This window comes from Brassica rapa, chromosome A10, assembly GCF_000309985.2.
Source record: "Brassica rapa cultivar Chiifu-401-42 chromosome A10, CAAS_Brap_v3.01, whole genome shotgun sequence".
NCBI classification, from domain to species: Eukaryota; Viridiplantae; Streptophyta; class Magnoliopsida; order Brassicales; family Brassicaceae; genus Brassica; species Brassica rapa.
The window spans coordinates 3,427,805-3,701,927 of NC_024804.2; the positions used below are offsets into that span (position 1 = coordinate 3,427,805).

General features: G+C 35.6%; 22 protein-coding genes and 1 long non-coding RNA gene across 41 annotated transcripts; 8 read left to right on the forward strand and 15 right to left on the reverse strand.

Moving 5' to 3' along the window:
• Positions 1-4,455: 4,455 nt before the first annotated feature.
• LOC103843923 lies at positions 4,456-8,872 on the forward strand. Its single transcript, XM_009120697.3, has 3 exons — positions 4,456-6,854; positions 6,965-7,062; positions 8,004-8,872. The coding sequence occupies exons 1-3, from the start codon at positions 6,181-6,183 to the stop codon at positions 8,651-8,653; spliced, it is 1,422 nt and encodes a 473-aa protein (XP_009118945.2). The 5' UTR covers positions 4,456-6,180; the 3' UTR covers positions 8,654-8,872.
• Positions 8,873-13,224: 4,352 nt separating this feature from the next.
• Positions 13,225-20,016, reverse strand: LOC117129218. Its single transcript, XR_004452856.1, has 2 exons — positions 15,551-20,016; positions 13,225-14,752 (listed from the first exon to the last, which is right to left on the reverse strand). It is a non-coding gene; the product is annotated as an uncharacterized LOC117129218 (long non-coding RNA).
• Positions 20,017-21,752: 1,736 nt separating this feature from the next.
• Positions 21,753-24,936, forward strand: LOC103843922 (hexokinase-like 1 protein). The gene is made up of 9 exons (XM_009120696.3): positions 21,753-22,695; positions 22,843-22,993; positions 23,080-23,265; positions 23,339-23,413; positions 23,495-23,647; positions 23,732-23,827; positions 23,929-24,059; positions 24,243-24,324; positions 24,411-24,936. Exons 1-9 carry the CDS (start codon positions 22,403-22,405, stop codon positions 24,735-24,737), a joined length of 1,494 nt encoding a protein of 497 aa, XP_009118944.1. The 5' UTR covers positions 21,753-22,402; the 3' UTR covers positions 24,738-24,936.
• An 8,710-nt stretch (positions 24,937-33,646) lies between these two features.
• LOC103843921 (AP-2 complex subunit sigma) lies at positions 33,647-34,937 on the forward strand. The gene is made up of 6 exons (XM_009120695.2): positions 33,647-33,863; positions 33,934-34,032; positions 34,102-34,152; positions 34,225-34,398; positions 34,500-34,559; positions 34,675-34,937. Exons 1-6 carry the CDS (start codon positions 33,861-33,863, stop codon positions 34,714-34,716), a joined length of 429 nt encoding a protein of 142 aa, XP_009118943.1. The 5' UTR covers positions 33,647-33,860; the 3' UTR covers positions 34,717-34,937.
• A 643-nt stretch (positions 34,938-35,580) lies between these two features.
• LOC103843920 lies at positions 35,581-36,312 on the reverse strand. Its single transcript, XM_009120694.3, has 2 exons — positions 36,185-36,312; positions 35,581-36,111 (listed from the first exon to the last, which is right to left on the reverse strand). The coding sequence occupies exon 2, from the start codon at positions 36,067-36,069 to the stop codon at positions 35,794-35,796; it is 276 nt and encodes a 91-aa protein (XP_009118942.1). The 5' UTR covers positions 36,070-36,111; positions 36,185-36,312; the 3' UTR covers positions 35,581-35,793.
• Positions 36,313-45,518: 9,206 nt separating this feature from the next.
• On the reverse strand, positions 45,519-56,296 carry LOC103843918 (mitogen-activated protein kinase kinase kinase 17). The gene has a single exon (XM_033281722.1). It carries the CDS (start codon positions 48,490-48,492, stop codon positions 47,398-47,400), a length of 1,095 nt encoding a protein of 364 aa, XP_033137613.1. The 5' UTR covers positions 48,493-56,296; the 3' UTR covers positions 45,519-47,397.
• Positions 56,297-56,316: 20 nt separating this feature from the next.
• LOC103843917 (probable RNA 3'-terminal phosphate cyclase-like protein) lies at positions 56,317-58,162 on the forward strand. The gene is made up of 5 exons (XM_009120690.3): positions 56,317-56,573; positions 56,776-57,104; positions 57,203-57,378; positions 57,463-57,676; positions 57,776-58,162. The coding sequence occupies exons 1-5, from the start codon at positions 56,369-56,371 to the stop codon at positions 57,983-57,985; spliced, it is 1,134 nt and encodes a 377-aa protein (XP_009118938.1). The 5' UTR covers positions 56,317-56,368; the 3' UTR covers positions 57,986-58,162.
• Positions 58,163-67,996: 9,834 nt separating this feature from the next.
• Positions 67,997-69,852, reverse strand: LOC103843916 (serpin-ZX). Of its 2 annotated transcripts, XM_033281720.1 has the most exons (3): positions 69,737-69,852; positions 69,186-69,612; positions 67,997-68,971 (listed from the first exon to the last, which is right to left on the reverse strand). In XM_033281720.1, the coding sequence occupies exons 1-3, from the start codon at positions 69,772-69,774 to the stop codon at positions 68,183-68,185; spliced, it is 1,254 nt and encodes a 417-aa protein (XP_033137611.1). In that variant the 5' UTR covers positions 69,775-69,852; the 3' UTR covers positions 67,997-68,182. The 2 variants fall into 2 exon arrangements, with proteins under 2 accessions (XP_033137611.1, XP_009118937.1); XM_009120689.2 differs by lacking the exon at positions 69,737-69,852 and having other exon boundaries at positions 69,186-69,658.
• A 99-nt stretch (positions 69,853-69,951) lies between these two features.
• On the reverse strand, positions 69,952-71,851 carry LOC103843915. Its single transcript, XM_009120688.3, has 3 exons — positions 71,588-71,851; positions 71,204-71,521; positions 69,952-70,946 (listed from the first exon to the last, which is right to left on the reverse strand). Exons 1-3 carry the CDS (start codon positions 71,708-71,710, stop codon positions 70,206-70,208), a joined length of 1,182 nt encoding a protein of 393 aa, XP_009118936.1. The 5' UTR covers positions 71,711-71,851; the 3' UTR covers positions 69,952-70,205.
• An 8,633-nt stretch (positions 71,852-80,484) lies between these two features.
• Positions 80,485-81,387, reverse strand: LOC103844402. Its single transcript, XM_033282333.1, has 2 exons — positions 80,960-81,387; positions 80,485-80,701 (listed from the first exon to the last, which is right to left on the reverse strand). The coding sequence occupies exons 1-2, from the start codon at positions 81,385-81,387 to the stop codon at positions 80,485-80,487; spliced, it is 645 nt and encodes a 214-aa protein (XP_033138224.1).
• A 3,329-nt stretch (positions 81,388-84,716) lies between these two features.
• Positions 84,717-86,125, reverse strand: LOC103843914 (dof zinc finger protein DOF1.6). The gene has a single exon (XM_009120687.3). It carries the CDS (start codon positions 85,656-85,658, stop codon positions 84,987-84,989), a length of 672 nt encoding a protein of 223 aa, XP_009118935.1. The 5' UTR covers positions 85,659-86,125; the 3' UTR covers positions 84,717-84,986.
• A 6,630-nt stretch (positions 86,126-92,755) lies between these two features.
• On the forward strand, positions 92,756-94,242 carry LOC103843912 (transmembrane protein 147). Its single transcript, XM_009120686.2, has 6 exons — positions 92,756-92,935; positions 93,059-93,128; positions 93,207-93,266; positions 93,377-93,491; positions 93,599-93,714; positions 93,781-94,242. The coding sequence occupies exons 1-6, from the start codon at positions 92,859-92,861 to the stop codon at positions 94,027-94,029; spliced, it is 687 nt and encodes a 228-aa protein (XP_009118934.1). The 5' UTR covers positions 92,756-92,858; the 3' UTR covers positions 94,030-94,242.
• A 4,871-nt stretch (positions 94,243-99,113) lies between these two features.
• On the reverse strand, positions 99,114-113,745 carry LOC103843910 (protein JINGUBANG). Of its 15 annotated transcripts, none has more exons than XM_033281642.1 (6): positions 107,525-113,745; positions 107,323-107,401; positions 107,123-107,168; positions 106,842-106,994; positions 106,579-106,641; positions 99,114-106,487 (listed from the first exon to the last, which is right to left on the reverse strand). In XM_033281642.1, exon 6 carries the CDS (start codon positions 100,453-100,455, stop codon positions 99,364-99,366), a length of 1,092 nt encoding a protein of 363 aa, XP_033137533.1. In that variant the 5' UTR covers positions 100,456-106,487; positions 106,579-106,641; positions 106,842-106,994; positions 107,123-107,168; positions 107,323-107,401; positions 107,525-113,745; the 3' UTR covers positions 99,114-99,363. The 15 variants fall into 15 exon arrangements, with proteins under 15 accessions (XP_033137533.1, XP_033137527.1, XP_033137526.1 ...); XM_033281636.1 differs by having other exon boundaries at positions 106,842-107,030; XM_033281635.1 differs by having other exon boundaries at positions 106,579-106,746; positions 106,842-107,030.
• Positions 113,746-115,910: 2,165 nt separating this feature from the next.
• On the reverse strand, positions 115,911-122,525 carry LOC103843909 (exocyst complex component SEC3A). The gene is made up of 25 exons (XM_009120683.3): positions 122,260-122,525; positions 121,704-121,774; positions 121,529-121,609; positions 121,282-121,349; positions 121,062-121,164; positions 120,744-120,892; positions 120,282-120,399; positions 120,065-120,169; positions 119,804-119,905; positions 119,590-119,727; positions 119,296-119,424; positions 119,138-119,218; positions 118,983-119,057; positions 118,622-118,792; positions 118,380-118,530; positions 118,217-118,281; positions 117,912-118,082; positions 117,751-117,830; positions 117,452-117,533; positions 117,114-117,211; positions 116,889-116,997; positions 116,693-116,761; positions 116,517-116,582; positions 116,347-116,436; positions 115,911-116,235 (listed from the first exon to the last, which is right to left on the reverse strand). The coding sequence occupies exons 1-25, from the start codon at positions 122,432-122,434 to the stop codon at positions 116,125-116,127; spliced, it is 2,658 nt and encodes an 885-aa protein (XP_009118931.1). The 5' UTR covers positions 122,435-122,525; the 3' UTR covers positions 115,911-116,124.
• Positions 122,526-139,742: 17,217 nt separating this feature from the next.
• On the reverse strand, positions 139,743-144,181 carry LOC103843908 (protein DETOXIFICATION 33). Its single transcript, XM_009120682.3, has 9 exons — positions 143,794-144,181; positions 141,514-141,709; positions 141,077-141,422; positions 140,898-140,984; positions 140,765-140,821; positions 140,447-140,685; positions 140,217-140,335; positions 140,049-140,135; positions 139,743-139,965 (listed from the first exon to the last, which is right to left on the reverse strand). Exons 1-9 carry the CDS (start codon positions 144,061-144,063, stop codon positions 139,912-139,914), a joined length of 1,455 nt encoding a protein of 484 aa, XP_009118930.1. The 5' UTR covers positions 144,064-144,181; the 3' UTR covers positions 139,743-139,911.
• Positions 144,182-162,409: 18,228 nt separating this feature from the next.
• LOC103843906 (type IV inositol polyphosphate 5-phosphatase 11) lies at positions 162,410-176,060 on the forward strand. Of its 2 annotated transcripts, XM_033282261.1 has the most exons (16): positions 162,410-164,225; positions 164,498-164,640; positions 164,767-164,862; positions 165,006-165,135; positions 165,234-165,343; positions 165,449-165,607; positions 165,726-165,793; positions 165,869-166,076; positions 166,170-167,644; positions 167,733-167,880; positions 167,976-168,106; positions 168,221-168,297; positions 168,690-168,815; positions 169,135-169,310; positions 169,644-169,690; positions 170,208-176,060. In XM_033282261.1, exons 9-16 carry the CDS (start codon positions 167,427-167,429, stop codon positions 170,278-170,280), a joined length of 996 nt encoding a protein of 331 aa, XP_033138152.1. In that variant the 5' UTR covers positions 162,410-164,225; positions 164,498-164,640; positions 164,767-164,862; positions 165,006-165,135; positions 165,234-165,343; positions 165,449-165,607; positions 165,726-165,793; positions 165,869-166,076; positions 166,170-167,426; the 3' UTR covers positions 170,281-176,060. The 2 variants fall into 2 exon arrangements, with proteins under 2 accessions (XP_033138152.1, XP_009118928.2); XM_009120680.3 differs by lacking the exons at positions 162,410-164,225; positions 164,498-164,640; positions 164,767-164,862; ... (4 more) ...; positions 165,869-166,076; positions 170,208-176,060 and having other exon boundaries at positions 166,545-167,644; positions 169,644-170,130.
• Positions 176,061-212,178: 36,118 nt separating this feature from the next.
• On the reverse strand, positions 212,179-213,037 carry LOC117129019 (polyadenylate-binding protein RBP47C-like). The gene is made up of 3 exons (XM_033282334.1): positions 212,854-213,037; positions 212,667-212,791; positions 212,179-212,409 (listed from the first exon to the last, which is right to left on the reverse strand). Exons 1-3 carry the CDS (start codon positions 213,035-213,037, stop codon positions 212,179-212,181), a joined length of 540 nt encoding a protein of 179 aa, XP_033138225.1.
• Positions 213,038-215,412: 2,375 nt separating this feature from the next.
• LOC103844400 lies at positions 215,413-218,013 on the forward strand. Its single transcript, XM_033282335.1, has 4 exons — positions 215,413-215,525; positions 215,608-216,781; positions 216,886-217,854; positions 217,933-218,013. Exons 1-4 carry the CDS (start codon positions 215,413-215,415, stop codon positions 218,011-218,013), a joined length of 2,337 nt encoding a protein of 778 aa, XP_033138226.1.
• A 7,127-nt stretch (positions 218,014-225,140) lies between these two features.
• Positions 225,141-226,697, reverse strand: LOC117129020 (polyadenylate-binding protein RBP47C-like). The gene is made up of 5 exons (XM_033282336.1): positions 226,223-226,697; positions 226,043-226,092; positions 225,810-225,940; positions 225,615-225,702; positions 225,141-225,314 (listed from the first exon to the last, which is right to left on the reverse strand). The coding sequence occupies exons 1-5, from the start codon at positions 226,695-226,697 to the stop codon at positions 225,141-225,143; spliced, it is 918 nt and encodes a 305-aa protein (XP_033138227.1).
• Positions 226,698-234,196: 7,499 nt separating this feature from the next.
• Positions 234,197-235,752, reverse strand: LOC117129021 (polyadenylate-binding protein RBP47C-like). The gene is made up of 3 exons (XM_033282337.1): positions 235,278-235,752; positions 235,098-235,147; positions 234,197-234,370 (listed from the first exon to the last, which is right to left on the reverse strand). Exons 1-3 carry the CDS (start codon positions 235,750-235,752, stop codon positions 234,197-234,199), a joined length of 699 nt encoding a protein of 232 aa, XP_033138228.1.
• A 7,440-nt stretch (positions 235,753-243,192) lies between these two features.
• On the reverse strand, positions 243,193-244,753 carry LOC117129022 (polyadenylate-binding protein RBP47C-like). Its single transcript, XM_033282338.1, has 5 exons — positions 244,279-244,753; positions 244,095-244,144; positions 243,862-243,992; positions 243,667-243,754; positions 243,193-243,366 (listed from the first exon to the last, which is right to left on the reverse strand). Exons 1-5 carry the CDS (start codon positions 244,751-244,753, stop codon positions 243,193-243,195), a joined length of 918 nt encoding a protein of 305 aa, XP_033138229.1.
• A 4,782-nt stretch (positions 244,754-249,535) lies between these two features.
• Positions 249,536-251,037, forward strand: LOC103847882 (succinate dehydrogenase subunit 5, mitochondrial). The gene is made up of 4 exons (XM_009124913.2): positions 249,536-249,798; positions 249,995-250,305; positions 250,370-250,555; positions 250,804-251,037. Exons 1-4 carry the CDS (start codon positions 249,633-249,635, stop codon positions 250,858-250,860), a joined length of 720 nt encoding a protein of 239 aa, XP_009123161.1. The 5' UTR covers positions 249,536-249,632; the 3' UTR covers positions 250,861-251,037.
• Positions 250,911-255,384, reverse strand: LOC103847881. Of its 3 annotated transcripts, none has more exons than XM_009124912.3 (3): positions 253,493-255,384; positions 251,622-251,775; positions 250,911-251,545 (listed from the first exon to the last, which is right to left on the reverse strand). In XM_009124912.3, exons 2-3 carry the CDS (start codon positions 251,766-251,768, stop codon positions 251,096-251,098), a joined length of 597 nt encoding a protein of 198 aa, XP_009123160.1. In that variant the 5' UTR covers positions 251,769-251,775; positions 253,493-255,384; the 3' UTR covers positions 250,911-251,095. The 3 variants fall into 3 exon arrangements, with proteins under 3 accessions (XP_009123160.1, XP_009123159.1, XP_033137927.1); XM_009124911.3 differs by having other exon boundaries at positions 251,622-251,799; positions 253,493-255,046; XM_033282036.1 differs by lacking the exon at positions 253,493-255,384 and adding an exon at positions 253,440-253,454 and having other exon boundaries at positions 251,622-251,799.
• Between the last annotated feature and the right edge of the window lie 18,739 nt (positions 255,385-274,123).

Genomic DNA, 274,123 nt, shown 5'->3' on the forward strand with positions numbered 1-274,123 from the left:
CAAAACTCCCTCGGGTCATTCCTATGGAAATGCGACAACACAACTTGTCGTACTAACTCGCTGAGTTTATACAAACTTATGCACTCATGACTACGAACCTTTACTCGGCATCAGTTTAAATCACAATGAAAGTGTACGACTTGGCAGAATATAAAATGAGTGCGAACAAAAATGTAAGGATAATAAATAAATTCGGCATCACAGTTATTACGACGGACATCGGTTTCCCATACAAAAACTTGAAAACAAAATTCGTAAAATAACTGTGAAAACGAGAGTTTTCCGAAACAGCTTTCACAAAGCCAAACTCGATAATGTTTATGAGAAAACTTTTGTTAAACCAAACTCGATATGGAACAAATTTAGTAAATTAAACTCGACAACATTTTACAGAACAACTTTCATAAAATTAAACTTGGCTACATTTTACGGAACAACTTTCATAAAATTAAAATGGACAACATTTTACGCAACAACTTTCGTAAAATTAAATTCGATAATATTTTATGGAACAACTTTCTTAAAATTGAACTCGGCAACAATTGACGGAACAAATTTTGTAAAAGTAAACTCGACAACATTTTACGGAATAATCTTTCGTAAATTTAAATTCAACATCATTTTACGGAATAGCTTTCATAAAATTAAACTCGCAGTATTTTACGAAACATCTTTCGTGAAATTAAACTCAACAGTATTTTACGAAACAAAGTTCGTAGAAAAAGATTGACATAACTTACGAAACAACTCTCGTAAATAAAAATAAAAATAATTTGTCTGTCTTTGGAAAATCAAACAAAATCGTACAAAACGATCACTGAAAATGAAGGGCTAGAACATGACTAGTTCACCCACAGTTTGGCAAGCTGAGAACCTTGCCACATGACATCATGACCTTGATGCTTCTTCCTCCTCACCCACTTTACTCTTCCTCGAGTCATTGTTCGATCCTCCTCACTTTGTTTCAGTGCTTACATGGAGTTTTGTTGATACAAAGATGTATTCAGGTTTTGTGAAATTATCCCACGTTGAGTAGGAAAAGAGCTATGTACTCATAAACATTTGATAAAGTTTTCAAAAATAGACGAAACATTCTTGATCACTTTTTAAAACCAATGGTACGAAAAAACGAAAAACAGAAACTTAGATCTGAGAATTGCAATACATTCCCCCGCTTTAAAGTTCTCGTCAGGGTTTCATTGACGGCCAAATCATACGAGTTTTAGAATTGAGCTTTGCGAATTTACATAACATTGAGTATAAAATGCCTATTCCTAAACGCCAAACAAATTTTTCGTCAAAATACTTAATCATTCTCATGAAACCAACAGTACAGTGGCTGAAACTTGGATCAGAAGTTCAGGATCGACAAACTAAATTGCAAAACAGGCTACACCATAGACGTGTCTAGGAACATAGAGTAACCCGAAATAATTTGATATGTTTACTTTCCAAAGTGGGGTGGACAGAAACAAGGATAGGAAGGGGAAAACGGATGAGGAGAAAGATAAGAGACAAAATGGATCTCCGAGGGAATTAAGGTATGTCCGACATAAAACAGACTTCAATTTCATAAGAAAGTTTTTTGTAAAGCAGAAATTCCTAGGAGATTGTCATGAACTGTTGGAAACTTAGAATCTAGGTGTCTAGCAAACTAAGTCTTAGACAATATTCTCTATCTCGATGTATTGTTCCTTAAAAGTTCAGGTGCCTCTTGCAAAAAGATCTGATCTCTCGCAAAAAAAAAATTATCATCTAACATTCAAGCATACTCAGCTAGCTGCCTAAAGAAAAAAAAAACTAGAGACCTGAACGTCATCTTAAAACCCGACTCGTGCCTTGAAGTCTTTTAAACCGACTCATTCCGGTCGTAAACGCTAGCAACAAAGTCAAACCGTCAAACAACATGGTCTCAAAAACTCTACAGCATCTCTTAAAGGCACTGGTGCGTTTAGACAACCTGTACAAACGTCAGGCTAGTAACATGACTGTTAGCCATAGTCCTGAGGACCATTTTGAGTTAGCAAAACAAGTTTCGTATAAAACTGAAAAACTGAAAATTATACACTTCATTTTCGAACACAAAAGGGTTGCTCCCTGATATACCACAGATGAATCAGAATTTTATTTATGGATGGAAACCTTTCCATGATGAAATTAGTCCATATTTTGACAAAAGATAGAGCTTTGACTTAGCTTTCCAATGCCACTGGTTGAGGTTTTAGATCTAAAGCTATGTTCGTTTTACTAAATAGTGGTGGCCTCGCGAGAAGAAGCTGTCAGGGATTAGCAGTGTCAATCGACAATACACCCTTGGTGTCGATCGACGTACTGATTCCATAAGACGGGCCGAGTCTATGTCATGACCGACTTAAGCACATAAGTCATCACAAATTACTATAACTAGGTGATTCTTACATGCTTATGCACGGAAATAAGCATTTACAAACTAAGTCAATTATAATATTGATAAATATTTGTTTTTGGTTCTTTATAATTTTTAAATAATTTTGTAATTTGTATGTATAATAAATTAAAGTTCTAGTAATTATCTTTATGTTCTGATTTCGAATATAATATTTTATATTATTTAAGTATTCATTTTGGTATATTGAGTTACAACTATTCATTTAAATTGACGATGATTTTTTTAGTTATGTTAAAATTGGCTTATTAATAGGTAGTTCAGATTATTCTTTTATATTTTAAATTGATTTTATAATTTTTTCATAGTTTGTTATATTTTGTTTTGAAAAAATAGAAAATAAAAATATTAAATCAGATATGAATTAAGAAACATAACTTGTAATATTTTTAAAATTTATACACATATATGAATATATATAATAGATAAATCATAATAGTATGTTGATTTAATTGTTCACATTTGATTGGTTTCTTTATTTATATTTTGGTATATTGGGTTATATCATTTTTTTTTAAAGAATCATAACTTTTTGTTATATTTAGACTAAAATAAGAATAAAATTTTTGATTATATTTTGTTTTTTATTACTTAGGTTGATAAGTATATGTATGTTTAATTTCATATATGTTGTTTTGATAAAATATATAAATTGTTAAACTATTTATGGGGAACAGTCCAAATATATTTTAACGTACTTTTTTCGTTATACACAAGGCATTCATCGTTATTTTCTTAACTAGTGTGTTTATTTCTAATTTTCTATAAGATACAAACATATTTAAAATGTTGTTTATACCGTGATGAAAAAAATCCGTAAATCTTGTTTTTCTTTTCTAATATTTTCACTTAGATAATATTAAAAATTGTTTCCTAATCAGAACTCTAGAAAATTAACCACTATGTTTTGAGTGAATAGATGACAAGATTATGAGTTAAAAGAAAAAAAATAGAAGACGAGATTATGTACAAATGACTCACTATATATAGTCGTCGTTTAGACTTGCAAATATTTTGTACAATAATAACTTTATCTGCGCTGCGCTCCGTGGAAGTGGAAGGAAGTGGACACATGTGTAAATGCATGTATATTAGTGGGGGACATGTGTGTGTGTGTGTTTGTATAATATATTACAAAATAAACATATGCAGTTATCAAAAAAAAAATAAACATATGCTTATTTGTAAAGGGGATCTACGGGGAGAGAGTAGATGACAAGCGAATAAAGGTAAGCATGTGAGAAAGAGCCATGTTTTGCGGCAATATCACGAGGGCCACTACACTATGCGACTTCGTAATCTCGATCTCTATTGTGCTCATCTCTTGGCTTCTCCTACTTGAAGTCTAGCTTCTAACCGCACCTTCTCCGAGTATCTTTTCCACTTAGCATACTCACTAGTGACTAAATTACCAATGAGTGTTAGGCATTAATCATTATCTCGCACCGTATTATTGGTCCCAAAACTGTAGTTTATACAAAACAATAATAGTTTTTTTGGTTCGTCTTCTGATATACATTCTCCCAAATTTTCTTTCCATTTCATCTCTCCTATCTTCAATATTACCTGATTAGTTATAACAATACTAGCGTGCAATTATTAAAAGAATGTTGAAAATGAATGAGCTTTCATTATATATATTGGAATATAGTAAAAATAATAATTCCTGTATAGTTTCAATTATATGGGGAATTGAATGAGAATTTACGTACTGATGCAAGAACCACAAGCATGGTCCAACTTTGCAACGGAGTTGGAAATCATTCGTTTCTTGGAATTCAACATCACCTACTTATCAAGGACGCAAAATGAGATTGCAGATTCGCTAGCTATGAATGCACGTTCTTTCCATAGATCTTTATGTTTTACTGGTTGTTCTATTCCGGTCTGGCTTCCCAGACCACCTCAAATTTGAGTAATAGAATAATTGTTTGCTGTCAAAAAAAAAAAAAGAATGAGAATTTACGTACATCGTAACAGGTCACTCGTATACAAATATACAATACATGTTCTCCATCTTTTTATATGGAGAATATACTCTTGAATCAAGCTTATCAAGTACGTTTGTCCCAATTTACTTTATTAAAAGTATCTTTAGATTCGTTTTTCTTTTCTTCCTTAACTTTAGATTTGTTTGCAAATGGCGAATAGTCTATGATGAAAATGCTGGCTTGGCTTCACAATAAAACTAATGAATCTGCTTTCTTGTTTTCAGAACGGGGAATGTCAATGACACAGTAATCTACAAATCTACTCTTCAGAGTAACTAACTCCTTTAACAATGTTCAAAAGCTTGGCAACGATTCTGGAGCTTATATCATCAATACCAAATCTTTACAATCAGTATGGAAAGCTGAAGATTGTAACATGCATTCCATAACCCAAAAAGGGATCTCGACCTCCGCATGTAGCGATAACACTCTCTTCTTCTAATTCTTTTTTGTAACTTAAAAGTGCATTTTGTCATAAGCTGCATTTTGTCATTAGAGACGAGAGTTGGAACTTAAAAGTGCGAGAACAATATGGAAATGAAAAATATAGAAATTAAGTAAAGTCTTTGGCTTCGACTCATAACCGTCCAAACTGACAAATTAAATGAAAGGAAAAAAAAGATAAGAAAAAAAATGAGTATAACTTTCATTTAAATGAATATAGATTTTTTATGAACAAAGTTTTATAATGATGATTGACAAATAAATTTAAAAAACTTAATATTAATAAAAAAATATATATAAAAAAAATAAACGTAAATTTATAAATACATAATTGTTATTGAAATGATAATTTAATTTCTTAAATAATAAGAATAATTTTTTCATTGCTCCTCATTAATTTTGGTGAAGAGATCTATGTTTTATTTAGAAGAATTAAATTTGGAAGAATGAAGAGGAAACAATATGGTTTACAAAGAAAAAAGAAGAGGAAACAATGTCTGGATATTAAAATTATATTTCTCCTCTAATATACTTTCTCTTATTTTTTTCTTCTAAATATGTTACCAATTGAAGCGTTTATGATACAACGTAAAAACAAGAATAAGAAATAAGATCAAACGGGAGACGTTTTTATGTTTCATTTTGGGAAATGATATGTAAAAGTAAAACAAATATTTATATGTTTATCTAACTCTTCCTTTTTTGACATATATGTTTACTAACTATACTCTACTAGTAAGAGTATATATGTAACTATACGTTTTTATGTTTATGTTTATCTAACTCTTCCGCGCGCAGAACAATGAAAATTTGTGTGTCCCCTCTTATGGTAAATTGGATTTGCGTGTTTTTTAATTCTTTCCGAGAACATAATGGCTGTAGATATTTAGAACTTTTCTAAAGTAGTGATATCTTATGAACCTAGAAAATATTTCTATGGTATTTTCTAAAGTATGTTAGAGTACTAATCTTAGCATAAGTGATAAGTCCTAAGAATACGGAAAAGAAAAAGACGAACAGAACGGTGGCTAACTCCACTACTACATTGCTAACGCTAACTAATGATACGATTCTTTATAATCAAGAATCATATATGTTTGTAGTTGATGTCACCTACTCCAATAAAAATAATTAAACTAATTTGTTTCCTCTATAACGAAAGCAAATTGCCACTACACCAATATCTAAATCTGGATCTGTGTCGATGTTTTGTATGGTTGGATGCGAGTAGAACTATCAACTATTGTGTGCTTCGTGAATTAATATTAAATAAAGTTGGTATAAATAACAAAACTCTATACAAATGTATGGATCACTTATATGGAACAGTTTGTTCCCACTCAATCACTTTGTTTTCTCGGATCCCTTCCCACCAAAAACACAAGCAAAACAACAAAGACTCTCTCTCTCCGTTATCGTATATTCTATATATTATCGACAGTGCAATCTATTTTCACTGTCTTCGATATTCCTCACTCTTTCATGGCCCCTCTTCCTTTCTTGCCGGCCCAAACCAAGTCGCAAACGCGTTTATCTTCAGACTCAAAGAAGAAGAACGGAAACAAGAAAACGTCTACCCAGCCTCCTCAGACGCAAACCCTAAAGCAAACACAAAAGCTGAAGCAGAAGACGGTATCATCATCGTCATCGTCTTCATGGAGCCAGATAAAGAACCTCCTAAGTTGCAAACAAATCGAAGGTCCACGAGTGCATGACCCATCAAAGATTACGTTATCATCTTGTGGCTCTTCTTTGTGTAAGTTCAGTGATGTTATTTATGGGAATGCCCGCGTGATTCACCGCTCAGATCACTCGCCGGAAAGTAGCAACCTTGGTCAAGATGGTGGGTTGTTGATCCGAAAACCGGCCAGTCGTGGATCTTCTTCTACAGTTAGATCTAACGGATGTGGTGCTTACACATCATCATCCAAAGCTATGCACTTCAGAAAACTCTCAGGTTGCTATGAGTGTCACATGATTGTTGATCCCAGCAGGTTCGATATTTTATCTTACTTTATTACTGAAATCGTTAAATACTTAGTTACAAAGAAATAAAGAGAGACATTAGTTAATTAAGGATTTGTTTATGATTAAATGATGCTAGGTATCCAATATCACCAAGAATATTTGCATGTCCACAGTGTGGGGAAGTTTTTCCTAAGCTTGAAACCTTGGAGATTCATCAAGCAGTTCGTCATGCCGGTATGTTTTCAGTTTAATTTTAAATCTTATTTATATTATTCTCTTACACCTCGTACTTTATAATTCGGAGTTCAAACATTTATGGTAAATAAATTTATGCAATTTGGCGTGATTTTAAACAAAAGTATGGTGATGTTCTTTCTGTGTAAAATACCGAATAGTATTATGCTATTTTTATGACTAAAATACATACGATAACTAGATTAATGAAACAACATATATATTGACGATTTCACCTTCCAGTGAGCTCAATCTTGTACCAAAAAAAAAGTGAGATCAACCCTTTTTATCAAAGATAAAATTATTTACTTCATCGTTTGTATTTAATTTTGTCTTAATTAGTTTTGAAAACATGCATTAATTAAATATTACTTTGGTCGTCTCATCGTTTGTCTTTTGTATTTGTTTTCTCGTAATTGGGGCCATAAATCTGGCATGTCATGTCGTTATTTTTGGATATGTATGCACGTTTTTGGATATTTATGCACAGCAGCATATTTATATTATAATAGATAGATAGTACTAAGGTTAGAATATTTTATGTCGTAATCACAAATTAGGCGACAAACAACAACATCACAATTAGCATCATTAATCTACCATTATAAGGTTCTATTTTCTTTACATACGTTGAGTGTCTTTTAAATATATCTTAAAATGACAGTTCTAGTGTTTTGATGATATCTGTTGAAATTTGAAAATATGGAAGCAAAAGTAATTTATAACATAATGTAGGCTCATAAATAAACTATATGAACTGAAAAAAATATAATTAAACCAATATAAGAAATTAGTTTGTTTAAATGCAACTTTATATTGGTGACGTTATGTTACACGTTTTGTGGATCTTGGCTTCCTTTCCACTTATGGTAGATTTAAGAATATCCTTCTCAACATCCACAAGAAAATAATATAATAATGTTGTTACATTTTGATAACAGTGTCGGAGTTAGGGCAAGAGGATTCAGGAAGAAACATAGTGGACATCATCTTCAAATCTAGCTGGTTACGAAAGGACGGTCCACTCTACAAGATCGAACGTATATTAAAAGTCCACAACACTCAGCGCACGATCCAACGGTTTGAAGACTGTCGCGACGCAGTCAAGTCCCATGCACATGCCTCCACCAGAAAAGAGCCTCGATCAGCCGCCGACGGCAACGAGCTCCTCCGTTTCCACTGCACCACCGTTTCTTGCTCCCTCGGCTCCCGTGGTTCGACCTCCCTCTGCTCCAACATCCCTGGCTGCCGCGTCTGCACCATTATCCGCCACGGCTTCCACGCCAAAACGCTGCGTTTAGGTAGTGGGTCCAATGAGATTAAGGGTGTGAGGACCACGGCGAGCAGCGGAAGAGCACATGATGCATTGAGGTGCTTTGACCAGCGGAGGGCCATGCTTGTCTGCCGTGTGATTGCCGGAAGAGTGAGGCGGGGGCAGAGCGACGCACCTGAAGATGAAAATGATTCTTGCTCGTATGATTCTGTTGCGGGTGCTGCTGGGATCTACACAAACGTAGACGACTTGGCTGTGTTAAATCCCAAAGCCATACTTCCTTGCTTTGTAGTAATCTACAAAGTTTCTGAGCCTTAAAAAAAAGATACTTTTAAACGATTTGGATTTGAAAGTTTTTTGTAAACTATGAAGTAACGGGTTGTAGTATTTAGGGATAATAGCTTATTAATTGTCTAAAATTATGGCCTAGTCAAGAGTGAAAGACTAGCGTCTCTTTTTCTTTTCATTCTGTCATTTCCATTTTGTCATACATTAGTTGTTTCTTAAAAGATTATCACAATTACCTTGTTGATCAAAGAAAAAAAACAATTACTTTTTGGCAACTTGGAAAACAATTCTGGATAAAGATCTGAAGTCTGAAGTAGGTAAACGTTTTGTCACTTGAAATGTCTTGATAAAAGAAAATTTAAAATAATGATTTTAGATGAATTGCCTTGATTCCACATGACAAGGCTTGTAGCACTTGAACGACACTTTGACCACGCCACTTTGGTTGATATATATAATATATTTGACAATTTCCACGTTGTTATTTTTGGATTAAAGTAGATGCTTGAAGCCTTGAATTGATTGATCAAACACAGATGCTAAGTAGATAGAATAATAAAGGGTGACTTTATGTTTGCCATAAAAAGAGCAAAGTTGCAGGAAGAAGGGAAATGTGTTTAGCAAAAGCGAGGAGAGCTAGGAGTGATTTTGTAATGGTTAAAGGAAGAGCGAAGGTGAGGGAGTGATGTTTGCAGGTCGGTTTTATATTGTAGTGGCTAACAAAGACTCTGAATGGTAATAGGGTGTGGATCAAGAGAAAAATATTATGGGGTACGGGTTTTTTTTTGTTATCAACTTATACAGACTCATACTGATTATGTGAACCAAACCGAGAAATCTTGATCCATGTGAATGACGAAAGATGGTTACTTTCTGATACTATGTACTAGGCTATCTGCCTTTGAATTTTTCATCCTTGGTACATAGATGATCTCTGACTGAAGGAAAGTTTCTTTCATGATCTTAATATTTTCCAAATAACTTACAAAAGCTGATCATTTTTTTGGTTCTGAAACTATTTTCACCAATTGAGAACAATTCGTTGCAAACTTAACCTGAAATTGATGTAAGTTTCTCATACATTCAATTGCCTAAAGTAGCGCTTCCATCTCCGCATGAAGAGAAGAGAGACTAGCCTGAACATTCTTCGCCCTCATCAGCTCATCAAATCATTCTAAAGTGCTGAGCCAACCCTGTCCGGAGAAAATATCATTCTTTTTCTAGGAACCATCTTGAAACACCATCTTTCTGGAATTGACGATAGAGTTATAACCTCTACGTGTGATATTATCCTCAGTTCGTTCAATATATGTGCCTCAACCCAAAGTGTTGATTATGTTTTTGCCAATTTAAGTTTTTTCCCTAGGATCAATGTCCAGATTACTAAAAACTTTATTATTCATTCCTTTCTAAATGTACCATAGTATCCATGCAAACTGATGATCATCCATATGCGGGAAAACTCTCCAGAAGAGATGATCCATGTTTGTGAAGAGAGAGCTTGTTGGGAAAATAGCTGAATTTGATGGCATCTTTGATAGAGCCCAAACCTGAAGTGCTGGAGGACATTAAAAAAACACATGGTTTATCGATTCCTCATCCGCTCCACATCTTGCACAACATATATCCCCGTGTATCCCTCGCACTAGCATATTCTTCTTGAATGCTATACACCTAGTCACCAATTGCCATAGGAAATGTTTTATCTTTGGTGAGCACCATATTTTCCAACAGAACGCATTCAATACATCAACAGTGGGCCCAAACAGTAATGGTGGTCTTTCCATGTTTGGGTAAACCCGTTCTACCTGATATCATGATTTAACAGTATATTTCCTATTGTTTGTGAAATGTCATCCATTTCTATCTACCATCTGGGTCCTATTCAGTGGCATGCTTTATATAATTTTTACATCATGTGGGTCCACCAAAGCCCGAAGTGCCTACGAGTTCTAAGTTCGCAAAGTAGAACCAATGAGAGAATCCACTGTGAGGTCTGGGTAAAAATTGTGTTGGCTTTTATTAGCTGGTCTCGGGCGAGTGGTTGGGAGCCATGGATTGTTCCATACAGATATAGATGATCTTGATCCCACCCTTTTGATTAGTCATTTGCTTACCAAAGATCTATCATGTACTATTTAAATATGAATTTACAAAAAAATCATATTGCAGAAATAACATTTGAATGATAACAAAAGTTATAAATGGTACAAAATACAAATTTTAGATATTTTTTTTTACAGACTGAAATAAATTATAGTTCAAAAATTTTAAAATAATAATTTTGCTGTTAAAAATAATATATATTATTTATATAAAATATGTAAAATTTAAAACTCAGACATATATAACACATTCAGTATTTATCATTTTATATATTTTATTAATTAAGAACATATATAAATTGTATAATAATTAATTTGATTAACTAAATAATTCACATGTAAAACACGATTTATGTTTATTACGTAGAGAAATTGTGGTTGAATATATGTTTTGTACTTTTAATAATTAAAACAATAAAACAAAATTTAACAAATTAATGTACAATAATATGTCAAACCACACCTTCTAACTCTCTTATCAATAACAAGTGTGGTTTATCACACATTTGACCCTCTCTTATTTTTTTAAACAACACGAATTCAATTATTTCCTACGTATTAATAGAGAAACATTTAAAAAGTTGTAACATGTATTTTCTACTAACTAAAAAAGAGTTTTGGTGAATTGTCAGTTAATTAGGATGCCAATTAATTTGACGTAGTAGCTTAATAGTCAACTAGATTTTGACCCGCGCTTGGAAAGCGCGGGTTTTTTGGATTATATTATAATACAAAGTCTTATTATATCGAAAATATTTTTTTAACAGTTATATAATCTACGAATTAGTTTATTTGATATTTTATATGTACACTTTTACGTAAATTGTTTTTAGGCATGAAAATTATATCTGGATCAAAAAAACAAACCGAACCGACCCAGAAATATAAGTCTAGTTCAGGTCTAGAGAAGATAACTATTGGGAGTTTTTTTTGGACCCGCATGTCTTTGTTTGAGTCCGGGTACTACCCTAGACCCAATCATAAATATGTTGTGTTTATTACGTATATTTGGATATTTCGAATATGTTTCCAGCATTATGGATATTCTTTTTAGGTTTTTGGTTTATGATTATAGTTTTGATTTCAGGTAAATTTTCAAATTAAATTTTTTTTTGGGTATTTGGATAAATTTTTGGGTATTTTCAGTTTAGTGACAGATTTTGAATAAGATTTTGAATTTTTAGGTATTTGAATTTTTTTGGGTATTTATTTAGAGTTTCAAGTACTTTTCGTGTTTCAGATATTTTTCAGATTTTTTAGATATTTCGAATTTTCTTAGGATCCTAAATACCCGAACAGATATGGACCTATTACGTCTATATCGGGTCCAACAACCTTTTGATATAGATTTTTAATGTTATTGTACAAAAACATGATTGATGAAATATTTTTAGAAAACTCATTTTTAAATATGAAAATATCTATCAAACTATAGAGGGTTGAAAGTTTAGTATATAATATGAGATTTTAGTAGGAAAGTTTATATATGATATGATTACGTTATTATAAAGGAAAGAGGAAGTTAGAATGTACACATATATATCGTGTAACTTCTCTTGCTTTAAATCATATATTATATGATAAAAGTGATAATATAAAATATTAGTTTCAATGTTTTTATGATTAAAAGTCAAAATGGTAAATATAGTAATAGTAATGATTAGGATTTAGGAGTGATATTTGAATAAATAAAGGAATTGAATAAATTATTGTTAGAGAAATATATGATAACATATTGTTAGTCTAAGTTTAAGGTAAGACCAAAAAATAATGAGTTAAATAAAAGGGTCCAAACAATTTTTATAGGTAGATTTTTTAAGACTCATTCCCTTTTAATAGTATTGATTGAAAAAAATGTAGGTCCAAACATTTTTTGCTAGGTACATAAGTGTATATTACTTTGGTTTTAGATATATGATATGATAAGGTACTTAAAGAGAGATACCGTAAGGCATCATAAATTGGTTTTCTATAAGCGCATATACAATCTTTTATCCTTCACTTTAATTATTCTCCAATATATATTCTCTAAGTTGTTCTATCGGTCATCTCATTCCTAAGAAATATTAATTGTTTTGATTGTTTACCCTTTTTGCCATTCTCCACAAGAATGTGTGTTGTTATGCATCCTTTTGTCCTTCTTCCCGACCTAAATATCTTCAGTGTTGACCTGTGTTTAAATAAGTTATGTACTAAGAACCTTTTACTTAGATTAAAATAAAATCAGCCGAGTAGCTCATGGCCCAGTGGCTATTTGACAGTTCTTTTGGGACCTTGGCATCAAGGGTTCAACCCCTTCCTGCCTCCTATAGTGAGGCTTTCTCCTCTATGAAGGTTTGGGCTATCGGGCCGTGTCCGTTGTAGTCCGAAAGTTGACAAAAAAAAAAAATCATACACATGCTCATACCACTAAACGTTAGATTTTCCCTAAATCTCTTCAGAGCTCATACCTTACTACAATAACTAAGAGGTTTTAGGGATTTGATTCCTCATTCGTTTTCTTATTTTTGCGTACTTTATGATGCCTTACTTCATGTGTTGTAGCATCCACCAATCCCCTATATATTAATAGGAAAATAGTTAAAATGTTGTAATTTTAAGTTTGTATTAATTAAAAAAGAGTATTGCTTAGGTGGTAATTTGGCATACGTAACACCATAAGAATCAATTGAAAAATTAGTAAGTCCAAAATCCAATTGATAGAAAAACTTATATTAATCCAAACAAAGATGTATATTATATAATAAACTTAATACTCGGCAATCTCATTAAATTAATACTCGATGATCTTATTAAATGCGACTTTTTTTTAAATGACTCAAAGTTGATTTATATTGTGATCCAACATAATAATGTTTTTAAAGATGTAAGATATATTCTTATTCTGTATTACTTGCACAACAATTTAAATCAAAGTTTGCTATATATTATGGCCTAAATATTGCATGTTTTTGTTATAAATCGGAAAGTAATGATTTTTTCAAGTGTTGTTCTTTTTTTTATTAATAGCAAAGAGACGCTTTGATAAAAAAATAGCAAAGAGACGCAACTACTCAAAATTACTTTGTTAATAAAAGAAAAAAAGAAGAATATTGTTCGGTTCTCAGGCCTTCCTCGCCTACAGAAATTTATATAAAGAGTAATACATAAATTAAGTTGTTTTGTTATTATCTAACAAACTTATATATCAAATATTTTTTCTTGCAATACAGTTCTTTAGAACTAAAATTATGAAATTTATATTGAAGATTAAGAAAAATCTTTGGCACCTGCCTAATTTTTCCTAGTCTAGGAAAACATTAATAATGACCTTTCTAGTAGTTAATGATATATATCACGTTAATATAACTTTCATCATATACAAAGTATCGGTTGCAAACAAATAATACGATTATCTGCCTATATTTTAGCTTTAAGTATAATAATAGCCGGGCTGCAAAATTTTATATTGTCTTAATGTGGCCCAAAACCAAACTATACTTCAAATTATAAGCTTAATCCAATTTGTAATTGTATTTTTAATATTTTAATTTTCCATCTTATGTTGTCAAAAAGAAAGTAAAAATCTGATATTTTGAAAATTAGTGTAATTTCAAAATCAAAAATATATAAATTTTTATTTACTGATAAGTTAGTAAAAGAAAATATCCAAATGTATCGGCCCAACATATATATGATTATGTAAACAATCAAAAAATGTATACATATAAAAAAAATTTGATCATATATAAATCTTAAATTTGTCAATACAATATGTTTAATTAAAAAACAACTACTTATTTCAGATAATCTATAATTAAGGTCGCTTAAATGTTCGTTTAATTTCAATTGAATCGAAGGAGGATCAATCGTAAACCGCCGGTATTATTATCGTTAAAAGACAATAAAAAATCATAAAATTTGAACCAAATTTTCGTGAAACACAATTTTAGAATCAAACTCTTTTGGTAAGTTTAAATTAATTGTTTTTATACATGGCTGTTTAAATAAATAATAAACTTTTCCACCAAGTTAATGCTTCCACCTAGGGCTGGGCAAATAAACCGAACCCGAAAACTCGAACCGAATCCGATCCGATAAAAATGAATCCGAACCGATCCGAACCCGACGTAAATACCGAATGGGTCTTGTTTTGTGGTATTTCGGGTTATGAGTATTATCCGAACCGAACCCGAATCTAAATGGATATCCGATAGAATCCGAAACATTCAAAACCTCGAAAAAATCTTGTACCAAACATGATCTCAATTCCTAATATGTATCCAAAATACACTAAGAAATATTGAACATCTAAAATACTTATCTATTACATGAAGGTTGTTGGTTCTATTACATGAAGGTTGATGGATAAAGATGGCCGTTGAATCTTGAAGTATTTAGATTTTGATTTTGTTTTCGTTAAACAATGTTTCTCATTTCATGAGAACTTGGTTTTCGTTTTATGTTTTTATTTATTTAGTTTTCTTTTATGTTCCTTATTTTTGAATCGTTTTACTTAAGTTTTGGTTACAAAATAGGTACAAATCAGATATTTTAAAACTAAAGAACCGATTTTAGTCATGTTTTGGTTATAAAATAGGTAAAATCAAGTACTTTTAAACCGAAAAACCGATTGGGACCCGAACCCGAAAATATATTGGGTTGTACCGGTTCTTTGAAGATTTACTAACCCCGATCCGAACCCGATAGAACCCGAACCGGTCCCGAACCGAACTTTCATATAATCCGAATGGGACTGATTTTGATAAACCCGAAAAACCGAAACCCGATTGGATAAAACCGAAACCCGATTGGGACCCCGAATGCCCAGGCCCACTTCCACCAAATTTTTAAGCTTGGTGCAATATTTTGAAGAAGTTCTATATGATAAGTTTAGTTTAAGATAATAATATACTTTGTCACCAAGTTTATAATTTCGAACATTGAAAACAACTTGCCAAATTTTTTTGTGGTACTTATTGAAAATTTACATAAATATTAGTTCAATATATCATGCTAAAATACAGTTTTTAGATAATTAAAGCTGATTATTTTAACTTTCAAAACAATTCGAAAACCTAGCTATGCTTACTATATATATACGGTTGAGTATTCCCTTGAAAATACCATTAAATTTTTTCACAACTCTTAATTTATGATTATAGGAGTATCAATGATATCACATTTTAATTGTTTGATTTGGGTTTCTATATTTTTTTCTATGTGTACCAAATATTTATAGTTAGTTATTTATTTTATATTGAAAAGCAATAAATACCAAATATATATTGACCACAAGACACATGTATTCAGAAATTATCAGATTTTATAATATAAAAACATAAGTTTTTTAATAAATATTTCACCATGCGCTTGTTATCCTAGTTAATAGTTATTACCTTATTGGACAAGAAAAGCTGAATATATGGTTACAATTTTAATCCTTTCTCCGCTTCTTTTCAACCAGCTGCACACATTCAAGGCCTAAGTTTATCAATGCGATAATCGCCCTCTAGTGCCACTTTGGAGCTTGGACTTCATATGCGTTTAATAGATGGAACCCACTCACGTCAAACAATAACATTTTGATACTATTCGTTGATACACTTCGGAAAATTACCACCAATATCACATTCAAAGGCGTGCTTACCATAGTTTTGATAAGGCTTCTGTCTTAGGCCCCCGTAAAATATACAATTTTTAGGGTTTCTAATTTCATAAAACTATTCTGTAGAGCTAAATGTATAGTTTTAGGTAGATTTTAATTCACATGATTCTGAATTTGATTTTTGTTTTCGATGAATGCTTTTATTCTAATAAAATTCAAGATGTGCTATAACTAAAATGCAAAGAATTAATTGAAGAACTGACATGGTATAACTCACAGTTCTGATTTTCGTTTTGCGTTTGTTACTTATTATAATCCAATTTTTTTCCTTACCAAAAGTTAGCTATTTGTATTTTTATTTATACATTATGATAGTTTGATGAAATAGTTTATAGAAAATATAAATAATATGTTTTAACATACATATTTTTTATCTATCATCATTTTTTTAAACGACAAAATGTTCTATACTTTATCTACCATTATTTTATTCAATATTGTTATTATTTACTTTTATTTTTATTATTTTATCATTGTATTTAAATGTTTATTTTTATCTTTCTTAATACCAAATCATTATTTTAACTTTCTCTAAAAATACCAGTTTTCTACTTATCATTTTGACCTTTACTTTTATATTACAAATTAAAAAAAGTTATATTTTTATTACATATTGTAGAAATTTATTTTTAAAATTCGCCTTGAGCCCCCAAAAATCCTCGCACGGCATTGATCACATTAATAGTACTACTTTTCATGTTTACACTAATTATTTTTACTCTCACTTTTAATGAATGGTAAAAAAACACTTATACTTCTATGATTAACTAATCTAGACTTAGGGTTTAGAGTTGAGGAGCGGGGTAGGGTTTTTGGAATGTGAAGTTTATGATTCTAATAAATATATAAGTAAATACTTAAATATGTAAGAAAAATATAAAAAATAGTTTCAAACATAATTTTCGATTTTCAAAAATAAATTAAAAAAATAAAAAAATTACGAACAAAAAAAATTCAACAAAAATTATAAAAAAGTTCAAATTTGAAAAAGTATAATTCGAAAACATAAAATTTATTTTATTTATTTATGTAAATAATGATTTATTATTATATATAGATAACAAAGGTATAAGAGTTTTTTGCCAATTAATGAAGACTGTATTTTTGAAAATGTCCATTTAGTGGTGGTAAAGATGAAAACTGGTACCATGAAAGTGGTAAACAAAACATTTCCCCATTAAAATAGTTCCTTTATAAAATATTTTTAAATACAATAACATTATTCAGAATATAATAAAAATTAATATATATATATATATATATATAATTATTCTAAGCTTAAAATAAAATATATATCTAAATTTGGATAATTTGAAATAAGTTTATCTTTTGGTACAATATTTTAATATTTTGGAGTTTTAATATTGAATAAATAAGTATAAGAGATCTTAAAAATCATAAAAAAATTATAAATACATTTAAAATATAAGAGATGTTTTCATAAAAGTATAAAACATGTCATTTAATTTTATTTATTAGTTTAAAGAATGACCAAAAAATTTAGATGATGAATCTAGTTTAAATAAGAAAACATGTATTAGTTGAACCTTAGTTTTTAATTGAATGTATAGTACATATTAGTTTTTTATTGAATTTAAAATAAATAATATATAATACAAGGACTGCACTTAAAGCACCCCCATAACCAAGTAATATTTTTCCACTAGTGTTTCTTCAATTTTGTTCATAAGAAAGAACTGCTTTGATGTTCATTGTGTCTTCTCCGCTTAATGTAACAAAGTTAACAATCTATATATATATAGTTGGTTTTTCCCTTGTTCTTACAAGTGACGTGGAGTTTTTGCGACACGTGTCATCCATGTTTTTTTTTACATTTTAGGTCATTCTTTTTTTAGATTATTGCAATTTGGCCAAGTACTTTTTATTCGTGAAATATCTTATCCTTTTCGCACTAACTATTATCGTATGAAGTTTGATAATCTATTTTATTGTTCACTAAAATTCAAGATGAATAAAGAAATAATAAAAATATATTTTACATATTTAATTTATTCATAACTAAACATAACATAAATTTTTGTTATTTTATTATTTTTATCATTTTCTATTATTTAATTTACAAATTATGTATTTATTAAACTATTAAAAATATAAAATGACCAAAATAATAAGAAGAAATTAGAGTGCAATACATAATCTAGACATAAAACTTCCACAGTTAGAGAGAAAAAGTAAAATACCATAGTAACACTAACTCAATAAAGGTTTGAAGCTGAAAAATATCAACAAAGAAGACTAACCTATCTCATCTTACCATAGAATATCTTGGCAAGAACAAGCAGATTTCAGAAAAAAGGTAAAAATATAAAATATGGGATAAAGCAATCCCCAAAACACAAAGGATCGCGATCAAGCATCAGCGCAAAAAAAAAACAAAAAAAGTGGGTAAGAGAAAGAATAATCATTGGAAGAACAAAGTCACCACGAAAAAAAAGATGTATGTCTAAAGCATCGGAAACATAACCACCAGCTAAGAGATAAGAAGTACTTCATAAACTAAACAAGCACATACAAGGCGCTCATGCCAGCGAAGAACCACAAAACTCTGAACAGAAGAAATCAAAGTTCCAAAAGACTAAATCCGCACACCTACACCAAAGGATGCATGAGAAGAAGACAAACAACCTGAGTGAAAGAGAATGGAAGCCAACCACCGAGAAACCAAAGCTTAAGCTTGAGACCATAAACAACCTTCCAAGCGTACAAAGCATACACAGAGAAAAATATTATCGAACCCTAGAGTAGCAAATATGGTGAAAGGGAGAGCCATAAGAGACGTGATCATCGATGAAAGGTGCAACGAGATGAGAGAACAAAAAGATAAAAAAAAAGATATAATGAAATCAACAAACCGTGGAACCATCCTCGAGCTATGAAAAATAGCATACAAGTCATATCACCAAAAACCCGATCTTGAAAACCAAGACAAGCGGAGACTATTGACGGCAAACCAACGACGAGGAAAGCAACATCAATGACAACTAAACTCTGACCCAACCCAACGAGATGTAGTTTCTAGCCTTAGCCAAAACCTAAAGAAAAAGAGGACCAATATTGACCGAAATAACATACAACGCCGTAAGAAACTACCGCACAACATGAAACTAATATGCTTGATCTATAACAAATACCAGATAATCTCATAGAAAAAGAAGGTGCGGAAAAACAAGAGCACGGAGGTTAGTCTTTTCCCAGTGATGGTGAGAATCACTGCATACCGGAGAGGTAAACGAAATACATAGATGGTGACGGCTCAAGGTCAAAAGATGAGGAGAGTGCAAAAAACACCTAAAAAGTGTAATGTTCAAAAATGTGAAAAATTAAAATACAATTTTGATGCCGTTAATCTTATATCAACAAATGCTTAAAGATAAAGTTATTGAAATTCAATATGTTTTACATCAGAAACTCACTTCACCACTAAGAGCATCTCCAAAAGACACTCTATAACTTCAAATATGAAGTTTTTTGCTTTCCAAAAAGGAACTTCAAAACTTCAAATTTGAAGTTTTGAGGAGTAAAACTCTAAATTTGAAGTTTCACTACTCAAAACTTCAAATTTGAAGTTTCATATTTTTATTTACATTTTGATCCCTACAATTACACATCACATTTATGATTCATAAATATTTTCTTGTTTATTGTTTAATCCTTATAAAAATTACATCTCATAAATATTTTAAGTTTTGTTTATAAAATTTAAGTTACACATAAAATTAAATAAAACTTTAAAATAAGATTTAAAATATTTAAAACTAGATTTAGATAACAAAAGTATACAATAGAAACTTAACAAAAAAGCTTTGAAAAAATTACATGAAGACATAACTATTTCAAAAATTTAAATATTACAACAACACTAATAGTCAGGTAATTTTGATCCGGAACCGTCAAAATTTCTAAATATTGTCTAATTTTTTTTTGTGTAACTGAAGATGGTTATTGTTGATGATATCTTTTAGTACAATTTTTCTTGTTCATATTGAATATATTCACGAGTATTAATATCATCGATAAAAGTTAGTCTTTTAGCAATATTTTATGTTTCTCTTTTACTTTCTTGTTCTAATCTAATGTATTTACAAATATTAATATCACCCGATTTCAACAATTTGTATCTTTAATCTACAAATTAAAATGAGGAGAGCCATTTTTACTTCGAAATGCACTAGTATATCATATATGCATTACGAAAATCACTTTATGGAATAATATGGTATTTTGCTTGAAGTTTAATATTAATTAAGTTATTTTGTTTAAAATTTTATATTTTAATTTAATATTTTATTAATTAATATTATTGTAATATGTTTATATATGTGCTAGTTATTTACAAAAGTTTTGTGAATTCAAATTAGTTATGACAAATATAAGGACAATATTATTAAATACAAATAATTTTGAAGTTGAGTTTGAAGTTTTGCTTTTGGAGAAGAACACTTTTAAACTTCAAACATAGAGTTTTGGAAACTTTAAAATAGAGTTCCTTTTTGGAGATAACACATTATTAAAAAGACAAACACATAATATATTAACTTATTACCTAATATTACATAACATAGTAAAAAATCAAATAATGCTCTTCACAAATAAATATTGACCACGTAATCATATCATCAGAGAATCATATTTAAGAACAACTAGACTTTGATCCGCTCGACTGAGCGGGTGTTAATTTTTTTTATCTTTGTTTGTAGTAATGTTATACATGATTTGCAATGTGTGTACTAATATAACATTTTGAAAAATAACAATGTGTTTAATTACATCGAATACTTTTTTTTGTTCTACCATAAATTATTTGACCGATATTTATTGGATATCATATACACAAATCCAAAATTTGTATAATTAGATTTGTGTATAAAATATCTAGAAAATCAATTTTATGAATTAAACAATAGAAAAAATAGACAAATCTGAGTTACTATGGTATTAAAAGTTGATACATTAGTTATAACATTTGTAAGGAAATAAAAAGATTGTAGGCAATTTATTCCATAGAATATTCGATTTGTATATTTTTATCCATAGTTTTCAAAATAGTGAAGGTGTAGGTATTAAGGGATATGTGTATCCCACATTGGAAAATCAATGGGACATTAAGTAATATATAAAGGGTTAGGGCCAATCCACTAATTGCCAATTGGTTTTGAGTTGAAAGCACATAATAAACCCGATTCTAACAGTAGGTATTGTGAAAATATTTTATAAAACACGTTAGGAAGGATCATAACTGCCTTAGCCGATTGTACATGTCAACTTAATTGATTTATGAATATAATATTTAATTTTAATTGATTCTTGACTAACTGGAAAAGAAAAGCATAACCATTATTTGTCTCATTCATTATAGTTAGTTAGAATTATTTTTGAAAAACATTTCATACGTGAAAAATAGACATTTGTTTTACGTTAAGTTAATTAAATTTTCAGTGGCATTACGTTGTAAATATTGTGCAAGTCTAAAGGGCATTCTATATGTATACTTCTATTTTAATAAATTAGATTTTAATAAATTAGATAAAATAATATTCTGCACGAAACGCGGACAATCCTCTAATTTAGTTGAATGGGAAATTATGATATGGTTTCTCCACTAGGCTTAAAACCATTTATTATCCGCTTCCCATTTTAGCCTAAGCTATCCAAAACACGAAAGGTCAACCAATAATAGGTAACCACCGTCGGGGGTAACGGAGAATACTTTGCCACAAGCGACAACTTTTATTTCTCCTAATCAAAACATACAAAAAATGAAAGCAGAAATGGATTTGAAAAGAAATAATAATAGCGAAGTTTTGTTGAAAGCCCATTGTTTTATGAGAGCAGTCTCAAACCACTAGTCATAAAACCACTCATTCCCCTAAGTCCTAAGTCCTAAGTCCTAACTAATTAAAGCCGACATGAGAGAAATAATCAAACAAAGTAGCAACTAGACAACAAAGAGTAGTAGTTGACTTCTAAATCGTGTTCCTTTACAAAACCAGAAACAAAACTTAGACAATGTCACTCATTACCTTTGCTGCTTCCCCTCTTGTTATTACCCCAACCGTTAGATCTTTCACCTTCTCACCACCTCTTCGTCGCTCCAATAACACCGTAATGTCCGCCGTCCGATCTGAGACCACTTCAACATGTCCTGTACTGACCATGTTTAAGAAGGACTGTGCCACCCCTACGCCGTTCTTACGCGATGTAGCCAACGCCATTGCCGATGACATGCAAGCCGGTCTAGCTGTCCATGGAGGAGGAGATCTCGAGATGATCTTGACTTATGTTGATGCTTTGCCTTCTGGGTAAATTCTCCTATTTATTTCCCTCTTAATCATTTCATTATGCTTTGCGATCTAAACATGATAAAAGAAAGTTTGACTTCTTACAAAACAAGTTTGAGTTTGATCTTCTTAGGATCCTTTGAGTAATGTTCTTCTCTGTGCTTGTAGGAAAGAGGAAGGTTTGTTCTATGCATTGGATTTAGGTGGAACAAACTTTCGGGTGCGTAGCGTACAGTTAGGAGGAGAGGAAGAACGTGTCGTAGCCACCAAGTCTGAGCAGCTATCTATTCCTCAGAAGCTTATGATTGGTACAAGTGAGGTAATGAATGACTCACAAATCCTCTTTTTTTTAAATACATCAATGAATGTTACTAATCAATGAGGTTCTGTAATGAATATTTTCAGGAACTCTTCGGGTTCATTGCTTCAAAGCTTGCAGATTTCGTTGCAAAGGAGGAGCCAGGGCGGTTTAGGCTGGAACAAGGAAGGAAAAGGGAGATTGGGTTTACTTTCTCCTTCCCTGTGAATCAAACCTCTATTGATTCAGGAACACTTATCAAGTGGACTAAAGGCTTTAATGTCTCTGGAATGGTGAGTTCATGTCTCTGTTTACCAAGTGTTTTTTTATATTGATCTAAATTTTAGTTAAAAATGTTGTTTGCAGGAAGGTAAAAATGTGGTTGCCTGTTTAAATGAAGCTATGGAAGCACATGGACTTGATATGCGAGTTTCTGCTCTCGTAAGTCTCCGTTTTACTCTTAAAATTAATAGATGGCTAACTCTTGTCTTGTGGGTATAGTAACCTTCTTGGTGTGTAAAGGTAAATGATGGAGTGGGAACATTAGCTGGAGCAAGGTATTGGGACAAAGATGTGATGGCCGGTGTGATTCTTGGCACTGGGACCAATGCTTGTTATGTTGAGCAGAAGCATGCAATTCCTAAACTCCAAAACAAATCTTCTTCTGGAACAACGGTATCATTGATATTGATTTTTATATGTAAATAGTTTCATCGTTGTTTTGTTCTCCTGCTTATACTATTTTTGATTTTGAATTAGATCATAAACACAGAGTGGGGAGGTTTCTCTAAGTGTCTTCCACGAACCATTTTTGACCAAGAGATGGATAAGGATAGCTTAAATCCTGGTGAACATGTAGTAGATCTTTCTCATGCAACTTTAGGTTTTTGTTTTGTTTTGTTAGTGAATGGTATCACCAGTTCTTATAGTTGTTCATTTTTTCTATGTGGATGAAGTTATATGAGAAGATGATCTCAGGGATGTACCTTGGTGAAATTGTAAGGAGGGTTTTGCTCCATATGTGTCAAACTAGTGACTTGTTCGGACAAGCTGTTCCTGCCAAACTAGAAACTCCTTTGGCACTCAAGTATTCCATCTCTCACTATCTTTCCCCTAGTAAACACATTTCTATATAAACATTCCGGTCCAAGCTTTGGTTTGGTTTGGTTTATATACTCATCCCTAGATTATGTACTCTAAAATTGTGTAATGTATATGTTTTTACTGGTAGTTTTTATTTATTAGAATTGGTGTATGGATTCTGTAATAGGAGCCAGGATCTATGCAAAATGCAAGAGGACAATACAGATGATCTTTCAAGTGTTGGATCAATCCTATACAACATTTTTGAGGTAAGTTGTTAATATATACAAAAAATAAAAGAATCACATCTACAGATTGGATCAATTTATTGACTCAATCAAGATATTGGAAACAGGTAAAGGGGGATCTGAAGGATAGGAGGAGAGTGATGGAAGTGTGTGACACGGTAGTGAAACGCGGAGGACGTCTAGCAGGAGCTGGTATAGTGGCAATTCTGGAGAGGATTGAGAGAGAGACAAAAAGACTGGCTTCAGGTCAAAGAACCGTTGTGGCTATGGACGGTGCACTCTACGAGAAGTACCCGCAGTATCGACAGTATATGCAAGATGCACTAGTTGAGCTTCTTGGTGATGAACTTGCAAGTCACGTTCAGATTAAACATACCAAAGATGTGTCTGGGCTTGGTGCTGCTCTTTTGGCCGCTACTAACTCCATTTATTAGTGCCTGAACTTCTACTTCATGATAAAAGACTTGGTGCGATACTGCTACTCTTTTTTTTTTAAAATCTCTTTTTAACTTCATGAGTAAAGCACGCATTATGCTATCTCTAACATATAAAAGTTGTTAATTTCGAGATCTCTATTCTATGCCACATTGCCACTTAAGCGTGTTAATTTAAAACTAATCGAACTTAACTTTATATGCTGTGGTGTTAATCAAAAAGAAGAAGGAATTAACATTTCGGTATCACCATGGACATGTTACGTGACTAGTCTAGACCACTTCTGTGAGACCAGGATACTTTTGTATAATTCTAAAAAAGAACGGAAAGAAACTTTATACGATGTGGTTAATCAGTGATTGTGTCAATGGCTTTTTCTCCTAGAAGCACAATTGCCTAATAGTAAAGGTTTAAAAGTTTGTAGACCAGGTCTTCGGTTCAATTCCCAAATGCTGAAATTTTTTTACAGATTTAGAATGCAAAGTTCGCCGGTTCAATTCCCAAATGGTGAATTTTTTTTACTGATTTAGAATGCAAAGTTTATTGAATGTTCCATAGTGCTGCAAGCAAAGTCGTTCGGTGTGGTCGTATGCTGCAGAGAGAACATGTCCATCGAATATGTCGTACATGCATAACCGTTCGTTGATCCGAATATTACCGGGAGAACTGCATCGTGGAAACGATGTTCGAAAAGTTATTCATCAATATCATATATATTGCAGGTACTTGATCATCATATGTAATAAATTAAGATTATATGATGTATTCCAGATTTGACGAGTATTAAAAATCAAGTAATTTTAGTTATATATATCTGAAATTCTGTTCTTTGTAAGCAAAATATGCTCGTATCTAACCTATACTAAAAGGGTTATATGAGCATCAGAGAGTGTGTCCACGTAGGACAATTAAATCAGCCAATAGGATAATCTGTTTTTGCCACGTAAGCCACCAAATTAGTATTCGGTTGGGCTTTTTATTTCATTTGATCCGTCAAATAATTTTGTTTGTTTGGCCCATTGAAATCCTAATACCTTTCTACGAGCGTCGATTCCTTTGGCCTTCCTCTTCGTCGTTTCCTTTTCTCCCTAACGGATCAATCCTTATAAACATCTCTAACTCTTCTGCAATCAAACCTCTATTAACCTCATGCATAGAGTAAATTCTTTGTGCTCTCTACGATGAATCCCAACAGCGAATCCCATGTTTTCGGTGATCTTATCTCCAAGAAATCAAACGGAAAGGACGGTGTCTCCTCCGACGAGCCGATCGAATGTACCGGCCAAAGCGGTGTGTCTTCCACCAAAGCTGTCTCCGGCGATCCTCTGTCGAAGAAACCAAACGGCAAGGCCGTTGTCTCCTCCGCCGAGCCCATCAAACATAGCAGCGGAACCGGTGTCCCTAAATCTCAGCCTATATCTTCATCTCCGTCTCTTCCTTACCTTCCGTTCAACGTTTATGCAACCTCTCATCAACTCTACTAACGGTGAATTCTCTCTCTCTCTCTCTCTCATTAGTTGACTATCTGTAAACCTAATTCTCTTTAACTTTATCAATGTCTGCTTCCGTGAAAACTCCATCACCTAACATAACTACAAAAGTAAGTTTTTTTTTCCTGTCTTCTGATTATTTGATCAAAAGCATCGTGGGTTTTTTCTCTGTTATGAAAAATGGGTTTAATTGAAAATCAAAAAAATTGTGAAATCATCTCTGGTTTATCAGGTACACGGAAGCTTGATCATGGAGTTTATTACAAATGGTGGGTTAGTCCCGCTATGAGCAAGGCCATGGATGGTTAAATCCTCAACTCTGAGTAATGGAGCTCTCTCAGTGCATTGTTCAGATATTAAGATTTTTCTGCAAATATACTTTTGCAGTTTTGCCCAAAACGTTTTAAGGATTTTTCAGGTATATTAATATTTAATGTTGTTCTTTGATTGTAGGATGTTGCTTTCAGTGCTCCTTTCTTACAAGTTACAACTTCCTTATTTAAATAAATCTAACGTTAAAAGGATAGGGTTGCAGGTTAGATTATTTTGAGAGTTTCAAGAGGTGCACCTGGAAGAACATTCTTAACCACTCACGGAGGTTGCTGGTTTGACGGAGAGCGATGTTGTGGACATCGTGAAGGTGTAAGAATGATACCTCTCTGAAAGTAGAAGTCACTTGCAAAACAAAAGGTGAGGAAGTTTTCGAGAAAGCAACTTTACGACAGTGACACTCTGAAACGCCTCAGTGGAATATTAGGCGCTATTCTTCATTGGGCTTACTTCCCTTTCCGCAAAGAGAAAAGCTTATGGGTTCTTCTTGCGGATTCAAACAATATCTGTTTCTTCCTGAAGGTTGCTTTCATGGACAGAGTTTGAAGCTATAAGCATTGCGTCGAGTGCTATTAGTTAGACAGTGAATACTTTAGGAGAAAGCGTCGAGATAAATCATAATGCAGTTAGAGAAGTTCCGACTCTGTGAGAAGATTAAAAGTGGGTCTAGATTGGTTTTGCAGCCACTTTCCGAGGTAGGTGGAATGATACTGAGACAAGAACGTCAATACTCTTGCTAACCAGTCTAAATTCAAAAAATACTTGGAGGTACGTCTCTTTCCATCTTTATGTTTCATATAGTAATTGTAGTTATTCATAGACTTGAAAAATTACACATTAAAGACTTCTCTACGGATATGTATCATTACTAATACCATTCCATCTATAATTTCAGGTGTTGTAACCCTTAGCTTCACAAATTCCCCACGACTCTTCTTTGATTCCGTCGTCAGTGTGACAGAAAAATATCTATCAAGGTAATCGTGAATAAATCTTCCCTTCTCACCGTCACTCCAGTTATAAGTACTAAAATATGAATGCCAAACCATGTCGTCGTCCACCGCTCTCGAAATTAATTCTATATAAACACATTTCATATTCAACCATGTTCGAGCTAGGTTTGGAGCAAATGGAGATACCACACCAGCTATCAAAAGCTCCTCCGCAGCTATCAATAGCCTCCACGTAAGTGTTTTCAAACAGTTCTGTTAGCATCATCAATGAATCTGCCCCCTTTTTGTCTTATATATGTCTATATATATATATATATATATTATTCGCAAGTTGTGCTACTAATCGTATGCTATATATATATAAATATTGGTTTGAGGTTAAAGTATGTGATGACGGTGGTGGTGAGGCAACCTTTGTCATCTTTAAGCAGCACTGAAACTGGTTGGTGGACAAGCGCCATTGGTCATGAACGAGATGAGAGAGATACTTACAATCAATAAGTGTAACACTAGATATCTATAAGTCTCATGAGAGTGCTCCCAATGAAAAAGCAGCCATAACAACACCACAGTGTTTCCAAGACACTGTTGGATGCTTATGCAACTTCAAGTCAAGCTCACGGATTTTAATTTCAAGTTACTTACAAGACAGTCAGGGTCTTCTGTATTATTATGATACCATTTAAAAGGGTTCAACTAACCTTACAAGTTACAAACCAATGATGCAGTAGACAGATTTAAGTTTTTGTTTCTGATTTTTACAATAGCTAACCCCTTCCAGTTTATGTTTTTAATTCTGATTTCGAACACCCAAGTACTATTGTTATCTATTTCTTAGTTGCACCACCAAGTCAGTAGTTTTTTTAAAAGAATTTATGAATTGTCTTCCTTTATTTTGAGCAACTTATGAATTGTCTTCCATTTTTCATTTTTAAGATCAAATCTATAAACAAAACATTTAATAATTTATCATTTATTTAAATCAATAAGTCATTTTCAATCCAACAGTACATCAGTCTCTCAACAAATAATAATTTACTGAAATAAATAATATCCAAGAACTTCGAAAAAGAATAAATAAATTTAAATAATATCCACATTTCATCAGCCACAACCAAAACCTAACATATAATAAAAAAATTAATAATAATTTTGAAAAGTAAAAATAAAAATAGAAAAAATCGTAAAATTAAAATTTAGTTAAAATACATAACATAATTGAAAAAGTGAATTTTTTTTTGGAATAAGGTGATTTTTTTTTGTAAAATAATAATAATAATGAGAAATTGGTTGAAATGCCATAAATTGGCTACCATCTTTAAAAAATAAATCTTCATTCAAAAATATCATAACATTTAGGTTTAGTATTTAGTGATTTGGCTAAAGTTTTGTATTTAAAGGGGGTTTAGGTTTATAAACTGTTATAAATGATTACTAAAATTTTATAAATGATTACTAAACATTTATAAATTAGACAATTTTTTTTTCGTTCGGGCCACTAAACTCATCAGACCATCTAAAATTAACAAGAAATGGACATAATAACATAACCAAATAATACATATTAAAAATAAATATTTCAAAAACAAAAAATTATTAAAAAATATAAAACAAAATTAAGCAAAATAAAATATTATTTCATGATATAAAAAATAGATTTAAAGTAATTTATTCAAATAAATCGGTAAAATCAAAAATATTATTTCTTAAATTCTAAAAATCTGCAAGCACAGATCCAATTCTAATACGTGAAAATAAGAACTACAATATAAAATAATTGAAGAAGCACAAAAAGAGTATAAAATTAAATCAACGAAAAAGGTAAACATCATAACATCAAACATTATCATAACATCAAACAATTTTAACTGAAAAGATGATAAAATTAAATAAAAAATAAAAAATAATATTTCATACACATTCTATAATCAAATCATTAAAACAGAAATACGTGATACATAAAATATTTGTTGAAGGTAAATATATATATAAGTAATAAAAGGAAGATATAAGCCTTAGATAAAGTGTCCACGTAGGCGAAAATAATCGGCCAATGAAAAACTATATTTTTGCCATGTCACCTCCTCTATTTTTTTTTACAAAATGATCTTTTAACTTTTTACTTAAACAACTATAACCGAAAATATTTTTTTAGTAAAATATATTATTTATATAAATATAATTATAGAATGTCCACATAGGCGAAAATAATCGGTCAATGAGAAACTATATTTTTGTCATGTCACCTCCTCTATTTGTATTTACAAAATGATCCTTTAAATTTTTACTTAAACAATTATAACCAAAAATGATTTTTTTTTGTGAAATAGATTATTTATATAAATATAATTATATTTTTATTCACATAATAGTTTGTAAAGAAATATTTAGTGTAAATAATATCATAATTTTATAATATACTAAAATAAATTCAGTTATCACAAATATAGAATCAATTGACAACAACTTAATTTGTCCAGCATAGGACAACAGAGAAGAGTTTTCATACCTTCTAATATTATAATATCTCACTATATTAGTGGCTAAATCAGTTTTCTCTAGCACAAATACATTCTTGGAGTTTAAGCTTTTCTATCTGATAATATTAGTAGTTTGATCCCAAAAAAACGGTCGAACTGTTCATTGTAATTGGTGAAAGAAAACAAACAAAAATCAACCGAAGACTTTTAAGGTATATGAAACAAAAATTGGAAATAGCAATTCTCTTCAATTAAAGAATAAGGAAATAAAATTGTAAAAATACAAAATAAAACAAAAAATATAAACACATAAAGAAAGATTTAGTAAAATAAAATCATAATATAATTTACATAATTGATAGTGCTCAGTTACACTAGAAAGTCTAAATTTACAACATACGCAGTTTTATTTACATCTTTAAACCTATTATCTAACTAAAACGATTCTAAAAAAGTGCCATCATGAAGAGTTAGAAAATATACGATAAAATATAATTCATAATGTTAAAAATACATTATCACTGATCACTAAAAAATCATGTTAGTAGTAATAAAAATAAAATGACAACACATTTATTAAAACCTTAGAACGACACGCAACAAAGTGTTATTAAATATACAAACTACAAATTAAATATGTTCAACGCAAACACACATAAAAATGAGACATCATATTTAGATATATTTAAATAAATAATTTTAAATATATTATATTCTTGATAATTTTAACATTACTTAAAAAGAAACTAAATTATTAAAAAATTAATATACAAATAAAAACTAAAGCAATATTTTGTAACGTCAAAATAATAAATGAATAAAAATATATTATGTTAATAAAATAGATTTTAAAGACTTCTAATTCATGTAAAATTACAAAATTCAAAATTTGTTTATTACAATTAATATTTTACGATTAAATATATTAAAATAATATTCTAGATCGATATTCAATTGCCAGTTTTTAACTATTACACGTAAACAAATATTATTAAGTAAGCTTTTTTTTGAAAAAGGCGTTTTATATTTTAAGTAGGTTATTGAAGTACTTTTTCTTTTCGTGAATTTATTTGAGATGAGATTTCGATCTTTTAAACTAAGATAATTTATGTTCTATAAATAATTATATTTTTTTACGTAACTCTAAAATCTCGGACTTGATTCTTCATATTTTATTAATTAATTATGTTATATATAATAGAAATACTTACTTCAAACTAAAAATATAAAAAAAATTAAAATTAGTTATATATAATTTAATATACACAAATTCACATACAAATAAAAATGTCAAATGTAACAAATTTAAATATATTATCCGCGCGTAGCGCGGAGAAAGGATCTAGTTTATGTAATACGAGATCAATACTAAGTTATAAATAATTTGGTACGGTTAATTTAGTTTTTTTTTTCCATCCTAATTGTTATTTTTAAATGTAAATTTGAAAATTATATTAAAAAACTTTGACTTCTCTCTCTACTTCTTCTAACCTCTTTGTACACAGCTTCTCAAACATAATTCAGTTCCAGTGGCCGGTGGCTTCATAGTCGGCGCTTCGCCAGTCACCAAACCACTTTTTTGTTTTTTTTTCTTCTTCTAAATAGCTTTGATCTTCAGATCGATAGTAAGCTTCCACATAGTCGTATTTCTCTTTGCTAGGCGACTTTTGTGTGTTTGTAGCTTAACCTTTCGTTGTTCTTCATATCAATTTTGTCGACTTGTTGATCGGATACCCTATCATGTATCAACTTTATCTCTTTTTAAAAGGGAATCAAGATTTTATCGATCGTAGATTAGCCATTTTGGCTTAAAGATAAAGATTCTCTGCTAAAAATGATGAGTGTGATGGATATCTTAGGTCCTCTTGAAATGGATTAAGGAGAGTCTGCATTTTGGAAACAGTCTGACAAGAATCTTGCTTTCATCCGATTTAAACTTCCTTCAGTTTAACTCTCGGTGGATCATGGTCCATATGATTATTGGTCTTGGTTGGATCGAAAGGTTCTTGATACGGAGGACAAGAACTAAGCTAATTGAGGTGTTGCAGTGGCTTTAAGTGAAAAATCATCGCCGAAAATTTCTTTCCATCAGAGACAGAGTCAAAGGCGGTTGAGAAAAGGGTGGTGGAGCCAAACTCCGTGTTCCACACAAGCATCAGGATTTTGCCATGTAGCAATTGCTCATCAAAAACCCCACACATGTTGTGACAAAGCTTGTATTATAATATGTTTGTTTATGTGTTGGGCTTTAGACCATCTTTGTACTTTTTTTAGCGGGAAAATTGTCAATTTCAATCTCGATAGTTTTTGTCTTGCTTTTTCCTACTTAAACTTTGTTATTGTACCTATTTCATTATATATTAACAATTATTTCAAATAAACTATCTGAACTATCAAATTCAAGCCAAAATAAATTTTGACCAAAAAGATGTTGGTCATCCATCTATAAATATTTAAAAAATACAACCAAAACCCCTAAAAATCTATAAATACCCAAAACTTAAGAATATATCCAAAAATCCAAAAAAACTATAAATACCCAAAATCAAAAAATATACTTCAAAAAAAAAATCGAAATACAAAAAAATACATAAAAACAATTAACATATAATATAATATTTCATTATTTGAGTATACGATCAGTTTTCTTTGAGGAACCAACAATAAATTATGTCTAGAATCCAAGAGTATATGGTCTAGAATTACATATGAATATTTTACTCGATCAAATAAATGAATAATTTAATTTATTACTTATTTTTGGTAACACAATATATTTTATAATTTTAGGTTTTTTATTTTCTTGGATTTTCTCATATTCGAAGTTTGGGTATATATTAATATTTAATATATTTAAATTTGCTGGTTATTTGAATTTTTTTTTAATATTTATAGATTTTTTGGTGTTTCAAGTATGTTTTAGAGTGTTTGTGACTTTTTCAGGTCATAGTTTTAGCGACAACTTCTCTAACCACCCAACTCTTACCGAGAGACTTTGCTAGCCAAAAATTTTGGAAATTTTTAAATAGATAAAAGCCCTGAAACACCTTTGTTGCAGTGTTTGTGACCTTTCAGGTTACACAATATGCAACTATTCAAGAAAATTATGAGATCTTTAGATTTTGTATGGTCTCTTGTTATGATGTGTATCATCAATCTATCTTTTGTTTTATCTATGTTTGGTTTGTTCAACCCTTAGTGGCTTTGATGTACTTTTTTTGCGGAGTTGAATTCTTTTAAATTTCTAACAAAAGTTTGGTTCGACCCAAAAAAAGGACCAACAATTATTCGGTCAAAGTTGATTTTGGCTTGTAGTTTACTTGATATTTTTTTAGAGCATTTCTAACCCACCTCTATTTCTACCTTTATAATAGTATTTAGAGCCAAAATTATTTTAACCCATCTTTATTTTTGTTTCTAAAATAAAGATTGTTATTTTTTACTCTATTTATAGAAGAAGAAATAGCATTCATCTATATTTTGCTTTATATCTAAAAATTTCTATTTTAGAGAAATATATTATAGTAAAACTCATCAATATTATAGATTTTATCTATTTTAAAGGTAAAAATAGATGAATATATTCGAGATAGTCTGAGATGAAATAGGCACGAAAACAAAAGTTTTGGTAGAAAAACTAATCGGAAATTGTGGAGGTTGAAAAAGACTTTTCTCCCTGTTTTTTTAGCCCAAGAGGCTTTAACGAAAACAAAAACAGTTGACAAAAGAAATTGAAAATGATATTAAAAATTTGTGGTATAGTTAGAATTCCTCCTTTGTCTAAGGTTTGTTCAAAGCGAGAGAGATCTGAATCGAAGCAAAATTGGGTTACATCTCCGGTCTGATCGCTCGTGAAATCTCCAGAGAAAATGGTTGCTGCTTTGCCTCTTCTCCACTTTGTTGATCCTTCTCTGTGTCTCAATTTCTATTGTCTGTTTGCAGATCCGATTCATATTATTGCAGAACAGACAAGGGAAGACTCGTCTTGCCAAGTACTATGTCCCTCTGGAAGAATCCGAGAAACACAAAGTCGAATACGAGGTCTCTCTCTCTATCTCTCTCTCTTTCAATCCTCTGGATCCTCTTCCTGATTCTTAATCATCTCCTCAGGTTCATAGGTTAGTGGTGAACCGCGACGCAAAATTCACCAATTTCGTTGAGGTTTGTGCTTTCGTTTCTCGATTTGATTTAAAGTTTGTAGCTTTGTGAATGTGTGTCACTCTCATGTTTCAGTTTAGAACACACAAGGTGATATACAGGCGTTACGCTGGACTGTTTTTCTCCGTGTGCGTGGACATAACGGACAATGAGTTGGCTTACCTTGAGTGCATCCATTTGTTTGTGGAGATTTTGGATCACTTCTTCAGCAATGTCTGTGAGCTTGATTTGGTCTTCAACTTCCACAAGGTATACCATTCCTCTCTTACCCTTCTTATGTATATAATATATGTGCAAGCATTGAGTAGAAATCCTCATTTGTGACGACTATATATGTTTCATTTTAACAGGTGTACTTGATACTTGATGAATTCATTCTTGCTGGAGAGCTCCAGGAAACAAGCAAAAGGGTATTTGACTTTTTTTTTTTTTTCAAGCTTTTTTCTTTCAAGACAATGTATCACACACACACACATGCTCCTTCTTAAACGCTAAAGGTTTGGGAAACAACTTTTTGACTTGCAGGCGATCATCGAGAGGATGTCGGAGCTTGAGAAGCTAGAGTGATTGATGATTGTTTCTCAAAAAGCTGGGTGTTATTGTTTAAGATGTTTTCGGTCATTCTTTTCCTTGGCGTGTCCAGAGATTTGATATGGCTTTGTTGAGTTGAAGACAACAATGGTGATGTTAAGTTTGTAAAAGGATATAAAACGATTCTGTTGAGATCACCATTCAAATTTGTTTTGTCTGAGAATATGCTATCTGAGAATATCCTGTTGAGATCACCATTCAAATTTGTTGTCTTTCAACTAGTGAGGTTACTTGCTAGTTACCACAGCCATTAACGTATGTATAAAGAAAATGTTTGGTATGAGCATATGCTATCTGAGAATATCCTAAACCAAATTGATAAGTAGAAATATCAAGGGGGTAACTGGAAACCATTTTATGGAATAGCATGAATAAAAGGAATTGAAATGAAGGGAATGAATATGAATGGAATAGAAGTAGTTATAGGAATGAAAGGAATGGAGTGGAGATAAAAATTAAGTATTAATTGAATTAAGAATAAAATTAGGCATTCCACTCATTCCTCAACATTTACGTTGCTGAATGATTTTGTAAAGAAATTCTTCTCTTTCCATTTATTCCAAAAAAGTTTTAGGAATGCTTTATGAATGATCTTTCACTATAACTGGTGTTATTTTTTCAGAATCAAATGGAATGACTCATTCCACGTATTCCAATTCCAAATTTTGTTGATCCAGTTGCAGCCCAAGAAGTATAGTGACAATTAGTGAGAAGTGTTAGGGTATTACAAGTTTCTTTTGTGAATCAGTTTCTGGTTATATAAGCTCTACCTAATTATCTTCCAAATCCATCGATGAGACTCAGGTCACATAAACTCTTATTTCAGTGACAGAAACCTGACAATAACTCGATAAGCATTCAATGGCTATGCTCTTCAAAAGCAATGCAATCACCAACATACAGTAAAAAATCAAGTAACGCCTGTCCTATGGAGTGCATCAGATAAACAAAACAGACAGCTAACATATGCAATCCATAGAGAAAATAAAAAGACAGCAGTTTGAGTAATGAAACAAGGTATTTTAAAAGGAGCCAGGAAGTCCATAATCCATATCAAATCTTTGTCTTCTTGGGCTTCACAGGACATTTGACAGCATCATCCTCATCTCCTTCATCAGACAAGCTTTCATCAGGGACATGATCAGGAACATTATGCTTTGTAATAAACTCCTTGAGTATCTTCATACTTTCCTCTTTCATCGAAACCAATTGGTCTAAAACAGTGTCACCTTGGACTGCATCAACCGTGTAGCTCTCTGTTCCAAGTTTGAACGCGACTTTAACCAGATTCTTCCCAGGTACTACTGAGTCGTGAGTCTCAATCTCCATTATCAAGCCTGATATTTACTTCTTTAACTTTCGATTTCGAATCTGAAACAAAAGAGTTGCAAGCATATATTAAGCGTAGAAGCCTAACGAATTTAGATGAAATTAAGTTGGGTACCTGAAAAGAAACAAAGACGGGAGACGAAGGCGACGATTATGAACAAGGAAGTTACAAAATTAGGGTGAACAAATATTAGGAAGCCCATTTACCACAAAGCCCCAAACATTTTTCTTTTAGGAAATTGCACCCTCAAACTCGAGCCAACTTCTCACGTGCCCCCAATGTGAAATGCCAAATCTCCAATAACCTCCTAGAGTCTCTTATACCTCTATTTCATAATTCTTTTTTTGATCAAAATCCAAACTCCCAAATCAAATTCTTTCCGGTAATCAAAACTAAACCCTAACCCCCCTATAGATTAGTGAACCCATGGGCAAATATTTAAATTCTATACCTTTTAAATTCAGAAAAAATATTTTAAAATCGTTTTTAATCACATTTTGATGATTTTTTCGAAAATATGGAAAACAACGTTTTTGGATTTTTGAAATATTTTTATCAAATTCTATAAATCAAATAAAAAATATTAACGTCTCCATTTTAATTTTATGATTTTTTCGTTTGACATATAAAATTAAAAGAACAAAAGCGACCTTTTGAGATTGTGTTATGAGATATAGGAGTATGAGAGGATTTGTCTCCTCAAAGAGCCCGGATCAAAAATCTAAAATACTCTCTTTGTATAAGAAGCTCATTTAACCAAAAACTCAAACAATTGTTTTTTTGGAAAATTACATATTTACCACTTTTATGATACCAATTTTCATTTTTACCACCACTAAAAAGGCATTTTCAAAAATACCTTCTTCATTAAGTGGCAAAAGACTCTTACGCCATTGTTATTTATATATATAATAAATTATTATTTAAATAAAAACATAAAAAAAAAAAATTAAAAAAATTAAAAAAATTAAAAAATTAAAAAATTAAAAAATTAAAAAATTAAAAAAAAAATTAAAAAACTAAAATATTAAAAAATTAAAAATTAAAAAATTAAAAAAATTAAAAAAACTAAAAAATTTAAAAAAAGTAAAAATTTTTTTTATGTTTTCGAATTATACTTTTTCAAATTCGAACTTTTTTATAAATTTCTTTTTGAAAAACGAAAATTATGTTTGAAACTATTTTTTAAAATTTTTATATATTTTTTAAGTATTTATTTATATATTTATTAAAATCCTAAATTTCACATTCCAAAAACCCTACCCCACCCCTCAACTCTAAACCCTAAGTCTAAATTAGTTAACTCTAAGGGTTTAATTGTCTTTTATCCTTCATTAAAAGTGAGGGTAAAAGTGGTTAGTGTAAACATGAAAAGTGGTACTATGAATGTGCTATTTGTGACAATTTCCCTAGTTTTTTGGGAAATTGCACCATATAACTAAAAATAAAGTATTTGAACTAAAAAATATAAAAAATCTCTAATATTCCTAAAATATATATTATGTTACCCTTTACTTGCCGGTTGAAAAAACAAACAAAATTTCTTATATTATCAGTCACCAACATAATATATACTTTTGAAGTAATAAAATATTTTCGTTATATCTATATTTTTTTATATGAAAAATATAAATTTGTATATAATATGATTTATTAAAACATTTACACAAATAATCTTGATGTTAGAAAAATGAATATTTAATCGATTAAAAATAGTTTATAATTAGATGATTACATAAAATAATTAAGTAACATACACTGACATATATTTAATCGACTAAAAATAGTTTATAATTAGTATTATTTAAAGGTTTTATTTATTTTTCATATATTTAGTTGACTATAAATCTTTAAATTACAGCAAAAAAATCAATAAATTATATTTTATTATATAATATTATTTTCAAATACAATCGCAATTGTTTTACTGTTTATTTTTAAGAGATATTGAAAAAACTAAAAATAAAATTTTAAAATAAACGCCGTTTGATCAAATAGTTACAAAATAGTTTAATGAGATAGATATATTATATTTTATCATTATTAAAGTTATTTGTTCTCTTAATAATTATGTTTGTGGAACTTAATATAACCATAATCAAAATACCAAAGCAAATATGAATTCTCATTTTCATATTGTTTAAAATAAATTTTAGTTTCCATTCAATAAATCAAAGGTATAAAAGTTATTAAGAATTTATAAAATATTTTAATTATTGTAAATATTGATATGTGTTCATGAACTTCCAATAATGTATCAGCTACTATGCATGTAACTTCCTACTGATCATCGCTTTATTTTTTAATATTTTTTAAAAACATCAACATATACTTTGATAAATATTATGAAAATACATGCACATTTAATGATAAATAAAATTGATTTGATTTGACTGAATTATAACAAAAAATAATTATACTTCATTTTGAATTTGAAAGAATATATGTAAATTAATATACTTACAAAATGAGTGACTCGACTAATCTAACTTATATCTAAAATCATTGATTTAACTACAATATAATAAACAATTTTATAAGAATATTAATTTATTTTATAAATATAAATCATAGGACAACTCAAAACATATTAAAATGAAAATAAAATATTAACCAACTGTTACAATTTAGTTCTTATGTAAAATTTATATATATGCAGACTTCAGAATATTATCGTTATATAAATTTATGTATTTTGGAATCATACACTTTAGTTTATTTTTTATTTTATTCTAAGCACAATATATCTTAAGTTATACATAATCTTCGTAAAATATATTTACATATCTAAGACAACAACCACCTAAGTGCAAATAAAAAATTAATCAAATTTTTATATATTTAGAATAAAAAAATATTACAGTTGAATTCAAAGATACAATCCAATTTACCTAAATGATAACTAAATCGATTATAAAAACAACAAAATCTAACATATATAAAATCATATGTATAATTAAATTAATATAATATTATTAATATAAATGATGCATACAAATTATAAATTAACTTGAAATTAAAAGTAAATAGCAATCAATTATTATGGTATATTTATGTTAGAAATATTTATACCTGTGCATTAGCACGGAAAAATCACCTAGTTATAATATAATTCTCAACAATACATTACTTATTTTCCAAGGTTTCCAACTTCGTTTATTGTATTGATGTGTAAGCAGAGATTTTACATTTAAAAAAAAAGTTAATGTGCTAGAGATAGTAAAATCATCAGCATCAAATAGTCTCTTTAGATGTGTCTCTAGGCCTAATTTTATTAATACTAGGGATTCACCCGGGCTACGCCCGGGATTTTTATTTTTTCTAATTTAAGTTGTTAAATTATTTATATTTAGGCTATGATATATATTTATATAAATGTTAAAATGCATATCATAATTAAAATTTATTTTTAAATTTTAAAACGTTAAATTAACATATTTTTTACTATTTAAATATTTTTTTGTAATTTTATTGGCTATCTAGTTATCATATTTAGCAAAACTATCTTTTGAGCGTTGGAATAAATGTTTTAGAGATTTTATTAAACTGCAGAGTATTTTCGGATCGACCACATGCTCAACATTCGATCGATCCGTAAAAAGATGGTCGATCTCCTTGGCCAGGTAAGTACAATTTTAGCAAAAATATCTTTTATTTTCAAATATTAAGTATATAACTATTCTTTTTAATATTTTTTAATTATATTTTTTGATTAAATTATTGTATTATAATGGTTATGTAAATATTTTTTGTGATGTTTGAATTTGTGTTGTTCGTATACTTAACCTAGATGATATTGATGTTAAACAATTTATTGTTTTCTGGAAATAGAAAATAATGATATATCAAAACGTATCTAATACTTGTTAAATGATAGTATAATGTAAATTACATCCATTATTTGAAAATAACCATTTGTTGTTTTTATTTTTATTTTAAATTAGAAATTATTTTTATTTAAAAACATTATTCATATATAATATAATAGTTTAAGTTTGGAAGATTAATCTATATATATAAATTATGTATATTTTAAAAAAAAAAATTTAAGATATTATATATTGACTATATTTGAAAACTCTCTGAAATTATATTTTAAGCATAATATTATTATTATTTAATTTAAGTTATTTTAAACATAATATATGCTAAACCAACTTAAATTATATTTACAATAGGACCATCCTAAACCGGTTAGTAAACCAAAAACAAAACTAAACCAACATGAACCAATACCTGATTCGGCGAGGAAGGAAGTGTTTCGGGATAAACGCTTGAATGGTTACTAACTGAAATGGTTTGGTCATGAGAGAGTTAGTATGAATATTAACAATAAAATTATGGATTAGATTAATTTAAATTTGTAAGAATACCTTTGAGTCTATGAAAAGCAATTCAATTCCCATGAATAAGTTCGGCTTTTGGAAGTTGCGGGTTTCCCAACAATGAATCCACCTAACAAAAAGTTTGTTGTTATAAAAAAATCTCATTCAAGGTCATTAAAGGTTTCTGGGACGGCAAGAGTTGATGGTGAAACTATTTTTTTGCTCGAGTGCTTTGAAATTTTTCTTAATAGTGTGAGGTTGATGTGGATGGAATAATGAGTTTTATAGAGACTTTCTTGATGTAAAACTATACATTTTTTTTTAATGTGGTATTTCCATTTTTATATAATTTACTACCATTTTAAGATATAAGTACATTTTAAGATAGATGCTTAAATTTTAATGTACTTTTTCCATTTTTTAAAATGTTTATTTCAATTTCTTATGTTTTTATTTACGTAATATCTATATTTTATATTTTAAAATAGATATTTAAATATTAATGTACTTTTTTCATTTTTTAAATTGTGTATTTACTTATATTATATATTTTACATTTTAAGATAGATGTTTAATGCTTGATGAACTTTTTCCATTTTTTAAAAATTGTGTATTTACTTATTATTACATATATAATTCATATATTATATATTTACATTATTTACTTATTATTTATTTTTCTGTATATGTATTTCCATTTCTTGTACTTTTCATTTACTTAATATCTCTATTTTATATTTTAAGAAAGATGTTTAAATCTTAATGTACGTTTTCCAATTTTTTAAATTGTATATTTCCATTTGTTATACTTTCTATTTACGTAATATCTATATTTTAAATTTTAATATATATTTTTAAATCTTAATGTAATTTCCCATGTGGAAGCACCGTAGCCTATTGGTTAAGGTTTAAAGGCTTCTACACCCAGGTCTGGGGTTCGAATCCCAGACTATGCAATTTATTGCAGATTACAGGAAATCCCAGTTTCAAGTCCTGGAGAGAGCGGTTTATTAAACAATTATACAGACTAAAGAGGAATGGCTTGCAAGAGATCTTCAACATGGTGCAAGTAAATCTAGTCAAGCGTGGATTTTCATAGGACGGCTCAGGTGATGCAGTTAGGCATAGGTCTTCATAATGCAGGTAGTATTGTCGGTTGTCGAATCGTCTACGTAATCTTTCCTATATCATAATTGTAAGATCATAATAAATCAGCGTTAAAAAAAATGTAATTTCCCATTTTTTAAAGTTGGTATTTACTTATATTATATATTTACTTATTATTTATTTTTCTTTATATTGTGTATTTCTATTTCTTATACTTTCTATTTACTAATAATTTTATATTTTAAGATTGATTTACATTTTAAGATAGATGTTTAAATACTAATGTACTTTTTCCATTTTTTTAAATTGTGTATTTCCTTTTCTTATACTTTCTATTTACTTAATATCTATATTTTACATTTTAAGATAGATGTTTAATATTTAATGTACTCTTTCCAGTTTTTAAAAATTGTGCATTTACTTATTATTGTACATATAATTCGTATATTTATATATTAATAATATTTACTTATTATTTATTTTTCTATATATTGAGTATTTCTCTTTCTTATACTTTATATTTAGTTAATGTCTATATTTTATATTTTAAGATAGATGTTTAAATCTTTACGTATTTTTCCATTTTTAATGTAAAACGACAATGTTTAATAGAAAATCTTGGACAAATAGTCAAATAGTTATATTTATGTTTTTTTTTACTTCTTTTTTATTTTTCTTTATATTGTGTATTTCTATTTCTTATACTTTCTATTTACTAATAATTTTATATTTTAAAATTGATTTACATTTTAAGATAGATGTTTAAATGCTAATGTGCTTTTTCCATTTTTTAAAATTGTGTATTTCCTTTTCTTATACTTTCTATTTGCATAATATCTATATTTTACATTTTAAGATAGATGTTTAAATCTTAATATACTTTTTCCATTGTTTTTAAGTTGTGTATTTCTTTTTCTTATATTTTCTATTTACTTAATATCTATATTTTACATTTTAAGATAGATGTTTAATATTTATTATACTCTTTCCATTTTTTAAAAATTGTGCATTTACTTATTATTGTATATATAATTCGTATATTTATATATTTATAATATTTACTTATTATTTATTTTTTATATATTGAGTATTTCTCTTTCTTATACTTTATATTTAGTCAATGTCTATATTTTATATTTTAAGATAGATGTTTAAATCTTTACGTATTTTTCCATTTTTAATGTAAAACGGCAATGTTTAATAGAAAAACTTGGACAAATAGTCAAATAGTTATATTAATGTTTTTTTTCTTTTTTTTTATAAAATAGTAATGTTACATTATGAAGATAAACCGTTTTTTTAGTGAACAATGGTAATCTTATATATGTTTAATGTAGTTTTTCCATTTTTTATATGTTGTATGTTTACATATTATTGTTATTTTTAAATGTAAAATGGTAATTTTACATATGTTTAATGTAGTATTTCCATGTTTTATGTTGTATGTTTACATATTATTTATTATTTTCGAAATTATATATCATTTGTTTTTTACAAAATAGTAATGTTACATTATGGAGATAAGCCGTGTTTTTTTTAGTGAAAAATGGTAATCTTACATATATTTAATGTAGTTTTTCCATTTTTTATGTTGTATGTTTACATATTATTTTCTTAAAATAAAAATATATAATGGTAATCTTACATATGTTTAATGTAGTATTTCCAGTTTTATGTTGTATGTTTTACATATATTTATTATTTTCGAAATTATATATAATGTGTTTTGTTTTTTTTATAAAACGGTAATGTTACATTATGGAGATAAGCCGTCTTTTTTTTTTAGTGAAAAATAGTAATTATACATATGTTTAATGTAGTTTTTCTATTTTTTTATGCTGTATGTTTACATATTTTTTATAATTTTCAAAAATAAGTAATATTAAAATGTAAAACTCTATTTTATGCCACGTGTCATCTTTCGGGATTATATTTTATATTTACTTATTATTTATTTATTTTTATATTGTGTATTTATATTTCTTATACTTTCTATTTACTAATAATTTTATATTTTAAGATTGATTTACATTTTAAGATAGATGTTTAAATACTAATGTACTTTTTCCATTTTTTTAAATTGTGTATTTCCTTTTCTTATACTTTCTATTTGCATAATATCTATATTTTACATTTTAAGATAGATGTTTAAATCTTAATATATTTTTTCCATTGTTTTTAAGTTGTGTATTTCTTTTTCTTATACTTTCTATTTACTTAATATCTATATTTTACATTTTAAGATAGATGTTTAATATTTAATGTACTCTTTCCATTTTTTTAAAATTGTGCATTTACTTATTATTGTATATATAATTCGTATATTTATATATTTATAATATTTACTTATTATTTTTTTTATTGAGTATTTCTCTTTCTTATACTTTATATTTAGTTAATGTCTATATTTTATATTTTAAGATAGATGTTTAAATCTTTACGTATTTTTCCATTTTTAATGTAAAACGGAAATGTTTAATAGACGAACTTGGACAAATAGTCAAATAGTTATATTTATGTTTTTTTTTTCTTTTTTTTTTTATAAAATGGTAATGTTACATTATGAAGATAAACCGTTTTTTTAGTGAACAATGGTAATCTTACATATGTTTAATGTAAATTTTCCATTTTTTTATGTTGTATGTTTACATATTATTGTTATTTTTAAATGTAAAATGGTAATATTACATATGTTTAATGTAGTATTTCCATTTTTATGTTGTGTGTTTTACATATATTTATTATTTTCGAAATTATATATAATTTTTTTGTTTTATTTATAAAACCGGAATGTTACATTATGGAGATAAGCCGTCTTTTTTTAAGTGAAAAATAGTAATCTTACATATGTTTAATGTAGTTTTTCCATTTTTTTATGCTGTATGTTTACATATTTTTTACAATTTTCGAAAATAAGTAATACTTTATATTTAGTTAATGTCTATATTTTATATTTTAAGATAGATGTTTAAATCTTTACGTATTTTTCCATTTTTAATGTAAAACGGAAATGTTTAATAGACGAACTTGGACAAATAGTCAAATAGTTATATTTATGTTTTTTTTTCTTTTTTTTATAAAATGGTAATGTTACATTATGAAGATAAACCGTTTTTTTAGTGAACAATGGTAATCTTACATATGTTTAATGTAAATTTTCCATTTTTTATGTTGTATGTTTACATATTATTGTTATTTTAAATGTAAAATGGTAATCTTACATATGTTTAATGTAGTATTTCCATTTTTATGTTGTATGTTTTACATATATTTATTATTTTCGAAATTATATATAATTTTTTTTGTTTTTTTTTATAAAACGGGAATGTTACATTATGGAGATAAGCCGTCTTTTTTTAAGTGAAAAATAATAATCTTACATATGTTTAATGTAGTTTTTCCATTTTTTTTATGCTGTATGTTTACATATTTTTTACAATTTTCGAAAATAAGTAATATTAAAATGTAAAACTATATTTTATGCCACGTGTCAGATTTTGGGAGAAATTTTTTCCGCTGATGTGGACGCCCTATGGAGCCTCAAAAGCTCCCTTTTATTAGTAGAGATTTTTCCATTTTTAATGTAAAACGGAAATGTTTAATAGACGAACTTGGACAAATAGTCAAATAGTTATATTTATGTTTTTTTTTTCTTTTTTTTATAAAATAGTAATGTTACATTATGAAGATAAACCGTTTTTTTAGTGAACAATGGTAATCTTACATATGTTTAATGTAAATTTTCCATTTTTTATGTTGTATGTTTACATATTATTGTTATTTTTAAATGTAAAATGGTAATCTTACATATGTTTAATGTAGTATTTCCATTTTTATGTTGTATGTTTTACATATATTTATTATTTTCGAAATTATATATAATTTTTTTTGTTTTTTTTATAAAACGGAAATGTTACATTATGGAGATAAGCCGTCTTTTTTTAAGTGAAAAATAATAATCTTACATATGTTTAATGTAGTTTTTCCATTTTTTTATGCTGTATGTTTACATATTTTTTACAATTTTCGAAAATAAGTAATATTAAAATGTAAAACTATATTTTATGCCACGTGTCAGATTTTGTGAGAAATTTTTTCCGCTGATGTGGACGCCCTATGGAGCCTCAAAAGCTCCCTTTTATTAGTAGAGATTCTTATTAAGGAATTAAATTTTAATGTCAAAAAAATATAGCACCAATTAGATAATGACACATTGTATCATTGTCTTTCAAAAATAAATGAAACACTATTGGATAAGAACATGTGTTTTCTTTTTCTATACTTTCTTTCATGCTTTTTACTATTCTAATACTCCCTCCGTTTCAAATTATATAATGTTTTAGAAAGTTTAAATTATTTCAAAATATAAAATATTTTGAAGTTATAAGATTAACTTTAACTTTATCGAAAACTGTTCAACTAATAAAATTTTATAGTGTTTTTATAATTGGTTGAATGCTTTTAAAAATTATATTTACAAAAATGTAAACTTTTTTTTTATCTTTGTATACTTAAACCAAAACATCAAATATTGTGAAACATAATGAGTATTATATAAATTAAGAGTTGCTCTTACCAATGTGAATGCTCTAAGGTGGAAAATCAAAGTTGGCCTTTGGCAAAAATATCATAATTGCACAACAGCAAAAGGTTTATCTGTAGAAGAATTATATTGGAGTGGTGTTCAAAAAAGAAGAATTATATTGGAGTAAGGAAATTATATAAAACCTGGATTCGATGGCATCCAACTACACTCTATCATGTGGCCACCCGGATATGAAACCACGTTAAAAACTCAATTCATTCCACTGAAATATATACAACTTCTTCGGCAGCTATACTAACAACGCGTATTCAGACACATTTTGGTAACAGATAAAATGTTTGGCTAATCAGAATTAAAGTTTGTTGCTTGACAATATATATGATTCTCTCTAAAGCGTCCAAGGCAACATTTCCCAGAACATAAAAGCACACACAGAAGAGCGCTTACAGGCTCTAGAGGTCGAGGTCGAGGTCGAGTTGTTTCTTGTGAACCGACGTTAACTGTATTTTGACATACACCAGATGTAACCAAATTAGAAGTTGGGACCTCTGTTGGCTCCGTAGATTGCTTAAAAGGTTCCGCATTAAGACCACAGTCGTTAAACCCATAAGCTCTCCCTCCACCAGCAACCCCTTTCTACTGGCACAGTCATATCTTGAGATTCTAAAGACTTTTTACAAAATTAGATTTAGATCAAACTTACTGATCTATAAAAGCTAATTCCTGCTATCACATTCAAGACTAACTAGTTGCATCTGTAGCTGTTAATTATCTTCATTGGAACTCTTGTGTTGGTTTGTTTAGTTGTAGATGAAAAACTAATGAGCATTCATTCATCAATGGTTTCTTTTCAGGTATATTAGGATACCCAGTGTTAAAAGATGTTTCTTTTCGATTGCTGACCACAGTAAAAAGATCGAGACTGGAGTTTGCAGAGAAGAGATCTCTGTATAGTGGGAAATATAGACTGAAAAGAAGTATTATATTAGCAGCTATAGTCTCATAGTGAGACCTCGGATAAACGTAAATTTGCTCTACGAGCTAAGTAAGAAATATTCTAAACTTAATCAACAGAAAATATACACTAAAATTAATGGATATAAAGTACAGTCTACATACTAAAGAGTTATTAAACTTAAATGAACCGGGTCTACTTACTAAACATTAATGGACAGTATCTACTCTCTACATGCTAAACAGATGCTAAACGTTCAATGAACAGACACTAAATTGAAGTCAGTCGATTTCTTCAAAAAATTTGAACATATAAACAAGAGTCCTACCAAACCTTAATGAACAGAGAGATAAACGAGAGTCCTACTAAACCTTAATGAACAGAAACTATCAGACTAAACTCTTAGTGAACCGACACTAAACTGAAGTCGATGAATTTCTTCAAAGGCATGATTCTTCAAACTCAAGACTTTGTTTAGAGTTCTCTTAAAACGTGGGTTCATCCTCAACTTCAGAGACTCCTTGTCCGCAACAAGAACAGAGTCCTTCGTTGATTTCTTCATGGAAGTTGTTCGTCTGATTTTCAACTTCAACAACCTCAGCAGAAACGAGTTTAGGTTCTTCTCCTCTGTTTTCTTCTCTCCCTCTTCAACTTGTGGACGAGGAGGCAAAAACGGATGAAACAACAACTCATACGCGCTTCCCCTCTCCTCAGGATTCCTTGAGAAACACGTTTCGATAAAATCCTTTGCATGGGAAGGCAAACTCTGTAGGATCTTTGGAGCTTCACCACAACGGAGACGAGCAGCTATATCACTGACTTTAACACCTTCCCATGGAGCCACGCCCGTGTACATCTCCAGAACCAGACATCCCACCGACCATAAATCTAGGGTTTTGTTGGCGACGCCGTCACGGACCGACTCCGGCGGCATGTAATTCGGAGTACCAACCCACGGAAAATCACTCGCCCAGGAATGAGCAACTTGTCCTACTTCCAGACAGTTTCCAAAATCAGAAACCTTCAGCTCGTACCGTGATGTCGAAGAAGGGAACACAAGAAGATTGTCTGATTTCATGTCGCAGTGGACATAACCGTGGCCGTGGATCGAGACCAGACCTTCGAGAATCATCCGCGTGAAGTCCTTGATCAACGGTTCGGGAAGCTTTCTGTCGGGGTAAGTGTTCAAGAAAGCGTTTAAACTACCTTCGGAAGCGTACTCGAGAAGCAATTTGTAAACTCTGTTTCCGTAATTGCTGAGGCCTTCTTCGAGATAGTCTCCGAAACATGTGATGATCCTCGGATATCCTCTGAGTTCACGCAGAATCTGAAGCTCTCGGTTGAGATTGTCGTAGTCTTCCTCGTACGAGTTCTTTACGGCGGTGAGAAACGAAGAGCCGCCGTCGTCGGGATTAGTGTAGCGAACGAGATGAACGTAGCCGTAAGAACCTTCCCCAAGAAATTTGATGAATTCTTCGTTTGAATGCATCGTTTAAGTTTGCAGACGGACTTGCTTTTAGGGTTTCGAAATTGTATCGCTCTGGACAAAAAAAATTACACTGAAGAGTGAAATAGAAAGAAGATTGTGGAAGATATCGAAAAAGGAAATTGTAGCGAAAGAGAGGAGTGATTATCAGACTTTTATAGACTTAAGTCGGTGACTAGTATGCAAGAAAAAAGGAAATTTCAATTAACTGAAAAAAGGAAATTTCGATTAACTGAAAAAAGGAAATTTCGATTAACTGAAAAAAGGAAATTTGAAACCCCGATATAGGAGTAAAAACAAAAGGAAATCAACTTATTAAAGTTTGTACTACTTACAAATTTCGAATTACATAACAGTTTTTTTTTTAACTTTTTCATAAAAAATGGCTGACACGGTCTATTTATCCTCCTAAATATTATATAGCACCATACAAAGTTAAATTCTTATTTTATACCTTGAAAATTAAATACCAACTAAGATTTTGATCCGCGCTTAAAAGCGCGAGATTTTTTTATTGATAAATTTATTGTTTGTTAGTTCACTAATACATTTAAAACTACGCGTTCGGTTTCGATTCAGTTCTTTTTAGAGTTTTAGTTCGGTTTCGATTCGATTTTCGATTTTTGATTTTTTTATTCAAGAAATATAGAAACTGTTTAGTTATTTATTCATGTCACAAAAATTTAAAATATTTTATTTAACGTAAATCTTAGAAAATTTAGGAAATCTAGTTATATCACCTAACTAATTGATTAAATCATTGTTAAATAAATATATAGTAATATATTGTTGGTATAAATCTTAGATAAGATCAAAATATTAATAATCTAGTGAAAAGGTCTAACAACCTTTTATAAGTAGATTTTTCAAGAGTGCTTCCCTTTTAATAGTATAGATTTCTCCATAATATCAGTCTAATTTATATCTATCCCCAAATATTGCTTATTTCTGTTTGCGATTGAAACCAAAGACCAAAACCCCGCAGCAGGTAAAATGATTTAGAAACATATAATACTATTTAAGCAGAATTTTTCATAGGATTCTACCTTTATTGTGAGATAATTACAATATCATGCAATTCCTATATGTATGCATAGCATAATTGATTAATATTAACCAAATGATTAATTTAGGAAATATTTCAAAACTAAAAAATAATTATATATTTTCTTAACATACTATTATATTTATTATCCTAAAAATTATTTACATCAATTTCCTAAAAAAAGTACTCACTATAATTTCTTATATAATACTTTTTTTTGAGAATATTATTCTTTTGCAGTTTAGAGTTTTTTTTATAAACACTTAACTAAACACTATCTATATATTTATTAAAATAATAATGAAAAATTTTAAGTTAATTTTTGAAAATGAAAATTCACTATGTAAAATTGATATTATAAATATGTCAGAAATGCTAGAATATGTAAACAAATATGTTAACAAACAATCCATAAAATCTTTTAACTTAACATATCAAGAATATTTTTTGAAATTCGTCAGAACAAAATTATATTCCTCAGAAAAATATTGTTAAATATATTTTTATCACTAAAAATTATATCGAATTTTAAAACATTAAAAATCATTTAAAATAATGGAGGACGAGTCTAAATAGACAACCTATAATATTTTTATTCTAATATATATATAGAACTTTAGTTAAATTTAGGAAATTAATAATATTAACAAATTATATAAGTTAACATGCTATATATGGGTTATATTGTTAAATATATTTTTATCACTAAAAATTATATCGAGTTTTAAAACATTAAAAATCATTTAAAATAATGGAGGACGAGTCTAAATAGACAAACTATAATATTTTTATTCTAATATATATATAGAACTTTAGTTAAATTTAGGAAATTAATAATATTAACAAATTATATAAGTTAACATGCTATATATGGGTTATATACGGATCCTCGGATCTATCTGTTTGACCACGAATCTGGATCGTTTCTGAAAACACTGCTTGAAACTCAAAAATTATAATAAAACAACTTTAAAACTATGTGTATACTAATAAAAATTATAGATTCAAGCATATTTTATCAAAAGGATCAATAGAAAATTACATGAAATGATCATTGGCTCCCAATCACTCGTCTGAGACCAGCAAACAGTAATAAATTTAACATTTACTCTGACCTTACAGTGGATTCCCTCATCAATGCTGCATCGGGTACATGAAAGTTTTAGGCAATTTGGTATTTGGTAGATTCTCAAGATGTGAAGATCATAGAAAGTATTCCATTGAGCATGATTCAGATGGAAGATAGTAATGGCTGGCACTTCACAAATAATGGAAAAATACACAATTAAATTTGGATATCAGGTGGAACAAGTCTATCCTGACAAGAAAAAACTGCCATCAGTGATCGGTCCCGCGCTCATTTCGTTGAAAGTGTATTGCTGGAAAATATGACATCCACCGGAAAACAAAGCTTTTTCTATGGTAAATAGTGTCAGGATGTATAGCAGTTAAGAAAAATCTGCAAGGGAGGGGGATGCAAGGTGATGTGTATTGTATCAGATGTGGTGCACCAGAGAATCAAAAAACCATGTCCACCGGCGGTTCAAGTATCCATCGAAACAGATTTTTTTTCTTTTCAATCAATTTTCCCAAATATGGATCATCTGTTTTGGAGAGTTTCTCCGCAAATGGAAGATCACCAATTTGCATGGATATTATGATACATTTGAAAGGGACGAAACAACAAAGTTTTTAGTAATTTGGATATCGATCCCAAAGACACTTTAAAATTGGCAGAAACATAATCTTTACTTGGGGCAAAAGCACAATCATCAATTACACAGAGGGTAACTCAAAATACGGAGGCATGAGTCACGAATTTACCAGCCATACCAGGAAGATGGTGCTTTACGTATGGGTCATGAAAAGAATGAAAAATTTTCAGGAAAAAATTGGTATAGTATCTATCTATAAGGCTTTGACGGATTGATGAGGGCAAGAATCATTAGGGCTATTCTGTCTCCCCTTCACTCGGAGGTGATGTGATCATGGATCAGCTATTTGATGAAGATAGTAAGATCAAGGACAAGTCAGCTGATGAATAAAAATAATGATAATATTAGCTCTTTGAAAATCTAATCCATCTCCTGTGTGGACAAATGGACGGGTAATCCATTTGGAGACTGCTCCGTAAGTTGAGTCTACCGCTCTTCAATCCAAGCAACAACGTCATTGTGGATCTTGTCTGAGTTAGGATCCATGAAAAACACTGGTGTGTATGTGTCTTGTGTGTATACTCGAAAATATCGGGAAAGAGATGGTAATTTTCCTTCCTTTGCAGCCTAAAAATAGATTGAAAGTTAGAATAAAGTTAAAAATTATACATGGAAGAAATATATTTTAATAACTTACAATCTGTAGACGGTGATACATCATAGTTTTATATGTTTTACCATAATATAAATCCTAATTTAGAGTCTTTATTATATGTTAGAAGTCGTTTTAGAGTCTTTGCATGTTTAGGTACGTTTTAGAGAATTTTGGAAATTCTGGAGAAATTTGGATGATAAATAAAAGTGATGCTGAAAATATAAAAGCCGGAGTCTGTAATTACACTTGGTGGCGATCGATGCCCAACCTGACCAAGCAAACCGACATGTTTTAATGATGTTTCAAGAAATTGCAGTTTAGGCCACAATTTCAGACGTGATCTAGACCTATATATTCTATTATTAAACCACCGTTTAGAGTAGACTGCATTTACTTTTAGGGAGTTTATAGAGACATGTCAGAAGGCAACCATAGACTATAAACCAAATTCTGAATCTCATAATAAGAATCAGCAAACAAGTTGTCTTCTATCAAATACTCTTTGAACAATTTATCCCATGCATCCATGCAATTCTTAGGTAAATTATGACAAGTTTTGATAGTTATCATCCTACATGGTAGAGACAATTTAGTGAGACCTTTTCTACAACATGTGTAAATTGGCTAATTCACAGCATCTAAAATTTCATAAAAAAATTTTGCATTTAGGTTCTTCAACATTTCTAATTTTATCAGCTATTGAAGTAGTTTCTAAAAATGCATATGTAACCGTGTGGTGAACCCTATAATGATCTACCATCTGCTACTTCTGATGGTAACTATTTTATTATGGAAACGAATTGGTTCTTCATTATTACCAGCATCCTTAAAATTACGATTACAATTACAGCTACTAGTTTCATTCTCACCATAATCCTCTCCATGTTGAAACCAAATATAGTATTGTGGTGTAAAACATCTACTTACTAAATTGTTCCATACAATTTCACTATAGACAAGTTTTGTATTCTTACACTTCTGACATAGACATAACATCTTATTGGTTTCCTGCGTGATCGGTATACTACTAGCCTGGTGCATAAATATCTCTAAACTGGTGCATGAATATATCTGGACTATTGAGAATTTTTTTTCCGTCACTCTTTCGTTATAATCTTTGTGTATATACATCCAACTTCGTAACTTTTAAATTTTGCCATCATCAGACATTTGTTTTCTATCTTTCATGTTTTTGGATTTTTTTTTTGTTTGTGTGTTTCATTCTCAAGTGAAATGACATATTTATAGGAATTTTTTGTTATAGATAGGTAAGAATTTAACAACTGATAACCAACAAATGGTTTTACAAGAATTTTACATCTCTATATCAACTAATTTTCCACAAAATTTGTTAGGTATAGCCCATTACAAACACATTTCCACCAATGTTTTGAAAACTGGACCAGACATTGATTTGGCATTTTAGGTGGGTAAATGGTCGGACCGGTTCAACCGGATTTAAATTTTAATTTAATTTAATTAAATAACTCTATATATATGTATAACTATAAAACTATTTTTATAAAACTTTATATCATTTTTATAAACCTAAAATGAATTTTCTAAAAATAATATAATAGTTTAATTAAACTAATTTATTTAGATAGATATTAAAATGCAATATGAATTTTATGATTTTGTTTTTCAAAAATTGCAATTTTTTTTAACTTTCTAACTTAAATTTGAAAAACCGGATTTTAATATCAAATCGGGTCACTGGTTTTAGTGAGTTTGACCAGTTTTGATGGGTTTATCGGTTTAACTCAAATCCAGTTTTAGACAAATTGGAACCAGATAAAAGAACAAGTCACAGCCGGACCGGTCCGACCAGCTGTCCAGTCCGGTATGTTTTTCAAAACATTGGTTTCCACCTAACGTATTAGTTTCACTCGTACATTCGTTGTTAAAGAACGATAAACACATTCATCGTAAAATGGTAGTTACTGTACAACTCTTTTACAACAAATCTTTTTATACGTAAGAATTTCGTCGTAAAGTTACATGTATTAGACTACGAAATACTTTCCTTGTAAAGTTACTCGAATCACGACGATTATCTTTCTCGTCATAACATCCACGTCACCTCGACATTAATTTACGACGATCCAAATTTGTTGTAACCTTATGCGCATGTTTTCGCGTAATGGGGGTACAAAACACAAGAGCTAGCCTATCACTCTTACATGCAGAATTTGAAGCTCTCATCGGGCAATGGATTGCATGAAAACTCACTGAGAATTTTATGTGAATTTATGCAATAGATTTTTCTTAGTTGGTGAAGATAGTTTCGGAACTAGAAGACTAACCCACTTTTGTAACTCACTTGGAAGAAATACAAAAACTGAAGAAAAGTTTAAGCACATTTGAGATTATACATGTACACCATACTCAAAACATAAAGATGAAAAAATTTGGATGCAATGCTCAGAATCATTACTTTGCTTACAAAGACACAAAGTCTTGGTTAGAAAAATAATGATCAAATCTGTTTATATTGACGACAAATTTCTTTTGGGTTTTTGGACTAGATAGCAAAAAATATAGAAGTATATTAGGTAAGTGGATAAGATACTGTGCATTTTTCAGTAATACCGAGAGTGTCCTTGGTCATATAAAAAAGAAATACAATTGGAAAATTAAAGAATCTGAAGAGACGGTTGCAGAGAGAGAGAGAGAGTGTGATAATAATGCAAAGAATCAGAATGTTCAAAAACTTTTTCTCTTGACTGCAAAAACCCAAAGAGGTTTGATATAAATTTGTTTCTTAGTATATCGTCTCGTTCTGAACCAATATCTCATTTCTTAGTTCTGTCTGCAAAATCTCTTTTACCAATCCGTAATGGTTGCTTCAAGATTAGTCGATTTTCCAGAAGACATAGTAGATGGAACATAAGTGGATTTACCTCAGATGATGTTCGCGTATGGAGAGGAACCAGCGGGCGTTAAGGTTCTGAGTTACCAGTCTTCCCGATCAATCAATACCATCCTTAATGCTCTGAACGAAGATGAGATCCGGTATCTCAGAGAGTCATCTTATGAGATGAAGTATCCTATATTTGTAACCGGTTAATTCTGTCTCGTTAATGCAATTTCAGATTTCGGGCGCCCTTTGTCACGAAGAAAATTCTTCCCTACCAAGGGGTGGTCGGCTGGGTGAAAACAACCATCAATTCACTCCACTAGCACGTGAAGATATTGAAGTAAGGATTCAATAATGTAGATATGCACACTACTTTCAAATATCCAGTTACTAATATTAAAATCCGGAGAAAAATATATGTTTCCCTCTACCTCTTGGCTTCGTTAATATGGTAAATCTAACATCCAAGTTTCGTTATTTGACAGAGAACGGACGCAGCTGAACAGGAAACCATGATCCTATGGCGTCGAGCACTCCCCACCTTACGTTCATAACAGCGACCAACATTTTCTAAAATATCTTGCTTTGAATCCCATTTCGGACAAACAATTAGTAAAATATCTTACAACTCTTCTCTCTTCAATTATTAAAGCTATATCCGGTTTCAAGCTCTTATATCATCAATTACCATCAATCTATCCGGTTTCAAAACGTAGTTTGTGTTTCCATACAGTATCAATAGAACTTAATTTTTTTGGCATCAGCCCTGGTAGCAGATAACACATACGTAATGAAAAAGTTTTAGCTCGAGGGCAAAATTGGCATCTCAGCGCATAAATAACATAGTTTACTAATTATTTTACAAAAATGCACACTTTTGAAATTACCATCTACAATTTGTATATTGAGCTAAATAGGCCTTTCTTTTTAACCAATCACCACTATAAAAGATGATGCTCAACCGAGGATGATTCCAAGTGTCCATGAAAGATGTGAAAGCAATATATCATTAAAGCCCATTCCAGAAGCAAGTAGACAACATGTCGCATAACCACACTATAATCAGCAATAGTCGCTTATGTGCTAACATGAGTGTCATTCCATTCCATTTTGAATTTGAAGGTTACTCTCATTTCAAGGACGTACGTTGTTCAACTTAAAATTGTTTGTCAATAAATAAATTTAGTTAACTCAAGCTGTTGTAACTGACGAAGCCTTTCGGCCAAAACCGAAACTTACAATTGCCCGAAGCTTTTATACATTTTAATTTGAGTATTGTTTAATCTGAATTCGGCGCGTATGAGTTGAGGGTACTCGGTGGTAAATTATTTGAAAGACTTTTATTAATTGATCAAGCGACTAATTACATAGGAGAAATATTTTTGGTAGTTTGTAAATCATAATTATCAAACATTAAAGAAACAAGTTTCATCAAGTAAATAAAGCTCGTCTCATCAGGGTTTCCACCTGATCTTTGGGTCCTATGTGATGAGACTTGTATCTCTCTACCAAATAATATCAGTTTTAAAGCAGCCGTGGAAAGAAATGTTTCAAAGGGACTAAAGCCCACAAAGCAGCCCAAAACAGAAATTGAATAAAAGGTCTCACAAAACAATTTTTAGGGTTTAAGAAGAAAACTCCATAGAGAGAGAGAGAGAAACGCAATGGGGAAGACGACGTACAAGCGGTTGAAGGGGAGCCAGAGCTTCAGGCAGAGGCTACTTCTCTCGACCCTTTCTTCAACGCCTATCATCATCGATGAGATTCGAGCTGACGACATGATTCCCGGCCTCCTCCGTCACGAGATGTCTCTCCTCCGCCTCTTCGAGACTGTCTCCGATGACTGCGTCGTTGAGGTTAATGAGACCGGTTAGTACCTATTCTAAAGATGGTTGCTTTCTTCAGTTCAGAGTTGCCCATCTTAGGACACGGAGTCAAAATCTTAAGATACTTACATTGTTCTGTAATTGAAGTCTGAAGTGTGGAAGCATCATTCAGTTTGAATTATATTATTGAACACTTAACTGAAAAACTTTGATATTTTTTCTGTCTGAATTGGTCACTGTGGCAGGGACTCGGTTGAAGTACAAGCCTGGAATAATAATGGGAGGGAAGAACTTGGTTCACAATTGTGCCCTGACTAGATCCATGGGCTATTATCTGGAGCCTTTACTTTTGTTAGGATTATTTGGAAAGAAGCCACTTTCGATTAGGCTTAGAGGTGTTACAGATGATCCAAAGGACCCTAGCGTTGACACATTCCGTAACGCTTCTTTACACATCTTAAAGCGTTTTGGAGTCCCTTCTGAAGGTTTAGACCTTAAAATCGAAGCCCGTGGAGTTGCTCCAGAGGGAGGTGGAGAAGTTGTTCTAACTGTTCCAAATGTTCAGACTCTAACCGTCTGTGCTTTCTTCTTCTTCTTCTCTTTTTTGTTTTCTCTCCTTGTTCACTTCATTGCAGACTTTTTCTTTATCTATTTTATATTTCTCTGCTTCAGGCGGTCCAGTGGGTAGAAGAAGGAATGGTGAAGAGGATACGTGGTTGGACTTTCTCTGCAAGAGTTTCTAGTGACTTTGAACATTCCATGAGATTCGCGGCTCGTGGTATCTTCAACAACCTCTTGCCTGATGTTCACATCTTCAACGATCACAAATCTGGGCCTCAAGCTGGAAAGTAAGTAAGAATGATTTCAACTTTGAGCAAAGAAAAAGAGATATATTTGATTTAAAAATATCTCATTTACTTTTGACACTGCAGATCACCTGGATACGGAATAACATTGGTAGCAGAAACCATAGAAGGGTGTTACATCTCTGCAGATACAACAGTGTCTTGTGGAAGAACAGATGAGACGGGAGAGGTCGATGAAGAGAAGCAAGAGAGAAAACCAGCAGAAGACACTGGAGTTGAAATAGCTTCATGGCTTCTTCAGGAGATTGAGAAAGGTGGAGTTGTTGATTCAACACACCAGGTACGTTTTCTAATGATTAACATAATAAACACCAAGATCGATCGCTTACAAAGTAAAGACTTTTAGGTGAGTATTGTTGATTGTCTGTTTTCTTAATAGGGATTGTTGTTTATACTATGTGCTTTATGCCAACAAGACGTGTCAAAGGTTCGAGTGGGACCGTTATCTCCTTATGGAGTTGAGACGTTGAGGAACTTAAAGGAGTTTTTGGGAGTTACTTTTAGCTTCAGACCTGATCCTTCGACATCAACTGTGGTACTCACTTGCGTTGGAAGTGGTTTGGTTAACCTCTCTAGAAAGCTGTCTTGATTTCTCACCTTGTTACACAATCAAACCAGCTTTGCAGGTTTGTCTGAAGGAAAACGCTCTCTGTTGTTTAAATGGATGTGTTATAATTTATGACATACTTTTGGGTAACTCATGATTATCCTGTATTTTTCTTTCACTCCTTAAATCTCTTAAGCTCGGGCTTTTATTTTTCTGAAAGAGGAATGTGATAATGGAATTCACAAAGCATAGAGCTACATAGGCTTTGGATTAGGGCGTTCAGGTCTTCGGGTTGGGTCGGCCGGTTCTTTTCGGGTCCGTGTTTTTTCCGGTCTTAAATATTTAGACTCAATAGGTACTTAGAAATTTTCTGTTCGGATCTGGGTCGGTTCTTCTTGGGTCCGGGTCGGTTCTTCTCGGGTCTATAATTAAAATACCCGTAATTTTTTAGGTCTATATCAGGCCGGGTTCGGGTATTTAGGATTTGAAAAAGACATGACATATCCAATTCTATCAAATTTAGTTGACATTTATCATATATATCTAAAATTTTGCAAAATAACTTAAATGAAACTATTAATAATTAAATAATTTTTAAACTCTAAATTTTACATTTTAAAGCTTCATACTCCCTCTTTTCTTAAAAGTAAGATTTTTTAGATTTATTTTTTGTTCCAAAATGATAGATTTTCTAAAAATTTAAGGTATAGTAGTTAATGTTGAAAAGTTGTATACTTTTAAGAAACATTAATTGAAAATATTTGAATTAGTTGAATATTATTGGTTGATATTTATTGGAAAATGTATAGTAAAATAAATGATAAATTAAATTGTAAAAAATTAATTGTTTCCTTAATATGTGTAAATTCTCTAGAAAATCTTCTTTCAGGAACAGAAGGAGTATTACTTAAAAATGTTATAAAATAATAACAAATATTGTTAACAAAAGATATTTCAACTAAATCATAAAATAATATATAAATATATATATATATAATAAAACATAAAACATCGTAGTTTTAGATATACATGTTTTAAGTCAGGTACAAATCGGTTCTTATCGGGTCCGGGTCTATTTGGGTTGGTTCCTTTTGATTCTGGTTTATTCGGTTAGAAAAAAATTAGACCCAAAAAGTACTTTTAAATTTTCGGTCTGTTTCCGAGTCAGGTATTTTTAAGTCGGTTCGAGTTTTCGGGTCCAGGTTAAAATGCTCTTCCCTGCTTTGGATTGAAATAGAAGATAGAAACCAACTAAGATTGAGAGAATGTTGATACTTAGTCTCTTTCCTTCCTCTGAACATGGATCACTCTCATCAGCACTGAGTTTCTTGTTGGTTATTCGTTTCACTTTTGCCATGTTTGACTCAAAATTCAATATTTATCTTCAATAATACAGTAAACAGAAATGGGGTTAAGCTAATGTAAGATATAAACAGAGTTTGAGGCAATACAAACAGAAATAAGAATGGCTTATTAAACCCTGTTAAAAGAAACTAACTCTTACAAACTACGGAAAAAATAAAGCGTCATTACTAAGAGAATGAATTACAGAAACCACATGTCGTCTACCTTTCTTTCACGAAACTGCTGTTAGATTTTGATCGTTTGAGTTGCCACGGAGGTAAGCAGCCTCGGTGATTGTAGGAGTAACGATGATGTTGAAAACTGTTTTTGTCTCATGGAGATGGAAGACAAACAGTTGAATGAGCTTCTAAGACTTTTTTTTGACTAAAACTATGTACAACAAACCGTTTTCATAAAACTTAACACTGAAATTAAAAAAAGTACATCCCATTTAAAACTTAAAAGTCAAGAACATCACTGTAATAAACTTAAAAGTATATCAATTTCAAAAACTGATTATTTCAATAAAAATGGAATTCTACATCCCATTCAATCAATATATACTAATAAAAATTAAATGTATAAACTATTAAAAACGTCGACATATGATTTTGGTTTTCATGGTTTTTTTTTTGGACCTGCAATAGGGTAAAAACGAAAATAAGTAACATGTAGTAAATAAAACTATAGGAAATACCTAATAGTTAGTTGTCTCCCACTCAACACTTTATTATAGTTATTTAGCTTGACTTTTGGAGGTTGTGTTTGGCTAATAATGATCAAAGTGACCACTTGGTTGTATGCAAGTGTCCACTTCATTTGTGCTCATCTGGTACCAAGCGCCAATGAAGCTTCTGATGGCCTCATCTCCTCTGTTCCATTGATTCTTCAATCTTTCTCTAGCGACCTCAATTCCATGCATCCTATGCTGAAGATTCCCAATATTGCGCTGTTGCATTACAAGTCTTGCATGTGTTGTTTCTGAGATGTCCTTCAGCTCCTGGTAGACATCTTCTTTCAGCAAGTCTTGAGAGAGAGTGATCTCATCAAGCTTATCACGTAGTGACTTCTCGATAACCAGCTTGCTTGGTCATGCTGTGTGGTCGCCGTCGATCGATGGTCGAGTCCTTTTGTCGATCGATGGTGACGATTCTGATTGAGAATCGAGTTGTATCTGAATTATAACCATCTCCTGTTACAAAGTGTCCAGGCGTGTGGTCAAGAAATCTTTGCTATCACGTAGTGGGTAGTAAACACCATCAAGCCGATAGGTGAATGATTGTAGCCTTTCTTCGAATGGTGCTAAGTGAGCGTCAATCAATGCTTGGATGCTAGCGTCGATCGATGTTTGAGTGCGAGTGTCGATCGATGTTGGTCTTCCTTCGCCGACTCCATGCTGTTTCTGAAGCATGGCTAGGTCTTGATTCATCTCCTCCGTGCATGTGGTTAACCAGCCGATACTGTTGTCGAATGGGTAGTAGACATCATCATGCTTCTTTGAATGATAATCATCTCAAGTTCTGATAACTCTTTAGATCTCTTCTACTAGCTCATCAATATATGCTTTGCTGTAGCTGTCCTTTGCTCGTGTGACCAAACCGTCGGTCGATGAAAAGGGTCGCTTGTCGATCAATGGTCGAATAACAGATTCTTCCTTCAGTTGGCAAAAGAGATCGGATCCATGCATGGCAAAAACTTCTGCAAAATCTTCTTTGAAGACATTTAAGATACTCCCATCCATTCCTCGTGCTCTTTCTGCTGAATCTCTGAAAATACCAATTTCATTAGGAATTAGATCATAATCAGTATTATTATTCAAATGTTCTTGAGATATATGTTTGTAACGAATGATGATCGATGGGTTGTTTCTGATGTTGATTGTCGACGGCTGGCGGCTGAGACGGATTCCTGATTGATAGGTTAGGGCAAAGGGTGTTGCCCCTGCTCCTCTCTGGTTTCGGGTTTCGCCGTCGATCGATGTTAACGTCGCGTATGCAGATGATCTATGGAGAAGTCCTTGATCATCCATGGCCAGACCATGGTACTCAATGTTTTCTTCTCTGTGGTAGTCCTCGTCATACTCATCAGATCTCGTCTCTGGTAGTTCTGTCTCGACTGCGGAGCTCTTGTAAAGGCTCTCATCTGCACAACTACCTATTGAATAATCGCCCTGTCTGCTGATCGTGTCACCGTAGTGGTAATCAATCGTTGTCTGAGGCTGTGTAGCAACGTCAAAGCGCGGATAGCAGTGTCATGGCAAAGTGAAAGTCTCATTCGCATGGCTGTTGTCGATCGATTCTAGTGACGTGTTGTCGATCGGTGGATGAATGTCTCCGTCAATCGATGGTGGGATCTCGCTGTCAATCGTTCCTGAATACTCGGTTTCGTATTCATCCTCATTATTGCAGTGGCATGCTGCAATGAATCCGGTGTTAGCCCAGTGTCAGATGTCCATGGCCTCATAACTCTGATTGGATCAGAGTGGACGTCAGGATTTATCCGTGTTAGACACAGCTGATTTGTCTGCATGTTGAAAACTGCTCCAACATTAGCCATGAAAGCTCTCCAAAGCAGTAGAGAATGATTGTTGTTCTGGTTGTTGTCCGGACATGGAAGTCAACTAGAACAAGTGTGTTTCCAATCTGCACCTCAAGGTCTCTGATGATTCCTCATGAGTTCCTCGTAGAATGATCCACGAAAGTGAATGAATCCTGCTAAGGCTCTATATTCAAACTCAGATGGTCTGCCATTACCTTGGGTAGAATGCTGACGTATAAACCTGTGTCACACAACACACATGGAAATTCAATGCCTTTAACCAAGCAAGGCACTGCAAATTTCTCAAGATCACTCTTCTTCTTCAATGTGATCCGCTGCTTCATCTTATCTCTGATCTGATCGAAGAGGCTATGTATATCCTGCTCAGTTTCCTTGGTTTCCCTGAAAAACATCCACAACATGTGGGTAAAGTAAGCCTCCTCGAATGTCTTTTCCAAGGGTATCCTGAGAACTCTTTTGGTGAAGCTATCCATCTCCTTCTCATTAATACCTCGCTTGAGATGCTTAGGAACTTTTTCCTTTTTTTCCTCAAGGTTCTCCTCTCAGAATTCTGATCAACTTGCATCGGCTCTAGTACATCAACAGAAAGTTGTTCGAAGTTATCAGCCATGTGTTCTGAAGGTTGAGATGGGTTTCTGAGTGTATTCAGTCGTGATACGTCTATCTTTGGTAACTACACTCGGTAGGTCAAGAGTGGTTGTCGATCGATGCTAGGTGCATTGTGTCAATCATCAGTGGAGTCTAGATGTCGATCGGCAGCTGGATCCTCTTGTCGATCGATCTCAAACTTCATGATACGGAAGGGTTTTGGGTGGATGAGGTTTTTTGGCTATGAACTCCTCGTGAGTTAGGATTCTAACTGTCGTGCATGTTGTAACCTCCTTTGTCGATCGATGTGGAGAAACTGATGTCGATCGATGTGGGTCAGTCTCTGTAGGTCGATGCTCGCTTGGTATTGATCGACACCAATGTAAACCGCCAAAACTCATGGAGCTTTCCACTTGGAAATCGACCTCTTGGAGCTTCTCCTCCTTAATCATTTGCCAGAAATCATCATTCATGATGGCATTCACGTGGTGCTTCAGTGATTCATCTCCTTTACCTTTCATGAAGGTTTCCTGCCTTTTAATAGTGTGTGCAGTCTTAACCACTTGTGTCTCCAACTTCCTCACATGTGTGTTCAAAGACTCAAACTTTGAGTTCAGCTCTGAGTAGACAACATCAATCTTTCCATCAAAATTCACCATCAACTTCTGCTGACCCTCAAGAACTTGATCGAGCATGGACTTTGTCTTGCTCTCCTTAGTCTGATGTGGCTGATTCTGGTAGTAGGAGTTTCCATAAGGTTTGTTGTTCCTTTTGTAGTTGTTGTTGTAGGGTTTCTGGTACTGTGAACTCTGGTTGTATCCACTCTTTTGACCATTGCCATAGAAGTTTCTATATCCACTCTGATTTCCAAACCTCTGATTCTGAAAGCCTGAACCACTGACAAAGTTCACATCTTCTTCTTCTTCCATGTCACTGTTGACATCCACAGCATCTACATCCTCTGCAAAGCTAACTTGTTTCTTGAGAAGCTTGTGAACACTATCTAGCTTAGCTTTTACCTCCTCCAACTGCTCCTTCCCTAGGGCAGGGGCCAATTTTTTTCTCTCGAAATCAGTGTTCTTGGTGTTGTTGCTGGATGCCAAGTTCTCAATAAGTCTGATCGCCTCCTCTGGATTCCTAGTGTTGAAGTTTCCATCACTAGCTGAGGCTAAAGCCATCTGATATGCCAGTGTGATGCCTCTGAAGAAAGTGCTGAGCAGCTGCACTTGATTGAATCCATGGTGTGGGTAATCTCTCTGATATGACTTGAATCTGATCCAGGAGCTTCTGAATGACTCTATAGGCTCATGTGTGAATGTAGCAATCATGATCCTCAAGTCTTCAGCACGTGCCTCATCAAAGAAGTGGCATAAAAATGCATTCTTGATTTCGGCCCATGATGTCAGAGTTCCTACTGGTAACTGCTTAACCTAGTGCGAAGCGTCTCCAGCAAGTGAGTACTTGAAGAGCTTGCAAAACAGATAGTCCTCAGGGACTCCATTGGCTTTTACAGCAGAAACTAAATCCTCAAACCTCTCTAGATGGTCCATAGGATGCTCGTGTGATAACCCACAGTAGGGTGTGTGTCCCACGAGTGTAAAGTATTGAGACTTCAACTCAGGATCTTGCCTCTGTATGGCTAGAGGACGGATGGCAGATATGTTCTCGTAGTACTAATTTGGCATGTTGTAATCAAATAATGTCCTCGGTCTAGCAGCCTCGTTTACAGCTTGAGCAACTGCAATATCATCATCGGTATCACGAATTACAGTCCCCTGATTATCTATCTTCTGACCTGCTGCATTACGCAGATGACCCTCCTGGTCATGCAGGTTTCCAGTTGCATCATGAATAAGTACTAGTGTCGCAACCATGTCTCACGGCTCAGTGTCGATCGATGTCCGAGGTGGAATGTCGATCGATGTTGGGTGGATATGGGCGGTCGACGGAATAGTAGTCTCAGTCGATGGTGGAAGATGAATGTCGGTCGATGAACAAGTGTTGTTGTCGATCGATGAAGTACGTTTGCCTTTGCGGATGGTGTCTGAAAAGAGAAGTGTATGTTCCTTGTTGCTTCTGGTACTGCTGGGTATGCACCTGAAAAGACGGAAAAAAAATTCTCAGTTTTTTTTGTAAGTAACAATAATCTAGACTAAACCTAACTAAGTTTGATCTAATGGCGATCGAAGCTCCCTGCCAACGGTGCCAAATTTGATATCACTCATATTACCCTATAAGTCATTTGTACTCTCTCAAATAAGAGATTCAATTGTAGTATTCCAGGGATCAAATTCACAGGGAGGTAAAGCACACACTAGATCTATCTAGTTATATAGTTAAGCTAGATTGAATGGTTTAAAGCAGTAAATAAGCAGTGGTGAACAAGCAATTGTTCAGTTGATTGATTGGGTTTTAAGATTGATATGGGAGACGTTAGACTTAGGATTTATATTCAGTCAATCAGGATTATAGATATATATACTAAGTATATATGGATATTATAGAACTCAAACAATTAGAATAGCCGATCAACTTCTGTATATTTAGGCTATCTATCGCCGGATCTAGGATCTCAGCTGTCGCTTGTTGGTCCTGAGAAAGTGTCGATCGATTCCAGCAATCCTAGCAGAACCAAAACTATTTCAGACAAAGAACCAATCTTCTGAATGCACCCTAACATCTAAAGACAAGGTTCTAGTTAGTTATTCTAGAACACATGCATTAAGAAGAGTCTAGTTGATTAATATCCTGACACTTAGTAAATTCTATATTTTGGGCTAATCTCTCATGATTATCTGAACCCTAAATCTAACAAGATGAACTACTCAGACATGGCTAAGCAATTCATAACAATAAAATAAATAGATTGCAAAAACAAGATAAAGTAAAAAAACTAGGGTTCCAATCACAAAGCTCTGAAGGAGTTCTTCGATCTTCTCTCCAAACCTAAGACTCTAAGTATTTTGCTGTATGAAAAATAGAAAGTATGAAAGTGTGTGTTGCCTAGAACAATGGCAGAGCACATAAATATTAGGTTAAAACTCGTCAAGGGTAATCTGGTAATTCTTGTTGGACTTGGGATTTAAGTCGGCTGAAACCCAATCTGGTTTCTGTGCGCTTCACCGTCGATCGATACCACAGAGTGTGTATCGATCGATTGTTGCCTTTGCCCATCGATCGATAGTCGTGGTCGATGGTCAACTTCGGGTCTTTATCATTTTATCTCTAAAATATATCAAAATCACATATTTCCTCCAAATCACTCCAAAACCTGGAAACATACTAGAGAGACTCCAAAACAACTACTCCCTCCGTTTTATATTGTAAGTAGTTTTAGCAAAAAATATTTGTTTCACAATATAAGTTGTTTTCATATTTCAATGCACATTTTATTTTTATTGGATATTGTGTAACCAATCAAATAATACTAGCTTTTTTATAATAGGTTGAATTCAAGATTAAATAATATTTTTTTACAAAAGCAACAATTTCTTAATATTAGTGCTTTTAACTAAAATTACTTACAATATGGAACAAAAGGAGTATAATGTATTTGAAAACATTTATTTACCATAGCTAAAAATGGATAAAATCTATAATACATCACATAACATACTAGCGGCTGCTAAGCTTAGATTGCACATAAGTTGTAGAAGAAGGCTTTGCTTATTTTTCAGGTTATATTATAGAGAACAATAACAAGAACCAGATATATACACTAAAATGCTAATGATTTTAGCTTATGTTGAAGGGCTTCTTTACAAGGTATGTACTAAATGATACTACAAGTTAATAAATAATGTACTAAATACATGTATTCATAAGAAATATTGAGGACCATATCTTTTGATGGCTCCATATCCATTGAAAAGTACTCTACTTTCATCATCACATCTTAATGATGAGGCTTCATCTTATAAGGTGTGTGTTAACCATCAACGGTGACTTCTCAGAGCCTGCTACAGTTCTAGTTGAGTCCTCTTTTTCTTTTCTCCAAATCACAGTGTATAATCCAAAGCTCAAAATCGCTGATCCATTGACACTACACAACACATATATGGCGAGATTTTATATAACCATTTATAGAGATGCATATGAGGAACTATTGAGGCTAAGTGTGAGTTGTGATGGATTAGATTACAAGCTCCTCAAGTACATAGAAGAGATTACAAATAAGGTAAAACAAATTTGATATCTGATCACACTCTGAATGCTAAAATTGAACTTACATCAAAATTTCATGATGGAGTTTCGTTTCTCTCAAACATGTCTATTGCATTCTCAAGCTTAGGCAAAGGTCTTGAACGATCTCCATGTTCGTCACTGCCGTATATCCCAGAGCGTTAGACTCAAACAGAAAACATAAAAGAAGGCGATTCGAAGAACGATATATAACCTGGTCCATGTAGCTGGCTTGTTATCACATCTAACAAAAAGGTAACAATAGACCTTAAAAGAACCCTATGAAAAGCAGAAGAATAGGTCAGGAAAATAATCACCCTCTCTACACATACATAACTGGTGAAAAATTATTGTTATTAAGTTGTATGCATACCTGCACTCCAACTTTTAGCCAACACTTCTCAATCCTATAAACACCATCATATCTCACTCCTGCCTCAGAGGCAAATTCAGATTTTTTCTTTTGTAAGACTTGTATATGAAATATAAAAGTTGGAATCACTTCTGGTCAGAGTTTATCAAGCGAACATCCAGTTATCGCGAAAGATAACTGCACAAGGTTTAACTCAACTTTTGGACAACAATCTTTTTTTTCCCTTCATATAGTATTGACGCACATAAAAACATTCCATAATTTTACCAACATTCAATCAAACAACAATACATGTTAAAAACATGTAATAAAAACTTAGAATTGCATAGATTTAAGACTTACACTTTCAATTATCTTCGATTTAAATTTAGATTTGTCAGAGGTGATCTCCGATTTAGGGTTCCTCTTGTACAATAGAGACGGCGGCAAGCTCGGGTGGAGGTGACGAAATGGAAGGCGGCTGTGATGGAGAAGTCGTCGAAGACAGAAATGAAAAGGAAGGATCTGATTTGCTTTTGTAGCTTTCGGAGAACACGATCCAAACTCTCTCGACGGCGAAGTGAATTTTTTTTTTGAAAAATAATTAAATATTTCTATATTTATAAATATGAGTGGCAATTTTTTGAATAATAAAAGGAAGGAATGTTTTGGTATTTTTATTTGCCTTATGAATTATTCTAGTAAATACAAAAGTTTATGACTTATCTGGTAATTTTTTATTATATAATTCAAGATATATATACCTGGGAAGCGCTGTGGCTGCAGCTATTCGTCCGGTTTGGTAGTGAGATGATTCACGGGTAAGTGAATGGCCAAGCGCTGTGGCTGCAGCTATTCGTCCGGTTTGGTGGTGAGATGATTCACGGGTAAGTGAATGGCCACCCCGGTTCGAACTGCACGCATCGAACTTGAAACTGATCTATCACATATACATACATAAATATGTGACATCAATCAAGGTATTCTTAAATACCTTTTATGTTTAGCTTATAGCTGTCACCATAAGAAATTGCAAATAGAATATTTTTTATTTTTCATTTTACAGAGAGTTGAAATACATAGAAAATATATTAAAAAAAAAGGAAGTGAGTATTATTATTGCACACATCAAAGTTAAACAAAGGATGTAAGCAGGAAAAAAAGTCCTCAAACCACAACTGATTTTATTTGATTACTCTCAAGTAAAAGCCAGGTTAATGCAACGGATCAATGACTTGACCAATAAACAGAATCACTCCTGTTATGTTCTCCATGACCACCAACAGAAACGGATGGTCCGCCACAAAATCTATAATCTCTTCCTCCATAGCCAAACCCCTTAGCTTTATAACTCCAGCTGATGCAGCTGCAGCTTCTGTTCCTTCTTCATTCACCTCAATACACGCTTTATGGAAAATGCTCGATACCTTTAGATTCTTCCCCATCTCTGGAGACTCAACCATCTCAGTCAGACCATCTTCACCAGAGAAGGGCGAAGTCAGTCCCAGTCCTTTCAAAACATCTGAAGCTTCGAACCCGAAAGAGAATTTAAACTTAGGAATCTTGAACTCGCCGACCTTAACTTGTCTGCGTGGAATGTGGCTATCTAAGAACCCTGGAGTAGAAACCATCTTATCCAGAAGATCAGACAAACCGTTGTTTGCATCTGGAAGATACAAGTACATTGAGAACTGTCTCTTATCCTCTCCTTGCAAGTAAGGAAGTCCCAACACTTTGAAACCTTCGTAGGCACTCACGTACTGTTTCTTCTTGCTGGTCATAAACGGAGCAGTCACTTTGGAACTACCGTCAAGAAGGTGAAAGTCTCCGTCTTTTGTCAGCGATTCGTCGAATTTCTCGTTCCATGTTCCCTTGAAGTACAAAGCATTTGCAAATATCAGTTTGGTCATACTGTCTGCTGATCCTTCCGGTAGAACCTCAGTAATGAGACCATTTGTCTCCTTTTCAGCCCATGAATTCACTTCAGCAATCACTTCCACAGCCTTCAGAACAAATTCATCGAACATGAAATCAATCACAAGCAAACACAAGACTCCCTCAAGAATCAATGAACATATACAAAGGTTGGTCTTTATATGTTTCTTACACCTCACAAGCCTCAATAAGTGCGTTAACAGTTAGATTAAGCACAAGAATCCCAAATCAAGAAAATCTTGATTTTTTTTCAAGAAACTAGAAAAATAAAAAAAAACACACCTTTGTCTGAAAATCTGCTTGATTAGAAGCAGCTTTGTAAGAACCATCCAAGAGCTGCTTGAAGGAAGGTTTGAATGACAGAGACTTATCGATCCATACACCGTTAGCCGCCGAGAGTTTAGGGCCACCGTTAGCGCTGCCGTCGGCGAGGACGGCGGAGACGATATCGGAGGAGAAGGTGTTGAGGTGGTCGATTGAAGGGAAGTTGAGGAAGGAGAGGATCTGGTCTTTGGTAGCGCCGGCGGATCCAGCGGCGATTATGCCGAGGACGACGTTGATCGATGCCGGGGAGAAGATGACGTTGGAGTTTTTAGAGACGGTGGAGATCACGTTCTTGGCGAGGCTCAAGGAGACATGGTTTTGCAGTGAGATTGATTCTCGCACGTCCATTTTCGCTGGTCGAGGAGCTGACTGGTCCATCAATTTACTAGCAACGAATTTAGAAGACCGCGACTGAGATATTTATTTTGATAATATGTTATAAACTATATATATAAATATATGTAAGTGTTGGCATGTCGGTACAAGAAAGAAATATAATTTACACGCACCGCACGCGTCGAAGGGCCAAGCGGAGAAGGTGACACATGGGTAAATAGTTGACAATAGTGTTTTGATTTTGAAATGTATATGTGGAGACCAACTATGATTTATATGCAGATATTTTTATGCGAATCTGTGCGTTGCTTATCCTTGTGTTTACCACCGCTTCAAGCAATGATTAAACGTTGAGAGATAGGGAGGGAAAAATATAGGTACCCAAGAATATATGTAAAACTACACATGTTCAAAACGCAAAAGCTGTTTCATCTAATAACTCTTGACAACTCTCCAGTTTACGTGATAAATATTATTTTATAGCTAACAAGAAGTCTATACATACAAGGGAGAGTAAATACAGTGCATGGAAATGATTGTGAGACTCTGTGTTTGGAGAATATCATCAAACAAAGACAAAAACAAAAGGTATTGAAGACCTTTGTTTGATATTTTACTTACAAAGTGTTGGTTGTGCGCCTACTACCATTTGACGTCGAGTGTTAAAGCTTCTTGAGGACCAAGTATCGATGGGAACTTAGTGAATGACATGTTAGACATCATACTGCTCCATGCCTCTGTATCCACTTCAATGAAGGGCACCACTTTTCTCATCCCTACTGCTTTCAACTTATCGCCTTCAACTTTCGCCTTTACTTCAAACCAAACACGTTCGATCTTCGGTTTGGTTCTCCACTCTGCTCTTTTACTAGTTTCACTCTCGTTGCTCCCAATTCTTCTCCCGATCTCTAACTGAAACCGCACCATGCCTGAAGCTTTTAGTTTTGCTGTCACGGAGCTTACCGTTTGCGCAGTTCCATTGCTCCTTAAAGAGCTCAGAGCTTTTTCCAACTTGTCAATCTTCAAGCCAAGAAGATCACTAGGGAGATAATGCTGCTTATACGTGTGAGCTTTATCATAACACTTTTCTGGAAGTAACTGGATTGTTTCATCGGATAAGAAAGAAGTCTTGATTTGTGAATCTGCTTCTGGAGTCCTAAAAGCAACCAATGAAGCTGATCCTATGATTTGTATGGGAGGCAATGGCACACACACGGGGCCTAGAGATGACCATGAACAACCTCCTCCTTCTTTAATATCTACAGTAGCAGCGAACCTTCGACTGGAAGAGTGGAAAAGAGAGATTGCCTGAGCTTCCCTTATCTCTACTGAGATTCCCTCACTGACAAGGACTCGTTTTAAACCAATGTGCGAGATGTTAATCTGAAAACCAAATCATAACCTCCACTCATCAGTTACAATGTTTCTGCCATAACTAAAGAAAAAGAGCTTCAAAACAAAGTAGAAGGTTCTAAGGATTTGTCATATTCAACATGTTGACAAAACTACTGACACTGTCTTGGTAAAGCATAGTCTTAATGTTAAAAATCCAACAGAATATTGTAAGAGTATTTAACTGTTCAAGATCAAGAATCAAGAATCAAGAATCAAGAATCAAGAAATGGTAAGAGAGAGAGTACCGGCAAGGCAAGGGAGAGACGGTGATCGTCGCCATGGACTCGTAGCTCAAGTGGACCTTTCAAGAGGATGGGATCAAGAACCTTAGTGGAATTAACTTGCTTGACAATCTCATCCAACTCCACGTTGCTTCCTCCGCCGCATCTTCTCCAATCGGTTACTTCGTCCGGGAAGATGAAAACGAATCTGCTCTTCCCTAACCGGATCCGGATCTCAAAGCTCCGACCCGTACCTATACGGAGCTTCTTAACTTCCAATTTCGAAAACCTAACTTCCTCAGGATTCCACTTCTGCTTCGTTGATATCTCCTTCAACACATCCTAATCGGGAAACAAGATTCTGATACCAATATCGGAGATGAAGATTGATTGAGTTTTTGTTTGTACCTGTAGAATTGGCGTTGTGGTGATGGTGGATTCGTCCGCGTGGGAACGATCGAGAGCTAAGGATAGAGTAAGGGCTCGGATGAAGAGAGAGAGTAAGACGGAGAAAGGGGAGCGGAGCTTCATAACTAGTCCGATCTGTTTTACGCCGCCGTAACTGCCAGCGTCAACGACGACCGTTTAGGCGAGTGACGATGATGATTGAAGCCCATTGAAGTTTTCTGACAAATCATATTTGTTTTATCGATCGATTATAACCTTTTTTATTTTATTTTTTTTCGTCTCCAATGTTTTATTAATAAAATCACAAATGGGCTGTTACAAGACAGTCCATTTCACTTCAATACAAACTCAAAATCTAATTGGAGCCCAGAGTGTTATGACGACGACTCAATTTATTGATCTAAAACACTTTTTCAAGCGTCAGTCTATTTGCTGTCGTAAGAAAATCGAGTCTCAAGCTTTTTTGATCATCTCTTCGCCCATCATTGTTGAAATCAGCTTTTTTCAATGTTGTTTGCAAAAAGAACCTGATCGAGCTCGAGATTGGATTTTCTAACGACAGCTATTCTCCTTCTCGAAAAAAGATATATCGGTTCATCATAGTAGATGTTTGCTTTCCAAACCAATTTGTCTCACTTCATCTTATTTAATGGTTTTCAAACAAATTCGTCAACTCCTGACTTCTATTCCTTGAATTAGAGATGTTTTTTCAGTTCAACATCTTTGCATCTTTCATGACATCTTAGTTGTTCCATCTGATGCCACATGTGTTTGCTACTTCCATTAGTATTGACGCTAAGATCCGACTCCTCTGAAATTTTAGTATAGAACATGTATGATTTCATTCCCGAAATTCTCTACAAAATTTGAATCTTCTAGTGAAACATTTCATATATGATATTTACTGGCACACATAGATGATACCATAGAAGTTAACTGTATTCGGAGTTCTCTCACGACCTTAGTTAGAGATATCAAAAAACCTTAATCCTTGAAAGCGATCGAGTTACACTGTAGGCAGGATCTCTAAACCAACACTCTTAGTTACAATAGTTAGTCATATGGTATCTATTTCACATTTTTGTCGGTTGCCTTGTCTCAGCAGTTTTTTTATCCATTTGTATTCACGGCCTACTTCTTTATCGCTCCGGTCAGCTTTGTTCCAGAAGACTCACCACAATATGCATCTGTTCTCATGAAGAAATCACGTAGTGTAAATTTTACACGATCTAACATCTTATTCTTCTTCTCTAGACTTAGTTTGGCGTTCAAGTAAAATCCAACAATACGAGTCAAGCTTTCTTTGCATTCCTTTCCATTACCTCAGCTGAGTGAGATAGAATTCCATGTGTTTATTCATCAACCTTGTCTAGAGCTTGTAGCTTGATTAATCTGCATTTAAGCTTCAATCTTTTAGCCAATCGCAAACAAAACCATGTGATTATACCTGGAACTCTATGGACAATCCATTATCAGCTTATGTGCTCATGTCTTCAGCACATCTTTAAAACTGGATGTTAATTTCAGATCAACTTCATATCTATCATGCTTGCTTACATAGATGAAATCTACAAAATTAACCTAGTGATGACATGAGATTCAAACAAACCAAAAAAAAAAAAAAATTATTGAAGCAACCAAGCCTTGATCCACTAATTCTGATTCATGATATTCACGACAAAAGTCATCTATGCATATTTGCAAGTCAAATTCTGTTTTCAGGTCACAAACGCATTGACTTAAGCCCACATTGCTTTAGCCATCCTCCTTCACGATGACACCTGCCTCTCTTCACCATTATTCTCAAAGAATTGGTACAAAACATTATTCATAAAATATTTGACAGCATAGAGGCTGAGAGACACAGTAGTAAATCTATTTGAAACCTCATTTCTTCTTTCAGAATCCAGAAACCTGCAACTCACACTTTGCTCAGACAATATCTTTACGTCTTTTCTGCCATTTACCTTTTTTTGTTTCTGCTTCAAATGAGTTAAAAAATATTACAGGAATTTCAGTGGCTGGATTCTTTATGTAATCTATCACGTCAAAACCATGTCCACCATAAAGTCAATCAGTACCCCTTAAGAGAATAATCTTCACTTCCTGAAGTGACAGACACCTATTGACCATTTTAAAACCTCAGCTCCTAGATCCAGTCTCTGCTGACAGTTGGTACCGGAAGGCATGAGCCGGTAGCTAGGAATGCAGCACTTGCAATAAGATAGATCAAGTTCTTGAATAGATTTTCCCATGTATTGCTCTGTTTAATCAACACCCTCATGGTCAGACTTATGTTCTCTTAGTGCATGATCTATCGAGATCTTAAATCACCATTACTCACTAACCACCCTGTGGCGAGACCATAACTGAGTCCAAAATTTCATATTATCCAACTTAAGCACAACACAATTCTTCTTTTACAGCACATCTGAAATACTTGTAATTAATCTATCGAGAATAAGAAGTAACAGGTACCATTACCCGTGAGCTTTTTCAAGTGTAGATCTTCCTTCAGCTCCCAACCACATAAGTATTACCTCAAACAATCTTTCATCGTCTTAAAGCCATCAGTATCATCGCCCGTTTGACGTCTCCATCTCTATCGGACTCCTTTTAGATATCCAACTAGTGCCTTGAATATGTAATCTCATGACAGATTTCTGTAGGTTTTTTTTCTAAATCTTAAAAAAAATGTCATCTCTCATTTGATGTTGTGGTTCATATCTACCTTCACTCTAGACTTTATCGGTATATAATACTTCTGTTTCTTCTTCCCCTTTTCATGCAATCACTCATATCTTAGGAGCATCAAGATTCATCATCCATTCACTTTGAATCACTATGAACATTAGATGAAGGCATTTCTTTCCTTTGGTTCCATATGTTCTTGCGACAAACAACGATGTGACAAAAAGAATTTGTTCTATGTTACTGTTTAATACCATGTTCTCTGGCTCTTCCCATAAACTCTCCTCTCAGAATAAAAATAAAATAATTCATAGTTTGATAGTTAAGACGTTTTATTTCTTTTATGCAAACATATCATCTATCCGTTAGAATTAGGGGCGGGCAAAAAACTCAAACCGAATCGAACCGAACCAACCAAACCGAAGTTAAACCGAACCAAACTAAACCGTGCTCTTTATGTAACCCAATTGGTTCATGTTTTACTCAACCCGAACGGTTTGGTTTGGTTTGAGTTTAAACCGAACCAAACCGAACCAAACCGATAATCCAATATATATAGTAAAAATATATATGATATATATATATATATTAACATATTGCAAATTTTAGTTAAAGTTTCGTTTTTCATTTTTTCATAACTTCCATATCTTAAAAAAAAATTATAAATATGATTCAAATAATACTATTATATATAAAATCATGTAGCATAAGTTTTTATATTCTCACTCTATCGTTTATGAGTTGATTATTTTTTAATAAAAGTATGAAACTGATGCCTTCATATTTTATAATCAACCCGAACTACACCGAACCAAATTAGACCATAATAATATAAACCGAACTAAATCTAAACCAAACCGAACTGAACCAAACCAAATTAAACCCAAACCGAACCCAAACCAAAGCTACTTTGGTTTTAATTGGTTTGAGTTTTATAAAACCCAAATTACCCAAACCAAACCGAATCCAAACCGAACCCGAAACTAAACCGAAATGCCCACCCCTAGTTAGAATGCGATCTACACAACATTGGCCAATCAAAAAAATTATGATATCTGATGCTATTTTTTTTCTTATCCGAGAGGCAGTTTGTAATGTTTCTAGCAAGTGCAATTCATGCTTTATAAAAAGTTTTAATATCACTCAAATTATCCTAATAAGTGAATTACTCTCTAAAATAAAAAAGTTCAGTTGTACTACTTAGGGATCGAATTCACATAGAGGTAGGGAGCCTAATAAATATAATTAAATTGATTAAGCTAGGTTGTTTATTATTAAATATAAAAAAAATGTTTGTGAGCAAGTTAACTGCTCGATTGATTCATTGGGGTTTTGGTAGTTAGATAAAAGTAGCTAGACTTAGGGCTTTTATTCAGGTAATTAGGATTATAATCCTACAGATGCCTGATAAGTTGTATGCATGATATTATAGAGTTCAACACTTAGTAACAAACCATTAGGCTTTCGCTTTCTAGGTTTGTTTATTGACCAGTGTCGATCGATTATTCTATAGGAATATCGATCGATACACTTGTCGAAACACCGACCGCTTATTCGATTGGAATATCGATTGACGCTCTTGGTCAAGCGTTAATGCACGGATTGAATATGCTCATTAAGCTTCATGGATCAGCTCTGGCCTTATTTTAGCAATCTTAGCTCAGTTAGGATGGATTCAGGGTGAGATGCAAGCTATCGCTTATGTCTACAACTCCTAGGGCAAGTTCTAGGTAGCTAATATAGAAACATGCACTAATGACAATCCTAAACATGAATATCACAACTTAGCAATCTTTAGTTGGAGCTAATCCCTCATAACCTATTTAAATCCTAAATTTAACAAAGAGAACTACTCACACATGGCTAAGTAATTCATAACAGCAATAAGATATAAAAACTGCATAGATAAATATATAGATATCAATGGAGTTTCAATCACAATTCTCTTTGGATCTTCTCTCCAATCTACTAAAAATCCTAGAAAACCTTTGCTGTGAAATCAGTAAAACAAGAAAGCACACTTTGCCTCTAACATGTTGAGAAATCTTATATAATTAGGTTTAAACTCGTCAGGGGTAATCTTGTAAATTGGTGAAGACTTGGGCTCTAAGTCGGTTGAGACAAAACGGGCTTTCTGCACGCTTCGCTGTTGATCGATGTCAAGATGTGAACATTGATCAATTATTCCTCTTCAATGTCGACCGATGGTCGTGCTCGATGGTCGTCTCGAGTGCTTACTCCAAATATCTCCAAAATGCTCCAAAATCATCACTGTAGAACCTAAAATCTACACAAAGTATTTGATAGTGATCGGTAAGGATGGGCACTTTACCCGATATCCGAAGTGGCACCCGAACCTGATCCGAAAAACCCGAACCGAAATCCGAACCGAAGTAGCAAAATACCCGAACGGGTATTGAATACAGAGAGATTGGATACCCGAACCCGAACGGATAATACCCGGACCCTAATTGATATCAAAAGATAACCGAACATATGTATAATTAACCTTATATTTCTAGTTTACATCTCTCATTTTATATAAAATATTTATATTAATACTATACATACTTTAAGTTCATATGATATACATATAATTACGGAAAAAATGATTTGCTACTTACTTAAAATGCATGTTAAGTTTTTTATTTCAAAAATTAATAAAAAGTTACATCCAAATTTTTTTTAAAAATAACTAAATTAATACTTTTTTAGTTTTAAAATGTTATGTCCAAATCTATTAACCATCCAATCTATTAAAAATAAAAAAAATTAGTTAACTGAAAGTTATATGTTTAAATACAAAAAACTTGAAAAATGAAAATTTTAATTTTTTTTCAAAATCTAAATATCCGAACCCGATCCGAAATAACCGAATCTGAACTAAAAATACCCGAACACGACCCGAAGTACAGAAATACCCGAACGGGTTTTACACCTCTATACCGAAATACCCGAGAATCCGAAATACCCAACCCGAACCCGAACGGGTACCCGAACGCCCACCCCTAGTGATCGGGGTTGATCTAGGGAAAACAAATGATGTGGACAACGATATCTTTAGAACACAACGATGTTAAGTAGTTTTCGGTAGGCGAAAATATACTTTATTGATAACTGGGATCGAATACAATGAATTGAACTAGATCGAGTGATACAAACGAGATCGATAAAGAGAGAATCTAGAAGTGGGAAGACAGCAAGATCAATGTGAATGTGTAGCTCTCTCTAGGGTTTTCAAAGTGTCCTCTTCTGTGTTTCTTCTTCTTTCTTTATAGTAAGTCGACTCCGAGATCCCCGTGGTAGCTCCGCGATCTCAGTTTCATGTTATGCGATCTCTGCGACTCCTTCTTCGAGCTCGATTCTCGTTGTGGGCATCGGCCTATCTCGGCCCAATCCTTTGATCATGGCCCATTTCCATTCTTAAAACTGATGCGATGTAATTAGATAAACCTTGCGGATCTTTCATCTGAATCACTTCTTTCATCTCTGGTGACAGAACATTATAGAATATCCGCTCCAAGTGATGATGTTTTAAGTCCGTAACTTGCTGAAAGGTTCTCAAACTCAGAAACATAAGCTGCTACAAAACCAGTCTGGCGAATGGCAAACAACGTTGTTTCAGGTTCATCATCAATCGACTCCGAGAAACGTATCACCAGTCTCTGTTTAAAATCAGTCCAATCACTGAAACCATCTCGCTTCATTACCCAGGAAAACAACTTCTTCACTGAACCTCGCAAACATAATGGAACAATATCCAATTTGGACTCTTCTGAATAATGCCTCAAGTGGAAGAAATGTTCAACATCCACCAACCACTCGTATGTACGCGAACAATCAAGCAAAGGCATCTCAACCTTACGCAACATACTATCTCTCGTCGCTAAGTTCAAATCTTCATATCGATAACCTAACGATGAATCTCCATTTTGTTCCAGATTAGCAGATCATACCTAAGGATAAGATGGCGAAGATTCTGATTGTTTCGTCGATTGATGAATCGGCATCTTGCCAACAGCCTTCGTCAACGCATGAATCGACACCGTGAACTCCGATACATCTTGCTGTAGCGAAGATAATGTCTCGTTCGTTGGCTCTTGCGAATCCTTTAACCTCGTGTAAGCTCCCATCAGAAATTTGAGTTTTGCTTTCGATTTCTTCTCTCAATCCTCCATCGCGTCCGAGATCCTCGATTGCATTAGCGATCCACTCGTCGACATCGTAATCGCGTTAAATCAAAATTTTCACCGCATCAATGATAGTTTTTCGATATCTCAAAGTGTATAAACTCAAATGTATTCGATTACTTCTCAAATGCAAGTACAATAGTTTGAATCTCTCTCTTTCTCTCATACGTACTCAATGATTGTAAATTCACACCTCAAAATCTCATTACGATCTTGAGCTCAGACTCATAGTGTCTAAGGGTTTACAACAATCAAGCATAAAAGAGAAAGCAACAGACACTTGCTTATTTAAACTTCAATTGGTGAGATGAGATCCTCAACCATCTAACTGCAAACCCTCCGCCTCCTCCCGATTGTTTGTTTTCCCTCCAAAAGACTCAAACTCTGCCACCTCAGCATTTCCTGTCAACTTCTTTCTGAAATAATTCCTTTGATACTTATCAATGCCATCAATGTTTAAACATCCAGCTGATAACCCATGTGGAGAGGAGCTAAAGTTGCTTACTTCTTCAATACTCTTTGTATCTTTCCCATCTTCATCGAAGATTTTGGGGCCTATGGGAACCTTGTAAGTTCCAGTTACTCTAATATAGACTCTTGATGTATAGTTTTCTTGGTCTTATAGATGCCTTCAGGAGGTATGCTGGCTGCTCTAAATACATTCAACATTCACAAAAATTTTATTAGCGACATCATTTTTCTTAGTAGTCTTCATCTGCTTGAGCAGCTTTCAGATATACTTCATGCATGCCTTTGACAGCTATGCAGCTGCCTAAAAAGCCAAAACAACAAGTCATTTTCAATCTGAGTCAGATCAGGTTTCAGAATATTTTTCAGTTTTGTCTCGTTTTTCATTGGCGTTGCTCTCTCTTCCCTGTCTAGCCTCGCGGTTTGCTCGATGGACTTACACTTTTGGTCATGTTTGCGTATCCTTGCTTCATGTGGATCTTGATCAATAAACCCGCCAACTACAGTTTCAGTGGGTATTTCCATTGGGGATTGGGTTGGTTGGGAGTCGGGAGTTGCATTCAGCTTGGCCATATCCATAGGTGGGATGTAGAGTATGGTTAAGCTTAAGGTCTTTAGTCCAAAAGTTAAGTTGATGTTCAAAGCCATTGGTTTCTTCTTGTTAATTGTTATGATGTTTTTTATAAGTTTTTTTTTGTATTTTTTTTGTATTTTGTCTACGATTGCCTTTGTTTTGAATTTAAATAAGTGAATCTGTGATATATTCAGTAAGTTTTTAGTGTCTTTGATAACAATCCTTAGTTAAGATTCTCCTAATGTAGTTGAATCTAACTATTTAGGTATTAGTTAAGATTCATATTCCTAAGTCAATGATATTCATCCGATATCACCGTTTGCTTAGGTGTTTTATGAAATATACACTAACATTTTGAATTTCTAAGATAACATATGAACTAAGCATTTAACTAAGTCTAATATTTATTTGGAATTAATGTAGAATTAATTAGAAACGTTGTTGATGCTATTTACAGAAAAAAACATGAACTAATTGTTATGAAACATTTGAATGAGGTTCTATTTTATATAAGAGCACAACATTTAAAAAAATTTATCTAGTTTTACATATTAGTTTTTAAAGATATCATGTGTTCTTTTTTTTTCGTCGAATGGTTATTCTATTACTCAAACTTGAGGTGGTCTGGGTAGCCAGACCGGAACAAAACAACCAATAAAATGTAACTTCCTATGGAAGGATCTAGTTGTTTTAGCTAAAAAGTCTGAAATCTGATTTTGCGCTCATGGAACATAAGAGATATTAAAATACGGGAAGCATATATGTAGTGTCTCTATCCTCTCCAATTCTGTTGCAAAGCTTGGCCATGTATAAAGTTCCTTAATCATTGCAATCAGCTCCTTGCAGTCTGTCCCGAAGCACTGGCATGACGAATGTTGAAGCATATTCTCCATCGCCCATTGCAGTGCTTCTACTTCCGAATGCAAAGCTGATTCCCGTCGAGGGAAATTCCGTGTCCCCGTAAGTTGAATGTTCTAACCATTGTCCATCCAGGCCCATTCACATCCACTGAATTGAGCAGAGGATGTCCAAGATCCATCTAGCAAGCAAATGTTATCCAGGCTTATGGCTTGGGGTTCCTCCATGTTGTTTTCTTGTACGATTGATGGTACCATCTCATTCGCATTGAACCATTTCTGACATTCACTTTCAGCATACCGCACAAGCTCCAAAGGGTCTCTGTCTATTCTCCTAAAGAGTTTATCATTTCGAGCATTCCAAATATACCAGATTATCCAGGAATAAAGGTCTATGTCTTTTTCTGGTTCGATTATATTGTTCTTCCTCCAAAACAAGTAATTCATATTTGTGTAGACGCTTGGTACTGGAAAACATCAGGACTTGTTGGAGTTGATGATAGTGACCAAACTTGTAGAGCTGGCGGGCATTCAAAAATGGCATGAGTTATAGATTCCTCTTGGTCACCACACCTTGGGCAATAGTTCACACCTCATATTATGCCTTACTAAGTTCCTCGTTACTGCCACATGACCGGTTAACAATTGCCATATAAGATGACATATTTTCTTAGGCGCCTTTAATTTCCAAGAAAATACTTGGAGCTTAGTGATACTTGGCTCTAACACTTCTTTTTCTTCCTCTGTCCTTAATAGATTATGAGCCACCCAATATCCAGATTTAACCGTGTATTGGCCATTCACTGTGTATTGGCCATTCCTTGTGTAGCTCCAGCAGAACGTGTCTTGCCGATGAGTTGTGCTTATGGACAAACTCCTTATAAAAGATATATCAACAGGATTGACATAATGTTCCAGCAACTCAACATCCCATCCCTTTGATTCCTGATTAATGAGATCAGTGACCCTCATATTTGGATGCATAACTGGTACTGGTGTAGTTGGCCTTGCAGGTGTCATTGGAATCCATGGATCATCCCACACTTTGACTTCATAACCAAAATGTATCTTCTGTCTTATCCCCAGTAACAAAAGCTTCCTTACAGCGGAGATGCTAGTCCACGCGTAGGATGGACGGCTTACAGTGTTTACTCTCAGGGGCGAGCTCAATCTATAGTATCTTCTCCTCAAGACTCGGACAACCAGCGAATTTGGATATTGTACTACCCTCCATAATTGTTTTGCCAATAATGCAAGATTGAACTCATGGATCATACGAAATCCAATCCCACTCTCCTCACTTGGTAAACAGACTTTTTCCCATTTCGTCTAGTGAATTCCTCTTTTTGGTGGATTCGAACTCCACCAAAATTTTGCAATGACGCTGGCAAGGTTTTCACATATCTCCAATGAAAGCATGAAAGTGGACATAACATATGTCGGGAAAACAAGTATAATGGATTGATCAACACTTCCTTTACTTCTTTCGAGAGCCATCTACATGTACTTCTATATATTGTGTTATGTTTAGCAATATATAAAATTTCTGAGAGTTATACATTTATAGTAATAAAAAATAATTGATTTTCTTATATTTTAGTAATTTTAATTTATAGTAATTAAAAATTATACTCTATAAAATCTGGAAGATTAATTTTTCGTGTTTTGATTTTAGTTGCGAGTAAAAGTAGAGGAGCATAATGATGATTGATGTAGGGATAAGCTGGGAGGCTCACAACACACATGCTGCGAGGCAATAATGTCAGAAACCACAAATTTAGGAAACGTCATCATAGTTGTGTAATTATGGACATACTTAAACAAATGTTTGGTGGTTGAATCAGGTTGATCATTATATATAGACAACTCTTGATCAAGATAGACATTCTTTCGAGGATTTAAGTCTCTTTTTGCCTTGCAAATGATTCAAATCTAATGATGATGCTAATTTAATTTGACACTTGAAGGTCAATGACGCCCACTTTTAAGTTTATTAAATATATCCTTTTAGATTAAGTTCCTCGGAAACTATAGAATACTTAACATGCTTACAGAGTTCCAAAAAAAAAAAAAAAACTTAACATGCTTACATTTTAGTATTTCTAATGATCCTATGATAGCATGCCACCAGATGCTTAATATATGTTTTCGACACACAATTAATTCTGGGTTATAGATTCTTAAAGGTATGAGAATAAATTAGAGGAGAAATTGTGATAATTAAAGGATAGAGAATAATGATAAATTGGAAAGATAATTGACATGAATGTATGAATGTATGAGTGTGTGATGTTCAGAGGTTAAGAACATTTCCAATGTAAAAATTATTTTGTTCTTTTAAAATGGAGTAAAAGTGGATATGAAGTAAAAATGCTTCAAATTCACTTTATTTCTTATTTCTAATGAACAAACAAAAAATAAATTATTTTATAAATAGAGTAAACTTTATTATGAAGTGAAATATAGAGTTGAGTTGAAGTATTTCTTACTCTATATTCACTTTTACTCCATTTTAAAGTAAAAATTGGAGTTGAGTTAGAGATGCCCTAAGAAAGTAACATCGTGTAACGATTTTACGTGTTTTCCATTCACTCCACAAGAAATTTATTTATAGAACCATAACTTAACCCATAAATACATATACATATAATTAGAACTTTTACTTATTTAACGATTTTAAAATTGATTAAGCAGAAATAACCTAATCAACAAAAGAATTACTTTTTTAAAAGCTTACAATATTTGTAGATTTTGTAACGAAAAGAAAAATAAATACAAAAAAAATTAGAACCTCTTTAATTTATTTTTGGTACATATATGTTTAAAAATTAGATTTCTTAAGTTATTAGAATTAGAATACAGATTGAACCCCGGACCGTCACACTTATCGTCCTTCTTAATGAGCCGGCACTGATGAAAAGATCCTTTTCTGATGAAAACATCAATACTTTGAGTTTTGATACATATTAATGAAAATAAAAATTATCTTTTTTTTTTATTTTTTGAATATTTATGTCACCTATATGTATATTACTTTTAGCCGTAACTTTGCGGTTAGGCTGGTTTAGTCTACACCAGTTTTAGTATGAATGGCCTAATCAAAAAGTGATTCTAAATAAGAATTACAGTAAAACATATAGTATAAAATAAGAAGCTTTCCTAACATTTGTAGATCATAAGCCAACTGTTACCATATAGAGAAAAACGTGAACACCAATAACGGTCCGGGAGAGGTGAGACTACAAGCAAGGTTTAGACGTTACACATCGAACCCACATTATGCATTTGTTGACAGTTTTGGTATATTGTTATGCTCATGTAATTATTTAAATCTTTATAACGCAAGGTTAGTTTTGTTGAATGAGTAACAAATAAACGAGTAAAATAATAGTATATACCAGTCGATTTAAGCTTTAGCACCAACTATTATGTTACTGAAATGTGTGTTGAATTGTTCATGGCATTCACTCTTTCAAAAAACAAAAACAAAAACAAGATAAAAAAAGTTGATAACTCGAATCAAGTTAACATAGTATATGATAATACAATTAAATGGATCGCTGATTACGCTTTGACCGAACTAATTTGAATTATTCATGTGGGCAAAGGTTACTATGTTAGTTGGTAACGAACCTGAGCATCATTGTCTCTGTCCTTGGGTCATAATGCTGTTACCATTTTTTTTTTTTTTTTTTTTTTTTTTTTTTTTTTTTTTTGCTGTTACCATTTATGTTCAGCACAACTTGTTTTCTGGCTTTTGACCACAATAGGATACGCGACAGTACCTATGATCCATACACTTTCAATCCATTCTTTAATCTTTTCACGTTTAAGCACACCTAAGTTAGTTGAGTTGTTTTATGATAACACTAACATTGAAGCAATGATAAGTACACCATAATCTATGAGAATGACAAACTCAAAATATTTAACGAGTTTCAAAATTTCAACTGGTTTGCTTCAATAACTAACATATTGTTTTGAATGTGAAACATGCACTCCATGTGTCTACATCGATCAAATTAACGTTAGCATTTTTTATTCATTGTCTCGTATACTTGATAACTCTAGACACATGATTTTGAGATCCCAAATCTTTTTCACTGCCAATGAACAATTGCGTTGTTGATGTTTACCTATAATAAAACAAAACTAAGTTCAACGCAAATTTCTCATTTCAAAGATGTACCAACAGAGTATCTCTTACTTCTGCAACAGTACTTCTGTACTTTTTTTCCTCTTTGGACCTAATGACCTGTATGCCCTCTAATGTTAACTCGCACGGTTTCAAAACATTGGAGCCAATTTGTTTGTAATTCTAATATGAAAGCAATATCTTTTTTTCTTTCTCTTAATTGTCCATTTACTACTTGAAATGCATTCCAATTTGTTCATCACAGAAACAGAGGATTTACAAACTGCCATTGTTAGACCTCAAATAAAGAAAAAAGACACTAAACCTTTCCTTCTATTTTTTTTTCTTTCCTGTTTAATTTGCTTCTTTGGTCTCTCTCTATCCCAGTAGGAAATAATAAAAAACACAAACAGAAATTTCCAAAAGGAAACAAACAAAAGACAGAAACAGAGAAAGAAGAAGACAAGAGTCATAAACGGTTTTTTCACTTAGCACCGTTGCTTTGCATGGAGATCTCGAGACCAGGCCATAAACTGTCCCCACTTTTAGCTTCAATCTCCCCAATCTGCCACGTGTCACCACCACCCACCACCGGTATCTCTACTCCGGAGCCTCCCCCAAGATACCCAATACTCAGCTCCTCCAACCCGTACCCGTACCCAAACCCGTAGTCTAACCCACCGCTTCCACTTCCGTTTCCCAACGCCAGAAACGCTGCTCCGTCGCTCTGCTCACTTAACAGAGACGCAAAGCTTCCGTAACCTGAGATTTCATGACTACCCTTTGCTTCGTTTGTGGCGGTTCCTTGGTTCATTGGTTCTGAACCGTTGGCGGTTGTAATGATGGAAGAAGAGCAGGAAGAGGAGGAGGCAGTAGTGGCGTTGGAGGAGAAAGAGCGGTTGCGTTTGGAAGAGCTCCGGCGAGTTCCACCGCCGACGGGGACGTCGCGGAGTGTACCACCTTGAGTCCAGTAACGGCGGCAAGACTTGCAGAAGTAGCGAGGCTGTAAGAGGTTGTAGTTGTTGTAGTAGCAGAACTTGGTGATGATGGAGTTGCAACGAGGACAAGGCAGTGGCTCCGCCAGATTCGGAGGTGGGTAAGCAGCCGTTGAGCCCTGAACTCGGGCGGATCGGGTTTGGTTTGATTCAGACGGCATGGGTAAAAGAGATAATGAGGAAAAGGAGAGAGAGAGAGAGAGTGTGAGAAAAGCGAAAGTGGAGGAGATGTGAGAGTGGCGATGTGGGTTTTATATAGGCTAGAATTTTATTATGCAGTTTCAATTTTATTTTGAAAAATAAACAAATGAATTTGAGTTAGAGAAATTGTTGGTGGTGGTGGTGGAGTTTAGAATTATTTTTTATTTCTTTTAAAATGAACTAAAAGGTTGGATGTAAAAAATACAATTAAAATAAAATTAATTATGGGGGAAATTTTACTTTTACACTTTGTTGGATACCACTTTTCAACTTTACCAGGACATTTTCAGAAATACACACTTTCATTAATGAGCAAAAGACAAGAACACCCTTACCTTATCTTCTTCTCCACTATTGGTTTCTCTCCCTGTCCTCGAGTCACCGTCATCTCTCTCTCACCGTCGTCTCTCTCTCTCACCGTCAATTTCCGGCGCCTCTCTCACCGCCTAGTTCTGGTGTCTCTCTCACCGTCGATCTCTCTCTCACCGTCGATTTCCGGTGACGAAATCGATTCAAAATCTCCAAGATGTCAACTCATATACGTGATTCACAACTTATGTCTCTAATTTCTGTATTTTTGTTTGATTCGATTTTGTGCTTTCTCTTATCGAAAAATCAAACAAGGTTCTCTTAGATATCTCATTTAAAGAGGTCGATCTAAGAGAAACAGATTTGATAGTGAAACGTTGAGAGTGAAAATATTGAGTATTTGAAAACTTAAATCTGGTTTTGAAATCATATTAAGATTGATCTGAATGGTTCCGGCTAAGAAAAGAGATTTTCCGATAGTAAAAACTGTATATTAAGGAAGAGATAATTTCCGATAGTAAAAACTGAATATTAAGGAATTATAACCCCTTATAAATCTGGGTTTCATGAGATTGTTGATAAATACAACTCAATGATTTATAAGGAATTATAACCCTTTATAAATCTGGGTTTCTACCAGGAAACCTCTTCTGCAGATCTGTTATGTCTACATAGGGACTCAACAAGGGCTTCGACAATTACTGAAGTGTTGGAGGTGGAGAAGAAAAATAATGTGAGTTTTTACTAAAGTTTATAAATATATTTGTACTGTATTGTTTAGAAAGATGTTTATAAACATACTCCTTGAAAAAGGGTTACAAGCAGACGCCTTGGTAAAAAATGTGAAGCGTTTAGACATTTTAGAATATTTTTCATTTTGTACTTTTTCTGTAACACGTTGCTTGCATCATTCACACACTAGCCCTTAACATTCACATTAGATTATTGAGAATGGTTGCTCTGTTTCTTCTTGGCTTGTGTTTTGTGTGTTAACTCGCATGTTTCACTTGTCTTAACACCTTGCTTATGTCATGCCCTCATTAGCTCCTGCCATTTACATGAGATTACTAAGTTAACTATATTGTTTCATAATGGTTTATAAATAAGAGATTTACAGAGACTTATAAAACGTTGTTTTATCTTTGTTACAGGGTGTGGTTACTACAGTGTATGGATTCTCTGAGAAATTCAAACATTTGGTGAACCCAACACATCCTCATGATAAGGACTTTGAAAGTGTTATACAACTAGTTCAACAAGGATACAATGTGTAGAAAATCGATTGGGAACAAGGATTTGTGGATGTTTTCTTACAACAGAAGACATTGGTCGACAAAGCAGGACAGAAGACAAAGATGTACAGCAAAACCTCTAAGGTCATTGTGTTTTTGATGTTTTATAAGACTTTATCAAATTTGAAATTGTTAAGTTATGTTAATATTATAAGCATTTATAAATCTCTTATTTTTGTTTGAAATAGGAGCAAACACAATATCAAGAAGAACAACAAGTGGAAGCTGATGCTGAATTCGGTGACGGTGATAAAGAAAGAGAAACATCAAAAATCAATGAAGTAAGCTAATATATAAACCTTTATAAATTTGGACTATCATTTAAAAAAAATTATAAGCCATCCTAAATTTGTTATTGTTTTTTTTCTCTCTTGGAAATAGGGTTGAGGAAGAATAAGAAGAACAAATGGAAGCTGATACAGAAGTTGAGGAGTCCGTGCAAGCTGAAAGGCAGAAATGAAGAAGAGGAAATAAGGTAAATAACTCTCTTTATAATGGTTTATAAATGTTATTTTCTGATCGTGTTCTCAAAATTGAATGATGAATATGTTTATATAGCCATCATAATACTGTTTAGGAACAAGAGCATAAGAAGAATAAAGAGAAAAGAAAAGATGAAGCGTATGAGAAAGCTAAGGAGAAATTTCAAGATGAAGATGGTTCCAAACTCGATAAGTTAATCCAAATGCTTTATGATTTGAATAAACGAGTAGAAGTAATCGAGAATGTCAAGTGGTAAGCAAATAACTTTACCAAGCACTTATAAATATTTTCACATGTTATTTTCTTTACCTATTATGACATGATTTTTTGAAGGCAGACGGTTATGAGAGTCCATGCAACTATGATGATACAAAAGGTGCACCAAATGATGAAAATGAAGAAGAAGAAAATTCTGGTGGTAAAAGAAATGCAACAGATGATGAAAATGATGAAGAAGAAATTTCTGATACACAGCAACTAACGGAAGTGAATATTCTTAGGGAAAATGAGAATACAGAGAAAATCACTCCAGACGAAGACACTGAAAAAAGTGAAAAAAAAGATGCATGGAACAAAAGTCACAGTTACAATTCTAAAAAATAGAATATAAAGGTTTATAAATTTTTTTATATTAAGCTTAACTAATCTTATCTTTTGTAGATGACGTCATCTACTCCAACATTCACTACTCCAAACTTTGATATAAGGGTATAAAATTTAATATATTTTATAAGGCCTTGTAAATTTTAATGTATAAAGCTTAAAATTATAGTTTCTAAATAATTTGTTTACAGATTACATCGCCTATAAATAAGTATTCGCAAGAGATGATTAAACCATTTATAAGCATTATCTATGGATTCATAAATAATAATGTATTAAAATTTATTAAACATCACTTATAAACCTTCGTAAAACTCAGATATACTAGTTTATAAGGTATTATATAAACTCATAGATGAAATTTAAACACAAAAAAATGATATGTAAAGGCTGATAAATAACTTATAACCCTTTATATATCTTATAATAATATTTTAGAAAGCATTATGAAAATTAATGATAAAAAGTTTAAAAAATAAAATCGGTGATATAAATACATGAAGATGCTCGTTACTAATTTTCTTAAAAAATAAACTAGAGTAAATGTAAAGTGCAAATGATTTACAGCTTACAATCACTTATAAGAACACGTGCTACACATATATATTACAGAAAGACATGTGTCTTGTTTCTCTTATATGTGTCAAGAACATATATATTACATATAAAAACATGTGTCTTCTCTCTCTTTCTGCAACTCTTATCTTCTTGAACATTGTGTTTCCCTCTGAAAACATAAAAACATAAGGCTAAATATATATATTGTTTTAAGGTTTCTTTTATAAGGTCTTATAAATATAAAAATTGTAATAAATACCTCAAGGGGAGTTACTGTTTCCAGTAATATGCAAATTATGAGTAATTAAAACTTCATCCCGTGTCTGAATCGTATTTGACACAATCCTTGATGATAAATGAGTTCTTCTGTGAAACGTTAACAAAAAACATAAAGCTAATAGTAAATCTCCAAATGACATCATTATATTTATAAGGTCTTAGAAATGTAAAAGTTGTAATAAGTATTGCTATGACATACTTCCGGCAATAAGCAAATCTTGAGTATTACATACTATCTTGTAAAATAACTAACTGATAACTATCATAAACGAAAACCTTAACAAGGAGTTCCATGTAGTTACCTTAATGGTTATACATAGATGAAGGCATCCATTCTCTTGAAGTTTGTTCATATATGATGCTACTTGACGATCATTCCTAATAAATACCGGAGGGAGCTCTTTTGAACTAAAGTTTAACTTTTAAGGTGAGACATAGCTAAGATTTATACTGTTTAACTTGGAAGGTGAGACATCGATTCCAAAATTTTCTAAAACAACCTCAATCAAATCATTGTAGCTGATATCTTCAAGAATCATACTAAGATAAGATCCCCTTTCATCATCGACTATGAAATCCCAATGAATTCCATTTATTAGTTTCCAGTCTCCACATATAGAACACAATTTGATCTTCATAACCTGATTATAAGAACATGGAGATTAGAGAAGGAATGATCAACAAGATATATAAAAAAAATACATAACACTATGTTCCTCATCGATAAAAATTTATAAGGTTTTATAAATCTGAGATTTGAAAATTTCATGAGAAAAACTTCGTCTCCTTTCCAGAAACCGATCGATCTTGAGAAACCAAGCAAAAATTACAAAAAAGAGACGAAAATCACTATCTATTATCCTCTGACCTTTGTTACGCGTTCGTGAAGAGAGATTGTTATGTTCGTTTGAGCTGTAGTCTTCGCCAAATCTCGTCGGACGTCAACGTCGTCGGAACCGTCAAATCTATAAACCATTTATAAATGTTTATAAGAAAGTTATGAAAGTTTATAAATAATTTATAAGGGGTATGTATACTATTAATAAGAGTTTATAAAAACTGTATAAAAGATTATATTCAATTTATAAGAGGTATTATAAGAGTTGTATAGGTTTATAAATCAACTAAAAGAGTCTAAAACCATTTAGAAAGCCTTATAAAATAATTTATAATGGTTTGTATAATAATTTATAAGGGTTTATAAGGGTATGTAAATAATGTATACGGGTTTATAAAAATAATTTATTAAGTTTATACACCATTATAAAATATCATAAAATGATTTATAAGGGAATTTAAAATTTCTGAAGCGGTGGAGTCTTGATTGCTGTCCACATGTACCTCAGAATCTGCCACGTATCATAATCTCCTTACAAATCCTTATAAGGATATGTAAAATTATTTGTAAGAGTTTATAAACCATTAATAAATGCATATAAAACAAGTTATAAAATCTATAAACCATTTATAAATGTTTATAAGAAAGTTATGAAAGTTTATAAATAATTTATAAGGGGTATGTATACTATTAATAAGAGTTTATAAAAACTTTATGAAACATTATATTCAATTTATAAGGGGTATTATAAGAGTTGTATAGGTTTATAAATCAACTAAAAGAGTCTATAACCATTTAGAAAGCCTTATAAAATAATTTATAATGGTTTGTATAATAATGTATACGGGTTTATAAAAATAATTTATAAAGCTTATACACCATTATAAAGGATTGTAATAAAACAATTTATAAGGATATGTAAAATTTCTGAAGCGGTGGAGCCGTGCTTGCTGTCCACATGTGCCTTAGAATCTGTCACGTATCATCATCTCTTTACAAAGCCTTATAAGGGTATGTAAAATTATTTGTAAGAGTATATAAACCATTAATAAAGACATATAAAACAAGTTATAAGATCTATAAAACATTTATAAATGTTTATATGAAAGTTATGAAAGTTTATAAATAATTTATAAGAGGTATGTATACTATTAATAAGGGTTTATAAAAACTTTATGAAAGCCTTATAAAATAATTTATAATGGTTTGTATAATAATATATAAGGGTTTACAAGAGTATGTAAATATTTTATAAGGGTATAAAGAAGCCAACTCTGCAACTTTTATAAAGAGTTATAAATATTTAATTCTTTGATCGTACAAACCACATTCTGGATACTCCTCCCTAATCTTAGAGATCAAAAGCGTTCCCATCCCAGATCTAGTTCCTCCTCCCAACGAATGACAAAACTGGAAACCTACACAGAGATCAAAACCAAATGTATCACAATGATAACAGCATCAACGAAACCTAAATCAAATACATCACAGAGATCTCAAATCAAATCACGCACGACGATAAAACATATCGAGATTCAAAAACAAAATCAGTTATCCTCTCACCTTGTAGGCAATCTTTGTTCTCAGCTTCCTTCCTCACAACATCGAGAATTCGTTGAAGTAGACATCGATATGTTCGAGCTAGAGGGGAGAGTCGCCGACGTATTGGCCGGTGTGGTCAACGTCGTGCTCGTCGCAGATCACTTCCCAGAACTTGGCTCCGATCTGGTTTCCACATTGGTCGCCGTGGATGTGGAGGATCTCTCTCATTTTCTCGCCGGAATCGTCTCGTCGAATCTCTAACTAGAGTCGTCGATCAATTTGGGAATTTTGAAAATTCTTGTTGGAGAATATGTTTATGTTTCATTAAATAAGGTTATAAATGTCTTTTACCCTTCATTAAAGATGAGGGTAAAAGTGGTTAGTGTAAAGTAGGAAAGTGGTATTAGTGGCAATTCCCCTAAAAAACAAAATTCATAGTTTGCTGACATGTGTTTTAAGGACCCTCTTTATGATCGACTGCCAAAACCCTGTATTAAGGATCGATTATCTTAATTTTCTTTTGTTTTGATTTAATTAAATGCCTTATTTTGTTTTAAAAACCCTATTAAAAAACTGTAATAATGATGCTTTTAGACCCTATACAATGGAGTGTTGAATTTTGTTTTTCAACTGTTGAAGAGGTCAAATGGGCTTGTTGAAACATAAAAATGTTGAGCTGGATTAAACACGGTTGTATTTGTTAAAATAGTATAATTTTTCCAATAAATTTGTATTTATAATTTAAAACATCTTTTGGGAATCATAATCTAATAATAATTTTAAAATTATTTAATTTTACATGAAATGTTATTGATATGTAGTATGAAATTATAAGATAAAATAGTGGGGTAGGGTGTTAAATTTTATTAAACAAAACTATTGTAGAAGTTAAAATTAGTGTGAGTGTTGAATGATTAGTGGAAGAAAGAGAAGATGATGCGGAGTGTTGAATAAGTTAACCAATGTTGATAGTCTTAGTAGTATCAAAAGTATTTAAAAAAAAATTATAAATGAAACTTTTACCCAAAGAAAAAAAGAAGAAATTGTAAATAAAGGTTATTAAGCAAATTGTAAACTAATGGATAGATATTATTGGGCCTTATTGGTTATACGGCCCACAATTCAATAACCCATTACTCCATTTTTTCTTTAGTAATATCTGTTAATTCCAATCGAGTTTCAGATTTGGGAAGTAAACCAAAGCTTCTTGTTCAATCTCGTGGTCGCCGGACTTGCAGCTTGCGCTTTGGTGGAGGATGACGCTTTTTCACTTCTTCAACTGTGCGATTCTCACATTCGGTCCCCACGCCGTCTACTACTCCGCCACTCCTTTGTACGAAAAACCCCCTTTTCTCGATCTGTGATTTCAAATTGTAATTGACTTTTTAGTTTAGTCATGGTTCTAAGAATTAGATCTTCTGAATAGAATTACAATTTATAGGTGTTAAATGTGCAGATCTGAATATGACACACTTGGAACCTCGGTGAAGGCTGCTGTTGTTTACCTCGCTACTGCACTTGTTAAGGTTGGTCAAAACACTAACATCTTGCGCAAATCTTGATTTGGTATCTGACTCTCTCTCTCGTGGCTGTTTTCATGGCAGCTTGTTTGCTTGGCAACTTTTCTGCAAGTATCTGAAACCGAAGTATTTGATCCTTACCAGGTTCTTTTCTTCTTGAATCCAAGAACATCCACTCTATCAGATACTGTTATTGCTTAGCTCGTTTGGTTATGTTAACACTTTAGATGACTAAGTATTGATTCCAATCTCAGGAAGCCCTGAAAGCAATGATTGGCTTCATTGACGTTGCTGGTCTCTACTTTGCTCTGGCTCAGCTCACACACAGGAACATCTCTCAAAACCATAAGTTTCAAGCTGTTGGCCTTGGTTAGTGGATTGCTTCTAGAGTTTTTTTTTTTTTTTTTTTTTTTTTAAGAAAAAGAGTTCCTTTCTATCTCTAGATTGGTTGCATCAAATGCTTTCTTTTGGTTCAGGATGGGCGTTTGCGGATTCTGTTTTGCATAGGTTGGCTCCTCTTTGGGTTGGTGCTCGAGGACTTGAGTTCACTTGGGATTATGTTTTACAAGGCCTTGAAGCCAATGCAAATCTGGTATGCCCACCAATCTTTACTTTTAGATATATGCAATTGTTTCTTACTATCCATCAAAATTTTCAGGTGTTCACGATATCCTTAGCTGCGCTAGGTTCCTTGATGTGGCTACGCAAGAACAAGCCAAAGACTCTGATCCCCATCATATACACGTGTGCAGTGATCATCGCCACAATGCCTTCAATCACAAGCTATCTAAGGAGAGTCATGGGATGGCATTTCCCCAAAGTTGTTGGGTTTGAGCTGATGACTTCTCTGGTAATGGCTTTCATCAGCTGTCAACTCTTCATCCTCTGTCAGAGACCGTCTTTGTGATTCCAGTCCTACCGAGAGACCAAACTCCACTTAAACTGCTTTTTGGCTCAAGAGAGCTTTATGTTTATGGGCAACTCTTGAGACCTACTTTCCATGTTTTTCGGTTGCTTGAAACTTTTCTCATCTTTAAACTGTAGAACCATATTAAAGAGATCCTTACACTTGAGGTCTCTCTTGTTCGAGAGCTTATTAACGTCAAGAGCATTCATCAAATCTGTAGAGCATATAAGCACGGTCTTGGAGGATCTTATGTTATGAGCTGCCACAAAGAGTAGCCAAAACGTCTTGGTTTTTCCTTTTGCTGATAGCTTGCTTTGAGGCGTCACTATAGATGAACTCAACTATAGCCTCTACTTCGTGTTTCATCTCCGAGAGCGTGACTATCTCTAGCTTTGCTGAAGCCTATCTGATACAGACATCAACTTAAATACCTCTGATCTTGCTGCCTATTCAAATGTCATATATGCTTTGGCATTGACGGTTTCATATTCAAGCTAGACAAACAAAACCAATCTAATTTTGAACTGAAACAATAATCTTGAAATATATTACCTTAATATAGCTAAACAGATCCACCTTCTCTATACCTTAATTAATTAAAACGCGAACCGAATCGAATACAATGAATCCAAAATGCAAAAAAAATGAAAAAAACCATAAAGCCGAATCAATCAGGATGGACCACCTTACATTTCAGGTATGATCCAAACTCAGTGGAACAAAAACAAACAATAGCGAACACAAGCATTTCTAAAAATAGTTTCATGCGTGGGATTATGATAGCGAACAAATACATTGTACATTCTCGTAACAAACTCTCTCTAAATCTTGAGCTCAAGCTTCTAATATACTAGCGTATGCTGCAACAAAATATGGTTAGTTTATATTAAAAAAAAACCAACATGGTTAGCTCTGTGACATTTTGAAGACATATATTACCAATTGATGATACGACACAATTGTATTTCTTTTAGAGGGTTTACAGAAAAGATTTCTTAAAATGTGAAGAGTTTGAACTAAGCGGTCCACACCATATGATAAACTATGAAAGCATAATCGACTTGTGTACGTACGGGGTATACGGTTCATATAAATATCTAAAACCTTACGAGAATAAACCCTTATCATACATACCGAGAGGAGATTAGCCAATTTATATACATTGTTGGTGAGGAATCACGATTCCTCTACAAAGCCCATGATTAACAGGGCTCGGCACATTTTGTTCATCGGCACAGCTCGATCAGCATAGTAGAGGAGACTCGGCTCGGACGTTCAAGTGATCTGCTCAATGAGATCACCCATCGGCTTGCTAGCTCGAGTCTGGCTCTCGGAGCCCTAGCTCGGCATAAAAGCCCATTAAGCTCGGCCCAAATACGGGATTCTTAGAGCATCAAAGAGTAGAGAATCGCTTATAAAAGAAGAGGGAGAGAGCAGGAAAAGGGGATCCGAAAATCGACACTCAAGAACTGACCATATAAGGTTTAGGGTTTTAGAGTTAAACACTCAATCGAGCTCCTTTTTATTTCGGTTGGCAGGTGTCTTAAGGCATCAAAGAGTAGAGAATGGCTTATAAAAGAGGAGAGAGAGAGAAGGAAGAGGGGATCCGAAAATTGACACTTAAAAACTGACGATAAAGTTTAGGGTTTTAGAGCTAAACACTCAATCGAGCTCCTTTTTTTTATTTCGGTTGGTATTCTCGTCAGAGTTTAAATTTCATTTTCCTATCTTAATCTCTTTATAATCATTACTGATTAATAAAATGTATTCGAAGAACCTACAATCAAATTTTGTTTCTTTTCGATCGAACTAACCAAATTAAGATTCAAGTCAACATACATGCACAAAATAACAATTGTAAAGAGTTTATTACAATAGAATATCAAATCAACTCTCTTTAGCCAATTTCAGCTGTCTCAGTTGTGAATCAGTGTTTTGAAACTCGACCCAGACCCGCGGTTGAACCGGTAAACCCGGCAACCTAGAAAAAATCCGGTTTGGATTTTGTGAAAAATCCAATATTTAGAAACCCGCAAAAACACACAAAAACCCAGTAGAGCCCGAAACCCGATACCGGTTGAACCATTGGTTGAACCAATAAATAACTTTTACTTCTTTTGTTTTATTTTTAATTATTTTTATATTATGTTTTATATTATAAATTTCTAATTAAGAAGTTATATACCGACAAAAAAAAAGTTAGGTTTTTTCTTTTCAGTTTTATATTTGTGATTTTTAGATTTTAATGAAGATTTTACTATGCCACTTAAAGCAAATAAAGTGAACGATAGTAGAAAGAACCAAAACTAATTGATGTGATTTGGTGTAAGTTTATTTTCGTTATTGATAATTTATTATAATGATTTTTTATTTTTGGTTTTTTTGTATTTGAAATTTAATTTATTATTCACATTAACACATTTAAATATTTATAAATTTTATGTCTTGATTTTTTAGATGTCGTAACTCTTACCTTGTTAGACAAAATTATAAATAGTCTAAACTATTTTTTGATATTTTGTATATCATAAAAATAAAAATATAGAAATTAAAGTTAAATATTTTCTAAATGTTATTAAACATAAAAATATACATATCCAAACTATTATTTCATGTTAATAAAAACATTTAAAAAATATTAAACTTTAGTTTCTATATTTTTATTTACATAGCTGATATATTATTATATAATAAAATTAATTTATTTATTAACCCGCGGTTCGCCCGCGGTCGATCCAGTGACCCAGCGACTCGGTACGTCATCCGGTTCAGTGTCCGAGTCGGGTTTAAAAACATTGGTTGTGATATAATCATCCGTTACAAGTTAGGATCCGATATAGAGATATAGCTTTGGCTAAATGTACAAATTATCAAAGGGAGATTTTTTTGTTAATTATAGGTAGAATATTCTGTTTATTTAAGAACTGCTGACTAAACCAATTTGTTTTTTACTATAAATATAATTAAAAACAAAAACTGAAAATGTTTTATTAGTATTTATTAAAAGTTTCTATTAAACTATTAGCGAAATTTGAGTGTATGACCTAAAAAATTATAATTCACATACTAACTTAAGTGTTATGATATAGCACATATTTATGAGAGAAAAAACAAAACGATCATCTGCCAAACTTTTTATTTTTGCTCAGGCCTCCTAAAATAATTCATCACCAAATTCATTTTCTTCTACCATTTTCGTTAATGAACAAAGCAATTCAGATTTTCCTCCAATCGATATCTACACTCTCCAATGATATTCCACCGATCCGCAGTTGTTTGTGTGATTGACGAACCTCCACCGCCTTCACCACATTCTGATTCAATCCTCTGTGCTTCCTTCTTATCAAACTCTCGTTCCCATAAGCATTAGTTTTTTTCATTTTCTCCACTGTTTCCGCCACACAAATGTTTGGATACAAACTAAATGACTATTTAAAAAAAAATGGGAAAACTTCGAATCATATTTTGTGTAGTCACACGTTGTAGAATATATTATACACTACACATTACAAATAGAATAGAACAACATGCTTATGAATAAAATATAACACCTACAATCGTAAACCTACAAACCTATATTATGGACATCGCATGTGCCGCACCATCACGCACTAAGAGGGAGTATATCGTCCGGTTTTGTCACAAATTATCACATCCCCACCTCAAATCATTACGCAGCTAATTCACCAAAAATGTTAATATATAATGACAACTGTATAAAATAATAATTCTAATTAAATTAGAAAATTGAGCAGAATACAAACGATAAAAATAATTATCTTAATTCTATGCTCTATCAGAAAGTATGTGCATGACAATAAACATACTTATGTGGATCTCCTACAACATTTATAAAGTAAAAACATTGACATTCATAGCTCATGTAGATCGTACATTTTGTTTCCTTTTCTGCGAGAAGGAATCACTAAAAGGAAAAAGAAACAATGCTCAAACAAAATGTTTTAAAAGAGAGCAGAAAATAATGGACGGTCACAACGAGATTATAACCACCCATCACTTTCTTTCATATAACCGTAATATATACTGATAGGTAGCTTTTGCGCATTATTCGTTCGCAGCTCAGCTAGCTTACAAAATATATAACAGTAAATTGACATTTATCGCATTTACTATATCTTTATAATACGTCTAGTGAACTTATTTGGCGTATTGATATTGAAGTTTATATTCATTCAACCAAGCTTATGCTTATGGTTCACATAAACAGTTATTTATACTTATATTTATTAGAAGTTAATTCATTTTTTCCTAAAATCTATAATTAAGTTTGTTTATCAATTATTTTTCCGCGATTCTCTCAAATAACCATTTTTAAAATTTTGTCATCAAAATAACATTTAAAAAAAATAACCAAAATAATTTTTTTTTTCTATTTTGATATTTTTAGCATTTATTTTTTATTTTTAAAATTTTGAAACTCCACCCTTAAAATCCCACCTCTTAAACTCTGAAACCTAAGTTTAGATTAATTAACCATAGTGTATAAATGTATATATTTATCCTTTTGATAAAACTTTTTTTGATCATTTTCTTTTTTGAAATCTATTATTATGAAAACTAGTGAATAGTTACAACTTTTAGACTATTTTTAGAATGACACAACCTTACAACATATAACTTTTAGAAAAGACACAACCCTCTACACATATTTTTCAAAAGACACAACCTTTCAACATAATTGAAGTTCACAACCTTAGGAATTAATTGGAAAAGACACAACCTTACAACATAAAACTTTTAGAAAAGACACAACTATTTACACTACTTTTTCAAAAGACACAACCTTAGAAATTAATTAGAAAAGACACAACCTTCCAACATAGAACTTTTAGAAAAGACACAACTCTTTACACTTCTTTTTCAAAAGACACAACCTTTCAACATAAGTGGACTCACAACCTTTAGAATTAATTGGGATTGCTATTATTAGTAGATAAACTAAAAAGTGCTAAATTTCTGATTATTCATTATTTTTTCAATCGGATTAGTTTTTTTTTATTTTGAACATTTTGTCGATCGTCACTAGCTATCTAATATCTAGTATCTCTAAGTTTTTAACACTGCTAGTGGTTTCTCCAATCCAAGTTTGCCACGTCATTTTAGTATCACTAACTTGTAGTTAAACAAAAACAGTTATTAGCTTATAGTTAAATCTGAACTCAAACATATCATGGCTGCATCATATATTAAATTACTATAATCATAATAGATTCCTACATATGGTTGTCCTTATAATCATCAAACATTTGATTGGTTCTGGTTCTTATTCAACTTCCATACATCCCAAATCTCGCAGAATCAAGCCAAGTCCTCCTACATATGATGACATGGCACCCTCCAAACTTTGACCGACTTGTCAAGACTTCCACTATACACAATCAATCTCCCATCTCCTCCGTCTTCGCCCTCTCCTCCCGATGGTTCCGCCACCGCTAAACACTTAACCGGTCCGGTATGACCAGTCAAAACCGACACACACGAGTGAACTCTCCCTTCTCTCCTCCACACGCATATCTTCTTATCCGCCGCACCACTAAACACCAATTCTCCAGCTGCCGCGAGACAGAGCACAGCAAGCCTGTGTTTCTTGAAAACACCGCAATGCTTCAACACTTTCTTCTCTCCCATCTCCCAATAATTCACAGCACCGTCGCTAGAACCACTATACACCGCCACGTGGCTAGTAACCAAAGCCGTAACAGCAGATTCTTGTTTCAGCAAAGTCTGAACCAAACTATGCGCAGTACGCTTCCCGCGAACCTCCCGTTTCCAAACCTTAACCGTTCCATCGGCCGAGCCAGTGAACACAAGACCCTCGCCGGAACCAGCGGCTACGACGGAGTTGACGGCGTCATCATGAGCTTTAATAGATTCCAAACATTTCAAATCGTGAATGCGCCAAACCTTGACCGTCCGATCCCATGAGGCGGAGTATAACAGCCCTTGATCTTCCACAAGGCTCAAACACGAAACGGCGTCGGAGTGTTTGATCCACAGCGCCGTACGACGTCTTCTCACCTCCACGTAGTTACTCGGCTTCACTGACTTCTTCAACACGTCTTTCAAAGCCGGTAAGCTTCCGGCGCGTGTGTACACTCGGGGGTTCTTGTGCGAGGTTTTCCAGACCCGGATCTTACCGTCTTGATGACCCGTGAACACCTTATTATTATTATCCTCACGGCATATCACTATCGCTTTCACCAAACCGCTGTTCGATTTAAACTCACTAAACTCGTTTAGGTTCTTCCAAACCCTAATGTGATTATTGTCCGATCCTGTGAACACAAGATCATTTGTCGCTGCTAACGAGTAAATGTGGCCTTCTTCTTGAACAATCGACCCGACCAGGCTGTTTTCTTCGCTTTGATTCCAAGAATATTCCCGGACCCGGTCGGAACGGGGCATTTTGGTTTAAGACTTAAGAATGTGGCGTAAAACCTAAAAGGTTTGTTAGTTTCTTGATGTTTTCTAATATTATGAGACTTGGGAGATGGAGGAAAGAAGAGTTGAGGGTTGTTTGCATTTTAATAAGGTAGCTAAGCAATGAGAGTATGACACGTAATAAATTGTAATTTTGTTTTGTTTTGTCCACTTTATTACTAAAATAATCTCTATAAGTGTACCTATGGTTGGTGTCCTTTCTTGCTAAATATAGCTATATAGGGAATGAATCATGATGTGCATAATTGATATGATAACATTATTTTATATATTTGATATTTTGTTCGTCATAATGTTTTAAAGTAAGGGGGGGGGGGGGAGGGACCGCTAATAATAAGATGGCACGTATAATATATGAAACGACCTTTTCTTCAGATTTTTAACTTTTTGTAAGAAATTTTAAACTGGTGAGAAGTATTCGTTGGTTGATTAAGTAAAGAGAAGAGCAAATTGTTGCTAATAAAAAAAAGAGAAGAGCAAATTTTGTTAAGCAAAAACTGCTATTTGTGGATCGGCATGATAAAGTTAAGAGGGTTATTGCACATCGCAAGGCATCCATTTTTTGGGGGATAATGGATGCACAAATCTTATGTAAGTAGAATACGGAATCTCTAGGCAGAATACATTCTTAAGGTTTACTTAAGGGATGACTGGTTAAACTACAACCTAAAACATAATCATCAAGCTTTATATTAGCTAGGAATGTCTGAACCGGGTCCATATATGAAGTCTGAATGTCAGATTTGGTTGATGAAACTATAATTGAAATCACAGAATGGAAAAATTTGAATCCTAGCTTCAATGTATATGGTAAAATTTTGTCGACTAAATCATCGTGAAATATTTCTAAAGTAGTTTAACACTAAATATTCATAAATGGTTTCTGAAAGCATTACCAATTCTAATTCAAAGAGTAGGAGATTAATTAAAAAACAGCAGTAAATATATTGCAGATAAGGTTAAAGAAATGATTCATGACTTTGCTTCAATTTTTTTTGAAACATAGCATGTTTATTTCGAAAACGTTTCTCGTAAGCGACTCCATGTATGTTTTTTTCCGAGAAAGTGACTCCATGTAAGTAACTAAACATTACCTGCTAAATGTTTGAATCATTTGATACTTATTCCTTACAGATCTTATATAAAGAATTGAATTTCTTAAAGTGACTCCTCCACCAAAAAGGTCTTTGTTTCCCCTTTTACTTAAAATGGGAAATGATTAAATTACACACTCAAAAAGTTCATAGTGCTTATGTATAGAAACCAATAAACCATGTGTCCAGTTCTCATACGGATTCAACTATACAATCCACTTATTTAAATTATCAAACTAAGAAAATTTACAGCCATGAAGCATGGCATAGAGATGATTACGAAATTTTTAAAACCAGTTATAGTACGTTGTCATTTACTTAGATTTATTGTCTTTATACATGAATGAAAGAGATCTATTTCCATCCTTACGATAACGCAAACATGAAACTATTTTGGTCTTCGAAAATTTTCAGACTATTGTATGCTGTCGGGAAAAGGTTAAATAATGTTTAGCTAAATTATCTTGATCAACGTAGTTTACCATCACTTAATTTAATTTGTTTTTTTCTTTAACCGCTTATATACCATTTCGGATTCCCTAAATTCTACACTATGAGATCAGGTCTCGATTCATTAATTTCGATTTGAAGCCAACTTAGTATATAGTTGATATCTCATCAACTTTACACGCGTTCAGTGATACCATAACTTAGAGCTCGTAGGTTGCCGTTCATGGATAAATAAAAGGCAGTTCTTTCTATTAATAGTCGTTAAATTGAAATCACGTGTAGATGTAGAGTAATCCAGACTGTATTGGCCAAACAACTTTGGGGCTTGGTAAGAAAGAAAACGATGTCTTCTACCCAAATATGGACATCTTCATTAGCATTTTCGACTGTGCACACATACTCTTCTTTCATCCTTCGTAGTTTTCATTTAATCCTTTTCTTCTTGGTGTTAAGTTAATATCAAACGTGAATCATTCAAACATTTCCTTTGTTTTATTCTATGCGAAGTTACGAACTAATACATAGAATTTTTGATGTATTTTATGTAAGCTCAAGATTTGGAGCTTCATCAGAGTTCAAAAGAACACATAAATTGGACAATCCAGAGCTAGTGTGTTTTACACAAGATGGAGATTGTGTCACACACAGTAGATGACATGGCAAACTTGGATTGGAGGAACTGTTAGCAGCATAGCTAGCAAGGAATATATCGACGTAACAAGAACGCTTAAATACTCGTCTAAGGGGGTCATATAGGGTTAGAGCTTAAGAGAGAACAACATCAAAAGTTTGGTACCAAGTCTTGTTCTGTTCTTGTGATTGTTTTTTGGTTGTGAGCTAGAGTGCAAACTTGCAGTCGACAGATCACGAGATTTGGGTATATCAAGAATTGATACGTTTCGAGTTGTGTAACATCGAGTACTTGGAATTAAAAAAATATGTTTAAGATTGTGTACAAGATTCTTAATAAACAAGATGTTGGAACTTGTTTTTGACAAAGTGGTGTAGATCATTTTTTCGATGGGTTTTTCGACGGAGACGTCGGTCGAAAGGATCGGAATTTGGGCACATGTAATCGTCACCATGAATACGATGAGTTAGTATATTTGTTAGTCAAAATCGAAATTGTTTTGAATGAAAAATGAAAATCCAAAGTGAATGACATAAAAAACTTATAAATCTATATATTTGGTTAAATATAAAATTTAACAAATATTTCACTTTGGATATGTAGAGTTTGAATTTAGATTTAATAAGTTAATTAGACTTAATGTCAATTAATCTATTTTAAATCTTATTCATAAAATATTTTGATATTTGATTAAATATAAAATATAACCTCAATTAAGTATATTGTTGGTTTTGATTTGGTCAATACAACATTATGACTTCGTTTGCTAACGTCTAGAATTTTTACTCATGGAAATCAAATTTCCTTTATTGCTATATGACGTTAGTGTCTCCGTAAATGACATAACATGTGCATTTTTTTTTTGAAGTTATAAAAGGAGCACTTGTGTTAACTTGTTCATACGTAGAGAAAACAAATCAATCTCTCATATTTCTTTTTCCTCTTTAATATTTCTTTTGAGTATAAGAGTATACACAAAACTAGTTTTGCCAGGCTTCTGATAGAGTGATGTAAATCAAAAGATTTTTTGCAGTTGTATCTTGGAACTCATTACATTATCGAACCGTCGCACTATGAGATGTATTTTGAGTTAAGAAAATAGATAATATCTCGACTCTTTAGTTGTATCATCATTTTCTTAATCTTTAGTATAATTTTATCAATTTTATTGTTTACAATATCCAGTTCTCCGTAGTTTATATAATACGGTTCTATCAGTCTTAACTCAAAATATCCGTTTATTGCTTTGCACTAACCGGACTGATTATTGTAAAAGTTATTTTTTATATAAGAATAGGTGTTAGATCGATCCAGAACAGGTTCCCATAAAATGAAAGAGGTGATCATCATTTGTTATAGTCTCTACTTGAACCGGAAAAGGGAAGTTGGTTCTGTATATTTTTGGTTTAATCTCTAAAATTTATTCATTAGGCATCTAATTATTGAATCCTTTAGTTTTTTGAATTTAATCGAAGTTAAAAAACAATCTGTCGGTTTTGATAATTTACTAGCTCATAAAGGTAAATTTAAAGGAAACGTTATTAGTCACTAATGCTTTGACCTTATTTACTGGTTTCTTAAAACTCAGGTTTTAGTTATAAGGTACTAGGGGAAATCCGCGCTTCGCGCGGGATTTGGTACTTTGTTAAATACTCCTTCCATTTCATTAAGATAAAAGTTTTAGAGAAAATGTTTGTATCACAAAGATAGATTTTTTTATGTTTTTTATACAAAAATTGTAAATTTTAGTAAAATTAATTGAATTTATTGAAAGACTATTGATTAAAAAATATTGGAATTTGATAATTTCGAAAAAACTATATATGATTAATATGTTTTGTTAACATGTGTGAAGAACACCAAGACATCAATCTTTAAAAAATGGGGGGAGTATATTTTGTAAGGTCATTTCTAAATTTATTGTATTGTCTTTGTTTTTTATTTGAACCAGTTTTTCACATGATTCTCTTGTGACTGGTGTGATTACAAATCTGTTTTGTGGAGAACTGGAGATTATGGGCACATGACATTGTTATTATGTACATTGGTGATGTGTGTTTATTGCATTTGTCCTAACTTTAAAAATTACAACTATCTCTTAATGCTTGAATTGTAATCCGGTTTTGGTGTTTGTCAGAGTTTAAATATTTTGATTTTCAAATAGTATTCTCAGGTCATGAGCTAATATTTTCTGCAGAAATTATGAAAACATACTTTATCATTTACTTCAAACCCATCCTCGTAATACCTAAATATTTTATGTCTCCTACACAATTCAATCTTTAATTTTGTTATTTATTTTATGTATTAACTTAAATATTTTATTGTTTATATAATCTTTTAAATTCTTCTAATTCTTTTATAGACAGTTGTTGTAGACTACATTGAAGCTAGAGAAACTTTGTTAGTCTAACTCCATGAAGTGAAGTTTCTATGCGATTTTAGCAAATAATCGCTCTTGTTTTGTTTAGGTTTTATCTAATTTTATCTATCATTGGTTGAACGATTTTGGACTTTTTTCTACATAACATTATTATACTGTGTTGCTATGTGGATATGTATTATGCCACCTTCATTGTTAATAAATATTTTTGCATTTCTCCAATGTGATGGGCTTCTAAATTGCAGCTAGCGAGATATAGTGTGCGAGTTGATCATTAGTGAATCTAAGTTTTGTAAACTTAGTTTCTACTACGACAATTTCTAGTATAGTATAGCCATACTAAACCGAATTTAATTAATAAAATATATTATCTTATTTTATTGTTAGTGAGTGTAACCATATTAAGTCAGATTTAATCAACAAAATATATTCTTTCATATTTTGTATTTACAGATACAATTTCAGATTTATCATTTTATATACATAATTTGAATTGTCAAATTATTTTCCAAGTTAAGTTCGGCTTGTATCCAACTCCAGTACCCAAAGCGAATACAATCCAATATGACATCAATTAATCAGAGCACAATCTAAAACGAAGTATATGAATTACATACAACTGACAACTGTGTTTTTAATACTTTGTCTCATTCTATCTATTAAATTGATTAAACCGAAAATACAAACCATAAAGTGGATTAATCACCCCTCTTGATTTTCTTTTGGAACAACTTTTTTGGAACATTTTCTTAGGGCACTTTCAGTGAGGAGCTTTATAAAATTTCTCAATTAATGCAAAAAAAAAAAAAGGAAATGAAGAAAGAGAGTGCAAATATGAAAGAAAGAGGTCAGGAACGTTTCTGAAAGAAGAGACTTTCATGAAGTCTTGAGGGACTGCTTTAGTGCTTGTCTTCTATTTAATGGTTCAACTGTCTTTTGAATAATTTATAATCTATTTTTCTTTTAATTTTTTTTTGAGAAATTGTTGATAGTCCTTTACCACTGCAAATGCTCTTATTGTTTGGGAGCACACCCCTCTTTTTTATAAATGCAAAAATTACTGATGTGATGGGAAGGTGGTTTGCATCGATAAATTATGAAGCTAAGATATAAACCCTAAAAACAGAGCATACAAGCTAAGGCATGAAGTTATGATAAAAGTAACTAAAACAGAGCATGTAACCTAAAGGAATATGATTATTTCTTAGGTTTTTATAATTTTAGAAACGAATCAACATAAAACAATCAAATGAAATAATAGACAAATATAGTAACTGTAAATCACACAGTAGGTCAACAAAATTTTTCCAGTATAATATTTGAGATTCTTACAGGAACAGTAGACATGTTCTTCATCTTGTGTCTTTTATTTGTGACGAAGAGTGAGCTAGTGCCCTGTTTCTCTGTAAACAGTGTTCTATGCCTTACCATCAAGAACCTAACCACAAGTTCCATTATTACACACAAAGAACATATTTTAAACCCGTAGATGCAATTTTTAACGTAATAAGTATGTTATCCTTTGTTACATATGGAGCCATGCGAGAGTTCCACTTTCTTCAATCATTTCTTTTGGATTATGAGCTTCAACTCTAGCCACTCAAAAATAAGTAATCTTTAGATTCCTCTGATAACAAAGCATATTCTTTGTTTTCACATTCCTATGAACAATTTTAACTGAATGCAACTAACTTAGCCTGCAAAAGATCAGTCATGATTGTATATCATACAGATCCCTTTCTTTCGTGGAGATTCTTAGTAAATGAAAAAAGTTCTGTGGGTGTAAATTTACCTCAGAAGAGATGGAGAGCGAGTTGAACAACAACTCTAATAGCGTGTTTCCTTCGTCTATTAGGGATCAAGAATGAAAAAATAATTCTGTCTTTTGTATTTGTCAGTCCCTTGAGTTGTCTTCAACTGTGGAACCGATTGTCGACGGTTGTATCTGAAAGTTTGAAGTGGTCACATGGATGAGAATCGGCTGTTAAGAGGAAGAGAGAAGAATAAGATGGTCAAGATATATAATCAGTAATGGCAACTTAAAATTGAAAAAGATATTCAGGGGAGGCTGACCTTTTCATTAATCATAAACATGTCAACCTCCGAATATAACAGTTTCCTAATGTTTTTCAAGAAAACTATGAACATGAGTTTAATAACATAAGAAGACTATGAACATAAGCTTAAGAACACATCTAACATCGCTTCAAGAACATTTGAACATAAGCTTATGAACATAAAGCACTTTGGACATGGGTTAAGAACATATTTACCTTCGAGTCCAGTAAGCGCATATCAAGAGATATCAGTTCCCCTTCCCCTCCACGCCTGGCATCACTGGCTTCCCATAAGCTGAGAAATCGTCAGCTTTCAGATCAGAAAGGGATATTGATGATTTAGCCATTTCACGGAGAATCTATATATAGATTTAGTTTCACAGATTGTGAGGATGTTGTTCAAGTGAAGAAAGCTAACCCTTTTATAGGTGAAGAATAGACCACCTTGCAGAAGGGTAATTCACAATCAATGTCAAGATCGTGCTACACGTCGGTCTTTGGAGTTAAGAAGGCGATGGTGGCGTTGAATCTGTAACTCCGCCGTTTCGTTTGAGTAGAGTAAAAGGTTAAACGACGCGAGTAGATACACACGAAGAGATTCTCTATCTCGATTTCAGTCATCGAAACAATCAAAACACCATTGTGTGTGAGAGAGAACGTACAAAAAAACTGATAGATGGCGTAGTTGGAAAAGAACGGAAACCCTTAAGCTTCATGTGAGTAATCAGATTTGGGCATTTTGCTCCAATTATGAGGATTAGAAGGAAGCCCACAATGCCTATTTTAAAATGAAACGATGAGTTTTATGATGGTGGGACACGTGTCAGGCTCTCTGTATTTTATTTAGTGACGTGTCTCTCTAAAAAGAGAGTTGCGTTCTACTTTATGTTATTAGATTCGTTTGCAGTTACGTTTTATCTCTCAGAAAGTAAATTGACTATGTTATTTATTTCTAGAACAAGCGTCTTTAATTCATTTCTGAATTGGCACTAACAATATTTTTTTTTCTTTAAGGTTATAAATATATGTTTATAGTTGATGGAGGTATAACACCAGCAAATTGATCAGTGGAGTTCTGGTTGTAAAAACAGTGGTAGGAAGAGAGAGAAAATAGTTTTATAAACACATTTTGATATCAAGTTGTATATGGATGGAAATTGTTTTTTGTGAGTCGATGTTCCCAATTAAATTTGGGAGAGGCCTGCCACATATGAATTGTTTGCCATAGAAAATAAAATGTTTGTTGACATTGATCAAAACATTTATATTAAGTCAATTCTTAAATGCAAGTTATAAAAAGTTTGACCATGAAAAAAACAACAGAATTTTTAGACCACTGTTACTGAAACTGACATGTGTTGTAGTTTCTAAAATCAATTTGGTCGAGAATACCCATATAGAATGGTGATTTTGATGGCACACATAATATCTTGTAATGATATGTATATTTTCTGAAAAGCAAAATATTTGTTTGGAAAATCCAAAGCATAATATATTTGTTTAAAAATCTACTTGAGAAAACTATGAACTAGTTGGATGTAAAATGTAAATTTTTGAGAGTGAAATACGGTTTTAAAGAAAATTATAATGTTTTTCGATATTGTTTTTTATTCCTTTAAATCTAAAGGAGTTGTAGATTATTTTTTTCTAAACTCTTTAGAAATATTAAATGTGAATATGTATGTTTTTTGAGTTATCTCAAGAAATGTGGGGAGGAATTTTGCTTACCATATAAAGTCGTTGGCAAGTGGCCAAATGAACTTAGTGATAATTATCATAATATAATTTTTTCAAGAAAAAAAAATTAGTGTCATACATTGAATTTTGTGTACAATAGTTAATTGTATCTTGAAAAAAATGACAAAAATCATTAGACAATTGATCTCGAATAATCTCAAGAGATTATATTCATTATGATGACAACCTAGGATCCTTATATTAAAGGTGTGTCATGAGATCATATTGTTATATCATCAAAAGAAATGGGTAGCCTGTGAATTAAGATGAGGTTTGGCGGTAACTCTACCTAAGTGACTTGAAATCCCACGAAATAGGTTCAAAGAGACAACTAAGTCAAACTAAATCTGCCCAAAGCACTGTAAGACTTCGGTCCATACCCAGTTCCTAGGATGATTAAACAGTGTTTTATCTAAGGAATAGAAGATAAGAATTTGCTTTTAATGATTTGTGTCTACTGTTTTGAAATATGAATGAAGTAGTACATGATATTCCTCTAAACAAAATTAATGGTAAATCACCTTGTGAGTGTAAAATGGAGCCGTTTCTAGGACAATGAAGGAAAGACTATATTCTACAAGTTCACTCATGATTACCAGGAATGTTCACGGCCAAAATAAACACAATAGAGAAATTAGTTTTGTGAGAAAATGAGCTGTGTTATAGCTATTGTCTCGATTTACACCAAACTCCGGGGGGTTCAAGACATCATGGCCACCTCATGTTCGAGTAAATCCGATAGCTATTAACAATGATTGGTTCAAGGCTGAAAAATTGCTACCAACTCATCATGCAATGGATTTTTCGCTCATAATCTCAAAAGTTTTCTTTCTTTCTTGAGTCATGTGTATCGAGTCATTTCTATTCATGTGGGAGATTATTGGAACTCGTTTTTGACAAAGTGGTGTGGACCATCTTTCAGATGGATTTTTCGACGGAGATGTCTGTCGGAAAGACCAGAATTTGGGGATGATATAATCGTCATTGTGAACACTATGAGTTAGTGTATTTGTTAGTCAAGATCGGAGTAGTCTTGAATGAAAAATGGAGGTCCAAAATGAATGATATGAAAAACTTATAAAGCTATATATTTGGTTAAATATAAAATTTAACAAATATTTCACTTTGGATATGCGGGATTTGAATTTAGGTTTAATAAGTTAATTAGACTTAATGTCAATTAATCTACTTTAAATCTTATTCATAAAATATTTTGATATTTGGTTAAATATAAAATATAACCTCAATAAGTATATTGTTGGTTTTGATTTGGTCAATACAACATTATGACTTAGTTTGCTAACGTCTAGAATCTTTACTCATGGAAATCAAATTTTCTTTTATTGCTAGAATTATGACGTTAGTGTCTCCATAAATGACATAACATGTTCATCTTTTTTGAAGTTATAAAAGGAGCACTTGTGTTAACTTGTTCATACGTAGAGAAAACAAATCAATCTTTCATATTACTTTTTCCTCTTTAATATTTCTTTTGAGTATGAGAGTATACACAAAACTAGTTTTGCCAGACTTGTGATAGAGTGACGCAAATCAGAAGATTTTTTGCAGTTGTATCCTGAAACTCATTACGTTATCGAACTGTCGCACTAAGGGACGTATTTTGAGTTAAAGAAAGATATACTATCTCAACTCTGCAGTTGTATCATTCTTTTCTTAATCTTTGGTATAATTTTATTAATTTTATTCTTTACAATATTCAGTTCTCCGTAGTTTATATAATACGGTTCTATCACAAGATACATGTTCTTATTTTTTGAGTATACAAGTGAATTTGGTTTACTGTGAACTTTTATTTGGTATCAAAGCGGGTAACCTCAAGTAGAACTTTGTCTACAATCAGGTTGAGGTCCTGCGGAATCACATTGGAAACCGTTGAGAAACTAATTACTCTGCATAAACCCATCATGCTTAACGAGGGGAACTTCAGACTTTGGAAGGCACGTAGGAAGTACATTATTTGCGGAATAGATGGAGATGCATGACGGCTGTTGAGTCAGGGTGGACTGCACCTAGTATGATGATGGAAGATTAGACCTTGGCGCCTAAACCAAAAGAGAGGTGGACTGAATTTGATAAGGCTGCCTCAAATTTTAATTCAAAGGACTTAACTACCATCTTCTCAACAATTAACTTGGACCAGTTTAAGATTATCCAAGGCTGTAAATCAGCAAATTGGAAGACGATCCTCTGGGCTGATTATATGCTTAGGAGATGGAGCAGTGTGTTTGAATACAAGTCTAGGATTTAGTTCCAAACCTGAGAACATGGATATAGTTGAAACCAAGTGGATTTCAATAAAGAAACCGATGAAGATGAGAATGTGATCAAAAATAAATCAAGAATGGTTGCACAAGGTTGATCTCAAATAGAAAGCATTGATTAATTTGATAAAAAAATTCTTAGTGTCAAGGCTTGAGTCTATTCATGTATCATCGGAATTGCATGTCGACTGAAAATTAATCTCTATAAGATGGATGTGAAGGGTAATTTCTGGAATAGAGTGTTGCAAGAAGAAGTATATGTGGCACAACCCAAGAATTTGAACATCCACACCATCCTGACTATATATACAAGTTTAATAGAGATTTGTATGGATTAAAGTAAGCTCCCAGAGCATCGTATGAGAAGCTCAATCAATTTCTTATCAAGGCTTGTTTCAAAAGAGGTTGAGTCGATGATACCTTATTCATTCAGGAGCAAGAAAAAGAAATTCTCATAGTTTAATATTACGCTGATGATATAATATTTGGCAGTACAACGCACTACATGTTTTGTGAAAACCATAACAAAAAAATTTGAGATGATGGGCGAGTTGAGTTACTTTCTTGGGCTGCAAGTCAAACAAATGAACGATGGGATCTTTGCTACTCAAAGCACATATATGTCAAGAACTTGGTGAGAAGATTCGGGATACAGACCATCAAATTGTCAAAAACGCCATTGAGAGTACACTCATCAAGCTCTCTCGAGGTGAAAATTGCAAAAAGTAGATGAGAAGATTTACAGAGCAATGATTGGTAGTCCCTTTACCTTGCAGCAAGTCCACCCGACTTATGCTTAAGCATAGGGATTTGTGCTCCTATTCGGCATATCTAAAGGAATCACATTTTACTAGCTATGAAGCAAATGATTAAATATGTGAAAGGTACTCGAGATTTTGGACTGTATTATACGTTTGGGACTAACACGAATCTTGCAGGATATACTATGATGAAGATTGGGTAGGTTGTGTATATGATTGAAAAAGTACTTGCATAAGTTGTTTCTACCTTGAAAACAGTATGGTTTCATGGCACAATGAAGCAAAAAAATTTTTTTCTATCCACAGCTGAGGTTGAATAAATATCTCTGAGAAGTTATTGCACACAATTTCTATTTATGAAACAAAAATTTGTCGACTATGGTATTCTCTCATTTACAGTTTCTAAACAACATAACAGTTACAATATTGCAGTAATAAATAATTGATAATTATAATTTATTATTCATAAATAATTAATATATTATATTATAAAATCTTATGAAAATAACTATTTTATCATTTGTGAATTAAGATATTTAATGTAAAATATTATATATATTTTAATATATTTATAATATTATTTGAGAAGTGAATTTGCTTACTTGTCATATTCTCTATGATTTTAAGATTAATCATTAGTTTAATTAAACTCATTATTCAATTTTTATTGTAATATATAAATATTATATTGACAATTAAGCAAATTCACTTCTCAAATAATAGTATAGATTTTAATAAATATATTTTAATAATATATTTATCATAATATTTAAGATATTTAATTAATAAATAGATATTGACAATATCTACCGATAATATCATAATTATGCTTATCTTACATTTAATTTATGATTTTAATGACTAATATTATAGTCAGCTTCTCTGATTTTATTGAAAATATGATCCAAATAATTATTACAATATTAAAGTTAAGATTAAAGCCAAAGCTTCATTGAAAAGATGTCGTAAAATATATATACTTATGTTAAATATTATATATATATATTTAATATTAAAAAATTATATTCCTAACCTAAAATAAATCAATTAATTTGTATCTGTACATGACGAACATCAAAATCGCAAATGAATATATGAAAATAATAAATTTATCCATAGAATCACAAATGTTATCATATAATATATTTCACCAAAATAGTAAATATTATATAAACTACAAACTGAAAATTAACTTAAAATATAAAAAATATAGAGAATCATGTAAAACTAGAATTAAAACATTAAATAACATTAAAAAGTTGAAAAATAAGAAACACAATATAAATATAATCTAAGAGAATAAAAATATAATATTGTGTAATTTATTATTTTTTTTGTGTTTTTGTCTCACTGTTCTTAAAATCTAAACTCTTGAGAATATATAGTTAACTAATGTTATTTTATTAATGTTTTACGGGTTGTGATTATTTATAATCATCTTTTTCAGTGCACTTGATTTATTTTCTGTCCACAAATTCAATAAGTATATATAAGAACTAAGTTTTTAATTTAAAATCTGAATTTCCTAATTTGGTTATTACTATAAAAAATAATTTAATCCAACATTAGAATTTGTTTATAATGTTAATTTAAAATTTATATCTAACTTCATAGTCTTACTTTATTTATTAAAATAAACATTAGAATTAAAAATTGTTAGGTACATTACATATAGCACAAAGTGCAGGCCATCAACTAATTATAATTTATGAACGCTAAATTGTATAACTAATAATCTAAACATTCTATTAATTGTGCTAAACACTAAGCTTAGTCACTGCCTGCATAGAAGCTTGCTCTTTTATTTTACCACTGATAAATAAATAAAGCACCATACGAATATTTTACATATTAACTTTTGGAATAATTAGGCCCGATTCTCAGGATTGAGAGGTTCGGGCTTGTTCGGTTACATCCTACTATATAAAAGGGACTAAATTCAAGGCTTTTGAGACTATCCACCTCAGCCAAAATATTCTCATCCAAAAAGAATTAAAAATAAATGTCATTTAGAAAATAATTAACTAACATACAACTTTTAATATTTCTAGAAATTTCAAATTTATAACTGCTAATTTATTAATAGAATCATATATCTATATTGAATTCGTTAGACTTCAAGGGTAAATAAATTATTAATTTATAATATATATAGTTTATAACTTTATATTGTAGTTATAAATAAAGAGAAAATAATCGGGAAGGGTGAAGAAGCACATGTAAAATTATGTAATTAAAATGGTGAATCTAAGAAAATTTGTTGTACAAATTATGGTGCTTTCTTCGTCCACTATAATAATTTAAAATAAAATATATATTCACATAAATAAGTCAATATTTGTTGTTTTTATTTTTGGTAAGATATTAAAATTATCATTTTCTGAAAGGTTACACTGTTGTTCTTAAACAACTTATTACAACAAAGAAACAAAAACAACCAACAACAACTCAAGGTAAAAAAGCCTTAAGGAGATCTTATACAAGAAATATAAAAAGAAGTAGAGAAGAGGAGAAAGAAAAACTTGCCGGGTAAGAGAGGAGACGGTCACGCATCATACGGTCGAGAGAGGCAAGGATGACTGATGAAGGTGAGGAGACAGCTGTGAATACACGAGCATTACGCTCTTTCCACAACAGGTAGATGGCTGACTGAAAGTAGAGCTTGATGACTGGAGTAGCATGTGCATCTGCGTTGACGCGAAGTTGATTGATCTAAGCTGCAACAGAGTGTAGATCAACCGGAGGAGAAATCCAAACTTCAGCAGCAAAAGGCTCCCATATCAAGCGAGAGAAAGAGCACTCAAAGAAGAGATGATGGTGAGTATCTATTTCCAGATTACAAAGAACGCACGTTCCGGAGACATTTAACCCCCAGCGCCTCAAACGATCCTTGGTTGGCAGTCTTCTCCGCAAAGCCAGCCATGATATAAACGCATTACGTGGAATATGTTCCTTGAACCAAATAGTCTTGTGCCAATATTTATTGTTGATAGTGTTTATATTCTTTTCTGACATTAGTATCTATATTTTTTGGTAAACTGATCCAAAGAGATTAGTTTGTGGAGCAAACCAAACGAGGATTATAGTGTTTACTTTGGAAAAAGTAATAATTTGAATGATAGATGGCGTGCATGCCTTTTCACATGGAAATCTGCACATATATTAAAATTGTAAGTTTTGAATCATAGAGAAAATATAGTGTATATGACCGAAGTTGGTCCATTCCGAAACTAAAGATGGCTAAAATTCTTTTTTGTCAAAATGCATAGATCTTATAGCACTGTAATAAACTCCGTGTGTAAAGGAGAAAAAATGTTATACAAGTGAAAACAAAAATTATGATTTTTTTCTTGTGCCTATAGGCTCTTCGCAATTTGAAGAAGAAAGAACATATTGTGTGAAAATCTTTGGCTCGGTCAAATTTTATCCAGTTGTTTATAAAACTGTTGTTATCTGATTCATGTAATTTTTCAGTGTTGATTTAAAAGCCCAAAAAACCCATCTATACTGACTTTTTGATATTTTTTCTGTGATTTGAATTTAAAAAGAGATAAAACTTTCGATAAGTTATGTAAACTCAGAATAAGTATTTAGTTTTAGAAAGCATTTACATGTTTCAAACTTATAATATATACATATATAATGTTTAAAATTATGCATATAAAACCTGTGTAAAATGTGTCTGAATATGTTTCTCTTCTTTAATGTGTTAATCGTACTATATATAACATTATTTTAAAATTTCAAAAAGTTTATGTCACTGTCGCATACAAAAAACCATCAATAAAAAATATAATTCTCCATCTACGACAAGAAAAATGAAAAATTATAAACATATAAATTTAAATTAAGAAAAACTAACATTGGAAAAACAAGAAGTTAATATAAAAGAAAAGAATCGACAAATAATATTATAAATTTATAAGACACAATCCGCGCGAAGCGCGGAAAAAATCTCTAGTCTTATTAATAATATACTGTAATTCTTATCACTGTCATTATTTGCCAAATTAAATTCTATTTATATACAAATGCTTTTTGTTTATATTCAAAATTACTTTCGTCAAACACAACCAAAACGAATGAACACAATCGTTTCCTTTTGTCTAGTTCATTCTTTAACATTCCAACGTACAAAAACAGAAGACGGAAAATGAAAAGAGAATGAATAAAGCTCTCATACGTTTTATAGTAACATATATCCATAAAATGACCAAGGAACGTAGTCAAAGACTTTTTCACATGGAAGCAAGAAGTCCTCTCATTTCAGTAACCCCAGGAACGTTTTCACTAGGGTAAACTTTGGCTACTAGCTGCACGAAGCTCTCGTACTTGTCCAGAAACTCCTTCTGTTTTTTTTTTTTAGCAGACATATGTTTTGATTCAAATTCAAAATTTTTTTAGAGCTAATACAAATACTTCCATCGACAACTTATCATGGATTCAGTTTAAATTGGTACCTTGCATTTGTCCCACAAGGACGGTAGCAACTCCTCGGACGCTAGATTCTTCTGCAACTTCTTATACATCTGTGCAATCGATTTGTCCACCTATCCAAAGTAGAAAGCTATATGTTAGAAAAGTCTGTGAACAGTTAATATTAATACATTACAAGTCACATCTGTTTTACCCCTGACAAGCTTGACTTTAACATCTTCCGTAGTTCCATTTTCGACAAACCGAGCTGGAATGGTATCTGAAAATGTAGAGAGATATTTGTATCAGACTTTTAATCCTACTACAGTTTATTTTCCGATGGAATTTCAAAAGTACACGCCATCAGGGAGTTAAATGATAATAGCTAACCTCTTCAGGGCTGATAGTATACATCAAATCTTCAATCTTTTTAGCAAACTGAAATAGTCTTTCAAATTGCTGCAGGGACAAATAACACATTAAGCAACACACAAACGGCTGTACACCTTTCACAATTAACTCTAAGCGAAGGAAACATAGAAGAAGAGAGTTACACTATTAGCTGAAACTGGGAAGCACCACTTACGTAGTATATTATCAGGCTAATGTGGCGGGTACAAGCTTGTTCATATGCTTCACTTGCCTGGTGATAGAACTTGGCTAAAGTGGGCACAACATTAGCCAGGTCATACAGGCTGCACCACAAACAAAACACAGGGTTAAAAGAAGATATGAGTACTCGGAGAAGAACAATCCAAGGGAGTGAAAGAGAGAGAGAGAGAGAGAGAGAGAGAGCAAGAAAAAGAGCTACCTATTCTGAAAAGCAGCATAATTTTCTAAAAGAAGAATATCTGCATATTTGGGATCTTGCTGGGCAATTTTCTCGAGGGTCACAAACATTATGCTTACCTATAAAACACCATTAGCAGAATCAGTAATCAAAGTGAGGAAGAAAACAAACTAGCGAGAAACGAAGAAGCAGTCTTGTTGTTATTCAAGTCGACAACAAACATATAATGGATTTATACATTGCAAGTGAACTAAGATCAGGTGCAAGTTGAGGTTGTATGTAATTGAAATGGAAAACATTATTCTTTCATTGCGTGGTTTATGTAACTTTACTGGTTCAATAGAAACAGCTGTACTTACGAATTTTGTGTATGCCTGATCAACCAAATCCCTAGATTGTCCTTGTATGTACTGTTCCATACGAGTAGCGAGTGCTGCAAATCTATGAAAATGAGATAATAATGTTAGGATAACCGCAAGTAACACTAGAACGGTTTCATGGATCACCTATAGTCCACCTGACCAACAATCTTATTCGGAAAAATAGTTCTGAACCAAATTGTTTACAAGGTGGAAGGAAATACTATCCGGTTTGTACAGAAAGAAGCGTACACATCGCACTAATCTGTAGGCAAAAAAAAAATTGAACTCCTGGTTACCTTGGAATATATGGTAAGACGCCCATCTGTCTTACATTACGCTCGTTTCTTTCAATCTGGTGACAAGCTTCATCCACAAACTGCAATGAAAGTTGACTTGAAATGATTAGTAGGAAGAGTATACCAGGTATATAAACCAAACAATCTATGAATAAACATACCCGGCTAAATTGCATTGAAACCCTCGCCTCCAGATCTCCAAGCAAAAGGCGAACAAATCCTGCAGCATCAGCTTTCTGACCAGATAGATACCGTTCAGTTATCCCATGCATTGATATGCAACGTAGTGGATCTATTTTGTATGCCCAGTCAACAACAGCATAAAAATCCTCCTGCAGTGACAAGAACATAGGGGAGATCTCTTTTAGTAAAAAGAAATGAACTGCTAACCTATAGATACTAATCCAGAAAATTAACAACTGGGTCTTTCATTTAACATGGAAACATTACATCAGGGAACTCTAACCTGAATACCATCAAGTAAATCTTGAAGAGATTCATTCAATGCCGTCAGGTCTGGGGAGGTTTTACCTGCAGAATTGGACAATTGCATTGCTTTCAGAACCGTTAGACCATATTGTTTGAGGATATAGTGAAAGCTTTACAGATGGCAGACAATTTTACGTTACCAGTTTTCTTATCAGACTCATCAATGTCCATGATACCCAAATCATCATCATCATTACCATCGTCATTGTTGGGCCTTTTATCACTGCCAGCACCTCCAGGTGGAGCAAGAGCTGGTACCTCAAAGCACATGAAGTGCGCAAAAAAGGAACTCTGTAGTATTATGAAGCAAAAACGTAACATGAGGTTTGCGTTAGATGCATTTAAAGGTCAAACGGAAAATGATAGGTTTAATAAATAATACCTCATCTACAAGAAGCGGGATAAATATTGTTAGCATCTTGGCATAAGCATCCGATACTGCAGAGGTATCAGTGTTTGCATTCTGACTAGAACCCGTAGATCCTTCTAGCCAAACAGTAGGATTTCGTGATACTTTTGTGCTTGCACGAAGCTCATTTGCGAATTCACGAGCCTGTGTTTTTAAGAAACGAATATTTGGTAACATGAACTGAATTGTAACGCTCCAACAGAATGGAAGAACAGTAGAAAACAAAATGTTTGCTGCATATCCATGCTTTAAATATTCAGTAGGTTTTAGAAGCCTTAACCAATTCACGGTTCCAATAAATCAGTGGTCAAAAGTGAATAAATTTGTTCCTCACCTCCCGGCGAAGGAGCAAGTTCAGGGAGCTGCAGTATGCTTTTCTCAATGGTCCCAAACAGTTCTTATCAAGACTCTGCAAAAAGAAAGGAGCATCAATCACTGTACTGCATTAAGCTTTTTTTTTAATGACACCTACTCATTTCTCGGTTTTACCTTTAAGTGTTGCAAAAGACGAGCATATGTTCTGCATTTATACCGCAAATCTGCATGGTCAGGCCGCTTCAGCTGACCTCTCTGTTTTGAGCATGTGTTTAAGTATTTAGAATTATCAACACTAGAGTTAATGCTAGAAAGTTTTACAAAAGTAGTACCTGAGAAAAGTAACTTTTGTCGCTAACCATGAAATCTACCAAACTAGCAAAGTAGTTTCTCAGGAACTCAGACGCTCTCGTCACAAAAGTAGCTTTCAATATTTTTAGCTCTGCTCGTTTCTCTTTTACCTGAAAAGAATACAGCAGAGAGTAGCCACGATTCAGGTAGTTGTACAAAAATTAGATTCTTATGTTCTTTTCTAGCCCCAACACAATGTAATAAACAAAGCTGAATTAATGGAAGATTATAATGATAAAGGAGCGAATAGGAAATATCTAAGTGCATAGACATACAGATCGCATATTAGCATATATGGGGTCTAAGTTCGGCACTTCAAGACCCTTTAAAGCTTTGGCTAACCACTCGCAAGCTTCAATATTTTGGAGCATGTCTGCTTCATCAAATGAGCCTCCTGTGAGGGATGCTGAATACTGCAATCAACAACACTTCTATTGGTGAACCAAGTAGAAAAATGAGAAGCAAGCACAAAACTTATGGTTAACGAACCTCGGAAGGCACACGCAGTCTCTCAATAACTTTATCAAGCTCTTCAATGAGAGCTTTGTTGTTTACAGACTGCATCTCCAATTTGTTGTTTCGAGTTTCTATCTGCGTACCACAAAAAAGTGAGAATATGTGCTAAAAAACTAATGAGCAGTCCTACACCACAAATACTTGGAATTACTTCTACTTCTTTTAATGCAGTTACAAGATCCTCATAATAAAATAAATGACCAGGAATTGTCATTTATAGGTGGTACGTCCTACCGATTCAATGTCTTCCCTCATGTGTCTAAGTTTCACGTTAAATATCCCTAACCATTCATCCATGTCATCAACAATATTTGTTGCTGCCTCTAGTCCATTCAAAACCTGAAAACATGAAGATGGGCCACATAAGCAAGAAAGTCAAACGCTAATGTTCCCTTAAACTGCCCAAATGCAAAGATGGTCCTAAAATAATAATTATCAAAAAAATAATTACCTCATCCACTAATGGTTCGCTTTCCAGAATTGCATGTACATTTGCCGCTTCAAGAGCTTGGAGCTCTCGCTTCAGCCTTTCAGAAAATGCCTCAGCTTCACCAATGCCCATTACATAACTGTATACGTCAGTGATATAAGTCGACTGAACAATATGATAAAACTAAATGGAAAAGGTAACTGCATTTCCATTACTTTTTATCCCTAGCAAGCTAGATTTTAGAGAAACAATGCCAATAATTTAAACTAAATACAATCACGAAGACAAATGTAAAGATGTGATTCTATAGTTTGCATGGTGGATAATTATGCCTTTCTATGTTAGCATAAAACTAGTGTCACAAGTTTAAGATTCACGGGGAGGAGACCTCCTTTCTCAAACATATACTGACAAGAACAAAAAGTAAATGCGTGAAGAAAGAGGATTTAACCGAAATGATAACTAGGGCAGAATAAGACATACGTTCCTAAGAGAGCCTCCATATCTTCTTCCTCGGCCTGAGAGACAAGTTCTTTTTCAACAGTAACTTTCAATTCACTTTCTGTTACAGCTTCAGCAACAGGCTCACCATCTTCTGTACTTCTTTGAGTAGTGACTACTGGAGTGTTATCCTAGACCAATAACACGAAAAGAAAGAAGGCTAAAGCATAACATTATGCTATGAAAAGAACGAGCGAATATGAAAGGTGAGGAAAATGAGAAAACAAGCACATACAAAAGCCTTTTTTGGGAAATAAGAAACTTAGACCAAAATTTAAAAAGAGAAGTTACAAACCGCACCTTAGCCCAAAGGGCCATCTCGACGATATCTATACCAACGACTTTCGGAAGCTTGCCCAATACGTCTTTGCATATGTTCAATATGCAAACTAAAATTCGGTTCCTACAGTCACAATAGAGAAAAGTGTATCAGATGAGCAAAACTACCTAGATCAACAAAGCTTAAAATATATCTTGCACATCTTGTTGAAGTTAATATGTATGTTCCTAACTGCAGTACCTGTCATCAGTATTGCGCATGGTCCACTGAGGAGGAGCAACACTTTGACTCCTGAGATTATCAAACCCCTAAAAGAATTTGCATCAGCGAAAGCAGAGGGAACATGGAAAACACTATTTTTACAATTACACAATCAGCTTTTGTGTTCCATCTCTTACACTAGATGCTATGGTTTCTTCAGAAAGCATACACATTTTCTAGAAATCTTACGTATTGATCACCCATTAATACCATCGACTGATCTTACCAGGGTAAAAGTACATCCACTTGGGTCATTAGTTATGACTTCCACTTTCGAAAGATGCTTGAGTTTGTACATTTTAGCAGGCTGGATGAACAAAGAATTTGAAAATATCATCAGTCATCATGAACTTCAAGGAATCTGCTACCATTGTATGCCTCAATTGGATATAGAAGATTACCTCAAGGACACCTCCACTTGAATACTTCATTACTCGAAGAAATGCTTTCTTCCGCTGACCCTTTGATTTAACTGCATAAAGCAGAACACAATACAAAAGAAAAAAAAATCATATTCAGTTGATTTCTCCACTTGAAAATATCTGATGACAAAGCTTGAAACATGGATCCGTGGCCACATTTCTCCACTTGAATCAGAGCTTTTCTATACACAATAATGCTTAATCTAAGCTAAAATAACGCAAAGAACAGGTAACTGAAGGTGAACAAGAACAACGCTCAAATCTAGAAATCAATTTTGCAAATATAATGGATAATTAAAAAAACTAGGATCAGAGATTTTCTAGACACAGTGAAACCTTATGGATTCCCTATCTACGCTTATCTCATTCTGTCAAATGATAACCAGTGGATATCGGATAATTGTAAACTGCGATCTAAAGCAATATACACCAACACTTAATGCTTAAGATCAAAGGTGAACAAAAACAAGGCTCGGATCCAGAATTGCTATCAAATCGAGAGGATCGAAAGAGGGAAAGGAGAAGGAGGAGTCACCGGAAAGAGCGAGAACCCTAGGTTTGGCCATTTGGCGACCTAATTTGCCAGACTTTCCCCAGACACCGCGGCTCTTGGCGACGCGGATCGACATGACAATCGATTGCTTCGTTCCTTCGATGGCGGCCTCGCAAGCACGCCGTAGCTCGTCATCGTCGGCGCTTGATTTCGCCATAGCTCCTTCTTCGCTCTTCTTCTTCTTCTTCTTTTAGTCGTGGATCCAGCCAAGGAGAAAACTCAGCCTTACGATTGGAAAAGTCGAATCTGTTATATGCAGTAAATAAGTACTAAATAGGATCTGAATTTACGTGGCAAGATAAATTGTAATGGGAACAAGGTGAGAAATGAGAAGAGGCCCTTCTAAAATTTAATTTAATTTTATTCAACCCGCAAACGATAATTAAGATCCGATTACAATCCCGATTTGAACAAAAATTTCTCAAGTCAATCTCTTACATTCCTAGCTTCGCTCATCCAATAAACCCGACACATTCCGCTAGTCAATTTTCAAAATCCTTAGAAATCAATCATCATTCTTAGCCATCAACGAAAATCTTGGAAAAGTGAAGTTTTCTTCGCTGCCTCGAATGCTGATAGTTCCCAAGTCATCTTTAGAGTAGCTGAAGAACTCCTCGAGACTTATAATCGTCACTTATCGATGAAATACTATGCAAACAAAAGAAGAGGAGGTTCCAAAAGACCCTTATCAAGAAGAGCTCCGAAGAACTCAAGCTGTACTCCCCCCCCCCTAAGCCGCCACAAACCTGCAAAAAAAAGGCTGAGGTCTCCGCCACTCTCTGCCAGCAGTCTTTAACCACCTGTACAGCACAACAAGCTACACACACAGCTAAGACCAATCGATCAGACACAACACCGAGAAGTAAGCTATGAACAAATGTAGACACCAGGATGACCAATGACCCCCGAGAGCCATCCTGACATTGCAACCATCGAGAACCGAGTTATCGGAACTTATTTGTGGAGATTCCATAACCTGTGTCAACGGAATGGAACCAAACCAACCCGAGAGACTGAAACTTTAAAACAGAAGATGTCGCCTCCAGAGAGAGGAGCCGAGTGAGGGGATTCGAAGCGAGGAGGCCGAGCATGGAGTCACCAAACTTAGCCATAGAAGACCACCAGATACAACAACGCACTGGACCTACACGAGTCAAACCCAACGCGAGTACCAACAATGGAGAAGACAATCGATGACATATCAAAAGAGAGTAGGGATCAAGGAGCAACAAAGGAGAAGACGAGATTTAGAAAGAGAGAAAGAGACTCCGCCGGCACGCACGCGCGCGCACATGCTGCCGACACAAGAGCAACACTGTAGAACGCGGTCTTGGCGAGAGAGAGGGTAAGCGAGAAGAGAGTAAGCGAGGAGAGAGAGAGAACATGTAATATGTGTTCAACCCTTCTAAAATTTTATACTACATAACATTTCATCTGGCCATTTAACAAAATCTTTTTGAGGATTCTAAAGAATATGACTTATTGTTACATTAAAAAGAAAACCTGGATTAAAAGAATGATGACAAATAAGAGGATTATGTTTCCAATAGTCTTTTCCAATGAATTCTTTAAGTCTTATGAGGAATACCATGTTCTAAAAGAATTAGATTGTATTTTTCACTTTTTGGTAAAGTAAAATTTACTAAGTACAAATTGAATACTAACCCGAGATATTTAAAACTAGGTGATTTTTCCGTGCTCATACACATATATAAATATTTATACAGTAAATATATTATAATAATTGATTAATAAATTTCTTTCAATTTTAAATTATTTATAATTTATATATATGATTTTTATTAATAATATTGTGTTTTTTTAATCAGACATGTGATTTTGGATACGCAATTACTTTGGGATTGCTATAAGGCCGAGCTAAGTTTTTCTCTTATGTTCGCTGCAATGGAACTGACGCAAAGAAATAGATAGTTGTATGATGAGCATACCTAGAGAAATATTTTTTTTTGTTCTAAATAGACTGCAATTTTGATTAATTTTGTTATTTGCATTTAGATTGTTTGTTCTCTTAGATATGTAAATATATTTTAGTAATATCATGTATAACATTATATATATTTTTTTGTAAATAAAATAGAAAAAATAAGTTATATTGTTGATCAATTCAAAATTACTTAAATTAATATAACAATAATATTTTGAAATGTTATGCATATATATTTTACAAATTAAATAAACTGTAACAATTAATTCCTATTTTAGTAAGTTATTAATATGTTTTCAAGTTTTCCATAATTTATATGTATAAAATAATATGTTTTAATTCTTGTTAGACCGTTGATTTGTATATAAGAAACTTGATTAGTCCATTTTGTGGGTATTTAAAATGACATATTCATTCAAATTGAAGTATATTTATTTTTTATTCTTATTAAGCCAAATTTGTTGATTTATTTATCGCCTGAGTTCAGTTTTTTTTTTTCATTTTAGATGTGTAAGTATATTTTCATAATATTTATAATAATAATTGATACAAATGATTCCCCTAAAATATTAGAAAAAATAGCGTCATGATCAGCAGAAAGTTGTATAAAATAAAATAAACGGTAAAATTTGAAAGCTCATGAATGAACGTATATCAATATTTAAAATATTTTGTAAACTCTAAATAATGTTATACCTTATATATATAAGGTAAACTTAAAATAATTTTAAATAATAATATGTATAATCAGATTTACTTAAGCTTCCATCTCTACATGAAGAGGAGAGAGACTAGCCCATACATTTCTTGCCCCCATCATACCATCAAAACCTTCTAGAGTACTATACTAATCTTGTCGACAAACAATCATTTTCTTTCCACGGGACATCTGTAAAGCACCATTGCCCTGGAATCAACGGTAGTGTCACGACCGCATTTGGTGTTTCCCTCTGTATGTTCAGCATTTGTGCCTCAACCCGCAGAGTTGAATTAATTTCTTCTAATTTAAGGGTTTCCCTGGGATCTATATCTAAATTACTATAAACTTTATTATTTCTTCATTTCCAAATGTACCATAGTATCCATGCGAATTGATGATCATCCAGTGGCGGGAGAACTCACCAAAATAGATGGTCCATGTTTCTAAAGAGAGAGCTAGTTGGGAAGATACCCGAGTTTGACAGTATCTTTGATAGTGCCCAAACCTGAATCGCTGGAGGGCATTCGAAGAACACATGGTTTATCGATTCCTCTGAAGCTCCACATCTGGCACAACATATGTCCCCATGTATTCCTCACGCTCGCAAATTTTTCTTAACTGCGATATACCCTGACATCAATTGCCATAAGAAATGTTTTATATTTGGTGGGCACCATAATTTCCAACATAACGCCTTTTAAATATCAACTGTGGATCCAAACACGTCTGCTGGTTTTTCCTTATCTGGATAAACCCTCTCGATCTGATATCCTAATTTTACCGTATATCTCCCATTCTTTGTGAAATGTCATCCATCTCTATCTACCATCTGAGTCTTGCTCAGTGATATCCTTTCTATTATTTTCACATCCCCGGGATCCACCAAGGCCCAAATTGCCTGTGAGTTCCAAGTTCGCGAAACGGGATCAATAAGAGAGTCCACTGTAAGGTCTGGGTAAATGTTTTGTTGATTTTTATTTGCTGGTCTCGGGCGAATGTTTTGATGATCCCACCCTTTTGGTTAGTCCTTTGCTTACCAGAGATCTAGCGGAAACAATATTCTGCCAGCCATATGACGGAGAATATGATCGAATCGGCTCCAAGAGTGAGGCATTCATGTAATACCGTCCTTTAAAACCGGGAGCAAATAATGGCTTTTCTATCAAACACCATTACTGCTTACCAAGCATCGCCGTATTAAAATCCGTAATATCTTTAAAACCCAAACTTCCTTCATCCTTATTTGCACATACTTTATCCCATAATTTCTGGTGCATACCTTTTGTGCTCCCCCTGGACTCCACCATAATTGTGCTACCGCGCTCGTCAGTTTCTTTGCAGTAGCCTTTGGTAGACGATAGCAAGACATCACATGATTCAGTAAAGCCGTAACCATTGATTTGATAACCACCTCCTTTCCTCCTTGAGTGAAAAATTTGAATGTCAATCCATTAATTATAATGTTTAAACGTTCCTGCACAAAACTAAAGACTTGTATTTTGGAACCTCCAAGATTTTTTGGCAGTCCTAAGTAGGACCCCATTCCCCTTGAATTCTATATACCCAAAATGTTCCTCAATTCTTGTCTGCTAGATTCATCAATCCTGTGTCCAAATTGAATCGAAGATTTTTGGAAATTTATGAGTTGACTCGATACCGCCTCATATTCCTTTAAAATCTTGAGAATGGTTTGACACTCCTCCCTTTGTGCCTTGCAGAAGAAAAGACTATCATCTACAGAGAGCAGATGAGATATCGATGGACATGCTCTGGCTACCTTCATTCTTGTTTATTGTTTCTCTCTTTCAGCCTTTTGATTTTTGCAATTAACGCCTCAGTACACATAATGAAAATATAAGGAGATAAAGGATCTCCTTGACGTAAACTCCTATTTGGAATTATGAGACCCTGCGGTTGACAATTTAGTAAAACCTGATATTGAACCGACGATATACACTCTGTCATTAATTCAATGAGGATCAAATCCCAAATTCGGTAGAACGGCATGGATGAAGTCCCATTCCACCCTATCATATGCTTTGCTCATGTCTGATATACCATGGATTTACCCATTATTAGCCATGGTATATAGGTGTTTTAAGATATATTTACTACGATATAGAATCTATGTACAATGTTTACAGGTTCATGGACGATTTGGAGAAAAGTGGTAATTTGAGTGCCTTTTGGAACCTTTTGGAGCTTTGGCTCTTTCAAACATTCTCAGCAAGTATAACATAGTTGACATGTTGATCCACTTTGCTATCTTTAGTGCTATTTGCAACTAGTAAGTCTAGAATGGTGTGGTTAGATAACAAGCAAAATTAATAAGTTCATTGTCTCTTTCTTGACTCAATAAGAACTTATTTTTGAAAACATTTTAAATAAGACTCATGAAATAAACTAATATCAGTAACCTCCCCCAGACTTAAACTACACTATCCCCAATGTCAATTCAGTCAAAGTTATGGTGAAAACAAAAGCATAAGGACTCAATGTAACAAGATAGAACGATATACCAGACCGGAATAGATGTCGATCGATGTAAAGATGTTGTCATCGGTCGCAGCAGGTGATGTTCTGTCGATCGATGTCGGCAGTGTTTCGTCTGTCGATTCTCTTGGTAATCGTCTACTCGGATCGTTTTTTTATGACCTGCAAATTTTTTAAGACTAACATAAGTACTAAACTAATAAAAACCAATTAGAAATTACCTAATAGTGGGTTGCCTCCCACTCAACGCTTTGTTATAGTCATTTAGCCTTACTTTGGAGGTGATTTGGCTAGTAATGTGGAAAGTTGGCACTTACTGGGAAGCAAGTCTCCATCTCTTCTCTGCTCTTGTTGAACCATGTACCCGTGAAGTCTCTCATTGCCTTGTCTCTTCTGCGCTATTTGTCTTTCATTGTTGCAGTTGTATTCTCTATCCTCTGCAATCTGTAACCAAGACATTCAAGTTTGAACTGATGTCTCACAAGTGTGGCGTATGTGTCAGCTGAGATCTCCTTTCCATGGTTGTTTATATCAGACATATTTGATTTCACCTTTGGTACTAGCCCTCCTCGGTTTGTTAGTGTATCTTCATCGATCGATGTCCTTCTATGAATGTCGGTCGATGTGGTAATGCGTATGTCGATCGATGTCGATGCCTTTGGTCGATGAGCGATGTATTTCTGAATCTTCACTATCTCCCTCTGCATTGCTTGTGTCTGAGAAGTCAAAGAACTGATGGTGATGTTCCATGGAAAATAGATGTCATCACATCTCTTATCAAGCCTCTCTTATGCTGCTCCCAGAGTTCTGTGAATCTCTTCTCCCATATGATCAATCTCTGCTCTGGTGTAAAATTTGGTTGAGAGTTCATCAGATTTTATTGTGATGGGCATCGTCGATCGATGTTGGAAGTTTTCGGTCGATCGATGCTGGTGTAGTTGCTTCAGCCGCACGATATGTCTGCATTCTAGCTATGTCTTGCCACATCTTTTCCAAGCATGTAGTCGACTAACTGATGCTATCATTCAGTGGGTAGTAGACACCATCAAGCTTCATCTGGAAGTCATCTTCATTCTTTCCTTGGGCTCCAAAGATTCCGTAAAGCATCTCATTTATCTCATCCTTGGTGTAGATTTCTGGTATTAGCTTGGTATGTGCGAATGACCTAGCATATTCTGGCAGACATAGGTAGATGTGCTAGTCCATTGAAGCTCTTTCCAGAAGATTTATGATATCATCCTCGGATACACGGATGATGTGTCCATCTACATCTCGACCATGTCCGTGATCATCTCTGTAGACTCCATACTCATCCTTCTCCTCCCAGTGGAATGTCCTAGTTCCATCACGGTCATAGGCTCTTTTTCCAAACTCTAGACGTTTGTCGATCGATGTTGGGACGTCAATGTAGATCGACGGTCTAGTATGTTGTCGCTACTTTGGCTTGAAATGATCATCTACTCCACCAGCTGTGCCATAGAACTCGTTTGTAACTCTTTGCTGGTGCTCTGGAATGTTGCGTTATTGCATGAAGAGATTTATGCTCCTGGTGCATGTACTGTTGTTTCTACTACATAGCTCTCGTGATAGTAATCATCTGCCCAACTGCCAATGGAGAAGTTTCCTTCTTGTGCACGGTCGACCCCATCGTGGATCGATGTGTAGTAGGCAATGTCAGTCGATGATCGTTTACAGTTTTTCTGGTGATGATGAGTGTTGATCGATGTTGGGACGGTTCTGTCGATCGACGTAACATTCCTTGTCTGATAGGAATGGTTGAGAAGTCTATTGTCCTCAGTACAAATTCCTCTATATTTTTTAGTTCGTTCCTCCTCATAATCCTCATCATACTCCTCTGTATGAAGAGTAGCTCTGGCTGAAGGTGCCGCAGTGTTTACTGCCAGGGTGGGATTGTAGTAGTCATTCTTCGAATCGTCTCGACTACTGTCGATCGATTCTTATATGTGATTGTTACTCGATTTATGTTTAGCACTGTCGTTCGATGTGAGGATGTGAGTTTCGATTGACGCGGAATATTCTATCTCGTACTCAGCTTCACAGTGACATGCTGCTATGAGTCCTGGATCATCGATTCTTCTGGAGGACGTCTGTGGCTTTATGACTGGAATTGGATCATAGTGGACATGTGGATCTATGAGCATCAGGCACAACTTGTTAGTTTGCATGTTGCATATTACTCTTACTGTTGACAAGAAGGCTCTTTCAAGTAACAAAGAAGAGTTCCAGTTGAGCTTGATATCCAAGACATGGAACTAGGGCATTACCAATCTGCACCTCAAGGTCTCTGACAATTCTTCCTAAGCTCCTCTGAGAACAATCCACAAAAGTGAATGATTCCTTGGAAGGCTCCACTTTTAAACCTAGATGGTCTGCCATAACCCTAGGTAAGATGCTGATGGATGCTCATGTGTCACACAATGCATGTGGGAACTCGATACCCTTAACCAAACATGGTATTCAAAACTTCCCAGGATCACTCTTCTTCTTCACTGTAATCATATTCTTCATCCCATCTCTGGCCTCATAGAACATTCTCCTAATGTCCTCTTCAGTCTCCTTGGTCTCTCTGAAGAACATCCACAATCTGTGGGTAAAGTAGGCCTCCTAGAATGGTTTCTCCAGTCGAATCATGAGGACTCTTTTTCGAAAACTTTTCATCTCCTTCTTATTAGCTCCCCTCTTCAGATGCTTGGCAAAAATTTCCTTTCTTTTCCTCAAGGTTCTCCCCATAGGAGCCTTATCAACTTCCATTGGCTCTGCTGCATCCTCTGAATGTGTACTTGGTGGTCTCTGGTGGTTTAGCTAAAGGTTTGGGTTGTCACCTGAGTTCATTGATTCGGACGATGTCTATCTTTGGAAACTCCACTCGGTATGTGAGATGTGCTCGTCGATCGATGGGTGCTGGAGTTTGTCGATCGATGGCTGGCTCTGTTTGCCGATCGATGGCTGGCTCTGTTTGCCGATCGATGTTGACATAAACAGGGATGGGTGGATTTGGGTGTCTTGCTGCGAACTCCTCGTGAGTCATGATCCTCACGGCATTGCACGATGCAGTCGACTCTGTAGGTTTCATCGATCGATGCTCTGGAGAGGCTGTCGATCGGTTGGTTGAAGTCCGTCGATCGATGTTCGAAATCTGATGTCGATCGACACCAATGTGATCCGCCAAAACTAATCAAACTCTCTACTTCGAAATCTACTTCTTGCAGCTTCTCATGCTTCACCACTTGCCAGAAATCATCATCTATGATGGCGTTCACGTGATGCTTTATTACATCATCTCCTACCCCCTCCCCCCCCCTTGTTAAGGCTTCTTTCCTCTTAACAACTTCTCATGTCTAAACTACTTGCATATGTAGCTTCTTCACATGAGTGCTCAAAGTCCCAAACTTTGTATTCAGGTTGTTGTAAACAAAATCAATCTTCCCATTGAAGTCCAATGTCATGCTATGTTGTCCTTCAAGAACCCTATCAAGCATTTCTTCAATCTTGCTCTCCTAAGTAAGTGGTGGTGGCTTCTGGTAAGATGAGTTTCCATAACTCATGTTGCTGCTGTAGTTGTTGTTGTAGGGCTTCTGGTACTGTGAACTCTGGTTGAAATTACTCATTTGTCCATTGACATAGAAGTTTTTGTTTCCACTCTGGTTTCCAGGATCCTAGAATCCATTTATACTCATGAAGTTCACATCTAATTCTGCTCTACCCTATGTATCTACAGCATATATGCATCATCTACTAAGCAAGCCTGCTTCCTTAGAAGCTTGTGAACACTGTCCAGCTTTGCTTTCACCTCATCCATCTGGTCCTTTCCAAGGATGGCTGCAAATCTCCTTCTCTCAAAATCAGTGTTCTTGGTGCTATTGCTTGATGCGAAGTTCTCAATAACTTTCACAGTCTCTTCTGGATTCTTAGTGTTGAAGTTCTCATCGTTGGAAGCATCAAGAGCCATCTGATACTGCAGTGCGATGCCTCTGAAGAAAGTACTGAGTAGCGGTACTTCATTGAATCCATGGTATGGATAATCTCTCTGGTAAAACTTGAATCTGATCCAGGAGCTTCTGAATGATTCTGTAGGCTCCTACACGAATGTAGCAATCTTGCTCCTCAAGTCTTCAGCACGCGCCTCATTAAAGAAGTTACGTATGAATGTGTTCATGGTCCAGGATGTAAGAGATCCTGGTGGTAACTGCTTAAGCCAATGCGAAGCCTCTCTAGCAAGTGAGTACTTGAAGAGCTTGCAGAGTAGGTAGTCCTCAAGGACTCCATTGACTTTGATAGCAGATATAAGATCCTCGAACCCTCCAGATGATCTAGAGGATGCTCGTGAGATAACCCATAGTAGGGTATCTGTCCCACGAGTGTGTAGTGCTGCAACTTCAACTCAAAATCGCCTCTCTGGATAGCTGGAGGACGAATTGCTGTTCTGTTGGCATAGAACTGATCTGGACTGTTGTAATCAGCCAACGTTCTGGGTCGAGCAGCCTCATCTACAGGTTGAGCAGCTCCTGTAGCATCAGCATTGTGCTCAGGGATTACAGCCCCATGAGCATCTATCCTCTGGCCTGCTGCATTACGCAGATGACCTTCCTGGTCATGCATGTATCCATTATCATCTCGCACAAGAATTAAGGTCGCAACCATGTCTCACAACTCAGTATCGATCGATGTTTGGACTGAAATATCAATCGACGTCAGATGGAAGATATCAGTCGACAGAAGAGTAGCTTCGGTCGATGGTGATGAGTGAGTGTCGGTCGACGAGATTTGTTTCTGGGTCGACGGTGGTTGGAGAGTGTCGATCGATGAACTAGTGGTGATGTCGATCGATGAAGAGCGTCTTTTTTTTGCGGATTGAACGTTCCAAACTTGCAGGATCTGATGAGAATACCAGTTGAGTTTCCTTGTTGCTTCTAGTACTGCTGGACATGCACCTGAATAGACAAGAAAAAAATTATGTCATAAAGTGGTTTTAAAAAGTAACCTAGACTAAATCTATAGGCGATCAAAGCTCCCCGGCAACAACGCCAAATTTGATCTCACTCAAATTACCCTGAGGAGTGAATTACTCTCTCAAATAAGAGGTTCAGTTGTAGTACTTAGGGATCAAATCCACGAAAAGATAGGAAACCTATTAAATCTAATTAGACTGATTAAGCTAGGTTGATTATGATTAAATGTAAAAAACAGGTTTGTGAGCAAGGCAATTGCTCGATTGATTTGATTGGGTTTTTGGTGCTTTAGATGAAATAGCTAGACTTAGGATTTCTATTCAGGTAATCAGGATTATAATACTACAGATGCCTAACAAGTTGTATGCATGATATTAAAGAGCTTAAACACTTATAAACAAACCGATTGGTGTTTGCTTTCTAGGTTTGCCTATTGACCAGGTATAAGTGTTGATCGATGATTATAGAGGAATATCGTTCGATACACTTGTTGTACCATCGATCGATTATTTTATAGGAATATCGATCAACGTGTTCTTAGTCAAGCTTTATGCGTGGGTTGAATTATGCTCACTAGGCTTGCTAGATCAACTTTCACCTTACTTTAGAAATCCTAGCTCAATTAGGATGGATTCAGGGTGAGATGCAAGTTATGACTTGAGTCTACAGTTCCTAGGGAAAGTTCTAGCTAGCTAAACTAGAAACATGCATTAATGACAATACCAATGATGAATATCACAACTTAGCAATCTATAGTTGTGGCTAATCCCTCATAACCTATTTAAACCTTAAACCTAACAATAGAACTACTCAGGGCATAGCAAGCAATTCATAACATCAATTAGGGATAAAAACTGCATTGATAAATAGATAGATATTGATGGAGTTCCAATCACAAATCTCTTTGGATCTTCTCTCCAACTCTATTAAAATCCTAGAAAACATTTGTTGTGAAGATAAGAAAACAAGAAAGCACACTTTGCTTCTAACATGTTGGCAAGCTATAAATATTAGGTTAAAACTCGTCAGGGATAATCTTGTAAATTGGTGAAGTCTTGGGCTCTAAGTCGGCTGGAACCAAACGGGCTTCTGCGCGCTTCGCTGTCGATCGATGTCATAGGATGTGCATTGATAGATTATTGTCTCTGTATGTCGACCATTGGTCTTGCTCGACGGTTAGCTCGGATGCTTTCTCCAATTATCTCCAAAATGCTCCAAAATCATCATTTTCTTCTAATTCACTCCTGATCCTATAAATATACTAAATGGACTCTAAAACATAATAATTAGTTATTAAAACGCATATAAACCATGGCTAAAAGTGGGTAAAATCCATGACCTATCAATAATTATCTTGTTAGGTTTAGGGATTTCATGAGCTAAATGTCAAACTGATAATCAATTAGGATTGCTAGAATATCTATAGATCTCTACACCATGGTGATTTGTAATATTAGGATATGGAGTAGTTAGAAAACACGATAGTGTGACTGATTGGTTGAACCTTGAATCATAGGACAATTGAGATGCACAAAAGTGTAGTCAATTAACAGAACCCGAACTCTACTTGATTAGATACCTAGGCGCATATGATAGTTGATCTAGGAATCTAGTTAAACATAATTGATTAGGTCGTTAATGCTTATCTGAGGAAGCATCGATCGACGCTCAGGTCATAGCATCGATCGACGCTCGCTCCTTGTTCACATGCGAAAGCTGGAACAAAGACTTAGACATTTGATTAGTAATTGCATGTGAGAGATGGATTACTTACTTATTAAAATCAAGTTCTAGAATTGAATCTATAAACCATTAGCATCCTTGAATTGTAGTTTTGAATATCTTGATTGATAAATCTCTAGGTTTAGCTATTTCTCCTTATTGTTTACAAACTCAACAATCGAACAATTGCCTTGTTCACCTTGCTTTCATATAATTTACTGCTTTAGTATTGATTACCTAGCTAAATCTTAATATCTATAGTTTATTGTGTGTCCATGCTCTCTGTGGATTCGATACCTAAGTACTACAACTGATTATCTTATTTTAGAGAGTAAAAATTACTCCTTAGGGTAATTTGAGTGATATCAATGTCTGTTTTGATTGCCATATACTTTCCTTGGCATGCAGTACTCGTTTGTCAGCCATGAAATATTTCATGGGCAATAAGAATATTATATGATATCAATCTTCTTGCCACAAATGCCGATTGAGTTTCCGACATGAAGGAGGGGAGGCATGTTTTCAAACGTTGACACAAAACCTTCGAGATTATCTTGTATCGTACATTGCATAGGCTTATTGGTTGTAGTTTTGTCATCTTTGTAGGCCTCTCCATTTTTGGTATTACACAGATATTAATAATATTTAACCTTGAATCCATTAATCCTCAAACCAGAAAATTATTCACCATTTCCACCAAGTCTTCTTTAATTAAATGCCAAAAATGTTGAAAGAAAAAAGCGGTCATCACATCCAGTCTTCGAGCCTTCTCCGGATGCAGAAGTAGTAGTAAATAATTCTTCAAAATATTCCACTGCCACTTTTTCAACACCTTTATCTCTATTAATCCAATTGTGGGTATATTGGATTGTATAAATATAAATAAAGAAAATTAGAAATCAAACTAAATATTACGTAAAAATAGTTTTTAATAGTAAATATAATATTTTAAGTTCATTAAAATATCTATAATTATGCTATTTAAAAATATTTTTTTTATTATTGGATCAAAATATGCTTATAGTAAAATCATTTTAGTAAGAATATTAGATAACATTTTAAAATAAATACAATTTTTTGTGATTTGTTTTTGATAATTCATGTTTTATAAGTACAGTATTTTTATAGATATTTTCTTTTAGTTTTGTTTAATTATAAAATAATTTTAGTCAACTAAAGATTATACAAAATGAATACAACATCTCAATAATACTAATTATGAATTATTATTATTCAAGTAGAGATATCTTGGTTTATGTTATTTAAATTATTTTCTGTAACTATTTAAGAAATAGATATATACAAAGAAAATATGTTTATACTTTGAAAATACTTTTCTTTTGTTTCTTGAGATTAAGTTTTAAAGGAAATATTATTTTATTATTATCAAGATTATTTTTGTTAACTTTTAGAAAATCACATTATATATAAATATATATATTTTTTTTGTTTTTTAAATTTATCGATGATTCATGTTTCTTTTATTTTTAATTTGATAAAAGAAAATTTCTAATTAATATAAATTAATTATTAAAAAGGAAAATCAAATTTAATAATGATAATAAGATGTAATATTTTTAATTAATTAAATGTACCTCTTTAACTAACCATCCTGAGAATGAATGTGAGTGCAACGCCTAGTAAACTGACTTCTCAATATTATAGAGATAACTTAGAATAACCAATTCCACTAAAAATATTTTTTGTTCTTTTAACTTTTTCTTTATTCTTTAATTCATGATACTAGAAAAAAAAGATTAAAAGTGGTCTTTGTCGTTAATGAAAATTATATCTTGAGCGCACAAATGTTTTTAAATTTTTTCTAATGAACAAATATTTGTTTCTTATAATTGGTAATATATATTTTTGACATTTACCTATGTTTAGTAATGGTTTAATATGACATTTATAAACACAATAATTTATAGTTTATATTGACTAATTTTATTTTAACATTTTTTGAACCGTCAAATTTATCACCCAAAATTCTTATCATTATATGCATGGATCTCAGACCAAGTTCAGAACAATTGAACTTCACTTTGAGTAGGAAAGTATTTTAATCATGTATGCATTGTTCTTAGTTACACAAGAAGAAATTGATCTAACTTTTTGTTTTCTGGTGATTAACTATTAAGATAAACATGTTTTAACCAATCTGTTAACCAATAAAAAAAACTCTTTGTTAACTATTTTGAACTGTTAACAAATAACAAAACTCTTTGTTAACTTTTTGAATTATTGTCATATCTTGAAGATAATACAATCAAATCTTCCGAATTATAATATGATTAACATCTAAATAAACATTGTCAAAATATATGATAATAATAACTAAATAAAATATTTAGGATGAGTGAAAAATGGAAACTAAAAGTTGCAATAAATTGTTTTAAAATAGGTAAGTTATGTTTTGTACTTCAATTTTAGTAAGATAAATTTAATCCAAAGGTAAACTGCCGAATTTTGGCTAAGATCTAGACAAACGAATTATAGAAAGAGTTAAAAATATAAGAAACTGCTGATTACACATTTTACCCTTATTAGATCATAGTAAAAAACAATTGTTCATTTTCTTTACTATTTAGACAATCAAAACCAGTATTTTAAGTCAATGTATGAAATAAAATAAAATAATATTTCAATATTATATTATTGTAAAAAATATCTAAATATTAATACCTGTATTTCTAATAGTTTTCATATTTTTGAAATTTTAAATATTATAAAACTATTTTTTTTCATTACAAAAGGATAATACATGTCTAATATGGCCTAAAAGTGTAAAGTCATATTAGGACAATTTAAAGTTTAATATGTCCTATTTTACTAATTCTTTCAAATTTTAACTATGCTTTTATTTTTTTTGGGAAATTGGAAAAATAGACCAAAATGAGATTGTATTTGTCTCTTTATACTTTTGTATTAATTGGTCAGTTTTGGACATGATTACTCTCAAAATAACAAAACAAATTATTATTATTATATATATATATATATATATACCAGAAAATTTGAAAATACACTAATACAATCACAATTTCTTTTACATGTTTTGCTATACAAAAATTGAGTTAAAAAAATAGATATGTTGATCTATATTTTCTAGAATATATATTATAACCCTTTTTACAAAGAGAAATATATGTTCTAACTTATCTTCTACTTTAAAAATAAAAATTTGTATTGTAAAATCTTCTCAATAATATATCTAAATATAAAATATGTATGGCTCTATTCTAACTAAAAAGTTTTGTTATTTTTAACACACAATGTATATTGTAGGGTTTTTACTTAATTGTAGAAAAATCTAGAAAATGTAAAATTTTGTTCTATCTTTTACTTTATCATTTATTTGTAGATAAAACAGCTAGATTTTACATGTATATTATGTTCTAGACAAGTTAGAATTTGTATTCCAACCTTATGTCAGCAGTCTATCTTCTTAATATAAATTCTATGTTTCAGTTATTTTATGTTCTTAAAGCTGGAGCAAATTTGGTAAGCAATCCTAACTAATTTATTTAAACTAATAGTGTTCTTGATGTTGAATTACAATGAATTATGTTGCATTCAGCTTTTTTTTTATTTAACGAAGTTATATCGGGAAGTCATTGTGAATCCATGGGAATATAAAAGAATTCTGACATATGAAGATGAGGATGGTGACTGAACGTGATGGAATCACCGACAAAAGAAGGAAAACGGTTGAAAGATGATGGTGGTTTAGGTTTTCGGGATTTTGGTTGGTTTAACCAAGCTCTTCTTGCAAAACATTTTTTCTGAATTATACACCAACCACATAGTTCTTTGAAGATGAAGAAGAGATGTCAAAAGGGCTTCTTACTTCCCAAACATATCCTCATATCTCATAAACTATCAATTTCATAAGAAAAGACATATACATATCAAATTGAATAATCAAAAGATACAAAAGAATGAAACTAGTGACGATTGGTTTTTGGGTTAATGAGAAGAAGCATCGAACCAGCATTTGAAAGAGGTGATAAAAATAATCGACGACATGAGGATAATAAGAATGGTTGGAAATAATGGGTCGAAATCTCCGGAGAGTTCGCCAGAATCACCGATACATGCTCCAAACGCGTACTTTATGTGTTGTATTAATAAATTAAATACTATATGCATATTTAATCATGTAATGTTAATCTACTATTTATTAATAAACATGGACTGGAGAAAAAGTTTCGTATAAAAAAAATCAATAGTTTATTGGAACAAAATAATATATAGGAGACAAAGAAAATTTATGTTCAATCCAACCAGGGCCGGCTTAGGGCAAAGGAGCGTGAGCTTTGGAGTCTAAACGTTTTTTAGCAAAAATGATATTAAAAAAAATCCAAATTTTTTAAAATTAATTAGAGATGGGGGCTCAAAATTTTTAACTTGTCAATAGATACGTGTAGAAAAAAACTAAAAAATTTTTTTTTGCCCAAGAATCAATTAATACTTTGAACCGGCCCTGTGTCCAACCAAGGTTCCTCCACTTCGAAAATAATATTTTCTTATTGATATATATATATTATTCAAAATATCCCGATCCTGGTTTTATGTTTTTTTAATTTTCTTTGAGCATCTCCAAAAATAAACTCTATTTTGAAGTTTCCAAAATTCTATATTTGAAGTTTAAAAGTGTTTTTCTCCAAAAGCAAAACTTCAAACTTAACTTCAAAACTATTTGTATTTTATAATATGGTCCTTATATTTGTCATAACTAATTTGAATTCATAAAACTTTTGTAAATAACTAGCACATATATAAATATATTACAACAATATTAATTAATAATATTATATTAAAATATAATATTTTAAACACAATAACTTAATTAATATTAAACTTCAAGCAAAATACCATATTATTTCATAAAGTGATTTTCGTAATGCATATATGATATACTAATGCATTTCGAAGTAAAAATAACTCTCCTCATTTTTAATCTGTAGATTAGAGATAACAAAATTGTTCAAATCGGGAGCTATTAATACTTGTAAATACATTATATCAGAACAAGAAAGTAAAAGAGAAACATAAAATATTGCTAGTAGAATAACTTTTATCGATGATATTAATACTCCTGAATATATTCAATATGAACAAGAAAGAATTGTACGAAAAGACATTATCAACAACAACAATCATCTTCAATTACACAAAAACAAATTGGACAATATTTGAAATTTTGAAGGTTCCGGATCAAACTTACCTGACTATTAGTGTTGTAGTAATATTTAAATTTGTGTAATATTATGTCTTCATGTAATTTTTTAAAACTTTTTTTGTTAAGTTATTTATGTATATTTTTGTTATCTAAATCTAGTTTTAAATATTTTAAATCTTCTTTTAAAATTTTATTTAATTTTATGTGTAAACTTTAATTTTGTAAACAAAACTTAAAATATTTATGAGATATAATTTTTATAAAGATTAAAATAATAAACAAGAAAATATTTATATGAATTATAAATGTGATGTGTAATAGTAGAGAGATCAAAATACAAATAAAAATATGAAATTTCAAATTTGAAGTTTTGAAAAGTGAAATTTCAAATATAGAGTTTTTTTTTGGTGAGCAAAAAACTTCATATTTGAAATTATAGAGGATTTTTTGGGATGCTTTTAAGAGATTAAATTTTCATCTAAACAATAAAGACAAATTTGAATATCTAGGATGGTGAGCAGATATTATCCAACAAAAGTCAAAGATATTGTCCTCGGAATAACAATTTGGTAAACAATGAAAAAGAATCCAAAACAAATGATAGTCGTCCTACTAGAGTTTTTCACTCTCGCGCCGTTCCTCCCCATCTCTGAACCCGACTCTCGGCTTGCTCAGCCTACAGAATTCAAAGTTAATGAAATGATCAAACCACAACACAAAGGTGGAACATAAAGAGGATATAGAGACCAGATAAGATACCTCTTTGTTCCAATTAGTGTAGTAGATTATTCCAATCAATATAAGTGTCTGTAAGCAGATTCCAGCTACCATACCTCCCCATATTCCCTACAATTTGACAAATGAATTAGCACCAAAATGGAAAAGAACAATGCAAATACGAACTGCTTAAAAATCGGTTAGACTAACCTGAACTCCGAGGTTTAATGTGAATCCCAGAACAAGACCAGCAGGAAGTCCAATAATGTAATAACACGCAAGGTTCACGTATGCCACTAGACTCTGCCACCCAGCTCCAACAGCAACACCTAAAAACACATGTCCCAAAAGTAACCACGACTCATTGTTTCCTGATCCTAATATTGGGTTTTGATTTTCTTATTTAGTTATATTGCCACCACTCATTATGAGGTACCTACCTGACAAGACAGGCTGGAGGCTGTTCAAAAGGACAGTGAAGGCCAACAAGACAGCTATTCTCGTGGTTTCCGCTGCCACAGCTTCGCTAGAAGTGAAAAGATGAGGGAAGCTATCTTTTGTGGCTAAGACAACAATCATACACACAACCCCGATAAGGGTTGATGTTATGGAGACAACTATGACTGCGAATTTTGCTAGATATGCGTTTCCCGCACCCAGCTCATTCGAAACCCTCACACTGATAACACCAATAAGAGTTTTAATTATCTTTTCTTATGTGATTATAAAATGTAACAAAAAAATGTTAGTAATCTTACCTTATAGCAGCGTTAAACCCGATTGAAATCATTGCTGTCCAACCTTCTATGTTCATGCTGTGAAAGACCAAAACATTTCAAAACATATTTTCACTAGAAAAAAATAAACAGACACCATCACAAATCGGTTTACCAAATGGAAATGGCATCGACTGGTATCAATGGATTAGGAAGAAGACCCGTGACAACGACCAGAACCATCAAGTACCAAAACTCCAAACTGCAGAATACAAACAACAAACCGGTCATACTAATCGAAATCGTGACTTGCATAATTTAAAAAAAAAAATGGAATGTAAGAAAAGTTGGTACCAGAGCATGACAGCAGAAGCTAAAGATAGTTTGACAAATCCATAGAGGTCACGAAACGCAAGCCAAGAAAATCCACTCCACGCACCGTCTGATTTGGTGATTAAGATATACAAAAGTTGACCGATAACAACAAGCCACCATGAGGTATTGAGGGTGATGGCTGCTCCTACAAGCCCCCACTTAAAGTGAATGATGAATAGCCAGCTAAAGACTGCGTGGATAATCAGAACCACCCCGGAGATCCAAGCCATCACAAGCACTTTCCCCTGAGACTGTAAGAATTTCTGTATTGGGAAGTTGGCTGAATATGCAAATAACTGTGGAATCATCCACAGTGCAAATTTCCCTGCAAAATTTAAAATTGGAAACGTTAGCATGCATATTTTTGAACGTGACATAAGACTTTCTTGGGCAAAAAAGGTGTAGTAGGACGATACCTGCGGCTTTAGAGATGTGAGGAGCCTCGCCGAAGAAGGAAAGAATGGGAGGAGCCCAAATGTAGACGGGAAGTAAACATAAAGCAGTGGTAAAAAGAATGACCCAAGAACGTTGCATATATATTCCGAGCATCCTAAGCTGCCCGGCTCCATATGCTTGTCCGCACAACGTCTCCAATGCACTTCCCATTCCCAACTACAGACATTTTCCATCACCACAATATAATTTTCCTATGTTCTTTGCAAGTATTCCTTCATCTTTTAGATATATTCATAGGAAAATTACTATGAGACTATGAAATATCTATCGGAACCTAGAATAAAGATCCCATGCGATTCGCTAGCTTTCTCAAACTGTTTCAGCTCTTGCATTTTTGGTCAACTATGATGTCATTGCTACTGGTTTATAAGTTATAACAGGTAGTTTAACTTGGTTTATGTGCTAAAGTTCTAGAATGTTATAATTATTTCTAGAATTTAAAATGAATCACAATTAGTAGTTATTTTAAAGATTGTATTCTAGCCTACGTTAAACCTGATATAGACCCAAACCTATAAAACATGCCCTCTCTAGTTATTTTGACTTTAGGATAGGAAAACAAATTAAGGTACAGTTTTTCAGGATTCGTCAAGGTTACTTTTAGAGCCACATATAGCACAAAAGTTAGATTAAAAAAAAGAAGTTACATTTTTACACCTTTAGAATTCTGCATTGATATATCTTATTTTATTTTGGATCTGGAACACAGTGTTAAATTCGCAAATAGTATTATACATGCATGGTAAAGATTGTAAGAAACAGTCAAATTTGTTTTGGATTTATTTTAATTTGAGAAATGAAAACACACATCTCTAATGTTCAGGGCATCTTCATCTCTCCTCTATTTTTTTCCTATAAAATAGAGTAAAAGTGAATATAGAATAAGGAATGTTCCAACCCAACTTCATATCTCACACTATAATGAAATTTACTCCATGAATGGAGTAATCTAGTTTTTGTTTGTTCATCATGGAATAGGGTTGAAGCAATTTTACTCTATTTTATAGAAAAAAATGAAGTTTTACGTTGGAGATGCTCTTAGCAACCTCCAAATTGTATATAAGTCATTGCTGTGTTTTACACTCGATATCATCTTTTTTTTTTATAATGCTAATATAATAGAAGAAATAACTAAAAGTATTGAGATAGAAGTTTAAGTGATATTATATGAAATGAAGAATTTACTAAATGATATCGAAAGATATAAAATTATTATATTTTGGTGACAGGCTGCTGCAATATTGGAAGTTTATGTATAAAGTCAATAAACCAAATAACAAGTGGAAACGAGGAGTGAAACGTGGCTAGTAGTGGACGAGGGAAAAATTACTGACTAACGTGTCCTACACTCTGTCACTCTTAAATAAGGCGTAGCTGAAGTTTCCATTTCAATTATGTTTGGACTTTTAAAACAAAATGTTCAATAACACAAAATAAAATGCATTTGAAACATGTTACACTACCTAAACTTTTTTTTTCAAATCCCTTCTACTTTTTTGTTCTTTCCCCATCAAATTCCGTTTTATTCAATTTGGAAACCAAATAGGAACAAGTAATTTATTCAGGGAAATTCTTGTTCTTGATAAGTATCATTTTTTGGGTAAAAAAGTATTATTTCATAAATTAACAAAAAAATGAAATGGAGTAAATCTGGATTTTTCATTCCTGCCCTGTTCCGGTTATACTTTTATGGAATATAAAAATTATTAATAGTATACTGTGTCGGTTAACAGTTCTTCATTAAAAAAAAACAATTCTTCTCTAGTACTAGTTGATGATCTTCTCAATTAACCGTGCAAAACTCGTGTGTAATTGCAATGTATGAGCCTATGAGGAGATCTATTTTGTAATTATTGCACGTAAGAATCCTTTCTTTTGAGTTGATCAACAATGTTCTCAATGAACCTGGTTGTGACTAATTTCTTTTAATGTTAGATTTGGATTAACTTACTCCCACTATTACTTGGCCAAATCACTTTAAATGTTCCTTTTTGCGACTAATTTAGTTCGGCATCAACGGCTAATTTGGCCGAACTAACTTTCTTTAGTCGACAAACTGACATTTATTTTCATGCAGAATCATGTGACTGATTATATAATATTAAAATGTACGGGGGATATCTACTTTGTATCTAACGAACATTAAATAAAATCCCTAAGAATAATGGTTTTTCATTGCGTGGCCTTTATTGGAACACAACATATAATTCAAAAATAGACACGTGTGAAAGATGACGCACCATGACACCGAAGGCGAGACCGGATATAACGGAATTCTCCACGGAGACGGCGGCGAGCTCTAGTTCACCGATGCGGCCGGAGAAAGTCTGAGTGAGTGCACCGAGAGAGTATTGACTTATGGCTGTGAAGATGGCCGGTCCGGCTAGCTCCCAGAGCCGCTTCGACTCTTGGCGGAACTCTTTGGCCCATACTTTCGACGCCGGTTTGGTTTCAGTGAGTTCCGGTGGCTCACGAGGATCAAGCAACGGCAAAGTCTTATCCTTTCCCATTTTTGATTTGCGAGAAGTGTTGCCTTAATTGCTCTCTCTCTCTCTCTCTCTCTCTCTCTCTCTCTCTCTCTCTCTCTCTCTCTGTGTTCGGGTATGAGTTTAAATATAGAGAAGGGAGACGGTGGTAGGTACCAAAATGAATAAGATAAATTAATAATATATACGGGATTTGCAAAGAAAAGTAATAAAACGACCAAAATTTAGCAATGAAACAATCACGACCTTGTTTCTTTTTATAAATTAGTTGATTCCTCCCCAACCCTTTTTACATTTTGCTTTAAAATTTGGTAAGATTACTCAAATAATTCTAAATCATGTTTTTATTACTAGATTAACTTATAATTTTTAATTAATACTAGACTGTTTTTTTCATTCTCGTGATATCATTTTTTTTGTTAACAAAAAACTTATTTACAAAAAAACCATTATTATTTTCTTGCCACATCACAAAAAAAATTATTTACAAAATTGCCATAAAAGATTAATAAATATGCCGTTTAAAATATGTGACATGAAATGACAGTTGTAGAAACTGATTGAACCGGAGATGAGGTTGTAAGACTAACGAAATCAACGAGATTAAGTGATTAAGGCCTTCACATTCAACTTAACTGAGAATTTCAGAAAGGGGATTTATGGTTAGTCGGATTTTCTGGGTTTCTAATTCACTTCCTCTGTGTGAATTGAAGCTAGGTTTTAGTGGTAGAGGTGCGAACAAGATAGAATCAAGGAAAAATCATGTCAAAACGAAGGAAAATCGAGAGTTTAGGAATATAAAGATTTAGGGTTCATGGCTTACGGGAAAGGGATTTCGTGGGAGTGTTTTTTTTTTTTGTCTTTGACCGGGAATGGTTTTTTATTTTAATTGTTAGCTTTTCTTTTATTTTTTGACAGCAAAAAAAAACTACAATTAAAAATAATTTTAGACTTTCTAATGTTTAAAATGAAATGTTTATTTTTAAAATAATTTATTTTTAGTTCATTTATCTATGGGGTATTTTAGACTTTTGGTTGCATTTTTTCTTTCTTTCTTTTTGCAAGTTATACTAGTCATTACACAAGAAAATGTGAGCTATTCTAGGTAATTTCTCTTACAATTTTATAGTCATTTAACTATACCCCTTAAATTGTTTATTGTTTAGAAATATTATAAATATCTAGCAATGGATTTACAAATATTGAAACAGAAAAATGAAAATAACTGATACCATCCAAATTACTCTAAGGAGTGATTTATTGTCTCTCAAATAACAGGTCAAGTTGTAGTACTAAGGGATCGAATTTACAAGGAGTTAGAGAGCCTAAGAAATCTAATATGATTTGTTAAGCATGATGTTTTATGGTTTAAATGTAAATTGCAGTTTTTATCAAGCAAGTGTTTGCTCAATTGATTGGTTAAGGTATTGGTGCTTCAAAGGAAATAGGTAGACTTAGGGTTTTTATTCAGGAAACTTGGAATTATAATCTTACAGATTCCTAATGAGTTGCATTCATGATAATGTAAAGCTCAACTACTTAGTCAACAAATCTATCAGCTTTCGCATGTTTGGACTTATCTATTAACTAGATCTAATGATCTCAACTATCGTATGTCGATCAATTAGAAAGTGTCGAGAGATGATCCTATAAGGATATCGATCAATTCACCTTTCGCTCCGTCGATCGATTATTCAATAATGATATTGATCGACGTACTTCTAGTTAAGCTTTATGCGCGGGTTGAATGATAGCTTACTAAGCTCAATAGATCAGCTCTCGCCTTACTCATAGCAAGAAACTTAGTTCAGTTAGAATGTTTTCAGGATGAAAATAAAGCTCTCGCTTTTATCTATCAATCCTAGGGCAAGTTCTAGGTAGCTAATCTAGAGACATGCATTAATGAATAATCTTAATAACAATTACCACAACTCAGCAATCTATAGTTGGGGCTAATTCCTCCTAACCTATTTAAACCCTAAAATCTAGCAATGGAACTACTCAGACATGGCTAAGCAATTCATAACAACAGTTAGGTAAGAAAACTTCATTAGAATAGTAAATAGATATTAATGGAGTTCCAATCACAAATTATAACTTTGGATCGTCTCTCTAATGTATCAAAATCTTAGAAAATCATGCTGTGAAAATAATAAAACAAGAAAGCACACTTTTGCCTCTAACATGGTGGAAAAGCTTATATAATTAGGTTAAAACTCGTCAGGGGTAATCTTGTAAATTGGTGAAGACCTGGGCTTCAAGTCGGCTGTGACCAAACGGGCTTTCTGCGCGCTTCGCTGTCGATCAATGTCAAAATATGAACATCGATCGATTATTCATCTTCAATATCGACCGATGGTCGAGCTCGATGGTCATCTCGGGTGCTTGCTTCAAATATCTCAAAAATGCTCCAAAATCATCACTTATCTCCAAACCACTCTTGATCTTATAAATATAATAAATAGACTCTATAATATAATAATTATTAGTAAAAAAACCTATAAACCATGGATGAAAATGGGTCAAATCCATAGTCTATCAATAACAAACATAGTGTTTTGGAAATCACTTCTCAAAACAGAAAGATTGGCTGAAAAAGCCAAGGTATCAAAGTTTTGGATGTGGAAACACTACTGAAATATAGAGACATAGTAAACAGACTTCACAAATTCAAAATATGCGATGGTGCAATAGGCTTTACTGAACAAAATTTATGATATCACAGGAAACATAGAGTATATCAACTTGGGACTCTATGAAAATATGAATGTACAAATGGCTGCAGCAGATAATCGAAGAAGACAACACCGAGCTGAGCATCTAAACAACATTAAGATAGAAATAGCTAAAGTCAGAGCTGATCATCGAGAGAGGGATATATCTTTCATCCTCAGCGGGATGGGACTGACCGCCTCGGAAATAGATACAACTGCTTGGTGATCCTCGGGGGCGGGCATAAGCAGCATTATATGACATATAAAACTGTGAATAAATTAAAAAAATAAATCCTTAAAAAGGAGAGATAGAATCATATAAGACCATCCCATCCTACAACTACCTGATACAAAGTTGTATGGTTTGAAGATGAATATTTGAAGTTTTTGTTTTGCTTGTTTGGCATGTCTAAATCGGCTATCCACATAAGATAATATGAAAAGTTGAAACTAATTTGAAAAAAAAAAACTTGAACCAAAAATGCTGCTGAATTTTTACTGTTCTTAAGTACATTAAAATTATTGTATTTAAAGGGTGTTATGTAACATCTGATTTATCTTAATGGGTACTCTCCTTAGGAGGACTCAAGGGATGTCCTCTTCTTTATTGATCCTTCCTCGAATGAGATATTGATATATCATGGTTTTTATGAGTTTTTACCATGATATAAGTCCAGTTTTAGAGTATATATTATATGTTTGGAGTCATTTTTATAGTCTTACAAGTATAAAAACATTTAGGAGCAGTTTGGAGATTCTACAGCAGTTTGGATGATCAAGAGATGTGCATCTGAAAAGATCATCTTGGAGTAGTGATTTATACCTGGTGTTGATTGACAGCATGGAGGGTGTCGGTCGACATCCACTCTTTCAAGAGAAGCCGACGTGATTTATCAAATTTTCAAGAATTGCAAAAGGCCTAAAAATTCTCAGTATTTACAAAGAAGCTCACAACATGTTTTACCTCTCTCTATATTATATATTCTAAGCCATTGTCTAGGCTAAGCTTTATTTTAGTTTTGGAGAGAAGATCATAACTCCTTCAGCGATCAATTGGAATCCTATTGATTATTATTTCGCAGTTTATTTAGACTATGATTTGTATTGTTGCTTCCATGTCTGAGTCGATTCATTGTTAGAGTTAAGGTTATCTAGGGTTTGATAAATTTATATAATGAATATTTAGGGTTTATCTTTTATTCTTCATCTTGATTGGTCTTAATGCTAGATTTGGATTGACAACCCTGATATTCCATATCATAGCATAATTAGTAGACATGAGAGTCTTATTGATTACCTGAATTAATATTGGATGAGCTAGAGATTTGATTTAGGGATTCAGTGAAAATATCAAACTTGACTTTAATGTTTGTTTGAACTGATTGAATTCACAAAGAAATTTGAAATTTTAAGAATTAGACATAGATAGTTTTGTAGCAAAAGCTGATTGACTTGATTACAATGATTTAAGTCTAGACTGTTCTTCGTAAACCATGATATTTGTTTGACTCCAAGTCTGATTTCTTGTTTGAATTCCATGGATTTAGTGTTGTTCTTCCATAAGTTTACAACTCAATTTTATATATTTTTTTGTTTATTGTATTACAATCATTACTGCCTAGATTAATCTGAATAAATTTGAGCATATCAAAAGTTGGTGCCTTTCTCGGGGACTATGATAACCATTAGACTAGATATAAGAATTATACTATGTTCTTTAGTTATTTGTTATCTTTTCTTGTTTTTCAGGTGCATGCATTGCAGTAACAGGAACAACAAGGATACAAAGCTTTTGGGTCTATCAATCCAAAAGTTGTTTGCGTTGGAAAATATAAACAATGCATGCAAGTGACTAGTGTCTATCGACCATCAACACCAATGAAGTAGCGATCAATACCACTTAAAACCAAGTGTCGATCGACACCCCAACAACATTGATCGACACCTTACTGGAACGAGCAAACATGGTTGATCAAATTATGGTAGTGGCTGATGAAAAAAGGAGTCTTATGAGACCAAGAGAGTCTTGCATATAATGCAGTTGGGCAGAGGCTTGATGATGTTGGGAATGTGATTCCTTATAAAATAGTGGTTGCTGATAAAGTTAGAGCGGTTCGACAGAGAACACTGGGAGATTACAACATGTGTGATCAGTTCTATGCCAAGAGGTATGACTTTGGACTGAAACTCGTGTATTACACTCTTGTGGGTCAGCATCCTTTTCATGGTCTTCTCCTTGAGAACCCTATGGATAATCTTGAGAGGTTCGAGGATCTAACATCAAGCATCAAGTGCAATGAAGTCTCTGAAGACTATTTTGTTCTGTAACCTCTTTGAACACTCTTTATCTAGGGATGCAACTTACTGGCTGAAGCAACTGCCACCAAGATCTCTCAACACCTGTAATGACACCAAGACTGCATTTCTGACACACTTCTTTGATGATGTAAGGTCTGAGGAACTGATAAATAAAATTTCAACATTCTCTTAGGTACCTACAGAGAGACTACCCACACCATGGGTTCAATGAAGTTCGTCTACTGGTAATTTCTCTGAGGGTACTGATGGGAGATATCAGATCGCTTTGGATGCTGTAAGTGAAGGGAATTTCAAAACCAAATGTACAAAATAAGCTAGAAACGGATTGAAAACCTGATTTCTTGTAATAGTACATAGACAGAAAATAATCGGCTGGAATGGATGATATGGAGATTGGTGAAGTCAAAGCCAAGCTTGACTCTTTTCAAACCTCTTGATGGTGGAGCAAACGGAAGAGAAGAACCTGAATTACATCCATGGAGCTGGTTATCATGGCTACAGTCACATATTCACATGTTAATATCAGAATCCTCCTACAACAGTTTAGAAAACAGAATGTAAGCCATGCTTTTGGAGGGTCAATGGAAGATGAGTGATGAGTTTAATAAGAAGTTGAATTATCTCTACACTGAGCTGAATGGAAATTTTGAGGCTCTAAACACTCATGTCAAGAAGATGAATATTCGGGTTCAACAGATTGCTGAGACTGGGAAAAGACATGAGATATTTCTCCATGGAACTCTAAATACTGTCAAAAACACTTTATCAACACCATTATGGTAGAAGATGATGAACAACACGAATATGGAAGGTCAAAAGAGTTAAACTAAGTTGACTACGGAGTCACGGAGACCAGTGTCGATCAACACCACCATGGTGTTGGTTGACACACATCAGGCAGAGATAAAATAATTTTCTCGAGACGGACTAAAGCACAATGTCAATTGCACTCTTTTAGTGTCTATCGACACCCCTCGGGGAAAGATACCGAGATTTTAACAAAGGTTAGTGACTATTGTCACACATCTAGTGTCGGTCAACACTCGTTGCTGAATCCATTGCATGTTTGTGTAATTACGCGGAAACCAACTAAGGAGAAGTTTTACAAGCCCAAAATCCTTATCCTAAGGTATCAAAGAATCTGAAAGGACCTATTAACGCGCTAGAACTGGCTGGTTTCTGCAAGAGAGTGAAAAAGATATATGAAGGTGTTCCCTTTGAAGATGCTTATGAAGGATTTCAGTCGACTCAGTTCTTCATGAACACTAGAGAAGTTGTGGAAGAGGTTAAATCACTATTTGATGAAGTTAAAAGTACACATACAAAGGTCAATAAACTGACAAGGCTCACAGACCCTGTGAAGTTTATGGTTCCATACATTGTTTCATGAGTTGAATTTCATGATTCTCTTTTGCGATACTGAATCTTCATTTAGAATATTGTCTAAGGACTTCTTTGAGAGATTGGGTCTTACTATAGAAGCTTCTAAGATTACTATGACTTCTGCAAACCAATTCACCAAGTTTCAAAAGGTGTTGTAAAAGATCTAGAAGTGAGAGTTGGAAATTGCATTGTCCATGAAGACTTTCAGGTGTTGGATTTTAGCAGTGATTCAAACAGGCTTCTCATTCTGAGAAGAGCCTTCATGGCTACAGTAGGTGAAATAGTTTACATGGTTGAGACCATGATATCTTTCACACATATTGATAAGAATGTCCACTACGAGGCTGTATCAGAAATCTAGCTTCTTGGATTTGTGTTTCTGATATTATTTCAGTTGCAGCAGTGGTTCCTGAGAAAGATCCAAGTGATAAGAATAATGTCAAAGAAGTCTTGGATAGAAACATTGTGATACAATCACATAAGTTTAGGGGAAAGGAAAGAAGAAAAGGATAAAGAGCAAAATATTTAGGGCGCCCCTCATTTGATATTGATTACACAGAGCTTCTAAGAAGGTGTCATTGAGTACAAGTTACAAAACATAGGCTTTACAGACCCATTTGTGAAGGTTTGAGCAGTCTTCACTGCTGAGATCATAGATAAAGGATAAGCTGCAATGAAAAGTTTCATGGGCAGTGTGCTGAAGCTGAAGATATTGAACATTGGGAATTATTTTGGAGCAAGTTACCAATCTCTTCTGGGATGAATCTTGTCTCCAACGTCGAGCTAATGCAACCCATTGTTTAGTAAGTATTCTATATTTCTATTAAAAGAAGATGTGTCCTAGAGTACCTAGGGTCGGTCGAGACCATCTCAGTGTCGAACGACACCCCAGACATCCAGAGTAACGATCGACACCCATCAATGTCGGTCGACACTCTCCATTCTCAGGTAAGTCTTCTACATTTTTCACTTTATACATTTTTATTTTATTGTTTTTCCCAATTTTTGATCGTATAACACTAGAGATACTGTTGTTTATGTATAGGGGAGGTGTATATTGACATTGGGTTATGTTTTGAATGTCAGCTGCGTGTGTTTTATTGAGTCAAAATATAGTAAGTTAGGGACTGTAAACTTTTTCTTGGAACTACCCACCTAACCATTGCCCCAACACCATTCTTTGAGTTACTGATTGATTGCAAGTTGTATTACATGGAACAAAACTGAGCAGATCGATATGCTAGTAACATCCACGCTTACTATGAGTGTCTGAAGGAACCAAAGCTGACTTCCAATCTAATATAATCAATTCTCTTGTTTTGGGGCTTGGTATACACTGGATCAGATTCCTCACTCAGGTATGGAAGGCATGTTTATGTGTGTCTTGTTTCACCTTATGTTCTCTTCAACATCAGAAAGAAAAGATCGAGAGGATTTCCTGAGTAGTAAATGGATATGAAAATTTCATATGACCCTATTATTTTACTGCAATGGATTTTGATCGCTTAAAGTTAGAAGCGAGGGGTGGAAGAGTTTCCCGTGATCCCATTATTCACCTACACTTTAGAGCATGCAAAAGAAAGAAAAAAGAAGAGAAAATGATATAGAGAAGTGAGAAAAGAACCAGAGAAGTTTGTCTGTGTGGTCAAAAACCTGAATGGGTAAGAGTCCATGTGTCCTTTGATCAATACCCCAAGATGAGATTGCACATTAAACTCTTAGATATGATCAATAGAGGGGATGTCAGATGGTATTTGGTGAGCTGTAGGCTGGATGGTCAGGTTGCTAAGTTGAGGTCAATACATGAAAGTACCTTCTAAGATTTCTATTATGTGATGTGACTTGCAACATTTAGAGGTGACAGTGGTTGTCCTAAAAATTAAGTGTGTTCCTACGTTTTCAAATATCTTCCAAATATTTAGACTCTGTTTTGCATGAGGGCAAGCAAAGGATAAGCTCGAAAGAGTAGATATATCATGTTCTATGAGTTTTGACCATGATGTAAATCATGTTTTAGAGTCTATATTATATGTTTGAAGTCTTGTTTAGATTCTTTTACAGGTTTAGGTATGTTTGGAGAACTTTGGAGATTTTGAATGATCAAGAGATGGATGTGTCAGTCGACACTCAATCTTTCTAGAGAAGCCGGTGTGATTTATCAAGTTTTCAAGAGTTACAAAAAGGCCAAGAAGTTCCCATTATTTATAAATAAGCATATAACATGTTATATCCTTATATTATGTATTCTAAGCCACTGTCTTGACTAAGCTTTATTTTAATTGTGAGAGAAGATCAAAATTCTTTCAGATATCGATTAAAACTCCTATTGATTATTATTTATGCAGTTTAGTAAGACTATGATTTGTGTTACTTTCATGTCTAAGTAGATCCATTGTTAAGAGTCATAGTAGCTTCATTCGAACTGAAGTAATTTGCAACTGAACGACGCGGGCCAATCGGCTTGATCACTGATGATAGGAGAAAGCACCATGTTATTCTCAGTGATAATAGTAACTTCGAGGTCGTTGAGTTCAATTTTGAACTTAATCTCGTCCGCCTTGAGCTGATCAACCACAGCTTGAGGAATATGCAGACCTTTAGAAATATGTTTCTCGAGACACCGCCTCGTGCCTGATGCATGACTCAGAATTGACATCCTGGTTTTCAGTGTTGCTTATTCCTCGAGATATCTACCAAATTTCTCCAAGTGATTGTTACACTTTATACACATCTCGGCCTCTACTCGGGCCACATATTCTATGGGCACCATTCTTAGATAGTTCATCTTGAAATGAAGCAATTGGTTTATCTAGTCCTTTTCCCTCTCCAGTTGGCAAATTCACCCGACTCTTCGACCTCTTTAGTAGCTAACACCAATCGCTGCGTCATCACCTCAAGATTTTTAAGGGATATTTCCTCTCATGAATTTCTCCATCGGCGACACCTTCCAAAGTATTAAAATGGTCTTTTTTATTTACCAGTTGTTCCTTGGCAGCGGAGATATTTTCCATTGCACTTTGAAAAGCATATTCCTTCTCCAATAGAGAAGATTCATATCCCACCACCATGTAATTTATGTGAGCGACATGCTGCCATTCAAAGAAAGGTAAGAATATCAGCCAAAAGAGTAAAAATATGAGGATCAATTTGAGGAACAAATTAAAATGATACTCACTGCGAATCCAGTACGAGAAACATCTCGATACGCTTCAGGATTTCTCAATTCAGATACCGCCGTCATACTAGTCACAGTTGGCTTAATTTGATGGAACAGCTCCGCATAGTCGTATTAGTTGTTCACAAAAAGAGTAGTACTTGAGTAAGAGTAGGGCATGGTGTGGAGAGGCTCTGTGAGTGGAATAATTGTCTTAGTGAAAAAACCCCTCTTGGTCGGTTCTCAACAATTTGGTCTGACAGATAGGGCCCATGTTGGTCCTCTAATACCCAAGGAGGAACAGTGTCCTCGGGCACCTGGTCAGCAACAGTTTATTCCTCGACCATGGAAGCATCATGGATCGACAAGGGATCAAGGAAAATGGCATCATCGACGATTTGTCCGAAATCATTTTGCTCCTCGGAGAAGCTCTTTTTCTTTTACGACCCTTTGACTTTTTCTTCTTCTTTTTTTCCAGGGCAGATCCTTGGAAGGAATGATCTCGACAGAAGTATCCCTGTCAACGGCTTCCCGATCCATATTATTGAGAATCGTCAAGGGAGTCAAGGTAGTCTTGTCAGGTTCCTCAACTACATTCTCTTCGGCATATACCTCATGATTGTTCTCGGTGGCCTTTGCTGCATTCATCATCTTGTTGCCCCTTACCTTCTTGGTCTTTTCGACTGGGTAAGGAATCTTGGAGGAACGATAAAATGTTGAAAAAGAAGTAAAAAATCTCAGTGGAATAGTAAACAAACATATGTGAAATTATGTATGAACCAAAAGAATCGCTGGCTATGCAAGTACTCAAAACACTGAGATTTCCGTTGTTTTACTTTTGCACGACCATAACAAACCTTTGGCTCATCTCTGGAAGATCTTGGGTGTGTCCTAGCTGACTGAAGTTGGCTATGCAACCGTTCTGAATCAATCTGACGTGTCACGTGTAGTTTAATGGTAATTTCACTAGAGAAATCTAACCACAAGGCAAAGAACAATTTGGGTGTGAGACAAATATTACAAGTGCTAAAGTTCTACAAAAATAAGATGACTGGTAGAATTTCAGAAAGATATGGAGAAGCTGTCAGATCCATATCCTTAGTTGGAGTTCGAGACATGCCCCGAGTAGAGGGGTGTAATGATGTATGACTATGGTTAGATAGACTAGTATATATTTACAGTAAAAGTTTTGATGATTTAAAAAAAAAAAAGTTTTGATGATTTTTTGTAATAAAAAAATAAAAAGAAGTTTTGATGATTTTCATTAATTATAATTTTTGAAGTTATAGTTTTATTTAGTTTAAGTGTTTTAAAAATACTAAAATATATTTAGTTTAAGTTTAAATTTAAGTTTTATTTAGTTTAATTTTAAGTCTATGTTAAAGTTTAATTTACTTTCATTTAGTTTAAGTTGAAAATTAAAAATTTATTAAAATATTTTAGACAATTAATCAAATAAATTACAGAGATTTTATTAAATTCATAAAAACGAGTTAAAATAACTAATATTAAATTAAATAATATCTTATACAATTTCATATTTAATAAATAAATAATAATATAATTATATATATATATATAAATATTCAAATGCACTAATGTAAAACTGTTAAAACATTTTGATTTTATAAATTAGATTTTGTTAAAATAATATTCCCCAGCTTTAAAACAATTTATATGATTGGATTAATAACTTATTTGCGTGGTCATGCGAATCCGACAAAAACAGAAAAAAAAAACAAAAGACAAAAGGATTATCGTTCCCGGTGAAAAAACTGTTAGATAATGAGTTTCAATTTAGAAATGAATAATTAAAATAATCCGTTGGGAATATTCTTTACTCTTATCCATATCTGTTTTTGTTGTAATTTTTTTTCAAAAAAATAGAATGATGTCACAAAAAATGTATACGAAAATAAAGTTATGGTTTATGTGACTTAAGTCTTCCAACAAATTATACACTAGAATACTTCCGCGGAATTCGTCTCGGCAAATAGTAAATTTAGGGTCTATAAGACTTTTAGGAAGTCTTACCTGAAAGTTTTCTGAATCAAAAATATTTAACCTTGTTGGATTTTTTGTCTCTCTATTTTAAAAGAAAATTTACAAATTCTTTCTCTTCCTCTCAAATGGCTGCAACAAAAATGTAATGTTTTTCACTCTAAATTTCTCAGAGGTCCCGGAATCTGCATAAACACACGAAAAGCGAAAGAGACATAGATAACAGAATATCGAAAGTAAATTGCACAGTGGCATATTATTGATCGATAAAAAAACAAGGTTACAGGATTTCCGAGAGACAAGACGGACAGAGTTTCGCTAGCCAAGTTAATCTCAGAACAAGAACGAAAAGAGTCTAAGTAAAATCGAGCCGCCTAAATTCTACGTTTTCCTAAGCTAGCAGAGTTTTTCTAGATCTCCAGTCCGCCCTGTGCCTTTGGCTTTAGCTCCCCTTATATTAGCCTTCTAGGTCGGTTCCCGCTTCCTTTTTTTTGCCCCTAGGTCGAGTTTATCCTTTCGCGGAAATATTATTTTCTTCTCGATCTTCATCATTATTTTGGAAACTTGACATTTATCCTCCGATTTCTCGAGATTTATCTTTTTCCGCAAGTAAAGATAAACCTTTATAGCACTGATGGGCTCCATTTCGTACGAATTCGTAAGTGGGCTGGTGGCCGCGTTGTAGGCCTCTTTGGGCCATTTTTCGACTTAGACGTTTTTACGATTTCTTAGAAAGAACTCCGCTTGATACGACATCATCGTATCGAGGAAATCCACACTTCCCGTATAGTTTAGACAATCATGGTGTTAAGTAAACCGTTGCCGCTTATACGATAACCACGGTTTTCGTTCGGGAAAACGAGTCTTCGCGGTTCTTGTTGTAAAGTTCCAACGGTAACTCCGATCGATACAAAACGACGGATTGATCTGTCAAGGCTCAGTGAAAAGGCATAAGGTCCGGTCCACGGCAAGAGGAGTTGGTCCGACTCGCCGAACGGGTGAGTATGACGGTGTGTGCGGTCCAACTCGCCCGTTCGGCGAGTTGGACGGCGTGGACGATCCAACTCGCCCGTTCGGCATGGTCGATCCAACTCGCCCGTTCGGCATGGTCGATCCAACTCGCCCGTTCGGCATGGTCGATCCAACTCGCCCGTTCGGCGAGTTGGACTGCGCGCTTGTTCCAACTCGCCCGTTCGGTGAGTTGGACAGTGCGCTCGTTCCAACTCGCCTGTTCGGCGAGTTGGACGGGGCGTTTGATCCAACTCGCCCGTTCGGCGAGTTGGACTGCTCGTTTGATTTCGTGATCCATTTTTCTCGAGTCTTTTGCTTCGAGAACTTTTTTTTGAGAGTGTGTCGAGAAAGATTTCGCACTGAAATGTAATTTTTAGACGTTGATTTCGAGATAACTGTTTTTGACCGCAACATATATTAGCCGGTTCCCAACTTTTCTACCAAACCGAACCAAAACCTCAATAACCCAACTGAATTAAACCAAACCAAATTTTGTAAATACATGAACGGCTCCTAAATTTCTAGAACTAAAACACTAAAAACCAAAATACCCGAACCGAAACCGGATGTTAGGGACTGATAGTGCATCTACATTTAAATGGTGCGAAGAAAGCATTATGTTTTTATAAATTATTTAAATCTTTTTATTGAACCGATAAACCCGTAACGTATATAATCTAGAATGACTTATGTTTTTCATATAGCATTCTATCACATGTTCTACCAACTGATATGTTTCCACAAAATTCATATTTAATGAAAACATGTTAATTAAAAATCAGATAAAATAAAAAAAAACCTTAATTAACATGTGAACCAACACTCCCTCCTGTAAAACCCATAAAAACCAGATAACACTTTTTAAAAAAAATTATTAAACTTCTCGTATTCTTTAATAATACATAAAACTAAATAAACTATTTGATTTGTCCTTGTAAAACCCAGAAAAATCTTATAACACATTTTAAGAAGTTAATTAACTTGTCATGTTTTTATAGTAATACATAAAAAATAAATAATTGATTTGTCATACAAAGTAAATGTATGTGAAATGAGATTATAGTTTAGAAATATATGAAATAAAGTTTAAGATATAAGATTTAGAAGTTTATGGAAATATGGTTTAGGGTATAGGGTTCGATTTATAATGAAAATATGATAAAAATCTCTAGTAAATATGTACTTGAACAAATACAGATTCAAGAAAATACATGAAAATAGTGAGATATACATAATACTTTGAACATATTTTGTAAAATACATGAATAACATAACCACTTATTTAATCACGACCAGTAGCATTTTGATTTTTTATGTTTAGTTATTTATATAAGGTCAAAAATATGTGCATTGCATATTACTATGTTTGGACTTTTTCCTTACTTAATGAAGTGAATAATAATGCATTCGAAATATTAATATGCGTAAAAGGCTACGTTAGATGCAAAGATATCAGTGATATAATGACGATAGGCAGTTGGGTTGTTCTCTATTAATAATACTGATAATTTTGATTAATTAATGTAAGCATAAGATAAGACATATTAAGTTTCTATTGAATATGTCCAACAACGTTTTATAGACAGATTATTTAAAAAATATTCTTTTTTAATAGTATAGATTGTTTTTTAGTTTCGAAGCATAATATCAGTCAGAAAACTCATAACTATCATTTATGTGTTCAAATTTAGAGTGCTTATTAGTAGAGTAAAGTTCAGAATCAAAATCTTATATGTTAAAAAATACGATGGGAACGATTTGTAAAATTATCTTTCCAACCTTACTATAATTACTTAATTAGCATATGTAACATGATTTCATTAATATCATATATAATTACAAATTATTTTTATTTCACAAGGACTTTTAACTCATTTTTACTATATATGGAAAAATCGGGTAGAACCCAGAAATTATGCAGCATCCAATTTTTTTCGTAGAACCTATAATGGATAATTCTGTAAACCTTATCCAGAACTGATTTGGTTAATGGATTTGGTTAATGAAAAAGAATGGCGAAAAAATCACGTTTTCTATTGCCATGTAATACATATACTCTTATTTATATGAGAGAAAAGTGAATGGTGTTCCAAAATGCTTTTTCCGTTTCAAAATAATGTATATTCTAGAATTTTCATATTTATTAAGAAAATAAATAAAATTTTGAAAATAAATACATTTTTCCGTGTTTAGCTATTTCATGAGATTTTTAATCAATCAAAATTCAGTAAACACAATTAATGTTTTTGAAATCTACAATATACCATTATTACATATATTGAAAATGTGAAATATAAATCTTTTAGAAACTTTGACCAAAAAAAAAATCTTTTAGAAACAATTTTTTTTTTCTATAAAACATGTATCACTATGAAACAAATGGAGTAAAATTTAAACTCATTCATTATTCGTTATAAGAAAAAAAACTCATTTAATATTAATATAGCTTGCTTAGGTTAGGAGCCAAGCCATACAGTTAGCACAATGATCAAAAGCCCTAGGAACATCACTAAACAGATAATTAATGAATGACATTTAAATATATAATCCCTTTATTAATTATATAAATTTATAAGTATGACAATTATAGTTTCCGTAGTACATTTGTTTCTTTTTAGGATATATATTTGTTTTTCGTAAGACTTAAAGAGTGCATGTTTTTTTTTTTCATCTATATTTTATTTTATTAAACGGATCAAGCTCAAACGCCAAAAAAAACCATACAGCAAGGCCCAATCCTTAAAAGTCTAAACCATCGGGCCAAACGGAAGACAAAAATACAAACGGCCTCAGGCCCATACAACAAAATCGGACAAACCGACACGAAAACACGCCAAAGAAACGCGTGTTGCGTTTAACGACAGTTTAAGACACGTGTCAGCCCGAAACACCAAGGCGAGACACGTGTCACACAACCAGACACCGCCACCGAACGCAACCCAAACGCGAGGCTAACGTCGACGAAGACGGAAAACAACCGCGAGCTTCGCCGGAACACGCCGGGATCAGAACGACGACACTGAATTCACCCCGGACCTTAACCAGAATCACCGCAACCACCTCCAACGACTGTATTGGAAGGTTATTGGGAACAGTTTCTTCAATCGTACGCTAGAGAGATCAATCGAAACAAGATCGAGATCTCATCCATGCTGAGGTCCACAAACACCACAAACCCGACACATACCTCGATTACTCCCGAGGGGACCCAACTTCAACAACCCAAACATCCGATCTCCACCGCAGGCGAATGAAACGGCTCGAGACATAACGCAACAACACCATCAGAGCTTCATCGCCACAAACCGCCGGATAGTTCCGCCAAAGGGAGCGCGAACCACCAGAAACAAAGCCGGCTACACTCTGTCGAGGGGACCACCGTATATCGGAGCCAGTAATCTCTGCTCAGAGAGGAACCACCGCGACTTTTAAACTCTCAAAATCTCAGAGAGAAAAGAGAGAGAAAGTCTACCATTCCTTCCCTTAACTTAAAGAGTGCATGTAAACCTAAACTTAAAAATACAAATTTAGTGGTTTAACGACGTACTTAAAAAAAAGGATGACAAAAGGACATTCTAATAAAAAAACTCAGACTTGAGTGAAGGACAACAACCAACTCAGAAACAGATTCAGTGGGGGCACAAAAAAAAATTCTTTGTATTTTATTTTTGGGCTGGGGGACTGGCACCATTCCGCCCTTGCAACCGACTACAGCAGATCAATAAGATTCTCAATTTATGTAGTTGAATTTACCATTCTTGCATATACTTATCATCAACAGGTAATAGTTCTCGCTCAGAGTCAATGATTTTTTCTTATAGTATGTCAAGGTTAGTGAGTCACTGAGTTTCTACCTCAAAACCAAATAGTAATAAATAGTTTGCTTCATTTATTATTTTCGCTCTTACTTCAACATGTCTCATATCATTTCCAGACATTAATAGCTCATAAAATGGCTTTAAGGGGACTTGACTTAATTTGTCAAAGTCCCGATCCGGGACTTTTATTTAGTTTGTGGATAAGAATATTTCGGTTAGTAATTTTGAACAGTAGAAAATTCATTACAATATATATGGGGTTGAATAATATAACTTCTAATAGGAGTATTAACATTAACATGGTTACATGAAGTTTGAATAAATTAAAATATTTTAAAACACTTTGGAATAAAATTTTAAAATTAATTCTTAAAGTTAAGTATTGAATTTTTTTTAATCCGGTATTGTTTAAGAGCAACTGGAATATTATCATGAAATTGAATAAATTGAAAATTTTATAACAATTTGAACTAATAATTTAAATTTAATATTTAAAGCTAACTAATAAAAAGTCAAATTTAATTTGGGAAATAGCCTAATAACAGTTCCGGTCCAAAATTCGTACGGAATATATCTCAATAAAATAAAGAATTATATATTATTAGAGCATACCTATAGTAGATATTTCACAAAGTGTCTAAGTATTATAATATAAGAACAAAAAAATGGTGAGAAAATGAGAGATTGTTTTCCATTGAGAACTTCTCATAACCTCTTTTTGCCACTTGCTAGTTTTTAATAGGTTTATTTTTTCTTTTACTAGATTTTGATCCGCGCTTGGAAAGCGCGATTTTTTGGATTATATTATAATGCAAAGTCTTATTATATCAAAAAATATAATTTTAACAGTTATATAATATATGAATTAGTTTATTTGAGATTTTATATGTACACTTTTACGTAAGTAATATATCCGAATAAAAAAAAAACTGAACCGACCCAAAAATATAGATTTAGTTCAGGTCCAGAAAAGATAATCTATTGGGTTTTTTTTCGACCCGCAGGTTTTTGTTTGAGTCTGGGTTCTACCGTAGATCCGATCATAAATATGTTGTGTTTATTAGGTATATTTGGATATTTCAAATATGTTTCCGGTATTGTGGATATTTTTTTAAAGTTCTTGGTTTACGATTATAGTTTTTGATTTCAGGTAAATTTTCAAATTAAAAAAATGGGTATTTTTCATTTCATCGTGTCAGATTTTGAATAAGATTTTAAATTTTTAGGTATTTAAAATTTTTAGGTATTTGTTTGGAGTTTCGAATATTTTTCAGATTTTTTAGATATTTTGATTTTTTTTAGGATCCTAAATACCCGAACATATGTGGACCCATTACGTCCATATCAGGTCCAACAACCTTTTGATATAGATTTTTAACGTTATTGTACAAAAACATGGTTGATAAAATATTTTTCTGAGTAAAGGTATCATAAGAAATAATATTAGGATATGTTAAAAATATTTAAAATATTGTATGGTTAGAATGATTAATGGTATTACCAAAAAAAATAGTTATACATGACTCCAATAATTTTTTTATATTAAATTTTTTAAGACTATTTTTCTTTTAATATGATTGATTTGTTTTTAAGTGAAAAGTATATAAAAGTATAGTATCTAAACCAATAATTTTCAAAATCGTGAATAATCAATACTGATATCGCAAAGTCGGGTTAACTTTAACAGAAACAGTGAATTTTTACATTTTTGTGAATGTAACATGAATATTCAGAAAACTCATTTTTAAATATGAAAATATCTATCAAACTATAGACGGTTGAAAATTTAGTATATGATATGAGATTTTAGTGAAAAATTTATATATGATATGATTACTTTATTATAAAGGAAAGAAAAAGTTAGAATGTACACATATATGTGATTAAAAATCAAAATGGTAAATATAAAAATAGTAGTGATTAGAATTTAGGAGTGAGATTTGAATAAATAAAAGAATTGAATAAATTATTGTTAGAGAAATATATGGTAACATATTGTTAGTCTAAATGTAAGGTAAGACCAAAAAATAATGAGACAAATGAAAGGGTCCAAACAACTTTCATAGGTAGATTTTTTAAGACTCCTTCCCTTTTAATAGTATCGATTTATGTAATTTAGTTCTGTTAATAAATATTGATATATTTTTTGCTGGATACTCCAAAATGAAATCCTCCCTGATGTGTATGCTCCTAGGTATCTCAAAACTATATAACTTTATGTCAATATGTCCTCATTTGAGACACTTTTTGGTTAATGTTTTAAGGTTTTGAGATAACCACCAATACTATATATAATATTTTTAAATTTATATATATATATATATATATATATATATATATATATATATTTTGGCTAAATAATTTATGTTGTAAGATACCTTTTTAAAAACGTTGCAATAAGGTTGTTCTATCTAATAAATCGTAAGTTCATAACATATATCCGACTATATATAGTGTGTTCCTATAGACATTTCTCACTAAATATGAAAAAATATAGTTGGGATATACATACTATTTAATATTTGAAATAATTTAAACACACCGAAGTTCGAAACAAATAAGGGGGACGAAAGTGGATTACTTCGCCGTGAGACCACTTGCCTAGCAATGCCATCCCAATATACTTTTAAGTTTTAACACATAAAAGGCTAAAACATATTTTAAATTTGCTGTTTCTTTAATAATAATCGAACTTATTCTCTTTTTTTTTTTGAGCAAAAATCGAACTTATTCTATAACAGACAAATAGAATCTTTCAACCCATTGTATTAAAAAAAAATTTCTTTTGCAATTCTACTCTCAATTATTTACAAAAGTTGTTGTCCAGAACCATTCTTTCATGTGTATTAATCTAGGCCGGCTCTATGCCTGGTATACAAAAAAAAAAAAACAAATAAACTCATCAACAAAGGAACATTTTGCAAAAAAGTTAGCGGTCCATTACCTTCAAACCAACTAAAAAAAGTTAGTCGAATAACTGAAAGTAAAAGTTCAAATGGTATTTTTTTAAAAGGAAGTGCAAATGGGTTAGACACTTTTTTTTAATTTTTCGGCTGATAGACGGTTCTTATATCTCTTATTTAAGAGACGATTCTTATATCTTTTAGTTAAGAGATAATTCTTAATTTTTCTTAGTTAAAATCTAAGAAAAGTTAAGAATCGATTTTTAGCCGAAGTTAAAAACCCAGTTAATTAGAGACTGAGTTATCTATACTATACTAAAAGGAGGATATAATCAACATTCAGCTTATCCACGTAGGATTAAAAATTTGACCAATAAAAACAAGTTATTTTGCCACGTCAAAAGAGCTATCGCAGAGTAAAGACGAAAACCTCAATCACCAAACATGCTTCGTCTTCCTAATTCTCACGGAAGTAAATCCACCGTCTGTTATCATCCCTTTGGTTTCTCTTCTCTAATGTCATAAACCCATTAATAATGAGTCGCAAAACCTCATTCTTTACTGCAACAATCAAACGTGGCGAAACTCTTTCTATTCCTTCTGCTTTTAGCTACTCCTCTTCACCACATTAGCAGTAACCGAATAATCGCAGCAATCGATGGCAAACAAAACCGTGAATCTTTTTCTTTCTGGTGATTTTCAGTTATGAAGAATGTTTTGTTTAGCTCTTTTAATTTTCATCTAACATTCTAAAGTATTTTATGTTTTGTATTTGTATTTGATTCTTGGATCTGGTCTGAGTCGTGCTGCTACTCTCCACCACCTGGCTTTAACCATTGAATCCATCGTCATGTCTGTCACTCGCCGGAAAGTCGGAAAACAGGTAGAGATTACTGAATCTACAATATTGTGGTTAGAAATTATAATACTCAGTCTGTGTTCAATTCCTTTGATATATGTGAAATTGATTATAGGATTGGTGTGAATATGGTGCTCGGTTTTTGAGATAGTGTTGGAGAAGTTTTTGCTTGCAATTCGTTTCCATTGTTAACTGTTGATTAAGCTTTGTCCTGTTTATGTTGGATTGTCTTCAAATCCTCTACGTAGGCTTAGATTAAAGTCTTAAACTTTCTAACTCTGCTCTATTTGTCTCAGGTCTGTGCTTTTCTTTCTGGAGGAAGATATGCAAAGAAAGTTGTTGTACCCATTGGACAAATCTAAAGAAAACCCAGAACCAGGAAAAATTACAGAGAGACTGAGGCAAAGATCTATTTGATGTTCTCTCTGATGATGTCATGGTAAAAAAACCTTGATTCAAAAGTACTCAGCTTAAAGACTTTGTTTTTTTTAACACTAAAGACTTTTGTTCTGTGTTATAAAATATGTATTCACATAAAGCCGTGATTTTGTGGAGTATGTTCCAGCAGAGACAGATGCAGGACTTGAAAAGGAAAAGCACAGAGGAACTGAAGGCTTTCGTAGAGATCTCTTGCACAACTTCTCCCAATCATTTAGTTTCTGTGAGGAAAGCTTATTGTTTACTCCTCAATTCATCCCTTGCAGAATACACTGGTTCATCTATTCATTTTCCTCCAGCGAAAGTTTTTGTTTTTTGGTATCATACATTTTAACTTACAAAATTGCTTCTTTTTTTGTCTTTTAGTAGGCTCAGAAGAAGCACAACTGCACAAGTATGATGGTATCTTTGGTTTCACAAAAGAGACCATAAAAAGAAAAGGGGATGAAGATACAAGAAGACATGTAGAAGTCAAAGAAAGGACTTTTGATAAAAGGTAAAAGCGTTTCCTTTGTTTCACAACCTAAAGGTTCAGACTGTTGCAGCATTTTTATACTGTTAAATACCCACTGCTTATCATCACAGTGTATGCAGTCTATAGTGCATGGAGTTATGCCAGATGATATTGCTCGGTTACTGAATCGTGCTTGCTACTACTCAGCTGTGCGCTTCATGGCTTATATCCACCGAGAATATAAGAAAACGTAATACATTTTTCTTTTTTTTGAAATGCATGTCTCTCTACCTTTATTAGTTGCTAAATACTCATAAGCAAGAAATTTTTTTATTGAGTTTCTGATATTTGTTAGGCGATACTGGTCTTTCCCAAAAAAGAATGGAGAATGAGATGGTTGTTGAAGTTTTTAAGAAACTTCAGAACCCATACGAGGTTGGGATTATGGTTCATCATGTGTATCAGTGCATCAAATTCCTCCATCTCTGATCTCCCTAGCTGTTTCCATTGGGTAGTAAGTCTTGATATTTGTTTGTCTTTTTTTCCATTCACAAGAGAATAGGTGAGTTTGAGAGTTGATTCTTTTGATAATTGCACTCAGAAGGACTTAAACAAGCCACTGATTATTGCAGAGAAAGAGTTAGAGACATGAGAGGAAGACTAGGAACTGATGCACTCCTTATGTGAGACACTTACCAAGGTAAGTGTTATTGACTTAGTTCGCTTTCTTATCAACGTGGTGGTGGTATTTATCATCTAATTACATCATACTTAGTGGCAGCCAACACCAACATGGAAGTGTTGTTAGAGGTAGTTGAGGCAGAGGCCAAGCTGGTGGTGGCAAAGACAATAAAGGTGGCCTAGCTAAAGATTGTCGTGCTTAAAAGTGGGATTGATAAATGGAATAAAAATCCCTAACATGGTATTAGGAAGAATGTGTAGATAACAATAACTGAAGGTTTTCTACATTTGTGGATCATCAGGTGAGCACGCTCCTGTGTCTAGGAGCATCCGGAGCTAGATCCATTGTTGCTCAGACTTGCGCATTAATTTTTTTCATAATTCAATGGCTACAGGAGGTGGCTGGAGGAACAACAGAGGTTGTTTAATTAAGTGTTGCGACTCAAGAGCACCTGACCGATAGCGAGCTTAGGATGTTTGTTGATGTGTGTGGAGAGGAATACAGTTCAAGGCAACTTCAAAGCAATAACGTTTACCCGCATTAGATCATTGTTTCTCTCCGTATTCTTTTTTTGGTAGAGATTTATGTATGAAAAAATGGGAAAGTAAAATGATTCAGAAGAAAATGTACAGTTTTATTTATTCTCAAATGTAACACTACATCATTTTGTAAAGATGTCAAGCATTTATATTGCTAAGTATATTCTTTAGACGAACAGACCCTCTATTTTGTAAAGATGTCAAGCATTTATATTGCAAGCCGCATCAACTATATTAATTCTAAATACCGCATAAAGTTTCTAATACTGCTATTTAAAACTTCATTGTTAATAAATAGTTCAAGCTCACTGATTTCAAGCAAAAAATATAAATCTTTCAACATCTACTATGTTAGAATAGTGATGTAATATGTTCTCAGATTTTACACGTGTAATACATGGTTCATTTCTATCGTAACCAGATGAACTTTATCTATGATTAATAATTTGTTTTCATGATAATTCAATATATAAAATAAAATATATTTGGATCATAACTTAGATTTAACTATTTTTTATTCATTTCACATTTGTTGATCTTTATATATATATTTTTAGATAGTAAAAATGATAAATTGTCAATTTTACTCTTTTCTAATTCAATATATAATATATTATTATAGTAAATGATGCAATATATGTGCGTTATTATATTAAATACATTTATATTTGTGTAACCCCGGGCGTAGCCCGGGTAAAATCTCTAATAGTATTAATATTGCAGTTTCGATTCGATAGCAGTTCACCTTAATTGAAAACAGAAAGGTAAAGAAACCGGAACTAATCGAATTATATATACTGTATCATGGGGGCACACACAACATAAGATTGGTTTACATCACATGTGATGATGTTGATGTGAATAGGAGTATCGTCCACATATGTTTACTATATAATTTTTTTTTGAGCAAATGTTTACTATAGAATATAATCATTGAATTTCTAATAAAGACGAAAGATTCTATTGTACTATTATCTTATGCTCTAGAGATTTCCTGCTGAAGAAAATGTTACCCTAAGTCATTATCAAATTCGACCGTCCATTTGAAGACGTACACGTCTTTATGGTCAAACTTCTTTCACCTAACTTCCTAGAAAACTACGTAACATTGCATGTGTCTGATTTCATTGTTCAAACCCAGTCAATTTATATATAGAGGATGGATGAATGAAGATGACTTTGTGAAATTTCCAGGCTCTTACCAATTCTCTTTAAATTTGCTCATTTCTTCCCCTCTCTCTACAAAATACCTTTCGAATCGTACCATTTACGGAGAAACAGGGCATGCAGAGACAATGGGCAATACAAATTCGTTGTGTGGGCGTAAAGGGTAACAATTAGTATCACTATCAATTTTAATATTTATAAATACCAAGTAAAAAGACAGGTAACGTGTATTATTGTGTACTTCTGTATAGATTTTACAACAAGGAAACTTTGATAAGTTCTGTTGGCAACAACTCATCCCACGATGGTATTAGAACAATTGAAGCTGTTAAGAGTTGTAGCTTTTCTAGAAAATCAGATCTTTGTATCCGTATCATCACATGGAACATGAATGGAAAGGTACGTTCGTAGGTATGCGCATATTCGCTAGTTATTAGATATATAACAAACATTCCTTAATATCATCATTAATTATTGCTATAACAAATGTGAAGGTTTCGTATGACGATTTGGTTCAGCTTGTTGGCAAAGACAGAAAATTTGATTTGCTTGTCGTTGGAGTGCAAGAGGCTCCCAAAACCAATGTAGCTCAACTTTTGCAGACAGCTTCATCTCCAACTCATGTGTAAGTGATCTACTGTTTCTTTCTATTTATCTCCATTATTGATTTACCACAAATGTTCTGTTCCCTGTGATTTTAATATATATTGCGGAGTTTCATTTACGAAATGAAATGCAGGCTTCTTGGGAAGGCGAAACTGCAATCGATCCAGCTATTATTGTTTGGACCAAAGAATTCACAACCACTAGTAAAAGGTATTTATTCATCTATTACCATCAGATGTATATACTCTCTAACAATCGGTTCCCAAGCGGGCAAAATCAATCAGATACAAAAAATCGTCAATGGAAGGTTGACATTTGTAGCCTAGGTGTTTGATTAATCGGTCTAGGCAGTTTATTGCGACACAATGAAAAGTACTAAATGCTAATCAATATATGTAAAGAATTTGTATTAGTTAAATACTTAAAATGACACTAACACTGAAAATAAATCTCTAGATTAACTGGCTAGGTGTTAAAGCTTCCTAAACACCTAGTATCACAGAATTTTTGAGATGTATATACAATCTTACAATTAAACCAAAACAATAGTGTCAGATTAAATTCAGCTTTTTTTTGTAACTTTGGTGTCTGATTAATTGCAGATTTAAAAGCGGAAAGTCAATCGGTTGGAGGATGTGGCGGTTTAATTGGAAGAAAGAAAGGAGCCGTGGCTATTCGTATTAACTACGGTGACATCAAAATAGTTTTCATCTCTTGTCATCTCTCTGGTACCTACTTTGATTTTGTTTTCTTATCGCTAATTTACAATTAAAGTATACTCTCTCCGTTTCATAATAAATGATGTTTTGAAGAATTATTGATGTTTCAAAATACATGATTTTTGATATTTTTTAATTAATTTAAAGTTCATTAAAATCTGTGTGACCAATAATGTTTTATAATATTTTTAATGATTGACTGGATTAAATTTATTTAATATTTTTAGTATTACTTTTTTTAAAAATGTGTATATCTTAATTCTTATGTCTTCATCCAAAACATCAGAGGAAATAATTAAAAATACTAATATTACTATTATGTATGCAGCTCACGCAAATAAAGTAGATCAGAGAAATGAAGAGTTGAGACGCATATCAAATTCACTAATATCAAAAGACAAAAGGACACATGACCTCATTGTTTGGCTTGGAGATCTTAATTACAGGATCCAAGATGTCTCTAACCGTCCTGCTCGATCCCTTATCCAAAACCATCTTCAATCTGTAAGTCCCCTTTTCAATTCATAAAATGCAAACTATATCTTGATACTTACGGGCGCATACTCGGCATTTTGTTTAATTATAAATCAAGGATAGTAAGGATATAAAAAAAAATGAAAGAAAATTTAATTAGTTCTATATTTTCTCATAATTCTTAATTACTTGGCTCGATTCATCTCGGTTGCATAAAAATTTATTTTATTTTGGTACACACTATTATTACAGTTTGGCTTTAAATAAGAGTTATGTTCTATTTTGAATAACTTAACTACATCCGTACATGATCCGATTTGTTACTTACTCCCAATCCTTATTTGACGTTATGACATTATGCAGGTTCTTGTGCGTAAAGATCAGCTCCTGCAAGAAGCTGATAGAGGTGAAATATTCAAGGGGTATTATGAAGGAACTCTAGGGTTTAAACCGACTTACAAATACAATGTGGGAAGCAGTAACTACGATACAAGCCACAAGGTCAGGGTTCCAGCTTGGACAGACAGGATCTTGTACAAGATTCAAGATACCAAAAATATTCAAACAACTCTTTACTCTTATGATTCCTTAGACCAAGTGAATGGTTCCGATCATAAGCCTGTGAAAGCGGATCTTTGCTTGAAGTGGATCAACAGTTAAATGAATGAATGACTTTTGTGAGGAGTCCGAATAATATACTGTTGCTAGATTGAACGTAAATAGTAAGCAACATTTTGCGTTTCTGTTTAGCTATTATTAGATTTGTATGTTTCAATGTAAGGTTCGCAACTCTCCAAAGTGTTAATTTCTTTTATGTGCGTCAATGATCATTCTCTACGTTATCCTTTGATCTGATTCGGCTCCACGCTCTTCGTGATCTGCAAGGCCGGTAATTCCTGGCCTTCACAGTGAGGATCTTACACGGCTAGCCATTCTAACCTATTCACACCGCATTTGTAGAAAACATCATCAAGACCGCTGTTACCACCATGAAGTTTAAACTGGACATCCATTGGTGTTCGCCTCCTTTAGCCATATATCACCCTTTTTCAACGTTCTTGGCTTTTGTTTTCTAGGCCACGAAGTTGTGTTGTCCTCATATCCTATTAGTGTGTTCTTTTCTTTTGTCTTACCCGTTTGAAAAAAGTGAGATATATTATAACGCTCTGACCAAGGCTCTGACCGTCAATTAGTTAGTGAAGCATCCATGCTCATTCTTTTAGTCCGTAGACGCATCCCGTCTGACGAGCAGAGCGTTAATTTTTTCAAAGTCCGAAAGCCTTATTTATTAACCTTGCAATTACCATGTGACTTTTCTCCGTGCTTTGGTCTCACCGGCACGGTATGGCGGATCACTCATCCTTTCACTACTCCAGCCTAAGCACACTTAACTCTGGAGTTCTAAACCGATGTGTGACGGAAAATGTAAGTCAATGATATCACTCAAATTACCTTAAGGAGTGATTTACCTTCTCAAATAAGAGGTCGAGTTATAGTACTTAGGGATCGAATTCATAAGAATCTATGACACAAAAAATTCTAATAGTTATTTGATTAATCTAGACACGTAGTTGTAATGTAAATTGCAGTTTGAGCAAGGCGGTTGTTCGGTTAATTGATTGAGGTTGTAAACAAATATGAAAGGCGTTAGACTTAAGGTTTCTATTCAGACAATCAGGATTATAGTGGTATAGAGACTAAGATTGTATATTGGATATTCTAGAACTCAAACTAAGGAATAATCTATCAACTTCCGTTTGTTTAGATTATCTATTGTCTAGATCTAAAACCTCAACTGTCGTTTGTTGGTTTTGAGAAAGTGTCTATCGATGCTATCAATGGATAGTCGATCGATACACCTTTCAGTCCGTCGATCGACGTCCCTTCTAACAAGATTTAGCGAGCGGGTTTGAGCATGTTCACTAGGTTAACTAACTCAGTTGTGGCTTGTTTCTAACAATCCTAGCACAATATGATTTATATCAGACAAAGAACCATGCTTCCGCTTGCGCCCAATTATCTAGGAACATGATTCTAGTTAGCTACTCTAGAACATAAGCATTAAAGACAATTCAATTGATGGATATCCAGACAACTAAGCAGTTCTGTATTTTGGGCTAATCCCTCATGCCTATCTGAACCCTAAATCTAAGAAGGTGAATATATTCAGACATGGTAGTTGTCACAAACAATCATAGATGAATAGATGAAATTGCAATAGATATAAAAACCAAAATAGTTCCATGAGGATTCTGAAAGGGTTCCTCCCTTCTCTCCTAATATAAACTAAGAACAAAACTAAGTAAAGAAAGCGTAGCCGTCAACAATGGCTTAGAAAACACATAAATAGGGTTTTAGGTCGTCCATGGATATTTTGGTAATTTGTGGTGATTTCTGGGCTTAAGTCGGTCTTGAAATATACTCGGCCCGCGTTCTGGCATCAACGTCGATCGACACCAAGGCTGTGTCATCGATCCACATTTCTTCATCTACTCGACGGTTTTCTCTCGCGAGACAGACTGGCCACTCTTCAGTAAAACCGACATAACTTCTGATCTAACCATTGGATTGACCTCAACCCAGTGTCATTGGAAATCTAACTCAAAGATCTATCTTGTGTTCAAAGATGGGCTCAATTGAACTGTGGGAAGGTCTCCATCCGTATTTAAACATCTGACACATCTTTGCAGTTCTGCACTCAAAAGACTCCAAATGGCCCCAAAATCACAAAAGTTCTCCAAAACGTATCTTCCCATATAATATACTCTAAAACATTCATATACCATGGCTAAAAGTGGATAAAATCCATGGTATATCACACCCACAGACTTATCTTTTTGCTTGTGCTCAAGCAAAACAAGAATAAATCCGTGAAAGAGGTTTGAAAACAATAGGGATTCACACAATTTAAGAACTCACTATCATCACCTCTACAATGTTGCAAGCCACATCAAATCAATTTTAACTTTAGAGGTAGCTTATATACGATATTCTAGCTTAGCAACCAAATCAATCTAACCAGCAATTTAACCAATACTGTCTAACTCGCCCCTCTACTGATCTCATTTAATACATATATAAAAGTGTAGGCTTTACCTTGGGAATATCGATCAAAAGACAAATGGACTCTTACTCAAGCAAGTTTCTAAACACACAGGTTGTCTTATCTGATCCCTTTCTTCACTCTTTCTCTCTTCTTTGAATCTCAATTCCATTGAACAATGATGTTGATACAGTCCATCTTTATTCATTTTCTTTTTGATTTTTCTCTTTTATTTATATCTTTCTCTTCTCTTTTTTTTTATTTTTTACTTGACAAAGTGTAGGCAAATAATATGGTCACAGGAGGCACTCATATCCCTCGCTTCCAACGATGTGTGATCATTAATAGAGTCGCATGAGACACTCCTACCCCTCTAAAAGACAAATGGACTCTTACTCAAGCAAGTTTCTAAACACACAGGTTGTCTTATCTGATCCCTTTCTTCACTCTTTCTCTCTTCTTTGAATCTCAATTCCATTGAACAATGATGTTGATACAGTCCATCTTTATTCATTTTCCTCGCTTCCAACTATGTGTGATCATTAATGGAGTCGCATGAGACACTCCTATCCCTCTAAAAGACAAATGGACTCTTACTCAAGCAAGTTTCTAAACACACAGGTTGTCTTATCTGATCCCTTTCTTCACTCTTTCTCTCTTCTTTGAATCTCAATTCCATTGAAAAATGATGTTGATACAGTCCATCTTTATTTATTTTCTTTTTGATTTTTCTCTTTTATTTATATCTTTCTCTTCTCTTTTTTATTTTTTATTTGATAAAGTGTACGCAAATAATATGGTCACAGGAGGCACTCCTATCCGTCGCTTGTGTTCTCATTAATGGAGTCGCATGAGACACTCCTACCCCTCTAAACCGTATGAAATCATTTAAATCTTTTATTTATATAGATGCCGAAGAGAGAGAGAGATAGATAGAGAGAGAGAGATAGAGAGAGAGAGAGAGAGAGAGAGAGAAAGAGAGAGAGAAAGAGAGAGAGAGAGAGAAGGGAATCAGAAACACACTGACTTTTACCCTCTAGACTTGTAGGAAGAATCCGATCTAATGTATACCAATCCCCAAGACAAGCAAATTAAGCTCAATTAGGTTGGAGATCAGCTTTGGTTCTTTCAAACTTTCTCAGAAAGTGTGGGTAATTGGCAGGTGATCCACTTTGGTATCTCTAATAAACTCTGCAGTCAATAAATCTAAGGGTGGTGTTAGAGAGTGGTTAGATAATAAGTAAAATTGTAAAGTTCATTATCCCCTTATTGACTCAATAAAAACATTTTGAAAACATTTTATAAAACTCATAGATAAGCTAAATATCAGTAAACCTCCCCCTAGACTTAAATTACACTGTCCCCAGTGTATATATAGTCGAACTTTGGTGAGAACATAAATCATAAGTACATAATGTAACAAAGAAAACGATATACCTTCTCGCTGATGTCAGTATCGATCGATACAATAAAGTGGCAATTGGTTGTTTCTGGTGTCGTACTGTCGATCCATATCGACCAGGTGTCATCGGTCGATTCTTAGAGCAATCGTCTCCTTGGATCTTTTTTTATACTCAAAGTAAAACATAATATTAGTAGAACCTCCCCCATACTTAAACAACACTGTCCTCAGTGTTATACGGTCTAAGACTGTTAGGAAAATAAACCATATGTACTAAATTTAATAAGGTTTCGCGAGTATACATGCCAATTAACACAATTAAGTGGCGATCGATACTTCTGATGCTCTGTCGAACGATACTCTGGCCAACCGTCGATCGATGTTGGTCCACAACTCATGAACCATGGAAATTTTTTTCCGATAAACAGTACCTCTGCTACAGTATTGATCGATGCTGCTACAGTGGTATCGCTCGGCGCAGCTACTGTGTCGTCGTCACTGTTCATCTTTTTTATTTTTACCTAAAATAAACAAACACACAAAAATCAGTATAATATAAAATAATACCATATTTAAAACTTACATAATAGTTAGTTGCCTCCCACTCATCTCTTATTTTTAGTCATTAACTTAACTTCTAGAGATCTGATTTAGGCCGAATGAGAATGAGAACTCGCTCCAAAACAAGTCTCAGTATCTACTCTCTGAAACTTTGTCATTCCTATTGTGAAAGCTTCCATAGACTCTTCTCCTTTGTCTTTCATCTCAGCAATAAGGAGTGCTCCAAGCTTTACGAATGGCTGTGAGAAGCATCTGCTGCACACTATGTACTTCCTGATACCATCTGAGAACTGAGGGATCAATGATAACTGAAGATCTCCCTTGATCCTTTTTCTCTTCTTCCAATTCTTCCTCTTCTTTCCCGCAGACTTGTCTGTGTCTGTGTGCTGAGATACCCGAAGGGTGTTGATCGAGAATAAACTGTTGTGTCAATTGATGCCGGTGTCACAGATACCTTTATGACATCATCTTCTAGACCTAATTTCTCCTGAAAAACAGCTGCAGAAAGATAACCGTCTACTATCCCAATCTTAAGATCTTGATGCACACTTATGTCAGGTGGAATAGGTGATTCAGCTTCAGAAATAAGGCAGAGAACCAAACTCTTCACATGGTCATGTATCCTCTTCAATCTTTTGTGGAACCCAATAGCTTCTTCTGTGCAGATATATGGTCGAAGATGTTCATGGACAGCAAGCTGTGAGGCCACAGACTCATGTTTTTTTTTCATCAATCGGTTCCATCTCAACTATGCAACCTGGTGATTCGTTCAACAATGGGCTTCGATCGATATCAGGTGGGTGGTGTCGATCGGTAACTAGTTGGCGGTGTCGATCGATGCCGGGTGGGCGGTGTCGATCGATGCCGGGTGGGCGGTGTCGATCGATGCCGGGTGGGCGGTGTCGATCGATGCTAGCCTTTGGTGAAGTTTCCAGATCTTTTCCCGAAGTGAGCTTATCGTCATCAAGCTTCTTCTCTGAGTTCTGACCCAAATCTCTAGGCAGTGCTTCATCCAATACCTTCAAGAAGTCATCTAGTTCTAAAAAATCTTCAATAGTGATCTCCTTATCGATATCCAATCTTCAAGCTTTTCTCCATTCCTTAGATCCAAGAATTCTTATAGCTCCAAGAAATCTTTCATGGTGATCTCTCTGCTACAACTGGGCCATGAAAACTGCTTGATATATCAGTGCTCTCTTGTGTCGAGTCTGCAAAGTCCTGAGAACAATTCGAACTTTCAGGGATTTCAATAGGTGTCGATCGACAACATGAGTTTGTGTCGATCGATTCTGAGGTCGCGGTGTCGGTCGTAGCCGTCAACAATGGCTTAGAAAACACATAAATAAGGTTTTAGATCGTCCATGGGTATTCTGGTAATTTGTGATGGCTTCTGGGCTTAAGTCGATCTTGAAATATACTCGGCCCACGTTCTAGCATCACCGTCAATTGACACCAAAGCTGTGTTGTCGATCGACATTTCTTCATCTCCTCGACAGTTTTCTCTCGCGAGACAGACTGACCACTCTTCGTCAAAACGGGCATAACTTCTGATCTAATTGTTGGATTGACCTCAACCCGGTGGCATTGGAAATCTAATTCAAAGCTATATCTTGTGTCCAAATATGGGCTCTATCACACAGTGGGAAGGTCTCCATCCATATTTAAACATCTGACACGTCTGTGCAGTTCTGGACTCAAAATGCTCCAAAACGCTCCAAAATCACCAAAGTTCTCCAAAACGTACTTGAATGTGAAAACACTCTAAAACATACTCTGTTAGGGTATTTTTTGTGTACAAGCGATCCGTGCTCAGCTCTACGGAATGATAGGAAGAAGGTGACATGTCGTTGGGTTTGTATTCTTCTGCTTTGATAGTTGATAAACCAGAAGATCCTGCTCTTAGGATACTGCCATGTGGGTATGGGCCAGTATATGTCGTCGGTGCCTTAGTAGCAGCAGGGGAGATTATTCGTTAGGCGGGGGCTGCCTATCAATAGTAAAGATCGCAGGGTCTTCTTGATCTATGATCGATGGTTCCGACTACCAAGGTCGGTCCCTGGGTGCCTCCTGATCTGTTGTTGATGGTTCCGGCTACCAAGGTCGGTACATGGGTGTCTCCTGATCTGTAGTTGATGGTATCTACGCATGGGACCATGGAAGGTGTTTGGATTTATAGCTGCATCCTTCAGTGGGGATTGCCTACGTACCCTTCATTGAGAGATTAAGCCGTTCGTAGTTCATGTATTGGGGTGCGTAGCCTAGATGGGCACGTAGCCTTGGGAGCACGTGGCTCTAGTGGACACATGGCCTAATGGGTACGTAGCGTTTGGGAGCACGTAGTGTTAGTTGGTAGGAGTCATCTGTTCTAGAGGGCACATGGCCGGAACAGATGGTAAACCCGTCGATATGCTGCAGGGAGCATAAAGCGTCGATGTGCTTCCGTGAGCATGGAGGGACCCTGATGATGAGCTGGAGATCGTGGCCTGAGCCAAGAGGAGGAGAGTTATAGGCGTGCTGCAGTGAGCATATATCTTCATCTAGTTGATAGTAATCGCAGGATTCGTCGGTTGTAAACATGTTGATGAAGATGGTCTTCTAGGTGCGAAACCTTGCCTTGGCGGCTGTAGAATTGTCCAGCTCTTGAGTTGGATGTCTTCTCCCATGGATGGACGTGTCGATCCCCTTTCTTTAGGTTTAGAAACCTATATTTATAGTGGAAGTCGTACCTCTCTCTTAGGATTTGGAAATATTCATTATATCCTTAGATAATAGAATATTTCCTTTTTCGTAAGGACGACCATATGTATTGGAATATTTCCTCTTTCTCTTGGGTTTAGGAAGATTCCTTCTTGTCTAAGGCTCTCACCTTATCAAAGGAAGATTTCCATTTATCATGTTATGCTCTTCAGCCTAAAGAACGCATGATCAACCTATCAACGGCTGGTGAACATGATGTTCGTGGACCAAATCGGGAGAACCATGGAGGTCTACATCGATGACATGCTGGTCAAGTCCCTGGAGGCGGAAGACCACATATCTCACCTACAACAAGCCTTCTCCACCCACAGGAAGTATAACATGAAGCTCAACCCGGCTAAATGCTCATTCGGAGTCAGTTCTGGCAAGTTCCTCGGGTACATTGTAACCCACCGAGGCATCGAGGCCAACCCGGAGCAAATCAGGGCCATTCACTCAATCCCTTCCCCGAAGAACGTCAAGGAGGTTCAAAAGCTAACGGAAGGATGGCGGCCTTCAGCAGGTTCATCTTCAGACTCTCCGACAAATCTCACGCCTTCTTCAAAACCCTCAAGAATCCGAAGGACTTCCAGTGGACGGAAGAATGCGAATCAGCTCTCCAAGAGCTAAAGTCATATCTCACCACTCCTCCTCTCCTATCCAAGCCACTACTCGGTGAAGTCCTGCTGCTATATCTAGCAGTCTTCGAACACGCCGCGAGCGCCGTCCTTGTTTGCGAGGAGGGAAACAAGCAGCTACTAATCTATTACGTAAGCAAGGTTCTCCTGGATGCAGAAACCCGCTGTAGCCATCTAGAGAAGCTGGCCTTTGCCCTGATAATCGCTGCTCGCAAGCTCCGACCCTACTTTCAGGATCAACCAATCGTGGTTGTTACCTCCTTCCCTGTAAAGTTGGTCCTCCACAAATCAGAAGTCTTAAGATGCCTATCCAAGTGGGCCGTGGAACTAGGGGAGTACGACGTAATATTTTGACCCGCCACGGTTATAAAGTCACAGGTCCTAGCAGACTTTGTGGCTGAATTCTCCCCTGCCTTGCTCCCAGCTTTGCAGCAGGAGGTACTCCTCCGAGGCGAAACTAAGGAAGAAGGAGAATGGATCCTGCACATTGATTGATCCAGTAACGTCAGAGGAGCCGGAGTGGGTATAATGCTTACCTCGCCAACGGGGAACACAGCCTCAAAGGCCGTGAAATGCAACTTCAAAGCAACCAACAAGGAGAGCGAGTATGAGGCCCTAATCGCAGGTCTAACCCTTGCTCACCAAAGGGGGGCAGAGAATATCCAAGTTTTCGGCGACTCCCAGCTGATAATCAACCAGGTACAAGGAGAGTACCAAGCAAAAGACGACAGCATGATCCAATATCTGGCGGCCGCTCAGCGACTAATCAAGAAGTCAAGAGCTGCAAGCTCACTCAAATCCCCCGGAAACAAAACTCGCAAGCCGATGCCCTGGCTAATCTATGGTCCGCCCTCGAAACGAACAGCCAGATAAGTATCCCCTTGCTCGTGCTCTAATGGCCAGCTACCTTGGAGTAACCCTCGTCAGAGGAGGTCTCTACAGTCGCAGAAGGCGAAACCTGGATGACCCCCTTATTCCGGTACCTGGAGGCCGACATCCTCCCGGGTGACTACAACGAGGCCAGGAAGGTCAAGAAGCAAGCCGCAAGGTTCTATATCTCCCAGGAGAAGCTGTACCAGAGATCTTTCTCTGGCCCGTACCTGAGGTGTGTCACACTGCGGCAGAAGCCGCTAGAATCCTTGTATAACTACATGAAGGAGATTGTTGATCCCACTCTAGCGGCAGAAGCCTGGTGCTCAGAGGCAGAAGGGTAGGTTACTTCTGGCCCACGATGGCCGCGGACACCGACATATAAGCAAAGCACTGCGACCAGTGCCAAAGGCACGCTCTAGTCTCCAAGCTTCCCCCGGAGAACCTCAAGTCCATAAGCTCACCGTAGCCCTTCAGAAAGTGAGGCATGGATATAATAGGGAAATTCCCTATGGTGCCGGGGCAGAAGGTCTTCCTTCTGATAGTCACTGACTACTTCTCCAAGTGGGTCGAAGCAGAAGCACTCAACCGCATAACAGATCTCCAGATCCGAAAATTCCTGTGGACCTATGTAATCACTCCGCTTCAGGGTCCCCCACGAGATCGTCACCGACAATGGACCCCAGTTCACGAGCCACAACTTCAAGGAGTTCTGCAAGGACTGGGGCATAAAACTAACTTTCGCCACACCCCGACACCCCTCGTCTAACGGACAAGCCGAGTCCACGAAAAAAACCTTGGTCAACATGCTTAAAAAGCGACTGGAGGGCTCTCACGGGAAGTGGGCGGAAGAACTACACGGAGTCCTCTGGGCCTACCGGACCACCCCCAAAACAGCAACAGGGGAAACCCCTACTCGCTAGTCTACAGCTTTGAGGCCGTTGTACCTACAGAGATGCACGTAAGAACAACGGTGTGGGAACGGAAATTCGCACTGTCGATTTCCATTTAAATAAGGAAACTAGGAAAACCTTAATTTCCCAGAAGACCCGGATATCTGCTAATTACCCCACGTCAAGCAATCAGAACACGAGAATAACAACGATAAAGTATAAGAAATCGAAAAGAGAGCAAAGAAGATCTTATTCCAAATTTGCGTATGAGCGTTTACAACAAGGTATAAGCCTGGGCTCGAGAGCTGTCGGTGAGATTCCTAGTTCTAGCAACCCTAAGATGGCTAAACCTAATTGAGTCGCAGCTCGAAATAACAAAAACGGAAAATTACCTAAATGCTCTTAAGTGCTAAGTTTGCTCTGAAAAAGTCCCCCCCCCCATGCCTCTCGCCTAGGACTCCTTATATACTCGCTCCAAGGTCGGTTTACGCTTTTACTCTTCTGCCCTTAAGCCGTCATAGCATAAAATGGAGATATTCCATTTTTTCCGATCTTCGTAATTATCCTCAAAATTTCGTATTTATCCGCGGAAACTTGACATTTATCCTTTCTTGCGTGCCAAGCGTAAACCATGCTACGGTTTACGGGCTTTTAGTTAAAAAATCGTTGAGTGGGCCTCGAGTCGTGTTTTAGGTCCCTTTGGGCCGTTTTTTGACTCTAAGCGTTTACTGCGACTTCTTTTGATAAAGAATGATCTTTCCGCGGTTTCAATCCGCAAAGTTTGATCGATGATTTAGAATAGCGGAAAACATGAACCGAGTTCGCTAGGATCTTCGGGAGATAGAATCAAAGGTTTGACGAGAATGCATGGACTGGTGTCTTATCAACGTTTCAGAAGAGCTTGGTCGCTACGTAGCGACCAAGCTTTGGCTCGAGCCCGGTCACTACGTAGCGACCGAGCTTGGCTGAGCTCGGTCGCTAGCGGGATGAACGCTCGGTCGCTACGTAGCGACCGAGCTTTGGCTCGAGATCGGTCGCTGCATAGCGACCTTTTTTGAGTTCTCATCGGATGTCTCGTTTTTCCTCCGCAAAGGTTTTCGTAAGAAAGAATCTATTTCGAAAAAGTATTTACCGGAGAGATTTCTCGTTTTCTCCCTCGGATGTTTTGAATGTTAACTTCGTCGCAACCGTTTTTGACCCCAACAGTTAGCCCCCCAGCTCGTTAGAGTCGTGACTCTAGCGGGCGGATTTGTTGATTTTAGCAAGGTTAAGCGTATTGGACGATGTTCATACTTTAAATTCCGCGGAAGAAAAGTTATCGAGGCAGTATGTGCGTTAAAGATCTGAATTCCGAACCCATTCTTCTATAAGTAGTGAGCTCTTGTCATTCATTTTCTTCACACCTCCCCTTCGTCATACCTTCATAAACCTCTCTAGCTCCAACACTTTTGCTTTCAACATGTCTTCCTCCCAAGGTGATAAGAGAGATTCCGACGTCGAGATGGACGAGGCCACCTCTCCGGCTTCGGTTCTGACTTCTCCGGCTGAAGTGCCGGCTTGTGTTGCTGGTCATCTCTCCTTCCGAGAGAAACTAGTTCGTTGCCAAGCCGAGAAGGAACTGGTTCAAGCTGGCTCCAAGTTCTCGTCTTCTTCTGAGCGGGTTGTTGCCCCGGCCCATGGGACCAAGGTCGTGGCTCCTCTTCCGCAAGCTCTGCCTGTCAGATCGTCCACGACTCCGATCCTTGTTGAGGACAAGGAGAGGGCCGCTGACTCTATGCCTCCTCCTCCGGCCAGGAAAGAAATCATTCTAGCGTTGCGTGCTCCTAGTGCTGTTCCGGTTGCCCAGCGTAAGAGCCGGAAGAGGAAGCTTGCCAAGAGTGGTGATGGGGAATCTTCGCAGCAAGGAGGATGTAGCCTAGCATCGGGACTTTGCGGAAAGGTTTGTCGCTCACTTAAATCCCGATCGTTTCATGTACATTCTTTCTCGGACTTAGTCTTAAATTTTTTTTTTGTTCGCAGTTCATGTCGTTGATCGATGAGATGATCAGCGAGTGCGGTTCTGAGACCAGTCGTCTTGCCGGGGAGTTGGTGTAGCTTCAGGGTATATGGTCTGAAACTGAGGCCATGCTGACGGCTGTCAAGGATTCTCATTTGGCGAAAGTGTCGAAGCTCGAGGTCGCGATAGGAGAGCTCGAGAGAGACCTCGGGAAGACGGCGAGTTCCTTGCTTAAGGAGAAGAAGGCCATGAAGGCCAAATCCTCAGAGGTGCGTCGGCTCCAGCGTTAGATCGAGGTTGATGCGGGACTAGCGAGCCGCGGGATCCAGGAGGCCACGGATGCTCTTCGCGCAGAGTTTCAGGCTCACCTGGCGAAGATTTCTGCTTCCCTGGGTTCCCTCGAGTGTATCCGGAGCAGGGACTTAGCTTTGGCGACGATTGAGGGCGGGATAGCCGTGGTTCGGTCGTTCCAAAGTGAGGCTCCCCCGACTTTGGAGGCTGAAGAGGCCCGACTGTCCGGCTGTAAGGGAGATATGGCGGCCGTGGATGGAGATTTCGATCTCATCCTAGCTGACCTGAAATCCGCATGCGTCCTTCCGACGTGTTCAGAAGACCCAGAGGGGAAAGACCCGATGGTTGGAGAAAACGGAGGCGACGCGGCTCCAGGCTCGGATGAGGCGACGGGTGAAGAGGGGGCGTGAGTTTTTAGGATGACTTGGGTTAGATCTCTTGCGAGAGATTTGTTTTTATGTTTCTATGTTTCGGCCTTAAACGGCCTTGTTTCGTATTTTGGGACTTGCCGTGTGTGGCTTTGAATCTCTGCCGCTCTGCGGCTTTTTATGATGACATAATCAAATGGTACTCTTTTTTATGAGTTAGTGTATAGTGGGGAAGGAAGGTGATGAGTTGTCATCTCATATCCTTCTTCGATTGCGAAATGTTTCATTCGAGATCTGTTTCGAGAGTTCTTCCGCGAGATGTGGGCTTCGCGGGGGCGCTGAATGTGGGAACCGAAATTCGCACTGTCGATTTTCGTTTAAATAAGGAAACTAGGAAAACCCTAATTTCCCAGAGGTCCCGGATCTCTGCGAGAGCCAACGACAAGTGATCGAATATATGCGGAAATCATGAAAAGATAACAAACGAGTTTAGAGAAAACAGTAGATCTTATTTCGAGTCCGCGTAAGAGCGTTGCGATCATTACAAGAGAATACAAAGGCTTTGGCCGCAGGGGCCGTCAGCGAGTTACCTAGTTCTAGCAACATAAAACCCTAATCCTAGTTGAGTCGCAGCTCGATAACAAAGGACGAAAAAGATATCTAAAAGGCTTAGATTGATTTCGGACTGAACCTTGTTAAAGGCTGCCTACGTACCCCTTTCGAGGATCAAGCCGAACGTAGTTCAATTGATAGAGCTGGACAAGAGATCGAACTGCCTGGGCGAGTTCGTCTAGTAATTGAGTGCCAGTCATAGAAACCGAACTTGTCGAGAATAAGCCTAAAGTTTCTAAGTGCAGAGAATTCCGAATCTAAAAAGTTCTCCCCCCTGCTCCTCGCCTAGGACTCCTTATATACTAGCTCCAAGGTCAGTTTACACTTTTACTCTTCTGCCCTTAAGCCGTCATAGCATAAAATGGAGATATTCCATTTTTCCCGATTTTCACAATTATCTTCAAAACTTCCGTATTTATCCGCGGAAACTTGACATTTATCCTTCCTCGTGGGCCAAGCGTGAACCACGCTGTGGTTTACGGGCTTTTGGTTAGGAAAATCGTAGGATGGGCCTCGAGTCGTGTTTTAGGTCCCTTTGGGCCGTCTTCCGACTCGACATGTTTACTACGAGTTTTCCGCGGTTTCTAATCCGCGAAGTTTGATCGATGAATTAGAATAGCGGGAAACATGGACTGAGCTTGCTACGGTCTTCGGGAGATAGCATTCGAAGGTTTGACGAGAATGCAAGGACTGGTGTCGTATCGATGTTCGGAAAGGTTCAATCGCTACACAGCGACCGAACTTTGGCTCGAGCCCGGTCGCTTCGTAGCGACCGAGCGGGACGAGCGCTCGGTCGCTACGTAGCGACCGAGCTTTGGCTTGGGCTCGGTCGCTACGTAGCGACCGAGCGGGACGAGCGCTCGGTCGCTACGTAGCGACCGAGCTTGGCCGAGCTTGGTCGCTACGTAGCGACCGAGCGGGACGATCGCTCGGTCGCTACGTAGCGACCGAGCTTTGGCTCGAGCTCGGTCGCTACGTGGCGACCGAGCGGGACGAGCGCTCGGTCGCTACGAAGCGACCGAGCTTGGCCGAGCTCGGTCGCTACGTAGCGACCGAGCGGGACGATCGCTCGGTCGCTACGTAGCGACCAAGCTTTGGCTCGAGCTCGGTCGCTACGTAGCGACCGAGTGGGACGATCGCTCGGTCGCTACGTAGCGACCGAGCTTTGGTTCGAGCTCGGTCTCTACGTAGCGACCGAGCGGGACGATCGCTCGGTCGCTACGTAGCGACCGAGCTTGGCTCGAGCTCGGTCGCTACGTAGCGACCGAGCTGTGTGCATGCTTGGTCGCCGCGTATCGATCGAGCTTGGCTTGTCCGTGGTCCGATTGTCGTACTCGAGCTTGTCCGTGGCCGAATTGGATACATGTCTGTTTCCTTCGGACAATCGGTATTTAGTGTTCGATTGAGATTTGAACAAGATTTTACCGCAAGGCTCTTTGTAAAGATATCTTTTACGAAGATTACTTTTTCGTAAAAATGTTAATGCTGATTTTTACGGACTTTTAGACATTGATTCCGTCGTGACCGATTTTGACCCCAACAGTTAGCCCCCCAGCTCGTTAGAACCATGAGTTTACAGCGTGAGGTTCTAGCGAGTGGCCTGGCCAGTTAGGCAAGTGAGTTAGGCGGAATTAATGTTTGAAAAGGTCAGTGGTAAATGGTCTTCTCGCTCTTCTAAAAATAGAACGCGATAAGATTGGGGCTGCGCCTTATGACGGCTGCCTATGTACCCTTGTTGAAGGGATCAAGCCTTTCGTAGTTCGTCTTGGAGTTTAAGGTTCTTATGACTAGTTTTCCAGTAGGACCTTTATGGTCTAGTTTTTATGTAGCGGTTATAAGGCGTGTTGCTGCCGATGGCATTTTGTATGGGTGTAGAGGGAAGACTACGAGTTGTCGTCTCGTAATCTAACTCTGTGTGTATTGCCATATCCATAATCTGTTTCGAGAGTTTTCCGGAGTGTGTAAACTTGCGGGATTTTTCTGAAGACGTTCGAATATTGGCAAAGAGGCAAATTTTGGGATCTCGTATCAGGGTGTTTGATACTATGCCTAGAGATGTTAGAGACCAGTGCGCTGGGTTTAGGGCAAGACCTAGGTTTACTTTCGGTTTAAGGATTGTGCGGTGACTGGCCGGCTATCGTTTTTCCTGTTGCGATTTCTTCCCGATTCGTATCGATTTAAAGTCCGCGATAGGTTCTCGGCTTATACGACTTGTTTGATACGAATCGAGCATCTCTCCGGAAACCGGAAGTGCTAGACCAAAATTTCGGATTTCTTTTATAGCGCTATTATCCTTGTGTCGGATGTAAGAGAGTCATCTTCTACGAGATGGCTAAGTCTGTTTAGGACGTTTAAGAGTTTGTTGTGATCAGCAACAAACTAATGGTAAAAATTACTATTTGAGTCTTCGCGAAGAATATGTTTTGAGAAGATGTTAGTGCGTATGACTGTCTGGTCTTCCATGAAGGTGTTTTTATCGAGGAAGGAAATTTCGTCGAAGAACTAATCTTCAGGCGTCCGCGACGTCTTGCGATGCTGAAGATTTGTTATTCTTTCGTATGCCACGTTTCGTGCTTGAAATGTTCGCGGGCTTTGAAGATATTTCGCGATGTTGCGAGGGTTTAGTATTAGCCCTGTGTTTGAGAAACGTTCTGGTTTGACTATGAATGTTCGCAGCCAAAAATTGTTGTTCCTGCTCGGATGCTAATAGCTTTATTTGCGATCGAGGAGTTATGACTGAGGTGTCGTGTAAATTTGTCCATGGGAACAAGCGTTTTCCTTCATGGTTCTTTGTGAAGAGTTGGCCTTCCGAGATGTATTTCGTGCATTTTTAGGATGTTTCGATAGCTCTAGAAGCTTTTTTACGAATTTTTCCTTACATGCCGCGTATTATGGTTAAAACGTTGCGGGCTTAAAGTGAATTGTGGAGCGTATTGAACTTGGTCAATTTTCGAAAAGTTTAGATTTTCCGTTAACCGTTTGGTTGTTAGGACTTAGTTTCGTTACGAAGAATTTATCATATGATTTCCGACTGTGGGCTACACGATAATTTATCATATCATATAACCGATTTTACGAAGGTTGTAAATCAGTGATATGTAAACATATGTCAAAGTAGCATTGTTTCTGCGGGTTCTACGAGAAACGTTCCCGCTGTGATTTTGATCTTAGATGAAAGTTGCTTGGAGTTACCCATGGAGTATTACCGAAGTTTATTTCAATACGATCTAGTCGCGGAACGTTTTTCATAGGTTTTTCGAGAGGATTCTCATGACACATTCGTTTCTTGAACGAATTGGTCAACCAGAAGTGGTTCTAGCTAACCATCGGGAGGAAAATGCTCCTTTTAATGTGCACGATGCTACATATATTCTCGAGTTTTCTTCGTCGCAAATGTTTTCGATGCTTTTCCGTGACTTACTTGGTACAACGGAAACTGAAAGAAATGCTTTGGTGATTGAAGATTTCTCGTAGAAATTTTTAAAACGAAACTGGCTTTCTGAAGCCGGAAAAGGCTTCAATACTTTGGCTAATCGTCGAGTTTCAGTTTGATATTGGTACAAGTTTTCTGTACGCATGATTGCGACAAGAAATGATGTATAGTTTTTGAGATTATGTTCATGATCGTCTGGATATGTTGCTAGCGTTTAGACGAATATTAAGATTGTCGTTTGCCTATTCTTGACGATTTGCAGAAGTTTTTTGAAGTTTGGGAGTATACGAGTATAGTATACGTACCTACTCCCCTTTTTTTTTTTTTTACGAAAGAAAAACGGTTGAACCGATACTTTGAAGGGTTGTGTACGTTTCCTCTCCTGATGTTTGGAATGATCGATAATTCGGGACGATTTATAGACGACGCTTGGACTGTGATTTGGTTGTTTCCACGTTGACGACTTGGGATATGTCGGTTCCGAGAAAATTGCCAGAAACGAATCGGTTTTAAGACGACGTTCATGTCTCTAACTTTTTCTCTCTTTAGGAAGCGAGCTTGATATGCGTGGCGATCGTTTCTCGACTTTCGGAGAGTTTAGATCGGTTTGCAAGATCTGGATGAACAATTATGGAACAATATATCGAGACAGGAAAAATCGCTTAAAACTTAGTTCGCTAGACTATCCGCCTAGGTTTTACGTTCCCTAAAGTTCTATGGCAGCCTCAAAGTAATTTCCTACGAAAATTCCAAGTCTGATTTCAAAAATTTCAAGCCGGAAATACCTTAGTTCTCTCGAAGATGCAGTTTTGTCCCTTCTCAGTTTTGCGTGCTCATTTCCGTTTCCTATTCTCGTGTATGTTCGACATTTCCGATATTGGTGTTTATCCTTTGAAACTTGACATTTATCTTCCGAACTTGACTGTTATCTTCTCCTTAGATAAGACGTCGATTTTTGTAAAAAGGTTCAACGTAATCGTATAGTTAGGGCGGCTAAGGTGTTAAGTTAACCATTAACGTTTTATACGATTAATCTGAATCCATGCGAGAAAATAGGTCTTTGCGGTTTTTTTTTATATCGTAAATTCTCAATGGTAACTTCAATCGAGGCGAAACAAGAGACGTTTCGATCGAGATTCGAAAGTGAACGCAAAGATGGAGGTAGGGTGAGCAGAAACAAGCCAAGGAGTTTAAGATGAGGTTTACTTGTTTTTGTCGTAAAATCTCAATGGAAACTCCGATTGAGACGAAACGAAAAGCGTTTCGATGAGAATTCAAAGGAGAACGCAAAGGAGGACCCCTTTGAGGCCTGACAGGTCGCTATAGCGAGTGAGGATGTCATCTCGGTCGCTATAGCGAGTGGAAGGGAGCCGAGACGAGTCCCACTTGTTTTCGTCGTAAAGCTCAACGGAAACTCCGATTGAGACGAAACGAAAAGCGTTTCGAAGAGGATTCAAAGGAGAACGCAAAGAGGACCTTTCTGAGGCCTTACAGGTCGCTACGTAGCGACTGACAGTCTGACAGGTCGCTACGTAGCGAGTGGAAGCAAGCCGAGAAGAGTCCTACTTGTTTTCATCGTAAAATCTAAACGGAAACTCCGATTGAGACGAAAAGAAAAGCGTTTCGACGAGGATTCAAAAGACAACCCAAAGGAGGACCTTTCTGAGGCCTTACAGGTCGCTACGTAGCGACTGACAGTCTGAAGGTCGCTACGTAGCGAATGGAAGCAAGCCGAGAAGCGTCCTACTTGTTTTCGTCGTAAAATCTCAACGGAAACTCCGATTGAGACGAAACGAAAAGCGTTTCGACGAGGATTCAAAAGAGAACCCAAAGGAGGACCTTTCTGAGGCCTTACAGGTCGCTACGTAGCGACTGACAGTCTGACCGGTCGCTACGTAGCGAGTGGAAGCAAGCCGAGAAGAGTCCTACTTGTTTTTGTCGTAAAATCTCAACGGAAACTACGATTGAGACGAAACGAAAAGTGTTTCGATGAGGATTCAAAAGAGAACCCAAAAGAGGACCTTTCTGAGGCCTTACAGGTCGCTATGTAGCGAGTGGAGAGTTGGCTTGAGCTCGGTCACTACGTAGCGACCGAGCAGTGTGTGTGCTCGGTCGCTACGTAGCGACCGAGCAGCGTGTGTGTGCTCGGTCGCTACGTAGCGACCGAGCAGCGTGTGTGCTCGGTCGCTACGTAGCGACCGAGCCGTGTGGGTGCTTGGTCGCTACGTAGCGACCGAGCAGCGTGTGTGCTTGGTCGCTACGTAGCGACCGAGCAGCGTGTGTGCTCGGTCGCTACGTAGCGACCGAGCAGCGTGTGTGCTTGGTCGCTACGTAGCGACCGAGCCGTGTTTTGTTGTGTTTCCTTTTCCCGCGATTAACGTAGGGGTCTTTCAGCGGTTTTTTGGGAGAACAAGTTTTATCCTTCCGAAATGTTTTCGGAAAACGTGTTTTGGTAAAACCCTTACGCATCGAGATTTCTTTACGGGGTTTTGATAAGATTTATCGTTTCCCTTCTTGTTTACAGGGAGAAATCGAGAGCTTGTTTTAGTGCTCTTTCTGTGGCGGAAGGTCGCGACTAAGTTTTCGATTTTGTTGAAAACTACGGCATTTGCGTAAGCGTTGGCCATAGGAGCAGTCAGTGCTGCGAGTTTGTCTTTCATATATCCAGACATAGTTTCGATCAAGCGTTTTGTGGCCATGAGTAAGAGTAATCCGTAACCCCCCCTCCTTCTAGCGCCAAACTGTGGGAACCGAAATTCGCACTGTCGATTTTTGTTTTAATAAGGAAACTAGGAAAACCCTAATTTCCCAGAGGTCCCGGATCTCTGCGAGAGCCAACGACAAGTGATCGAATATATGCGGAAATCATGAAAAGATAACAAACGAGTTTAGAGAAAACAGTAGATCTTATTTCGAGTCCGCGTAAGAGCGTTGCGATCATTACAAGAGAATACAAAGGCTTTGGCCGCAGGGGCCGTCAGCGAGTTCCCTAGTTCTAGCAACATAAATCCCTAATCCTAGTTGAGTCGCAGCTCGATAACAAAGGACGAAAAAGATATCTAAAAGGCTTAGATTGATTTCGGACTGAACCTTGTTAAAGGCTGCCAACGTACCCCTTTCGAGGATCAAGCCGAACGTAGTTCAATTGATTGAGCTGGACAAGAGATCGAACTGCCTGGGCGAGTTCGTCTAGTAATTGAGTGCCAGTCATAGAAACCGAACTTGTCGAGAATAAGCCTAAAGTTTCTAAGTGCAGAGAATTCCGAATCTAAAAAGTTCTCCCCCCTGCTCCTCGCCTAGGACTCCTTATATACTAGCTCCAAGGTCGGTTTACACTTTTACTCTTCTGCCCTTAAGCCGTCATAGCATAAAAATAGAGATATTCCATTTTTCCCGATCTTCAAATTATCTTCAAAACTTCCGTATTTATCCGCGGAAACTTGACATTTATCCTTCCTCGTGGGCCAAGCGTGAACCACGCTGTGGTTTACGGGCTTTTGGTTAGGAAAATCGTAGGATGGGCCTCGAGTCGTGTTTTAGGTCCCTTTGGGCCGTCTTCCGACACGACATGTTTACTACGAGTTTTCCGCGGTTTCTAATCCGCGAAGTTTGATCGATGAATTAGAATAGCGGGAAACATGGACTGAGCTTGCTACGGTCTTCGGGAGATAGCATTCGAAGGTTTGACGAGAATGCAAGGACTGGTGTCGTATCGATGTTCGGAAAGGTTCAATCGCTACACAGCGACCGAACTTTGGCTCGAGCCCGGTCGCTTCGTAGCGGGACGAGCGCTCGGTCGCTACGTAGAGACCGAGCTTTGGCTTGGGCTCGGTCGCTACGTAGCGACCGAGCGGGACGAGCGCTCGGTCGCTACGTAGCGACCGAGCTTGGCCGAGCTTGGTCGCTATGTAGCGACCGAGCGGGACGATCGCTCGGTCGCTACGAAGCGACCGAGCTTGGCCGAGCTCGGTCGCTACGTAGCGACCGAGCGGGACGATCGCTCGGTCGCTACGTAGCGACCGAGCGGGACGAATGCTCGGTCGCTACGAAGCGACCGAGCTTGGCCGAGCTTGGTCGCTACGTAGTGACCGAGCGGGACGATCGCTCGGTCGATACGTAGCGACCGAGCTTTGGCTCGAGCTCGGTCGCTACGTAGCGACCGAGCGGGACGAGCGCTCGGTCGCTACGTAGCGACCGAGCTTGGCCGAGCTCGGTCGCTACGTAGCGACCGAGCGGGACGATCGCTCGGTCGCTACGTAGCGACCGAGCGGGACGATCGCTCGGTCGCTACGTAGCGACCGAGCTTTGGCTCGAGCTTGGTCGCTACGTAGCGACCCGAGCGGGACGAGCGCTCGGTCGCTACGAAGCGACCGAGCTTGGCCGAGCTTGGTCGCTACATAGCGACCGAGCGGGACGATCGCTCGGTCGCTACGTAGCGACCGAGCGGGACGATCGCTCGGTCGCTACGTAGCTTCCGAGCTTTGGCTCGAGCTCGGTCGCTATGTAGCGACCGAGCGGGACGAGCGCTCGGTCGCTACGTAGCGACCGAGCTTGGCCGAGCTCGGTCGCTACGTAGCGACCGAGCGGGACAATCTCTCGGTCGCTACGTAGCGACCGAGCTTTGTTCGAGCTCGGTCGCTACGTAGCGACAGAGCGGGACGATCGCTCGGTTGCTACGTAGCGACCGAGCTTGGCTCGAGCTCGGTCGCTACGTAGCGACCGAGCTGTGTGCATGCTTGGTCGCCGCGTATCGATCGAGCTTGGCTTGTCCGTGGTCCGATTGTCGTACTCGAGCTTGTCCGTGGCCGAATTGGATACATGTCTGTTTCCTTCGGACAATCGGTATTTAGTGGTTCGATTGAGATTTGAACAAGATTTAATCGCAAGGCTCTTTGTAAAGATATCTTTTACGAAGATTACTTTTTCGTAAAAATGTTAATGCTGATTTTTACGGACTTTTAGACATTAATTCCGTCGTGACCGATTTTGACCCCAACACTGAAGATATTGAATATAAACATTGAAGCATGGTTAGGGATCTCGTATCTTTTGATATCATGCCTTGAGATGTTAGAGACCAGTGCGCTGGGTTTAGGGCAAGACCTAGGTCTTTCGGTTTTAAGGTTTGTGCAGTGACTAGCCGGCTATCGTTTCTTGTGGGAACCGAAATTTACACTGTCGATTTCCGTTTAAATAAGGAAACTAGGAAAATCCTAATTTCCCAGAGGACCCGGATATCTGTTAATTACCACACGTCAAGCAATCAGAACACGAGAATAAAAACGATAAAAATAAGAAATCGAAAAGAGAGCAAAGTAGATCTTATTCCGAATCTGCGTATGAGCGTTACAACAAGGTATAAGCCTGGGCTCGAGAGCTATCGGCGAGATTCCTAGTTCTAGCAACCCTAAGACGGCTAAACCTAATTGAGTCGCAGCTCGAAATAACAAAAACGAAAAATTGCCTTAATTGCTCTAAGTGCTAAGTTTGCTCTGAAAAAAGTTCTCCCCCTTGCTCCTCGCCTAGGACTCCTTATATACTAGCTCCAAGGTCGGTTTACGCTTTTACTCTTCTGCCCTTAAGCCGTCATAGCATAAAAATGGAGATATTCCATTTTTTCCGATCTTCACAATTATCTTCAAAACTTCCGTATTTATCCGCGGAAACTTGACATTTATCCTTCCTCGTGGGCCAAGCGTGAACCATGCTGTGGTTCACGGGCTTTTGGTTAGGAAAAATCGTAGGATGGGCCTCGAGTCGTGTTTTAGGTCCCTTTGGGCCGTCTTCCGACTCGACACGTTTACTACGAGTTTTCCGCGGTTTCTAATCCGCGAAGTTTTATCGATGAATTAGAATAGCGGGAAACATGGACTGAGCTTGCTACGGTCTTCGGGAGATAGCATTCGAAGGTTTGACGAGAATGCAAGGACTGGTGTCGTATCGATGTTCGGAAAGGTTCAATCGCTACACAGCGACCGATCTTTGGTTCGAGCCCGGTCGCTACGTAGCGACCGAGCGAGACGAGTGCTCGGTCGCTACGTAGCGACCGAGCGAGACGAGTGCTCGGTCGCTACGTAGCGACCGAGTTTTGGCTCGAGCTCGGTTGCTACGTAGCGACCGAGCGGGACGTGGTTGGTCGCTACGTAGCGACCGAGCTTTGGCTCGAGCTCGGTCGCTACGTAGCGACCGAGCGGGACGATCGCTCGGTCGCTACGTAGCGACCTGTTTCGAGCCTTCGTCGGACATCTCGATTTTTTCTTCCGTAAAGCTTTTTCGTAAGAAAGAGTCTATTTTCGAAAAGTACTCTTCGGAGAAATTCTTACTTTCTTCCTCGGATGTTTTGGATGTTAAATTTGTCGTAACCGTTTTTAACCCCAACAGTTAGCCCCCCAGCCCGTTTAGAGTCGTGACTCTAGCGGGTGGATAGGTGATTTTGACAAGGTTAAGTGTATTAGACGAAATTTACATTTAAAATTCCGCGGAAAAAAGTTGTCGAGACGACATTCCGAACCCATACTTCTATAAGTAGTGAGCTCTTGTCATTCATTTTCTTCACACCTTCCCTTCTTCATTTCTTCAAAACCTCTCTAGTTTCATAACTTTCCTCTCAACATGTCTTCCTCCCAAGGTGATAAGAAAGATTCCGACGTCGAGATGGGTGAGGCCACTTCTCCGGCTCCGATTCCAACTTCTCCGGCGGAAGTGCCGGCTTGTGTTGCCGGTCATCTTTCTTTCCGAGAGAAACTAGTTCGTCGTCAAGCCGAGAAAGAATTAGCTCAAACTGGCTCCGAGTTTCCGTCTTCTTCCGCGCAGGTCGTTGCCCCGTGTCATGAGACCGACGTCGCGGCTCCTCTCCCGCAAGTCCTACCTGCGGGATCTTCCACGACTCCGATCCTCGTCGAGGACAAAGAGAAAGCCGCTGACTCTATGCCTCCGCCTCCAGCCAGAAAAGAAATCGTTCTGGCATTGCGTGCTCCTAGCGCTGTCCTGGCTACTCAGCTTAAGAGTCGGAAGAGGAAACTTGCCAAGAGCGGTGACGGGGAGACTTCGCAGCGAGGTGGGTCGAGCCTAGCGTCGGGACTTCGCGGAAAGGTTTGTTTCTTGTTTGAATTCTCGATCGTCTTTCGTGCATTCTTTTCACGGACTTAGTCTAAGAATTTTTACCGTTCGCAGTTCATATCGTTGATCGATGGGATGATCAGCGAATGTGGTTCTGAGACCAGTCGCCTTTCCGGGGAGTTGGTGGAGCTTCAGGGCAGATGGTCCGAAACCGAGGCTATGTTGACGGCTGTCGAGGACTCTCACTCTGCGAAAGTGTCGAAGCTCGAGGTTGCGATAGGAGAGCTTGAGAGGGACCTTGGGAAGACGGCGAGTTCCTTGCTTAAGGAAAAGAAGGCCAGGAAGGCCAAATCCTCGGAGGTGCGTCGACTCCAGCGTCAGATCGAGAGTGACGCGGGACTAGCGCGCCGCGGGATCCAAGAGGCTACGGATGCTCTTCGTGCGGAGTTTCAAGCTCGCTTGGCGAAGATTTCTGCTTCCCTGGGTTCCCTCGAGTGTATTCGGAGCAGGGATTTCACTTTGGCAACGATTGAGGGCGGGATGGCCGTAGTTCGGTCGTTCCAAAGTGAGACTCCCCCGACCTTGGAGGCCGAAGAGGCCCGGCTGTCCGGCTGCAAGGGAGATATGGCGGCCGAGGATGGAGATTTCGGTCTCATCCTGCCCGACCTGAAATCCGCGTGCTTCCTTCCGACGTGTTCAGAAGACCCAGAGGGGAAAGACCCGATGGTCGGAGAGAACGGAAGCGACGCAGCTCCAGGCTTGGACGAAGCAGCGGGTGAAGAGGGGGCGTAAGTTCTGAGGGCGACTTGGGTTAGATCTCTTTGGAGAGATTTTTTTTATGTTTTTATGTTTCGGCCTTGAATGGCCTTGTTTGTATTTCGGGACTGGCCGTGTGTGGCTTTGAATCCCTTCCGCTCCGCGGCTTTATAATACGATAATCGGATAACGCTTTTTATGAATTTGTGAATAGTGGGGAGGAAGGTGATGAGTTGTCGTCTCATATCCTTCTTCAATTGTGAAATGTTTTATTCGAGACCTGTTTCGAGAGTTCTTCCGCGAGATGTGAACTCTGCGGGGGTGCTGAAGGTATCGAACGTAAACATAGAGGCGTGGTTTAAGAATCTCCTATCTTTCGATATCATGCCTTTGAGATGTTAGAGACCAGTGCGCTGGGTTTAGGGATTGTGCGGTGACTAACCGGCTATCGTTTTTCCTGTCGCGATTTCTTCCTGATTCGTATCGATGTAAAGTCCGCGAAGAGTTCTCGGCTTATACGACTTGTTTGATACGAATCGAGCATCTCTCCGGAGACCGGAAGTGCTAGACCAAAATTTCGGATTTCTTTTATAGCGCTATTATCTTTGTGTCGGATGTAAGAGAGTCATCTCCGTGAGATGTCTATGTCTATTTAGGACGTTTGTGAGTTCGATGTGATCAGCATCGGACTTGGTGGCGTGTGCCGTTGTTTTGATTATTTTGCGCAAAATAAATGTTAATGTGTGCATGTATGTGTCTTTTTGCGGAGATTTCGTTTGCTCGGAAGAAACCAACTTTGAGGCATCTTTTGCGACGTCTCGCGATGCTAAAGGTTGATTCTCCCAAGCGGCCGACTGATTTCCGAAGACCTCGTTGCGATTTCGCGGGTGAGGATGTTTTGATAAGTCGAAAACACCAAAAGTGTGGTAAGAAGTTTTTCGATTTTTTGGGAGTATACGAGTATACATACCTACTCCCCCCCTTTTCTTAATGAGGGGGGACAGCTGAATTTGCCTTTCGGCAAACTGCCTACGTACTCCTTGCGGAGATCAAGCCGTCCCGTAGTTCAGTGATTGCGAGTTGGTTCGTTTAGTGATAATATTTTTTGAGATGCATCGCATTCCAGGTTCTAGGGATTTTTATGCCCTGCATGTTGGCTATTTCGTAAGAACCTGGTCGGACGACTTTTTCGATTTTATAGGGACCTTCCCAGTTTGCTCCGAGTTTTCCCGCGTTTCGTTCAGCGGTGTTTTGGAAGACTTTGCGAAGGACCAGATCTCCCTGATTGAACCTACGATTCCGTACGTTGGAATTATAGCATCTTGCAGCAGCGTGCTGGTAGTTTTGAATTCGGATGAGCGCTCGATCCCGGCGTTCGTTAATGAGGTCGAGGTCGTCCAAGAGCATAGCATTGTTGAGTTCCTCTCGTTCAGGTAAGAACCTTCTTCGAACACCGGGAAATTCTACTTCTGCGGGAATCATGCACTCCGTGCCGTATACCAGGGCGAAGGGAGTTTCTCCCGTTGCTCGCCTTGGGGTGGTACGGTGAGACCAGAGGACTCCCTCGAGTTCGTCGGCCCATCTACCTTTTTTGGCCTCCAAGCGTTTCTTCAGTCCGTCGAGAATGGTCTTGTTGATTGTTTCAGCCTGTCCGTTGCACTGCGGATATCTGGGAGTTGACTTGTTGAGTCGTATCTTCCACTTTTCGCAGAATGCCTCGAATCGGGTGGAAATGAATTGAGACCCGTTATCGGTTACGATTTCGTAAGGAACTCCATGCCTACAGATGATGTTTCTCCATACGAAATTCTCGACTTGGACGTCTTTTATACTTGCGTACGAGTCCGCCTCTACCCATTTTGAGAAAAAATCGGTAAGGACTAGAAGGAAACGCTTTTGCTTTGAATTATGCAGAGGTCCGACAATATCCATGGCCCAGCGCATAAAGGGATAAGGCGATGTGATGGAGGAAAGAACTTCGGCCGGTTGTCGGATAGTTGGCGCATGCCTTTGGCATTTTTCGCATTTTCGTGCGAATTTCTCGCAATCTCCGATCATTGTTGGCCAATAGTATCCGTGGCGTTTGATTTTCACGGCTAGTGATCTTCCGCCGGAATGGTTGCCGCATGAGCCGGAATGTATTTCCTCCATTACTTTCCTCGCCTTTTCTCCTTCCAGGCACGTCAGGAGTGGTCCGGAGAATCTCCATTTGTAGATTTCGCCGTCCACTGTTACGTAGCGTGCGGCCTGTGTTCGGATCTTGCGAGCTGCCCTTTTTTCGGCGGGCAGTTGCCCGTCGATAATGTAGTCTCGAATCGTCTGAAGCCATGGGGTATCACAGCCGTAATCAGATTGCTCCGATGGTGGTGGTATCGTAATTTCTTCTTCCTCGTCGTCTTGACCCTCTATGAGATTGACAACGACTGGCGGTCCGATACTCGGATGTTCGATGAATTCGACCGGAATTACCCTTTTGAGTCCTGGATCGGAACTTGATGCTAAGGCCGCGAGGGCGTCCGCCTGGACATTCTCGGAACGGGGGATCCGGGTAAGGGCGAAACAGTCGAAGTCTTGAGCTAGACCTTGGACCAGTTTGAGGTACGCGTCCATCCGTTCGTCTCTGGCTTCATATTCTCCGCTGAATTGACTGGCCACTAACTGGGAGTCGCAGTAAGCGTGGAGATTACGTATTTTTAAGCCGTGAGCCAAACGTAGACCTGCGATCAATGCTTCGTATTCGGCCTCGTTGTTTGAGGCATGGAATTCCAGTCTGAACGATTGTTCCAAGATCTCGCTCGTTGGAGATGTGAGACGGATCCCGATACCCGATCCTTGCTTGGATGAGGATCCGTCGACATGGAGGAGCCAGGTAGAATTTGGTTCCTCATTGGTTATTGCTCCCGTTGGAAGTTCGACCAAGAAGTCTGCAAGCACTTGCGATTTTGCGCTCGTCCTTGGTCGGTATTCGATGTCATACTCGCTCAACTCGACCGCCCACTTAGCCAATCGACCTGATTGACTTGGGCTATGCAGAATTGTCTGTAAGGGAAAAGTCGTGAGGATGACAATCGTGTGGGATTGGAAATATGGTCTTAGTTTTCGGGCCGATGTCACGACCGCGCATGCCAATTTTTCCATCAACGGATACCTAGATTCGGCATCCAGCAAGGTTTTGCTTATGTAGAAAATAGGTTTCTGCTCTCCGCGTTCTTCCCTGATCAGGACTCCGCTTACGGCCGTTGCCGACACCGCGATGTACAAGAATAAAGGCTCCCCTTCCACGGGTTTTGCGAGGACTGGAGGAGTAGCTAAATAACGCTTCAGCTGTTGGAAGGCGTTTTCGCACTCTTCCGTCCATTCGAATTTTTTATTTCCTCGCAGGACATCGTAGAAGGGCAGGCACTTATCTGTTGATCGTGAAATAAATCGGTTAAGTGCTGCGATTCTGCCGGTCAGTCTCTGGACCTCCCGCTTGTTCTTTGGTGAAGCCATCTCGATTAGTGCGTTGATCTGTTTTGGATTTGCTTCGATGCCGCGGTTGGTGACCAAGTAGCCGAGGAATTCTCCTGATGCCACGGCGAATCTACATTTCGTCGGGTTGAGCTTCATGTTATGGGAGTTTAGTTGTGCAAAGCATTCTTCGAGATGTGATACGTGATCTCTTGCTTTGAGGGATTTGACGAGCATGTCGTCGATATAAACTTCCATCGTTTTTCCGAGTTGTTTGGAGAACATTCGGTTCACGAGTCGTTGGTAAGTTGCTCCAGCGTTTTTGAGGCCGAAGGGCATTACCTTATAGCAATAAGTTCCGCGATCGATAATGAACGCAGTCTTCTCACGATCGTCGGGATTCATCCTAATTTGATTATAACCTGAGAAGGCATCCATGAAGGATAAGAGTTCGTTACCCGCTGTTGCTTCTACCAAACGATCGATATGTGGTAGAGGGAAGCTATCCTTTGGACATGCCTTATTTAGGTCGGTAAAATCTACGCAAACTCGCCACTTCCCGTTTTTCTTTTTGACTACTACGGGGTTGGCGAGCCAGTCCGGGTATCTTACTTCCGTTATCGACCCAACTTTAAGCAGTTTTTCGACCTCATCGTTTACTGCGGTAGCACGTTCGGGTCCCAGCTTCCGTCTTTTCTGTTTGACGGGTTTGAATGTCGGGTCGATATTCAGCTCGTGACATGTTATGTTAATGTCGATTCCTGGCATATCTTCCGCAGCCCATGCGAAAGTATTAAGGTTCTTTTTAAGACAGGTTATGAGTTCTGTCCTTAAAGGCTCGCGGAGATTGGCTCAATCTCGACGCAGCGTTCTGGGAAGGCTTCGTCAAGACAGATCGTTACCACGGGTTCGCATGTTGGCTCGCGTTTTTCATCTAGAGCTGCGATGCTGCGAAACTGCCAGAAGAATTCCGCTGAATCCTGACTTTGCGTATTTTTGCTGGAGGTCTTTTTCTCCGCTTTCTTAGGAGTAACTTCGAGGATCGGTCTCTTTCGTTTTAGTTCCGCGGCGAAACAAACCTGTGAAACTCTTGGATTTCCCCAGATTACCTCGACTCCGTTAGGGGTCGGGAACTTGAGGCAAAGATGGTAGGTTGATGGGATTGCGCGCATGGTGTTTAGCCATGGCGTCCCCATGATAACGTTATAAGATGCGGGGCGGTCAACGACTAGAAACTCTGTGATGTTAGTCACGGTTCCGGCTTTGACAGCGAGTCTAATCGATCCATAGGCCATGGTCGGTTCCCCCGAAAGTCCTAGCAATGGGCTTGGGTATTTCGCGATTTCGGATTGACTGACCCCCATCTTTTCAAGAGTGTCTTTGAAGATGATATCGGCCGAGCTTCCGGTATCGATTAGTACTCTAGCGACGTCGATATCTCGAATCGTCAACTCGATAACAAGGAGATCGTTTCGAGGTTTGGCCCGATCGATCGTTTCTCCCCCCTTGAATGAGATGACGTTCGCGCACGTCGAATCTCGCATATCGTTCCTGATCGTTGAGTGGCTTTTGCGGGTTAGATTGATCCGTAAGTCCCCCTCCTTCTAGCGCCAAACTGTGGGAACCGAAATTCACACTGTCGATTTCCGTTTAAATAAGGAAACTAGGAAAACCCTAATTTCCCAGAGGACCCGGATATCTGTTAATTACCACACGTCAAGCAATCAGAACACGAGAATAACAACGATAAAAATAAGAAATCGAAAAGAGAGCAAAGTAGATCTTATTCCGAATCTGCGTATGAGCGTTACAACAAGGTATAAGCCTGGGCTCGAGAGCTGTCGGCGAGATTCCTAGTTCTAGCAACCCTAAGACGGCTAAACCTAATTGAGTCGCAGCTCGAAATAACAAAAACGGAAAATTGCCTAAATTGCTCTAAGTGCTAAGTTTGCTCTGAAAAAAGTTCTCCCCCTTGCTCCTCGCCTAGGACTCCTTATATACTAGCTCCAAGGTTGGTTTACGCTTTTACTCTTCTGCCCTTAAGCCGTCATAGCATAAAAATGGATGAATTAGAATAGCGGGAAACATGGACTGAGCTTGCTACGGTCTTCGGGAGATAGCATTCGAAGGTTTGACGAGAATGCAAGGACTGGTGTCGTATCGATGTTCGGAAAGGTTCAATCGCTACACAGCGACCGAACTTTGGCTCGAGCCCGGTCGCTACGTAGCGACCGAGCTAGACGAGTGCTCGGTCGCTACGAGCTCGGTCGCTGCGTAGCGACCGAGCAGGACGAGTGCTTGGTCGCTACGTAGTGACCGAGCTTTGGCTCGAGCTCGGTCGCTCGGTCGCTACGTAGCGACCGAGCGGGACGATCGCTCGGTCGCTACGTCGCGACCGAGCGAGACGATCGCTCGGTCGCTACGTAGCGACCGAGCTTTGGCTCGAGCTCGGTCGCTACGTAGCGACCTGTTTCGAGCCTTCGTCGGACATCTCGATTCTTTCTTCCGTAAAGCTTTTTCGTAAGAAAGAGTCTATTTTCGAAAAGTACTCTTCGGAGAAATTCTTACTTTCTTCCTCGGATGTTTTGGATGTTAAATTTGTCGTAACCGTTTTTAACCCCAACATTTCTCCGGTTGCGATTTCTTCCTGATTCGTACCGATTTAAAGTCCGCGATAGGTTCTCGGCTTATATGACTTGTTTGATATGAATCGAGCATCTCTCCGGAGACATTTTTTAAGCCAATAGGAAGTGCTGGACCAAAATTTCGGATTTCTTTTATAGTGCTATTATCCTTGTGTCGGATGTACGAGAGTCATCTTTGCGAGATGACTATGTCTGTTTAGGACGTTCAGTTCGATGTGATCAGCATCGGACTTGGCGACGGATATCGCCGTTTTGAGTTTTTGCGCAAAATATCTTGTTAAAGTGTACCTTGTACATAAAAAGTTTTGTTGACAAAGGTTCTGTTTTTCGTTGTTCTGAAGAAATAACTCTTTGAGGCATCTCTTGCGACGTCTCGCGATGCTAAATGTTGCTTCTTCCTAACGGCCGAGTGCTCTGCGAGTAAGTAGTTTGCTTGGTTAAGATGAGTCGGAAACATCAGGGGTGTGGTCGGATGTTTTCGAATTTGGGAGTATACGAGTATACGTATCCACTCCCCCCCTTTTTAACGGGGGGGGGGGGACAGCTGAATTTGTCTTTTGACAAACTGCCAACGTACTCCTTTTGACAAACTGCGGGACGAACGCTCGGTCGCTACGTACTACGTAGCGACCTTTTTCGAGTTCTCGTCGGATGTCTCATTTTTCCTCCGCAAAGCTTTTCGTAAGAAATAATCTATTTCAAAAAAGTATTTACCGGAGAGATTTCTCGTTTTCTTCCTCGGACGTTTTGAATGTTAACTTCGTCGCAACCGTTTTTGACCCCAACAAATGGCGTCCGGATCCACCTCTCAGGAGGAGAACAATGAGCTGATGGCACTAAGCCTCGACCTACTCGATGAATAAAGAGAGGCCGCTCGACTGAGAAACTGGTCCTACCAGCAAGACGTCGCCCGTACGTACTTTAAGAAAGTTAGAACCAGAACCTTCTAGCAAGGGGACTGGGTTCTACGATGAGCAGAAAAAAACAACGGGAAAACTCACCCCAGGGTGGGAAGGATCCTATAAGGTCAGCGAGGTGCGGAGAGCAGGACCCTACATTCTGCAAGATAGCAAAGGTAAAATACAACCCAACTGCTGGAACGCCCTGCACCTCAAAGCCCATCATTTCTGATACGGTCCCTGGACCATGATTTCTATACAACTATATACTATTTAAGCATTATGATTTCCTACTCCTATGTATGCGAACCGTCTCCGGACAAAGCTTATAAGAAAATAGCTCCGACTATAAAAGCAGAGGGGAAATCATTATACTTAAAGGGCATACAAGCTGGATCAGGTCTCCAGAGACCCCCAATCCTGGCCAACCCTCGGAAAAAGTGGCACGACCACAGTTGCACGCCCACAAAAAATCAAAAAGGGTATGAGACATAAAGGAGTAATGGGTATGCACAAGACCGAGTATGTTGTCGAAACTACCGAAAACCCTTGTGCTGCCTAAGGCGCATTGGGGTCCCTAGAGTACCAATGTGAAAAGTACATGTCTTAAAACGCTACGAGCTACACAATATAAGGAACACATGGCATATATTCATTGAAGTACTGTGAAATACAACTAGTCTTGCCTAGGAAGGCGGAGTACGGTCCCTGCGAAAAACCAAATATTCTGGGTTCCCAAGGAACTCCGGGTCCTTATGCAAGCCCTTGATCTAGAAAGGAAACCCAAGGTTCCCCAAACGATTATGGGTCCTATGTATAAAATCTACGGTAGAACCTCCGGCTTCCGCTATAGCCTCCGGGTTCCAATCAAAGATCTTAGGATCTAAGGAAGAACCTTCGGGTTCCTATGTGGCCTCATGGTTCCAAAGATAAAATAGAAGCTAGAACCCTTGTGCAGCCTAGCGCGCATCGGGGTCATTACAACATCAAGGAACCTCCGGGTTCCGAACCATGATCTCCGGATCCAAACCTCCGGGTAGGCCTGGGCATTCGGGATCCCAATCGGGTTTCGGTTTTATCCAATCGGGTTTTGGTTTTTCGGATTCATCAAAATCAGCCCCATTCAGATTATATGAAAGTTCGGTTCGGGACCGGTTTGGGTTCTATCGAGTTCGGGTCGGGGTTAGTGAATCTTCAAAGAACCGGTACAACCCAATATACTTTCGGGTTTGGGTCCCAATCGGTTTTTCGGTTTAAAAGTACCTGATTTTTACCTATTTTATAACCAAAACATGAGTAAAATTGGTTCTTCAGTTTTAAAATACCTGATTTGTAGATTTTGTAACCAAAACTTAAGTAAAATCGATTCAGAAATAAGGAACATCAACCGTGATCATTCAAAATCAAACGAAAAGTAAACATATTTACTGATAAAAAAAAAACCAAATAAATAAAAGCATAAAACGAAAACCAAGTTCTTATGAAATGAAAAACATTGTTTAACGAAAACAAAATCAAAATCTAAATACTTCAAGATTCAACGGCCATCTTTAACCATCAACCTTCATGTAATAGAACCACCAACCTTCATGTAATAGATAAGTATTTTAGATGCTCAATATTTCTTAGTGTATTTTGGATACATATTAGGAAGTGAAATCATGTTTGGTACAAAATCTTTTCGAAGTTTTGAATGTTTCGGGTTCTATCGGATATCCATTTAGATTCGGGTTCGGTTTGGATAATACCCATAACCCGAAATACCACAAAACAAGACCCATTCGGTATTTACGTCGGATTCGGATCGGTTCGGATTCATTTTTATCGGATCGGATTCGGTTCGGGTTTTCGGGTTTGGTTTATTTGCCCAGCCCTACCTCCGGGTTCCAACACGACCTCAGAGGCCTAATATATTGTAAAATAAATAAAAAAAGAGGGATAGAACCCTTGTGCAGCCTAGGGGGCATCAGGGCCATTACATCCCTAAAGAACCTCCAGGTTCCCATGCAACCTCTGGGTCCAAATACACCAGGGTCCCGATACGATCTCTAGATCTATAAGATGTTGGGGTCAAAAACGGTTACGACGGAATTACCACCCGAAAATCCTCGGAGGTCGTATTTCCGAAAGTGATAGTAAAAGGAAAGATGTAATTTTCGTAAAAAAATAACCAATACGAAGTTTTTATGAAGAAGTATCCTTTGAGATTCAAACCGAACAAACCAAGCTCGGTCACCACGCATACACGCCGTCCGGTCGCTATGCAGCAACCAAACCCAAGCCAAGCTCGGTCGCTACATAGCGACCGAGCTCGAGCCAAAGCTCGGTCGCTACGTAGTGACCGAGCGATCGTCCCGCTCGATCGCTACGTAGCGACCTAGCTCGGTCGCTACGTAGCGACCGAGCGATCGTCCCGCTCGGTCGCTCAAGCCAAAGCTCGGTCGCTACGTAGCGACCGAGTGCTCGTCCTGCTCGGTCGCTACGTAGCGACCGGGCTCGAGCCGAAGTTTGGTCGCTGTGTAGCGATTGAACTCTTCCGAACATCGACAGACATCAATCCATGCATTCTCGTCAAATCTTCGAACGCTATCTCCCGAAGACCGTAGCAAGCTCAGTCCATGTTTTCCGCTATTCTAACTCATCGATCAAACTTCGCGGATTAGAAACCGCAGAAGGTTCGCTCTTTATCAAAAAGATATCGTAGTAAACGTGTCGAGTCAGAAGACGGCACAAAGGGACCTAAAACACGACTCGAGGCCCATCCTGCGATTTCTTAACCAAAAGCCCGTAAACCGCAGCACGGTTTACGCTTAGCCCAAGGAAGGATAATTGTCAAGTTTCCGCGGATAAATACGGAAGTTTTGAAGATAATTGTGAAGATCGGGAAAAATGGAATATCTCCATTTTTATGCTATGATGGCTTAAGGGCAGAAGAGTAAAAGCGTAAACTGACCTTGGAGCTAGTATATAAAGAGTCCTAGGCGAGGAGCATGGAAGGGAACTTTTTCAGAGAAAACTTAGCACTTAGAGCAATTTAGGCAATTTTCCGTTTTTGTTATTTCGAGCTGCGACTCAATTAGGTTTAGCCGTCTTAAGGTTACTAGAACTAGGAATCTCGCCGACAGCTCTCGAGCCCAGGCTTATACCTTGTTGTAAACGCTCATACGCAAATTCGGAATAAGATCTCCTTTGCTCTCTTTTTCGATTTCTTATTCTTTATCGTGGTTGTTCTCGTGTTCTGATTGCTTGACGTGTGGTAATTAGCAGATATCCGGGTCTTCTGGGAAATTAGGTTTTTCCTAGTTTCCTTATTTAAACGGAAATCGACAGTGCGAATTTCGGTTCCCATAGTTTGGCGCTAGAAGGAGGGGGAGTACGGATCAATCTAACCCGCAAAAGCCACACAACTCTCAATCAGACATGTCAACTAATGACGCGGATAACGTGCAATCTCCTCTTAACAGAGGCAGCGGCACCGATCTCCACACTCCAATAGCGGACGTATCCGCGGCCAACGCGCAAGCCAACGCCACGACGCTCGAGGAGTTTAAAAAGACTGCGGCAGGAGTGAGAGCCGTAAAGTCTCAAATCCATCATGCTACTAGTGCTTCCCCCGAGATCGATCGACTGTTGGAAGGAGCTCGAAAGACCCCCTTTACCAGTCGAATTTCGGACATGAGGGTGTCCGATCCGGGAAAAATCAAAGTACCGAAGTACGATGGTACGGCTGATCCAAAAGCGCACCTTCAGGCTCGCGATGGGAAGAGCAAGACTGAAGGACGGCGATAAGGATGCCAGCTATTGCCGCCTGTTTGTCGAAAATCTTAAAGGAGCAGCGCTCGAATGGTTCGCACGCCTTCGTCGCAACACCATCGGGAGTTTTCGACAGCTCGCATCGGAATTCCTCAAACAGTACTATGTATTCATAGACAGAGAAACTTCCGATGTTGATCTCTGGAGTCTCTCCCAGAGGGAAGACGAACCCCTCCGTGAGTTTATCAGTCGTTTCAAGCTGATAATGTCCAGGGTCAGCGGGATAAGCGACAAAGTGGCCATCGACGCGCTGAGAAAGACGCTCTGGTACAAGTCGAAATTCAGAAAGTGGATAACTCTCGACAAACCGCGAACGATCCAGGACGCCCTCCACAAAGCAACGGACTACATCATAGTCGAGGAAGAAACTAAAGTCTTATCGCAAAAACATAAGGCGGCAAGACCATCCTCGAAAGACGTGGATCCGAAAGGGAAAAAGAAGAACTCTCGTAACGACAAGTACGTCCATCACGAGGGGGAAGATCTCCAAGGGGCGCATAACTATGCGATCAATTCGGATCAAGGCCGGACCACGGGTAACACATGGACTCGCAATCAAGGGTATGACGAAAACACCTTCTGCGAGTTCCACCAATGCCGAGGACACTCCACGACCAACTGCAAAGTCTTGGGAGCAAGACTGGCCGCGAAGCTACACGCTGGAGAGCTCTCGGAAGTAACTAGCGTCAGGGATCTCATCCTCGATTCTGATCGCCCTCCAAAGACGGACAGAAATCCGCCCGCCGAAAAATCCCCTCAACATAACCAACCTGGGGATAAACGCGGTAGGAGGCCGAACGATAAGGGGAACAATAACAATCGTCGCAGAGTCAATATGATCATCGGAGGATCACAATACTGCAGCGATACCGTTTCAGCCATCAAGGCTTACCAACGGAAGGCAGAGTCAAATGCAAATTGGCCTACATGGTCTCCTCCTCGAGATGGCCAAAATTGCTCGATCACTTTCACAAAGAAAGAAGCCGGCGGAATCGACCAACCTCACTGCGATCCGCTTGTCATAGATCTCATCATACGAGATTTAGAAGTCGGAAGGGTACTCATTGACACGGGTAGCACGGTCAACGTAATCTTTCCGTGATACTCTCAAGCGGATGAACATCGAACTCGGAGAAGTGATTCCGACGCTAAAACCACTCACGGGTTTTTTAGGCGAAGTATCGATGACTCTTGGATCGATCCAATTGCCAGTCATGGCCAAGGAGATCACGAAAATCGTCGAGTTCGCGGTAGTCGATCATCCCGCTATCTACAACGTGATCATGGGAACCCCATGGCTCAACGCCATGAAGGCAGTTCCGTCAACTTACCACCTGGGTCTCAAATTCCCAACACCAAGCGGAGTTGCGGCCATCTGGGGATGCCAAAAACAGTCGCGGCTATGCTTCCTCGCAGAACACAAATTAAGGCAGATCACGACTTCTGCATCTGTAAACGGCAAGCGCACAAAGATAGATCGATCTTCGACCAAAAGCGCCCCGGGAAAAGACGAATTAAAATCGTCTCCCGACGCAAACGCATCGGACGTCGAAGCTCGACACAAGTCCGAAGCCCACGCTACAACTCAACTGGGACATCCGGAAAATAGCGTTGACCCAGCCACGATCGACACAGTCAAGGCGGACATCGCGACTTCTACTGTCGAGTAAGAACACTCGCGGCATGAAACAGAACTACGAGATGGCTTGATCCTCGAAAGGGGTACGTAGGCAGTTCGTCGAAAGACGAATTCATCTATCCCCCTCTCTAAAAGGGGGGGGGGAATAGGTGCGTATACTCGTATACTCCCACTTAGAAAAATCTTCATTATTGTAATCGAGTTTTTAGAAACTTCAAAAACTTTTACTACAATATACGTTGTCCTTTTTATCAAAAACGTTTATGCTTCAGTAAAACACAAAAGAAACTTTCAGGACACACCTGAAAACGTTAAGACTCTTGTCTGCGGCCTCATCCGGCCTAAAAATCGTAAAAATCATCATCTTTCAAACATTCAAAAATACATGTACAATCCTCGAAATAACTGCGAGACGTCGCAAAAAGTTAAAATTCGAGGATAATACTAACAAATTGTTCGAACGCGACTACCAAACATCTTACACCCCGTTCGTCGATTGGCCCCGACAAACACGCTAGCCGTCTTAAACAAACGCAATTCGATCACTCTTTTGATCTTCAAAACGTCCAGCACAAGGACAAAAGCGCGCTACAACTCTGAGAAGATGCTCGATTCGTACCATACAAGTCATATAAGCCGAGAACCTATCGCGGACTTTAAATCGGAACGAGTCAGGAAGAAATCGCAACAGGAAAAACGATAGCCGGCTAGTCACCGCACAAACCTTAACCGAAAGTAAACCTAGGTCTTGCCCTAAACCCAACGCTCTGGTCTCAAACATCTCAAGGCATGATATCTAAAAGATACGAGATCCTAAATCATGTCTCTCCGTTCGTATGTCAATGTTCTCGAAAATCGTAAAGATGGGTAACTCTTACGAAAATCACGAACGAACCAACAGATTGGACGTCTCATCGGAATTGAATATGAGACGACAACTCATATTTACTTCGAACCTACTCGGCAAAAACTTGAAAAACGAAACATTCATCATATAAATAAACCGCGTAGAGCGGCAAGGGGATTCGAAGCCACCAATGGCCAGTCCCGATAAGCAATAAAAACGGCCAAAACAGGCCCATACAAATCTCTCGGCCACACTCGGCCATAAACATAAAACAGAAAGACGAACATCTTTCTTCCGATAACTACTCCACCGCTCATAATCCAAAGTCAAAGTCCCCGGACAACGAAGCGCCGAACGCATCCGCGGGACGATCCACTTCCTCGCCACCATCGGGTAACCCGGTCGAAACCTCCTCGGTATCAGGGGAAACCGGGATGGAATCCCAGAACCCTTGGATCCGCTCGTCGATCGGAGGGATAAGCGCCTCAGCGTGGGCATGTTCATTCATCCCACTCTTCATCAAGCTCATTTCGTCCTCAAACGCGTAGTCGTCGGCTTGCGTCCTCCAAAGACTTCCGACCGAACCGCGGCACTCACGGAAATCACCCACCGAGGTAAAGGCGTTCTTGAGGTTCCCATACTCAACCTGGAATTGAGAAGCACGAGTCTTCATCACCTTGACGATTTCTCTTTTGCCTTTCCTCTCCGCCTTACGAACAGCCCGCGCATGATCACGAGTAAGTTGCGCTTCTCGCTCCAAGATCTCGCCTTGCACGCGAGCGAGATCTCGTTCCGCTTTCTCCGCTTTGAAACGATAGATCATAGCCTCCCTATGACTTGCTTCAATGGCCGCCGAGCAAGTTAAGGCCCTGCGAAATCAATTAACGCATTGTAAGCGGAAAAGGAAAAACCTAGGCAATCATGAATATTTTCGAAAAAATCATACCCCGTTGATGATTCGGGACCCTTCCGCGACGATTTTCGGCCTCGCCGACTCTTTCGCAGGTGGAGGAGCATCAAAACCCGGTGGTAGACCGGCAAAGAAGTCATCAAAGTCCGGGATGGGGGCCTCGCTCGAGCCACTCCCATCGCCATAAGCTAGGTTCGGATCCCATCCTGGAAGCATAGAGTCATCCATCGAAAATTCTATATCGCCAAGGTCGATATCTTTTCCCTTCCAAGAGCTCGACTCCGGCACGGCTGGTGGGGCTGCAGCGGGACTCTGGTCATCAGGTTCAGAGTCACTTACCGTGTCCGCAACCGAGGTAGGACCAGGGTGCACGAACCTCAGTGCCCTCCGAACCCTCTTCGGCGTAAAGGAAGTCCAAAAGAAGGGACCATTCCTGATGGGTCAAGACCGGGAACGACTTCTCTTTGGGAGGAGTCATCGAACCGTAATGAGCAACCCACCATGCCTCGTTCTCGGCGGGATGTACCGAGTGAGGCACGAACTCCATCTTCGGAACAATGAGCTCTTCATAAGCACTCGCGGACGAAGACCCTTTTTTTGCAACCTTTTTCTTGCTCGACATCTTTACACTTCTCTTGAGAAAATAGAGGAAAAGGGTGGAGAGAAAAGAATGAAAGTTTTTCTTAAGAAAGATCTTAGAGAAAGACAAGAAAGTGAAAAAATTGTGAAACAAGTTACATCCCTTCTTATAGGCATGAGGATTTACTATTCAAGCTCGGACTTTCGGATATTAATTCCATCCATCACGCCTAACTTACCAAACATGCCTAACCGCACGCTAGGATCCTACGGTGCATGATCCTAACGGGCTGGGGGCCTAACTGTTGGGGTCAAAAACGGTTACGACGGAATTACCACCCAAAAATCCTCGGAGGTCGTATTTCCGAAAGAGATAGTAAAAGGAAAGATGTAATTTTTGTAAAAAAATAACCAATACGAAGTTTTTACGAAGAAGTATCTTTTGAGATTCAAACCGAACAAAGCAAGCTCGGTCACCACGCATACACGCCGTCCGGTCACTATGCAGCAACCAAACCCGAGCCAAGCTCGGTCGCTACGTAGCGACCGAGCGTTCGTCTCGCTCGGTCGCTACGTAGCGACCGAGCGTTCGTCTCGCTCGGTCGCTACGTAGCGACCGAGCTCGAGCCCAAGCTCGGTCGCTGAGCGCTCGTCCCGCTCGGTCGCTACGTAGCGACCGAGCTCGACCCAAAGCTCGGTCGCTACGTAGCGACCGAGCGATCGTCCCGCTCGGTCTCTATGTAGCGACCGAGCGATCGTCCCGCTCGGTCGCTACGTAGCGACCGATCGCTCGGTCGCTACGTAGCGACCGAGCGCTTGTCCCGCTCGGTCGCTACGTAGCGACCGGGCTCGAGCCGAAGTTCGGTCGCTGTGTAGCGATTGAACTCTTCCGAACATCGACAGACATCAATCTATGCATTCTCGTCAAATCTTCGAACGCTATCTCCCGAAGACCGTAGCAAGCTCAGTCCATGTTTTCCGCTATTCTAACTCATCGATCAAACTTCGCGGATTAGAAACTGCGGAAGGTTTGTTCTTTATCAAAAGGATATCGTAGTAAACGTGTCGAGTCGGAAGACGGCCCAAAGGGACCTAAAACACGACTCGAGGCCCATCCTGCGATTTCTTAACCAAAAGCCCGTAAACCGCAGCACGGTTTACGCTTAGCCCACAAGGAAGGATAAATGTCAAGTTTCCGCGGATAAATACGGAAGTTTTGAAGATAATTGTGAAGATCGGGAAAAATGGAATATCTCCATTTTTATGCTATGATGGCTTAAGGGCAGAAGAGTAAAAGCGTAAACCGACCTTGGAGCTAGTATATAAAGAGTCTTAGGCGAGGAGCATGGAAGGGAACTTTTTCAGAGCAAACTTAGCACTTAGAGCAATTTAGGCAATTTTCTGTTTTTGTTATTTCGAGCTGCGACTCAATATGGTTTAGCCGTCTTAAGGTTACTAGAACTAGGAATCTCGCCGACAGCTCTCGAGCCCAGGCTTATACCTTGTTGTAAACGCTCATACGCAAATTTGGAATAAGATCTCCTTTGCTCTCTTTTTCGATTTCTTATTCTTTATCGTTGTTTTTCTCGTGTTCTGATTGCTTGACGTGTGGTAATTAGCAGATATCGGGGTCCTCTGGGAAATTAGGTTTTTCCTAGTTTTCTTATTTAAACGGAAATCGTCAGTGCGAATTTCGGTTCCCACATAAGAAAACCCTGGACTCTTATGCGACCTCAGGGTCCAGTCATGATCTCGAAAACCTCCGGGTTTCAACCATGATCTCCGGATATATCATAGAATCTATGGATTCCTACACGCCTCCGGGCTCAAGTCTCGGTCCCAGGATCTAGAGAAAAGACCTCCGGGTCTCCAAAATGATTTCAGGAGAACCTCCAGTGTCCTCCGCGACCTTCGGATCCCCAGACGACCCCCGGTTTCTCATGCAACCTCCGGAAGATCAATCTCCAGACTCCAATAGTCCATATTGTAGCTCTAAACCTCCTGGTTTATAGCCTATCTCCCTGGATCCCATCATTCAACCTACGAAAAGAGAGGGATCATAGACTACAAAGTCCCACCTCGATCGAGAAACAGGCGGATAGATATCATCTTAAAGAAAAAACATGCAAAGCATGAGCGTGTGAAGCAACAGCAAAGAGTAAATAAAAGGGAAAACTATGAAGCATCATTATTCATAAAATCAAGGGGGGCTGTAAAGAGACTTTATTCAAAAGAAAGCGACAAAAGCCATAGTCTCAAAAGTTAAAGAAGTAAGAATCATTCAGAAAGAAGGCCCCTCCGAGAATCGCATCCCTACAACGGATCTCGGGGTTGCAGCCTGGGAGAAGCTCCCTGATTGATGGTTGAGCCTTCCGAACAAGAACATATGACGCAGATACTCTTCTTCCGGATTCCAATGTTCCACGCGCTTCTTCAGCCATTCCTTCATGAGCTCCCATCTGGCCAAGGTTCTCACTTGCTGAACTAGTAGATCCCGTCGAGCCACCATGTCCTGCATACCTCGCCGATCAATCTCCGGTGAGCATCCACCAAAGGGTCACGGTCAGGCAAGACCTCAACACTTGTTGATGAGGTGGAAGATGGACCATTGGCTGATAGAGCAGCCCTCGCCAGTCTTGGCAGAGGAGTGTAAGAAGGATGCCGCTTCCGCGTTTTAGCCTTCTGATACTCGTCATAAAAAATCGATACCGGGAGCCTCACCACGTTCCCTGAAAACGCTATGTAAGAAACAAGACAATGCCTCATCGAATAGGAAAAAGGGAAGGCTTACCCCAAACACGACTATGACGCAAGGCTTTCCTGCTCACTAGGAAGGTTACCCATCGGAATCGTCGAGGAACTCCAATTATAAGCTTCGCTACTGCTTCTCCAGCAAAGGAAACCGGGCGGGACACATCTGACAAAGCAAAAGCTAAACATCAAATCAGGCTCCCAAAGGAATGATAAAGCTCAAAATTCAAAAGAAGAACTTACCAAAGGTATGCCAAGACGTAGGATAACCAATCGGCTCCTGGATCTTCACGAACACGTACCGGCTGTTCCAATTATCCCCAAAGGGATAGTTACCCCTGACACCCTCGAAGGTTCCTCGATCAGAGGGGTGCTATCACGGGATCGAAGGTGGTAGAACCCTGCTTTGTTCGTCAAAGGAGCAAAGTAGTAAGAGTATAAAATATTATGCACCCCGACAGAAAATCCATGGAATTCTCCGAGTACTTGGATGGCCATTAAAGTCCTCCATGTCAAAGGAGTAAGTTGAGAAGGACATAAACCGAAGAAAGATGATACTTCGCCTATGAGAGAAAGGATAACGCCAAGGAAGCCTGCTTCTAGATATGCCACATAGACAGCTACCTCACCGGCTCCCCCATCCGGAATGCGTTCGAACTCAGTCGGATTCCTCATCCCCACTGAAGGATGAATCACGTACTTCCTCCTCATGTTAGCCTGGTCCCCCTCTCGGATCTCAGAACGGGGACCGTCGTCGAAAAACAAGAACGGAGCCTTCTCAGGGGCGCCATCGGAACCGCTTCACTAACAGCCTCTGGAACGTCTCCCCAAGAAGGAACGGGGAATGAGAAAGGATCGGTAAAAGGACGACGCGGCCTTGGACGACCACCCACAAATGAGGACGGAATCGAGAGCAGCTCGGGATTCATCTTTCTCAACTAGGAATCAGCGCTAGAGTTGGGTTGAGGCCAGATAGGAAATATCGCGAGTCCTTATATACATCCGGATCATTCCTTTTTCGCGGGATTAGAAAAGGAAGTAAGGATGTTTCCAAATATCCTGAAGAAACCCTGACATAAAGGATAAGCGGCGAAAAGGAAACCCGATCCTTGCAGAAAAAAGGACCTGTTCGCATAGCTCTGTTAGAACATTTTAGGCCATGCATTTCTGTCATTGCTTTGGTCCTCTCGTTTACATCTCCAAACCTCACAAAACCAAAACCCTTTGATCTATCAGTATATGCATCTATGACAGCTGTTGCAGCTTTAACCGAAAGATAGATCTCTGAGAAGGTGTTGTAGAATAGAGAATCAAAGGCATCTGCACCAAATTCCCAACAAAAATAGAGAGCTCAAGTTCATTCTCCTCGCCGGTGCTAGAACTGGCCCAATTTAAACGGAAAGGCATATCTGTATTCGGCATATATGTTCCATTAAACTTCTTCAAAACGTTATCAGCCACATCGTGCGAAAGAAACTCCACAAAGCCATAGCCTTCAGATAAACCAGTGTGCTTATTGCGGATTTCCTTGATCGAAACCATCTGAATCAAAACGTGGTTACACATATTTAGAAGTTAGAACCACATTAACAAGAAACATAGATAATATGAAAATATAAAATGTACTTTAAAATCTAAGCTTCTAAGATAGCAATTGATATATTTTAGAGAGAAATAGAGTTTATATTAAAATATACCATTTACTAACGATCTTGTGTTTATAGCCATCAAAAAACCAAAAAAAATCCAATAATTGTGTTAAGAAGGTAAAAGGAGAGAAAACATTTTAAGGTGGTCCAAATATTAAAAGAAACTGAAAACTGAAGCAGTAAATTAACTATGATTACATGTCTAAAATACTAATAATCAAGACATAAACACAAATATACTTATATGGAATCAAATGTAAAGAAGATATACTGATAAATGGGAAAATTTCACAATAAGATTAATTGTACAGCTAAATTCCGATGATAAATTCCTATGTATCTAGTTGGAAAATTCAGTAGGCAAATAAATTACATTAAAAGCTACCATTACTATCGACAACCTCAGAATCCATAACCAGAAATCCCATAACCGAATAAACAAGATTAAAGTAAAATATCTCTTAGGAAGGTTAAAACATTACAAGATATGAAAAACTGAAACAGAAAAATAGTACCCAAGAGATACATATATCACATGAGTCGCACACATTCAGAACCAATGAACAAGAAAGAAAGATGATGTGAGAGTAAAAGTAGATAATTTCAAAAGCTATTTCTAGGAAGAGAGTTGACAAATCGTATGGAAATAAATTACTTAGAAACATAACATTTCTATGAACAAACTCATGCACCACCGCATAAACATACAAAAGAAAACCCTATAAATTTAAAATAGGACAAACGTAAGAAAATATTTGTAAGAAGATTTAAACATTGAACTAGATTTTGACCCGCACTTTCAAAACGCGGATTTATTATTTTATTTTTTCAATTGACAAATATTTAGTAAATGTCATATTTTCATATATTTGTGTTTTATTTTATAAAAGACTTAAACTTTTTATTTTTATTTATCGTATTTCATTTTAAATGACTATTTATGTTTAAAAAATTAAATTTTATTTCTGTAATGAATTAAGTTGGTATAACTCTGATAAATTAATTTTATTATGTGGTTAATATTTTAATAAAAAAATTATATACTTTAATAAAGATTTATACTTTTCAATGAAAAAATAAATTATATTAAGAAAAGAAAAAATAATAATTAAGAATAGTTGAAAAAAAAATTGAACTTGGACTCAATGGCCCAAAGGAAAAAAAATGTGAGAATTGGATCTGATTTCTTAATCGGCCCAAATGGTCCAAGAGAGATCTGATATTGGCTGGATCCGAAAAAATGACCCAATATAGATGTGTTATTAATATTACTTGATTGCCCTTAATGAAACATGCATTGTTAGTAAAGAAAATGGCAGCTAAGGTAAAAAGGACAATAAGATTCTGCTTTAATAGTATAGATGTCATTAAAGGTCAAGCTAGAAAATATTAGTATAGAAATATACATTGCATAAATCATCAGAGTTATGCCACAATTAGATTACTTTAAAAGCTAATTTTCTATGATTGAAGTTGACAATTTAATGACACAATTATATTATTTTTAAATAAAATATTTTTATTAATAACCTCATGTTCCATAAAAATGAATAAAAGAATTTGTGTTATGTTATATAAAAACAAAAACAAATTTTAAAGATCAAATCTATACAGTCAACACTTAACCACGACGACAACACTTATCAAAATTAAATAAAAATTATTATGTTATATAGCGAATACAAATAGGGAGAGAGAGAGAGAGAGCATACCGCTAACGGAAGCAAAAGAACATTTAAGATAATTCTCATCCATCGAATGATGCAAATCACCAATCCAAATGTTTTTTTTTCTCACTGTTAGATGTGTTCTGATATTCGTCACCACAAGATTCATGATTCTGGTTATGACTCAAATATTGATGATTAGGCGAGTAAGGCAGTCACGGTGGCGGTGGCGGTGACGCATACATCATATGATGCGACACTAAAAATGTAGGTGTGTATAGCGTCATCATCCCTTGTGGTTGTTGATGTGGCAGTGGTGATGCAAACGTTTTGCTTTGATTCTCCTCTTCCTCGTAATCAAATAGGCTTATGACTGTGGGGAAAAAGCGTTTTTAATTACTCAAGTAATTTAAATTAGCACTTTTAATACCCAACTACAACTTATGCAGATTTATTCCCAAAGTCATTATTAATATATGCAAAATTATACTTTAATACATCAGACGTTAACTCATCGTTAGAGGTGTTAATTATAATTAAAAAAAAAAAAGAAAAGGAACACGGCTTTTGCTTTCAAAACTCAAGAACCCTAAAATTAATTTTCTCAGAGCAATTTCGAATCAGTATGGTGAAAACGTTCTTCGGAAACCCTAGTGGAAAACGGAATAAACTTCCGGTTCAGAGGGCACCACCTCTTTATGCCGAGCCGACAATTCCTAATTCGACAGAGATTGAAAGGTAACCACTTAATCTCTGTTGTATCATGTCTGAGTTCCGTAAATTTTTCTTTTGGATTTAAGTACGTTAATTTTTGTTATAGGCCTGTTGTTGTTGAAGAAAGAGTAACTAATATTGTTGAAGAAGAAGAAGAGATTCATAACGAAGAGGTGATTGCAGAGTCGGATTCTTCATCTGTTGAGGGAGATGATTGTGAGGTTATAGTTGAAGACAGGACTGGATATAAGGAGAATGAGTTATTCGAAGTAGAGGTTGGAGAGACTGACTTGTCTTCTCACTTTGAAGCTGCTGCACAAGAAGATGGAGATGATTTGTATGATGCTAACGATGACAGTGGCGATGATATTTGGGACGATGATCACATTCCAGATCTTTTATTCAGTGATGATCGTGATGTGGAAGAAGATGGTAGGCAATTCAACTACGGGCCTGATGACATTCTTGCGCTAGGAAAGACTTTTAACACTGCTGAGGAGTTCAAGTATGTTGTTCTCAAGTACTCTTTGAACACACAATATGATATTAAGTTCTACAAGTCTTCATCTGATCGGCTTGGTGCCCACTGTACACAACATGTAGAAGAAAAGTGTCCTTGGAGGGTCTATTGTTCCTTTGAGAGAGGCAGAAACAAGTTAATGGTGAAAGTGTACAATGACAGTCATATTTGTGTCAGATCCGGTTACACAAAGCTTTTGAAGAGTGGAACAATTGGGCAGCTTTTTGAGGAGAGGCTTAGAATTAATCCTAAAATTAAGTCACAGGAGATGGTGGATGAGATAAAGAGGGAGTACAATATGATTGTCTCACCCGAACAATGTCGAAGAGCTAAATCAGTGCTTTCAGCGAGAAGAAAGGCTGGACATGAAGCTCACTTTGCTCGGCTTTGGGATTACCAAGAAGAGGTTCTTAAATCAAATGTGGGATCAACAATGGAGGTTGAGACAATCCCAGGACCAGTGCCAGGAAGCATGCAAAGATTTTACCGTCTTTATGTTTGCTTTGAAGCCTTGAAAACTTCTTGGAGGCAGTCATGTAGGCCGATCATTGGATTAGATGCTGCTTTTATGAAATTGGATTTAAAAGGGCAAATGCTAGCTGCAGTTGGCAGAGATGGGGATAATAGAATATTTCCTATTGCCTGGGCTGTGGTTGAGGTGGAGGACAATCCTAATTGGCTATGGTTTGTGCAACTCTTGAAAAATGATTTGGAGCTTGAAAATGGATCAAACTGTCCAATAATCTCAGACAAACAGAGGGTAAGTCTTGTTATATATATGTGTATATATATATATATATGTATATTTTTTTTTAAATATTGTTGGAATGATTTATACTTATGTATATGTTATTTGCTTGACAGGGTATACTAAATGCGGTTCATGAAGAGCTTCCTACAGCTGAGCATAGGATGTGTGCTCGACACGTTCTTGAGAATTGGAAGAAGGCAAACAAAGACATAGAGCTTGAGCGTCTTTTCTGGAAAATAGCAAGGAGCTACACACCAGCAGCTTTTAGGGATAACTTAGATGCACTGAAGAAGTATAATGTTGGAGCTTATGAGTCTCTGCAAAGTACTGCTCCAACAACATGGTCTCGGGCGTTCTTTAAGCTTGGATCGTTTTGCAGTGACAATCTAAACAACTTGTCTGAGTCCTTCAATAGGAGTGTTAGAGAGTCAAGGAGGAAGCCGCTTCTTGATATGCTGACAGAGGTTAGGAGAAAGAATATGGTCAGGAATGCAAAGCGGACTTTATTAACTAATAGGTGGAATAAGAGGTTCACACCAAGAGCAGACAAGGAGATTGAACTTAATAGGCAGAAAGCTAAGGATTGCATCAGGTATATGACCACAGGACATTCACATGAAATAGAGTATCACAGTGATGCTTACACCGTAAATATGGAGGAGAAAACATGCGGTTGTGGCTATTGGCAGTTGAATGGACTACCTTGTATGCATGCTATGTGTGTCATCACAACAACAAAGCTGAATCTCAATAATTATGTATCAGGTTACTACCTCACCTCTACATGGCGGCAACTATATTCTACTGGTATGAAGCCGGTTCAAGGTATGAAACTGTGGCCACGCTTTGGTCGGTTACCCATGCTACCTCCTCCTTCAAGATTCAATCGAGGAAGGCCTAATACACATGCTAGGAGGAAAGGTCCTCATGAGTCAGCCACTAATCCACATAAGCTTACACGGCATGGTCGTGTGGGAACATGCTCAAACTGTCGCAAAGAAGGTCACAACAAGACTAGGTGTCCTAATCCCACTGCAGCTCCTCCACCTAAGCGTCCAAGAGGTCGTCCAAGGAAAGCACAGGTTGTTTGTCTCGTTTAACTTCTTTTCTTATTGTGTTGTCAATTTTTTGTCGTGTAAAACTTTGATTGTTTGTTGTAGGGAGAGTCTTCGTCATTTGGAGCTTCTCAAACTTCTCAACCTTCTCAAGCATCACAAGGAGGATTTGGCTTCTCTTCCTAGTTTGTGTTCTTCACATTTCACTTGAGATTATTTTGTTAACTCAGTTTTATGAAGAAAACGATTTACTCTGTTTTTAGATTTTTGGTTTACAGTATTTATGTTTGGGTTTGCATTGTTTCTGGTTTCTACATGACTTTCGAAACCACATTATTGTTTCTTTAGTGGATTAATTTTTCTTTGGATAGTTTTCGTTTTGAATTTTTCTTTAACTCAAAAACCAATTAAGTCAATTAACTCTAAATATAATAATTTTAATGGTATTACCTTTACTTCATTCTCCAAATCAGGCGCAACTTGGCTCAAGGTTCTCACAGTTTCCCTCTTCGAGAGATCCAAACACCCTTGTTCTTATTACATTGATGATTATCCTTTGCTATCCAATAATACACATGCTCTAGTATAGCCAAACACCAGACATGAAGAATACCAACTTGTCATCATCACCGAGGAGGATGTTCTCCATTCACATGCTGTTGCTTTTGCTGCAAGAAACAATCAACGACTCCCCTTGCAATATCGTCTATCTGTGTAGAGATGTGAAGGACGCATTAATGTCTCGCTGGTATTTCAGGTGCAGCTATCTGAAAAGAGAAGTGGATAGAAATGAAAGAAGACCCTCATGCTCAGTCAAGAGACTTGGAGAGTTAGCTTTTACGAGAAGGGACCATGATTTGTAGTTTCTTTGATGTCTTGTAATAAAAGTAATCTATGTACTTCAATTTTTATGCTCCTTGGATATTTTTCTTCTCTTCATGTATGATTAATAACAACATTCACTTGCTACTTTCATGTTAAAGTACTGATGATATATGTGTGTCAAATCTCGATTAGATTTTACCAAAACTGAATTTATGTATCCAAAAGACGTCTATAAATAATCAGAGTTAAAATAATACCCAAGAAAAAATAAAGAATTTAAAAGGGAAGAACACATGACAATGAATATGCAGGAGACAATCAACATGAGTTTGAGGAGGAGATAATGTGCTCATGGGTAGATGAGCTTAAATATTTCAATAATCATTATGAACAATTGAACAGTAGATACCATTTTCAAAAGCACAAGGTAAATCAAACAAAAGATGCCTAACTAATATACATATATAATCTGATTCGAAATTTCTCTGAGAAAATCAATTTTAGGGTTCTTGAGTTTTGAAAGCAAAAGTCGTTCCCTTCCTCCTTTTTTTAATTATAATTAACGCCTCTAATGATGAGTTAACGTCTAATGTATTAAAGTTTAATTTTGCATAATTAATAATAACTTTGGGAATAAATCTGCATAAGTTGTAGTTGGGTACTAAAAGTGCTAATTTAAAATACTTTAGGAATTAAAAACCCTTTTTCCCTATGACTGTGATAGATTAGATTAATCTTAGTTCAGACCAAGGTGAAGGAATTTGAAGAGTTGAGAGAGAATTATAGTTCTATTAATTAAAAGCATAGGTTGAAGTATGTGCTAGATGTAATGCATAGTTACCTAGTTTAATTGTTAACCATTGGATAGAGTTCTAGATTATGGAAGTTGTTGGCTTTGTTTGTTTATTGCATTTATGACTGTTTATTAAGCATAATATACTTTCCTTTTAATTTTTTTTCTTTGACTTTTGTAATTCAATATTTTGTTAAGAACTTAAATTTACCGTTCTCTTAATTTGTCAACAAATTTTCTGAATTATATATTATTTTGACCCAAAGGTTAACTTATTTTAGTTATATTTTTTCGTTCTTGATAAGGAAATTTTCTGTAATTAAACGCTAAATTTTAGGTGAATTCTAATAATAATATTTAATCAGTTTTTTTGCAAAACTTCGAAGTTGTATAACAAGTAAAATTGAAATGTGTCTTAGTCGCAATTGCAATCTACTAGTTTCTTTGGAAATATAATATATTTGAATAAGAGTTAGTTAGCTGTATATAAAATTTTGCCAAATAATGAAGATATTAAAGAATAATTGATGTATACTATGAAATATATATATATATATATATATATATATATATATATTGATTTGCTAGTTTGATTATAGCCACATATATCAATATATACATATGTTATATGTTATTTATAAAGATTGAAGTTGTTAGAATATTTTTTGTATTAATTAATATTTACTAAAATGCTATTCACTTTTCTAATGAAGTTTCTTATAATTTATGGATACACGCTAACACTTTTTAAATAGTACCTCTTAATTTGATTAAATAACTAGCATTTTTGCCTGCAAGTACTAGAGGTCTTCCAGATCGAAAAGGAGAGAGGAGTGGACAACTACTTAGGAATTCCGGAACATTTTGGAATAAGAAAAGGAGACCTACTCGCTTCTATGGTGGATCAGATTAAACAAAAAATCCAGTGGCTGGTTAACACGATATCTGTCTCCGACGGGCAATGTAGTCATTCTGAAGAATGTCCTCTCAGCCATCCCGTCTCATGTTATTACATGTTTCAAACTCCCTAAGTCCCTGATTAAGAATATTCAATCAGTGATTACGAGGTTCTGGTGGAACGATCACTCGAAAAAAGGGTTGGATAGCATGGCCTAAGCTAACATAGCCGAAGAGTAAAAGAGGACTTGGATTCCTGTATTTTGAATGCTTTAATGGTACTTTTTAGGTAAGTTAGCATGGCGACTGATTCATAACCTGGAAATTCTGATAGGTCGTATTCTATTTGGTAAGTATAGCCCTGATGGAAACTTTCTCAACTGTCATGATAAGAGCTCGGAATCACATGGATGGAGAGGTATTCTTACCGGGAGATACCTTATAAAAAAGAACTCCGGGTGGCTAATAGTGAATGGTACCAAAGTAGACTTATGGACAGACCCTTGTATAACCATTGGGGACATTGTTGTTTAAGTATGGGGGGAGGTTTACTGATATTGATTTTATTTTGAGTCCTAGAAAAAAGTGTTTTTACTTATGTTTTATTGAGTCGAGAAGGGAATAATGATCTTATTACAATTTAGTTGCTACTCTAACCACTCTCTAGCACCATCTAGATTTATTGACTGCATGATGTATTAGATGGAAACACCACAGTGTATCATGTGTTACTCAAATCCACACTTACTGAGAATGTCTGAAGAAACCAAAGCTGACTTCCAACCTTAATCTACTTTACTTACTTGTTTTGGGGCTTGGTATACATTGGATCGGAGTCCTCCTGGAAGTCTGGAAGGTATTAGACTTAGTGTCCCTGGTTCTCTTTCCACCTCTCTTTGGCATCCATATTTACAAAAGATTGAAATGATTTCTTGCGGTTTAGAAGGGTAGGAATGTTTCCCACGACCCTATTATTCTACTCTAATAGAATGATCACACATTGATTGGAAATGAGGGGTATATACATTATCAATGACCCAACTATTCGCCTACAACTTTTCGCAGTAATACTATATATACTGTCTAATAATAATAAAAAAAAAGTCACATTAAGAGAAGATAGAAGAGAGAGGGAAAACCATAAAGGGTTACGTGTAGGTCCATATACTTGCTTGAGTTGATTCTATTTGTCCCTGATCGATACTCACAAGATGTAGCCTAAACTTTTACTTTATGCAGAAATGAGGTCAGTAGAGGGATATGTGAGACTCTATCAGTGGATTTGTGTGATGTATGGTAATGGTAACTAAGCTAGAGTGTAATACATTGCATCATCCAAGGTTAGTAATGCTTTACATCCACCTATCTTATTTGCAGGAGTGAGAGTAGTGATTTTAAATTATGTGAGTCCGTGCTGTTTTCAAAACCTCTTTCTTTAGGACTACTCTTATTTTCCTTGAGAACAAGCAAAACAGTAAGCCTGGAGGAGTTGATATACCATGGATTTTACCTGTTTTTAGCCATGGTATTGAGTGTTTTAGAATCTATTTATTATGTTTTGGAATCTTTTAAGAGTATTTACAGGTTCAAGAGTGTTTTGGAGATATGTGGTGATTTTGGAGCATTTTGGAAATAAAGCTAGAAGAAACTTGTAGGTGTCCGTCAAACCAGTCCAGAGTTGACATTCAGAGTTAAACATCGATCGGCGAACATCTCTTGTCATCGATCGACAGCGAAGCGCGGAAGACCCAACTTGGTTCCCAGCCAACTTATAGCCCAAGTTCCACATCAATTACAGAAATACCCCTGCCCAACTTTAACCTAATATTTATGCGCTCTGCCATTGTTTTGGGCAACACTACTTTCATATTTTTACAGGAAACATATTTAGGGTTTTAGTAGTTTTGGAGAGAAGATCCAAGACTCCTTGAAAGCTTTTTATTGGAACTACAATTTTTCTACCTTATCTGATTTATGCATTATATTCAGATATTTCCTATGTTCTACTTTGCTATGTCTGTGTAATTTCTATTGTTAGATTTAGGGTCTAAGTAAGGTTATGAGGGATTAGGCCAAAATATTGAACTCCTAAGGTGATAGACATCCTTCAAGGAATTGCTTGTAATGCTTGTCTTATAGAGTAGCTAACTAGTACCCCGAATTTAGGAAAATTAGGCGCACAAGACGGCATGGTCTGTTACCTTAATTAATTTCCTTAAACTAGGATTTCTAGAAACAAGTGACAGCTGATTTATTTCAGACTAGTAAAACTATCGATCAACTCGCTAAAGTTTGCTTAAGGAAACATCGATCGACGCTAGTCTAATAGCATCGATCGACATTTGATATGTATCAACAAGTGACAACTAAGATACTGGACTTAGTTAATAGGATGGATTCGTACGCGGAAGCTGGAATACTTTCTCATTAGAATTCGAGTTCTAGGATTGACAACCTAAGCATCAATATCATTATAATCCTGATTACCTGAAACCCTAGATCTATCTACTTTCTAATAACTGTTTACAACCTCAACCAATCAATAAATCAACTGAACAACTACCTTGTTTACCTCTGCTGTTTATTGATTTACTCTGTTTGCCTAGCTTAATCATAAACTAATTAGGATCTATTGTGTGCCCTAGCTCCTTGTGGATATGATCCATAAGTACTACAACTGAACTTCTTATTTGAGAGAGTAAAAGTCACTCCATGGGGTAATTTGATGATACCAGTGACATAAGTAGCCAAATAAATTATCTTAAGCCTTTCCATATATCACAGTTCAGGATGTTACAATTCATCTGCTCTTAAAGAACACAACGCCCTTGTTGCACCACACGTCAGGTCTCAAGACGCCTCTCGGGTCAGAACCGAGATGGCTAACCAGCTATGATACCACTTATAACGCTCCTACCTCCCACGGCTAATGTGCCACCCATGCCCGCTCTCTTGGCTCGTGGGCCCATCCCCTTTGACGAGCGGTGCGTTAATTTTTCTAAGGCCTGAAAGTCTGGTTTACTAACCCTGCAATCACCACTCAACCTTTCCATGTGCTTTGGCCTCACTCGCACGGTATCGCAAATCACTTCCCGATAGGTTACCCATCCTTTCACTACTCCAGCCCAAACACACTTAACTCTGGAGGTCTAAACAGATGTGTGATGAAAAATGTAAGTCAACTTTGGTGATATAGGTAGCCAAATCAACTATGTTAAGCCTTTCCATATATCACAACTCGGGATGTTACTTATATTTAAAAAGAAACTGAAACTAAGTGTTAGTAAAGAAGCTTCGACTTGAACGCCACATTTTAAACCCATTCTCTGGTTCCTCAAGAGATGCACAAGCGTCAAACCGTTCTTAAAACCATCCTCCATCTACCGGGCTATCAGCGCAGTTGTAACACACCTAGAGAGAAATAAAAGAAAACATATAACATTTTCTGCAAATTAGAACAAGAGAAACATAATGTTGCACCTTTCAGTTGGGTCCAATGTGACATTTTGGGCCTTCAAAAGTACAAATGTCTCTGAAGTCTTGAGTCTATACCCACATTGAAAAACTCAACCTTGCCATTGAAACCATTTAGTCTAGAGAGAACTAAGTACTTGCCTCTAGGCAAACCTGTGATCATTGAGCTCCCAGGTGGAAGGAAGGGTCTTCTTGTCAACCTCAAGAACCTCATTGGGAAGACTTAACTCCCTGCTATGACCTTGGATGGTGTTCATTGGATCACTTGAAGAAGATGGATGATGTGTTGAACTGAGGCTACCAGCACTGTTTCTGGTCGATAATATTTACCGTTGCATATAGAGTCCCCAGCAGGACACATCATCATTTGTCATGTATAATCCTGCCATATCCGACATATAGTTTGAGTTAACTTTGACATGATAGATCCTATTGTCTTCCAAGGAATAAACTGAAAACAAAACTACAACTAAATATAAATAAATGGATTGATACCCTAAAAGATACCAAGCTCGTATTACTATAATTAGAAGATATGATGTTGATTGTTTTTTTTGAAGGAATGTAAAGTTTATTTCAGTCAAAAAACATTGTTACTATAAATGTGACCTTGTTATTAAAATCTAATAGAAATCAGCAGTGTTTCTATCCTAAGCCCCTTCCACAAACAAGGTCGCCATGTATCCTTGTTCTTTACATTCTTGTCAATGTACTGTACCATTTGTGAGGCAGTATTTTGTGTCTCCCCATACTTTCTACCATTTCTTTCGGTCCATATCGAGTGTAGATAGTTGGAAAGTATAGTGAATAAGTAACAGAGTGGATATCCAACATAGATTTCCATGAAGCGTGTACTCTGATCCCAACAGTTTAAATGCAAGAGCCCTCCATACTTCTTCAGCATACTTGCCTTAAAAAAAAGATGGTTCTGTGTTTCCCTTGGATCTTTGATGTTGATTATTTCCTCCATAAGCAACAATAAGTTTTACCTGATTGTTCAAATTCAATCCATGACATTAACTAAATGAAATAGTTTTTCAATAAAAGAAACTAAAAAAGGAAAAATAATCAAATAGTGCAACCCACTTCATCCTTATGTTTAACAAGTTCCATAGTAAAAAGAGCATCAAGAAAACACCAAATCAACAAACCAAATCCATGTCTCTCTTAAATTATTGTTACAGTTTTCCCAAAACTCATTTTCCCACTACAAGATAAACCATAAATTCTAAGGATAGACAAAATGTCAGACACTTTTTTATTTCTTTCCCTTCTGGTCATCACCTATAGTTGAGTGAGTTTTGTCTGTCTGCATGTACTCAGGTCAATTTCCTCGGCTAACTTGTTGCTGGGGATCACTATACACTGGATACCCTCCATAAGGTGCAACTGCATACATTCTCGGGTCATGAGGTTGTGGTACCATGTATCCATACCCATTGTAATGCTGTCCTCCAAAGTATGCCCCAAACCATTGGTTTCCATAGTTATATCTAGGCTGAAACACAATATAAAACCATTAAAATCAAAGAGGATTTATAGCTTTATTGAAACCTTACTGCCAGAAAAACACTTTTAGTTATATTAAAAAGTAAGTTTTATTTCATTTTTAGTTAATACATAAAGAGTCCGAGCTTTCAAAACAAAACAAAAAAACAAATACACAACCTATAATGTATTATCAGTGTCACATGGATGATTTAAACTGGAAAACAAAGTTCATCTCATATTGGGATCACATAAGTGTACTAACATAAGTAAACTCTTTATAATAGAAAAGAGAACATTTTGTATTTACCAGCTTATTTTGTCCCCAAGCAAGCCGAACTCTACGGTTTCGAATTACAGTCCCATTTAGTTTCTTCAAAGCCTCCTCTGCATTTTGTCTGCAAGCAAATGATCAAATATAACAACAGCGAGATGGTGACAAAGAAACATCTATATAATTACTTAAATCATGGTTTACTATCTTAGTTAAGGTATAATATTTTACCTATTAACAAATTGAACAAATCCACATTCTTTGCCAAGAGGAATATTGACAGAGACTATTTCCCCATATGCAGAGAAAGGTTGCTTTAGATCTTCGCTAGTGACACTAGAGTCAAGTCCTCCGACAAATATCTATATTATATATTAATGGGAAAAAAACAAACAAAAAAATTAAACTTATCTATAATATTCATATGAGAGGGAGAAAAAACACAAAAGAAAATAATAAATTACTGTTGCATCCCTAGCAGGATAACTTATTGCATCATTTTTCATGTACATTCCTGCCATATCCAACATATTAGTTTCAGTTAATTTTAATATGATATATCCAGTTGCCTTCCTAGGAATAAACTGAACACAGAACTACAACTATATATAAATAAAAAGACTGAAAAGTCGGAAAAAAAAAACCTTGTTGTCGAAAACTTCTTGTCTCCGTAGGTGTTGCAGGACCAATTAGCATAGCTCTATTAGAACATTTTACGCCATGCATTTCCGTCACTGCTTTGATCCTCTCGTTTACATCTCCAAACCTCACAAAACCGAAACCCTTTGATATACCAGTATATGCATCTATGACAACTGTTGCAGCTTTAACCGAAGGATAGATCTCTGAGAAGGTGTTGTACAATAGAGAATCAGAGACATCTGGCGCCAAACCCCCCACAAAAATAGAGAGCTCGTGATCATTCTCCTCGCCGGTGGCCCAATTTAAACGGAAAGGCATATCTGTATTCGGCATATATGTTCCATTAAACTTCTTCAAAACTTTATCAGCCATATCGTGCGAAAGAAACTCCACAAAGCCATAGCCTTCAGATAAACCAGTATGCTTATTGCGAATAACCTTGATCGAAACCATCTGAATCAAAACGTGTTTACTCATATTTAGAAGTTAGAACCACATTAACAAGAAACATAGATAATATGAAAATAAAAATGTACTTTAAAATTTAAGTTTCTAAGATAGAAATTGATATATTTTATAGGAAAATAGATATTATATTAAAAGATTGCATTAACTAACGACCTTCTGTTTATAGCCGTCAAGAAACATAAACAAATCCAATAATTGTGTTAAGAAGGTAAAAGGAGAGAAAACATTTTAAGGTGGTCCAAATATTAAAAGAAAATGAAAACTAAAGCAGTAAATTAACTATGATTACATGTCTAAAATATTAACAATCAAGACATAAACACAAATATACTTATTTGGAACCAAATGTAAAGATACACTAGTAAATGGGAAAATTTCACAATAAGATTACTTGTACAGTTAAATTCCGATGAAAAACTGAAACAGAAAAATACTACCCAAGTATATTATTTTAAAATAAAATATTTTTATTAACAACCTCATGTTCCATAACAATGAATCAGAGAATGTGTGTTATGTTATATAAAAAACGAAAACAAAATTTAAAGGTCAAATCTATACATTCAACACTTAACCACGACGACAACACTTAGCAAACAAAAATTATCATGTTAGATAGCAAATATAAATAGAGAGAGAGAGAGCATACCGCACCAACGGAAGCAAAAGAACATTTAAGATAATTCTCATCCATCCAATTATGCAAATCACCAATCCAAATGGTTTTTTTCTCACTGTTAGATGTGTTTTGATATTCGTCACCAGGAGATTCATGATTCTGGTTATGACTCAAATATTGATCATTAGGAGAGTAAGGCAGTGGCGGTGGCGGTGATGCATACATCATATGATGCGACACTAAAAATGTAGGTGTGTATAGCGTCATCATCCCTTGTGGTTGTTGATGCAGCAGTGGCGATGCAAACGTTTTGCTTTGATTCTCCTCTTCCTCGTAATCAAATAGGCTTATGACTGTGATAGATTAGATTAATCTTAACTCAGATCAAGGTGAAGGAATTTTAAGAATTGAGAGAGAATTATAGTTCTATTAATGAAAAGCATAGGTTGAAGCATGTGCTAGATACAACGCATAGTTACCTAGTTTAATTGTTAACCAGTGGATAGAGTTCTAGATTATGGAAATTTTTGGCTTTGTTTGTTTATTGCATTTATGACTATTTATTAAGCATAATATACTTCCTTTTTAATTTTTTTTCTTTGACTTTTGTAATTCAATATTTTGTTAAGAACTTAAATTTACCATTCACTTAATTTTTCAACAAATTTTCTGAATTATATAATATTTTGACCCAAAGTTTAACTTATTTTAGTTATATTTTTTTCGTTCTCGATCAGGAAATTTTCTGTAATTAAACGCTAAATTTTAGGTGAATTCTAATAAAAATATTTAATCAGTTTTTTTTTGCAAAACTTTGAAGTTGTATAACAAGTAAAATTGAAATGGGTCTTAGTCGCAATTGCAATCTACTAGTTTTTTGGAAATTTAATATATTTGAATAAGAGTTAGTTAGCTGTATATAAAATTTTGCCAAATAATAAAGATATTAAAGAATAATTGATGTATACTATGAAAAATATATTGATTTGCTATTTTGACTAAAGTCACATTTATTAATATAAACATATATGTTATTTATAAAGATTGAAGGTGGTAGAATGTTTTTTTTTGTATTAATTAATATTTACTAAAATTCTATTCACTTTTTTAATGAAGTTTCTTATTATTCATGGATACACGCTAGCACATTTTAAATTGTACCTCTAAATTTGATTAAATAACTAGTGTTTTTGCCGGCAAGTACTAGAACTCCTTCAGATCGAAAAGGAGAGAGGAGTGGACAAGTACTTAGGAATTTTGGAACATTTCAAAACAAGAAAAGGAGACTTATTCGCTTCTATCGTGGATAGGATTAAACAAAAATATAGTGGCTGGTTAACACGATATCTGTTTCCGACGGGCAAGGTCGTCACGCTGAAGAGTGTTCTCTCAGCCATCCCGTCTCATGTTATGACATGTTTCAAACTCCCTAAGTCCCTGATTAAGAAGATTCAATCAGTTATTACGAGGTTCTGGTGGGACAATCACTCGAAAAAAGGGTTGGATAGCTTGGCCTATGCTAACATAGCCGAAGAGTAAAAGAGGAGTTGGATTCCTGAATTTTGAATGCTTTAATGATGCTTTTAAGCTAAATTAGCATGGAAACTGATTCATAACCCGTAAATGCTGGTAGGTCGTATTCTATTTGGTAAGTCTTGGCCTGATGAAAACCTTCTCAACTGTCATGACAAGAGCTCGGAATCGCATGGATGGAGAGGTATTCTTACTTGGAGAGACCTTATAAAAAGGAAGTCCGGCTGGCTAATAGGTAATGGTAACAAAGTGGACTTATGGACAGACCCCTGTATAACAACTAGGGACAATGTTGTTTAAGTCTTGGGGGAGGTTTACTTATATTGAGGTTTACTACTCTAACCACTCTCTAGCACCATCTAGATTTATTGACTGCATTATGTATTAGATTGAAACACCATAGTGTATCATGTGTTACTCACATCCACAATTACTGAGAATGTCTGGAGAAACCAAAGCTAACTTTCAACCTTAATCTACTCTACTTGCTTGTTTTGCGACTTGTTATACATTGGATCGGAGTCCACTTGCAAGTCTGGAAAGTATTAGACTTAGTGTCCCTGGTTCTCCTTCCACCACTCTTTCGCATCCATATTTGCAAAATATTGAAATTATTTCTTGCGGTTTAGAGGGGTAGGAATGTTTCCCACGACCCTATTATTCGACTCTAATAGAATGATCACACATTGATTGGAAGCGAGGAGTAGATAAATTATCAATGACCCAACTATTCGCCTACAACTTTGCCCAGTAATACTATATATACTGTCTAATAATAAAAAAGAAAAAGAAAAAAATTAGACTCAGAGGAGATAGAAGAGAGAGGGAAAACCAGAAAGGGTTACGTGTAGGTCCAGATACCTGCTTGAGTTGATTCCATGTGTCCCTTGATCGAGACTCCCAAGATGTAGTCTACACATTTACTTTATGCAGAAATGAGTTCAGTAGAGGGGTATGTCAGACGCTATCACTGGATTTGTGTGATGTATGGTAATGGTGACTAAGCTAGAGTGTAGTACATTGAATCATCCAAGGTTAGTAATCATTCACTTCCACCTATCATATTTGCAGGAGTGAGAATAGTGATTTTAAATTATGTGAGTCCATGTTGTTTTCAAAAACCTCTTTCATTAGGACTATTCTTATTTTTCTTGAGGACAAGCAAAATAGTAAGTCCGGAAAAGTTGATATACCATGGATTTTTTACAGTTTTTAGCCATTGTATATAACTGTTTTAGAATATATTTATTATGTTTTGGAATCTTTTTAGAATATTTACATGTTCATGAATGATTTGGAGATATGTGGTGATTTTGGAGCATTTTGGAGATAAAGCCAGAAGAAACTCGTAGGTGTCCGTCGAACCGGTCCAAAGTCAATATTCAGCGTTAATCGTCGATTGAAGAACATCTCTTGTCATCGATCGAAAGCAAAGCAAGCAAGGTCCGATTTGGTTCTCCATCCTTGTGTAGTTCTGTGCTCGCTTGGCACCAACGACATGAGTTTTTTTGTTTCTTGTTTGCAGGTAACGCTTAGGTTTGGTTTGGTTGCTGTCGTCTTAACCCGATTTTTCTGCTGCGGGCAGTGAAGACATAAGCTTCTCCGTCTCCGGTGTTGTGGAACCATCCTGAGAACGAATCTCCGCTTCACATTTGGGGTCTGCCTATTGTGGGGTATTGAGTACAAAGAGTTGGAGTTTGGCAAAGCTAACTGTCACTTCAAATGCTTTAAAGGCTTTGGTTTTGGTATGTGCTCTTCCCTCACCGGCAATTCAGTCTTAGCTCTTCCCTTGCTGCTGCGACAAAATACACTAAAGTATTTGTTGCGGCGGTGGTTGACTTCTCTGCCGGCTCACCTCATCATTGTTGGTATTCAGTTTACTTGTGGTTGTTTCCTTGTACTTTACTGATATTAGTGGTGAAGAACTCTTACGCTTTGGATTAGTACTTATTGGGCTGAGATTGTTTTCCAGTTTAGCTTATGTTCTTCACTTCTTTGTTTTTAATTCCTTTGTATAATTTAGTTTTTTGTCAGTAATGAAAATTTTTTCTTCAAAAAAAAAAAAAAACCTAAGACTAAAACAAGTTTGAACATGATGTCATTTTAAGAATTTTTTGCATCAAGATGCACTTTATCACTTTTCAATTACATCTAAGGCCACAATGTACTTGCAACACACTTTTTCATGGGACCTACAGAGAGAATATACATATTTGCCCTTAATGAGAAGAAAATGAAATTTTATTACACAAGAGGAAAGAAAAAGTGTGTTTCTTTATTATTGTTTACTCTACTTTAATATTTTGTTTTTGTTTATTTTTAAATTAGAAATACATATAGAAAATTTTGTTGATATAAATTATATTTTTTTTATTCTCTATAATTTGATATCCACTTTGATATTTTTTTGTTATATTTTAAAATTTGTACTTGTACATGTATTCAATGATTGTATTTGGATGAGTGATATGTGGATGTTTGAAAACCATTGATAACTACATAAAGAAGATAAGCATGGAACGACACATGTGGATGAGTGTGGGAAGATAAGCGTGGACGGGTAAACATGGACGGGTAAACATGGATGACTATTTGTGGACGAGTAAAATTAGGAGTAAAATTCAAAATTCAGCATACTACATATCTCATGGTGGAGGACTGTGACGAGCTCGAACCACCGCAGCTTGACCAAGCTCATCCACGACGATGTTGAGCTCGGAATCCATGGTGTGGCTCACCGAGAAGAGGAGCTGACTCGTTTTGGCCGGGGTTTTGGAGGAGGAGATTACCCGTTTTAAATTTTTGGTTTGTTTAGCTTTGTTTTCATTCAAGCTTTTTTCGGCATGTAAGTTGTAGTTATTAGTTTGAAGTTATTAATTTGTTCATCCTTGAAATTGTGGATACATTGGCATCCATATCACAGTCTTTCAATATGTTACATTTTTAATATCTATGTTTAGTGTTTGAGTTACTACTCTATCCACCACATCAAGCTTCAATTTCTTATCCACAAATTTAAGAGATCTCTCTTGTTCTTTATTCATGGTTATGTTAGCGTTTATATGCACAACATAATCAAAATCTTCTCATCCTCGTCCACAGACAAACATTGTTGTTGGAGTTGTAACTTTAAGTTCAACTATTGTGGAGTTTACTCTGATGAAGCTTCTGAAATTTTTACATTCATCTCCGTCCACGTATCACCCGTCTACGTATCGCCCATCCATGTATTATTCGTCTACGTATTGAATGTATATTAAGAGCAAAGTTGTCCACAGTTTATTGTTGACCCACAACAAAATGTCTCACATGTAAGAAATGGCTCTGAGTGTAAGAAAAAGTAAAAAAGTGGCCCAGAGAGTAGTCTAACTTCCATTTTAATGCATAAATTGCGCCACACGTCAGGTCTCAAGATGTCTCTCGGGTCAGAACCGAGATGGCTAACCAGCTATGATACCACTTATAACGCTCCTACCTCCTACGGCTAATGTGCCACCCATGCCCGCTCTCTTGGCTAGTGGGCCCATCCCCTTTGACGAGCGGTGCGTTAATTTTTCTAAGGCCTGAAAGTCTGGTTTACTAACCCTGCAATTACCACCCAACCTTTCCATGTGCTTTGGCCTCACTCGCACGGTATCGCAAATCACTTCCCGATAGGTTACCCATCCTTTCACTACTCCAGCCCAAACACACTTAACTCTGGAGGTCTAAACAGATGTGTGATGAAAAATGTAAGTCAACTTTGGTGATATAGGTAGCCAAATCAACTATGTTAAGCCTTTCCATATATCACAACTCGGGATGTTACTTATATTTAAAAAGAAACTGAAACTAAGTGTTAGTAAAGAAGCTTCGGCTTGAACGCCACATTTTAAACCCATTCTCTGGTTCCTCAAGAGATGCACAAGTGCCAAACCGTTCTTAAAACCATCCTCCATCTACCGGGCTATCAGCGCAGTTGTAACACACCTAGAGAGAAATAAAAGAAAACATATAACATTTTCTGCAAATTAGAACAAGAGAAACATAATGTTGCACCTTTCAGTTGGGTCCAATGTGACATTTTTGGCCTTCAAAAGTACAAATGTCTCTGAAGTCTTGAGTCTATACCCACGTTGAAAAACTCAACCTTGCCATTGAAACCATTTAGTCTAGAGAGAACTAAGTACTTGCCTCTAGGCAAACCTGTGATCATTGAGCTCCCAGGTGGAAGGAAGGGTCTTCTTGTCAACCTCAAGAACCTCATTGGGAAGACTTATCTCCCTGCTATGACCTTGGATGGCGTTCATTGGATCACTTGAAGAAGATGGATGATGGGTTGAACTGAGGCTACCAGCACTGTTTCTGGTCGATAATATTTACCGTTGCATATAGAGTCCCCAGAAGGACACATCATCATTTGTCATGTATAATCCTGCCATATCCGACATATAGTTTGAGTTAACTTTGACATGATAGATCCTATTGTCTTCCAAGTAATAAACTGAAAACAAAACTATAACTAAATATAAATAAATGGATTGATACCCTAAAAGATACCAAGCTCGTATTACTATAACTAGAAGATATGATGTTGATTGTTTTTTTTGAAGGAATGTAAAGTTTATTTCAGTCAAAAAACATTGTTACTATAAATGTGACCTTGTTATTAAAATCTAATAGAAATCAGCAGTGTTTCTATCCTAAGCCCCTTCCACAAACAAGGTCGCCATGTATCCTTGTTCTTTACATTCTTGTCAATGTACTGTACCATTTGTGAGGCAGTATTTTGTGTCTCCCCATACTTTCTACCATTTCTTTCGGTCCATATCGAGTGTAGATAGTTGGAAAGTATAGTGAAGAAGTAACAGAGTGGATATCCAACATAGATTTCCATGAAGCGTGTACTCTGATCCCAACAGTTTAAATGCAAGAGCCCTCCATACTTCTTCAGCATACTTGCCTTAAAAAAAAGATGGTTCTGTGTTTCCCTTGGATCTTTGATGTTGATTATTTCCTCCATAAGCAACAATAAGTTTTACCTGATTGTTCAAATTCAATCCATGACATTAACTAAATGAAATAGTTGTTCAATAAAAGAAACTAAAAAAGGAAAAATAATCAAATAGTGCAACCCATTTCATCCTTATGTTTAACAAGTTCCATAGTAAAAAGAGCATCAAGAAAACACCAAATCAACAAACCAAATCCATGTCTCTCTTAAATTATTGTTACAGTTTTCCCAAAACTCATTTTCCCACTACAAGATAAACCATAAATTCTAAGGATAGACAAAATGTCAGACACTTTTTTATTTCTTTCCCTTCTGGTCATCACCTATAGTTGAGTGAGTTTTGCCTGTCTGCATGTACTCAGGTCAATTTCCTCGGCTAACTTGTTGCTGGGGATCACTATACACTGGATACCCTCCATAAGGTGCAACTGCATACACTCTCGGGTCATGAGGTTGTGGTACCATGTATCCATACCCATTGTAATGCTGTCCTCCAAAGTATGCCCCAAACCATTGGTTTCCATAGTTATATTTAGGCTGAAACACAATATAAAACCATTAAAATCAAAGAGGATTTATAGCTTTATTGAAACCTTACTGCCAGAAAAACACTTTTAGTTATATTAAAAAGTAAGTTTTATTTCATTTTTAGTTAATACATAAAGAGTCCGAGCTTTCAAAACAAAACAAAAAAACAAATACACAACCTATAATGTATTATCAGTGTCACATGGATGATTTAAACTGGAAAACAAAGTTCATCTCATATTGGGATCACATAAGTGTACTAACATAAGGAAACTCTTTATAATAGAAAAGAGAACATTTTGTATTTACCAGCTTATTTTGTCCCCAAGCAAGCCGAACTCTACGGTTTCGAATTACAGTCCCATTTAGTTTCTTCAAAGCCTCCTCTGCATTTTGTCTGCAAGCAAATGATCAAATATAACAACAGCGAGATGGTGACAAAGAAACATCTATATAATTACTTAAATCATGGTTTACTATCTTAGTTAAGGTATAATATTTTACCTATTAACAAATTGAACAAATCCACATTCTTTGCCAAGAGGAATATTGACAGAGACTATTTCCCCATATGCAGAGAAAGTTGCTTTAGATCTTCGCTAGTGACACTAGAGTCAAGTCCTCCGACAAATATCTATATTATATATTAATGGGAAACAAACAAACAAAAAAATTAAACTTATCTATAATATTCATATGAGAGGGAGAAAAAACACAAAAGAAAATAATAAATTACTGTTGCATCCCTAGCAGGATAACTTATTGCATCATTTTTCATGTACATTCCTGCCATATCCAACATATTAGTTTCAGTTAATTTTAATATGATATATCCAGTTGCCTTCCTAGGAATAAACTGAACACAGAACTACAACTATATATAAATAAAAAGATTGAAAAGTCGAAAAAAAAAAACCTTGTTGTCGAAAACTTCTTGTCTCCCTAGGTGTTGCAGGACCAATTAGCATAGCTCTATTAGAACATTTTACGCCATGCATTTCCGTCATTGCTTTGATCCTCTCGTTTACATCTCCAAACCTCACAAAACCGAAACCCTTTGATATACCAGTATATGCATCTATGACAACTGTTGCAGCTTTAACCGAAGGATAGATCTCTGAGAAGGTGTTGTACAATAGAGAATCAGAGACATCTGGCGCCAAACCCCCCACAAAAATAGAGAGCTCGTGATCATTCTCCTCGCCGGTGGCCCAATTTAAACGGAAAGGCATATCTGTATTCGGCATATATGTTCCATTAAACTTCTTCAAAACTTTATCAGCCATATCGTGCGAAAGAAACTCCACAAAGCCATAGCCTTCAGATAAACCAGTATGCTTATTGCGAATAACCTTGATCGAAACCATCTGAATCAAAACGTGTTTACTCATATTTAGAAGTTAGAACCACATTAACAAGAAACATAGATAATATGAAAATAAAAATGTACTTTAAAATTTAAGTTTCTAAGATAGAAATTGATATATTTTATAGGAAAATAGATATTATATTAAAAGATTGCATTAACTAACGACCTTCTGTTTATAGCCGTCAAGAAACATAAACAAATCCAATAATTGTGTTAAGAAGGTAAAAGGAGAGAAAACATTTTAAGGTGGTCCAAATATTAAAAGAAAATGAAAACTAAAGCAGTAAATTAACTATGATTACATGTCTAAAATATTAACAATCAAGACATAAACACAAATTACTTATTTGGAACCAAATGTAAAGATACACTAGTAAATGGGAAAATTTCACAATAAGATTACTTGTACAGTTAAATTCCGATGAAAAACTGAAACAGAAAAATACTACCCAAGTATATTATTTTAAAATAAAATATTTTTATTAACAACCTCATGTTCCATAACAATGAATCAGAGAATGTGTGTTATGTTATATAAAAACGAAAGCAAAATTTAAAGGTCAAATCTATATATTCAACACTTAACCACGACGACAACACTTAGCAAAAAAAAAATTATCATGTTAGATAGCAAATATAAATAGAGAGAGAGAGCATACCGCACCAACGGAAGCAAAAGAACATTTAAGATAATTCTCATCCATCCAATTATGCAAATCACCAATCCAAATGTTTTTTTTCTCACTGTTAGATGTGTTTTGATATTCGTCACCAGGATATTCATGATTCTGGTTATGACTCAAATATTGATCATTAGGAGAGTAAGGCAGTGGCGGTGGCGGTGATGCATACATCATATGATGTGACACTAAAAATGTAGGTGTGTATAGCGTCATCATCCCTTGTGGTTGTTGATGCAGCCGTGGCGATGCAAACGTTTTGCTTTGATTCTCCTCTTCCTCGTAATCAAATAGGCTTATGACTGTGATAGATTAGATTAATCTTAACTCAGATCAAGGTGAAGGAATTTTAAGAGTTGAGAGAGAATTATAGTTCTATTAATGAAAAGCATAGGTTGAAGCATGTGCTAGATACAACGCATAGTTACCTAGTTTAATTGTTAACCATTGGATAGAGTTCTAGATTATGGAAATTTTTGGCTTTCTTTGTTTATTGCATTTATGACTATTTATTAAGCATAATACACTTTCCTTTTTAATTTTTTTTTCTTTGACTTTTGTAATTCAATATTTTGTTAAGAACTTAAATTTACCGTTCTCTTAATTTTTCAACAAATTTTTTGAATTATATAATATTTTGACCCAAAGTTTAACTTATTTTAGTTATATTTTTTTCGTTCTCGATCAGGAAATTTTCTGTAATTAAACGCTAAATTTTAGGTGAATTCTAATAAAAATATTTAATCAGTTTTTTTGCAAAACTTTGAAGTTGTATAACAAGTAAAATTGAAATGTGTCTTAGTCGCAATTGCAATCTACTAGTTTCTTTGGAAATGTAATATATTTGAAGATATTAAAGAATAATTGATGTATACTGTGAAAAATATATTGATTTGCTATTTTGACTAAAGTCACATATATTAATATAAACATATATGTTATTTATAAAGATTGAAGGTGGTAGAATGTTTTTTTTTGTATTAATTAATATTTACTAAAATTCTATTCACTTATTTAATGAAGTTTCTTATTATTCATGGATACACGCTAACACATTTTAAATAGTACCTCTAAATTTGATTAAATAACTAGTGTTTTTGCCGGCAAGTACTAGAACTCCTTCAGATCGAAAAGGAGAGAGGAGTGGACAAGTACTTAGGAATTTTGGAACATTTCAAAACAAGAAAAGGAGACTTATTCGCTTCTATCGTGGATAGGATTAAACAAAAATACAGTGGCTGGTTAACACGATATCTGTTTCCGACGGGCAAGGTCGTCACGCTGAAGAGTGTTCTCTCAGCCATCCCGTCTCATGTTATGACATGTTTCAAACTCCCTAAGTCCCTGATTAAGAAGATTCAATCAGTTATTACGAGGTTCTGGTGGGACAATCACTCGAAAAAAGGGTTGGATAGCATGGCCTATGCTAACATAGCCGAAGAGTAAAAGAGGAGTTGGATTCCTGAATTTTGAATGCTTTAATGATGCTTTTAAGCTAAATTAGCATGGAAACTGATTCATAACCCGTAAATGCTGGTAGGTCGTATTCTATTTGGTAAGTCTTGGCCTGATGAAAACCTTCTCAACTGTCATGACAAGAGCTCGGAATCGCATGGATGGAGAAGTATTCTTACTTGGAGAGACCTTATAAAAAGGAAGTCCGGCTGGCTAATAGGTAATGGTAACAAAGTGGACTTATGGACAGACCCCTGTATAACCACTGGGGACAATGTTGTTTAAGTCTTGGGGGAGGTTTACTTATATTGAGGTTTACTACTCTAACCACTCTCTAGCACCATCTAGATTTATTGACTGCATGAAGTATTAGATTGAAACACCATAGTGTATCATGTGTTACTCACATCCACAATTACTGAGAATGTCTGGAGAAACCAAAGCTAACTTTCAACCTTAATCTACTCTACTTGCTTGTTTTGCGACTTGTTATACATTGGATCGGAGTCCACTTGCAAGTCTGGAAAGTATTAGACTTAGTGTCCCTGGTTCTCCTTCCACCACTCTTTCGCATCCATATTTGCAAAATATTGAAATTATTTCTTGCGGTTTAGAGGGGTAGGAATGTTTCCCACGACCCTATTATTCGACTCTAATAGAATGATCACACATTGATTGGAAGCGAGCAGTAGATAAATTATCAATGACCCAACTATTCGCCTACAACTTTGCCCAGTAATACTATATATACTTTCTAATAATAAAAAAGAAAAAGAATAAAATCAGACTCAGAGGATATAGAAGAGAGAGGGAAAACCAGAAAGGGTTACGTGTAGGTCCAGATACCTGCTTGAGTTGATTCCATGTGTCCCTTGATCAAGACTCCCAAGATGTAGTCTACACATTTACTTTATGCAGAAATGAGTTCAGTAGAGGGGTATGTCAGCCGCTATCACTGGATTTGTGTGATGTATGGTAATGGTGACTAAGCTAGAGTGTAGTACATTGAATCATCCAAGGTTAGTAATCATTCACTTCCACCTATCATATTTGCAGGAGTGAGAATAGTGATTTTAAATTATGTGAGTCCATGTTGTTTTCAAAAACCTCTTTCATTAGGACTACTCTTATTTTCCTTGAGGACAAGCAAAATAGTAAGTCCGGAAAAGTTGATATACCATGGATTTTTTACAGTTTTTAGCCATTGTATATAACTGTTTTAGAATATATTTATTATGTTTTGGATTCTTTTTAGAATATTTACATGTTCATGAATGATTTGGAGATATGTGGTGATTTTGGAGCATTTTGGAGATAAAGCCAAAAGAAACTCGTAGGTGTCCGTCGAACCGGTCCAAAGTCAACATTCAGCATTAAACGTCGATTGAAGAACATCTCTTGTCATCGATCGAAAGCAAAGCAAGCAAGGTCCGACTTGGTTCTCCATCCTTGTGTCGTTCTGTGCTCGCTTGGCACCAACGACATGAGTTTTTTTGTTTCTTGTTTGCAGGTAACGCTTAGGTTTGGTTTGGTTGCTGCCGTCTTAACCCGAATTTTCTTCTGCGGGCAGTGAAGACATAAGCTTCTCCGTCTCCGGTGGTGTGGAGCCATCCTGAGAACGAATCTCCGCTTCACATTTGGGGTCTGCCTATTGTGGAGTATTGAGTACAAAGAGTTGGAGTTTGGCAAAGCTAACTGTCACTTCAAATGCTGTAAAGGCTTTGGTTTTGGTATGTGCTCTTCCCTCGCTGGCAATTCAGTCTTAGCTCTTCCCTGGCTGCTGCGACAAAATACACTAAAGTATTTGTTGCAGCGGTTGTTGACTTCTATGCCGGCTCCTCTCATCATTGTTGGTATTCAGTTTACTTGTGGTTGTTTCCTTGTACTTTACTGATATTAGTGGTGAAGAACTCTTACGCTTTGGATTAGTACTTATTGGGCTGAGATTGTTTTCCAGTTTAGCTTATGTTCTTCACTTCTTTGTTTTTAGTTCCTTTGTATAATTTAGTTTTTTGTCAGTAATGAAAATTTTTTCTTCAAAAAAAAAAAAAACTCAAGACTAAAACAAGTTTGAACATGATGTCATTTTAAGAAATTTTTGCATCAAGATGCACTTTATCACTTTTCAATTACATCCAAGGCCACAATGCACTTACAACACACTTTTTCATGGGACCTACTGAGAGAATATACATATTTGCCCTTAATGAGAAGAAAATGAAATTTTATTAGACAAGATGAAAGAGAAAGTGTGTTTCTTTATTATTGTTTACTCTACTTTAATATTTTGTTTTTGTTTATTTTTAAATTAGAAATACATATAGAAAATTTTGTTGATATAAATTATATTTTTTTATTCTCTATAATTTGATATCCACTTTGATATTTTTTTGTTATATTTTAAAATTTGTACTTGTACACGTATTTAATGATTGTATTAGGATGAGTGATATGTGGATGTTTGAAAAACATTGATAACGACATAAAGAAGATAAGCATGGAACGACACATGTGGATGAGTGTGGGAAGATAAGCGTGGACGGGTAAACATGGATGACTATTTGTGGACGAGTAAAATTAGGAGTAAAATTCAAAATTCAGCATACTACATATCTCATGGTGGAGGACTGTGACGAGCTCGAACCACCGCAGCTTCACCAAGCTCATCCACGACGATGTTGAGCTCGGAATCCATGGTGTGGCTCACCGAGAAGAGGAGCTGACTCGTTTTGGCCGGGGTTTTGGAGGAGGAGATGACCCGTTTTAAATTTTTGGTTTGTTTAGCTTTGTTTTCATCATTCAAGCTTTTTTCGGCATGTAAGTTGTAGTTATTAGTTAGAAGTTATTAATTTGTTCATCCTTGAAATTGTGGATACATTGGCATCCATATCACAGTCTTTCAATATGTTACATTTTTAATATCTATGTTTAGTGTTTGAGTTACTACTCTATCCACCACATCAAGCTTCAATTTCTTATCCACAAATTTAAGAGATCTCTCTTGTTCTTTATTCATGGTTATGTTAGCGTTTATATGCACAACATAATCAAAATCTTCTCATCCTCGTCCACAGACAAACATTGTTGTTGGAGTTGTAACTTTAAGTTCAACTATTGTGGAGTTTACTCTGATGAAGCTTCTGAAATTTTTACATTCATCTCCGTCCACGTATCACCCGTCTACGTATCGCCCATCCATGTATTATTCGTCTACGTATTGAATGTATATTAAGAGCAAAGTTGTCCACAGTTTATTGTTGACCCACAACAAAATGTCTCACATGTAAGAAATGGCTCTGAGTGTAAGAAAAAGTAAAAAAGTGGCCCAGAGAGTAGTCTAACTCCCATTTTAATGCATAAATTGCGCCACACGTCAGGTCTCAAGATGCCTCTCGGGTCAGAACCGAGATGGCTAACCAGCTATGATACCACTTATAACGCTCCTACCTCCTACGGCTAATGTGCCACCCATGCCCGCTCTCTTGGCTAGTGGGCCCATCCCCTTTGACGAGCGGTGCGTTAATTTTTCTAAGGCCTGAAAGTCTGGTTTACTAACCCTGTAATCACCACCCAACCTTTCCATGTGCTTTGGCCTCACTCGCACGGTATCGCAAATCACTTCCCGATAGGTTACCCATCCTTTCACTACTCCAGCCCAAACACACTTAACTCTGGAGGTCTAAACAGATGTGTGATGAAAAATGTGAGTCAACTTTGGTGATATAGGTAGCCAAATCAACTATGTTAAGCCTTTCCATAATCACAACTCGGGATGTTACTTATATTTAAAAAGAAACTGAAACTAAGTGTTAGTAAAGAAGCTTCGGCTTGAACGCCACATTTTAAACCCATTCTCTTGTTCCTCAAGAGATGCACAAGCGTCAAACCGTTCTTAAAACCATCCTCCATCTACCGGGCTATCAGCGCAGTTGTAACACACCTAGAGAGAAATAAAAGAAAACATATAACATTTTCTGCAAATTAGAACAAGAGAAACATAATGTTGCACCTTTCAGTTGGGTCCAATGTGACATTTTTGGCCTTCAAAAGTACAAATGTCTCTGAAGTCTTGAGTCTATACCCACATTGAAAAACTCAACCTTGCCATTGAAACCATTTAGTCTAGAGAGAACTAAGTACTTGCCTCTAGGCAAACCTGTGATCATTGAGCTCCCAGGTGGAAGGAAGGGTCTTCTTGTCAACCTCAAGAACCTCATTGGGAAGACTTATCTCCCTGCTATGACCTTGGATGGCGTTCATTGGATCACTTGAAGAAGATGGATGATGGGTTTAACTGAGGCTACCAGCACTGTTTCTGGTCGATAATATTTACCGTTGCATATAGAGTCCCCAGCAGGACACAGCATCATTTGTCATGTATAATCCTGCCATATCCGACGTATAGTTTGAGTTAACTTTGACATGATAGATCCTATTGTCTTCCAAGGAATAAACTGAAAACAAAACTACAACTAAATATAAATAAATGGATTGATGCCCTAAAAGATACCAAGCTCGTATTACTATAATTAGAAGATATGATGTTGATTGTTTTTTTTGAAGGAATGTAAAGTTTATTTCAGTCAAAAAACATTGTTACTATAAATGTGACCTTGTTATTAAAATCTAATAGAAATCAGCAGTGTTTCTATCCTAAGCCCCTTCCACAAACAAGGTCGCTATGTATCCTTGTTCTTTACATTCTTGTCAATGTACTGTACCATTTGTGAGGCAGTATTTTGTGTCTCCCCATACTTTCTACCATTTCTTTCGGTCCATATCGAGTGTAGATAGTTGGAAAGTATAGTGAAGAAGTAACAGAGTGGATATCCAACATAGATTTCCATGAAGCGTGTACTCTGATCCCAACAGTTTAAATGCAAGAGCCCTCCATACTTCTTCAGCATACTTGCCTTAAAAAAAAGATGGTTCTGTGTTTCCCTTGGATCTTTGATGTTGATTATTTCCTCCATAAGCAACAATAAGTTTTACCTGATTGTTCAAATTCAACCCATGACATTAACTAAATGAAATAGTTTTTCAATAAAAGAAACTAAAAAAGGAAAAATAATCAAATAGTGCAACCCACTTCATCCTTATGTTTAACAAGTTCCATAGTAAAAAGAGCATCAAGAAAACACCAAATCAACAAACCAAATCCATGTCTCTCTTAAATTATTGTTACAGTTTTCCCAAAACTCATTTTCCCACTACAAGATAAACCATAAATTCTAAGGATAGATAAAATGTCAGACACTTTTTTATTTCTTTCCCTTCTGGTCATCACCTATAGTTGAGTGAGTTTTGCATGTCTGCATGTACTCAGGTCAATTTCCTCGGCTAACTTGTTGCTGGGGATCACTATACACTGGATACCCTCCATAAGGTGCAACTGCATACATTCTCGGGTCATGAGGTTGTGGTACCATGTATCCATACCCATTGTAATGCTGTCTTCCAAAGTATGCCCCAAACCATTGGTTTCCATAGTTATATCTAGGCTGAAACACAATATATAACCATTAAAATCAAAGAGGATTTATAGCTTTATTGAAACCTTACTGCCAGAAAAACACTTTTAGTTATATTAAAAAGTAAGTTTTATTTCATTTTTAGTTAATACATAAAGAGTCCGAGCTTTCAAAACAAAACAAAAAAACAAATACACAACCTATAATGTATTATAAGTGCCACATGGACGGTTTAAACTGGAAAACAAAGTTCATCTCATATTGGAATCACATAAGTGTACTAACATAAGGAATATCTTTATAATAGAAAAGAGAACATTTTGTATTTACCAGCTTATTTTGTCCCCAAGCAAGCCGAACTCTACGGTTTCGAATTACAGTCCCATTTAGTTTCTTCAAAGCCTCCTCTGCATTTTGTCTGCAAGCAAATTATCAAATATAACAACAGCGAGATGGTGACAAAGAAACATCTATATAATTACTTAAATCATGGTTTACTATCTTAGTTAAGGTATAATATTTTACCTATTAACAAATTGAACAAATCCACATTCTTTGCCAAGAGGAATATTGACAGAGACTATTTCCCCATATGCAGAGAAAGGTTGCTTTAGATCTTCGCTAGTGACACTAGAGTCAAGTCCTCCGACAAATATCTATATTATATTTTAATAGGAAACAAACAAACAAAAAAATTAAACTTATCTATAATATTCATATGAGAGAGAGAAAAAACACAAATAAAAATAATAAATTACTGTTGCATCCCTAGCAGGATAACTTATTGCATCATTTTTCATGTACATTCCTGCCATATCCAACATATTAGTTTCAGTTAATTTTAATATGATATATCCAGTTGCTTTCCTAGGAATAAACTGAACACAGAACTACAACTATATATAAATAAAAAGATTGCAAAGTCGAAAGAAAAAAAAAAACCTTGTTGTCGAAAACTTCTTGTCTCCCTAGGTGTTGCAGGACCAATTAGCATAGCTCTATTAGAACATTTTACGCCATGCATTTCCGTCATTGCTTTGATCCTCTCGTTTACATCTCCAAACCTCACAAAACCGAAACCCTTTGATATACCAGTATATGCATCTATGACAACTGTTGCAGCTTTAACCGAAGGATAGATCTCTGAGAAGGTGTTGTACAATAGAGAATCAGAGACATCTGGCGCCAAACCCCCCACAAAAATAGAGAGCTCGTGATCATTCTCCTCGCCGGTGGCCCAATTTAAACGGAAAGGCATATCTGTATTCGGCATATATGTTCCATTAAACTTCTTCAAAACTTTATCAGCCATATCGTGCGAAAGAAACTCCACAAAGCCATAGCCTTCAGATAAACCAGTATGCTTATTGCGAATAACCTTGATCGAAACCATCTGAATCAAAACGTGTTTACTCATATTTAGAAGTTAGAACCACATTAACAAGAAACATAGATAATATGAAAATAAAAATGTACTTTTAAATTTAAGTTTCTAAGATAGAAATTGATATATTTTATAGGAAAATAGATATTATATTAAAAGATTGCATTAACGAACGACCTTCTGTTTATAGCCGTCAAGAAACATAAACAAATCCAATAATTGTGTTAAGAAGGTAAAAGGAGAGAAAACATTTTAAGGTGCTCCAAATATTAAAAGAAAATGAAAACTAAAGCAGTAAATTAACTATGATTACATGTCTAAAATATTAACAATCAAGACATAAACACAAATATACTTATTTGGAACCAAATGTAAAGATACACTAGTAAATGGGAAAATTTCACAATAAGATTACTTGTACAGTTAAATTCCGATGAAAAACTGAAACAGAAAAATACTCAAGTATATTATTTTAAAATAAAATATTTTTATTAACAACCTCATGTTCCATAACAATGAATCAGAGAATGTGTGTTATGTTATATAAAAAACGAAAACAAAATTTAAAGGTCAAATCTATACATTCAACACTTAACTACGACGACAACACTTAGCAAAAAAAAATTATCATGTTAGATAGCAAATATAAATAGAGAGAGAGAGAGCATACCGCACCAACGGAAGCAAAAGAACATTTAAGATAATTCTCATCCATCCAATTATGCAAATCACCAATCCAAATGGTTTTTTTCTCACTGTTAGATGTGTTTTGATATTCGACACCAGGAGATTCATGATTCTGGTTATGACTCAAATATTGATCATTAGGAGAGTAAGGCAGTGGCGGTGGCGGTGATGCATACATCATATGATGCGACACTAAAAATGTAGGTGTGTATAGCGTCATCATCCCTTGTGGTTGTTGATGCAGCAGAGGCGATGCAAACGTTTTGCTTTGATTCTCCTCTTCCTCGTAATCAAATAGGCTTATGACTGTGATAGATTAGATTAATCTTAACTCAGATCAAGGTGAAGGAATTTTAAGAGTTGAGAGAGAATTATAGTTCTATTAATGAAAAGCATAGGTTGAAGCATGTGCTAGATACAACGCATAGTTACCTAGTTTAATTGTTAACCAGTGGATAGAGTTCTAGATTATGGAAATTTTTGGCTTTGTTTGTTTATTGCATTTATGACTATTTATTAAGCATAATATACTTTCCTTTTTAATTTTTTTTTCTTTGACTTTTGTAATTCAATATTTTGTTAAGAACTTAAATTTACCGTTCTCTTAATTTTTCAACAAATTTTCTGAATTATATAATATTTTGACCCAAAGTTTAACTTATTTTAGTTATATTTTTTTCGTTCTCGATCAGGAAATTTTCTGTAATTAAACGCTAAATTTTAGGTGAATTCTAATAAAAATATTTAATCAGTTTTTTTTGCAAAACTTTGAAGTTGTATAACAAGTAAAATTGAAATGTGTCTTAGTCGCAATTGCAATCTACTAGTTTCTTTGGAAATGTAATATATTTGAATAAGAGTTAGTTAGCTGTATATAAAATTTTGCCAAATAATGAAGATATTAAAGAATAATTGATGTATACTATGAAAAATATATTGATTTGCTATTTTGACTAAAGTCACATATATTAATATAAACATATATGTTATTTATAAAGATTGAAGGTGGTAGAATGTTTTTTTTTGTATTAATTAATATTTACTAAAATTCTATTCACTTTTTTAATGAAGTTTCTTATTATTCATGGATACACGCTACATATTTTAAATAGTACCTCTAAATTTGATTAAATAACTAGTGTTTTTGCCGGCAAGTACTAGAACTCCACCAGATCGAAAAGGAGAGAGGAGTGGACAAGTACTTGCTTGTTTTGCGACTTGTTATACATTGGATCGGAGTCCACTTGCAAGTCTGGAAAGTATTAGACTTTGTGTCCCTGGTTCTCCTTCCACCACTCTTTCGCATCCATATTTGCAAAATATTGAAATTATTTCTTGCGGTTTAGAGGGGTAGGAATCTTTCCCACGACCCTTTTATTCGACTCTAATAGAATGATCACACATTGATTGGAAGCGAGGAGTAGATAAATTATCAATGACCCAACTATTTGCCTACAACTTTGCCCAGTAATACTATATATACTTTCTAATAATAAAAAAGAAAAAGAAAAAAATCAGACTCAGAGGAGATAGAAGAGAAAGGGAAAACCAGAAAGGGTTACGTGTAGGTCCAGATACCTGCTTGAGTTGATTCCATGTGTCCCTTGATCGAGACTCCCAAGATGTAGTCTACACATTTACTTTATGCAGAAATGAGTTCAGTAGAGGGGTATGTCAGACGCTATCACTGGATTTGTGTGATGTATGGTAATGGTGACTAAGCTAGAGTGTAGTACATTGAATCATCCAAGGTTAGTAATCATTCACTTCCACCTATCATATTTGCAGGAGTGAGAACAGTGATTTTAAATTATGTGAGTCCATGTTGTTTTCAAAAACCTCTTTCATTAGGACTACTCTTATTTTCCTTGAGGACAAGCAAAATAGTAAGTCCGGAAAAGTTGATATACCATGGATTTTTTACAGTTTTTAGCCATTGTATATAACTGTTTTAGAATATATTTATTATGTTTTGGAATCTTTTTAGAATATTTACATGTTCATGAATGATTTGGAGATATGTGGTGATTTTGGAGAATTTTGGAGATAAAGCTAGAAGAAACTCGTAGGTGTCCGTCGAACCGGTCCAAAGTCAACATTCAGCGTTAAACGTCGATTGAAGAACATCTCTTGTCATCGATCGAAAACAAAGCGAGCAAGGTCCGACTTGGTTCTCCATCCTTGTGTCGTTCTGTGCTCGCTTGGCACCAACGACATGAGTTTTTTGTTTCTTCTTTGCAGGTAACGCTTAGGTTTGGTTTGGTTGCTGCCGTCTTAACCCGATTTTTCTGCTGCGGGCAGTGAAGACATAAGCTTCTCCGTCTCCGGTGGTGTGGAGCCATCCTGAGAACGAATCTCCGCTTCACATTTGGGGTCTGCCTATTGTGGGGTATTGAGTACAAAGAGTTGGAGTTTTTCAAAGCTAACTGTCACTTCAAATGCTGTAAAGGCTTTGGTTTTGGTATGTGCTCTTCCCTCGCCGGCAATTCAGTCTTAGCCCTTCCCTTGCTGCTGCGACAAAATACACTAAAGTATTTGTTGCAGCGGTTGTTGACTTCTCTGCCAGCTCCTCTCATCATTGTTGGTATTCAGTTTACTTGTGGTTGTTTCCTTGTACTTTACTGATATTAGTGGTGAAGAACTCTTACGCTTTGGATTAGTACTTATTGGGCTTATGTTCTTCACTTCTTTGTTTTTAGTTCCTTTGTATAATTTAGTTTTTTGTCAGTAATGAAAACTTTTTTCTTCAAAAAAAAAAAAAAACTCAAGACTAAAACAAGTTTGAACATGATGTCATTTTAAGAATTTTTTGCATCAAGATGCACTTTATCACTTTTCAATTACATCCAAGGCCACAATGCACTTGCAACACACTTTTTCATGGGACCTATAGAGAGAATATACATATTTGCCCTTAATGAGAAGAAAATGAAATTTTATTAGACAAGAGGAAAGAGATAGTGTGTTTCTTTATTATTGTTTACTCTACTTTAATATTTTGTTTTTGTTTATTTTTAAATTAGAAATACATATAGAAAATTTTGTTGATATAAATTATATTTTTTTATTCTCTATAATTTGATATCCACTTTGATATTTTTTTTTTGTTATATTTTAAAATTTGTACTTGTACACGTATTCAATGATTGTATTAGGATGAGTGATATGTGGATGTTTGAAAAACATTGATAACTACATAAAGAAGATAAGCATGGAACAACACATGTGGATGAGTGTGGGAAGATAAGCGTGGATGGGTAAACATGGACGGGTAAACATGGATGACTATTTGTGGACGAGTAAAATTAGGAGTAAAATTTAAAATTCAGCATACTACATATCTCATGGTGGAAGACTGTGACGAGCTCGAACCACCGCAGCTTCACCGAGCTCATCCACGACGATGTTGAGCTCGGAATCCATGGTGTGGCTCACCGAGAAGAGGAGCTGACTCGTTTTGGCCGGGGTTTTGGAGGAGGAGATGACGCGTTTTAAATTTTTGGTTTGTTTAGCTTTGTTTTCATCATTCAAGCTTTTTTCGGCATGTAAGTTGTAGTTATTAGTTAGAAGTTATTAATTTGTTCATCCTTGAAATTGTGGATACATTGGCATCCATATCACAGTCTTTCAATATGTTACATTTTTAATATCTATGTTTAGTGTTTGAGTTACTACTCTATCCACCACATCAAACTTCAATTTTTTATCTACAAATTTAAGAGATCTCTCTTGTTCTTTATTCATGGTTATGTTAGCGTTTATGTGCACAACATAATCAAAATCTTCTCATCCTCGTCCACAGACAAACATTGTTGTTGGAGTTATATCTTTAAGTTCAACTATTGTGGAGTTTACTCTGATGAAGCTTCTGAAATTTTTACATTCATCTCCGTCCACGTATCACCCGTCTACGTATCGCCCATCCATGTATTATTCGTCTAGGTATTGAATGTATATTAAGGGCAAAGTTGTCTACAATTTATTGTTGACCCACAACAAAATGTAGAAAAAATAAAGGTGTGGCCCATAGAGTAATCTAACTCCCATTTTAATGCATAAATTTCATCAAACTGGGTTTTAGCGGGCCGGAGATAACTTAGATCACGCTTTAAGGATCACGGCCCAAACCACCTACTACAGTCCAAAACGTTGTCACCAATTCATCGGAACTCCGAATGTTGAGAGAGCTTTCGCATTCAGATTTGACAGCAGCGAAAAATCTAAGATGGCATTTCTGAGATCCCTCTGCCGTACCGCTGCGGCGGCCTCCTCCGTTGCCACGCTCCGATCATCCAGATCCGCCGCTCGAAGTCAGCTGTTGCGCCATCGTTTCCTCTCCACGCGAGGATTCTTCGCTGTTTCCTCGTGTCCTTCTAATCGAACTCCTTACGGTAATTAACTGCAATCGCCTCCTCTTTGTTTCTATATCTTTCGATGAACGGATTATTGATTAGTTTTGGTGGAATCTTAAGTTTACTGTGTTAATCGCTACATGAATCCAAGATATAGCTTTTATGTTGTGAAGCCTCTGATGTCTGCACGTGCGTGCGCTTTGTATTTGACATGTTTGATGGTGAAAAACTGCAGATTTTCGGTATCCTCGAGCAATGGATATTGGACAAGTGCGCAGCTTTAGTGAAGATGTGTCTCACATGCCCGAAATCAAAGACGGTGATGTTCTGAAAGCATTCAAAGAACTGATGGCTGCAGATTGGGCAGCGCTACCTTCTGCTGTTGTTAACGACGCCAAAAACGCAGTCTCGAAAAACACAGATGACAAGGAAGGGCAAGAGGCCTTACTTAATGTGTTCAGAGCAGCTGAGGCTGTTGAGGAATTTGGTGGGATTCTCACTTCCTTAAAGATGGAGATCGATGATAGCATTGGAATGAGTGGGGAGGTTTGTTGTTGTTGCTTCACCAACCACATTTTCTTGGCTTTGACTTTTTCTTCTTTTGTTACAGAATGTGAAGAGCTTACCAGAAGATATAACCAAAGCGCTGCATCTTGCTTATCATAGGTATACTACCTACCTAGATGCGTTTGGGCCTGAAGAAGTTTACTTGAAGAAGAAGGTTGAGATGGAGTTGGGGACAAAGATGATCCACTTGAAGATGAGATGCAGCGGGCTCGGTTCAGAGTGGGGAAAGGTATTAAATTTAGTTCCGCTTGCATTGTGCATCTTTCACATCAACATATAAGCTACAACTTCCTTATTCAAGCATGAGTTGCATAGTTATCAACAAGTCACACATTCTCACTCGTTCTTTTACTATATCTGATATTTTCCATCTTTCTTTTTCAACTTTCATGCATGAGTCGTATCGTATGCAGCATTGTGAAAAGGATAAACTAATACTTCTCTTTTACGCGTTTATTTGATTTCTTTCTTCTGTAGGTTACCGTTCTTGGAACTTCAGGACTATCGGGGTCTTACGTGGAGCAAAGGGCGTAAATAAAACAAAAAAGAAAAGATCCAAAACTTTTTATGTTGCTAATTGCGTATAATAAGGTCGATAACTGACCAATGACATATATGGTGAGTTTGTTCATTATTTCCTCCAAAATGAAGCTTTTCAAAGTTAAAGCTTAACAACAACACCAATTGAAAAATAAATTTACAGCTCCGACAGTTTTTAACAGGTCTTTGTGTTATGTTTCCTTACCTTTTAGAGTTTACTTTTATTTTGTCAAATAAAAGGAATTGGAGCTACTCTATTTGGTTTCCTCCATGACCAAGACTCTGCAGGTGACTTAGGTAGCGGTGGAAGCAACGCGGCTTTTCTTCCCAAACCAAACGGCCATCCTTGGCAATGACACAACTCTTGAATCACTGATCCTTTCCTTATTCCATTCAAATAATACATCTTCCATTCATTCTGTAACTCCACACCTTTCAAGCTCGAACTCCTCGAGAACTCAGTTTTTGCTGTCATATATGCTTCTACGCTCAGATCACTTGTACAACATTCCGAGAAGCTGCTTCCCACGGAACAAAACTCTACAACCTCTTCCTTTTCGATGTTGCTTTCCTCTTTAGATGGGTAAACTTTTGGTGTGTAAGCTAGTCTCTCCATGCCTATCTTTGGCTTCTTCCTTAGCTTCTCCATCGCTCGGCTTCTGATCTGGAAAACAACAATCTGAAACCATACAAAATCAGAAAGAAGGTTCGGAAATGAAACAAAAGCAAAGGAATGGGTTTTTTAGTTTATTAACTTCATGGTCGTAGTTGAAATCCCCAATAAGTTTCTCGTCATTGTCTTCGTGATCTGAAAGGCTAACCTTTCTCCCTTTGCATTTGTAACAATGAGTTAAAACATCTTTTAAACCTGTGGCCACGTCGTCAGTGCAGGAAAATACCATCGCTCACCTGCAGAATCTCACTCTCAGCTGCCTAAAAGATCACGAACGAGTGAAATGCTTTAAAATCTACTTGAATGTTCTTTGGGTTTTAGGTTTTAAAGACATTTTGGGTGCTGCACAGTGACAGTCTATCTAACATCACTTAGATTCTTTTCAATGCACGCAATCTTTACTGTTTATTGTTTACTTATCTGTGAACAATTATAGAAAACAACTATTATGACCAAATATGGATTCTCGTAAGTACAATAGTCATCCAAATTATCAGGTTAGTTAAATAACATGATATATGATAAGATCTTCACTCTATGGAATTACAAATCTGCATGCCTAAAACTTCTTAGTCATTTAAAAAGTAGAAAATTTTCTTTGTTAACATATACAAATTCATCTCAAAGTAACCCAGCCGATTTGTTAAGAAAAAAATATATTACGGGGCTGTTCGTTTGTTCAGCCAGGTAATTCATCTGGGCGAAAATGCAAATTGATATTATGTTTTAAAGCATTTTCTAACCGGAAAACGCAATTTTCCCGCGAAAGCGAAAAAATACATTTTCTCGCCGAAACCGAAAAACGCATTTTTCCGCTGAAACCCGAAAAACGCATTTTCCGTCAAAACCGGAAAACACATTTTTCTGCCGAAACTGAAAAACGCATTTTTCCGCCGAACCCCTAAAAACGCATTTTCCCGCCGAACCCAGAAAAATGCATTTTTCCGCCAAACCCGGAAAAACGTATTTTCCCGCCGAACCCGTAAAAACGCATTTTCACGCCGAAACCGGAAAATGCATTTTCCCACCGAAACCGGAAAACGCATTTTCCCGCCGAAACCGGAAAACGCATTTTCCCGCAGAACCCGGAAAACGCATTTTCCCGCCGAATCCAGAAAAACGCATTTTTCCGCCGAACCCGGAAAATCGCATTTTCCCGCCGAAACCGGAAAACGTTTTTTCCCGCCAAAACCGGAAAACATATCTTTCCGCCGAAACCGGAAAACGCATTTTCCCGCTGAAACTGGAAAACCGCATTTTTCCACCGAAATCGAAAAAACGCATTTTCCCGCCGAAACCGAAAAAATGCATTTTTTCGCCAAAACCGAAAAATGCATTTTCCCCGCTAAAACCGAAAAAACGCTTTTCTGCCAAAACCGAAAAAACGCATTTTCCGCCAAAACCGGAAAAATGTATTTTCTCGCCAAAACTTGAAAAACTTACTTTTCCTTCCAACACCGCAAAAACGTATTTCCCGCCAAACCCATAAAAACGTATTTTCCGCCAAAACCGTAAAAATACTATTTTCCGCCGAAACAAAAGAAAAAATATATTTTAGTCATTTCATTAACAAGTCTACCTGGATAGAGATGCAAGTTAAAAAAACGAACATAACTGCACTCAGATGATTCATCTGGATGCATGGACGAAATGAAAAAACGAACAACACCTAGATGAAACATTTGGATAAAACATTTAGATAGACCATCTGGATGCATCTTCCAGATGTACAAACGAACAGGGCCTATAAGGGCCTATATCTGACTTGAAGCATAATACATGGTGGTGACAGAGAAACTAAAGACACTACACCAAACTTACGTCATCATGATACGTAAAGATAATCCATTACCCACCAATAAAATACGTTGTAAAATGAAGAATTCGACCTTATAGTTACCTGAGCCTTCCAGACTTTGGGATTGGTATATTGAAAAATTAAGAAAGACATACCTTGGAAATCTTTGTTTAAATGTATATTCCTGGAAGAACTTCAAAGAAACCCAAGAAGCTTAGCTAGCGTGTATGTTTGTCAATAGCTTTCTTCTTCAATGGAGTTGGATTCTGTATATATCTTATTCTTCTTTTTGGACAGCATATAAAGCTTTTAATCTACGACCACCATTATTTCATTCACATGCCCCTCACAAAGCAATAATTACACCAAGAAAGCATAACTCTTTTTTTGGGCGTTACTTTTACCCAAACTTTAGTGTATTTTATTTTTCCCCATTAAAATTTTCATAGCGACCATACAATACAACAACATAGTTCTTTTACTATTTGGTTTTGAAGGCCATTACTTTTAGTGATTCGTTTTTTATCACTGGTTATCTAATGCAAACAAGAGCATCAATCAGGCCACAAAATAGCACATATAATAAAAATATAACGTTTAACAAAAAAAGAAAAAGAAGATAACGAAGTAATTCATTCCAAGTTGGAAACCATAAGTCATCTTTATACCTAATCAAGAATTAGATAGTTAAAATGCAAGAGTTATTAAAAACACATGAACTATATATAGTGCAGAACAATATTAAAAATTATGTACTTAGAATGCATTACTATATATTGCTTTTAAAAAGTTTCAGTCAAAACAATTTCTAAATAAATTCAGCAGATATTTTATTTATTGAATCTTAAATTTATTGATTTAGCTTTTCAAGTCCAGATATATATATGGACTCAATCCAATAACTTCTCAATGATTTTTTTAATCCTTTAATGTTCGCTTTATACAGAAAAAAACATTCAAAAACATTTTTACCAAAAGCTGAATTTTCTGTTAAATCAGATACTTAGATTAAAACTCCTTGAACAAATCGCAATGCACATCAATTCACAGTAATATCGAAGAGATCAAATCCTTAGAGACCAATGTTGCTGTGAGTTGATGTGCATCGCCATTTGCCAGTGGTCTACAATACACATAGACTTCCACATTTAGAGCATCATTAGTGGTTGAAATTGTTAAAAAAGTATCTGATCACTATAATAATAAAAATTTGCTGTAAATAATTACTTAAAACAAATAAAAAAGGCTAAGCTAGTTGTAATAGGACAGCTGGACATACATATCTATAATTGTTGCGAAAGTATCCGGAAGAAGAAACGATTTCTTAAGACCATAATTAATTCATGTTCTTTAAAATAGGGTTCTAAATGTAATATAAGACTAGAGATTGACCCGCACGCCCGTGCGGGTGTTAATTTTTACTTTCTTATAAATCGATATTTTATTTTTATGATTAGTATTATATATTTTATATGTGTCATAATATAATTAATTGCATAAGTACTTTTAGATTTCTATACATCATGATCGAACCTGAATCAAATAGAGTAATATGATTACTTTTGGTTATTTGGTTATTTTTAGTTTAATTTGAATTCAACATACCCGAATTGAATCGGTTAATATTCTTACTTTTCATACAAATATCCGTACCGGCGTCAAATACATTAGTTTTTGGATATTTGTAGGTTATCTGGACCCGATTTGAAACACACATGAAAATTTATAATCCCGAAATGAAATCTAGTTTCAAAACTCAAAAAGCATGATAACCCACAGAAATAACTCGTAGCTGAATAGTTATCCGAATGTCCATGTCTAACCGATACATAAGTAAATAAAAAAAATTGTTAACCATTTTGAATTCTTATCACAAATAGAGTGGTTTCATTCAAATATGTCGAATTATTATAGTTAATATGTAAATAATCCTGGCAAAATATTATAGTAAATATAATTAATGAGATAGTTAAAAAGTGAGAAAATGAATGTAAAAGATAAAATAAAAAAATTGAAAACAAATAAGTTTTGTTTTTCATGTCACTATTATATATCATATATATGTCATCATATAATTAATCATATTTTATATGTACCATAATATAAGTAATCATATAATTAGTATTATTTTATACATACCATCATATAAATAATCACATATATTATATTTATAAACTTAATATGAAATATAAAAACCATAATTTAAGTTGGTGTTTTTAATTAAGTTATGTATTGTATTTTTCTTATATATAGTGAAAATATTTTTTAAATGGTTATTGGAAAATATTTTAGTAAATTTTCTTAATATATATATATATATATATATATATTTGAATCAATTATTTATATAAATTAATTTTAAATTATTATTTTGATTTGAATTTTGTATAGAAATAATTAAAATTGAGAAAAATGAATGTAAAAGATAAAATAAAAATTGAAAACAAATAAATTTTGTTTTGTACTTCTGTAATAAATGATATTAACTTATTTAGTAAATATAATAGATGAAGGGTTAGAATTGATTAACAATATAATTAAAATCTTTTAAAAAATCAATTAAGATAAGCAAGTATTATTTTCTACTGCTATCCATGTTTCCAAACAATTCTCATTTATATTACTATCCATGTTTCCAAACAATTCTCATTTATACTATTATCCTAGTTTCCAAACAACTCTCAAATGTACTTCAGTTTTAATAATATAGATACGTCTCTTACCTTTTAACTATAAGAAACATTAAAAAACGTTTTGTAAATAAAAGATATAAAAAAATTTCTTATCAGAAAAGTGTCAAATCATGATTTAAAAAATTCAAATGGTTTTTTTTATGTTAATCATGCTCTTAGTCTCTTCATCATATATTCTCTCACTTACTTTTCTATTTTCAAAGATTTTTAGTGGTTAGGTACTCTATGAAGTACGTATGCATGCAGGTGCCATTAGGATGCATTAGTAGACTCCAAAAAACTCAGTGATAAAAAAAAAAATAAAAAAAAAATAAAGACTCCAAAAAACTAACTTGCTTGGTGTTATGCTACCTCGTCCAGGAAACTCAAGAGAAATCAGATTTAGAGAATAAAAGCAAGTTTTTTTATCTAAACATTAACTTAATTGGTTTTTGGAAATTTTGAGGATCCATTTCAGTATACATTAAATGGGCTCTCTCTATTGAGAAACAGACAAGGGATTTTGATCTGATTGTCGAATCAAAGATATATAGAAAACCCATAATATATAAACTAAATAGTCTGCATATATTTGTATAATTCGTATTTATATTATTGTGAATGTGAGTATAATAGTTGGACAACCACGTTATTCCAATCAATAAAAAGTATACCTACTGTGTACACAACTTCCCATTTTGTTTCCGATTGTTTGTTACGAAAGAGAGGATGTGCGGTGTCTATCGTAATCCAGGAACTTATCATGAGTAAAATACGGATCGAGTGAGTGTATAAAAGTCAAATGTTTGAAACCGCGGTGTTCATGGGTTATACTGATCCCAGGGTGAATAAGATTATTAGTGGTCTCATATGCACGTAAAAAACATATGATCTTCTCCTCTTTTTAAAAACTGCATCGAAACATGTTGTTCAATTATATTCCTGAGATAAAAAGAAGTTGAGAGAATCAAATGTTCGAAGATTTATCATTTATTGAGAAAGCAACTATCATAAATAAGCTCCAGGGCATAAAATTATTCATAGAACGGGACAGGGGTACAAAATCTTGGTTCATGTATGGAACTCGATAATCTACACTTTGGCCTAACAAAAGAAATGATCAAATCATGCTGCTGGAGCATAATCATAGATAACGTCATCGTCGTCGTCACCGTTTTCTGAAAACACAGCTTGAGCATACTGAACTGCTTCATCATTGTTAGTAATGTCGCCTCCATAGACGTTGTCATATGTGCAAAAAAGAAATTCAGAGACAGAAAACATAGTTCTTTCTTTAAATAAAGGACAAAGAAAGTGAAAATTATGTGTCGAAGAGCAAGGGATTGATGTGAATTTGATGAGTTAACGGGAAACGGTTGGACTCTTTATAGGTGAAACCAAAAGTTGATTCTGGACTCGTTTCCGTCTTCCACTGACCTCAGCAAGGAGTGTGACATGCTGGTAAGCATTGTGGAGTGGCACAATATAGATCAGGAATCGCGGTTATAACTTTTTGACACATGGGATTTATAATGACACGTCCGTGACACATAATGGTTTGAATTTCTTATTTTTTTCTATGTAATATTCTTTTAAAATCAGAGAGCAGGTTTTCAACAAATAAAAGAGAAAAGAAAAATAAATCAGGAAAGCAAGAGAAGGGTTAGTCTTGGTATCTCATGAGAATATTATTTGTAGTGGCAACATAATGGTGTAAAAGGTATTTCTTTGTGTTCTATGGACACTAAAGTAGACGTTGTGTTACAGTTTATTTTTTCAGCATCTGAAAACTGTTCTTTTCGGCATCTGAAAACTGTTTGCACTCCCTTTCTTGCGTTTTTGCTGCTTTAAAGCCTCGTTCTTTAATACGCCTCTCTCAAATCGAAACTAACTTAAGATTAGGACGATGGACGGCACACGTTCGAAAACAACACCATATAGTTTTGGGTATGATCTGCACATTTTAGCTATAATCTTGCTTATATAAAGCTTAAAAAAACTGGAGTGCCACTACGTACAATTGGACATTAAGAAGCGAAAAATACTTCAAGTTACAGCAATTGAACTGATTCAAAGGTTATGTCCTATTTTGTTTAACAAAAATACATATGGTCAATTTTTTTTCTTTTAATTTGACGTTTGAGTAGGTCATTGTTATTTCTTAATACACTAGAGTTTTTCCCATACGCCGAAATACTAATTTTATGTATAATATTTTTATTTTAAGAATGGTTAAGTCATTTAAAAAAACGGGTTTCATAAAGAAAACAGTTAAATCAATTTAATGGTTAACTCACTAGTTGAAATACAATGGTTGCAGTTGCAATTGTGGGAGTTTGCAGATGCAGGTGTTTGTGGTTTCTGACGGTTATAAGTGATATATACGACTGGTATAATGGTTAGAAATTGAACTTTTGCGGGATATTTATGACTAGTTGTTTATGATATATTGTAGCGGTTTAATAAAAAATTACCAATATTAACACATTATAAGTAACATTTTAAGCAAATGCTAAGTGATTGTGGTATGCTGGAGTTCTTATTTACTAGGAACATGTTATCATAGGTAGGAAAAAAACCAGAAAGGCCAACTGTTAGATACCGCCTAGACAGAGCTGTTGGAAATGAGGATTGGCACGAGAAATTTCCTTATTCTGCTGTAAAGTACATGAGGTTATGGGATCAGATCATCGTCCGATTCTAGCAGACATTCTCACAAAATCCACAAGAAGAGCGAAAAAAATCAAATTCGATAAAAGGCTGGATAATGAGGAATTAATGCAAGTAATTATTGAAGAATGGAAATCACCAGATCTTCCTCCGGACGCCAATATTATAGAGTATATTTCGAGTTGTCGTAAGGCCTTGAGTTAGTGGAGGAGATAGCATAACCTCAACTTTAAAAAATTAGTGGAGGAACTTAAAGAGAAGGTAGAGGGTCTGTACTCGAACGATGAAGCTACGACCGAGGAAATAGCGGAAGCCTTGAAAGAACTCTATGATGCTCTTAAGTCAGAAGAGATGTTCTGGAAGCAAAAAAGTCGAGTTTTCTGATTAAGAGAAGACGATAGAACACACAAAAATTTTCCATGCATTAACAAAGCAAAGAAGAGCGAGGAATAAAATCAAATAGCTTTTAGATGCAAATGGGAATGTTGTTGAGGATGAGGAAGGACTGGTAGCCATTACTACTAGTTATTTTAGGCAAATATTTGAGTCCTCTAACCCAGAAGATATAACTGACGCGCTGTCTGAGGTATCCACGACGATTACGGATTCAATAAATGATAATATTACTGCTCCGGTCACTGAGTGGGAAGTCAAATTAGCACTCTTTTCTATGCATTTGAAGAAGGCTTCTGGGCCAGATGGGATGACAGCTCTCTTTTATCAGAAGTTCTGGGATATTGTCAAGGAAGATTTAACTCATATGGTTAATCAATTCATATTTGACGGGTTGGTGGCGAGTGGAATCCCATCTTTTGCATAACAGCTTCAATGAACGACCACTCCATCATGTCGTACGCTTTACTCATATTCGTCTTAATGGTCATCCTTTCATTGCGTCCGTTTGGTTTAGTTCTCAGGGCATGGAACATCTCTTGAGCAATCATTACATTGTCCGAGATCTGTCTTCCAGCAACAAATGTTGACTGGATTTCTGAAATTATGTCTGGTAAGACTTTCTTTTATCTCTCAAATAAAACCTTAGAAATTATCTTGTAACTGACGTTGCACAGACTAATGGGCCGAAACTGAAATATCTCATTAGGCTTAGTTGTCTTTGGGATGAGGCAGATATTTGTATCGTTCATTCCACTCGCCTAGCTAGAAACAAATGTGAAGCTCCAAACGGTGGAGAGCTAAAATGCAATGTCGCTTTCAAGTGGTCAAAACAAAAGAAGTTCCTTGGAGCGTCGTGGGTGTTGAGAAATTGCAGGGGAGAATCTTTACTTCACAGTCGAAGGGCTTTTAGTAATATAGGATCTTTTGTGGATGCTAAATTTACTGCTTGGTTGTGGGATATATAATCTATGAGAAGTCATCATGTGGAGAAACTTGTTTTTGAAGCAGAGTTCTCCGATCTGCTGGGGTCAGTAAAGAGGCAACAAGATTGGCCAGTGCTTAGATATCAGTGCTCAGAACTCAGGAAAGCTCTTGGTGATTTGTGGGGATGGTCCTTCCGGGTTATTGATTCGAAGGCAAATCGGTGTGCGGGAGCTATTACAAAGAGTTTTACGCAGGAGAGGTGGTCGCCGTCTTACGTTGCTCAAGGGAATCCTATTTGGCTGGAGGAGCTTTTTGAAGCTGATAAGCAGGAAATGTGAGGTTTTGGAGTTCAGTCTATGGAGGTTTTAAGATTGAGATGATTTTTTTCTGTATTTGGAGTTCATTGCTCTGTTTTGCAGTTGCTCTTTGCGTTTCTTTAGTTTCGCTTTGATAAGGACCTTGTGATCTTGGATTTCTCTATAAGACTATACAAGAGTTAAAAAAATGGCATTAAGAATCTATTACAATAAAGTTGGGGTTGCTCCTTCTCCTGCGTCCACATCATCAAACACCTATGGGTGTTTTGCGCCATGTGTCAAGCATTCTTCAATCTTCCTACTTTGTTCTCGCGGTCGAATTGGGTTACGTATGGGCTTATAGTTTATTTGGGCCTTCTTATATCACTATAACGGTTTAGGACCCAGATTGTCTAGAGTTCTTTGGAACGAAAAAAATGCGTCTCTTATAGTCGTGTCCGTTGGGTTCCCATCTTTCTGATCTAATTCTCTATAACGGCTTCAGTTTTGGTTGACCTCCTCCATTAATCCAAGCATTAAACTGCACTCCACATCCCCTCCCACTCAGCCTCACTTGATGGAGCGGAAGCAACGATAAACAATTCCAAATATCTTACTGCATCAGGTCTCGCTAGCCAAGAAAGATTCGTCCTCGAATCTTCAACCAATTTTTCCACATTGAATGTTGCACAATATCTTCACAAGTCGAATCTGGACAAATCTTGCACAAGTCGAATTCTCATAGAATTGTTTATGCACGAATATTGCACGAGCTTGATTATGCTTGAAGTTTTCTGCATAAACGAGATTTCGCCCTATTTTTGCACAGAATAAATTATCAAAATCGTTTTCTTGATAAATATCATAGATTATATCTCTACAAATCTCTTTGTAGATTTCATCATCTTCATAAACGTCGTAGATTGGATTACCATAAATCTCTTTGTAGATCTTCTGGCCTTCTTCTCTCCCGACAAAAGGACTTTCGTCCACGAAAGGATAAAGATTGCAACTGCTAATCAACATGACATCCAGAATCGATCTTCGATTAAGAAACCAAAGGGACGTGGCTTTGATACCACCTGATGGAGCGGAAGCAACGATAAACAACTCAACCAAGGAGTTATAGAACCACGTTTGGGACCTGCCAGCTCAACCAAAAGATTCTAGGGAATCCTCGCTTGGGACCTGCTTTTTGGTTGATGAATCTAATCAAATCAATACAAGAGATAGAGAATACAATTCTCCCAAAAGCCAAAGCTCTTTATTAATCAAATCAAAATTGAATACAACTTTAGGCTTCAATGTCTATTTATAATAAATCTTTAAATCTAGAAAACCCTAATCTTAGTTAAAATTGGAAAACCATTAAAATATGGAAAATATAAATAAAAGGTAATTATCTATGTAAACTAATGAATAATAATAAAGGTAATTTCCAAATATCTTGCTGCATCATCACTTATGCAACCTTATCATCGTTGAAGATAACGACTGAAAGCTCGAACTATATATGTGTATCTTGGATGTGATGAACATCTTCACTGCTAAGATATCAAAAAGATCAAACAATGTTAACCATCACTCCCGACTATAGCGAAAGTATTCTTGTCGTCATTTACAACAATTTAATTTCACCTTCACAGGAATGTCAATGTTTGTGTTAGTTTGTTGCCCATTTTTTTCGCTTATGTGGTCTTTAGAATTTACTTGGCATTGATATTTAATAACTTGCTTTGTTTCTCCCAGCTTACTCGATTTCTGATGCATTCTAAGGAAGTTTGATTGATTTGTTCTTAGGGATGGAGCTATGTTGGAGATAGACTACTTTCTGCGGCTATTACATACGATGAGAACAGATGGTTTGTTGGCCAAATGTGGGTGAAGCCACCAGCGGTTTGCATTTCAATGTCTATTCCTTGTTAATCTAGACAATACAAACAAAAGTAACCCACAAGTCTACTCACTACAAAGTTACCACCAGTTTCCATAATTCTTGTCATTTGTGAAACCTTGAAGTGGAAATTTCTGATCCTTATACTTTCTAAGAGATGTAATAGCTGTGGAAGTAACTGTGAATGCAAAGCAAAATCTATTTAAACACACAAATGGGGATGTGAACTATATCGACTAGACGTCAAGTGTGTAAGGATAGTCTGTGGCTGCTCTATATTATACTAGATTCTACTATTTGATGGTTTGATGAATTATAGTCAAAACAAATTTTTGCAGTGCTACTACGAAGGTAATTCTAATAGCATGGATGTATGTCCATATGAAGGGTGGAAGCAAATTCACAAAGTATGCATCAGACTTTCCTACACCGTGTATCTTGATGTCTGGAACAGCAGGTATGAGGGCTTTAGTATTACTGCTTCTACTCTTTTTTTTTTTTGTGTCCATCCCTCTAGCAAAGTTTACCTTCATATATATGAGGACTGATATGCTTATTTTTCTGACCAAGTTTTACCATATGAAATATTATTAAGCTTTGAGATATATCAGGAAATGTTGGCAATAGTGCTTGCGGAAAAATTTTAGGCCAAGTTGATGATCATTGACTCTTTTGTTGCCTGGATAATTTTCTTTTTTTCCCCATTAATTTATGCATTGTCATAGCATTACAATTTTGTTTTGTTTATTAAAATAATGTGTCATAGCATTACAATTTTGTTTTGTTTATTAAAATAATGTTCTGTCATCTTGAGCAAGTGGGTATTAAGCTTAGATGCTATATTTGTCACAGTGCCTACTCTTACACTAATTGCAACTGGCTCTTAGAAAATAGTAGGTTTTGTCGGTCACTCCAGGATTTTCATTGATTTCTTCAGGGATCACCAGCTAGGGAAGCTGAATCTTCTAAAGAATGTTCTAGGCGTGAAAGGCTCTCTATGCTTGCTAACGAGCTGCTCAGGCTGACCAAGCATTGCAGCATAAAAACTAACTTCAAGTGTTGACGCTAATAAAACAGGTGGATCAACATTGAGTTCTATTGCTTTGCCAAAGCAAGAAGTGCAACAGCAACTTCTAAGAGTTACACGTTTAAAGCAGGATGGTTTGTGTCATCTGATTGGTGGTCACTTTCTTTGTTGTGCTAATTTCACGTGTTACTGAACTAGCACTTCTATCATTTTTGTAAGGGACCGAGTCAAGTATCTAGGTGCTTCATCATCTAGAGTTTCGTCTCTTCAAGGCCCACCACTTAGGTATGTTTGCCATTTTCTAAGTCTTCATATCTTCTGAATTCAAAATTTAGTTCTAACACTTTTCCTTTTTTTTACTTATAGGGGAACAACCATTGGTTTCTAGGAAAAAGTAGTCTTTAAATTTGAAGATAAATGGTATTAGATTCTTCAGTGTGATTTATACTAAGAAACAAAAAATGCAGAACATTCTGGAAACAAAAACAACTCATTCTGGAAGAGAATGCCCCGAAGAAAGCTCATGTGGAATGAGTCCCCTGTTAGAACCTAAACAACCACGATTTGTCAGTTAATGTTTTAGCATCTTTCAGCTTCACTTAAATCTATTTCCCTTAAAAAAAACTCATTGTCGCGGTTGTTGTTATTTTATTTTATCAATGCAAATCTTTTTAAAAATAAACATTCACATGTCTTGGATTTATAAGTTCCGTAATATTAGCCATACTCAATGACATTTTTTTTTACGGATGTGTAGTATATAATTTTTAAATGTTTCACATTTATTTGAGTACAATAACCTTAAATTTCATGGTCACAATAGAAGGTTTTAAGATTGCTAAGATTGGCACGACTTGAGATAAGTAAACAAAAATGATCTGATCAATCTGATGATCACTCTTCCATCCAAATACAAAGAAGAACATTCATTATTGATGACAAAAAGTTTCTCAACCATCTTTGTAAAGCTTCTCAACCATCTTCATGTATTATGTACAACAGAAAATTCAAAAGCAGACAAAAGAAGAAAAATCTATTGGATATGCATCACTTATGTGATAAGTACAAAGTAGTTAGGATAAGTACATACTCTAATTTATCTCTTATGTGAATATTACTCTACATATTCTCTTGTTGTAACTATATATAATGTACGCTTCCTATTCAATATAATCAAGTTATACAAATCATGTATGGTATCAGAGTTTTGATCCATTCAAAACCTCTCTTTCTTTTCGATTCATTATCTCTCAAACATGTCTGGTGAATCAACCCCCTCTTCTACTGCAGCCTCTGCTGAACGCACCGCGGTGTACAACTCCAATGATCCCCACAACTCACACTACTCTCGGTGAACATGGGAAACATCACCAAACTGACGAACACAAACTACCTCATGTGGAGCAAGCAAATCCATGCTCTACTTGAAGGTCATGAGCTTCATCGATTTCTAGTTGCAAGCGATTCAATCCCTACTGCAACAATTGAAGCTAACGGCTCATCAGAACCAAATCCAGCGTTCGTTGCATGGAGAAGACAAGATCGTCTTCTCTACAGTGTTGTACTAGGAGCAATCTCTCTTCCTATTCAGCCACTTATGGCTAGTGCAAAAACCACACATGAAGTCTGGAGCCCCTTTGATTGCGCCTTTGGAACTCCAACCAGAGGTCACATCAGGAAACTCATATTCCAGATCAAAAGCTGCGCCAAGGGAACCAAAACCATTAGCGAATATCTGCGCATCATGAAACCAAAGGCTGATGGATTGGCTCTACTTGGAAAACCAATGGATCCCGAAGATCTCATTGAACAAATCCTTGTTGGGCTTCCAGAAAAATACAAACTAGAAGTTGATGCAACTAACGGACGTGACAACCTGATCTCCTTCACTGAACTACATGAGAAACTTGTCAACCGTGAAGCAATGATCATGTGTGCACAGCCATCGACACCTGCATTTCCAGTCACTGCAAATCAGGCGTCAAAATTTTAAAACAACAACAACAACTGGCGCCCCCCGAGTTCTCAACAACAACAACAGTATCAACAGCCGCAGCAACAAAATCGCTACTCCAACCGACCTTCTCGACCATATCTAGGGAAGTGTCAAGCATGTGGAGTACATGGGCACAGTGCACAACGTTGTCCAATGTACCGGATTGTTCTCAATCAAAAACCACAAAGAAAAAATCCGAGCTGGCGTCCAATTGCAAACGCTGCAGGTCTCAACGCAACAACTGCTGATGGCTGGCTTATGGACAGTGGCGCAACACATCATGTGACATCAGATCTTCAAAACTTCGCCATTCACAATCCGTACACTGGCAATGACTCGATTGTTGTTGGAAACGGCGCTGTCCTTCCAATAACCCACACTGGTTCTTTCTCTACCAACTCAGCTACACGCAAATTTCAGTTTAATAATGTGCTTTATGTGCCATCAATACATAAGAATCTGATATCAGTTTATCAATTCTGTAATGATAACCAAACGTCTGTGGAATTATTTCTCTCTATGTTTCAGATGAAGGCTCTAGACACGGGAGCGTCACTCTTGACGGATCCAGCTAAGGGTGGAAGCTATGAGTGGCCTTGTTCATCATCTCTAGGAGCATTTTCTGTTTTAAAATCTTCTTTGTCCAATTGGCATCATCGCCTAGGACACCCGGATTTTCCAATTCTTAAACCATTACTTCTTCGTTTTTACCTTCTTCTTTATCTAACTCTTTGGAGTCCTCTCCTTGCAATTCTTGTTTAATGAATAAGAGCCACAAACTACTGTTTTCTACTACCACAATCTCATCTTATCACCCTTTACATGTTCTGTTCTCAGACGTTTGGACCTCACCGGTTCTCTTTGTCGACGGTTATAAATATTATCTTCTTATTGTTGACCATTACACGTGTTATATGTGGTTTTACCCTTTGCAACTGAAGTCACAGGTAGCATCAACCTTCACTTGGTTCAAAACATTAGTGGAAAACCAATTTGGTCATCGCATTCACACACTCTACTCAGACAATGGAGGAGAATACATAGCTCTTGCCTCCTTTCTTGCCACACACGGAATCTCACACCTCACAACGCCGCCTCACACGCTAGAACACAACGGCATGTCGGAGCGTTGCCACTGCCACATAGTAGAGACTGGATTTTCTCTACTAACTCACGCATCAATGCTACTTTCCTATTGGACATACGCTTTTGCCACAGCCACATATCTCATCAATAGAATGCCGACATATGTTCCTAATATGTTCCATTGCCATAACTAGTTTCTTACCAAAAATCAAATAAGAAGAATATATGAACAAAACTTCACTACACACATTTAAATTCAGATTAGTCTTTAAAATAAAAATTCAAATGGTGTTCCTTCTATATACTGTCCACATGGTACTTAACAGTATAAGTATGTTCTCTAAATAAACCATCAACTTTACTTTATGTTTAAATTCCAACTAAATTAATTTTATTACGACTATCGATTTTTTAGTCTATGTTTATTGAATCGATTAGTCACAACCACTTATGCTATTCCACTTTGGACTAAACAACTTGCAAACAAATTAATAGATTACAGTCGCTGACCACTATCAAATGAATCAGAAAAAATATCATTATCTTTCAACATATTTTCTTTTCATATTTTTAACATAACTAGATCATTTTTCCGCGCTACGCGCGGATTGTGTGCTATAAATATTTTTTAAAATTTATATTAACTTTTATTTTTTCTGTTCCTAAATATAAGATGTTTAGGTAGAAACACATATATTAAAAAACTATTTTTTATCTAAAAAATATTATTAAAATATAATTGAATACACAGTTTTTAATAAAGTAAAAGTTACCTAAAAAAATAAAAACATCTTATATATTAGAACATCAAAATTCTGTAAAACAGGAACAGAGGGAGTATTTGTCTTGTTTTGACATCTTCTTTATTTATGAGGTTGTTTCTATTTCTTAGTTTTCAACCATTGTGAATTTTTATTTCTATCATTATTTTTAAGTTGTAAAATAAGGATTTTTTAGATAATATGTACATACATCTTTTTTTTAATAGTGTTGTTACATATTAGTAATCCAAAAACTCAGTATGAATAAAATAAGGGAAATTTGGCTGTATAACTTTCAAACAAATTATAATTCATTCCATGTCTAAATACCCTAATACACCAATACACCATGCATCTTTTATATAATAATACTACTATGCCCTCTTACACAACCGGTAAAACCTGTAAACTAAGAAAACTAAATTAATAATACTTACCTTACACATATACAACGTGGCCTTTGGAGAATCACATACCTTGTAGAACGTGGGTTGTTTCTTCTCCATTTTTGATCCACTGTGTAACCACCAAAACCATTTCTGGAGTAGCTTTGCCTATGAGATGCCCATCTGCAATGACTCGCTTCGCTACTGACAAAAAGCTTTGCGCATCTGAAATCTATGGAGTCGCCGACAACGTAAACGGCACCGCCGCAAGGTTCGTCAACTCTTCCTTCAATCACCTTAATCTTTTCGGTTTACGAGGCGGTTACATGTACTATTCTCACGGATGTTACCAGTTACACATATCTTTCTCGCTGTGAATATCCTTGAATTGATCGGAGAAGATGAACAGTTTTTGTAACATTGTGTTCTATTCTATTTTATGCGTATAGAATAGAAATGTAAAACAATATGTATTATGAATGTTTTATTCATGTTATGTAATGTAAAATAGTCTGTTACTATATGTATTTATCATGTATCGTTCCAGTTGATGATTAATAAAGAAGGTGTTATTTTCTTCACCAAGTACTATACTATGTATTTTTTCCATTCTATTTGGGTTTAGAGTTTATATTTGGGTTTAGGGTTAGTGATTAAGATTTAGGGTTTAGTATTTGGAAGGTGGGGTTGAGGTTTGATGGTGACCCTATCATGTATCGTTCCATTTGACGATTAATAAAGAGTGTTTTATTTTGTTCACCAATATGTACTATACTATGTATTTTGTTTCATTCTATTTGGGTTTAGGGTTTATACTTGAGTTTAGGGTTTATACTTAGGTTTAGGGTTTATACTTGGGTTTAGGGTTTAGTGATTAAAATTTAGGGTTTAGTATTTGGAAGGTAGGGGTTGAGGTTTGGGTTTAGTGATAGCCATAGTATTTAGGAGTTGGGATAGTGTTTAGTATTTAAAGATTATGGATGTGGTTTTAGTATTTCTATAATACTTATTGATTAGGGTGATTAGTGACTAGAATTTAGGGTTTAGTATTTAGAAGGTGAGGGGGTATGGTTGGGGTCAGCGTTAACTTCTTTCATGCAATCATAGACATTTTATAGTTTCACCAATATGTACTATGCTATTTATTTTGTTCCATTCTATTTGGGTTTTGTGTTTATATTTGAATTTTGGTTTATAGGTTCTTGCCTAGGGTTTAGATTTACTAAGTAAATGTTTGGGTATAGTAAACCATATTATATACATTCTATTTGGGTTTATACTTCCTTGATTAGGGTTTAGCTTAATCTATTTATTTAGGTTTAGCGTTTAGGGTATATTTGGATTAGGGTTTAGTGACTGGAATTAGGGTTTAGTATTTAGAAGGTGAGGGGTATGGTTGGGTCAACACTAACTTCTTTCATGCAATCATAGACATTTTATAGTTTCACCAATATGTACTATGTTATTTATTTTGTTCCATTCTATTTGGGTTTTGTGTTTATATTTGGGTTTATGGTTTATATTTGAGTTAGGGTTTAGTGATTAGAGTTTAGGATTTAGTATTTGGAAATTTATGTTTTTTTGGGTTTAGGGTTTATACACTTTTTTTTTTTTAAATTATGTTTCTATCCGTTCATTCTACTTCATATAGTAAATAAATATGTTATAAGTAAATTTGTGACATGAGTTCTTTTACGTGATGTGTTTGTAAATAATAGTGATTCATTATTGACCAGCAATAAGAAAATTTTGGGTGGATAAATTGGTACGTGGCTGCATGTGTTTCTATCAAATAAAGTAGTATTTAATTTAATCTTTACCCTACGTTATTTTGACCAAGTCATATCTAGCAATACAATATTACCGGATGATTACAGGAAGAAGGGGCAGAACCGGATAACAATTGGCATAAATGATAGATATTACATTACGTCAAAATCAATGCTACTCACTTAATTTTGATGCCAAAGTTGGTTATTCAGCAAATTGACCCATAAAATAATAAAGGAAAAATAATGATTGTTTGGAGTTTGTGTTTTCTTTAATGTATGTGGGTATTTATTATTTGTATTTTATTTTATCAAGTATTTTTTCTCTCAAACTTCTAACATCCCCATGCAGAATTAATTTGTGTTGTTGCTATTGGGGTGGGTATTAATGTTTCTCTCAAACTCAGTAAGAATAAAATATATGTTTTTATATTAATGTTTGTCGACAATATGATTGTTTGTTATCTTAATATCTTATACACACTCCAATCAGATTAGCCGAGTGAATAAGTCAACTTCAAAACTTTCGTTCTTTAATTTTTATTAACTGTTTGAAATTAGCCGCTTCTTAATCCCATACAGAGAGAGGTATAAATCTTGACATGCAATAACTTCTTAATATGAAAGCTCCATTCTAGGTGACTATTTTGTCGGTATAATTGTATTTTTAGTATATGCGTGTTTATAAGTAAGCTTATTGCAACTTTTATTTTCGTTTATTAATTTTGGAGATAGATTCTTTGTATAATGTGTATTTACCCCATTTGTTTTAAAAATAATTTATTTCAATTTACGTTTTTCCCTTAAAAATAAATTTGAGAAGTTACTTAGTAGGTATGCACTTGTAGTGGGAAATGTAGCAATTGATTGTAATTTTCAACCAAAAATATAGGGAGGCTTCTTAGGAACATTCCTTGATTGAGAGTATTGTTGTTGTTCCCGTAACTTTGACATATGAATGCATCGTTAGTCTTAATTCCTATAGTTCAGATGTACCATGGATTGTGAGATTTCATAAATTTATATATTTTTGTCATCTCCATAAATTTATCTTTCTCGATTTCTTCGTGTTAGTTACAATGGTCATAGGGCGAAAATATTTTTTTGTACCCTTTGATATTTATATTTATTTAATGTTTAAAATATTTTAAAATTCTAATCATACTGTATATATTTTCCGATGAAAATAAAACTATATACTTTAAAAAAATATTTTTGGGCCGTTTTCAATTTACTTTGTTATATTTTCTAATCTTTTGTCTAAAAATATAGATATATAAAAAAAAAATAGGCTCCTTAACTATTAATATACGGGGGCCACATACTTGGACCCGAGACGGTCGCACTGTTTGTCTCCCTACTCAGCTGGCCCTGAAGGTATAGAGACAATATTTGCTTCTCACTCTTTTTTTTTTTTTTTTTGAAAAAGGGCTTTTATGATTTTCGTTCTCCACACTAATATTTTTCGATGTAAGTTAATTTTTTAATTTTTTCTAGGTTACTTTTGCAACGGATTGTGCTCAATTGGTGAAGATGGTTTCGGAACCAGAAGAGTGGCCAACCTTTGCAAGCTATTTGGAAGACATAAAAGTTTTGAAGAGGAGTTTCAACAGTTCAGAGATCATTCATATAACAAACACAGAATTCAAAGGCGGACAGTCTCGCACGCAATGCAAGGAAGCAACCGTCATTTGTCGTTCATATGGATGTAGAGCTACCGGGGTGGTTCGCAGAGTCTACATGAGTTTGTTTTGTTTGCTGGCAAAAAAGAATCCTTTTTATTTTTATGTTCTCTTTCTTTTAGTCGGTATACATCGTATGACTATATGGTAAAGTTAGAGTAAATTAAAGCGGATGAAAAATTATTTCAGCCCATTTATTCTTCTTTCATCAAATCAAGTGGAATATGATTCTATTTCATTTACTCTAAAAAATGAGAAACAAAAACAGTAAAATAGAGTAAATCTTACCTCGACTATTAATAAGATGAAAAAAAATTATTCTAACTTTATTATTTTTCTATCCCTCTCGTTTTCACCATATTTTCCCACCATTTTACTCTAATTGATAACCAATTACACTATGTATTTGATATGGTTTGTTTAATGCTTTTTGGCTTATCCCAGTCTTATGATTTGTGTACGCGTTGTCAGGTCTCTTTTAATATAATGATTTTTGTTTAATATAGTTTGATGGGTTGAAGTTGATGTTCACGCAAGTTAAGATTAATTTAGATACGATAAGAAGTGACATTACGACACATGTGATTTTCGAGGTATATTATTTTAGATATTTTCAAGAAGAGGAATGATAATTGTGAAATAAATAAATTAAAACTTGGCTTTGTCATTTCTGCTTTGTTTAGATAAAATGCTTCTATTTTAATTAACTGTCTTTCTTTTAGTCTGTGTCAATAGAAAAGTTTACAATCAAACCAAATATTAAGTAAATTAAAAGAAAAATAAAAGAGTCAGCTATGGTTTTATCATAAAGAAAATCAAGATAACAACAAATGAGGAAGTGGCCGCAGGATAGACTTAACTAATCTTCTTGTAGGAAATACAAATGTGATTTGTATTACTCTAAATCTTTTTACAATTGCCTAAGCAGTTATTCGTGTACATATGCTCTTCCAATCTCCCAGTGAAAGCATTTTAGGTTTCTCCAGCTTTGTTTCTTTTTTTCTTTGAGTTTTGCGACCTAACCCAAAACTATTTCTATCTTGCCTTTGATGGCTACTACGGGAGATTGAGTGATTGACTAAGATTTGGAACACCATAGCTGAGTTATTCGAAAAGCTCAATAATATGCAAGAATGATTAAAAGGTAAACAAAAGGAAATTACCTACCTTTTCTATTATCATAGTGAAACATGACGATTTTGATCAAATTATAAACAATGACTTTATATTTGCTTTTGAATTGTAACAATATTATTGACTTTATATACATACCATAAACCCTTTCTCTTTCTTGAGAGGATAGGACGATAAGTGTTCTTGATCTTTAGCAAATCATCATCATTTACCCTGAATCTTCCACAAACAAAAACAATAGTGCAGACCAAAATGATAAAATACAGAAAAGCCAACAAAGAGACCAGAGAACTTACCTTCTACATTACTGCAGAGAAGCAAGGTGTGATCTTTTCACATCAGCAGAAGCTGTTCAGCCCCAATTCCTAAATCACCAGCTAGAGTTGCAGAAGCTATTGGGTTTTCAAGTTCTGAAGAGGGAGAAAGCAACAGCAGTTAAAAGAATATAGACTAAAATCTACATAGATAACCATATGTTTCGTTGTTCAAGAAAAAAAACCATATATTACCAACGCAAACAGTTTGCCAAAGTTACCTTGCTCACGCCTCTATCCATGAAACGGTTTCCAGTCTAACAAAGAAAATAAAGAACATTCGTTAATACGTAGAAAGATGCATATCACACTAATACCATGATTCAACAACCCCCAGTTACCATTACTCAACAACTGCCAGTTAACAAAATAGCATGAAAGTGAATTCTAATCTTCTTCTTCTTCATTTGTTTTGCTTCTTGCTCATTTTTCAATTCCAATGTGTAACAGAATCCCCGTGAGCCACTTAGCACCATCACAGATTTCTGAAAAATCAGTTTTGTGCCCAAACATAAATATCTAATGAAAAACATATAACGACATGAACTCAAAAACCGATTATCGACTTCGTAATACGCGAGGTAAAATGAAATGGAAAATTGCAACAAAAACTTCCCGGTAAATATTTTGCAGAAAACACACATCTGTTATCGCAATCAGCATCAAAATTTTCCAAAGAACGAAACCTGAATCTCTTTGCTCAATCGAATAGCAGCAAGCTTCGAGGAACCGGTTTATATAGAAGGAGATAGATAGCGAGGTGAAACGCATAAATAAATACAGAAGTAAAGAAGACAATTGGTTGATTATAAGTGGATCACAGTAACGGAGGCTTCATGAATGAACTCGAATTGGAGAAGACGAACTGAGAAACTGGCGGAGGAAAATATGATCGAAGAAGCCACGGGTGGTGGACTTTATTTTGGGCCATGACAAAATAATTTAGGGTTTAGGCTAAGAAACCCAACATTAAATCTCGACATGGGCTTAAATGACGTGGCGAAAATATTGTTTGTGATTGGTGGATTATTTAATCTGATGTGGACACCTTAGGTGTTGAGCTTATTCAACTTTTAGTATTGTATAGATTTTTTTACTAAGACCATGAAATGAATTGTAAATTTACGTAAGAATAAAACATACGCGCCGGAATGCCACTAGTATAATATTTTCAACATGTCGCTCTCGTGACTTATTTTATAAATTGTCTACATTTACAACTTTTCTAAAAATAATAACATTTCTCATATAAGAAGAAGAATCAGGTGTGATAGATGTACAAAGGCCTTGAGTGATAACTGTGGTTCCAGAAACAGAAAGGGACAGGAGAGAAAGTGTCAGCATTCACTTTACTTTTCTTGTTTTGTGTTTTCTGAAATTAAAATAATAAAAAAATAAGATAACATATCATGTGATGTTGTCAGATAACAAACGCACCCTGTCCGCCCAGTACCGCACTCTGCGTAAAAAAGGAGTGGTTTATGTGGTTTGTGACTTTTTAATTTTTTTTCTTAAAATACAACAAGAAAAAAAAAATCTAGTATATAAATAGACGAAGTACGTTATCAGTTTACACACACTTCACTTCAATGATCACACTTCCTATACAATCGCATTCTTTCCTTTTCTGGTGCAAAAACGTTTTTTTGTTTTCAAACAAGAACAAGGTATGTTTTTTTTTTCTACCTGAAAAATATTAGTTTGTAATTTGTATTATGTAAGCTATTAAAAGCATATAAATTATTAAGTGAAACTATTAAGGGTTTTTTGCAAAATTGA

Excerpts from the sequence above, each read along its gene's own strand:
- LOC103843914 (XM_009120687.3), bottom strand. The coding sequence starts at position 85,658 with ATGCCGTCTGAATCAAACCAAACCCGATCCGCCCGAGTTCAGGGCTCA.
- LOC103844402 (XM_033282333.1), bottom strand. The coding sequence starts at position 81,387 with ATGACACCTGCAAGGCCAACTACACCAGTACCAGTTATGCATCCAAAT. Across the intron at positions 80,702-80,959 it reads TTAGTAAGGCATAATATGAG|GAGAATAGACAGAGACCCTT; the intron begins GTGTGAACTATT and ends TAAACTCTTTAG.
- LOC103843908 (XM_009120682.3), bottom strand. The coding sequence starts at position 144,063 with ATGGGAAAGGATAAGACTTTGCCGTTGCTTGATCCTCGTGAGCCACCG. Across the intron at positions 140,822-140,897 it reads GTCGATGCCATTTCCATTTG|CATGAACATAGAAGGTTGGA; the intron begins GTAAACCGATTT and ends GGTCTTTCACAG. Across the intron at positions 140,336-140,446 it reads CCTCCAGCCTGTCTTGTCAG|GTGTTGCTGTTGGAGCTGGG; the intron begins GTAGGTACCTCA and ends ATGTGTTTTTAG.
- LOC103843921 (XM_009120695.2), top strand. Across the intron at positions 34,399-34,499 it reads TGGTCTTCAACTTCCACAAG|GTGTACTTGATACTTGATGA; the intron begins GTATACCATTCC and ends TCATTTTAACAG. Across the intron at positions 34,560-34,674 it reads TCCAGGAAACAAGCAAAAGG|GCGATCATCGAGAGGATGTC; the intron begins GTATTTGACTTT and ends TTTGACTTGCAG.
- LOC103847881 (XM_009124912.3), bottom strand. The coding sequence starts at position 251,768 with ATGGTATTTTCCTGCACTGACGACGTGGCCACAGGTTTAAAAGATGTT. Across the intron at positions 251,546-251,621 it reads ATTTCAACTACGACCATGAA|ATTGTTGTTTTCCAGATCAG; the intron begins GTTAATAAACTA and ends GTATGGTTTCAG.
- LOC103843923 (XM_009120697.3), top strand. The coding sequence starts at position 6,181 with ATGGAACAGTTTGTTCCCACTCAATCACTTTGTTTTCTCGGATCCCTT. Across the intron at positions 6,855-6,964 it reads ATGATTGTTGATCCCAGCAG|GTATCCAATATCACCAAGAA; the intron begins GTTCGATATTTT and ends AAATGATGCTAG. Across the intron at positions 7,063-8,003 it reads TCAAGCAGTTCGTCATGCCG|TGTCGGAGTTAGGGCAAGAG; the intron begins GTATGTTTTCAG and ends TTTTGATAACAG.
- LOC103843915 (XM_009120688.3), bottom strand. The coding sequence starts at position 71,710 with ATGAAGCTCCGCTCCCCTTTCTCCGTCTTACTCTCTCTCTTCATCCGA. Across the intron at positions 71,522-71,587 it reads CCACAACGCCAATTCTACAG|GATGTGTTGAAGGAGATATC; the intron begins GTACAAACAAAA and ends TTTCCCGATTAG. Across the intron at positions 70,947-71,203 it reads GTCTCTCCCTTGCCTTGCCG|ATTAACATCTCGCACATTGG; the intron begins GTACTCTCTCTC and ends TTTGGTTTTCAG.
- LOC117129022 (XM_033282338.1), bottom strand. The coding sequence starts at position 244,753 with ATGAGTAAACACGTTTTGATTCAGATGGTTTCGATCAAGGTTATTCGC. Across the intron at positions 243,993-244,094 it reads ATCCTGCTAGGGATGCAACA|ATATTTGTCGGAGGACTTGA; the intron begins GTAATTTATTAT and ends AATATAATATAG. Across the intron at positions 243,367-243,666 it reads CTTGGGGACAAAATAAGCTG|CCTAGATATAACTATGGAAA; the intron begins GTAAATACAAAA and ends ATTGTGTTTCAG.
- LOC117129021 (XM_033282337.1), bottom strand. The coding sequence starts at position 235,752 with ATGAGTAAACACGTTTTGATTCAGATGGTTTCGATCAAGGTTATTCGC. Across the intron at positions 235,148-235,277 it reads AAGAAGTTTTCGACAACAAG|GAATGTACATGAAAAATGAT; the intron begins GTTTTTTTTTTT and ends TGGATATGGCAG. Across the intron at positions 234,371-235,097 it reads ATCCTGCTAGGGATGCAACA|CCTAAATATAACTATGGAAA; the intron begins GTAATTTATTAT and ends ATTGTGTTTCAG.
- LOC103843916 (XM_033281720.1), bottom strand. The coding sequence starts at position 69,774 with ATGTGTCACCTTCTCCGCTTGGCCCTTCGACGCGTGCG. Across the intron at positions 69,613-69,736 it reads TTGGCCCTTCGACGCGTGCG|TAAATTGATGGACCAGTCAG; the intron begins GTGCGTGTAAAT and ends ATTCGTTGCTAG. Across the intron at positions 68,972-69,185 it reads AAGCAGATTTTCAGACAAAG|GCTGTGGAAGTGATTGCTGA; the intron begins GTGTGTTTTTTT and ends TTTGTTCTGAAG.
- LOC103843912 (XM_009120686.2), top strand. The coding sequence starts at position 92,859 with ATGACGCTTTTTCACTTCTTCAACTGTGCGATTCTCACATTCGGTCCC. Across the intron at positions 93,267-93,376 it reads AAGTATTTGATCCTTACCAG|GAAGCCCTGAAAGCAATGAT; the intron begins GTTCTTTTCTTC and ends TTCCAATCTCAG. Across the intron at positions 93,492-93,598 it reads GTTTCAAGCTGTTGGCCTTG|GATGGGCGTTTGCGGATTCT; the intron begins GTTAGTGGATTG and ends CTTTTGGTTCAG.
- LOC117129020 (XM_033282336.1), bottom strand. The coding sequence starts at position 226,697 with ATGAGTAAACACGTTTTGATTCAGATGGTTTCGATCAAGGTTATTCGC. Across the intron at positions 226,093-226,222 it reads AAGAAGTTTTCGACAACAAG|GAATGTACATGAAAAATGAT; the intron begins GTTTTTTTTTTC and ends TGGATATGGCAG. Across the intron at positions 225,315-225,614 it reads CTTGGGGACAAAATAAGCTG|CCTAGATATAACTATGGAAA; the intron begins GTAAATACAAAA and ends ATTGTGTTTCAG.
- LOC103843920 (XM_009120694.3), bottom strand. The coding sequence starts at position 36,069 with ATGGAGATTGAGACTCACGACTCAGTAGTACCTGGGAAGAATCTGGTT.
- LOC103843910 (XM_033281647.1), bottom strand. The coding sequence starts at position 100,455 with ATGCCCCGTTCCGACCGGGTCCGGGAATATTCTTGGAATCAAAGCGAA.
- LOC103847882 (XM_009124913.2), top strand. The coding sequence starts at position 249,633 with ATGGCATTTCTGAGATCCCTCTGCCGTACCGCTGCGGCGGCCTCCTCC. Across the intron at positions 250,306-250,369 it reads GCATTGGAATGAGTGGGGAG|AATGTGAAGAGCTTACCAGA; the intron begins GTTTGTTGTTGT and ends CTTTTGTTACAG. Across the intron at positions 250,556-250,803 it reads TCGGTTCAGAGTGGGGAAAG|GTTACCGTTCTTGGAACTTC; the intron begins GTATTAAATTTA and ends TTTCTTCTGTAG.
- LOC103843906 (XM_009120680.3), top strand. The coding sequence starts at position 167,427 with ATGTGTCTGATTTCATTGTTCAAACCCAGTCAATTTATATATAGAGGA. Across the intron at positions 167,881-167,975 it reads CATGGAACATGAATGGAAAG|GTTTCGTATGACGATTTGGT; the intron begins GTACGTTCGTAG and ends ACAAATGTGAAG. Across the intron at positions 168,107-168,220 it reads GCTTCATCTCCAACTCATGT|GCTTCTTGGGAAGGCGAAAC; the intron begins GTAAGTGATCTA and ends AATGAAATGCAG.
- LOC103843909 (XM_009120683.3), bottom strand. The coding sequence starts at position 122,434 with ATGGCGAAATCAAGCGCCGACGATGACGAGCTACGGCGTGCTTGCGAG. Across the intron at positions 119,728-119,803 it reads GACTGCGTGTGCCTTCCGAG|TATTCAGCATCCCTCACAGG; the intron begins GTTCGTTAACCA and ends TGTTGATTGCAG. Across the intron at positions 118,282-118,379 it reads TGAGTCTGATAAGAAAACTG|GTAAAACCTCCCCAGACCTG; the intron begins GTAACGTAAAAT and ends CCAATTCTGCAG.
- LOC117129019 (XM_033282334.1), bottom strand. The coding sequence starts at position 213,037 with ATGTGTAACCACGTTTTGATTCAGATGGTTTCGATCAAGGAAATCCGC. Across the intron at positions 212,792-212,853 it reads TTTCCGTTTAAATTGGGCCA|ATGCCTTTGATTCTCTATTC; the intron begins GTTCTAGCACCG and ends AATTTGGTGCAG. Across the intron at positions 212,410-212,666 it reads GTTTTGTGAGGTTTGGAGAT|TTGAGAAAGATGAATCCCGA; the intron begins GTAAACGAGAGG and ends GCTGATTCCTAG.
- LOC103843918 (XM_033281722.1), bottom strand. The coding sequence starts at position 48,492 with ATGCATTCAAACGAAGAATTCATCAAATTTCTTGGGGAAGGTTCTTAC.
- LOC103844400 (XM_033282335.1), top strand. The coding sequence starts at position 215,413 with ATGGTGAAAACGTTCTTCGGAAACCCTAGTGGAAAACGGAATAAACTT. Across the intron at positions 215,526-215,607 it reads AATTCGACAGAGATTGAAAG|GCCTGTTGTTGTTGAAGAAA; the intron begins GTAACCACTTAA and ends TTTTTGTTATAG. Across the intron at positions 216,782-216,885 it reads TAATCTCAGACAAACAGAGG|GGTATACTAAATGCGGTTCA; the intron begins GTAAGTCTTGTT and ends TTTGCTTGACAG.
- LOC103843917 (XM_009120690.3), top strand. The coding sequence starts at position 56,369 with ATGGGGAAGACGACGTACAAGCGGTTGAAGGGGAGCCAGAGCTTCAGG. Across the intron at positions 57,105-57,202 it reads CAAATGTTCAGACTCTAACC|GCGGTCCAGTGGGTAGAAGA; the intron begins GTCTGTGCTTTC and ends TCTCTGCTTCAG. Across the intron at positions 57,379-57,462 it reads TCTGGGCCTCAAGCTGGAAA|ATCACCTGGATACGGAATAA; the intron begins GTAAGTAAGAAT and ends TTGACACTGCAG.
- LOC103843922 (XM_009120696.3), top strand. The coding sequence starts at position 22,403 with ATGTCACTCATTACCTTTGCTGCTTCCCCTCTTGTTATTACCCCAACC. Across the intron at positions 22,994-23,079 it reads TTATGATTGGTACAAGTGAG|GAACTCTTCGGGTTCATTGC; the intron begins GTAATGAATGAC and ends GAATATTTTCAG. Across the intron at positions 23,266-23,338 it reads GCTTTAATGTCTCTGGAATG|GAAGGTAAAAATGTGGTTGC; the intron begins GTGAGTTCATGT and ends TGTTGTTTGCAG.